This window comes from Accipiter gentilis, chromosome 28, assembly GCF_929443795.1.
Source record: "Accipiter gentilis chromosome 28, bAccGen1.1, whole genome shotgun sequence".
NCBI classification, from domain to species: domain Eukaryota; kingdom Metazoa; phylum Chordata; class Aves; order Accipitriformes; family Accipitridae; genus Astur; species Astur gentilis.
The window spans coordinates 11,684,203-11,927,400 of record NC_064907.1 but is presented as its reverse complement, the minus strand read 5'-3'; the positions used below and the strand labels follow the sequence as shown (position 1 = coordinate 11,927,400).

Below are 243,198 nucleotides of genomic sequence, written 5' to 3'. Positions count from 1 at the left end.
CTGGAGACTCCAGAAAGGAACAGGGGTCTTGCCTGTAACAGAAAGACTCACAAATAACCAGCACGCTGCCAGGAGAAATGACATTTTGCCCAGGTGTCAGGCAGGACCGTGCAATCCGGGAAGCTGCTCAAAGCTCCACAGTATGAGCAAGAGGAAAAAGACAACCCTCATGGGCATGGAGCAAAGATTTGGTTGTGAGCTCTAGGAAAAAAAATATATTTGTCTCCATCAGAAGATCAGCGTCTCTCTGTCAGCAATTACCTTGCTCTCACCTGAATTTTCATCAAATCAAGTGTTAGAGACTGGATGCCCTTTTGCTATTTCAGGCATATTCCCTCCGAGGAAAGGGTGCAGGTATATCTGTGCCTCTGATGCCTCGGAGTATCGCCGTTTCTTGTCAGCACAGCTCAGTGATCTCACTCTGATTCACAACACTGACAAAGGGGTTCCTACCATGAACATAAGGGAGCATTTCCCCATCACTTTAAAAAATGCAGCTTGGGTATTTCTGAGAACTTTCCTAGAGATGAAAAATAGTGATTTTTATGGAGGACATCTGTAACATTTCTTGTAAAACATGTGGGCAAGTCATTATTACCATATTGTTAGTCATTCACTGCAATGTGGTTTGCTGTCTGCATGGCTTGACAGAGAACCTGTGGTGCAGTCAGGAATTATACACTGGCCTGTTAAATACGCAAGCCTACTTATTTCTCTCTTTTTCTCTCTAAGAGAGAAAGCATCTCTATGATGTTATAAAAACATTTAGAAAGGATGCTCATCTGTGCTAGTCTGAAGATTGATTTCTCTGCTTAGGTTTCTTTCAGAGTCTCTTCTATTTCATGTTTGGTTTATTAAAAAAAAAATATCAGTAGCTGAACAACTCTCAGTTGCTCTGTAACAACAAACTAGGAAGGACTGGGAAGGTAGGAAGGTACTGACACAGTCTTAGCAAGAATTCACACTTCAGGAATCCAAGAGGATTTTATGCATGAACCTTAATAAGGCTATTTACAGATGATGAAACTCTCCTGTCAGCATCCCTTTAAAGTTTCTCTGTATAAATATCAACAATCTTGCTGGACAATTGGCGAGACGTTAGGAGGCTTACTGCACGCTGTGCTGTGAAGCTATCTAGTTTTAAAGAGCAAATGACTCATTTAATAGATATGGTTCTGTTGAAAGAACATTCTTCAGAGCTTAGTAAGAAGTTTAAAACACATTAACATTAGAAATCAATGAGCCAAAAAACTGTGGACTACTGAGGTCATGGTTAATAAAGAAAGACTTCAATTTTATTTTCACATCCTGCTTTTGGTCTAATCACTTGACCTCATTTTTAAACACAGTCTGGATGTAATTCACCATTCCACACAAAGAGACTGATTCTTTTTCCCAGTTTTACTCTCTTCAGTAATTTCAATTATATTAAACCTGATTTACACCTGAGGAATTGAATATATTTGCTGATATTTTCAAAGAAATCAGCCACCCAGCCCACAAAGCACAGTCCAATTTAATGGTGCCATTCGGAGCTTTTCTGGCTACATGATATACAGCTTCTGTTAGCTATGTGACATTAAAATACATAGGAGTGAGCCCACTGTTTGCTTTCTCCTTTGAACAGCAGATTACTCATTCCTCATTGTCCAAGCCAACATGGACCGGAGTTGATGGAACAGCATTTCCATCATTGGAAAGAAGGCTGCCTCTGGTCTGTATGCAGACTGAAAGCATGCTGAACAAATTTTTGTATTAAATAGTGCTTATGTTTAAGATCCCCTACTCATACACAAGCATTTCAGTAAACAGGCTTTGAATTGCTCAAGCCCCGAGACACCCTGAAGTTCCTTTTTAAGCTTCCTGAATAGGAGAAGGCACAGAAAAGAACAAGATATTTGTACCTTTAAAAAACCCCCCTGCATTTCCTACAAAATGAAGGTGTTGCAAGTCTGAAGGACTTTTTGATTTGTGCTTATTTTTACTGAAACCCCTACTCTCAGAAAGTCAGCTCTTGGCAAAGGAAGGGAAGACCAAGAATCTGGGAGCTGTGTGGCAGAAGATAGATAGTCAACCTTGAGTACAAACAGCTTAAGAGTTGCGCTAGTGGTAGAATATACTTCCTGGAGCACTGTTCTTACACACACAAGAAACATTTCTTGTTGAAAAGAAACACTGCATCTTGGGTTTGTGAAAGGAACATCCATCACCTTGAATAAAACATCTGTCTAGAGGGAGAAACACAGCATTGATGAGAGCACAGATATCTCAGGCTTCCACAAAAATATCTTCAGAAAATATTCTCTATCAATCAAAGTTACTCCTGAGCTGAAAGCGAGACTACAGTGTTAGTGGTAACAAGAACTTCAGATGGCTAGACTAGGGTTTACTACTGGACAACTCTAGGGTCATTTATTTATTCTATTATTAACAGCTTTGGTCACTCAAATAGTCACACACTTTCATCAGTTTCAAAACAGGAATCAAAGACGAAAAGGAATGAGCTTCTAACACTTTAAATATGGGTTCAGTATAACCAAGCCCCACTGCTTAGACATTAAGTCATAACTATCCGAGTACTGCAGACTTTCTCCCAGATTTCTGGTCAGGGCTAACTCATGACAAAAGTTTTTCCTGAGGTATTCTCACACTTGCTTTCTGGGTTCCAAACAGTGGATTTACAAAAGATAAACAAGTTACACGAAAACTTCCTAATTTATTAAAGTTCTAGTCTTTGGACATAGTCATCTGGCAGCAGTAAAAGCACAACTCATATAATGCCCATCATTACTACTGGTGCACTTCGGATGTCCCACTTTCTGACATGGCATGTTTTTGTCTCCTTACTTTCTATCATCTCTCTTCAGATTTATTTTAAACACCTCCAGCTGATGTCTAGACACAAGGACACCTGAACTAGTATCAACAGCATATTCAAGATATTTTTTTTTTTAAATTTTTTATGACACTGATCAGAAAATGCCCATCTGCTGTTTTTCAGCTTCTGAGATTTAATGATTTGCTATTGTAGAGCAGGAACAAAGAAAAACATGAAATAGATTTATAGCCTATCTGCAAAACTAACACATTTGTATCATTCATCTATCAATCAGCCCCAGTTTGTTCCAATGAGGACAAGGTCAATATGACTACTACTAGATTAATTCTGTGATGCTATATAGCAAAGAAGCCTTTAAATATCAATGGTTAGCAGAGGGAAAAGGCTCACACGTTAAAAAAATGGAAGAAAGGACATAAAAGTATTTCCCTAGAGAAGTCAATAAAATAAATAGGATTCCAACAATGATATGTTTGAAACTTTCGAGTGATTTCTAGAATGGAAAGCTATGAGCAATTTGGCCTGTTCATTCCATTCTCTGGTCCTGTTATGTTCCCATAAGTTGGTGCAATAGCCAGCAACGATGGTTGTCTGTCTGAAAGGAGTATCAAAATAAACCCCAAGAAAATGTCTTCTCTATCCCCACCCCCTATTTAAAAAAAAAAATAAAAAATTTGCTTCCCTGGTGAAGCTTTTGGAAATCTGCTCGATACAGTTATTTTGGCAACACACATTCTTGCTTGATTGCTTTACCCATGACTCAAAAACTGATTCAGAAATCTAGTACCATGGTAAGACAGTGAGTGACACCAGAGTCTGCAAAACAGCCAATATTTACATTTGCAAGGCTGCATGGAATCGTACCTGCCTCGCTTTCTGTTCTGTAGCCACTGTGGAGAACAACATAGGAGCAAAGACTGCAAAACATTTAGGCTCTGCCTCTCTATGGCTTTGTCTAAGCCCCCACAGACCTCTCACTGGCTGTCCAGACCAGGGATCTATTGCAGAAATTTTCCTTCTGGTTCATGTGTCATTGGATTCTTCTTGAGAGAAAAGCAAGGGAACATGGTGAGGGAGTGAAATAAAGGAAGTGTGAGGAACTGAATGAAAAATACAACTTGTCTACATAGAGAAAAGAGCTGAGATTTAGATTTATATTCCTCACAAATTTCCCTCTCAGTTTGCACAATCTGATCCCAAACACACAGAAGTAAGCTTTTGTTTGCTTTTGAGTTGAAAGACATTCTTTTTCTTCCAGACTTTGCTGTGGAAGAGAGAAGCTGGGGTGAAGAATAACTTGCTTTGGCAATCATTAATGGTTCTAATGGTTTCAAATTGTACACCACCAATTCCCGAGTTTCATTGACTTTCTTATATATTAGAACCAGTCAGCACTGAGAGCTCAAGAAATGCTGCACCAACATAATGCACATAGCAATTCTCTTCTTTTTTTTCCAGACTGAAATTTGTTTTCCTAAGCAACTGCTCTACAATAAGCTAGTTTGTATTACAAATATTTCAAACATTTTTCCCACATAACTGGATTTTAAGCACAAAAAAGATTAACTACTTTGAGAATTTATATTTAATAATACACAGAGGATGTAGATAGCTTCTGTATAAAGCTATTACATGCCTAAACCACAGTATGACTATGCTCTCAGGAACAGAAAAAATACCAAAAATTACCCCTTATGTTTGTAATAGTGGTCTCGGAAAAAAACTGTACATAATAAAATACAGTCCACATTGTGAGAAATGTCTCAGTAAGGATCCCTTCAATAAAGATCTACATATAAATTAGGGTGCCACTTTTAAGGCAGAAGCAAAGCATTTTGTAATTTTTCCAGGATTTGTATTTGGCCCTTTTACAGAAGTAAACACCTGTGTTGGCTCACATGTTTGATTTCTGCATCTCAGTACTTCACAGCATAGCCTGCTGTGCTGGGAAGACTTTGTTGACATTTAAAACACTTCCATATTACTGTTTTAATTCAGATCACAAACACATCTTTGAAGTGAATTTCCCAATCATCCCCACTTACTCTGCTTTGGTTCATGTGGATTGGTCTTAGAGCACAGAGCTTCCAGATGAAGCTAAGCCAGAGCCCACCTAACATACGATGAAGAGGTGTCCAGTCATGGGACCGGTAAGAAAGACCCTGAAAAATCTCCTCCCACCCCCACAACCTGGGTTTGCAACACTCTAAATTTTCCTACTGCTCGACACTAGTTGCTTATGTAGACACTTAGCCTTTGTCTGCACATGTCTGAAACAGGTATTTTAGTTAGCAAAATGTCTCTGAGAGGATTAGTCTTAAAAACCAGTTCATTAAAATGTCCAGTTAAGTGTCATAGAACCACAGGATGGTTTGGGTTGGAAGGGACCTTAAAGATCATCTAGTTCCAACCCCCCTGCCATGGGCAGGGACACCTTCCACTAGACCAGGTTGCTCAAAGCCCCATCCAGCCTGGCCTTGAACACTGCCAGGGATGGGGCATCCGCAGCCTCTCTGGGCAACCTGTGCCAGTGTTTCACGACCCTCACGGTAAAAACTTTCTTCCTAATATCTAATCTAAATCTACCCTCTATCAGTTTAAAACCGTTACCCTTCATACTACTGCTACACCCCCTGTTAAAGAGTCCCTTCCCATCTTTCCTGTGGGCCCCCTTTAAGTACTGGAAGGCCACTGTAAGGTCTCCCCAGAGCCTTCTCTTCTCCAGGCAAACAACTCTCAGCCTGTCCTCATAGGAGAGGTGCTCCAGCCCCCTGATCATAGAATCACAGAATCATTTAGGTTGGAAAAGACCTTTAAGATCATCGAGTCCAACCATGAATCATCACCACAGCCCTCCTCTGGACTCGCTCCAACAGGTCCATGTCCTTTACCTATGCCAAAACTGCATTATGGTTTCTGATAAGTATTGTATTCACATGTCATTAAAACAGTAACAGCCAGACTAAAAACTTTTTCATGATGAAAGTTACTCAAGGAAGAACCACGTGCCTCAAACAGAACTGCTCTTGTCAGCAGGAGAAAGAAAAAAAGATAGAAAAGAAGAAAGAAAATTACTGAAAATCTTTTTTGTGCAGCAGGTAGTTATAATGCTGCTTGTTTTCAGTAAGTGAGAGATAAAGAGCTAAAATGAATATTGGACCATAAACTCTTATACAAACCTAATAGCATCCCTTCAGAACAAGCTTATTCTGAAATTCATTTCAGTTAGCACGGCTTTTCAAAGTGGACAAACCAACCCTCACAGAAACATGCTCACAGACAAATTGCCCAAGTTGTTCAGCACTGTTATTTGGCAAGGTCTCCAGCCAGATGGGTTTGCTAATGACTCCTGCAAGGTACTTAAATCAGAATCTAGTGTAACACATGACTGCCATGTTTAATTACCCTGTTAATACAGCTTAATGGATATCATTTGGTATGTAAAAGTCAGAATTTTTGATGAAAAATACAACGACAAAATAGTCTTTTTCATATGAATGTAAGGATACCAAAGCCTTGATTATCTGCCCATGTATAAACTTTCCTAAGAGCAGTCATTCAAAACAATTGTTACAGAGCAGGCAGACATTTGTTCAACTTGGAAAACACTTCTTAGCCAGTGGGCCCTAACAATGGACACAGAATTTTACTTGCATCAGTTGGATATATTTTTTAACTATTCAACAGTTTTCTGTAGGTTTGCCTGAATGCATTCAGCTGCTAAAAGGAAACTGGGATGCAACCATGATCTTGAACAATTTTTTTTTTTCCTCTCAGAAGGGTAACTCAAATGTGCTTATTAGCTTCATTTCATTTTGCAAAACCGTACTTTTTTGATGTAGACTTTAAGCTCAGTACGATAAACAAAACATCTCGCATATGCTAACTCTGCAACTTAAACCTCAACTGCAGGCACAAGAAGATGGCAAGCTATTTGCTGCTACAACTGAAGTAAAGTAATATGAAAAACTAGACCCCTTTTGAAAACTTTCTTTAGGACATATTTTCTTTAGGACATAGGGTAAAAAACTTTCTTTAGGACATAGGGTAAAACTTTTTTTTTTTTTTCTCCTAGGTCACTAATCAATGCCTGTGAACAGCCAAAACAGCTTTTGTCCCTTGACCCATGAAGCTACCTCCTCGGTTATAGGACAGGACACATGAAAGAAATTAAGTTTGATAATGTTGACAATCCCCCCTTGGTAACAAGGGATCATGAGAGCTCTGGGGCGTTGGACTGTCTCTGGACTGAGAACCTAGAGGGTGGGCTGAACAGAAACCTGAGATATTACTGATGTCAGTGATTATAGATAATACAGGATAAAATAATTCAGGTTTAGATTTTTAACATTTATTAAAAAAGCAGGATGTATGTTCATTTCAAATTAAACAGTTAAAAATGTTAAAGCATACAAACAAATCAATTGTGTACTAGCAGCATCCAATTGTTAGAATTTTCTAGAACTCCTCAGTACAGTCTTGGCAAGCTAAAAATATTACAACTTGCAACCAACTGACCTCACCATAGTGCAGATAAAACAAACTTTATAAAAACAACAATTTAAGGTTAAATAAGCTTAAATAAAGGTGTTAAATACAAGACACTTGATCAAAGCTTCTGTACAAAGATAAACAAATTTGGCATTGTACAATTGATTGGCTGGCTCACACCATACATGATTTCAATAGTTAAGCAGTGTAACTGTTTAGCTGAACATCAACTATACAAAAGTAACTGAAGTTGGGAGTGGGCTAACCCCAGTGAGCCATTTACAAGGCATGTGTATTTTTAGAAAATCAGAACACTGTTTATATTCAGGCACCATTTGTTCCTGCAAATAAATAATCTCTAATGTATCTGCATCCAAACTAGTGTTAAACACATCAGTGCTAACATTTTATAAACACAGCTTTGTGACTATTCACTATACCTCCATTCTTATTGCTATGACAATGTGGACTGTGGAAATAAAACTACTGTACATACAAAAAAATAGAGCACCTTTTAAACATTAAAGTATATGTCTGGTTATTCTTTTTATCTTACAATACTGAAGCCCAAGCTAATGTAAATTGCTTTAACATCTTCACCAGCGCACCTGAAATGCAGGAACTAAAATCCCAAATATTCCTCTTCAGGCAAGCCCCAGCCAGAGCATCTTCTAAAAATGTCTAAAATGACACTAAGGATTTTTTACATTCATCTGCACACAAACAAATATCTGCTATTCTCTGCTTTCTTCATATGCATTTAAAGACAGATTACCACAGTTCTCTCTCCTTTCCCAATGAATAAAGCTGGATAGAGAATGTAGCAGAAACACCTAAAATGGATTGTGAACACAGTGAAATTATTACCCCGCTAATTCAAAAAATACAGCTGTTATATTGTTCAAATAAGTATCTTCCAGAGGCCCAGTCATTAGGGTTTTTTGTCTATCGTATTGAAAAACCATTCTGTAAATTTCCTCAGTTGAGCAGCTGCTGTTTGAGACTCCTCCTGAAGTCTCATGTTATCTTGTCTCAGATGCTGTACCTCTGCTTGGAGAACTGCCTTGTCCTGTTTTTCCTGGTTAACAAAGATACAAGTTGAGTAAAGTGAGTAGTCATGATGACAGCACTTATTTTTGTTGTTAAGTCATACCGCCATATTTTGTTGAGCTCCCTAATCTGTTCTGACAACTACTAACTGTAATTAATTCATTCTGAGAAAATACTGCAAGCTAAAAAGAAAACTGGATGCTACTTTAATACAAAAATTATAGTTTACTCCATTTAACAAAAAAAAATAATCAAGCACTAAAAGGATAAGAAGCTTTTAGCTATTACAAATCATATGTGAGAGCCCAAGTCATAACATAAGGAACTGATTTCAAGCATACGCTAAGGAAGAAAAAAATCTAATTTCAAAATTTTCCTTTACACGATTATTTTCTTAACAAAAGCACTCTCGTTTCTACCAGTCCTGGCATTGTCTCCAGCTCAGAAATTAGTCAGCAAATGAGACGCAAAGCAAGTCATTGTTACATGATCAAGATACCACAAGTCAACGAGGATGACAAATCTGGAGCGTTAACTACTTAGCAATAGTGCCTGTGTCCATTAACCCTATCCTTTGTTAAACCCAAGATACCATAAATGGTGATAGAGTGACTAGTTCTTTTTGAGGTATGACTATATGGAGGACAGTTACTCTGGAGTAAAGACCCATAAACTAGTTAGCAGCTTGTTCACATAACCATTCCCACAGGACCTTGGGCACCTTAGTGTTCTGATCAACCCCTGGGCTCTACCATTCATTAATTACACTAGCTAGCTTAACTGATGTACTTTTCTCAAGCCCTGAATGAACTCTGCATAAAAATAAAACTATTAAAACTGGGAAGAAATAATATCGCTAATGATCTCTTGCCTTTCTCAGGTCGGTCTGTAGTTGCCGGAGGATGACTTCTAGTTGGTTTACTTTCCCAGTCAGAGTACTTGGAGCATGTTCCCTGTAAAGTAAACCACTACCTTCACTCTGGGTTAGCGAAAAACATTTTATCCCCCGGGTTTTGCAGAGTAGAACATTTAGTGACAGCAAGGGAAACAAATCAGTTTAGGCATAGTTAGGAAAACACAGACAAAACCAGCATCAGCAAAAGACTATTACTGGAACATAAACCCATTGCTGCAATATCCGAAATATGACTATGCCTCTCGTGCAAATCAGGCAGAAATTACAATGATTTTAAGAAGGAATGTTTTAGGAATTATTTGCACGTACCCTCACAGTGCAAGTCAAACTTGCTGCTAAATGGTGTGCCGAGCACGCTTATTAACAAGCTGCTTTCTGATAAGGACTGTACTAATCTGAAGCAAGCTGCAGCAGCAATTATTGTAAACCAAAAGAGCTGTTAAGAGTTCTTTTGTCTGGCCTGCAGTTGTGTCATTTCCAGTGAAGGATAAACCTATGGCTTTATGGAGACAAATATTTTGTTTAAAGGTCAACACATATGAAATATTGCCACAGGTTAATCAAATGCATGACTGCAGGAAAATACTGAGAATAGCTTCTCTTTCCTGTATGACAATGAGCACCATGGGAGACAGGTTCATAGACTTTATAGATGAAATTAGCCATAATGTGAATCATTTTGTCTAGAAGAGAGAAGCTTTATATACAAAGCTGAATCAGCTGCTTCAAGCAAGTGCACAAATCTGACAGATTTGCCAATGCTAAAGTGGAACATCTTTACCAGTCTTTTGCAATCCTCTACTGATCACTAGGCTAGGGAAAGATGTGGACTTAGAAGTCATTATAATAAATGCGCTTTACCATGTAAGTTGTGCAAAATTGGTTCAAACTAAAATGTGATAGTCTAAGAAGCAAGAAGACTTTTCCCTCCATTTCCTCTTCTTCCCTTCCTGCAGCTGAAGAGCAAAACCAAAGATGTGTTTTTCTTTTAAAGCATGCTAGTGGACAGATTATACTGTTGAATCTGTGTTTTTAACAAGTATACTCTTCACAGCAGGGAAGACAGGGTGAGAAAAAAAAAAAGAAGTAAAAAAAAAAAAGAGAATAATCTCTCCCAGAGCACTGGGAAGAATTTGAAGAATTGGACAGTTTGGCATGAAAATTTCCTGCAGTCCTCAGTTACAGGTTCTCTTGATTAATTTACCTCTGTACAAATGAAAAAAAAAAAAAGGATTTGCAACTTGCAGAAGATAGGTAGAAACACCTGTTTCAAGGCTTGAGACGTTTGCTGCAGTTAGGGTTATTGCATACTACAGAGTTGAGCTCCTGTTATTGGTTCTATTGAAATGAAAATAGAAATAAGTGTAACACAAATTATTGTATAGAAGGAATACAGTGAAAGATTTGATTAGCCAGAATTCTGCATCTAACCGTACTCTGCATTAGAGGCCTATACTAATGACAGAACTTTATCCGACTATATTACAAATTTTCTAGACAGAACTGCTCAGAGGTCAATTCCAAGAAACAACATTTTCAGAATTAAAGACACGATCAGTCAAGGTAACAGGTCTGCCATCAAATAGCAGTGAAACATGCATATAGGCAATCTGACACGCAACATGAAGAGAAAATCTTTTCTTAAAATATTTTTTGTAAGAAACACACTTTAATTCTGACATACCCAGTAGCCTCAAGAAAATCTTTTCCATCTGTGGGACTCTCATCCAAAGGTAAATCTTGTGCTCCTTCCAAGCCCTGAGCTTGCTGCATATCATTCAAGGTGCAAAAAGATGCTACTCTCTGATCTGTAAAAAAGTAATGTAAGGATACGTTTAAAGCTGGACATATATACAAAATAAAAGGCTATATTATAGCCATTATCCTGGTTCAGTTAGAGAAATGGATGTAGGTTTCTACATCACAGCTCTGAAGATAATCAGCAGATGTAAAGTATATTCCAACTAGCTGGCTTCCCCACATCTGCATCCAAAGGCAACCCCAAAGCAATTTTTTGTGTCTATCAGCAGAGTAAGACAGATTGGTTTGGACCAGTTAATACTGATATGAACAGTAAATTGGTCTTGATGAAATCTGCAGAAAACCCTTCGAGAATTCAGGGTCACAACCAATGACAATAATAATTCAGCAAAAAGGTTTGCCTTTTCCATGGACTTAAAGCCACCAGATTCGTCAGAAATCTGCACTGTTCATTTCATACTGTTTTACCGTCTCAAGTATTTGCAGAACCTAACGGTAATCTGCATACTTGAAAAACAATAAATTCACACTATTTTTATCAATTGAGTTTTTGTTATATATAGTACTAAGGCACGCTATTACTTACATTGGATTCCAGTAGAACATAATCTAACAAGCACAGATGTAATTACCTATGGATATACAGTGTGGTTGCCAAAATACATCAGTCACCACATAATAGAAGTATGCCATGCAGATCATCATTGCACAGAACAGGAGTAAATGATGCATTCATTAGGATTTAATTTGTCATCTTTAAAAAAAAAATAAATAATCCATATTCTGTGGAGATTGATTTAACTTATTTCTGTCAAACAACATCCATGTCTGTAGGCTTGTATAAATTCTGGCGATAACATACATGCCTGCCTTGCCCTTTCTCCCCTTGCTGTACCACCCCACAGGCCCGAAGCTTGCATTATCATGCAAACGTGCAAACATAGGAAATATTAAAGAAAGTTTACAAAAGGCAAAAGTCATCAATCCCAGACCATCACCTAGAAACGGCGTGTGATGACAGAACGGCCCAAATTCTTCATCTGAGTCAAAACCTGGAATAAGATTTAGAATGTTCCTATAAACAAGACAGTCCATCTCCACTGGAGCAGCTGTGGCCCTCACGGACAACGCACACCGTGGGATACTCCCCGTGCAACTCATGCTGGCTCTCACTCTCAGCCTTGCAACGTCATTTTTACACACCACTGACGTTACAGTAAAGCATGAGGTGTCATGCCCCATGTTTCTAATAGTAATACCCAGTATTGCGACACAACACGACAACTTGGCGTGATACATGAAGAGACAACCCTCCAACCTCTAAGCACCCAAACAGTGAATACAGGCCAGATCATTTTAACTAGGAAGGAAATTTTGGTTTAAAAGTTCTACCAAAAGAAAATAGGAAATCACTAGAAAACTCTATAAAGGGATTTTTTTAAAATGAATACTTTTAAGGAATAGCAAAGATTGACAATTCATTTATAATATAATGAAGAAAAGTTGCATGTCATTTTTTGTCCAGTTTTAAAGACCACAGCTCAATTCCCCTGCTTTTATCCTTATTTCTGACTAGTGATGGATCTCAGCAAATATAAACACGACTTTTTCGTATGTGCTGACAATAAGTTGAGAACATAACTTTAAACACATAATCAGTGACATCATTTACAGATTTGAAACTTATTAAGTTGAATAGATTTAATTACTACAGATAAACTAAAACTAGTTTTCCAGATCAAAGGCAATACTAAGGCCAGAAGCAAGACTGTGAAAACAATCAGGCTGAAGTACATATCTAATTATTGATTTCACCTTTATACTGTTCACATTTTCATTACCACTTGATAGCAGAAAACAAAGCCAGCAGCAAATGTTATGCTGTTGTTATTTTTTCGATGGCCGACAATACGTGACACGTGAAATTGTGTCTCAGAGGCAATTCTACTGTAATATAAAAAAATATGCATTTATCACTCTCTGCTGAGTAAGCTTAATTAAAGAGAATGGCCACTTGTCTGGTTTATTTTGTCAGTTGAGAAAACATTTTGTCAGTTTGATCTCCCCAACAGTATTTGAAAGCATCTTTTTCTCAATGGATAAAAAGCAGGTGCAAGAACAGGTACATGCAGCTGTTAATGAAATCGTGTGATGCCATTTTTAAACATAGTATTTTCAAATATTTTCTTATTATTTCAACACACAACAAAAATATAAAAACATGGGTGCTTGCAATGAAGTATAAGGTGTGGATTAACTTTTTCTTCCTTGTGTAATCCCTAATGAATTTCAACTCCACATAATTTAAAAATAATATTAACACTTCGAGTAGGAAATTAATTGTTAAACCTTTTCTATTTTCCTAGTACAAATGAAATATATTTTTCCAATATTCATATCTTTATAAAATAATGAAACCATATTCTCATATTCATCAGCTGAGGAACAAAGTCACTACATGGCCACCAATAACCAGAAGTCTCCAGTCGTATAACATACTATGTAAATCCCTGTGTTGCTCTTCAAAGAGTAGTTCCTTAATTTCCAAAAGCCAGGTTAGTGTCAAAATCATTCTCTGAACAAGTTAGTAACACAATAAATCTCTGTAATGACTAGTACACCAACAAGATCCTGGGCTATATCAAATATCACCAATGTCCCTGTAAGTATCCATGCTTAGCAATAACTTCACCAATTTACTATTTAAATCAGAACTGGTTTTAAACCTGAATTGTGGTGAAGGTTCAACTAATGCTTCAGAGAGCAAAATCTTCCTACTGATTTTTGTTTTATTTGTTCTTAACAGAATTGGCTTGACTTTATATTCATGAAAACAAACTAAAAGCTACCTTCACCGACAGTTAATTTTTTGAAAGGAGAAACAAGTATATTTCTGACTATGATGCAGTAGACCTAGCTTCTGCTTCCCCCAAACTACAGGGACACCTCGTATTCAATTCAAGTGATATGTACATACTAAACAGCAGACTATACATGTAAATCTCAGAGCTCTTATTTTTACCGGGGACATCCTTGCCAAACCCCACACAGGACCCATGCATAGAAAACTATTTGCAAAAATATATTGGTGTTTATATTAGAAGTTTAAGTAACAGCTGACTTAGCAAGACCAAAGATGAGGCAAAATTCAAGTCTCACTCTAAAGTAATAGAATTGTACAGTTGTAACCACTAAGAATTCAAATCTGCATTTTCATTGTTCCAGACCACTAACAGAGGCCAGAAAAAACTCCAGACAATTTTGATATACTGGAGAGCAGAAAAGGCTAAAATGAGTATATTGCATGAGGCCACTCTCTCATTATTAAGGCGAAGTCTACCCACAAACATACACTGACATATGCACTGAAGCAAAAAGCATTCCACAAGCATGCACTAGAAATGACCAAATGTTAACTAAATATTTTCATTTTTTCTTTTTCTACCAGTTTAACATACTAATTTGGTTGAAATAATTATCTCTCATGCTGAATGCTTCACTTCTTTCTCATTATGTTATGTGTAGCGTTACTCACATTAAGCTATAAAGATTTTAAATTGAAGTATTAAAATAATATTAATTATAGTAGCACAGATGTTTCTGCATAGATAAATTGGCAGTAAGAAACACTGGATTGTGATTGCCGCTAGTAGATGTTCACAAAAAAAACCTGGGTAAAAAATCAGAAGTTGAAACCACCTATTTTAATGAACTAAATCAGAAACATCAGAGGGACTTTCTTAGGCTGTTAATTCCTACAATATGATTTACCAAACACTAAACAGTTTTTTTTTTAAGCACAATAAACCCAGTTTAAAGTAGCACAAATAGTACAAAGTTCTATTCATAATAATCAATATTTATGTTTGTGTCAAATCTTTTCTACAATGACAGTAACAGATACAGACATCTAGAAAGGCTTCTCCTTTTGTTCCCCAAAACTTCGAAAAGATCCAAAATTAGCCATCAGCAACATAATACACATCTTGAAAGCCAGTCCTTCTTCCCTAACTTGGAGATCTATTGGAATGATAATAGAAAAAGAGAATTAAAAAAATACATTCTCTCCTTTTGCCTCATTCTTTTCTGACATTTCTTTGTTCTCCTTTTTCTAATTCGGCTTCCCAATTTAGTCTATAAATCGCCATATCTTTATCTTTACTCAGTTCAACATGCTTTCTTTCATTTTGCTTCTTTAACTTCTCCTTTTTCACCCCAACTGCCCTCCCTAAAACCCTACCTCTTCTGATGTACAGTCACATCCAGTTCTGGTTTTTATTGTTTACTTCAGGGACGGATACAAAAATATTACAACAGTGTACTTCTGGCATGTCAACTGCTCCCTAGTTACTGCCTCTCCGCAGCTCCCACCAAAATCAAAGAGAACTGGAAGTAGCCCATCCATGTACGAAGGAAATGGAAGGGTACCCCTTGCTACTGACTGCATGCATGCTAAAGATGATTTCTGCATAAATATCAGAGTCAAAACTATGTCCTGCAAAGGAAGGCAGTGCAAAGACTTAAAATAATGTTGCACTGTGCTCTAGCTTGTGGACACTGACCCTCAACAGGCACAGCTCAAGCAAAACCCCTTACTGATGCAGCTGCTGGAGCCTGTGGAGTTAACCCCTGCGCAGCTCTCCATTGCGCTGGGAAGACCTGTCTTAGGAATAACAAAGGCTTTTCAGGAAAAGTTTGAAGTAAATATTCAGCTTCCCACAAAAGTTCTTGCCAAGCAAAAGCAGTGAAAAAGAAATCCTCACAAAGTGAAAAGCATTATCATCATACTTTTAATTAAAAAAAAAAAAAGTAATGACTTACTCCACCCTCATGGACCACAGTTTAAAAACAGCCGTTTTACATAGCACCAAGGCTTCGGTTGGATAAAAGCTAATACTAATTAATAAACAACCTAGTCAACTGTTCATTTGGGGGCGGGGGGGTGGGGAAGCTAAAAATGAGACTGCTATTCTTGTTACACCCATGAGTAAACTCTGAGTACAGATGATGGTAGCAAAAGTCTTGCTACTATATTTAATTCTTAATCCAATTAATGCCAACATTATAAGCACCTAAAAAGGCTATATTTAACATTATTTGAGATACTATTGCAATTTAAGACAGACAGATGAAGGATTGTGAGGCCCACATTATGGATGTTGAACTGATCAAATATGCAAGTTGTCAACCTACAATCTAGAGAGATCAAAGGACAAAAACCCTGACCTTGGAATCAGATTGGTAATTCTAATAAACCGATATTAAGAAAAGACCTTGTACAAAAAATAAAAAATAAAACCAAGTCTTGTATCTAGGTTCTAGAACAAAACACAACTTTGAAAGATCGGGTTGGCAAAGCCAAACTAGAGAACTCTAACGTTGTTAATTGCTTAAATCAGTATTAAACAAGTCCTATCCATTTTTTTATCTTTTTCATTGAAGGTTTTGGGGGGGGGGGGGGGGTGGGGAATATGTTGTTTGTTTGGGGTTTTTTTTGAGAAAGCTCTCTATAAAATGTGATCATATTTCCACCCAGTTTAAAAAAAAGACCAAAGCAGTTTTACATTCAGAAGTGGACAAAACTTCAGAATCATCCACTCTTCTCCTCAGATTGATAGAATGCAGAACAGTAGTTCCAAGCTATTTTTAAATAGTAAGTTGAAGCAACTCCTAAGTCAACAACATTAAAATACATAAGGAAACCGCATCTGCTAATTCATATCCAACACATTCCCTCCAAGTGATTTTTTTATGACGTACCTATCAGTTATTCCTTTTGAAATGACTTTCAAATTGCAAGACGTAGGATAAAGTTGAACAAAGGCTTAAAAATTCCATTCCTTGTAAAAATTTCGCAGTACTATGAATTTACTCAAAACATTTTATAAATCACCTAACATATACATAGATGCCTCTATTGCAGTCCTAAAAAGAAAAGAATTACCTTCTTTCATACAAAACTAGATTATTTACTACTCAAATTCTTACAATAATTAAAAAGAAACCCAATAAAAAGTTTCTATCTTGCAACTCAGACCACCAGTTATTCAGCGTTATACAGATTTATCTTAGATTTTTGCAATTAAAACCCAACAAGTGACTACTCCTTCTCCCTAGGATAGGCCACCATGGATAGCTATGTTGTTATATCTCTCTGTCAAATTCAAATGGTAATTACATTCACATTACACTTACCACAGTGAAATTATCTTAATCACAAAATTAAATAGTAGAAATAATGAAAATCTACTGAAGTTTTCAAAGAAAGCTAAAAATACAGGAGCATAACTGGTACAGAATGACCTTTTGGTCAGCTGAACTAAAAATTTTTATTAGCATTTAAAAATATTCTTCAAGCAGAAAGTTACAGTTAGTCATTTACTGATCCAAATCTATTTTCAGTTGTTTAAGACGTCAATAACAAATAGCAGGATATTCCCTGAGCAATCAAACTTAGAACTGCATGGGAACAGTTGTCAGATTCTCAGCATCACAGCCCCTCCTGCCCGCTACAACAGGCCCATTTGAGCAGTACTGAATAGTAATGAATGTACATACAGTTAATCAGGTTAAGAAACAAAACAGTACTTTAGATTGCTATCATCACCATTGGTTTCGGTTTTTAACAATGCCATTTAAATTAGTATAGTAAATAGTTCTGAAGAGCTTTAGATCAAATTGAAATTTAATCACTTCATACTTAGGGAGGGAATCAGGTACCAGAAAACCAATTCCTATGATTTCTTTCAGTTAAAAAAAAAAATCTCACCTCTAACTTCACAGCCACTTCTCCTCATAAAGACCTGTATCTTATATAATGATGACTGTGATAATGTCATCCTTATTCACAGATACCTCTGACTTCCCACACATTCACTAATGAGAGTAACACCAGTCAAGAAATGTTGGAAATTTTAGGACAGCACAGTGACCTAACCAAACCCCCCTGAGGAACAACAAAACACAAACATTCAACTGTATATATTCATATATCCACTCAAACCAACATCTGCCTTTCTGTGTTTATACATGATGTGTAGGTTTAGCTCTCAGAGCAGCAAATGAGGTTTTTTTCTTAGTTAACCTGGTCTTACAATTTAATGATGCAAACCTGGTCTGTATCCTGCAGCTCAGGTTCTGCTACTGGAAACTATAGCGTACATTTTTGCTGTTTTTCAAGGGCTCATTATGAAAACTGAGAGGGACTGCAACAGCATTTGGGCTACACATACAAGTTCATAAACACAACACAATAAGCTCAGGGAAGTTTTACTCCCAGTTTCATTCTAAACATCTAACTTAAATGATCTGAATCTCTCCTTCAAAGCACCTGATTTTTCCAAGTGATTACAGAAGGAACTTAGGCCCCTAAATGGATGAGCTGTATCTAAGATAGATACTACTGAAAGTGCAAATTTTCAGTGACAATCTTCCGCACTGAGAAGTGATACTGCCAAAAGAACTAAAGGGCTACCGAGGCAAACACTGGACTTTTGTAATTCAAAATGTGGCTACACAATATATATTTTGAAAAAGAAGTTTGTGTACTGAACATTGATCTTTATTCAGATTTTCCTGTTACCTTCAAACGCTCGTGCAGCATCTACCAGGTGGGACCAGTCTAGCCCTGTGGCAGTGTCTGGCAGGGGCATCAGGCCAGGATCATTGAATTTGGCTTTATCAGATAAGGACCCATCTGAGAACCAGAATTCATCTAAACAATAAACACAATAATTAGTCTTCCTATAACAATGATGTACAATTAATTTTGAAGCTATTATAATGAACTGTAAAAAATGTATAAGCAAAGAGTGCTTATCTTCATTTCTCTTGTTTCTGTCTTTTCCTGTTCAATACTCAGTATGGGTGGAACAATTTTTAAACTTTGCCAAAATAAGATGGGAAGGGTTTCTAAAGTTTTTTTGTGCCACTTTGCACATGATGTGTTCTTCACATTTTCACGTGAATGCTGTGTGAGTAGGCAGCATTCATTCTTAAAGCATACCATATTAAACAAAGCATACCATATTAAACCTGAGCACTGAGCAGAAAAGTTGCTAGATACATAAAGTTATATTTTTAAGAAGGCTGTGAAATAACATACAAAATCTTTACATGCAGAGTTTTATTCTGAAACTCAAATATTTCAGTTCCAGAAATAATTTTTAAAATATCACCTGCTTTTCTTTTAATGCATTTGTAAATTCTAGCATATATCCAAAACTCACTTTCACATTGAAAATACTACCCTATTAGTCTAATATTTGTAGCTGTACACCTGAGGACATAAGACTTGTGTGCTGATCTCTAAGCTCCAGAATGAGCAGTAACACATTGTATACTGCAAATAGATTGAATATTAATTAAAATGTATAAAGTTAGTTCAAACACAGCTTTCAGTTATGCAGTCTTTTAGAAAGGTACCATGAACATACATCTTGGTAGAGGAGATGGTAATTTTCATAATTATCTTAAATAGTTCTACAGTTTCCTTATCTATCCAAAGCAATCTTCACTCTGATCAATGTGAACAGATTAAAATCAATACTGCTGAACAGGCACACAGAGGTTCTTAAAACTAAACATAAACCAAACACATTATTTATAATCACATTTCATCTTAAACATAAAGCTAGTGATACAATATTGTACTTTTATTACATAGTATAGTCAGGAAAAAAGAAATTTTGCTTCAGATGTATCTATTTCTATTAAATAAAAAGGTCAAAATACTAATTTTTCCTCAAATAATTCCAAAGGAAATTTCCATCTAATTATTCCAGTGATTCAGAGTATAAAATTTATGAGGAGTATTTTTTCCAGGAAAACACCATACACAAAAATCAATGAAGGAAAAAATGCATACATACAAGTGAAAGATACATTATAGTTTAAGAAAATGGCCTGTTGTCATTATCCTGATACCAATGAAAAAGAATACCAAAGTCCATTTGAATTAAAGATTTCTGACCTAAAAATCCCAAAGCAGTAGCCTGTTACAGAGCATTCTACTCCATGGAGCAATGATTAGAGCAGATCATATTCTTTGCAGAAAGCTTGTTTAAAAAAAAAGATCAGGAACAGGAAAGTGAAGAAGGTTTGCAATCCTCTGTCAAAAATTAGGAGTCCCACAAAGTAAAAACAATGCAGAAGAGGTAGAAATCCTGTTTACTGTGGAATTTATCTTGTTCTACATCTTATACGAAAGATGCAGTATTGTCATATTACAAGTGAAAGTGGCTTGACAAATCTTTGTAGAAATATCTTTCTTAATACCCACTCTTAGTTTGCAAAAGTGGATGTTATATGAAATGGGAAATTTAATATACAAATATATTCTACCCATACGTCTGTACTAAGATTTTATTTTCAGTTCCTTATAAACATACACAAAATCTTATCTAAGGTTACCTTGGGGTGCAAATACATTGGAAGCTCAATATCAGAGCAGTCTCTGAACTTTTGTATATGACCTGGGAACTAGAAGAACCTTATTTATGCAAGTGCAAATGTTTTTTTACATCCCTGTTGTGGAAAATAGACAGAATGCCTTATTTGAAAGGCTGGCAAGCCAGCTTTTGGTTGGAGACCAGCAGGCAGGCCCTAAGGGACAGCCCTTGCTTTTGTGTGATCAGCCTACAGAGCCTGATTGTGAAACCTGTCAGGAAGATGCCTGTTCCCAGTGCGATTCTGCTGGCTTTCCAAATTAAAGTGTAGGAGTGACAAATTCACCAGTAGTCATCCTTCATTATGCACTGTCTTTGTGAGAACCTCAGTTCACCTTAGGGTGGATTCTATTCAGTCCCGCATAAGACCCGACAGAGCAACTCAACTGCAGAAAGCCTGCCAGAGTAGAGATTTGAATACTGATAGCTCTGAAAACACAAGTGCTCATGCTGATGGCTGAAATTATAAGCGGAATAACTGAATAGGCGTGAGTATGCCACCACAGAATAATTCATTTTCAAGATATATATTATGTGTTCTTGTGCAGTGTGGGGCAGGGGAGGATGGAAAAAAGGAAAAAAAAAAAAAAGAAAAAAAAAAAGGAGCTCTAATGATATAGGCCTCTTTGTGCTTCTGAATTTCAGAGAACATTGTTTGTATTTCAGGAATGCTCTGGGCGAGATGAATTATTTCTAGCCTCCTGTATTTGCATTTCCTCCCTTCTCCTCTTACCTCCCCTTTTTCTCTGTATGACTGCTGCATTAGCAGCTGCAGGCTGCCTGTTGTCTTCCTTTTTGATTTGTGCAAAGGTAGCAAGTTATGCTTGAGCATGCCCACCTCTGTGTGTCCAGGAGGATATGACTAATCTCATAGGCCGCTATCTTCATTGCCCACAAGATTGGTCTTGAAGCAACACAGGCTTACCCCTTATTTCCTTTGAGGAAACAATGTGTTATCTTTCAGTTTTAAAGATTATTTTATTTGCTGTACTCTTTTTGGCACTAAATCATCGATCTTCTGGTCTCTGGTCTTCAGTTATGTCACTCTCTTCCTACACTTAGGAATTATCTGTATTTTTATTATTGATACATAAAAGTATAAGGCATTTTGAAGAGTCTTTATTTTCACCAAAATTATATGGTCACTTCAGTTTCCAACGGAGCTCCTCAAATTGACTGTTATCGGTCCCACAGACCTCTGTATTCAAAAAGTAACTGTTATACAGAAAGTAGAAAAGTTCACCTGACTTAACCTTTTCTACTTCCAAGACAAATATCCTGCTTCAGTTGGAACTGCTACTTTTATGTAGAGACTGCAGATCATGAAAAAATATCTGCTAAGAACTCCTCACTTACCATGCTCAAACTAGACATGTCATTTAACAAGTAGATTATCTCAAAAGATGCTGCAGCTGAAGGAACATATCAAGTCATACGCAGACATAAATCCCACTGTCTGCTCCCTGTTCTTCTTTCCTGCAATCAGCAATTATATCTCTATGGTCCTCTTAAACAACAGCTTCTGCCTGCCAAACCCTTCCCTTCTTCAGTATTATCTAAGGTTGCCCAAAGTCCCCTTCAAAGATGCCAGCCTGCTAGTAGACATTCTCATGGACGTATGCTCACATTACTGTTAGAATAGCGGACAAGGGCTCCCAGTAACTACTTTTCCCTTCCCTTCTGCTATCAAAAATAGTCTCATGGTCTGGTATGGTGGATTATTCACTGCGTGAGAGTCTGTAACAGACAACATATATACTCCTTTGGTTGCATGAATTATTTAATCAACAGCCTTTATTTGTTTACTGAAAAACTGATTTCCAAATTGTTCACATTGTACATCATCAATACACAGTGATACTCTTCCATTTTAATACTGCCCTTTATCAATGAGGTTAGTTTTGGATTGAAGCTAACACTGGTAGTAAGCCAGTTTTAAGATAGACTTTCATCTAATAACATCGTTACAGATATATCAGCTGCACTTCTGGCAGCCTTTTCCCTGTGGCACCTATAATCTGAGAACTTTCAGGATTTGTTAGTGTATCATTGCAAAATATTCCCTTCCTTATGACCCTCCACTGCAAGTATCCTGCACCTTGCTCCTTTCCTCACAGCACAGGAATGTCATGGCAGTGTATCACTTTTAGGGTATTTTCCTTTCCCCTTTCTTTTTGTGTTTCATAATAGGAGTGGACCATGGTGCCTGCAATGTCAGTCAGACTGTCTCCATGTGTCTTGCTGGGTTTCTGACTTGTGTTAGTACACTAGTTCTGTATCAGTGGTTCTCATTGTTTTCATTCTTTCCCTGCTAGTTCAGCTGCCAGGAATTTGCAAGACGGGGATAGATTTGTATCTGCAACCACGTATAGCATGCTAGAATCACTCAACGTGAACAGCACTGTCTCTCTTCGGGAATCTTTAATGTCCCTAAGGTAAAATTCCAGCGTTCTCAGCTACACGAGTTCTGCTTTCTGTTAAAAAGTTAAAAATAAGATAAAATTAAATAAACCTTTCTACATTTGTGTACTGTGTGCAATCAACAGCACTCAACTGTCAGAGCTTGCATTTCAGGCTTTACTGAAAGCAACTCTTCTTTCACTTCACTTCCCCCAGTGATAAAATAATTAAAAAATCCTACAGCTTCACTTTCTCACCTCCGTCTCACAGACAACATCACGTAGAGTTGAAGTTTCTGTTTCCATACTTGCATGGTCATTCTGTCTGATAATTCTGATTTCCCAGTAAACTGAAACCCTTCAAGTTGCCTGTTATGCTTTGGTTTTGGTGCTGCCTCGCTTACCTATTAATCACACACTTTTCCTTGCTAGAGGGATCTCACGAGACTTGCTGCTGCCACAATATTTCATGTAGCACATACTGGATAATAACATGCAAAAACATATCTTTCTAAAATGGATTCCAGCCAAACCCACACTATTTCCACTGATTTCAGTAAACATTAAATATCGGTAAAATTACAATTTTTAAGATCACAAACGTGTATTTTACAAAAGACTTTACTATGACAGCTAAGAATCCTGAAACTATAACCTCAAGCTAGGATTCTAAATGAAAAGGAAACCTCTCACACCACCACCACTACGGAATGGAAATACCTGCTATACATTGATTACAAAACCCTTCCTGACAAGAGCTGAAGTTAGTTTCTTACACAGAGACACTGACTAACCTTCTTTTGAAAACAAAGGTGGGAAGTCATGATGTGTTTGTTTTCAGAGTGTAATTACAGATAACCAATTAAATCTTCATTGAAACAGCCATCATAAAAGATCCTATATTGCTGGCATTGGAAGGCACTTTTATAATACAAAACCAGAAGCAGAAAATAGAGGTTATATATCATAGAGGTTTTATATCAATAGAGGTTGAATCATTCTATGATTCTGTATGAAAATAGCATGAACTACCTTGGATATCAACAATCAGCTTCATTTTGACTGACAGGATACTATTTTCATGTTTTTTCCCAGCTATGCGTATAAATAACTTTCCGTATCTAAGAAGCAGCAAGAATGGAAAATGAGGTGTTTAAGACAGAACTAATACACCAAACACTAAACTTTCACTGCTGGAGGAGCAGTATGCAGCTTGAGTATACACCATTAATTGCCTTCTGTCAATCTCCAGAATAAAAGCACACTGCAGGTTTCATCCCATTGCACATTTACCTTTACAAGAAGTGGCTCTAAAAACACAGGCCTATCATAGTAAAAAAAAAAGATTTTTAAAAAAATACAATCAGGATATCTGATTATATACATAGCTTCTTCATAGACTATAAAATCCACTGAATTAGTCTCAAATGAAACAAAATGGGTCTTCATTCTCTATCAGTAAAAGCAAAGAATCTTTTCATATTAAATTTATAGTAAAGAGTTTCACTTTGATAGAAGAATATTTTTAGAACGGCAAAAGATACACTAAGCATGCATTCCCATCTGAAGCAGGAATTTAGCACTTGTTTCTAATACTAGTTTAAAATTAACCAGTGGTCAGTGACTAAAACTCAATCTCATAGCTGATGCCACTATAACTAGAAAAGTGTTTTGTATATAAGGCTTACTTATGAAAGTTAGCAAGTGACTGCCAGTTCCTGAAGGACATGATGAATGACAGAGCCCTTTTCATTACGATTTCTTTTAAGTCATCTGTCTGCATTCTCTCTGAATGTGCACCTACAAAAGTCCTTAATGCCTTCAAGAAATCCACCTACAGCTTCTTAACTATGGACTTCAGAGTCCACAGTTGCTCTACTGTGTTTTTAAATTGTGGTCAGCTGTGCTGCAATATTAAAGTAGCTAACTAAAAGTGCCTTTTTTTTTTCTTTTCCTAGATTGGGTGTCCCCTATAGGTCAGCCTAAAATAACTGAGAACTTAAGAGATTTAGCATTTTTCTAAAAAAATTAACTCTTATTAAATATATAAATATGGATATGTAGCCTACACCTATGTATCTGGCTGTGTAGATTTGGGCTGTTGTATATCAGCATATATATTTTTCACAATTTCCTTTGGGGTTTTTTTTTGTGGTTTTTTTTTTTTAATTTTCATTCCATTTTTCCCACAAAATTACTACAAACTTTATAGTTCATCACTCCATATTGGAATTATTGCAAGATAAGCATATAATAAAGATCTTGCTTATGAAGACCTCACAAGAGTAACCTTCATAAAATGGTTTTAATTTAGCACCCCAGACTACTCTTTTTCTGCCATTAAAAAAGAAGTGTTATTTGCAAAGGTTCTACTAACATGTTAAAAAAAAGTATCAGCAAATTCAGTTTTGAAATCAGAGATGACGACAACAACTAGTGCACTATTTCCTTTTAAGATGTTACCAAAATGTAACATTTAGATGTAACCATCTAAATAGAAACTGTCCCATTTAGCCATTATTTTGAATATATTTGTGAATATTTCAGTAATTTGAATGCACACAAAAAAATAAACAAATAAAAATATTTAAATAAAACAGGCTAGCTTGGCTTAATTAGGCCACCACTGGAAAATAAAATGATAACAAGAAATATCTTCAGAGAAATGTTCGTTGCCTATCACTGGTCTCATGAAGATTTTTGGGAAGTAAAGTGAATGCTATCTCCAAATCTGATAAATCTGAATTGATCAGTAGGGCAAGCATAAGCATGTGCTGCTGACCTAATAAGCTTTTACTAGGATATCTAGAACACTGATCTGACATTTCATAATTTCACCTTAAAAGTAAAATCTAACTTAATATTTGGTGGTTTGAGTTTATTACAAATATTCCAAACTTAGCAATGACAGCAATATCACTTACTTCTCAGATTTCCCATTCCAGGCGTCAGGCTCATTCTGGGAGGCAATGTGCTGTGATACGGTGGAGTAGTGCTGAATAAGATATCATTTGGCAAGGCCTGGTCTAGCATTGAGCTTCGAGAGCTAGCATATGAAGATCCTCTTCGATTGCTACATATACTCTCATCAGACAGGGTACGGTAAAGTGTCCTCCGTGGAGAAAGGTTTCCATAAAATGCAAACTAAACATCAAAATATGAAGATATAAGAACACATATTACTGGATAAATAATTCACACAATCATATCACATCATCAGTGTTGGGAGTATTTTTCTGGGCAGGCAACTCTGGAATTCTTGAGCTAATATAGAAGATCAGGGATTTGTTCCACTATATCAGATCTACTGGGGCCTCAAAAGAATTACTGAACTAGATTTTCATACTTCCTCTTGATATTTTGGAACATGTCATCATGAATTTATCAGATACTGTATAGTTTTATTAATTCTGAAATGTTAAATGAAACCTCCATAGCCTTATGACAGCAATGTTTTCCAGAAATATATATATAAGATTACCAGCTCTGGCAACATTTATTCAAGACTATACATAGAACTGTTTGATTTTTATTTGAAATGACTACGCTTTAATGTTAAACATTCTGAACTGATATATGGTGCAGTATAATTCATTGGACAATAAAAGTGACTTGAGACACTGCAACTCTCCAGATATCATGAAATAGGCTTAGAAAAGAGGATAATGGAGTTCAGTGAAAACTGTTTATGCTTTTCAAAAAGTTACTTAAACCACAACCCAAATATCTACAGTAAAACAAGATGTTACTGTATTGTAAAACTGGGCCATTCCACCTCTAAGTCATACTTCAGCACTCCAAATCCTGTTATTCTCCACATCTACAAATGTCAATTATTACCTTAATTATTTTAACTGGTTTGTCCTGCACATAACAATTTAATGTCCTGTCCTGTTTTCTTTGTAATTAATTAGGAGTTGCACATTCCCTGTACAGAACGTATGCTTAAGAGCAGTGGCTTTTTAAAACAGTGAATATAGCATAGAATTAAAGAGATCTACATTGCTATATTTCTGACAAAACTTGCTCACGGATGATTATTTCTAAAAGGAATACACAGAAACACTCAATCATGCCACAAGACACAGTCTTTACAAAACACTTAAGTACACTTCACAGTGCTAGTTCAGGAAAGCATCCATCTTGATGACAACTCAGAACCATTGTTAGAATGCTTAGCTGTGTCCCACAGAAAACTGGGGGATATTCAGATTCTAATCTAGGAAAGCATCAAAATTCTACATCAGTTCTAGAGATTTGCCTGAAACAGATACAGGCTGTGGAATAAACATCATCCAAAACTATTTTAACATATATGTAAAATGTTCACAACAATAGACATAAGCAGAATCCCTAAACGCATGGATAGAGGACATACAGAGCATCCTTAAATGGATGGATATACGGTATCCTTCTATAAGCAGTGGTTACAGAATATCAAAAGACACCGAGCCTAACTAGAGCCCACATTGGGCAAAGGGTTGAAAGCCGTCACCCTCTGAATTGAAGGGTCTCCGACCCTCTTTCCTGAAATCAAGATTCCCAGCAAGCATCCTGCTGCAATTCTTGCCTCTTACTCAACTCTCCTCAACCTTATACTGCATCTTCTATCTATAAAGGTTGTTCACTAGCTATCCAAACATGTTGAATGTTAACTGTTGGAGCTTTACCAAGTTTCCTTTCAGGGTGCGACAAAAATTAAACGTTACCTAGAGGGCTCATTATTCCCCAATCTATGAAGAAGGTAAAACCAAACCAAATCAAAAATGTGATTTGATTCTGTAGAATCTTACATATTCAGAAAATCCCTTTCTGGCTTCGCTGTCAAAGACAACTGACTCACCTATACCAAGATTACTATGCTCTATGAAGGCATAATCAAAGACTGGATACTGCCAAGCCATATGGCTGGGGATCCCCTGCGAGTCAGGGCCTATGGTCTCTCTCACTTTGTCAGCTTTTGTTGGGAGTGTCTTGGGAGGGGAAGGGGAGAGCAGTAGTTTATCTCAGGATTGCCACACCTCCTCACTCCTTGCTATTTCTTATTTAGGTCGCCAGAAACATTGGCAGCTCTTGAAATCATCACAGAAAACCTATTATTGTATCAATTATAAATCATAAAAACCTTTAGGACATTATTAATGGGAATTCAAACACATATAATGCATACTTAACATACTACATGTTAAAAAATATATAAGATTTGAATTTCAAATTCAATTCTGCACTTAGAGGATTCCCATGTGTTACTTTTGTTCAGACATGATGATTATGCTATGTATAAACACAGTGGGTTAAGGGCACATTGAGTTAATATCGAAGTGTGACAACTATCTCAAGTAATTTAACTGTTTTGTTCTGTATTCCACATTAAGCACAGAATTCAGAATCATGTATACTTTGGGGAGTAGTAAATTTTAAGTTCTCTATCCACTTTTGGTGAACTTTTAAATATTACCGGTTGTCTTCATACTATAAAGGTTAGATGTATGTTCTCCACTAGCACTGACAACTAAGCCTTTTGAACAGTTGCCACTGATACCTACATGAATTCAGACTTCCAACGAAATTGTTGGTACTGAGTATCACAGGGCAGGGGAAAGCAGGCTGCTTTTATTCATGTGCCTTGGTGTCATGTGAGGTGCATAAATTCAGGCTTCCAACCTTGAAAATGTTACTTTTAATCTTTGAAACTATAATTAAGTTGCTCAGCCTGCACCCATCTCTGCTCAAGCTAAGCAAAGACATACTTAAATAATACTGTATTTCATACATAACCATCAAACTAGATATCATTTTCATATTGTGGAAATGGTATTTTGGGACTTATGGTCAGTACTTACAGCATCCTTACAGAATATACTTAACTTTTACAAAATGATATTGCCTTCTCTACAGCAATTTTGGGAATACCAGAAATTCATTTCTAAGGTAAATGTGTCTGAGATACAAAGAGCCAAAGAAAGTAGCTAACCTTTCTTCTCCCCTCCTCCATAGAGAGGCTGTCTGGCAGCATCAACTTCAGAAAATCTTCTTTGGACAAGACTTGCTGGCTTTCAACAATGGCATTCCTCACAGAAGTTTGGAGTGGACTTGATGCAGACACAGCATCAATATCATCATACACTCTGTTGAGACAATTGGTGGTTTTAGCAAGAGAAGCAATAGTGCTCTTGGATTTGGAAGACTGCATTCATGTTCTGTCACCAAGTAAAAATTGTTAGAATTATCTCCTAACACAGCACACTCTTATTTAGAACATTTTTTTGATCATTTTATATTTATGAAACTGGTTTTGGGCCCAAAATGAAATTCTTAAATGACTGAAAAATCAATTTTAGGAATTCTAAAGAACAATTTAAAAAACCATAATGCTTGTTTCTCCTAGCTTGCCTCTCTCTTTTTTACACACCACACTTCTCTATTGTAAAAGTTTTATTTATAGCAATATTTCCAATAGTTCATCACAAAATATTTTAACTTTTACTTCCTTAGCAAATAAGAAAACCAGTATTTTATAGTGTGATATTGTATCCAGCTTCACAATCTGGCAAAATTACTATGGTCATCAATGGCAATGTTTGAAGTGTATTGGTAATCAATTGTGCCATGTGCTAAGTGTGTTTTATTATCAGCAATTTCATAAAGCACTTCAGATGAATAAAACAGCTGTCTTCCTTAATTACTAGCATATAAAAATTTATTTACAGTCAACAAAAGAATGTCAAACTGAATTATTATCTTTCAGCTTCCTTCTAGTGAGAAAAGAGGGAGAGAATTTTAACAGGTTTACTCTGGAAATGCAGTTGAAGGAACTAGAGATTCCCAGTCACACAGAACACACATTTGAAGGCATTACTTACTGCCAAGTGTAGCATAATCGGTGACTGTCTTCAGCAGAGAGGAAACAAGCTTTGCTATGGTAAAGTGTAATTCTCAGTGAATTATATCCTATAGTGGCACAACATTCAGCAATTGACCTGATTTTCATCATCACTGCTAATTAGAGATGCTATTTTATTTCAACATAATTATCCTCAGAGAGATACTTCCTCTCTGTGATGTATAGAAAGCTTTCCTAGAAAGAGAGAGGTGAAGCAACGCTGTATGCCATGGAAAAATCTGAAAATATTTTCTGATATATGAAGTGCTGCCATATTAAATTAATATTTCTTAGATATAACTGGCTCTTGAAGATACTTTCCTAAATTGCTGTGGTTTCAGTCTAAATACCATGATTCATTACAGAATTTTGTTTTAAGGGCTCCATTCAAAATAAAGAGAAATTGTTGCAGGAGTTCATCTACTTCAAAATGCAAAAACTTGTGGGAATCAATGAAGTTACCACTTTTTAAATGCAAATACTACTACGACTGAACCATTTAAGCAATTCAAACATTGGGGGGGGAAATATGAAATCACCAGTACAGTAACTCAAAGAAACACAAATAACCAGGACAGCAAGGTAGTAACATCTACTTTTGAAAATTAGGAATTTAAGAGCTTAACTCCAGGCTCATATTTCATAGCATATATATTTGAGCTTGTATTTTTAAATACAAATTTTGCCATAAATATGCACATATATGCAATATGAGACATTAGATGCAAATAACCCATTCCCATTAAACAAAGAGTAATCCCATATCAAACATTTGAAAATCAGGTACTGCATGTCCTCTTGTCAATTTATCGAGATATATAGGGCTGACGATGATTTACTGAGAGATAGAACTGAATAGCTTATGCACAAAAAGAAAGCAAGGAGGTTATTTGAAAAGATGATTTTGAAGACAACAGGAATTTAAAGGTTAGTTTTAAACAGCAGATTCAAACATTACTTATTACTGCTGCAGCACTGTGAAAGTATCCTCTCTATCCATATTTGAGATACTGCACCTTATCCTTTTAGTACAAGCCTTTTTCTTCCACCTAAGAAGAATACATTTCTCATGAGCTATTCCTGTGTTAAACTGTACATATAGCTGTTCGTTAGAACTGCTCTGAATATTTTTGTCTAAATGTTGCTTGCTAGAAAAATACGTAGTTTTATTGAAGCCTGCACATTTTGTAGAGTCTTGTGAAGAGAGGGTCAGGTATATCCACACTTGACCTTTTTCTTGTGGGGTCCTAACCACCAGTTCATACCTGTTCATTAAAAACAAAGCCAGAAAAAGATAGCAAAGAACCACTAAAATACCCCCAACTGGCACTAATTTTTTAGAATTATCTACCATAGATCACTGATATGTTTATGGTCATCTCTCTCATCTGTAATGTATTAGCTGATGTGATAGGCAACAAGGTAGTAAGGTTTAACACAGAAACATTAGGAAGTAAGCTTTTTTCAACTAACTAAAGTTCCTGAAGATTTGCAGAAAAGGTCTTGAAGACCTTAATAAAATTGTACTTTCCCAATTATTTACTAGAGATTCAAAATGGAAATTCAGAATGTCTGATGTAGGCATACATTTTTGCCTACACACACTTTCATAAATTTCTGTCAGCTTGCTGTATTTGACACACGGGAAAAAGATGCAGGTGGAGAGAACAGAGGAGAAAACTGCATTTTGTGCAGTTGTTGCCTTTTTTCCTTTTTTTTTTTTTTTTTTATGTATCTTTGGTACATAAAGGTACATAAAACCCCCCAAACATTTAAAAGCAAAACAGAATTTGTAATTTTAAATTTTTCTATCCTATTTTAAAATTTATTTTCATTACCCTTCTTCCCCCAACAAAATGAAACAGGGTTCTTACTCATGGCATTCAGAAACTTCAGATTCTTCAGGTGTAGGACTTCCTTCTGATTTTTTCCATCCAATGACATATTTACTCACTGCTCCTTGTCTGTGGTATGGTTTTGAAACTGACCCAGAAATCTGTTGACTGCTATTCTGCGACACTATGTAGACTTTGGAAGTATCTAGGGAGCCACTCTTCTTAGAGCAATGTGTTGATGGGCTTCCTGAATGATGTGACCCACTGCAAAAGTAAAGAAAACACACAAAAGCAAAAATGAAATCTGCTATACAACAACAAATCAGAAACACTTCACCTGGTATGCAGCTATAATTCTTAATGTTAAGTTTTTCTCAAGATTAAAATCAAGGTAGCAATATTGGTACAGTAATTTTCTACATATGAGCAGTGTACACATTAAAGCTCTTTGAGAACAGAATTCTGATGAGTTTCTAAAAAAAAGTAATGTATATAATTCAACTTGCTGAAATGCCAATGCAAACTGATATGAATTAAAATTAAAAGACTAAGTTCAAGACATATATATAGAATTTGTGTGTGCAATTTTAAGTAAATATGTACACACACGTTATTAATGGTATAATTCCATTTACATCAAGAACTACGTAGGGAATTACCCCAAATATCTAATTATAAAACTTATGTGCTTTTCCACTTCATGTTAATTTTGCCAGTTCATGCCAGTTTAAGCTGTGTCTTTCATTCAGTACCGTTGAGAATTTAATATTAACAGAAGTAAATTTCAGTTCAACAAAAACAGTCCTCTGGATAATTTTAATAGCCTCTTTTATTATGAATAATAGTACTAGTAGGCACTAATGAAACCTTTTACTGAAGACTCTCAAAATGATTTAAAATGAACTAGAGCAAACACGTCCTTGAAGAAGAAATTTCTTCTTTTCACCTTGGAGGTGAAGTAAGCAAAGCATTCAGAAACCAAGTGCCTGGCCTAAAATCAGAGGCTGGAACCTGAAGCAGCAGCTTCTAACTTTCGTTGTTAGTTTACAAATACCAAACACAGTGCTGTCTTTTAATCTAATCCCAAAAGCATTGGATTAATTCAGAGGACCAGGAGGTGTTCTTGAAAGTGTAACAGGCATGGCTACTTTGCTGTCCATGCAGAGTCAAATGCAAGCAATGCACATTAGATCAAATTAAAGTGCCTATTGTGGTAGAAAGTTGAATCATTAAGGCAATGGATTAATAATTTTGATCACAGTTAGTACGTGCATTTAATCTTAAAACCAATTTATATTCTCTCCTCCCTCTTCCTCCCCAAAAAGCAGAAACAAGGCTGAGTATTTGGGGGAAGAAAATAATGGGGGTGATGTTCAAAGGTTTTTTGCTTGCTATCCTTGCAAATAGGCAAATAAATTATGTAAATATGTGATGAATAAAATAATTCAGTTATGAAAAACTGAAATCTAAAGATGAAGCAAACACTGAAGCACAATGTAAAATACATATCAGATCAACAGCAAGGACATTATCCAGAGAATTTTAGACTTCTATTTGCAACGAAATTTAAGAAAATTTGAGCATCCAACCTCATTCTGTAGGTTTTAAACAAGGGAATATTTTTGAAGTGAAGAAATGAAATGCCTATAAAAGCCTAGTTTTAGATAATGAGTTCAATGCAATGGTTGGAACAAGCAGTATGTATTTTTAGGATCCAAAGGATGTTCTATGTAAGAAACAAAACAAAAATAAAGGCAATGAAGCTCAGCTGTTTCAGCTACAGTAACATGAAGGTATTTGACAATTCATGTGCACAATTAATATAAAATAGGAGAGAGAAAACCATTAATAACAGAGCTGTGAGGCATAATGTTGTGCATAGCCCAAGTCAGTATTGTTGCTTGAGATACTGTTTCCCACAGCAGGTTTAATTCTGTAAATCTCACTCGAACACTACAGTATTAGTTTTTTCAGGGTGTTCTTTATCTGATGATGTTAGAGAATCAGGCCGGTACCTTTCAACCAACACCTTTCCTGTGCATTGCACTTTATCTTTTCAGTAAACTAAACACAATTTCAATACAGAAATGTTCCATTTATAGATCAATCACATTCCACCAGTCTGTGAGCTTGTTTCTTGAAGTTTTACACTGTTCAGCTACCAAAGAACAAGTTTACTATTTAACATTTGTAAAATAATTGTGAATGAATGCCTCAATAGTGTTAGAATTTCATCATTATAGATTACAAAGAAATCCAAACTCAGTGTCTGACCAGTTGGAAAATACATATAGGATCCAGCAGTAGATATCACATGCTTATATGTTAACTCAACTTTCTTATCTCTATTTGAACACATCACTGTTGCAGCATCACAGCTATAAAATGAGGTATTTTTTAGTAATGTATGCCTGTGGGTGCTGTATAGGTGATGCTATCTTTTAAACCCAACTGTAAAATTATTTATCACTCCAACATAATTTGAAGGCTATGTAAGCAAAGTTTAAATAGGACAGTTGGGTCACATACCATAAGTCAGACATTTTCCTATAGTAAAAGGATTTGGCACACAAATTAGAAGGTGATCATTTGAAAACATTGATCTTGCCAAAGTGGAATTGGGCAATCCTAATGTGAGTCATCATCTCAACAATAATCGCTACTTTGGAAATGCCTAGCTAAGCTCACTTAAAATCTACATGCTGCTTCTTTTTTTAAAAATTTTTAATTAATCCATAAAATGTTTATTCAATAGAAGTGAGCAGCAGATTACTTAATGGCTGTCTGGCACTTTAAATATGACAGCTGCCACACAAGTGTTGAGAATATGTATTCTAGCCATTAGAAATCTATTTCAGCTCATGATTATGAAGTCGTAGAAACAAAGAGCTTACTTGTAGTGCTTTAGAAGTCTCAATATATAAAATTAGATCTCAACACACACAAAGCAGAGTAAAGCTGGAGCGTCTGCGTTATCACATGGGTAGCAAAAGTTTAATGACAAAGCATTTACCTAGTTTTCACACTATCTTCTATAACTTGCAAAAATAAAATATCTGCAAGTTAGAATAAGTATACAATACTAATTCACTCATGTCTAGCGTATAAAGAAACGAGGACACAAGATATTATTTGGTTATTTTCCTGTACTGATTGACATTGAAAACAGGAAAATAAGAGGGAAAGAAGAATAATTTCTTTCCATCCTTTACAGAGTAAAAACCTTAACACATAGACCAAAGCTTCAACTTCAAAGTCACCATAAAATGGGAATTGGGAGATAAAGGCAACCAGCTGTAAAAGAGTACTTTCAAAGTTTGCTTTCCAACAGATGTACCATGCACACATTCCACTGGTAACAAAAAGAGCTGAAAATCCATCAGAAATTCAGTTCAACAAACAAAATTGTAAAGCATACATCACAATAATGTAAATTAGGAGGGACAGTATGCAATGCAGTTTCACTATATGTAAAAATTTTTCTGATTTCCGTCAGCATTAGCTCCCAGGTAATTTGTTGCACTGTACTAAAAAAAAAAATAAAATTGAGTTAAGTTCTAGGTGCAAACTTCCCTTTTATTCAGGGATGTTTCCCAACTTTAAAGACCTAAGCAATTTGCACAAGGTCACATATAAAGTCTCCATCAGCTCTGGGAGTAGGGCTAGCTATGCTTTTTAGGCAGACTCATCAGAAATTGCCTGAAAATTGCTCATATCGGCATTTAAATACAACAAAAAATCAAAACCAGTTAAGTGCACTTTCAAAGAAAGGTAGACAGAGTAACAACAATGAAGAAGAGTTCTCTGTATGTTAATCTGTAATCCATAATCCCTAATTTGTAAGAAACACATACCTGGAGTGAGAGGAAATTTCACTTAGGTCTCCCATACTGCCTTCAGCTGTATGACTGGTAGAAATAGCAGAGGCATAGCTATGAACAGCGTAGATTTTAGCTGGATCATCATCTGGCCCAGGAGTTTCAGAAGACTCGGTCCACTGCTCAGTACGACAATGTACTCCAGACCTGCTGCCAGCAAGGTGCAAAGGGGCCAGAAGAGGAGCAGGCATGCAGGGAGCCGTATCAATTCCACTGTCAGTAGAAGCCCCCTTTATATATGTTAATCCAAGCAGCTCAGGATCCATCAGATCTCCAGAACCAAAGTGTTTTTCATCACTGTTGCTGGATGTATTACTGGATAGGGTGTTGCTGCTTGAGTGGCTTGAACAGCTTTTGTCTCCAATCTTAACAACAAGAAAACAAACCAAAAAAAAGACCCCCCTCAAGTTAAACAGTAAAATATTTATTTTCATATAAATTACTGAATTTGTGCCATTCAAAGACCATTCTGTTATTTTTCACAGTATGCTATAATATAACTGCAAAGTATGAAAAGAGCTAATTATACCACCAGTTTCTATGAAATGAATTGCACAGCTGGCTAGACACATTAAAGGTTGATGTCACTGCAAATAAAAAGGCTCTAGTTCCATCTTCTATGGCAAATCTTAAGATCACACTTGAATTTTCTGATTAGAGGACCTGCTTAACATCCATAAAATTGCATTTCTGAACAGTTGAAATAAGCATTTGCTAAAGCTAGAAGCTTTGGTAATTATTTGTTAAAACAAGTTCTATTGCAAATCTGAAAAACACCAAAGACTGAATTATTGTTGGCTTTTTCTCAGTGTGGGTGAAATATGCAGCTTATTGGATGAAATCCAATTGGATGTGTGGCTAGTTAAACTGAAGCCAATTGCGATATGTGTGTACCAGATGAAAGTAACTTAAGTCACATAGCATGGCTATTGAAGTGGAATAATTACGTCAGGCATTTATGTCAATAAAGTTGGGGGGTTTTGCTGTTTTTTTAAAAGAGATTTTATAGAGAGTTGGATTAACTTATCTCTGTGTCATAGTAGCCAGAATAAGGGCAGATGGACTTCTATTAGGTAGAATATAAGTGAAATAAACAGGACTCAAAATTTGAGAAAATTATTTTAGAAAAAAAGGAGGGGTTACACTTGCATTCATTCTAACCTTTACAAGATGGCTGTCACCTTAAAAACAATGGAACAATTGACAAAAATACAGTGAGCAGTTTTTCCAAGGACAGGGACTTGGAAAAAGGTGTCTGGAGAAAAGGCAGGTCACTTCTTACTGTAAATGTAAAATGGAACCAAAGTGGAAAGAAACAAGAGAGGGAAAACCAAAAAAGCTCAAAGGCATAACATTAGCCTCCAAAGACTTATTGTACGTATGAACCTTTCCCAAAATTTCCTCTATGTTGCTGAAAATACACACTTAGGTACCTTCCTGACCCTGCAAGCAGCAGAGAATCTGGACAACAGCTATTGATACAGACATCTTGAACTGCTCAAAGTTCACTATGGCCATAGCTGAGGATCATTTTATGCATTTCCTTGTGCTAAGAGAAATTATTGTATGAAAGCTCACCATGACCCTAATTGTTATATGTTGTTAAAGACTGTGTTGTGGAGCAAGATTAAAAACCCCCAAAAAAACCCAAGAAACCACCACCCCCAAAAAATCCCTCCCAAACCAACAAACCAACCAAAACCCAGCAGGAATATGATATTTATTCCAGGAGAACAAAGATATCTTGAAGATAGCCAGTGAAATTCCCCCCCCCACTCTCCTTTCCACGTTAAAACTTATAAAAAGAGAGCATACACATTTTTTTCTAATGGTTAAATATTGTACAAAGTTCTCGTACATTTGCTGTAGCCCTCTCTGTGAATTTCACTGGCTGGCAGAGTCTCATATGGCAAATTGAACCGAACAGAAAGGGGATGCACAAGAGAACATTACAAGGTCCTTTACAAGGTGATTGCATTTTTTTCCTGTTTTACAGCATCAAACGACAAAATAGCCTCATTTTATTATTATCTTTATAATAATGCTGGTTCTTTGTACAATACAGTTCTTTTGCACTTGCACGACATATATGCGTAGGCAGGCAAACACAAACATAAGGCCATTATGAAATTTTCTGTTCAGACCCCCACCATCCTAAAGGCATGAGAGCTGCCATTAGGCTAAAGCTCTGATTGAAGTTAAGCAAACTCATCATTTAACTTTGGTATCGGTGCTCTGTTTAGTACTGATTGTTACATATACTGATTCTAGCTTCCTGTCAACTTTGGCTTAAAGTAAAAGAAAGTATTTTTGTCTTCATGTGTGTAACTCTACAGCATTGTTCTGTTTATGATAGTACTTTTTTCGAGAAGTATCAACGTAGATTATCATAAAGTATCAATGTACATAAGATGAGAAACTGGCTTCATATTCTTACCAATATAAATCTACAAATAGTGTACAGATTCCTACTACATATAGCAGGTTTTTCCATGTAACAAACACACAAAAAAAATAGAAAAAGACCGTGCATATCATTAAGGTACTTTCTATCACTAAGTCATTGAGGATTTTGCCATTACTGAAGACAAGCCACTAAACTAGCTAGACTAGAAATCTGTTCAGCATTCCCAACATACAAACTACATTTTTACAGTGCTTATTGATAATTATACTACACGGATATTTCACACAACATGACAAGTGGTGTGGGGAACATTATTTTTTTTTTTGAAAGGATATGAAATACTTCACAGAGTAAGCAAGCCAGTACAAACGAAGCTGTAAATACACAGCTGAGTGTAGACTATGCTAGTTTTATCTCCTCAGTGGCCCAGACCCAAGCCTTCTTGGAGTTCTTTGTTTTTAAACACAGATTAAGCATACTTAATTCACCTCACATGCAGGTGAGCATACTCCTTGCTTCCCAAAATTACTAAAATGTATTTTCAATATGTACTTTTTTAAGTCCAGGGTGGGTTTTGTTTTGGTTTTGTGGGTTTTTTTTAGAGTTTTGAATGACATCCAAGCAAAAGACTTACATGTGAAAGCTTGTTTGGCGACTCCTTGCCACTGCCTTCTTTCTGTAAAGCCCGGTCTTTGTAGGAGCTCAGGACTTTGGTCGATGGTGCATGCCACTTGGTTTCTGCCATAAATAATTGTGTTTTAATTTCTGAATGCTAAAAAGATGAGTATACGGTACAAAGAAAAAAGGCACATGGCTTAGCATCAGGTTTCAAACCTGTACACTCTTTGGAATCAGAGATGTGTATCTTTGCAGAATTTCATAAGATCTAGTTTTTCAATTATAATCAAATGAAGTTCAACCTGCTTTTCATCATTCACGAGGCTTTCTGAAGTTCAGGAGCAGTTTGTTCCAAGTGTTATCTAAATATCCCATAGCATATTCTGTTAGACTGTCTGTAACAGTCCTCGCTTTCACCATCGTATTACATGCTCTTTGTGTATGAAACCTCCATATTGGAAGGTGGCTGCACCTCAACAGGTACTGCATTGCAAAGAACATTTATTTTTAAGATACAGTGGTTTTTATTACCAGAATGTCTAGTTCCTTCCAAAGTTTCCTCTCGTTCTCTGCCTCCTTCACACTCCAGGGAGCCTGAACCTTGGTGGTGTTCATGGAGCAAAGGGGATTGGCACCTTTAAACATAAACAGAAAATTAAGCTGTTGGGTTTTTTTCCTAGAAAACTAGTTACAGGATGAACAATAACACTTTTTACTCTTCAAAGAAAGTATTTTGTAAGTGATTTGTTTCAACAACCATCACCTTCCACCCCAAGTAAATTTACTAACATTTCCAAACACTGCATGGAAATATTTACATGCAATTTTTTCAGCAGCACAGTTATATCTTAAGTGTGAACAGGACAAGAAGACACTGAACTTTAAGAAGAAATGCATTCTTGGGGCTACATATCCAAAGGTTTTGTAATGGAGAACTATGGTAATGTATGCTTAACCGCTTTATTAACTAAGCCCCACAGAAAGTAAACCTGCAGTTTTGCAGGTTTGCACACTCAGAACATGTAAGCTAGTACCAGATCCATTGCTCTGCATTGTATTGCAAAAGTTAAATTATTTCACAAAGCAACACACTAAACCCAAAGCTGCTATTAGATATAACTGTGCTGGAAAAATGGCACAAGATGCATTTTCATATGTTTACCATAAAAAAATTTGCCAAAGTTTTATTTTAATTATTAGCATCTATTTAGCTGCCAGAGATTTCAGTGAGTATTCTGAAATTCCTTGAGGAGTCTCCAAGATATTGCATATGTATCTGCTACATGGAATATCTTATCCACAAACAGTCATGCCGAAGCAATATTACGCTTACAGACAAGGAGTCAAGCTGATGTTTTCAATATTCACATTTTTTCTGAAAAGCAGCTTCTGAAAGCCACGTGGCAAGTCTGGAATGCTTTTATATTATGCTATGTAGATACTTCCATAGCTCAACATTTTATAACAGGAGCGTTTTCAGCAGCTATATTTATACAACAAAGTGATAAATTTAAAGTAATTTAGAACAGATGTCTCACATAATATTCTTATAACATGGACAGTATATTGGGGTGATCTTTTATACACAGATAGCTAACTTCTGAAACTTCAGCCCCAAGGAATTAACAGGGATGTGAAAGAACCATCTATATACCGCAACAGCCTTTTAGGGAGAAGACACCTCTTTGAGAGTGCTACTTTTTTGAGGACAGCTGCCAGGGAATGGATGCCACTGGAACAAGCACAGTAGGAAATAAAACCTTTGAAGACCATGAAGGTAATTGTTTAATCAAATACTCTTCCACTGAAGCAAAAGAAGGAGATATTATTGTTTTATTCCAGTTCTGAGTTACTAGCTGATTTCTGGCCTGTTTCTGGGAAAGCAAATCGAAGAACTGTTTGTTATTTACCTAAATTGTGAAATAACAATTTGGTCCTAAAGAGTTAAAGTGGTATGGCTTTAAAATTTTATTGGCATACGTGTTACGTTAAAGATCAGTAAACCTGTCTGAAAATATACTAACGGAGTTTGCAAATAAATCTATGATACACAACATTCACATAAATTTTGTTTCAGAAAGAAGATGCATGGGAGCTATAGCAAGATTAAAAAAAAAAAAAAGACATAAAAATAAAAAATCACCAATACCCATCATATCCCACTTGTTGTCTCCATTGGCTGCTCCCACTGGGTCCTGGGTCACTGGAGGAGGACTGGTTGCTTGGAGAACTTCTGCAATGTTGACTAGAGTCATTAACAGTGCACTGAGGTATTTGTGGGGTTTCAGATTTGAACTGGGCTGTGCTTCTTTTATGAAATACATTCATTTTTACAAATAATGCAGAAGTAGTATGAACACTTGATTATATTCATTTTGTGAATTTACAGTTTTATCTTTGTTTCATAAAACTCAAGCAAGAATTTTAAAAGTATATTATTTATTTCATCACAAATAAAATCCTTCCAACTGAATATATGAAAAAGGCACAAAAAGAGGAAGACTAAGTACCATATCCTATTTTTCTTATAGCTAGCTTTACTTCTGAACGAGTGGGATTACTCAGGAGTCAAAGCAGCTGGGTTAGGTCTCTAAATTTACATGTTGGAAGCTCTCATGATGGATCAGAAATGATTGTTAGTTGCTTTGCATGTATTCCAATTTTCAACATAGTAATTTAGAAGAGGTAATAACGATACTTTTTTTTATTAATTCTTCAACATAGAAGAGCAATAAGAAAACATTTTCATGAATAGTATTTTTGTACTTATTACTTAAAACTTTTGTGCCTCATGTCTTAACAATGTCTCCAATTACTCTTCTTAGATTTCCAGACGGTTGAAATGCAATGCTCAAATTTGGTTTTGACCACCCTCCTGTCCTTCACTTCTGTGCATATCAGTCCGTAACTACAATACAATTTCCCTCACTGACATTACTTCTTTTTTTTTTTTTAAAAGGCTATACGTAGAAATTAATGCATGTACTTAGGGAAGAGGTGAAAAGAGGTAGTTTTGGATTTATGCACAACACTTTCCCAAGGACATGACATTCAATAAGCAACTTTACTGTTCAGCTTGAAAATTTTAAAGACAGTAGCTATTGTATTTTGTCTAACAGCCAAACACATATACAGTAAGTAGATAGTGTAGCGCCTAATTTTTCATCATGTCTCCCTCTGATAAGCATTGACAGTACTGAGCCTCTCTCAACCAACTGAAATAGTCTATAGGCTACAGCTGAATTCAGTTGCATGTTCTTGCTTCTTACAACCAAGAACTCTGCATTTCTTGCAAAGCTTAAGTGAACCAGCATTAAGCGATGGGTAAGTTACGATCCCATGTGTTTCCAGTCTCCAGACTGATGTTTAGGACATTGTCCTCAAAACCGGGACATTGGTTTGTACTATCCCAGGCTGAAGAATGTCTAGATCCCAAGCCTCCCAACTGCTGGACAAGTGTCTAGCCATTAGCCTACTAAGCAGTAGGTGGCTACAAAAAGGAGAACCACAGAAATCCAGTCAGTGAATGCCTCACGCAGTTCCTTTATGGAAGAGTTGCAGCTACCTGCTCTGAGGAACGGATTCCAGACCCCAGGTGAAAGGACACTTGCCTACAAGTGTGACTCAGGGACTAAAGTACACAGAGACTGAAAAAACAGAAGAGTGAGTCTGAAGCTTCACTCTTAGGTACCCGCTATGAGCGGCTGTCACAGAATTAGCCATTTTGTAAAAACAGAAGTAGAGCTCAAGGATATCCTTGTATTTCTTAGTGACTAATTAGAGGAAACTCCTTGATCAACACAAAAACATTTGTATTGCCTTCTCAAAACACTTAACTCTCCTCAGGAACTCTACTAGGGGCATAGGTGTTCACCTCCCAGTTTTTAATTTCACTCCAGTGACTGGGCACCTAACTGCTACATGTCACAGTAGTTGAACTGTTGCTGCTTAAGTCTTTTACTATATCTAGCCCATATTTCTGTTGCTTCTTCCTCTTTTTATCTCTAAACCCAACCATTTTATCACCAAGTTCAATGTTAGCTCATTTTCAGATCCGTTGTTACAACTCCTCTGTTTATCAACCTGCCTGCACTCTTCAATTTGTCTAAATTGATATTGGGTCTCTGACCTTCTAAAATCTCTTCATCATTTTCCAAGCCAGAGTATACATTTTCACCCTTGCAAGACTACGTACACGTACTAATCAACCCTACTTCAAACTCTTTGGTTTTAAGCCCATCTCTCTGCCAAGCCATCAACTATGCCTCTTCCCATGTGGAAAGACCTTGCCAATTAGGTATCTTTCTTTTCATGTTTCAAGACCCACATGTCACAGTTCATCATTTTCCTCTCTTTTCATTATTTATACTCTGTACCATGTCTTCCCCAGACCAGCACTTCTGCTTTGTACTTGTTTTGTTTAAGTGATACAGGAATTTCTTCATGACAAGAGATAGCCTCTGTCTCAGCATTTTTTTCACATGCTTCACTGAGTGTTAGGAGAAGCGCCACTTAGGTTTGTGAAGGTTTCTGGAGATGAGTAGTATGTCAGAAACCTTTCATTTTTTCTCTGTATAGGCATACAGTATGCTTAAGAAAGCTCCATAAATCCTGAAGTATTTCTAGACACTTGATACATTGTCCCCTTATGCTAGATGTTACCGAGAATTTCAGTAATTTCAGTTAACATCAGGAAAAGCTGAAGTCCTGTAATGGTATATACATGCTTACAGAAATGCACCTCTCCTTTTTTCAGGGGGTGAAGAGGGCGGTAGGGGAGAAGGAGAATACAAATGATCAAATGGTCATAATTGGGAGTCTGCCTTCCCCAGACCATGACATAGACATATTTTCAAATATGTATTACTATTACCTGCATACATTTCAAACAATCTAAAAAGTCACTAATTCTTTTTTACTAAATAAGATAGTGTAGCAATAGCGGTATGTCATGATTTCATCCAGAATATTTTAAAAGCTATTTAAGACCAGTATTTTAGATTTTCGTATCAATTAGATATTTGCAAAATGCAGTATTTTTTTCCTTGGAAATTAGAACTACATCACCCCATGGAAAAAGGGCATAAACAGAAATAATTGCAAACAATAAAGGACAGAGAGTTCTGCTCAAGACATATGGTTTCTCTAAATAATTCAAAGGTCATGTATTTACAAATTTTTAAGTTTAAAAATAATTTTTATCTTATGAAAATTATGATTAAATTAGAACAGAGCTAATATTTAAGGATACCATCCCATCATCTAAGAGGTGTTACATATTCAAATCACAAGCTCTGCTTTGTTTAATTAAAAGCAAAGCAAAGCATAAGGACTGGTAATGAGTTACAGAACCCTTTGAAACTATGCCAATAGCCTGGTAATGAGATTAAATAATTCATTTTTAAAGAGATGAGCTCATTTTATTTACACTCATTATTTGTTTAAATAGGCTCTCAAAAGGTGGGGGACAGGACATTGTTGAGATCAAGAAGTCACAAGGCAGTTTCCCACTTTATTGATTTGGGACTAAAGGGAAAGGTTGGCTGTCCTCAGCAGTAGGCTCCTCAGTACAGCCCACTTCCATCACAAACGACAAAAGTCACTTGTTTCATGTAGAGGGAACTGGGCTCAGTGAACGCCCTTTAATACAACCTCAGAATTAAAATTACTGTCAAAACTCAACAAAATAAGGTTTAAAAAATAAGTATACCGAAGTTCTAGAAAGCAGAGATACCTAAAGTAAGGCACATTAGGAAAACGACAGGCATTAAACAGAGAGCATATTACCTTGCACCATCTGGCAGTTTTCTATCAAAGGAAGTGCTGCGAGGAATGGCTGTCTGAGCCTGCTGGAGAAGCTGCTGGCACTGCAGTCTGTCAGATGTTCCTAGGATTGGAGAGGCACGAGAGAGAGGCTGCCCAGCGGGAGTCGGCACCCGATGCCAAGTGGTATTCCTTCTGAAAGGGGTTTTATACTCACATGGGGTGCCTTCACTGTCAAGTTTGTATTCCACCATGGGTATACGACAAAGTTCTGAACAACCCCTGTGGGACAAATAAAAATGCCGATCAGTCTCACTGGAGGGAACAGAAAAAGAACTCTTGCACTCTACAGTCAGAAGTATAGGCATGATTTTCTTCCAGGTGACCAAAGGTGTTCATATAGCATTGTACAACCCTTCGAACGCTTCAAAACTATCATGCCAACCAGGTGGGAAACGTTTCAAAATAAAGGATCTGCTCTCACGTGCTCAAAGGTTTTTGACCTCTCGCCTTACCCTTCAAAAAGGAGAAAACATTAAGCTTTTACAAATTAATCTGCAGCTTGAATTTTACATAATAAAAACTAGTAGAAACAAAGCATTCAGAAGTCAGAAAGCTCAAGTTCTTCTATAACAGCTTTACTTTGTTTAAATTGCATAAATACAAATAATTTCTTAATGTAAAAATTTACGTATCCAAAATTACAAAACATGTTTGCCGCTTCGCAGCAAACTGAACGTTTTTTAGCGGTACTGAGAACTTTCCTTTTGAATCCCACCTTGTCCCCACCGAATGACAGAGCATATACACTGCAATGCAAATGATTAAGTGGCATCTAAATATTCTTCTATTTGTTTTCAAAGTATACTTTCTAATGTCTCTCTTCCTGGGCATCTCTATGCCTGGAAGAGAAACGGGGAAGTGGAAGGAAGAGCTAAATCAGAAACAGTCTGGTTTACAACCTCTGCTTGAAGCTTACAGCGTGGTTAAATACTAACAGTATTCCCAGAAAGCATAAACTCAGGTAAAAGTAGTGACAGTGTTCCCCAAAAGATCGGTCTGCCTGTGGGATATTTGCTGTAAACTCAGGCTGGACTTGAATTAAGGGTTACTGTTTCAGAAATTAGTTAATAGAAGCTTCACACCCATTTTAAGCCAGCACTGATTATCATTGCAGATATTTTATATTCTCGCATATCTCCTCCATTATTTGTCTGACAGGCAGTGCGTACTAAATTAACATCTATAAAGAAAACACCCTAAATAAACTTCATGCATTGTGTTAGAATTAAGCAAGAAATAGTGAAAATTTGCTTCTCTGTCTCAACTAACAATTCTGCTCTATCCCTTGAGCTGAGTCGTGATTGAGCTTTGCTTTTGTTGAAAACTCAATATTCACCGTTTCCGACTAAATTAAAATCACCTAGAGAAAGCGTAATAGAGTGTGTGTAAAGTGTTTGCAGTCTTAATCCTGAAAAAGTTTTGGCACAAATGATTTAACACAAATGTGCAGTTCAAATAAATTGTATAGGTTCTCATACATTAAATTAATGTGCCCCCAAGCTTCTGAACCAAACCCAAAAGAACATTTTCATTGTCAGTGTTCCGGTGAGCAGACAAAAAAAACCCAAAAAAAACCAAAAAGAGATCTTATAAAAAATGCTAACTATGTTATTCAAGGTTGTTGAAGAGAAGATGCACGTGCAGCTGTAGCAGTTACATTCTAGATACCCTGTACATGGCCAGGCTGCTGAATTTTGTGGTACTAAATAGGTGGGGTTTGGGTTTGTGTGGTGGGGTTTTGGTAGCAGGGGAGGGGGCCACAGGGCCGGCTCCTGTGAGAAGCTGCTAGAAGCTTCCCCAGCTCCAAGTCAGACCCGCCTCTGGCCCAGGCTGAGCCCATGAGCGACGGCGGTAGCGCCGCTGGGAGAATGTATGTAAGAAGGGGAACCGGTAGTGAGTAGGGGGGTTGGAATGTGAGAGGAACCCCTCTGCAGACACGGAGGTCAGTGAGGAAGGAGGGGGAGGAGCTGTGCCGGAGGAGGTTGATGCCCCTGCAACCCATGGGGAGACGGCAGGCTGTCCCCCACCAGCACAGGGAGGGGAGCGGGGGAGCAGATGCCCACCTGCAGCCCGGGGAGAGAGGAGCCCACGCCGGAGCAGGGGGAGGCCCCCGAAGATGGTCGTGACTCCATGGGAAAGCCCGTGCTGGAGCAGGCTGTGCCTGAAGGACTGCAGCCCACGGAAAGGACCCGTGCTGGAGCAGTTCATGAGGGACTGTCTCCCATGGGAGGGACCCCAGAGTAGAGTAGGGGAAGAGTGTGAGGAGTCCTGCCCCTGAGGAGGAAGGAGCAAGTGGTAGAGAAAACTGGGAGTGGAGTTGAGCTGGGAAGGAGGGAGGGGTTGGGGGAAGTGTTTTAAGATTTGGTTTTACTTCTCATTATCCTGTTTTGATGTGATTGGCAGTAAATTAAATTGATTTTGTTTTTTCCCCCAGTTGAGCCTGTTTTTCGCCTGTGACCATAAGTGGTGAGTGATCCCTCCCTGTCCTTGTATCGACCCACGAGCTTGTCTTTGCATTTTCTCCTCCTTATTCCACCGGGGCGGAGGAGTGAGCGAGCAGCTTCATGGTGCTTTGCTGCTGGCTGGATTTAAACCACGGCAGAGGCAAACTGTTTATCCTGTAGCATTAAATCTCAGTCTCTGCTGGCACTCAAACATATGAAAAGTGTAAAGAACTACAAAATATAGAGGATGAAGCACTGAGAGTGGAGATTAGTAGCCAATGGAGGGCAGAAGACACTGTGATGAACAGCTGAAGAGGAGTCACTAGAATGCTCCAAAACAGAACTCAGAATTCCTGTTTTTTCAAGGTTATTCTTTGATCAGAAGTATCAGTATTAAAGACGTGTGTAAACCTGCTGACAAATCACAGCTGAACATGCTGGAAGCATCAGAGAAATTCACTGTAATGATTTTCTGGTTTTAGCTTCCCTACGGAGGTAAGACCACCTCAATAGTCTCCTCCCACAGACAAGGAATGGAGCTACAGAGAAACCAATGTTATAGAATTGCCAATTAATTTCAGAAGGTCAATTTGATGTATCTGTAGCCTTCCCCCCCTGCCCTGAAAATGCCACAGTTATTCAGACCACTACTTCAAACTACCTCAGTTCATGTATCTATTTTTTTAAATTGTTTCACACTTCTGAAAATAACAAAATACATGTTGGGCTCTTAGAATGATGAACATCATAGAAAGGCCAAGTTAAGCAAATTGCATAGCGTTGTGCAAACATTTCTACTGCTGAAGCATATATAGAATAGTTTTCTCCAGTGCAATATTCAACTGCTTATATCCCAAGACTGAATAGTTTTCATAGAAGTTCGCTGCCTCATTCACTGCCTGCAACAAAGACGACCAAGGCATAGGAGACAATAGCCTCCAGCAACACAACCTTGACTCATTCCCAGAGCAGGTCCATGTTACATGAATGTAGAAAAGTTCTTAAAGGAAAAAATAACCTAAGACTGATTATTCAATTAAAGACTTTCATAAAGCTTTATATACAAAACAAACAGAACAAAGAATGCACAGATGACATAGCAAGGTTAGTATTAGTTTAGTGCACTGCATAATTTTTCATGTGGCCATATATACAGTGTCATTATTTGACTAGGAAGTTGGACAATTATGTAGGCTACAATTTCGATCACCCTTCTGCTGATTTCTTAGTACCATTTCAACCCCTTCTTCATTCCTATAGACCTTAAGTGTTAGAAACAAACCATCCCTTCCCCAACTTTTATTAAGATACCGATTTCACAGTCTGTCTTGGTAATTGAGAAAGTTATAGCATGTACTTGTCATTGTATCCTTCATTAGATAGTCCCCGTAAAGTATTTTAAGTGCTGCAAAAATAGCCATGGGTTTTGAAGGCAAAAGGGATTGTTGCTACTATTTAGTTTGACTCAGCTTGCTAACTGAATAACTAAAGCATGATATAAAAATAGCAAACAACAAGCTTTCCTGCAAAGAATAAGAATTTAAAATTTTGTAAAATTTTGTGTTTGTTTACATCATGGAATGTATTCCTCCGACAAATGAAAAAATTATTCAGGACACTGTTCCTGCAAACAAAAGGCTTACAAAACAACCTTATTTCAAGTCACTATAAAAATCTAACAAAGTTACTTTTAAATTCAAAATGGATCCCCAATGTAACTGTTATAACTGGCCCCCCCAAAATTTCCATGGCTTCCTTTGTCAAATAGACTTTCTAATTTTTAAAGTGACAAACCAATAAGTTCAACATTTATATGAAAAATTATGCTTTATTGCTTCACAAGCACTGCCTAAAGAACAGATACTACAGTATACTGAGATATGTAAAGTCATAATTGTAGCTACCTCCTATATCAGAAACAAAGAGAATCAATTACTTCATGCCTGCAATCCAATAAGGATCCCACCCCCTGCCATGGATCAAACTGCAAGTTATCTTGCATGAAAAGAACCACAAAATTAAATGAAATTCCCTATTAAATATTTAATTTGTCCATTATCTAACTTCTATTTATAATATTGTTACTTATTCCACTGGATGAAGAATATACATTGGCACTGGTTTTGAATAATAGCTTTTAATTCACTTTTTCATTTTATTTTTTTTTAATTCAAGAATATGTAAAGACAAATCTATATTTTATGATCTTAAAAAGATATTTAAATTTATGCTAAACAAGTATAGGCTATCAAACATCTTTCTCAATTATATTCAATATAACATTTTGAAAAACGGACTCATGTTATTTATCAAGCAAGTGTGACCAAGTCTTAACCACACATCAGAAATTATAGCACTTTCTGTCTTCAGCTATAGTTTGGTATTAATTAAATCAATCCTCCAACATAAAGCACAGGCTCCTACTAATATCTTTGGTTCAAGAGCCATATTATCCTATAAAAACATTTGGTTAATAAAACCTACTCTGCAATTACACAGAGCATGACTCTATGATACAGCCAGCAGGTCATGACTGCATATTAATATTTAAGGGTCCACTATAAAATTCTGCAATATTCAAATGTTACTGCACGGAGCATTATGTTCTGAAACAATTATCAAGCAGTCCATTGTATTCTTCAAACTACGTTAACCAAAGCTTTCAATATTAATTTAAGATTCCATAGAAACGTTCTGTAAAAGGCTCTGTGAAGGGCCTAGATTAGGCAAGGATGCTAGTTAAAAAAAGGTAAATGTTCATCACCATGGAAAAGTTAGAAGCTTTCATATACTATGACCAGCAGTTTGCCACCTTGATAACTACACAAAAGCCTTCTTTTCTGTTAGATCCTACCACTATCAACTACTCAGTATGACTTTGGTATCTGGACCCCAGCTATCTATAGATTTCATGCATCATGAACGGTTTGTTAGGGTAATAACAAAACTAGAATAACTGGTTACACTTTAACTTTAGTTCAATGTATCACATATCTGAACCAGTAAGGGGGATGTAGGCACAGACGAGCAATAGTTGGTGTTCACCAGCTGTACTACACTCGTAAATTATCCCATACTATCACCATTTCAATTCAAAACATGTAATCTTGCTCAATAAGGAGTCTTTTAACTATATCTAGCACTACAATATGTAATTGCATTCTTCTAACTCAAACTTTGTGTTTAAAAGCGATCACTTCTATTACGGTGCATGTTTGTTCTTATGCTATAGCAGCTCCCACCAAGTGTCGTAATGAGACTGAGGACTCATCATGGAATCTATTAAATCCACATTATAAAACATAGGTTAGTTTCACATAATTGTAGGCACTTAACTGAAAAGCACAATTTAGTAGCTTAGTTTTGCTTAGACTTACTGTGTAGTTAAATAAGACATACACACATTTTCCCTTCTCTGACACTCTGAAGCACCTCCTGGACTCCAATGACTCCCTATACCAACTAAAGCACGAGCCCAAGATACTGGATAAGATTCAAATGGCCTAATAGAACTTTTGTCAAAAAGTCAAGACAAAAATTCCAAGTTCTGACATCTCGGAAACCTATTAACAGTAGTCACACTGCATCAAAAAAGAAAGAGATGTCATTGGAAAAATGGTAAATCAGTTTTACTTTAAACTAATTTCACAGCACAATAGATGTACGTGATTGCTTACGGGCAACCTCAGATAAGGCTGCTGCCCACTTCACCACTCCTGGTTTGAGGCGAGTGATAACTCTCTGGCAGTTCCTTCGCAGAGCTGGGAGTTGAAGCAGACAATCCCTCCTTTATGAAGATACACTCATTGTCCTTCTGATCTTTGTTACTATTCAGTTTTAAACACAGTCTTTGTGTTGGTGAGCTGACAAAAAATTTAGAGGCCTCCTACGAGCCTCTACACCTGCATTGTTGTATGAATGAGACAAGAGAAATACACACAGGATGTTGGGTGAAAGGAGCTAGTCAGGAAATAAGAGGAGAAAAAACCCCACAAAACAACCAAAGTATTTGGCGTACTTGCATGATCAGTGAGGCAGTTAACAACCTCTGCAGTCTCTGCTGATGGAAACTAGGACATGAGCAGAGCAAGTCACATTTCCAAATCCCAGAGAACAGGAAAACAGCTACACCAAAAGACAACAATTATGGGGAATAAAGGCTTGAGATGCTATTGGGAAGAAGGAAAAATCACTGGGAAAAATAGATAAATAGGAAAGATTTTTGTGACATTAAAGAGAAAAGCCTTCAAAATTCACCATGAGACTGTAAGATGAAGAGCTGGAAAAACAGCAGCAGGGATGTAAAAGTTATATTATGCTCCAACTTAAGCAATGGAAATGATGAGTAAGGGAGAGGACAAAGGAGGTAGGGGGAACAGCACCAAATGGAGACTTAAGTCTTTGAGCTCCAAAAGGACTGAGTTCAGAATGAATCCTGATTGTGAAGTAGTCTTTTAAGATACTGGAGCGACGAGATTAGGAATAAGACCACACATGAGGAGATACAGGAAAACACAAGTGATCCTCATCAAAGAAAACAAAGCCAAACATGTTTCCCATAGAGAGGTTATGCAGTCTCTATCCCTGGAGATTTTGAATCCCCAACTGGATAAAGCCCTGAATAACTGGCTTGACCTCACAGCTCCATTTTGAGCAGGAGGTTGAACCGGATAATCCTCTATGGTCCTTTCCAAATTGAATTATCCTGTGATTCCATGAATCCAGAAGTTTTTCAACAAGGTAAGATCAGATCACTTCCAGTTTCTGCAGAAATGTTGCGCATTCCAATCCAGAAATAACAAAAATGGATCCTAAAAAATGCTTTATATAATAGTAGATATATATACCCCAGGTTACTTACAATGAAAAACTTCTTTGCTGACCCAGAATTGAGTAGGAAATATATTAAGCTTCAAAATGCCAAAAACGTGGTTCTTTTTGAGTTTTGTATTGGGTTTGTGTGGCAAGGTTTTGGTAGCAAGGGGGGGACTACAGGGGTGGCTTCTGTGAGAAGCTGCTAGAAGCTTCCCCCATGTCCAACAGAGCCCATGCCAGCTGGCTCCAAGACGGACCCGCCGCTGGCCAAGGCCGAGTTCATCAGCCACAGTGGTAGTGCCTCTGGGATAACAGATTTAAGAAGGGGAAAAAAACCTGCACAACAAAAACTTCAGCCAAAGAAAGGAGTGAGACCATGTAAGAGAAACAACCCTGCAGACCCCCAGGTCAGTGCAGAAGGAGGGGGAGGAGATGCTCCAGGCGCTGGAGCAGAGATTCCCCTGCAGCCCGTGGGGAAGACCATGGTGAGGCAGGCTGTCCCTCTGCAGCCCAGGGAGGTCCATGATAGAGCAGATATCCACCTGCAGCCCCGGGAGGAGCCCACACCAGAGCAGTTGGATGCCCCTGAAGATGGCCATGACTCCAAGGGAAAGCCCACGCTGGAACAGTCTGTGCCTGAAGGACTGCAGCCCATGGAAGGGACCGATGCTGGAGCAGTTCGTGAAGAACTGCAGCCTGTGGGAAGGACCCACGTTGGAGACGTTCGTGGAGGACTGCCTCCTGGGGGAGGGACCCCACGCTGGAGCAGGGGAAGAGTGAGGAGTCCTGCCTCTGAGGAGGATGAAGCGGCAGAGACAATGTGTGTTGAACTGACCCCAACCCTCATTCCCCGTCCTCCTGTGCTGCTCAGGGGTAGGTAGAGAATCTGGGAGTGAAGCTGTACCCAGGAAGAAGGGAGAGGTGGGGGGAAGGTGTTTTAAGGTTTGGGTTTATTTCTCATTACTCTGGTTGATTGGCAATAAATTAGGGAAAATTAACTTAAGTCAAGTCTGTTTTGCCCATGACAGTAATTCCTTGAGCGATTTCTCCCTGTCCTTATCTCGACCTACAAGCCTTTCATTATATTTTCTTTCTCCTGTCCTGCTGAGGAGGGGAGTGATGGAGCAGCTTTGGTGGGCACCTGGCATCCAGCCAGGGTCAACCCACCACAAGCCTTTCCAATCATGTTGAATGAGAATATGAGAGAGAGAGAGAGAGAGTCTGGAACTCCTATTTACATCTCTCCACAGAGACAATCAGAGCTTTGCCTGGCATTTTTGGTTTTTTTTCTGCTTGACTGTAACAACTGTACACAGAGTAAACTTCAGTAATTATAACTAACTCCTACTAGGAGTTCATTCATAACTAAATGTAAGAAAAACTCAAAGACTTTTTATTTGGATGAGAAATATGATAAGCATCAGAGAATTGTTTTCAACTTTGTATCTTTTTAGTTTATATTTCTTTTGTTAGACTATTTCTTGGTGGAGACCATATGTTACATACATTGCCTAGGTTTTCCTTTGTTTTGATGCAAATCAAAATAGAAAAAAGATGCTCATACAATAAAGTTTCAGCTTCCCAAGGATTGTAGTAACACTGTATACTTCGCCTTACTCTCTTAAGTACAACGAATTTAAGGAAAGATGTTAAAATGCAAATTGTATATACTGGCAAAGGCCATGTTTACACATCCTTTTCCTTGAAAACTATATTGGGAAGAAAAAAGCTCAAAAGAATTTATAAGAAGTGTCAGAAAACAAGTCTTTATTTTTTTAAACAATAAAAGAACTCTTTTTCTTTTATGCAGAAGAAACCCACAAAGTTTTGGTTATTTAGAGAAGAGACAAAGCACATGGTGCATGATGTATTAGAGATGGGGAAGAGGGCAGGCCATACCTTACGCCTAAAGCTCTGGTTTTTGCTGGTGCTGCCGCCCTTTGACATTGACCTTCTATTAGGACTTGCACTTCAAATGTAACAGCCTAGGTTGAAATCTCTGGTGCTAATCAGAGTTCTGTCAGAGTTCGTTTTTGCCAAAAGCCTCCATCAGGCTAAATCTCAGTGTGTATGTCTCATTCCCTGAATCTAACAATCTTATAAATAGCACAGTAATTCTGACAGTAAAGACAGTTAAGCATTTTCTACCATTTTATTTTTTGTTCGGTACAGAGGATAAACTTTTGCAAGTGATACGGCTTCCAATTAATATCACTGTATTTCCTTAGTGCTAGTTCTCAGTTACCTCTAAAAAACATCATGAGCTAGAGTCTTCAGGTATTTACAGCCTTTGTAGGTTAGTAGCAGGGGTGGTAATTAAAAGCTTTGGTACGTTCAAATTCTACTTTTACAACCAAAAGTTCAGTTTCAGGTTTTTCTGCTTTAACCTGCCTCAAGTGGTATTAGGCTGGCAGTATCCTGCCAGCAATTCTAGACCTGCCTTCTTTCTAGCTCAGATGGCTTAATTAAAAAATAAATAAATAAATAGATAAATAATCTGAAGGCCCTATGAACAATCCCACCAGCTTATGGCAAACACCCTTGGGAGAAAAATTGAACTCCTCCACACAGTAAACCCTTCCCCTTAAAAACATTTCTCCAAACATTCTATACTCTGTTGGTTTTCTGTTACTTTAAAGAGCCCTAGAAACAAAATTGCCTATTAAGATCACAATCATTTAAGAGGAACAAGCATCAGGCCTGGAAAATACAGGAAGTCGTTACACCTATTCTATTTGTAAGGAAGAGTTTGCAAAGTTCAAGAGAATAAAACAACCTCAAAAGAAATGCAGTAGTACTTAGTAACAGCGCACACACAGTTTCAGTCATAGTTACTGAAATATTTCCATTTTCAAAATTAGCTACAACAGCAGGAAAAAAGTCTGTTAATTGTTCAGATCAACAGGTGGAAACCATCGCTGCTACATCTCTTACAGTGGTTGTACTGGAGCTTCTGTTTCTCATCCATCCCTGGAAATTTTGCTTGAAGTTTCATTTGTTTTCTAAACTTTCTAGAAATTGTTTCTTGAGCAGTTTCTTTTTATATATAATGGTAGTTGAACTATGTTCAACACAAGTTTCAATGTAGTAAGTAAGATTCTAGTAGAATCTACAGATTAAAATGGATTTAGAAGTACTTGAATTCCTTGACTGGATTTGACTGATTAAGGATATAGTGTCCTTGAGCATTCCTGTGACACCACCAGTGAAAGCAAATTAGAATGAACATCACTATCCTTCTGTTAGAATGTGTATAATTCTGGCTACTGCACTGCAGTACTAGGTAATATTGACAACAACAGAAGAACAAATCAATAGTTCTGAGGGGAAAAACATAGTAAAGAAACAAATATGACACAAGGATACTTATTCAGATCCGAATACAATGACCAGCATGTTTGTTCTAATACAGCTTTGTAATTTAAAGAATTTATGTTTTAAATAGCAATTTCTTCTTTCTATCTAAATATCAGCCTGGTGCCATGCAAATAATTATGATTTCTCAATTTGTGCATGATTATTTAATTGCTGGGGCAAACCGAAAACAGCAGGAGCTTAGTCTCAAGTTCATTAATTTTACAGGATAGCAAATGAAAGGCCTTATTCCAGGATAGCTTTTGCATATCCTGTTATCAAGACTATAGGTAGAAGTATCTACATTAAGTAATGGAATGCATTTACTGAGCAGAATTTTCTTCTAATTACCTAATCACTCTGTAACATTCCTTTGTAAGCACCTTCAACATTCCAAATAATTTATTTTCATGCTGAAATAAATTAATACAAGACAGTTTGCAGCAAAAAATAAATTGATTGTTAATAGTTCATTGCTAATACTCTCAGTGTTTGCACACTTAGACTTTGTAGGATTTCTTTTAAAATATAAAGGGCTGACAGACTGAGGATGATTTGTGGGTAAGCTAACAGATGAAAAAATAAAATCAAGTTAAGAACTCAATTAAAGATCTCCACTTCAGCTGATACTTTTCCAAGGGACTGGGACTGCTGTGGAAACACCCTTGCACACTTGAAATTCATTTTCATTTGAAGAGTAGAATTCCCAAGACACTCCATGGCACTCATGTCCAATCTGTGTAAACTCACTTCAGAATTTGATCCCAGCAAGGAACCAGTGCTAATAAGCAACCTAAAGAGAAAGTCCTCATTGTTCGTAGTCCTAAAACCCAGCATAGCTAAGCAGAAACTACTCTTTCAAGCAGTGGAAATCATCTGATTATCTCAGTAAATGAAAGACAGGCATTAATAAAATGATACATGGGGATTTTTCATGAAACTATGAATTTTCTTTTTGCTAAAATTATTATTTATATTCTTGTAAATGGATGACAATTTTTATTGCAACTGATTCTTGTAGAAACAAAGATGAATGTATTTTTATACCTATGCACTGTGGACAAAAATTTGAAACCCCAGATTATGGCATTTAAAGCAAACATTTTTTATAAACTACTAATATCTACCCTGAGAAATAAGGCTGAAATACATAGGAAAAAAAACAAAACCCAACTGTCAGAAGATCATATGCTCTGTAGTACCTGTCAAACTTTCAAGGTACTTATTTCAGCCTCCAAATCTACTCTTCTACATACATCAGATAAACTGAAGTATCATTTCTTAGAAGAAAATCTCTAAAAAAGCTGTAAATGAAAGCAATAATTATTGGAGCATACATGTGAAGCTTTCTCCTGCTTTTGAACCATCATTCTTCTAGGCATGTGTAGCATGTGGATCAAGGATTGATGAACTCGCAACTTTGAAGGAAATATCTGTATGTCTGTTTTGACTGTTATTTGATAATTATTAGGGCTACTTGACAGTAAAAAAGTTCTCTCCTGATGAGCTGGCACACCTGCCTTAACTGTAGCTCACAGATACGTGTTGGAAATCACTCAGAGTGACCCGATTCTATCCTGTATAGCCATGCATGGATTGTCCCAGGACAGTGACGTTTCTTGCCAAATGAAGGTGAAATGGATTCTAGTTCTCCAGATACTCCTGTTTTACATCCAAAATTACTGCCTGTAAATTTCTGGGTAAACCTGATACCAGAGTACAAGAGAGACATGAACATACTGGAGCAAGTCCAGCAAAGGGCTACAAAGATGATAAAGGGATCAGAGCATCTGAAACACAAGGAGGGGCTGAGAGCACTGGGATTGTTCAGCCTGGGAAAGAGAAGGCTCAGGAGGGATCTTATCAATGTGTGTGTATAAATACCTGATGGGGTGATGGGGAGAAAAGATGACAGAGTAAGACTCTTCAGAGTTGTATTCAGTGAAAGCACAGCAGGCAACGTGCACAAATAGAAATACAGGCAATTCTACTTAAGTATAAGTAAACCCATTTTTTATTGTAAGGATGATCAAGCACTGGAACCAAAGTTGTGGAGTCTCCATCCTTGGAGATATTCAAAACCCAGTGAACATGTCCCTGAGCAGCCTAACCTTGCTTTGAGCAATGGGGTTGGACACAACAATCTCCAGAGGTCCCTTCCAACTTCAGCTATTCTCTGTTTCTATTATTCTGCAAGATAAGACATTGCAGATGGCTAAGACAAGCAATTGAGTAGGAGACAGGGAGACGGATTTGCAAAAGTTTTAACTAGTAAGTAGCTGTGATAGACTACCTTCTTTCTCCAAACCTCTGGTAATTTATGCCTTTCTGCCTTCTCATTCCCCTGCATGTTCATATTCATAACATGAATGCCTTGGTGGTTTTTTTTATTTTAGAATAGAAACATAGGTTGTTTTTAAAAAAAAACAAAACATTTTCCTTAGTAATTAGTCACACAGTTTTAAAAATGCAAAAAAATTATAAACAATAACAGCTTTTGCAGTTTTTTCCCAGTTTGGTGGCACTCAGTTAAAACTCCCCCTACACACAGACTGCGTGCCATGTATCATGCTGATTTGGGATTTTAACATTTTATTTCTAAAAACGTATCAAAGAAGATATAAACAATTCATACAGTATGTATTTTTCCACCAAGGCCTATAAAATACACGTTTTTACCTTCAATATAATAGGATCAGCTCATTAGGCTCATATTCTGTAAACAGCTTGGAAATGTATACCAAACAAGTCAGTGGAAATTCATACCCAGAAGCAGATGGTGAGAATAGCAAAGCTAAGCAAAGGAGGCTTAATTGCAAATTCTATCCAACTAAGCAAAACGGTGGTACTCTACATTCACAGGCATTTTCTTCAGAAAGGAACCCAATGCATCAACATGCGGGTTGAGGCAGGGGAGGGCACTTCTGTGTCATTCATCAGGCCAATGACTACTTGGAGAATCGCCACCAATTAAACAGTATTCGTGTACAGTTGGCACCAACTTCACAGTGCTGCATGCTACGTAAAATTTTATGGCTTGTTGTCTTGCCAAAAGCAACACATCTAATGTTTTTTCTGTTAAATTAAAAATCAACAAGAGATTTAAAGTTGGCCTTCTACAACAAGACAAGCAATTCAATTTACTCTGGTACAGTTCTCATTTAGAATGAGCCAAATTAACAGTGCCTAGACAAGGTATGTGAGAAATAAAGTCACACTATTATAAAGTTTTTATTTTTCTCTACTTCTTCTCTACCTCTTAATATTAAAAAATGGAGAGAGAAGCAAAAATCTTTTTGTCACCAAAAGGAACACTGACAAAAGAAAATTGCATTTCATCCCTGAAAACAACGGTACAGACACTACAATAATCTTCATTACAGTCTTTTCCTGAGTGTGTGAGCATTTATTTCAGTTGCAGCAAGATTTCTTTGCTTTAGCTGACAATTCCATTGATGTAATTCACTATTTAATATGACTAAATTAGATACCTGTAGAAAGTGAGGACAACTCTAAGACTTGGTACCATATATGTCCAGAACCCAGTATTTCACTACTTTTGTTAAAGTTTCAACATAAGAAAAAATAAACCAAATCTTTTTCAATAGTCAGGAGTCAGAGAAATGTCGACAATGGATAAAATACAGTTTTCAGAGAAGGATTCCCAATTTTCAAATTTAGTATTAAAATATAAAATTCTCATGTGGAAGAAAAGTCATATCAGCTTTCATAACAGCTCAGTCATGATGCACTAAAGTTTACTTCTTACTCTTTCAAAGCCACATGAAAGTAAGTTTCCCATTAAATTTCTTACAGGATCCCATTTTATCTTCTATTACAAGCCAATAGGGGTTTTGAGGAAAAGATTGCTTTAAGAGCCTCAATAATATTATCACCAAACATGAGAGACAATATCAATTTCCTGAGGGCCTCCAATAAAAGAGCCATTGTTTAAGCAGCAGCAGAGAAAAAAAACCAAAACAGATACAAACGTCACATTGAGAACTGTTACTCGTTACCTTCTAGGCGCTCCATCCTCGTGTGGTTGAATAATCACCACTTTGACTGTCACCGATGTACGTAAAAGATCAATCATTTGTTCATGAGTCAAAGTTGCCACAGCCACTTTACAGATCTCAACCAGGCGGCTCCCTTGCCTTAGGCCTGCCTTCCATGCAAAACCAAAGGGCTCCACGTCTGCCACTATCCCTTCAAAGTTCACGTGGAATCCAAGTTGGCCCAACCCATTCCTCCGCAGGGTCATTTCTGTGGTTTCACATCCTCTGGTCACTATCTAAAGAAGTATCAGATTGTTACTGCTATCGTCAGGACACCCAGTTCTTTGGACAAACAAACAGGTCTGTTTTCAAACACTATAAAGCCATGTACGGCTTGACATTAAATATCTTTAATATACTAATACTAAATAATTTTAACATTTGTGGTTGAATGAAGGTTTCTGCATAAAACAAAATGAACAAAACATTTCACAATGCTCAAAATCTTACATCCCCAGAGCAAGCAGCTGACTGGTGTCAATTTCCTTCCCCCTTACCCAACGTTAACACAATACCATTTATATTTTATTGAAAACTTAACAGCTGCTTTAGTTTCAAAATACAAACAAGCAAAATGCTGTCCTGTCAGTTACTTCATTCTTGTTGGCTGACTGACTGCAGGTGTGCAGGCATTTTTTATTCAGTATTAGACAGTATTAAGAAACTTGAGCTATAACATGAGCCAAATTGAGTAAAATGCTTCAGTTCTAGGAGCTTTTCTTCCTCAAGAACACAGCAATGAAGATAATTTTGATTTATTTTGCCTTGTAGTCAGATTCCTAACCACCACCATCTACAATGTGGACATCACTAAAATGGGTAAGAGCTTTCATATCACTGGGAAATATAGAAACAAAAAAGTTATTTTCTTCACCTTCAAGGAAAATGTAATTCTGTCATTATACAGAGTAGCCAAAATCCTTCAAATTCAGACTTTGCTAGGCAGGCTTATTTCTATATACTATGTAACAAGTCATCAACAGTTTTGCCCAGTAAAAAATAATCATACAATAGTGTGTATGCTGGGATACTGCACCAGACTCAGAATGGCAAATTCTAGTCCACGTTACAAGGTAAGCTTAAGAGTTACCCTAACATTCCCTTCTGTCAGTGTCACAAAACCAGTATGTATTTTAGCTCCATTAGTACAATTGGAACAAAAACTTAACCACTGTGAAACAACATTATCAAAAGTCTTTGTTCATAATGCATATCATTCAAAGATCTCACAGTGCTTTATAACACTTCAGCAAGGCAAATATCTGTCCTTTAGCAATGTGTATGTTATGATACAGATCAAGGGTTCTTCCCAAGGTCACGCTGCATTAAGAGCAGTTCTACAGTGCACCTTGTACCACAAAGGCGTTCACGCTGTTGATGATTGCTTTTACAATGCATTACAAAGATGCACACATTACTCAACTTCAGGCATCTAATTCAAGGTGCTTAAGTTAAGAGGCTACTGTCCTGTGTAGTTACTTATATAGGACAGGTCTTTGCAAGATTGTTTTATAGCTTGAGCTTAATTCAGGAGGCTGTTTCGGAAGAGTTATTCTCCCCCTCCATTGCCTACTTTTCGGTACCTTAGTGAGTTTTACTCACTGCCTGAGTAAACTTAGAACTTACTAAGTGCTATTGCCTTTATAGAATATTTCTATATGGATATCTGTCACTCATCAGAAAAAAATAGAACTTGCACATATGAGAACAAAGTGCCACAAAACCATGAGTTATTGTAAGTTTGCTGATCTGAGGGAGATGGTCCATGCGCATGCTTTCAACCTGTGATAAACCCAAGGTAATGAAATACAGTTAGACCTCATTCATTACAGGCTAATCTTCATTGAGCTGTGAAACACAGGAGAAAAATCTTGCAAGGATCTCATAGATGATCTGAGAATCATTGCCTGGCAAATTTAGGCTGCTTAAACTGTAGCACTTTGACTTCATAAATGTTCCAGTTATTTCTGAAGATGTAGGCTTCAAAGTTAAAAAGTGAATGTCATTCTCGAGATGCCCAAAACATACTCTGGAGGTTTTGTTCACAAAATTGTGTTCTGGGTCTTCCTATCAAACAAAGCAGCTATTTCCTTTGTCATTATTTAGCTCAGAGTTTTTGGTGTCTTTTAGAAGTTTTCCATTTTAAACAGAACCTTCTTTTGTGCTTATAACTGTGCATATAGTATTAAGAGCTATAAGGTATGCTGAAAGCACTAAGCTTTAACTGGTTTTTTTCTAGCTCTAAGGTTCATCTTCAGTCACAAATAATTTTCAACAAGACTTTCATCATTTATGAACTGGATAAGTGAAAATGAAATCTTCAGCTCTTCATTAGTTTCCCTACACTTCTGTCACAAGTTTCTAAAATATATACAGTATTTAGTCATGCAGTGAAAAGAAGGACATGCTATGAGAGTCAGGAGCTCAGCTGAGGGATGGAATTTTATCCTTATGAAATTACATAATATTCTTTGGGGGGGGCAGACACCTCTTTATCATCATGTCACAATTATAGACTACTGCCAAATGAATGCACCAGCCAAAATATATGGATTTTCCCAACTCAAGAGCACTCAAAATCTCTTCAAGTTAGTTAAATATTCAAAGATTAAAAGAGAAGGAAGATAAACATTCCCGCCAAAGATTCATCTATTCCCAATGGAAAGGATTCCAGGAGATCAAGTCCTCCACAGGTATATTCCCTGAAAGGTGACACTCCACATTACATAGTAATATTCACATAGTACTGCTCCACTTCAAAATCGGTCATTCTGCTTACTTGGTTGCTGTTTCACTGAACTCGTGGCTGTGCATGAACTAAGAGCTGGCTTCTCTGAATGCACTTAATGCAGATGAAATTAAAAGCCAGAGACCCTCTAAGTCCCATGATGAAAGTGAAGAGTTTTTTAGTATACAGGCTTCTAAGGAAATTTTGCCGACTCAGATTCTTGCCTAAAGATCCATTCAGGGTTTTAATTTAATTTTATATCACTCTGCCATTCTCTGTTACCCTAAAGGTCAGAACCACTGCTTTTTCTGCCTTCAAACACAGCTCGCCAAGTTAATCTATAGTTTGCTTTTGCTGCTCTTTCTACTTTGTATCACTAGATATTCTCCCCCACAAACACAGATCTGACTCTAGACTGACAAACCTCACCTCTTTTTTTAGTCCTGAACTGTTTCTTTTGGTTCAAACCAAAATTACAGTCTCAGCTTTTCAGGTCTTTTTTTTATCTGAATATTCAGATGGGTTTCCTATTCATCTGCATGATTTAAAACCAGGCAATAAAATGTAGTTATTTCTTTGACAATCTCCTTTAGTAACTGCAACATTTTACTTACTTGTTTTAAGAAATATTTTTACTAGTGACTGAAAAGGGTTAATCATTTGGTCACTGAAGTTTAATATTATGTCACAATTTGAGCTTTCATCTTTAGCATCTGCTGGCACATGTGGTTGTTGACCTTAGCTGCATTCTGAGTCACTTAAAAGGTTTTTAAAGGATACATATTAAGTGTGGAATCAGAGATTTAAATACTTTTTAGTGGTTGTAATGGTCACCTCTGAGCTTCTATATCAAAATGTATATAATGACTGTTTAGAAAGCATTCATCATCATAAAACAACTAGGGAACAACATTAATATGCAGCTTTCAAAAGAGAGGAAGAAGCATGGAAAAAAAGGAGAAAAATATGAGGTAAGAAACAGGAATGAAAAAAGTTTTAAAACAAGTAATGACAGCTAATTTTTTTAAGCAATGTGAAAGTTGGATAGGTGGCAGCAAAAGAAAGAAGGTGGCCAGAGTTCATTGGAATAGATACTTGAAGGTAATATTCAGTTAACTTGGCAGTAACTGATGCTAAATTTTTGAGGCTTAAAGCCATTTTGACATTATTTAACTCAAAATCTGACCATAAAAAAGAGGAAGTATTCAAGTAAATATAACCATTTCATGTTTTTAATTACTGACTTTTAAAGATCTATCCTCAGCAACTGGGCTATTTCCATGTTTTGTAAAACCGAAGAAGTAAAAAACAGCAAAAGGAATTGTCATCACTGCTGACAGCATTAAATTTTCACTGGAACTTTGAATCTTGTTTTCCATCTGTGTTAAGCAATTTATATAGTTCATTTAGCAATACTTCACAGGAGTGTACTACATGTACACTATTTTTTAGAAGGGAAATACCTGTCTAAGGAAAGGATAATATAACAGTGGCAAGAAGAGTTTAAAGACATTCATCTATTGAAAGATTAATTGTACTTTGGAAGGAAAAGGTTGTTATTTAGAGCATGATATTGAGCAATGCTAACTAAACGTGACTTAAGAACTACAGAGGCCCTAAAACACCAGCTGCAATCCAGCTGTTCCAGTGTGATAACAGTAAGCATAATGATTTCTTTTCAGTACTGGGCTTTCTAATAGAAACAAAACTGAGACCATCTAGATCACTTAAATTACGATCAAAGGGTGAAGCATAACCACATGAAATAGATGCATCAGCACTTTTACCTTGGAGCTCCCGTCTGTTCATTTGTACTGACTGAAATAGTTACAGGACGGTTGTGCTAATAGGGTCATCAAGCATCTGAAAAACTTTATCCAGTCAGCTGTAAAAACTGGCTTTAACTGCTCTAGTTTTCTTTACTTCCTGCAGTTGCTCAGTATAGAGGAACAAATCAGCAGAATCACTTATACAAATTTTTCTGCTAATATTCACAAAAAGTCCAAGTGAGTATATTTTACAAATTCAGATTTTGTATATTTTTAAATTAAGGTATATTTCTACCTACAAAAGTGTGATTTGAGAACAGGCTACTGCAAGAGAAGACAAAAGCTTAGCCTTTCAATCCTGATTTCAATACTGAAACCATCCATGGCCTTAGGTAAATCTATCAGATTATTGGTATCAGATTCCTGATCCCTGAAAATGGGTTGCTAACATTTATCTCATACACTGTTGTAAGGATTATTGTTTGTAATGCTCGCTGAAAACACTCCCAAAGTACAAACGTAGGAGATTTTTAATTGTATCTCAAAGAAGATAGAGACAAGTAACACTTCATAAAATATTTGGAATTCCAGTTTAGAAACTATACTTACTTCAAGCCTTTGAACAATTTCTCTGATGTCTTCAGTACAATTATCTGCTGCAGACAGAAGAATACATTCTCCTCTTTCATAAAATATTTTGATGCTCATTAATCCAGACGTCCATCCAATAACATCTCTGCAGGAGCAGTTAAACACAACATTTTTTGATTCCTTTTCAATCAACATGATAAACTCATTGGAGATTCCAAGGAGACATTCAATGTCAGCAGACTGGCCAAAATCTCGTGCAATCACATTCCACATAATTGCTCCAACACTGAATAGATGTGCATCTTTCCTTGGTTTCACTTTTTCCTTTTTTTTTGCCCCCAACGTAATAAAGCTAAACTTTGCTGAAGTATCCACTGTAGCTGTGGTAACAAAATTTTCTGCCAGATCTTTCAAGTATTCTTGACGTGTCCTTGTGGCCATGGCTCGAAATTTTTCTGACTTATGTGCCGCGTTTTCAGCATTAATAACTTTGGCTAAAAGGAAGTCCCTAAAGACTGCTGATTTGGGGAAAGTTACTCCTTTGGGAATGGGTGGACCAAATGGAGGTACATCTTTTGATCGTGAAACACCAACACTGGAAATAGAAAGAAAAAAGTACAATGGTTAATTCCTTAAAAATAAAAAGATTGGATGATAAGCAGAACTGTGATCTGTGCAGTCCATTTACATATCTGGGTTTAGCTTTGACATGTCAATTTTCAGACTTTTTAGACACATACAATAAAAATGATTGGGTTGTCTGTTTTAAAATGGCTTTTTTCTTTTAAATATATGAAAGACTTTATGGATGTATCTTACTAACACAAAAATATCAAGGATGACTTCTTAGGGTGTCACTGCCTCCTTTCATTAATGGAATAAATATCAGAATGCTTTGTGAGACTTAAATGAGAGAAGTATTTTTTAAAATTCTATTTTTTATATAAGTCTGTATCATTTTCAGCTGTCACTCAGTTGCATGATCTTAAAACTAAGAAATGTATATATTGAAACAGAATTTATTTTAATCCTCAGACATTTCGCTACAATGAAGTGTGAAGACAAAGTATTGGTGTCAAATGTGTCTATAATGGGAGCATTCTGCACCTGTTTAAGTTGCCTACTCTATTTTCATAAAATTTCAGAATACCTGCAGTTCTTGATATGAACAGTTCACAGCAAGATGTAAAAGGAATAGGAATATTTTCTCATTTATACAATTGATATCAACATAATGTATTTCAACTGAAAAAGGATTTCAAAATACTGTGTGACCTACGTAGAACTACTACTAGTTTGACTGAAACACAGTCACGTTTAGGATCACAGACAGACATCATTTAGTAGTAAGAAATATGTAACTTATGAAATATCATGTATTATTAAACACAAAAGAGCTACTGAAACAAAATTAAGTTCTAAAAGACAGCTAAAAGACAGCAATATGACCTGACCTCATGACATACTTTAATTTCATTGTAAACAATGAATAAATAACATTTATACATGCTAAATCTGCACCATTATGCTTCAAGTACTTATCATTGTTTGCACAATTCCCAATCAGTTCAAAACCACACTTCCACCCTGGTTACCTTGCTAGAATTCATGATCTAGTAACTTAAATGTGAGAGTTATGGTCATCTGAAATTTGAGATGTTTTTATACTCCCCAAAATTCCTCATTCATGTGCTTAAAGGTCATGACTCATCCCGGTGTCATATTGTCATATTGGTTAATAGCCTTCTAAAATACTTTATTTTAAATCACTTTCTTTGAAAAAGGAAATGTGCAATACAAATTCTAAATTAATTTCTATTCTTATGTCTGCAAATCTTATTTTTCACTGACTTATTATATCCTCATTTTCTGCCCATAAGTCAGCAACACAGAGTTCTGCATATACCCGTTTAAGTCCACAAACTCTGCCCCATAACTCTAGATGTGTGCAAGGGAGACATTGGGGTTTCAAACTCACAGAAAATGTAGCAGAAATTTTAAAACTGTATACATAGTATCTCTAGAAAATACCAAACTGTTAGAAAAGGCAGTGCCATTGTAGTCTTAATAAGAAACTTAAATAGTTATAAGGCTCTACTCACCTATAGCACACATTTTCAGTGCAAGGATTATGCACTTTGACTATGACAAATACATGTTGAAAGTGGGAACGAATATTTTTTGGAGTAAAAGGAAGTGCTCCTGGCTCTTGGAAGACAATGGTAACTATATCATTTCCTATATGCCTTTTCCTTAGCAGCTAGACAAGAAACATGCATTGAAAAATTAGTTATAAAAAAATAATCACAGTTTCTTCATTTTAGCAAAAAAATCCCCAAACCAAAATAAATAAAGCTTAACTTTTCAGAAATAACTTTTAATTAATCATATACTGGATAGCTACAGATAAAGGATATTGGACCGAACTGCAAAAAGATAGGGAAAGGAAACTGGTCTAAGTTCACAAAAATACTAGTGCGTTCTCTCGCATCCCCACACTAGTTCTGCATAGATTCTGCTCATTTCTCTTTTATTCTATAAGAAAAATACATTTCTCTTACTTTAGTGCATCATGTTAGTAATAAAAAAGTTACATCATTTCACATTTCTTACTACCCAGAGAACTGTACATCAGTTCCCTCTTTACAGTGTAATATTTGCTTCTATATGAAAAATACAATACTGCTTTTCTTTCTCAATGAACCTTCCTTTTCCATGTTGCATTTTTATTAAACATTGTCCTTAACATTATGACCTTATTTTTTTTTTAAAATAGATTATCATTAATACTTATCACAAATTTTAACAACTGCAGTTTGAGGAACAGAGCTGAGGCTCATGGAGAAACAGTAGCTATTAGAAACTGATTAATTAACAACTTATTCTTGTAATTGGTAGTTATTATCATCAAAATATATTTAACGAATAATTTAAAGTATTAAATCATTGTTACAGGCTAAAACTTAATAAAAACTACAAAACATGTCCAGAAATAAGGGACCACTTCTCTCTCTCCCAAAATAACCCCCAACAAAACAACACAGTAAAATGATGTTCACTCTCGTCACGGAAGTATATTGTACCTCTCAAATTTTTTACGCTCTTTTCTTCAATACCTTTGCTTATAAAACATCCATGTATATTACCAGATGGAAAAAAAGCAGTCTAGCATGTGCTACATTTTAAATATCCACCCAAAGTCTGTGAAAGACCTTGCATTGTCAACTGATAAAGCATACAGACACTTAAAGCTTTACCTTTGTTCACGTGTAACTAAAAAGGATACAAGAATAAATTTATTTGAAAACTTTATGACAGAACAAGTAAAAATTTCTCTATTGAGCTGATTTTACAGAACATAATCTTTCTAATAAAAGAGTATCTGCTTGTATTTTCTCAGTTCCATCAAAAGTTAGTATGTCAGCTACCAACAAATAAAGCAAAGTTGCACATGCTAAAGCCTAAGACCCATAAGTATGTTTCATTGTATCTCCTAAAATAAAACAAAGATTGGTATTCTAAAGGTAGTAAAAAGGGCCAAGGCTGCAATTTTAAAGCACTCAGTATATCTATATTATTGCAAACATAATCAAAATCCCAAATGCAGATTAAAGAAATAAGACTTCTGATGAACCTTTAAAACAGAACATAATATTTGGTGTAAGTCATGTGGCTCAGTCAAGTTTTCAGGTTTTTAAGACTAAAATCAAAATAACTGGCTTTGAGCAATTTAAGATATACATCCTGTTTCGTACAAATTACAGTAGAAGTACACTACATGGAACTGATCACAGAACTAAGTATGTCAGGTATACTTTAATTTGCTGAGCCATACAATTAGATCATAGTAGTGAAGCACAAGTTCAGGTTTAGAGGCTATTATTATCTCACAGGTTGGAATTTACACCTCAGTTAAATTTGTAAGAAACCTTCCAATTATAAGGTACAAGGTGATTCATTTCTGCTTTTGTTATATAACTAACTGCCCAATTACTCTTTCTTGGTATAGTGGTTCACGCCTATGCCTATACATTTCCACAGAGCAAAATTACAAAAATTAGAAAGCAACATCCTGTTTAAAGTTATATTTATTTCTCAAGACAATCACTGTTTTCAAGAATATTTTCTGCTTTTGTAGACCTCTTTAGGAGGTTCTGCTTGCCATCATAGGTTGCTTAAGCGAGAATAGCAGTCACTTAATATGAGGTAAGTTTTAGAAACATTTGAGATTTTACTAGCAAAAAGAGTCTTTTCAGAATTATGGCAGATCCCATATCCTATCTCTAAACTATTTTTCAAGAGCTTAAACTTCTAAGAGGCACAAAAATAGGAAACAGGAAGTCAGGTCATCATTTTTAAGAACCTTACCAAGCTTGCAGAGATCTTAGTGACTTCTTCAACATTTTAAAATAAAAGCAGTGTAACACTGTTATAAATAACTGTCATGCATAAGTGGTCAGTGCACTTCAACACAATGCAAGGCAAAGCACAGTTGTGGCTGTGCACAGAGTATCATAATGCAAAGAACTTGGAAAGGGGAGAGAAGTAAACTGGAAGATGGAAAGAAGTGCTCTGGATAGGATAAAGGAATAGGAAAAGAATAAAGTATTGAATGGAGAAGAAGGAGGGAACACATACTTCCCTGGGAAATGTGAGATAAGGATAGCATACTGAAAATGAAAAAGGAATTGAAGGAAACCGGAACTAAGCAAAAAGATTTATAAAAAACCCTTTTCTAGTTTCCATCCTATAACCTAGATTTTCCTCCCAACTTTTACCTCCTAGGTTTGTTTGTTTGTTGGTTTTTTTTAGGTTCTCAGTTTCCCCTTCCTCTCCCATTTTGAGATCTGCTCAGATTTGGGGTTTGGGGGGGTTGTTGTATTATTATTATTTTTTAATCTGCCTTTCTAACATATTCTAAAGAGTCTCATGCCAATGCAGAGCACAACAGGAACACTCAACAGGGTGCACAGATTACAGAGGATTACTTACAGTAAGGAGACATCAAACACACTTTGACATCGTTCTAGTATCAGTCTAAATTGGCATGGTAGAATTTGAAAATGAACCCAATCAAGTATGATAAGCAACCAAGAGGAAATCAGTGAAGTTTTATGTAAGAATACAAGACAAGCAAAGGGGAGTCTGGTAAGGAAAATATGTTAGAAAAGCAGAATCCATTAGATTAAAATCTCAATATAGCGTCTATTAATTGGTATAAAGAATTTTAACTACTCAATTCTTAATTTTCAGATATGCATCTCTGAAGAAAAGTACTGTCTTAAAACTTAGCATATTTACAGGTTATGCCCAGCCATAAAAATCTACCCACTTCTGTGGAATTTTAATTGCCTAGTCAAACTGCGAAACAACAAGGAATTCCTGTTGCAATAGCAGTGAAATACATTCTTTGTTCAATTAAATGATGAAATGTTAGGAGTGAAATAAGAAAAACATGAAACTTATTTTAGTACATTTCTAAAATAAGTGGTTTCAAAAATTTTATTTTCAATTTTTGTTCTTAAGCAGTACCAAAACCAGAAACAAAGGCCAAAAGATATTTCATCAGATCTGGTTCAACTGAGTTTGGTATAACCATGTCTCATTATCCCAACCATTTTACCAGTAGCTTAAATTCAACAAGTTTATTCCATAATTGCATATCTGTTTCATTTTTAAGTTTTCATTAAACCAGGTGAAAACCAATTATTTGAACTGATTTGGATCAATCAGGTCTGACCATGTGTACACAAGCAGACTGCAAGTGTGTGAATGGGAAACTTGCAAGGGAATGATTTGGAAAGGGACGTTGCAAAGGTAAAGTTTAAAGGGGAAAGCCTTGAACTATGATTTGAAGAAAAGGCCAGTAAAGGAAAGAAAACTGGCCACACCAGGGCTGGTAGTCTTTTCTGTCCTAGGGAAGGAGCAGCTGACTTCAAAGTTCCCAGCCTATGTTGCAGCCAAAGTGAAAATTACCTTGCTCTTTGGATCTCCTGCTGGCTCTAAAACTAGAGGGATGTCCTGATCAGGGACCAAGCAGGGCGTAGTTATGTCCTGGAAGAAGCAACAAACAATTCTGGTGTGGCCTATTTTTGGCTCACAGGTATTTGGAAGCTAAGCAATGCTTAGTGCTTGCTCATTGAAGGCTGTAGTCCTAGATGAAGAGTGACTCAATACCTTGCCCAGTCATTACCAAACAAGGGACATAGGGATAGGATGCAATAACCTCATTGCCAATACATACACAATATGCTAGCAAAATATAACTATTGAATGGGGGTCTTCATTGCTAACATAAACTAAAAGGAAAATTACCATGGGGTCTAACTTCTCCTTGCTTGGGTATGTAGAGTTAGTGAGCCAAACCCTGAAGAGACAAACAACATTCATATTCCACAGCACCTGTAAGTCTCTCTCTGTCTTGAGCACAACTGCATCTGTGGTCTTCAGCATCTAAAGTGTCTCAAGGAAAAAGACCTAATCGAATTTTATCCTAGCTTGTGAGAAATAACTTTGTTGATAGATTTCACACTTCAGTATGAATTTTGGAACTAAACAGTAATAGGAGAAAATTAAACAATGATTACAGAACCCTTTTGCACATTAAGGCTGGCTAAATTCTGGTCATTTGGGTGCACTTGTCACATTTCATTAAGAGAGTGTCCATGCTGTGCAAACGCTGCTAGATTCCAGCACCTAAAAAAATAATGTGGTGGGTCTTCAGATAGGCATGCTACTTGAACTTGGAAACCTGCCACATTATTTGGATCCCAAGAAAGGCATGAATAACAACATGGTGCTTTACTAAAGATTGAACCTGTTCAAGTGACAATGATGAGAGCTTACTACAACACTGTGGAAAGGGACTGCTTGTTGCTGGGGAAAATCATGAAGTTAAAATTGGAAGATTTTGCTATACACAAGAATTGGCACCTGACTATAAAGAAAGACGCATAAGGAAATTATGAGAATGAAAGGAAGGCACAGGAAGAAGTGAAAGGACAGTAATAGGAGGTGGCTGAGCAACACAGGAGTGAAGTTGACAAACAGCAAACAATCATGAAAATTAGCAGATCGTGGTGAGAGGATAACCTGTTCTCACAAACAAGGGAAAGTCATGAAAGACAACAAAAGTAATAAACTCCAAGTAAGGCCATATTTACTGTCAGTGCCTGTGATTAGCCATGCAAATACTGGTTTTTTTTCCTTTTAAGGCAAGCTCATTCGGTGTATTATATCTTCTTAACAGTGTACAGTTTTCCCTGTTTACATGTCCTTTCCAGTCAAAGAGTGTTATGACTGATTACAGATAGAACAACTCCTAGTGCATTTACTAAATTACACCTTATCACAATACAGGATTAAGTGAAAGTCCAGAGAAGTGAAGCAATCTCAAATCAGTGATGATGATCCTCTACCTTGATTCCTAGCTATTGGCACATTTGAGTGTGTGATATAGCTGAACATTCTGTCTTCTGAAAGCCACACATTTTAAGATGTGAGTCATCTAAACATTCATATTATTCATATGGTGAAGAGTTTCTGCCTTTTGATTCTTAATTTAGTTTCTTTAAACCACATCTAAATCCTAAGTGTAATGGAGTAAAATTTGCAGTTGTCTTAACTGTTCACTTGAAACAGTTCTTCAAACAGTTCAGAACATCATGCGCTGACTATTTAAAACACATAAATACATTATATACTTTCTTCCATTTCAGTTTTCATTTATCATTTCTCAAGAATTTTAATCATTTTCCTTTATCTTTTTTTTGCTGCCTTGACACATCTCTTTTCCTTCCCACAAGACCTATTGATGGGGTAGACATGAAAGATAGAACTCACATATGGTTTAACAATCAGTAACCATCTTTTGTATGCTGTTCAAAAATAAAGTGAGATAGCGTCTTTTTTTCATTACAACCCTCCAAAATGACTGAAATCTTTGTATCTTGCATGGCAGTGAGAAAATATTCTACAACTAAATAAATCCAACACTTATTTCTGCAGACCTAGAAAAATGCAGAGTGGCAGCGCAGAAAGTTACGAACTATCATCAGTCTGACCTATGAGCAATTCTACCACTTTTTTTTTTTTTTTTTTTTTTTAAGTGTTAATGTTGATATATTACACCAAATGTGCTTGTACTTTTTTTATTCAGTAGCAAGAAATATTCAAGACCGGCAGGACAGAGTAACCTTACTGGTGCACTGCACACTTTGGATGCTGTGCTGGTTTTTAGCCATCCTTAATGCTTAAAGATATCCTGAATTATTACATAAACAAAGGGAATACTCCAGAAATAAAGTAAGTACACTGCAGTTTTCTGTCTTCACAAGCAGACACCTTGAAGGATAAAGTTAAGCATTTATTACTAAGCTGTCACATTAATAAACATTTCAAGATCTGTAATATAAGGATTAAGTGGAATCGTTTCAAAAAATCTTATTACATGCATATTTTAACCATCAGACTAATTTCAAGCTTCATTCCATTCAATGTTTAAAACATACATAAGACGTAAATCCAGTCCAAACTGAAAATAACTCATTCACCACAGGCAACATTACCTTTTAATAATATCATGATATGGGGGAGATAGGATTTTTAGATTATATAATTCAGGAACTTATCCTATGAGATTTCTAATGCCTTACAATATTTTCAAGAAAAAAATAAAATACAATTAAGTCATACTTCATACAAAAGAATTCAGTTTTAAAACAGTATTACTTTAAAAAAAACCCCTCAATCTCAAATATTTATAGTGTAAAATTACAATGAAAAGTTAAAAAAACATACCTGTTGCCTGTTACTGGGCATGTATGGAAGCATTGTTGATACATGAAACATTAACTCATAATCTTTATAGGTAGTATAGAGCGAATGAGTTCCTGTTGAATCAGCTGAAAATGGATTTAATTGCAAGAAGGTCAGTAAAATAGAACTTTCATACTACTTTTTAGGACACCACTCTTCACATGCTATGATTTAAATCTATTAATGCAATTTAAAACCTTTTTCAATAGAACAAAATCAGTTTGCATCAGCTGAAGATCTACTCTTTAGTTTCATATTATGACATAGAAGGGTCCTGCAAGAAATTGCCCAAAGAGTTTGCTGTCTATGAGGCCTACATGATCTAATTTTGAATATTGGAATTTCACAACAAAAAGAACAATCACTTAGCTACTTGAGAATAGTTTTATATAATAAATATTTTCATTATTTAAAACATTAATAAGGACAATTGACTAATCCCATACTTTACCAAAAATAAACTGACAATGCTACTCCAAATTTGACATTAAAACACATACCGCAGATCAGACATTTTTAAAACATGAAATATGTACATAATACATTGTAGTACAATGTCAAATAATTTTATTGGGAATTTTCAGATCTTCAAAAATTATTAAATACATTTCATATTCAATATAACTTAATATTTTTCTTTATTTTATTTAGGAAGTTTATAAATAGGGATAGCATTTCAGAATGTTTACAGCAAATTAGATGAGTTTTACTCCGTATTTATAAATCAATCCTTTTTATTCACCTTCTTTAATATGTATGGATTATTTAAGTAAGTACAATTAACTTTAAAGCAGGAACACACTATTGAGTCAAGACAACTATCAGTTTTTCTTCTCTTTTTCCATGTTCACTCATCTTTTAATACAGTTTTTTATCATCTACACCAATAAATGTTCTCCTGCACTCTCTTCCACACACTGTTTAAGGTTTTGGGGGTTTGATTTCTTTTAAATAGTAACTGTATTCCAAATAGAAATAGATTGGCCATGTTAGTTCTCTGGTTAAAAGTATATAAACATACACTTAAGTATAAAATTCAACAGTAACAATACTGTATCTCCAGTCCTAAATCTGAAAATATCTATGTGTGTGTATAATTTTGAACACATTAATTTTACAACTGGCTTTATCAGTTATGTTTGTACAATAATAAGATTAAGTTCATTTATTAATATTGATGTAATATAAATTACACTTACATAAGAAATAGCGTAATTTCCACTGAAGTTTCTTACTTAAGTGTTACCAAAAAAAAAAACCAAAAAAAAAACCATTATTGTGCTCCTCTATTTTAAAATCTTTGTTGAAAATGTAATTCCATTATAACCTTTCCATGGCATTTTAGAAAGACAGAGTTTTGAAGAGATAGGAGGGAATAAATTATATTGGGAAATGCAAGTATCTGCCTAAACTACGCTGATCTCAGCAACCCTACTCCCCAAATCCTTTTGCAATTAGATATTAAATAAAGCCAAATTTTCTTGAACAGACATTGCACAAAACAGTCCCTTTAAATACTTATTACCAAAAGGCAGATTCCTTACCCTCAAATCAATGCTCTCCTAATACAACATCCTACTTAGTTGAATACTTTTGATTTAGCACCTGTCTGGAAATAAGCTAGCAAGTTTTTCTTCTGAAATTTAGTCCCTTACACTAAGCAAGCTGAAATCTTCTAACTCAACAGATGCTTTACTGAACACCTACTAAAGGTCCACTGTGATTACATTTACATAACGGTTGCTACTACAAACATTACTCTGCTGACAGTTTTAGTGGAAAAAAAATTTGTATCTGGGCTGACATTTTTGCACCTCATTCCTTTCTGAACATTAGTTTTATTTCACAAAGTTTGAGAAAAATTGGCTAAATTTTTTTTTTTAGTTATGAAACATTGCTGCTGTTTTGCAGAAAAGCACCTTTTATCAAACGAAGTGAAACAGCACTATTCCTCTGTAGATATAAAATTGCAGTGTCTCCTCAATTTCTTTCACCTTCATTTTTCTCTTTACAGGTATAAGGAAATTAAATGCAAACATAATCCAATTTAGCCATAATATAATCCATAATGAAAGCCTGAACATTACAAATGAGAATATTAATGTTCCAATAGCAACATTTTAATTCCTCATTTCTAGTAGATAGATATGTTTTAAAACATATACTAAACAAATTATATAGTGTTGAATTGGTAAAATTTCCTCTAACTTTTTTATTTCTTGATCTTGGGATTTAGAATTACATGCCATTAAAACTGCACTAAAGAACAGCAGAAAAGAGTCTGTAGTTAACATATTCCACATGTTCTTCACATTTGCACTGGGTCTGGCTTGGATGGAGTTAATTTTCTTCATAGCAGTCCATCTGGTGCTGTGTTTTCTATATGCGATCAAAACGGGGTTGATAACACACGATTGTTTTAGCTATTGCTGAAGAGTGCTTGCGCAGCATCAGGGCTTTCTCTGTTGCTCACGCTGTCCCCCTCCGCCCCCGGGAGCAGGCTAGGCAAGTGTGTAGGTAGGTGGGCAAGAGTTTGGGAGGGGACACAGCCAGGACAGCTGACTCAACCTGACCAAAGACATATTCCATACCATATAACGTCATGCTCTGCAGTAAAACTGGAGCGGGGGGAGTTTTTCCATGGTAGCTGTTGCTCAGAGACTGGCTGGGCATCAGTCTGCTGATGGGAGGTGGCAAGTGATTGACTTTGCATCACTTGTTTTGGGGCGGGGGGGGGGGGGGGGAGGGGGGGGCTGTCAGTTGATTGTTGTGGTGGTGGTTTGGTTTTTTGGTGGGGTTTCTTTTTGGGGGTGTGGGGCGTGGTTTTTACCTTTCTTTCCTTCACTTATTGAACTGTCTTAATCTCGACTCACAAGATTACCTTGTTTTTGCCCTTCTGATTTTCTCCTCCACCCTGTTGGGGGGTGAGTGAGAAAACAAGTGGGTGGGAGCTCACCTGCCAGATAGGTCAACCCACCACAACTTTCTATATTCTGTATTCCATAAGAAATGGACCAAATAATTAATTGTCAAAATATTAAATAAACAGTCCAAATAAAAAATGAAAATAACAGAACTTTTTAAAGAAAAAAAACCACAGCTACTCAAACATTTGAGACTAGAAAAACTTAATAAATGTGAACCCTATGAAAACTGAGAAATAAATTATTACTGAAACATTACGCATACCAAAAATTTAGCTACTAGAGATGAAATTATTACACTATTCTGAACCTGCAGGCAGTCAGATCAACGTATTATCCAATTATAAGTATGACACGCAGTAATACTTGTTGTGCCATTATATTAAAAAACAAGTATAACACAAAAAAGATGATAATTAACTCAGTATTTTACATTTAATATAAAACTGAAGACCATATTTTTGTCAACTCTCTTAATTCCATTCTCTTTATTGCAAACTAGGAGAACATGAGAAAAACAAGAACATATTATTACAGGCCAATATCATTAATGGCACACAGCACTAGTAAAACATTAAAATTATGTTACTGAATGATATGTACACAATGCCAATCAGCAATGTACATTCATACTGAAGCATGGCAAGTACAGAAACTGAATTTACTTGACAGACCAGCATATATTTTCATATGTAAAAATTACTAGGTGATATTCAGTCATGCTCTGACTGGGGGAAAAAAAAGCAAAACCAACACACCCCTTACTCCTTTGAATTTTTCATCCCTATATATCAATTCATCCCAGAAGTCTGACATCCACAGCATGTTAATAAATATTTTTACACATTAATTTGAAAAATGAGTTATTATTCAGTACTGAAATATGATGCAATAGTCTCTATCAAGCCTGAATTATTAAAGTGAAACAAGCATGGATTTAAGCAAAGAGGCAATAATGTTAATAAAAATAAATGTGGTGCTTACGCAGGTTGACAGGGCTATGAAATTGCAGCTTTCCCACCTTGTAAGTCATAAATTAGAATTTGCCATAGGATTCAGCTCACTTTTTTCACCATTTCCCACCACTACTAGAGATGCAGAATGTGAAAGACTTCTTGAGTTGCAAAGCTGGTCTCCCTTCATTGCAAAAGCATGAGGCTTTACCATCAGCTTCACATATCTCATTCCCCACTGGAGATTGGCCTACGGACAGTTTATCTGCACTGGGTACCAACCGCAAGGTACAGGCACTAGACATTTCCAAAAAATTATAATATGAATCATTAAGTCTCCCTCCTAACAATGTACAGGAGATGACAGTCCATCAGGGCATTACTAGTTTGATAACAGAAGAGAAATCCTTTTATGACTATGACACTGATCAGTGTTCAAATGTACCATTTAAAAAAAAATAATAAAAAAATTCAGATGTATTCCAGTTAAATGAAGACTGACATTGAAGTAGGAAAAACATGCAACAGATTCCAAAGAACCAGGCTAGATCAGCTGGATAAGTGGCAGGAGGAACAGAGAAGCAAATAAGAGGACTTATTGATTACTAGATTTCTGTGACTATCTGAAAGGCAAAATATCCCTTGCAAGAAAAGAAGATCTTCCCTTAATTTCCTTTAAGTACATCTTCCTAAGCTTTCTTCTTGGCAGCTTATCTCTACCACTTCAAGGAACTTTCCCATTTGATTAGAAGAGTAAGTAGAATACACACACAAGTAGCATGATTTAATAGTTTAAAAAGATGTACTTCACTAGCAAAAGTATTCCTTTTCTATTATACACAGACCATATACAATATATATTTAAAAATTTCTATTTTCATGATGTAATATGCAAGCTACAACAAAAATAAGGATACAAATCATAGAATGGTTTGGGTTGGAAGGGACCTTAAAGATCATCTAGTTCCAACCCCCCTGCCATGGGCAGGGACACCTTCCACTAGACCAGGTTGCTCAAAACCCCATCCAGCCTGGCCTTGAACACTGCCAGGGATGGGGCATCCACAACCGCTCTGGGCAACCTGTGCCACTGTTTCACAACCCTCATGGTAAAAAATTTCTTCCTTATATCTAGTCTTTATACCTATAAAACCAGTATGTTACAATAAAGTAGATGAACACCTAGTTATTCTTAGATCACAGCTCATAGTGATCAGTTGTCAAAATCCTGTTAAAACTATATTAAACTAAGAATGAGTCAAGTTAAAGGGCAGTGAAAAGCAGTGCTAATAAAGAAGTCTGTTATCATATCATTGACTTTTTTAACAGTAATACTTCAGTTCCTATTTTTGCTACAAAACCCAACAAGTTTGTGCAATTAAATTATTATACTATTGTACTTAGGGAAACTGAAAGACCTGAGAAAATGGCAGTAACAATGCAGTGGTTAGGTAAATGAATGTTTATCAACTGCCAAATGATAACATGCCTACTGTGCATGTGTGAGAAACTAGAAAACTGAGAAAACTTGATTGCTCCTCAAATATAAACATCAATACATATGTTGATTAAAAAGAAGCCCAAAAGTTTCATTGAAATGAAAATGGTCCCTTGCCATGACTCCGTATTTTGAAATACATATCTTTTCTTTTGCCTTTTTTAAAGATAAGAAGTTAAAGTGCAGCTGGGAAATACTGAAGTATATAAAAAATATCACTCACAGTATGATTTTAACTAAGTGCAATCAAATGAAAAAAGTTGCTTTGATTTTCAGTTCTACTAATGCCACAGAAAAGGTAAATAACCATTCAGACAAGGTGTGATCCATGCTCTTATCATATGCTTCATTTTCTTCACTTACCATATAATCTTACTAATCAAAACCCAAAGTCTAGAGCATGGAAAGACAAAACAGGATTTGCAGAAGATAATTATAGTTTCTACCATAGGTCAGAAACATAACTTACTTTTATTATCTAGCTGAGCCCTGTATTTACTAAATCCTTTTAGCCGTACTCTCTGACCCAGCAGATCAAGGAACTCCTCAAAAGCTGGTCCTGCCATCTCATTGTTATACATTTCTTCCTCTGTGCTTTGGCCTGCTTTGCAGTAAAGGATACCAATCTTATGTTGAAAACTCAGCTGAAATAAAAAAAAGAATAAAGGAAAAGAAAAATTATAGAAGCAAAGGAAAGTCAATACTAGAACAAATATTAACAATTAAAATACTAGCCCTGTTATAAACCCCGGCAGAAGTTATCTGAAAGTGAAAAAATAAGTGTTCTGATTTGGGAAATTAAGTCACCACACAAAGAAAACAAACAAACAAACCAACCCACAACAACTATCTTGAAAGAAAACTGGATTGTCACTATCCAAACACAGATAACAGCAGTACATGAAGACTTTTGACTTAGCCAGTTATCTATAAAAGCACACTTTACTGCATGTTATCGTATGAGAACTTTAACTGGCAATATTTTTATAACTGTCTTTCTCAGATTCAAAATCAGGTGAGCTTATTTTCCCTTATTTCTACCCTTTAAAGTTCAATGCCGTTCAAACAGGCCCTCAGAACAGTCATTTCGGTTATATGTAATCTTTTACCTTCCCCATAAAATCATCCATTGTTAAAAATCATTCCCCATTTTCAAAAGTATACTTCAAGCTAGAAATCAGATTGCAGTTAAATAGTTTTGTTAAACAAACCAGAGTCTCAATTCTAGAACATTAAAAAGAGATAAATTACTTCTATAAAAAAATAAGTATAAACCCTATAAAAATTTAAGTATAAAAAGAGGTGATCACTTCTTAAGCAGAGTATTGTCTTGTTTTCTTAGCTTTAATGCATACTTAAGATGAAAAACAGGAAACCTCCATGTGAATATATTAGTCCTATTATTCTTAACTGACAACTTTTAAGAGCTTTGCAAACTGACAGAGACTATCAGTCACACCAGATTCTTAAGACATTTATCTATATTCACAACTCAAATCAACTCTCCAGCTGTAGACTTCTCTTAATCAAACTTCAGGATTAGTCTCCAAAATGTTATACAAAGACTGCATATATTCCTATTAGAACAAAGGTGACAAGAACAGTCTGCTTCACCTTAGTCATATGTAACACAAGGTCTGCCATGTCAAGTATACTGTAAAACTCAAATCCATAGACATATTACTGCACCAATGTTTTACCACACCAGTTTTGAGAAAAAGCTACAAGATGAGAATACTTAAAGGCCAAATCAAGAAAATATACATACATGAAAGAACAAAGTATGAAAAATATCATTCCAGACCTTAAATAATCCTTAACCTTCCCTTTTCAATAAATGCTGCATATCTCCATTGTAAGTGAAGAGTTGTATATAAGGCAGTTCAAAAACAAAAAAAAAAGAAAAAAAAAGAAAACCACTACCCAAATCCTCATCACCCCTGGCGAAATAAAAGCTTTCACTATGCTTTTACTAACCTAGTCTTCTGTGTTTTCATGATGCTACTGCTTTTTTAAGCTAGTATTCTTTCTTTGTCTCCCATGCAATTCAAGATTTAACTTGACAGCATTCTTGGTTTAACTACCTTCATGCACAACCAACACACAAGGAATCCCCAAGGTGTCCAAGTTAATGAAGATTTTTGAAGGCCATAGATAGAATCATTGACACTAAGAATCTCATGCCCAAAAGGTAAATATATTAAAATGAAGTAACACGGACTTCAGAACATCTACTGGGCCTGGAGTTCTTTTCTTACTATGAAGTTAAGCCTACCAGTAGGATGATTTCTTCTCATTTTAACTAATACAATCAGGCCTAACTCTGATTTCAGCAGATCTATATTCACAGCAATGCACACTACAGAATTTGGTCTACTGGTGTAGAAAACCTGCAGCACAGCAAGAATAAGAGTAATGTATGATGGCAGCCCTCCCACTGCGCTGGTGAGCCCCAATCCATCCTCTCCCTCTGTTCACTTCTTTATGTAGAGGTGAGAGCCTGTGGAACATACTCTGGCAGGAAGCCATTGACCATGGAGCAGTTAGGGACAAAGAACAGGCTTACTAAGGACAGGAATGAGGAATGGTGCTGCAATAAGGTTTCACCTGGGCAGCACAGAGCATGGAAGAACTGGGAGTTGTGCCAAAGTTTGATGTGGAAAGGGAGGGATGACCATCTGAAATAAAAGGAGATTTTGGGTTACGGATGCACTGTAGGAGCTGCCCGAGTCAGACTGCTGAGCTCTGGAGCAGGGCAGGGTTAAGATACCAGCTTGCTCGCTGTCGTTTCCTTTTGACTGACATTAGATGCTATCCATCCAGTGTTTCCTTGTTTGATCCTCATTTTGAAGCACTGCCTGGAGAGAGTTAGGTATTTAACAAAAGGTTCCAGATTGCACACTGGTGACTATTTTATTCAGTGGAAAGCTAGCATGAACATTTAATGAAGGAAACTGGAAAAGAACTGATCATATAAACATTAGATTACAGGAAGCAATGCTGTTACTTGACACTTCCCAGCAGACTTAAAATGATTGTGAACACACTGCCACCTCTATCCCAACTCCATGTCAAATAGTTTGGCTTAAACCACAGGGAATTTAAGTTAATTTCCTTGACTTCACACTAGAATTGAGGAGTGGAGAAGTTAAATGTTAACTAAGCCACCAACAAGAGGGGCAACAACTAACAGTAAAGAAGCACCTGGGCAAAATACTCGGTCTAGAAATACGCAGTCACACTCCTTCATTCTTTCTAAGGACACCAGTCATTCCTGAATCTGTTCATGAATATCAATATAGATCCAAAACAGGAATGAAGTACACCTCAATCTTCCAAAACAACCTACCATCTCATGGTTTAAACATTGTCCTAGGAGACATTGAAGGTGAGGCTCTGAAACCCCCCAGCCCAAGGAAGGAGCTAATCCTTGGTTTTCACTTCACGGACAAGTACTGTAAACACTAGGCGATTATGTACAAATTTGATTCTACCAATACCACTATCCCTAAACAAAGCAGCAGCTGCAAGCTCATTTGTAGTAATCTGAACCTCCAACCCATGTGCTAGGAGCACTCATGACTATGAAATTAGAAGACTTAAGCAAAAGAGCTTTGCATGCCAAGATCACTGGGACTGTGCAGAAGCAGAAATCGAGGTACATTTAGAACATCAATGCCTAAGAAAGAAATAACTAGATGAGCTTTGGCAGGATCTTCTTATGTGATGCATTTAACTGGCATGTAAAACTATCAGAATATTTGAAACTGATAAAGTTGGCCAGTTTTGAAATGGTACTGCATGCTTATTCAGGTCTTTTTGAGTAAATAATTGCATACATCATTCTGATTTCATGATTTCTAAGTTAGAAATTTTAAATTTAGTGTAACACTGAGAACAATTTAATAATGTGACATCAGAAAATAATTTCTAAACCCATTTAGCTACTTGGGTATAGGATATGTATTAAATGTGCATAGCAGTCCTTCCTGACTCAAAATGACTATGTTCTAGTCAGAATCACTCACTACTGAATCTTCGCATCTTGTCGTCTTCTTGTACGGTACAGATTCTTTATCATGTAACAACAACTGGTTGACTTTCATCATGTGAAGATTTTAGAGTTTTTCTGGCAAGGAATCTCAGGAGATTAGACACTCAATAGCCACTAAATATCACTGCAGTCAAAGCTCCTAATTTCCTTGGGCTTTTCATAAACTTCAGCCTTTGGTCTAGAAAGAAGTGAACATTCCCAGAGGGATGTGAGAGGAACCAAAAAGCATATATACAATAAACAACCATTAGCGGAAATGAGGAGGGGGAACTAGGGGGGAATTAGAGAGACGTAAAAAAAAATAAAAATAAAATCCTGTCCAGGTTATAGATGAATAGTTGACTTTTCTTGTAAATTTACAGCCAATTCTAATGCTGATCACCATATGCCAGAATAAATTGGGAAAATGTATTTATTCTTTATTTATATATTCAAATTAGATCAATCATCCAATTTGCATCTAATTTCTACTGTCATTTTAGAGACAAAGTTTTAGCCACACATTTCCTCCATAATCCATACTAGATTTCACTGAAAACTATGAGACAGGTAGAAAATGAAATCAAAACACCAGAACAGTCTTCAGTCTGCTGAGGAACTACGCAAAATTTTAATACACTGTTACGCAAAATTAATATTATTCTGATGACAGTATTAATCCTCCAGATCATGATTCATATTTTCAAATTCATGACACTTCAGCCAGTCATCACCTTCAGTTGCCAAGCATAATTCTTTTTATATTTGCTTGATTAATAAACTGAAAGCATCAAGTACATAAGAGGATTAAAAGCATAAATGGATCTCATGCCAGTTCTATGCACAGCTTTCTGTCTACGTTCAAGTAATTATCTCATAATAAGAAGCACATAAGATACATTAATATTACATTTTGCCTAGTGACAGCCCATTTCACAACAGGATTGAATTTTCAGAATTGATCACCCAAAATAAAAAGAAGTGCTAGGTACTGCTGTTTCTCAAAATCAGGGGTTGATGATTAAATAATTACTTTGGTCGGTTCAGTGGACAATCCCCACTTCCAATTTTGGGGGAATACTTAATAGTGAGTTTGGGAAATATTCAGGTCAGGTCAAATAAAGTATTACTCTATACTGCCTAAAACATACTGCCCCTCTGAGCAGTGAATATTATTTATTAGATTAAACTAAATTTACTCTGGAGCTCAAACAGAAAAGACAGAGAGCAACAGTACATCAGGAACTCTTAAATTCAGAACTGGGTGCTTCTGATTCCCCTTCATTGTTTTACCAGAAGAACAGACAAACACAGGAGAAAATAAGGACATTTGGCAAAATGAATTTTCAATTACAAGTCCTCCTCAAAGACTACAGTGAACAAAAGTAGTAAAAGATACATACAAAACCAGCTTAACAATCCACCCCAAAAAGCAATTCTCTTCCTCTGCCCACATTTACTTGGTTTTGAGCAATTGTTACAGCCACAAGAGAAGACAGAAGAATTCTGGTAGACAGCAATGCTAGATGCAATCACTACATTTGAAACTGAATTAGCATTAAAAAAAAATCAATTATACCACCATTATAATGAACTGGATCCATCAGCTGATTCAACTTCAACAGATAGATACTGACTTTTGCCTAGAAAGTGCAATCTTCACTTTAAATGATCATTTTTTTAAAAAACATGGTTTTAAAAGCCATCACAAGCCTGTCCTTCACAAAATACTCAGAAGCTACACATTTAATCACTAGCTCTGAATGAAGCAGATTCACTTTATTGAACCCAATAAGCCTCACCCAAATTTAAACCATATGAATATTTCCTTGCAATGTAGTGAATTCATTAGTCTCAGTCACAATTTCAGTTGTTTGAACCCAGGAGCATTCTATTCTAGTAAGGCTACTGCAAGTTAATCAGAAAATGTTATTGTAAAAGCAACCCAAAATTTTAGATGTGGAGACATAATGTGTTATATCCTTTTGCCTCCTTACCTATACACAATATTAATAAAACATTAGATGTATTTTCATTTGCATTCAGCATTTGTACACATTAAAGTGCACATACAGATTATGAAAATCACTTCTTACTGACGTTAAAACTTTAGTTATAATCTTTCTCTCACTCACTTGATCTAAAGAGAATCTCCATAGACCAATAATTTTTTTCCTAAGCTGCAATGTATTTTAAAAATAATTTGCTTAGATAAGCAAAACTCATTTTGTCAATGAAAATACACAAGTATCTCCAAAACCAGGAAAGTGAGTGGTTTGCATTACAGACCCATGTTTATTAACATTGCCTGCAAAATATTTAAGTTTGGTGGTTTTTTTTAAATGAATAGTCTTTAAAAAGTCATGTGCTACATACCCCTTGTTCATCCAGTTTAAGCAGCTGTTCAGGTACTTTGGGTGAGTTGGAAGCCTGCCTCAGGCACTGAATGCTCAGCTCTGGTATTACATACTCTAGTACCTCTTTAAGAGGCAGACCTCTTGCTGTGCCATGCCGAGCAGTGGATGGTATAGCATCTTCTAAAATTGCTCCTCTGAGTGTAGTAAGCTGCAGTAAAGTAAAACACACAAAACATTTTTAGTTCTAATACTACAATGACTTTTAAAGATATAAACTTCAGGTTTTAGCAAAAGCATGGAAGAAAGAATGGGAAGAAAAAGATCCTTATTTTTAATTTTTTTTAACCAGAAAAAAAAGATTACTAAATAACTTTTGAAGAGGAGACAGGCTTTTATTGTCTCAGTGACAAATATATTTTTTGTTTAAAGAAATTCACTGATGATCTTATTTACTTACTCAAATTCCTAAGACTATTACTTTTTTTGGAAAAAATATTTTAAACACCAGGAAAACTAAAATGTGTTAGTTTTAATGCCATACTACCCTAGCAGACACAGTAGTTGAATGTGAGGTTGGACAGGTGAGGTAAGACACAGCTAATGGCACCTCCATTTAACCCATCCACCTATATTTTTAGAGCATGCTGCTTTATCTTCATTGGATTTGGCAAAAAGAGAGTCATTTCTCAGAAGTGAGTCAGCTGAATCACCTCTCCACAGATACTTACAGAGGCACCCCTTGTTTGACAATAAAAGAAAAACCTAGCCTAAACAAAAAATTTATATATATCTGCTTCTATCTCTGTTTGTAAAAGCACGAGGCCAGAGATATCAGGACATCTAGCTAACACTTCTCTATGTCCTAATGACAATAAAAAGCAATAGTCCGAAGGATTACAAAAATTTATAGTTGCTTGCTACAATAACAACATCACATATTTTCATACAAATCAAAGCTACTTGATGTGATAAAGAAGAAATTAGTTTGCAAGAGATACTAATTCACTTGAAATAGCAATTATGAGATGTGTCCTTCCACAACAATCGCAAGTGAGCTATTCTGCCAAATAAGACATTAATATTCCTTCCACAAATGATGTACGCAGCAGCATAAAAAAAATTTCACATGAAAAAAGCTTCTTAGAAAGTGTTTTGAAACAAAACACAAAAATACAAATAAGTCATAGTACTAGCTTTCATATTTTTCCCTTCCCTTTTTTCCCCACATTTCTTAATCTTTTTTTCTATGATTAGAAACTTAACATAAAGTAGCTTGATCCAAACTTATCTTCAGATTTGTTCATATTATCTGTTCCCTTGTTTGCCCCTTGTAGTTCCATTCAGCCAATTTACTTCCTTTTGCATGCCCACTCAAAAAGAGAAAAATTTTATGCTGTACAGAAGAGGAAAACTTTGCTCCAGGAGCAACTACATTTACTAACGGTACAAGATACATCCCTTTCCCATTAACAGACTTACTTTCAAAGTTAGCAACATATCCACAGACAACCAGCTAGTATCCTAAGTTCTAAGTTAACTTTTCCATTCCTTTGCAGAATTACTGAAAGAACATTACCTCACTTGTCCTGAAAACTATACGATAGTTGAACTGAGATCCTTCTTTCTCCTTGGCATCTTCAACCTTCTCCCTCCGGATGCTGACTGCTACAGGTCCAAGATTTTCATCTATTCCAAAGTAGTTCTGATGCTCTTTTGCACAAGAGTGAAGAGAGAAGAGAATAATGAACTATGAGTCTCCTAGAAAATGTTTATCAAATCTCATTAAAAATTTCTTCAGCAAAAAAAATTATTTTTGAGCTATGAGATTTGTAAAATACGCTAGCTTGTGATCTTCTGAACTGCACAATAAGTACATAAATCACAAAATGCTAATTTTGATGAGCAGAATGGCCAGTCATTGCATTTTTTGTTATTATGAAAGTAATCATTTTGCTTGATGCTGTAAGAAGCTACTTTGGAGAAACTATATCTACATAGAGTCTTCAATAAAAGCTAAGAGAATTCAAACAAATAAGGTGCTATGTAGCTTCCTTCCATTTCACTCAATTTATTCTTATGTAAAGCTTTACATTCAAAGCAGTAACGCAGCTTTAACAAGTGAAAACTGAGGCTAGTAACTCTTCAGTCTTTGATGAATAGTTAAATCCATCCTTGAGCCAACTGTCCCAGTCTGGGAAAGAGTAAAGCGCTACCGACAGAAGAGAAAGATCAAGGTAGAGACTATTTAAGCAGACTAGACCCACTCAAGTCCATGGGACCAAACAAGATACATGTTGAGGGAACTAGCCAGTGTCACTGTAAGGCCACTCTTTATCACCTTTGAAAGGTCATAGTGAGTGGTTACACCCACCTTTAAAAAGGCAAGAAAGAGGGTCTGGGAAGCTATAGACTAGTCACCATAAACTTTAGTTCCCAGGGAGATTAAGGAACAAATTCTCACGGAAGACATGTCCAGACACATGAAGGACAAAAAGATTCTTGGAAACAGCCTGCATAGATTTACCAAATGCAAACCATGCATGACCAGCCCAGTTGCTTTCTACAATGAGATGACTGGCTTTACGGATGAGAGAAAGGAGCAATGAATGTCACCTACTTTTATTTTAGCAATGCTTTTTACAGAGTCTCCCACAGTATCCGTTTAGCTAAACTGAAAAGACATGGTTTGGACATGCAAATTACAAGGTGGACGTAAACTGGCTGGAGAGCTGGCCTCAAAGGACTGTGATCAGTAATACAAGTTCCAATTAGTGGCCAGTTAGTAAAAGGTTTAACGAAAGTTGATAGTGGAGCTGTAACTGTTTAATATTTTTCTGAATTACCTAAATGATGGAATGGAATGCATCCTCAACAAGATCATGTATATGACCAAGCTCAAGGAGAACAGTTCATGTACAGAGGTTAGGGCTGTAGCTGGGTGCAACAGATGAAGGGGAATAACCGGCAGGCTTTTAACAAATGAGTAACACGTGCATAGGGCAGAAACGGAAATGCATAAACCTTGCAGTATTTTCCAGAAGTGGGCAAAGGCATTTAACTCATCCACACAGGTAGAGTCCTATAGCTGGAGGGTCTCTGTGCTCCACTGCCCACTCTCCCCTTCCCCTGGAGGCAGCTGCTGCTGAGACGGAACAGCTGAGCTGCATGTGAAGCAACTCCTAACCCACTGAAGTTTGCAACCTGACATGCTAAAACAAACTCTCCCTTTGACAATCTGAAAAAATGGACTGACAAAAAATCTCCTGAAGACCAACATAGACCTGTATCTAGAGCAGAACAAGCTCATAAAACAGCACAGGCTGGGGACCAAGAGCCTCAGGAGCAGCTCTGTGGCAAAGTACTGGGGACCCTGGTAAGCAACAGGCTGCACAGCAGCCAGCAGAACCCCGTGCAGAGATGAAGGCTGACCACACTCTGGGCTGCACTAGCAAGAGCACACCAGCAAGTCAGGAGAAGACATTATGCCTCTCTGTTTGGCACTTGTGAGGCCACGTGAGGAGTAGCGTTCAGTTTTGGACAGAGTGAGACAAGGTCAGCAGACAACTACCAAGATAATTAAGGGGCTGGAGCATATAACAGATGAGGAGAGGCTGAAGAAGATGGGCTTGTGCAGCCTGGAGAAGAGCAGGTTGAGGGAAGAAATAATTGCAGGATCCCACTAGCTGATGGGGGGTTAATGGACAAGGGAGATCCAGACTCTTCTCCAAGGTACAGAAATGACAAGATGCAACCATTATAAGGTGAAGCCCTTCACTGAGGGGAATCAAACACAGCAACAGGTTGCCAGGAGAGTTTGTGAAATCTCCATCCTTAGAGATGGCCAAAAGCTAAAAGGACAGCTAAAGGGGAATAGGTTCTGAGCAACCTGTTCAGAATCTACCTTTAAAAGCAGCTTCAAACAGGGAATTAAGACTGGATGACCTCCAAAATATCTTCCAATCCAATTTATGCTATAATTCCATATGTTAAATAGCAATGAAGTAATAGACTAATTTCTCCTTTTCAGATTGTCTCAATTAAAAAACACTTGCTAGCAATTTTAAGCTAGTTTGATACTTTTTTTTAACAATGCATTTATAGAAATGCATAAGAAAGTTTTCATAGAACGTCTTTCACTGAGAAGTCATCCATGCTCTCAGAATGGATACAAAAAGATAAAGTTATCTCTACATAAATGACAGTCTTATTTGTCAAATCAAGTTTAAATTAAGTTCCCATTAGTCTTTCAAAAAATCTATCTATGTAAGTTGGTTGTTACAGTCCATCTCCCAGTGGAGAGAAAATGAGTAGCAGGACATTACAACTAGCATCCTACTTTTGGAAGGAACACTTGGGATCAAAGGGGCACAGACATGAAATTATTCACTCATGCTCACCAACTACATTCCTTCCCCACCTGAGCATTCTACGTGCATGGATAAATTTTACCTCATGGATTTCCCAGTGTTAAATTAAAAATTTGAGCTTTAATGGACAAATCTATCAAATAGAACAGGATTTCACAGAGGAGAGGGAGAGAGAGATTCAGAGGCCAAACACATTCAACAACATAAAAACTCCCCACAGCTGCATATTCAGGCTTTGACAAAAGGTAAACTTCTCAGTTAGGGTTTCTATAGCCTTCCATTTTGATGTAAATCTAGAAAAGGGTATTACACAGTTACTAGATGTCTTGGCTGCAGTATTACTGAGCAGAAAAATGCTAGCTTGGCAGATATCTGCTTATTTCTTGTACAATATGAAAGACACAAACCCAAAGATGTTATTTTTAATGTACATTAAAATTAAAATAGATAGAACAGATTCAAGAATGGGAATTAAAGAAGCTGAAATAAATTAAAGAGTAGCATGGCTACTGATATTCTGGGATTTGGGGAAAAAAGGCGCTTTTTTTCTTAAATATCATAAAGTACAAACTCATTAAGCTCATTTAAAGGTATTTATGTTGATTTAAAAGTATTGACTGGAGAGAAGAGAAGAAAATAAGTGCTATTTTCTAGCTGTTTAAAGAGAAATGGTAAAATATCCCTCATTTCTTTCTTTTTCATTCTGAGGAATAATTGTCAACTTTTCTTCTAATACAAAAGTCTTACTTATATGAAACTTGGTTAATACCAAAAGCCTACTAAGCCTGTACATTTCTTCGAGGATATTTTTTCAGTCTCATATCAGCAGATAGATACAATAGCACATTAAGAAATGGTTGCAAGCACCCCTCAAATAAAAAGCACGGTAGTAATAGTCAAGTCTCAAGGTATTATGAGGATAATTGCACAATGGGAAAAGGACAAATCAATGATAATAAAAGTGTATTTCAATTATCCTTTTTAAAAATCAACATAGCTTTTTTCCCCCCTTCTTATCCCCTTTATCCCACAAAAATATAGTTCACTAAAGGACACCATTAATAAATCAAAACCATGAGATAAAAGAAAATATTCTAGCTTTTACAAATCTTAACTGAAAACTGAGAAGATATTTTCCATAAACATTAACATATTTTAACATCAGTCGTGTTGGATTTGATTTTAACAATAGTTACAAAGCTTATAAATATGCAGTATAAAACTACAGCTCATTTCAGAAGACACTGAATTCCAAATCTCTTATTTCTTGAAAGGGAATGGAATAATTAGTGCTACACATGCCAGGGTGTTTCTTCCATGCATCTTAAAACAGAAATAAGACTTGTATGCTGACAAGTGCCAATTATAAAACTGGAAACTAAATCAAATATTCAGAAAGTTATTTCTTTTTCATAGATACCTTATTAAAGGCAAAGAAAATTGGTGGCATTACATATGTCTCTACATACAAGTTAATATTGTTTGCTAAATTTTTATTTCATCCTTCCACAATTATTTTGCTAGATTCAACTGTGCTATTAAATCTCCAGTTCAATGAACAATCAGCTAGGAGAGCTCACTGTCATGGAAGAGCATCAAGTAAGACTCAGTATGCATATAAATGTCACTTCTTATAGGAGAGATCAGCACAGCAGCAAGACATTTTGGTGCCCAAGGCAAAATGCCTGGTTTATTTCCTCCATCCACAATAAACTTTGCTTAGGTAAGAACTGTGTTCAGCTGGAAATTATCCGGAGATTCCTTACATGCTTGGTCCCTTGAGATAATTGGTATTGAAAATTTAGTTTTTAGTTCCACCAACATGTTTGCCCTGACTTGCTATCTGTCTCATAAGAGCCATCCAATACAGATTTCTCTCATGTAGCTTCTGTCACAGCTCTATAGAAAGATAATGTGGAACAGGGCATGGCTTATATACCACTGTAAAGGTGAGAGGGTAACAATTTATTCCTGGATATTAAATGCATCACAACATACTTACTTTTGAAGAACTCTACCTACAAAACAATTAGTACCAAGGGCATAACAATTTAAGTTTCCTACTGTTATACTATGTGGCATAAAATTCTCAGATGCTACTTCTTAACTTTTTAATACTGTATCAATATAAACATACTTTACTTTTAGTCAAGATATCTTATATACATAACACCAGAACAGAAGTTAATTAAAACTAATTACATTCCCATCAACTTTGCAGAAAGGTCATTAGGATTGTTTATAGTATATTATTTAAAGTGGTTTTGAGTACTCTTTCTATTTTCCTTTTCTTAATCTCTCTGACAAGATTTTTTCTTCACAAAACATGTTCAGCCCTTCAGAACCTGGAACTCATCCATGATAAAAACATTTCACAAACAAGTCCTCTACCATTTGGCTTAATCCTTGTCTTTTTTCTTTTTTTCCTCTATCCTGCCACCACCTTTGTCCATTGACAATCTTCCTTTTATTTCCATCTATGCCAATCCTTTCTCCTCTCTGCCCCTCAAAAAATATGCTACCCTTTTGTTACAAGTTGCCATTCATTCTCTTCCACTCTGACTCCCTCAGCCCTTTTTTATCCTTTATAAGCTGCCTAGCTTAAAAGCCATTTTGAACGTCTAAATTTACTGTCCGTTCCTTCCTTAGCTCTGGGTCTTTTACTTCCTCTTCCATGACAGATCAAGATTATTTTCTTCCTTGCCTTTTAAATAAAGTGGGTTTACAGCCAATACGTTCTAGGTGTCTACTGTACTGGGAAAACAAGCACTGTACTGGATCGTCTTTCGAGCCCTCTTAAAGGGTCAGGGGAGGAAGGAGTACAGTACAGTGCTTATTTCCTGCTGTTGAAATATAGTTAGAAAGCAGAGGAAGTATGATTTCAGGAAGACTTGGGCAGTAACAAACAGTCTTTTAAGGACAGATGCAGATTTTTTTTTTCTTTTCTTTTAGTAGCAGCAAAAAGACTGAGCTGTAATTCATAATACAGAAAGGACAGAGACAGGTATTTTGGGGTTGTCCCCACAAAAACAGAGATTTCACACGCACTGCACGATGCAGTACTGAATCTACTGTCTGTAGACAGCCAAAGTAGATCACAGAGTGGAAACTTTATCTGAATAACAATTCAAACCAAGATAATGACTCTGCTGAGAAGAGTACCCTGGCATTTTGCAGTGTGAACATATCTGAAAAGAACAGAGTAAAAGTCTAAAAGAAAGGCATAAACGAACCTTCTTTAAGCTGAAAAACTAAATGTCATCAGAAGCTCTCTGCTTAAGGAGTATGTATATGTGTATACAGTAGGAAAGGCCCCAAGAGACACTTGGAGACAACAGAATCTAGAAGAAGGGAGTCAGAAGCCTCATAATAAGACCCTCTCTTTTGGAGCCACCTTTTAGGAAAGAATGATTTCCACTCTGGGTATCCATATTTCCAATGCATTTACTGGATATAAATGTCTTCTTTTCCTTCTGCCCACCAAGAAAATTTGGTTCAGAGAAGTTAGTTTACGTACTAATTTAAATCACCCCACACTTAGTGAACTTAACACAAGTATTGCATAACTTTATACATAACCCACTGGTTGTTGAATACCCCTCTGGGAGAGCAAAAATAACAGGCTTAATTTTAGTAAAGAGTTTCAGGATCCCCTGTAATACTTAGAGAAGAAAGGGGGGGGGGGGGGGGGGGGAAGAATCTTTACTAAGCAACTTAGATCTAATGCATGAATATCTCAGAAAAGTTGCATCAGAAAAAATTTACCTTTTCCATAGAAGAACTTGCGGTAATAATATGCTCCGAGATCAATGTGTTCTATGATGTAACGCTTCACTTTCTCTCTGTGAATGGACTGGTTTTCTCTTGGTACTTCCAGTACTGAAACACCAGCGTTTGTGCAATGGGAACTCAGAGAGGACTCAAAAGAACAACTTTCACCTGAAGAAAAAGATGCTGAATTTGCCCTAGAAAGTGCAATCCGTCTATCTCCTTCCCCACCAGTTTCGTTCCGGAAGTAAGGGCAACTCAATACTAAATCATTGCTTTTCCCATCACCCTCATCAGCATCTAAATTCTCTTTTGAATTGAGGTCCTCTTTGCTTCCCAAAGGAGATTCACAGTTTCCCGTTTGGCCTGCTGGCATCTGAGTTTGTGACGCAGCTGAAGCCCCAGTGGTTATATTTTTTCTTTTTCCTACATTTAGTCTGGTTGCCATTGCTTCATTTATGTTAAACAAAATGCTCTGAACATCATAATGTGCAAAACATTTCTGACAGTTCCAAGAACGAACATTTCTGTCAAGTCTATCATCCAGATCAGATGAAAACTTAAAAGTTTCATGCTCACTTTTAACTGTTCGCAATTTTCTAAATAGAGATGTTTCTACTGCTTCTGATTTTAGTCTCCTCTTGAAAGATTTCTCCCGGTCTCGACCAATAAGTAGGGCACTATCCATATAATCCAAGCCAGAAATCCTGACAAATTCTCCCCTGGAAATCTGTGCAGCAGCATGAAGACTTGGAGAAACTGTAGGATCACAGTGGAAAAACTCAGAAAATCCAAATGGAGCAAGGTTTTTATGTTCAAAATTTTCTACTCGATATCCTCTTAGCATTGCAAAAAAATTTTCTCCAGACAAGCCTTGTCTATCAATTGAAGAGGTACTGCCATATTCTCTATGAAGAGCTGCTCCAGTATTTGGGTTAACAGCATTCTGGTCTAACACATCTTCAGCATCAATATCACTTATTGTCACATCACTGTTGCTTCTTTGCCTTATGGGATGAAGTCCCCTTTGAGGGGAATGAACAAAAAGATCTCCAATTGAATATTTTCCCTCTGTAAATTCCAGTTCTAGCTCTTCTTGCTGTCCATCACTTTGGTCATTTTGTCCATTTGGAAGTACTGAGCCAACACTTTCGTAACTGGTTGGAGGTCTGTTTTCCCAAGCAGCTTTACTCAGCTCTTTAGAGCAATCCTTTTTAGGAGGCCATTCAGATACCCTTGCTCGAACACCCATTTTAGGCACAGCTGGTGTACCATTTGTTTGATTATTTTCAGTTTTGCTAGATGCATTTGAAGAAACAGGAGGACCCATGCTACCATTCAAAGTTTTCAGTTTTCTAGCAAAATAATCATCAGATTGCATGCTTCTTGAAGACTCCCTGAACTTGGAGGAAGTTCTGCTAACTTTGTGCTTATCTTCTTGCAAAGACCTTTGATCACTCATGTCCAGTCAGTGGGAAGGGAACTGCCACTATTGCATAAATTTATTGTTACGTTTGTTATTACATTGTCTTTTGTAGGCCAATAAACTGCAATATAAAAATACAGTTACAGTCTTCCCAGAAGTACAAGCAGAAACCTCAGTGTACCATTTTTCTACAACTTCTGTCAGGAGACCAGTCTTAAAATGTTTCCTTCAGTTCAGACGCATTCAGTTCAGTATTAATCCAGACAAATTTATCTGTTCATAAAAAAAAAAAAAAAGAAAAAGAGAAAGTATATTAAAATGTTTCTAGTCAATAATGGTAGGATTCCAATGTTGCTTGTATATACACAATACCCCATGAAACTGGAACTAATGAGTCTTACTTTGTATGGTTTTCTATCCTCTGCCTCCTTAAAACCCAGCAAATGCAATAATCCCAGTTTCCCATGATGCCCACAGGATGTGAGCAGTTTGAACCTGCATCTCTCTCATGGGCTAACCAGTACACATGCACTGAACAGCAGACCAGGTTCTGCCAAGCAGAATAGCTGCATAAAATTCTCTCTGCGTTTCCTTCAATGCTGACAGCAACTCAGATTCTTATTCTCTGCCTAATCACTGGGGCTTTTTACATAACATGAAAGAACATACCTATCTCTAAGCACCTTTTTCAAGTTTGCTTGAAAGTGGTTAATGCACACAGGAGTTACTGGGGCAAGACTGTTAGAAAATGTAAGTATATGAAACAAAGCGCACCTTACAGAGAGAAAAGTGTTTTGTCCCATTTAAAAGAACATTTGAAAGATAAGTAGGCTCTCCACTAGGATTAATTCAGTGAAAAAAATGTATTTTGCTTCCTCCCCCCCCCCCCCCCCAAAGGGATATTTACTTACATTCCTTTATTTGGAGTGTAAATTATTATTTAGCTGTGTAAAAGAGCTATAGTTATTTCTGTTACATTACCTTCCTCCGGTTGGAAACCTAGACTGTTAACTCAGTTACTGTACTAAAGAACATGTCTGTTGTCTTCCACAAATAAGAAAATATAGTAGCCCTTTTAATAAGTGTTCATCTAATTTCAAAATTGGGATTGTTAGCATATAAAAATATTCTTCAATGGCTGTAACAGTCTTGAGAATGACCATGACTCATGCTGTGAAGATTGATTTGCAGGCAGAGGCCATCCTTTGACCCACTGCATAAAATTAGACTAAAATTCAAGACAAGACAGCATGTTATGTACTTCCTTTTCAGCTTTTGTTCCTTGAACAAAAATGCCAACATAATGATCTTTTAAGATGCTGCAAATAAGCATAATATGCATTTAGGAAAAAAGTTCAAGTCAAATTACGCTGGAGTATGAATTCTCCCCTTACTTCAGTGAAGATACGAGGTGGTAATAGGAGCTCAGAAGATAAGTGGGTTTTTCCTCTACATTTAGTAACAGAAAAATTCTCAAAAAAAAAAAAAAAAAAAAAAAAAGAAGAGAGAGTGTGAGGAAGGGGGGCAAAGGAATAATATAAATTAAGACTTGACAGATTATTTTTTCTGCTTGTCAGAAATCAACACAAAGTTGTGTTTGATACAGCAAACTTTAGGACTCTTCTACTGTAATGAGTTAATAAACACGTTAGAGTTACAGTAGCATCATGATTGACACAGTTTCTATGTGACTGTTACTAGGAATAGGTAACTAACAATATATCATTGCAGCTTACTTTTGCTACATACGAATTCCTCAGAACTCCTGTTTGATGGCCAATGAAACCAATTAAAACAAGTTTTAATTAATACTCCTTACAGGAGTCCAAAAGATTGTTTAAACAACTGATGCGTTCAGAGAAACACTATTTCAAAATTGGCATGGAGGATTTCTAAACATTGACTCATGAAAATACAACACAAAAATATCAGTCATAGAATCACAGAATGGTTTAGGTTGGAAAGGACCTTAAAGATCATCTAGTTCCAACCCCCCTGCCATGGGCAGGGACACCTTCCACTGGACCAGGTTGCTCAAAGCCCCATCCAGCCTGGCCTTGAACGCTTCCAGGGATGGGGCATCCACAACCTCTCTGGGCAACTTGTCCCAGTGCCTCACCACGCTCACGGGGAAGAACTTCTTCCTTACATCTAATCTCCATCTACCCTCTTTCAGTTTAAAACTGCTACCCCTCATCACTAGACTCTCTGTTAAAGAGTCCCTTCCCATCTTTCCTGTAGGCCCCCTTTAAGTACTGGAAGGCCACTGTAAGGTCTCCCCAGAGCCTTCTCTTCAGGCTGAAAACCCCCAACTCTCTCAGCCTGTCCTCACAGGAGAGGTGCTCCAGCCCCCTGATCATCTTTGTGGCCCTCCTCTGGACCCGCTGGAGCAGGTCCATGTCTTTCTTATGCTGGGGTCCCCAGAGCTGAACACAGTACTCCAGCTGGGCTCTCACCAGAGCAGAGCAGAGGGGCAGAATCGCCTCCCTCGACCTGCTGGCCACCCTCCTTTTGATGCAGCCCAGGACATGGTTGGCTTTCTGGGCTGCAAGCGCACATTGCTGGCTCATGGGCAGCTTTTCATCCACCGATACCCCTAAGTCCTTCTCTAGGTACGTCAATATGTTTAATATTTGGGGGGCACAAGTAATACTATAAAGGTGAAATACAAGAAAACTTCTGGGGAATAGACGTTAACATGAGCTGCTGACAGCTATTTTATCATCTCTTAGAGTGTTCTTTATACAATCATAGAAGTGTGAGAAACCTTTGCCAAATAAAAGCACTGAAGGAAAACTAAACTATTCCAGAATCATCTTTTCTGTAAGAATATAAAATAGTGAGAACACAGAAAGGTCAATTTCATTTATTGGGAAAGATATTTAACTTCTTATTGAAGATTAATTCAATTTTCTTTGAAATTACGGTGAATTACATTTCCTAGCCTTCTTGCCTTCTCCTACATAAAAACCATTCATAGAAGTCATTAGTATATGCATTTTTTAAAAATAGTCTCTTACAAAATGGGAAAATACATATAAGGTCAGAAGAGGCTATCCTGTAAAAATACCAGTCTTTTCTTCCCTTGTGTTAACCCTTTTTCTGTCATAAGCATTTGTGCAAAAGTGGTGTATTGGACCAGGAACAAAATCCAGGTTGAAATTAAATTGGGGATGAGGTGGTGGGAGGCAGAAAAGAGCAACAAATGCACACCACCACCCCATTTATTTTCAAATCCACAATGTGATTTACTGTTTGGCCTCACAAACAGTTGTATCTGTGGAAAGCAGGAGACTGAAGGCCACAGGAAAAGAAGACTTTTTTTTTTTTTTTTTTGGTGGTGGTGGTAGCTTAAATACTTGATGAAGTATGGCCTGAGTATTTTAAGACAAAGGTACATTGCAAAATGTAGTATTTAAAAAGGGAATTACTTTTCTTTACAGTGTACAGTTGGTATGATAGAAGACCAAAGAAATACCTGTTCTGGAACTGTAGATTGACATTTTATTGGAAATGCTAGTATTTGAACATGTGATGCAGTATATTTAAGGTATACTAGTAAATATTTTTTTAAAATCTGAAATTGGCTCAATTGACAAAATATTCCTGTTTTTAATATAAATGACCATTCCTCTAAATTCCTATAACTCAGTGCAACAGCATGTTTTTGCTGACAGCTGACCTATGTCAACGGATAGCACTATATTCTCCTGTATTTGTTGTTCTCTCTCCATGGTAAGAATTTAGCAATTCACAAACATTCCCCTACTGATGTCGATGCTATTTATTATAAACCAATTTTGTTTGCTGAAATTTAATAAACTATTACTTCCACAAAGAATGCTGTCAATATGATCATGAGTACCCTTCTCTTCAGACCTGTACAGTCCTTTTGGTCAAGTTCTTCACTTCTCTCCCTTTTCATCTCATCCTAGCATTTAAGAATGGAATCACTGACAGATATGGTCAGAGAAGAAAAGCTGGATGCCTACCCTGCTGCTGTGCATCTGCCAACCCTTCCCACTAAGGCTGCTGGATGTTATGCAAATAACTTAAGTTCCTTCCCCACAGCTACAAAGACTTCCTTCTGAGTTCAATACAGCAGCTGGTTTGTTAGCCACAGTTACAGTTCTTTAATGTGGAATGATTCCAAGTTTCCTGGGGACCTGGACACATGCCCGCAAATGTTCCTGTGCCAGTAGCAGAGCAATGAATAAGAACTGTACTATTGGACTATCCTGTCAAAAGGAGGCTGTTTGGTAACGCTGCCTCATGTCAGCCTTGATAGATGGAAATGAATTATTTAAGAAGTCTTTCTGTGATCATTTTGTTGATCAAGACTTTGGAAATCTGCCCCTATTATTATGTAATGTTATCATCCTAAAAAGAATGCATAATTTGGATGAAAGCATTAATCTCTACTATTTATCAAGATGACAATTCTATAAACCATGACTCTCAAGCTCTACTAATCTTAAAAAATGGGAAGTGCAATTTGATAAAATAGGAGTATAGGCAGGAATAATATGCCAAAAGCTGAAGACCAGACATTTAATTTGCATTCAATTGATTCTACACAGCATTTTCTGTGTGCTCAGATTCAGGTTAGTTTCCACTCTTCAAAGAAACATAGTAGGGTAGTAGCCTTACGTATTTTGCCAGTAGAGCTAAGCAGCAGTTACACAATGGCTACTTTATGGGAATCCAAAGTTTGCAAGAAAATTCTGCCTTCAGGCCCATACTTTTAAGTGCAATGAAAAAGAACAGTGCAAAGGAGAAATGAACATCGTTTGTAAGCTGCCTGCATTTTCACAAGTTCTGGACCAGATAACCCACTGAATAAATCTGTCAAAAGGTATCATTTCCTAAAACTGAGGTTGCCACTAGAAAAAAAATAAGTAATTTTTGAAAAAGAAGAAAATTATACAAAAAAGTTTAATGCACATTCGAACTTATTTCAGTTTGCTTATTTTTTCAAAACTGACTACGTTAGCAAATGTTTTTAGAGTTACATATTTTCAGTATATGTTAACAACATTTATCTCTTAATGACTCCTAAATCAGAATTATCCAATTTTCAGAAGCAAAATGAGGGCTATGTCTCCTTTTCAAGCCATGCTACTTATTTGTGTGTCCAAGCCAGAAAATTCTGGTCACACTGAACTGTGATATCATATCATATGACAGTTGATTATGATGTCACACAGGAGAATCATTACTGCAGACAGAAGTATGGAAGAGAAAAATTAGTTCTTCATGCATTTGTTTTCATGCAAATGTCTTTAGAAAACCATGATATTTAAGCATGATTGTCTTTAAATAGAATATTTCTTTCAAAGTTTTCCATGAGGCACAGTGAATATTAAAGGATAACACTAACTATAATTGAGCCACTTATTCAGATTGCAGCTGTGGAAAATGGATTGGAGATAATACAATGAAGAAATTATGAGCACAGCTCATGAAAAAAATGGTTCAAATTATTATACATCAAATTTACAATTAAAGCTGTAACTACTACAGTATAAATGGTTACTTCTCATATGCATATTTCAGATACTTGATTAATATGCAGACATAGACAAGAGCCAGAAGATGGATGGGAAGCCCCTCATTTGACTAATGGAAATACATATGAGCTGCTGTGTAGTGAACATTTGTTGCACACTTCCTTAGTTGTGCCGTATTTCTTCACATTTACAGTCTTTGCTTGCGAGAGAAATCCAAGAATAGAAACTGAAAAGAATCCTTTGTTGAAATGACATAGTTGCATAGAAATGTATCTACAGAATAATCCACCAACAATCATACCACAGCTTAGCTGATTTCCGGATGGGGAGAAGAAGTTATCACTAAGAGTGACAACAGCCTACGTGATTCCCAGTGCTACTGTAAGACCATCGCATTTCTTACCAAAACAGCGGAATTGCACTAGTTTGGGACTGGTGCAAGATTTGGGCTAAAAAAAATAATAAAAAAAAATAAAAATCATATTCTGTTTGTTCTTCAAATACGGCTCCCTTCTCCAACAAAGAACACAGCAGATACACATAAATATTGAGACAGAGATGCAATGTGTAATTTTGGAGCAATGGATCTTTAGAACAGAACTTTGAAATTCACAGCTGTTTGGTACTGTTCAAAGGAAGATGTTTTATTTTTAAGAAAGAGAGACCTCCTATCATCACTGCTCTCCTTCATTCACAGGCTGAGAAAAATATCATCATCATCTGCAAGAATAACTGTACAAGATGTAACAGTAAAAACCAGACACCTCAAAAATGTTAGACTTGTGTTTGTCTTATGGTCAAGATCCGCCACCTGTCACCTTGGCTTTTCCAGAGAAAATAATTTAAAAAAATCACACCTTCCAAATACTAAATACTAAACTCACTACTATTAGTTAGGTTTGGGGGTTTTTTAAATATACTACAACCATTTATTAAAAAGAACCGAAAAGCAGAAAGTTATATACTTTCCCTGGTGTAACTCATTATACCTATCACAAAGTTCCAGCAGCTTCTCTTTAGCATATCTTCTATTAATTTCCCTGAATATTCACTCCTACACATTGTATCTCAATTCATGCTTTGTTTCACTGTGTAAGTGTAAAAAACACTGTGTAAGTTTCTCATCAAGCAACCTGGGTTATCTCTTAGTGAATATCAATGTTTTATATATAGAGCCACTACTGACTATAGCATTACTGTCACTGATTTTAAACTTTGTTAGAAATCACCTTCTGTTACTGAAAAATATGTTTAGATAAATTTGAGACTGAGTGTTTTAGCACTCTTCTTGGAATATTAATACCAATATTCTATTGTTCCATTAGCATAAGTTTTGACACTGAGATGCATTAAGGCTAATTCGATTTCCAGAACAAACTGGATATCCTCCTATTCTTACAGCTCTATTATAAACAGTTCAATTACGCAGCCCATGCAGAGTTTAACTACAAACGTGGAATTGAACTTATATCTTGTTCAGGTTAAACCATGTAAAGTACCAGAATGAAATCAATAGCAAAACTATCACTGACACACCCACTGAGAAGCTTTCATTTGTACTCTTCCAATTCAGTTCAGTTATTTTTAACTGAAATTATGGAACCTAACAAAATACAGTAAAGCCTACAACATTACACAATTAATGAGGTAAGAAGGAAACATCTTAACATGAAATTCTTAGACCAAGGAATTTTTCCAGGGAAGGGTTGAAAAGATATCTGCAAGCACTGACCACTTATTAGCCCATGAGAGAGAAGGGGGGGCATAATAAAAAAAATGCACCAAACTCCTCATAGATTATTATTAACCAATACCATTTTTTAGCAATCTTTACTAATTGCAAATAGAAGCTATATACCTGTCAGTCAAGTTCTTGTATCAGTGAAAATTTTAAACAAACAGAATCCAAACTGTTTTTGTTTCCTTTCATTCTTTCCATTCATGAATCAAAGTGTCAAAGGGCAGGATAACAAAAAAGAACCCTACTTATTGAGCATGAAATAATCTGTTTTCTACAGGGAGACTCAAATGACATCCAGAATATAATTTACATGCATGCATATTATCTCTTCAGGACAGAAAGAAGTATGGCAGACTGGATGACTCTAAGACATTTCCCTATCTTAAGGTTATCACTGTGCTTCCAACATTTCATAGTAATTACTATTTCCTTGTAAATATAATTATACTTAAAATACTGCTAATACAGAATTTTAATTCTGGTTTCATCTTTGAGAATAAAGAGTCTTCAACACATAATGACACAGGTATGTCAAACAAGATTATTACAAAGAAATATCAGTCAGCAGATAAACACAAGTAAATTTTGTATAATACTTTATATAATCAGTGTAGTTCAAGAGCTTACAAAGTAGGGAGTAAAGATCTGTTTGCATGACATGTACTCTTCCTCAGCTAGCAGAACCTACTCTGTAAGAGAGCTCAGATTAGACAGAGCATGAATTATTCTGGAAGACTAAAGATGATTCATCTTCAGTTACAATACTGAAACATTGCATTGAAGCAAGTTCCACTCAAAAACAAAAAAGTCATTTTGAGTGGTCTTCTCAAGCAAGCTGAACAACCTCCGAATCCTCAATAGAAACCATACTGTGTACAGGCTCAGAAATTGTCATATGTCCACTGATTCTTGAATTGCCCCTTCCTGCTTGCATGCATGTATTCTCATTTAAATTGTATAATCCCCAAGGCAGGGACTATTTCTTTGTCCTTTTCCAACAGGATCCTCATATGATGACCCCACTGTACAGGATGCTAAATACTATGATAATCCAATTGGTAAACAACAAGTGTACCAAGTCACTTCCAGAGGCGAAGCTTAGAAAGATAGACAGGACTTGTGCACCACATTCACATCATCATTCAAACACAAGGAAAAGGACTAACATGTACTGATTCTAAGCAGTCATTTGCATAATCCAAAAGGAAAGTCAGTAGTTGCCGAATAACCTGTCACATGAAAATGAGCTTTTGACAACCAACTGTATGTATTGGGATAACACTCAAAAGAGAAATTCAGGAGCTGTAAACCAACTAGCAAAAGATTATACAGAAAGGAGAATACTCATATTGTATATTGAGAAAGGAACATAGTACACGTTTCATTTCAAAACAAACATCTTACCTTCAAGTTAATACACATTAACAAATACTAAGGATACTAGAGGAAATAATATAAGTGTATTCTGTTATTTTAAAACAATGAAAAGAACATACTTACCTTCTTCCAGAATTAGTCACATCAGAAATTATCATCTTTGTTATCATTCTAGCTCAGCACACAAAACAGTTGTCAAAATTCCAATGGAAAATCACTCTGCCCAAGAGCAGGCATAGAGAAAACCAGGGTGGGGGGGCAGGGAACGGGACACACCAACCCACAGAATATTAAGAAATGTCTTGTCCAGTTCATAAAAAAAAAAAAGTAGCACTGTAAGAATTTTTGCCCTCACAATATATAACAAATTGCTACAGATGGAATATTATAGAAAAATCAGAAGTAGTTAAGTAACATTATAATCTATACTTATCAATCTATAAAAATATAAAACAGAGGGTGATTTCTAACAGAAAAATGTTTACATAAATTTCTGCCTGAATGTGTTAGCACTGTTATTTTCTAGAGAAATTATCTCAAACTTTTTGGGGGATATGTGTGTATAAGCTGTTTTCACATACTGCATACAATTGCTTTCGATTATTCTGAAAAAAATTAAGAATATTGGAGTTGGCGCCTCCTGGGGTATCTGAAGAAATGGTTTTTAATTAAAGTTTGATAGGAAAGGAGAGATGTGCTAACATTTTGACTGTTATTTCACATTCGGAGCTAGAAATTTGGAAGCAGGTTCAGAGGCTGCAATGAAGTTGAATAACAAAGTCAAGTACTGGAAGACAAGAAATTGTTCAGTAAGAGAGAACAAGATTGCAAGCTTTGACTTTTCATAGTATGTCACAAGAATTCATAAGAGGTAATTTCACTTTTTGTAAGTCTACTACAGTGAGGCCCAAAATAAAGTTTTTTCATCCACTCAGCAAAAAGATAAAACAATAAATCTATTAAACAGCTGAAGCTGCCTATTCCATGGAGCAGGTTTCAGATTCTGACTCAGTAGTCAAAGAGTGCTTTTGAAATGTACAAAGCCATTTTTAGCCAGAACAAGGAAGTTCTTTCATATGTTTCTGTTATAACTGTGTTTCACAGTAAAATGCTGCTTCAGACAGGAGCAGAGATTAAGCCTGTCATGTTCACTGTGGAGAGGTCAGACTATTTGTATTGTCCTAAGCACTTGCTTTTATTCCATGGTATGAGCTCAGAAACCCATGCATCGGACATTGTCTCCAGAGATCCCTAAATTCCTCCAAACAGCAAAACACTTAGTACTAGAACAGTATACTACTTCCACCAGAAATACTCTCTCCAATGCATCATGAGGCATACTGCATATGACTTTTAAGGGCATCTAATTTTTCTGAAGTAGAAAGAGCGAGCCTCCTTAAAGCACAAGACACACCCAGTACATCCATCAGTGAAAGAGATAACCAAAGAGGGTGCATGGATTTTAATCATGGGGACACAACGGCTTGAGTTTGAGAAACAAACTACCTATTCTATTCCAAACATCTTCTGTTTTGACATATTACCATCAAAAAGACTGTTAGTGCCTAATGGAAACAGACATTCCAAAGCAGATTCAATGGTATAAACTGTAAGGACTGTAAGTGATAACCGAGAAAAGGCTGAACTTTTGTTCTGCTTATGTTCATGAGAAATGGATATGTCATCCTACAGGTCACCATATACTTACTTGCAGTGGACCTTGCTGGCTTAAAATAATCAGAGATTTGCATTTAAGGCATATGTACAAGAATATATTTTACAGACAACCTCTCAAAGGTTCATCAACTGTGTAAAACTGAGTACCACGGAACATCTGGATATGACATTAATACCGAGTGCCTACAAAATTACACTATTTTATTACACATACTATTTTATCCCATTTCCTGTTGTACAGGGATATTTGAGAAAAACCTGCAATGATTAAAATAAGATTTGAGCAACTTTGCTAAACACAGATTTTGTTTAGATTTGTCCTTGTATTTCCCCCCCAATATCAGACATGTTCATGTTCTTTGTGAGTCTTCCTGTAATAACACTATCTGGTGATACTCAAGTTGGTCTACCACAGGACTCCCATTTCTGTATCTGTTACAAAGGCTTACATAGTTAATTGTCCCAGCTTCTTTGGGGAAAAAAATAGTATTCTAGAAAAACACTATTTTGGTGATGCTCTAGAGAGATTCTAGAGAATTCCTATAGACAGGCCTTACAACTGTAGGCCTGTAAAAGCAGAGGGTTATCCTCCAGCTCCTGCCCTGTCATCTAATTAGGCAAATTGCAAATGCACTATACAGCCTCTCTGCATATATGCAGCATCATCCAGTGATTCCTCAAACATTCTACAGTTTCCCAATGGAATGCACAAAGCCAACGTGCTGATTCCCTTCCCTTCTTCTGCTAGACCTATCACATTCGCTTGACATTTCCAAACACCACCTGGCACCCAACAATACAGTTTGAGCAAAAAGCACCTCTGAGACAGCCAGCCTAGAGGCCGGCTGTTCTACAGCTTCATATGGCTATTACCTAGTTCTTACCTAGTGAGTATTTACAATAAGGAACACAGTGTTTCCAAAATTTTTTAGTGTGGCTCCTGTTAAAAATCCTGTCTTTGTGCCATCCTGACCAGCCACGTTCCTCCAGGATGGATGAAAATAGTCTGTAATCACTAAATGCAACTGCAGACATTCACTTACACACTCTTCAGAAACTGAGCTGCTGCAGCTAACACCACTTTTTCTAACATTTTGCAACCTCTGGGCAATGAGGAAATCACGAAGTGGATAAATGCCGTTTTAGAACGTCAAGTTAGTTCATTTCTACGGGAAAAAAAAAGACCTGAGGTCCACTTCATTGTTAAAGCAAAGGAGAATTTTAATAATCTCACCCATCATAAAAGTTCACAACAATGAAAAAACCTAAAAGAACATGCTCTCTCTCTAATTAAGAAAGAAACACTTAAGACTGCCTATGACAACAGATGAAGTGTTCAAAACATTCTAGTGTGGAAGAGATATAAACTATTCAGTAGGAAGGGAGTATAGAGGCACATTTTATGAAAAAAAAAAAAAAATAGAAATACTAGCTTTGCTTCTGTTTTTTATGTTTTCGAGCCAGTAAAATAGAAAATAAGTTTTATGCCATGTCATTTGGCAGTAGAACGGCTCTGATGTCATAGTTCTGAATTATTTTTAGTAGTAATGAAGGAAATGGTTGATTAAATTAAAATAAGTTTTAAAGAAAAAGGAAACATTAGCCTTTATCTCCATTGTTTTTTATGGAAACTGTTTTAGTTTGACCTTGTTTTTTTTATTAACTGGCATGAACTGTGAAGTAGCATAAACTGGTAATGTTACCGGCCTGTTTTCTGAGTCTTTCAAACTGACTGGGGTTCCACAGCTTCAGAGTAACTTTAGAGCTCTAAAGTATTATTTCAGGTCACTGCATATCAAGATCTTTTAAGGAATTTATTTTTTGAGAACAGAGATTTCATTTTTTTCTATCCTTTCTCTCTGAATCAAAAAAGCAGAAATTCCATATAGAAAGAAAACACATTGAAATCTCTGGTAACCATAATACACTTAATCCATACAGTCTTACTACATAAAAACAATTCTGTTCTTAATTTTACAATGTAAATTTGGAAAGCAGATTTCATAATATTAACAGAATACATTCAATATCTTGGTAGTTACCAATTAACTTGGTAACTCGTGTCCACATGACATTTCCAAGCACATGCAATTGAGCCTGGACCACCTGGCACTGAACAATACAGCTTGGGCAAACAAGTGCCTCTCTGAGACAGGCAACCTATCGGCCAGTTGTTCTACTACTTTGTAGAGTCACAGTTCTTTTTCGATGAATGAAACCTTTTCACATAATTCTAGACATAAACAGAAGAACAGTAGCTGGAGTGAGAGAGTTGCTAGCAGAATATTGTTCTTTATTTTTCAGCAGTCCACTCAAATTTGGCACAACCTGATAGCAATAAAAAGTCATTGCCATCTGTTCAGTGATCATTTGATATCTTATCTAGGATCAAATTTCTGTCAATCTAAAAAACTTGTTATCGATGAGACTTAAAAAGGTGGTAATGGAAAATAATTTTGGTTAAAGTTTTGTGTAAACTTTATGGAACACTTCCTTCTGCTCCGCCTCAAAAAAACCCAAACCAAACCAAACAAAAAACAAAACCCCATAAGATAGCTTAATCACTGCTCTACAGTTTTGCCTTTAGTTTGTTAAGTTAAAGCACATGTCAGAGAACTTTCTGGAATTGTCCTACTGAGAAAATATGCTGTATATTTTCATTTGAAACAGGAAGAAAATAACTGTCTTCAAAATTATAGTGTGGAAACACATCTTTCACAAATTCTGGGCCAGATCAGCAAGACTTCATTTTCCTAAATTGAAAAGAAGTCTTCTCGTCATAGATATGCATTTTCCAAAGTCATCATCATGACTAGGGTTAAGGAATGCAAATTCAATGTTGTATTCCTTCCTGTTAGAGAGACATTAAATAAAACATCTATAAGCCTTTCTTGATTCTTAGCATGATGACAATGGAGTAAACTAGCCTTTAGAAAGCTACAAGCCTAAAAGTAAGTTTCTAATAATTCAGGAATCTTACTTCTTTGCGCCCCCACCCATGCTACTCTCAGTCCTACCTCTTTCTTTGGATTCTGAAAAACTCTTGTATGGGGTGACACATGAGATGATAGCTACAAGCTATCATAAGTGTGCTATCATCTTCAGAACTTCACTGCTTTATGATAAGGGACCAAAAGGCAAAACTTTTGGAAAAAGAAGACTTGCTTTAAGATGACTTAGTGAAATACTCAGTAATTTAATAATAAGTAATTTACCTTTAAATAGCTCTATGAACACACTACTAAGAAGTAACACTATTAGGAAGTATGAAAAATATAACGGTGGCCCACTGTTGGTAAGCATGGGGAATATGAATTATAAATTCATGTTCATCTGGATTGGTTTGCTTTATCAGACCAATTTTGTTTTAACTTTTGCTTTTAAAATTCTGATCATATAACACCCCATCCAATAATTCAGACACTGAATTTTATATTTGATTTATCAAGTTCTGTTCCTTATGTAAATGAAAATGCTCAAATAGGAGGGTATAATTCACCGATCCAAAGTGTTCACACACAGGCATAGTAATGCAGTGTAGGCATTGTAAAAAAATCTGCCTCTGAATTTCATTATTGGCCTCGATTTAGCACAAAGTTTCTGGTCAGCCAACAAACTGTATATCATTCATACAGACTACACATTTCTGGAACTGTGTTTTTACTTGGTGTCAGTGCATATCTCCCTCTTTTTTGCAGCATATTTGCATTACAGAAAGTACAGCTTTATTTCAAAATCTGAATTTAGAAAGGAACAATCACATTTGCTAAGTTTCTGACTTAGAAAGCTCATATTACATTGTAAGAGAAACTACACATTTGACATATAACCTAAGTAAATGGCATTCCTTCTCCTTCCCAATGCATACTCACCTACTTTATCAGTAAAATCCACAGATTATTTTTCCCCCAAATTTAAGACATTATCAAATAAATCCTATTTTCTTTAGAACCTAGAGAAATATTTCCCCTTAAACTGAACTCTGACGGCATATTTGTCAACAAATTATAAATTGCTTCCACAAGGTCTCAGCTATTCATGTCAACATTATGTATGACCCTTTAAGAAAAGTATCATTATCTGGGGCAATTGATAATGTGAGTGATTTTAAAGAATTTTCTACAGAATCTGCTCAGCTAGCTTTTCTGCATTTTTAAACAAATCAATGTACATGAGAATAAAACATCCAAACAACCAAGGCAACTAAAGATGCACTAAAATATCCATACAAGTGAATGTGAATTTCTACTGGCTTGAATAAAGTATGATCAACAGTCTTCTGTAATGCAAAGGGCAATAAAATCAAAATAGTCAGGGACTTAATAACCATCAACTGTGATAAGCTATTTCTCACTTTAAAAAAAACCAAACAGAACAAACCAACCCAACCCCAAAGATATCCAGAATTTTAAGAAATGCTTATCTTTCTATGCAAGTTTATAGTTCAGTTGTTTGAATTTCTTCTAGTTGAACTGTACAGGAGCAAATTTTTTGTGTGTGTTCAAGGCTGCATTCCTTAATAGGGACACACACTACAGTGTGTGCATAAGTAAGAAAAAACACTTTTGCATACAAATATATCAAACTCTCATTAGTCTGGATGTCTGTTAACAATGATTTTGCAAAAAAAAAAAAGCATATGTAAATTTTAGTACCATCTTTAGAGTTAAATATATTCACAAATTCCCTCTCATCTTGTTCTTTAACTACTTTAAACACTGTTTTATAGGCTTAAGTTGAACTAAGCAGAGATTTTATAGACTCTAGAATATTTTTAAAACTACGGTATCTGAGAGGAAAACCACCTCTTCTTCCTAGAGGATAAATAGCTTTCTGAAAATGCAGACTAAATTTCTGGTCAACAGTTTTGACTTTACATGAAGCAAGGCTTCCCCCCCACCCCCCCTTAGCTAGAGAACTATGTTAAAATAACAAGCCTAGTCAGCAATCTGGGTCAAAACAGAGGGGTGTAAACTTGCTAAGTAACCATCTAAAGCTGTATTTAGAAAAATTAAAAGGCTACTTGCACTTCAGAAGGCTTGATTACATGACACCTGCATAGGCGGTGACACAAATTTAAATTAGTAAATTGTAGCAGACTGCCCTGAGAACGGGGGTGTGGGGGACACCTGCTAAAACTATGTTTTAAGGAACCATGTCATTTTGCTTAAAACAAGGTTGCACAGTTTCAGTCTTATTTTTCTTATTAGTCTTATTCAGGAATCTGCTCATATTTTCTATCCAAAATGTCAAGTCCTGAGGGACAAAAACAGTGCCAAAGTCTCACGAATTGCTGTTTCAGCATATAGCAGCCTTTCATCACATCATTAACTAACTGGGTTGTCCACACTTCACTAGGAAGATTTCATTATGCAAATTTATATTTACAAAACAAATAGCATATATAACCTTTTCCTTCCATTCTAAGGATTTGTTAACTTTCAATAGAAGTGACGGTGTGCATCTGCATGCTGCGTTTGCTGCCTACACCTGGAATTCTTTGCCTCTCATGATGTAGCTCCTCCCATCCATATTTATTCCACTGTTTTTCTTCTAATGCAGGAGTCTTTCAGTCTCCCATTTTTATCTGACGTTGAGGATGCTGTGTGCTTCTTCACTTCCTCTTTTCTCTATTTCCATAAACTAGGAACCATGTATTCACCAAATCATATCCAATTCACGCAACATTTTCCTTCTCAGTCCATACTTAAATCACCCTCCTTTCAAGGAGCACAAGCCAGATAGTCAGATAGTTTACATGTGTTAGTACCACGACACCCTTCGGTCTGGTATGAGAGTGTTCACAAATAACAGTTACTTAGGCATAGCTATTCAGAACGTAAACAGGCCAATAAGGTAAATTAAGATGCCCGCCAAAGTTAGGATGGTAATTGTCCTGGTTTCAGCTGGGATAGAGTTAACTGTCTTCCTGGTAGCTGGTACAGTGCTATGTTTTGAGTTCAGTATGCGAAGAATGTTGATAACACTGATGTTTTCAGTTGGTGCTCAGTATTGTTTAGAGTATAGTCAAGGATTTTTCAGCTTCTCATCCCCAGCCAGGGCACAAGAAGTTGGCACAGGACACAACCAGGGCACCTGACCCAAACTGGCCAACGGTGTATTCCATACCATGGGACGTCCCATCTAGTTTAGGAACTGGGATTGGGGGCAGGGAATCGCCGCTCGGGGACTGGCGGGGTGTCGGTCAGCAGGTGGTGAGCTATTGCCCTGTGCATCATTTGTACATTCCAATCCTTTTATTACTACTGTTGTCATTTTATTAGTGTTATCATTACCATTATTAGTTTCTTCTTTTCTGTTCTATTAAACCGTTCTTGTCTCAACCCACGAGTTTTACTTCTTTTTCCCAATTTTCTCCCCCATCCCACTGGATGGGGGGAGTGAGTGAGCGGCTGCGTGGTGCTTAGTTGCTGGCTGGGGTTAAACCACGACAGTAATGGTTGTCATCAACCATTTATTTAATTTGCAGGCAATTACAGAGATGGCAAAAGCTAGCAGCTTTGCTAATCACCAGCCAAAAGCTCACACATGTCCATGCTATCTTCTTTCTGTTTTCCACCCAAATCAATTGGTTTCTGCCCACTGGTGCCTAAAACCATCCTGGGAAACTCACAATTAATGTGACTCCTTGTTCAAAATTATCTGTTATCAAGAAGTGACCTATCTGGTCTCAGCAAGTTCAGCCTCCTGTAACATCCTGAAATCAAAAGAAACATCCTACACCATTGTCTTCCCCCAAGCCCATTTCTTCCTCTTCTATAAATACACTTTTCCTTGTCCTTTCCAAGGTCTACTACCCTGTCGGAAGTCCAGCCTTCCAACATAGCATTTAGGTTCAGCTGACTTTAAAAGCATGTCTCTTTGGTTTAGCGTTCTTACCTAGAAATATTCAGTTTGAGTTCTATTTCATTCTGCAGTTTTATTATTCATTTCCTCACTGAATGCTTTGTCCTCTTTGATGTCACTACTGTTCCTCTACTGCTGCTTCATTTACCTTGATATTTTTTCTTTCTTATTAATATCTTCCTAAAGTATCATTCATCAGTCCATTCTATTCTACCAAGACACATCTCCGTGGTATCCAAGACAGTCAGATGAGACACTGTACAACATGACTAGCATCAGTTACCTTACTTTCCTTTATCCTTCTTTCCAGGAGAGTAAGGAAGCTATGGGACTTTTAAAAATGTCCACTATGCTGTATGATTATTTAAATGTTGTTTATTTTCCTTTGAATGAGAAGGGTCTGTAGCTATGCTCAACAGTTAATACCATGCATTACGCTTAGGTGATAATCCATCCATCCATCTCCTGTCAAAACTAAGGCAAAACAAAGATGTACTTCAATGAGTCCTTAAAGTCAGCAAATGATCTACTTCAAACAATAGCTTAGAGACAATTCCAAGGATCAAAGCCCCTCAGGGACCACTGTCAGCAGCCCTCCTTGAACTACAAAAACTGACAAGCCTAGTGAGAAAATAAGTAAACACAAATAAGAACTTAAAGATCACAAATTACACATTTTTAGTAAAGATAAAATGAGACATTAATATGGCAAACAGAATGTATAGTAGCCCTGTGTTGCTATATCATACATTTTTTTTAAAAAACTAGAATTCTTTTTTTAAATCTATTTCACTTTTCAGGTATTAATTTTAGAGGAAATGTAACAAATATTTAGCCTTTGCTTTTTTAAAAAAAAAATAATTCAATACTTCAGAACTGATTAAAGCTACTTGAAAGTGTTCAATTAATCTTTGAGTTTGAACACTGAGATTAGTATGTAAAAACTTCAAAGATGCATATTGAAGCCACAAAATAATTTGAACAAATGGAGCACGTATGAAGGAAAAAAAAAATTATAACACCTGTATCAAGAGAATATCTGAAATAATTGTTCTTGATCAAAGTACTGTACGAATGCAAGAACTCATCTTGAAGATTAAATGGGAATGCTATATTATTTTGCCACATCTTCCTGGAAACATGCATTTCATAAAAGGAGTAATGTGTTAAATGGAATTAGTTTTTGCTTACTAAGACACTTCAAAAATACCGTTTAATAATAAAGACTAGACTTAGTGTTCTACTCAAAACAATTCTTTCACTGATTAAATGAAAGTGGGGCTCTCTCTATGCCTACTAATAAAACTCTTCATGAATGAAATAAAGGCCTATCAACTCATGAGTCAATCAGTTCTTCCATTCTAATAATCAATGTGGAAGTCCTAAAATATCTGAAACTAAGCCAAATACTATTCCTTCCAACAAATGCCAGTTAAATAGAACTAACAGAATTAGTCATAGCAAGAGGCTGCAGACCAATTTGTTAGTCTTCGCAGAAAATTAAAAGCAAATCTATAGTCACATTTCTCAGGTAGAACACCGACCCTTCCCCATTTGCTGTGTTTGACTCCCCCATTTGCCAATTTCAGATGCAAGTGTCTCTCCTATTTGAATGGACTCAGTCTAGCACCAACTGCACCCAAGAGGTAACCTTGTTGTTGTACACAGGAACCACTCAAGGGAAATTTTAGAAAGGAATAGTTCTTTACTGCTGTGTTTTCTGCAAGAACATAATTTCGTCACAAGTCTATACAAGCAGCTAACACTATGGCTGCCTTAAGGCCACGTGCTTTGTCAGACATACCTGCCAACTCATCTGGAGATAAAGCAATGAGTCCATCTAATTCCCTCCCAACTACTTCAGAAACTAGAATAAGTTAGTTAACTTCTTAAAAATGCATCAGTAGTTTAATATTGTCTTAAAGCATTATTAGAACTGACTTTCTAGTTAAGACAAAAGCAATTAAAAGCTGCAAAGGTCATCTTAATGCAACAGTTCTTTTCATATTTGGTGCTCAAACAAGGTATAACTTGAATGAGTTTTTGTTGAATCTCTTTTAATTTTTAATAAATTTTAATAAACCTAATTTTTATAGCAGGCATCAGCAACAACACTTGTAACTAAGTTAGAAAAATGCACATTATTAAACAAACGCACAAAAATTGAATGCAATTTACTGATATACAATTAATTGCTCCTACACACACACAATGACTCTACATTAGAATGAGAGAGAATTCAATACGCCATGAAAACTGCTTTGCACGTAAAAAAAAGTTGGGTAAAACTACTATAGTAGTATATTGTGCTTAAGCTAAACAAGACAGGCATTATTTCCATTGAACTCTATAGAACCCCAGTGACAGTGTGAAGCGACTGAGAAAAGAGTACACATTAACATAAAAATTCTGAGTCTACTGGAGAAAAGCAGCTTTGTGGAAAACTGCAGAACTGAAGTACAAATACAGAAAAAATTATCCAGAGCAGCTACACAGTACAACACAGGAAACATCTTCCTACTCTGAAACACTCTGAGAAGGAACTGAATTTGAGTTTGGTTTTTGTTGGCGATTTTTGCGTGTTTACTTGGTTTTGTTTGTGATTTGTTTTGGAGGTCTTTTTTGGGGGGCAGGGGTTAGAAAAAAGTCATTTTATTAATTAAAAAAATGAGTACAGTCTGTCCAATATACAGCTTGTTTTCTAAGCTACATTTATACCTGTGTATTCCTGCTATCTTGCAATATTACTCAGATTCCAGTAAGAAGTAAGTTCTCACTTCTCTGTTTAATACAGAGAAGTAAATAAAATCTTATTGCAACAAGTCTACAAAACAGAACCTCAGGAGTCAACACCCCAGTGAAATATCAAAACTACCAAGCAACTGGCTACTCTGAAGTGAGGATGCATCTAGAGGAAAGTCTGCAGATCTCTGCTTTGTCCTCACCAAATACAGAAACACTTAGAAACCAAAATATTCATGTAACAGGGAAAAAAAAAATTTATTCCCAGTTCCAGCTATCATCAACATCTAATAACTGTAGACAAGACAACGGAAGTAGATCCTGAGTCTGGGCAATGGACATGTAGGCAGTCCTTTTCTGGGAATGTTCGCTTCCAAAGAAGGAATGAATACCACTTGACAGACCACATATGTGGTCAACTGAACGATTTTTTAAACATGAATCAGTATCAAAAACAGATGTCATCTGATTCAATTAATAAACAGATTTCATAACAATTTAATAAAGAATGTAGCATGCATGTTACGGAATAAATTAAGTGTGAATGATACGCTGCAAAGAGTTGTCCATAAAATACATACAGAAACTTCTATCCTGCCTTTGTAAGGGCATTTTTTCTAAGAGCACAAGAACTGAAAGTGCTGAAGCAAAAACAACCACCCACCCCCAATCCATCATATAGATAGCCCTCATAGCAGGTATGGGATACCAGTAAGGCCTCCTTCCATGCTATGAAACAAGGTCATTTTACACCATTCTGTAATTTAAACATTAAGTAGAGAAATATCTGTTTATACTGTGCTTAGCTCTACTTCTGCTAACTAGAGAAGAAATCCCAAGTAAAATAACTATTTTAGTAAAATCTTCACTGAGCAGTATGCCCAACATAGTTGGGCAGTTGCAGGGCCGAATACTTAAGGGAAACGTACCATGTAAAAAGGGCAGAGCATCAAGGTAATAACACTTCAATGAAAATAATGGGGCTACTGCCTGCATGCAAATCAGCATGTTTCTCAGGGGTTGAAAGGAGACAGTAAGTATATTCTAGTCAACACTAACACTCAGAAGTCAGTAAGAGCAATAAAAAAAAAAAAAAAAAAATCATCATCTGTCAGTTAGAAAACTTAAGTTACATGTTAACAGTCCAGGCATGGAGTTGGGAGAAAGGAAAAAGAAGAAGAAGAAAGTAAATTAACTATAAAGTGAGCTGCTAGAGAAAATAATTTTTACTATGACTAGACAATTAAATTAAGCACTACCAATTAATTCTAACTGAAATTATAATTCCCTTACCAGTGTTTCTCTCAACCTCTAAGTCTATACAATATCCAAAACAAATCAGTTCTGCAGTCTTTCTTCTACCCACGGCCTGAGCAAGATCGGATTGCTTGATCCCTCAGGTTAGGAAGCATGTGAACACATATGCCTAAAATACATACCAGATATAAATGTATGCTCCAGTAGGGCCAGGAGGTTTGCACGTGCCAACCGAGCTCAGTTCACTTCTCTTCTACAACTGTGTGGATCACATGCACATAATCTTGTGGTTTAATTAAAGCAAAAGGAAAGAAGCTGTTGGACAATTATTTTATTATTTTAGGGAAGGGATAAAAGACAGGGGAGAGTATTGCATTAGTGGGTGAAACAAAGAGAAGGAAAGAGTATGAGAAAGCTCCAGAAAAGGGAGCATGTGAGCAATGAGGGGCACACAGTAGAATGCATGTCCTTATGGAATACACCCTATCACCAGCCCACCACCCATCCAGTGAGCTTATGGCCAACACTGGCGGAGGGTTAGTATGAGGGACTGATTTTTCTGGCAAAAGAAATAAAAAGAAATTCAGTTTAGTTAAGATTTATTCATATTTCACTCAGCACCAAAGTAATAGATTAAAAAAAACCCCTAATTTTAAATCGATCAGATGAGTGATGCATTAATACTACATCATCCACATCAGCTGGATATTCACAAAGAAGAGAGACAAGATATTATGGGGGTTTTACTGGGATGGAACTCTCATTTTATCCCAATACTCCAAGATACCATTATTTCTAATAAGGCTCTACACAAAGGTCTATACCTCATGTGACCCTGAACAAAACACCTTATGCCTATCCAGAATATTTGTTTGATTATGTTTCTACAAGATCTACTAAAATATTTACCTTTATTCATTCTCATTTTAAAACTAACTTTAAAGTTTTAATCTCCTTGAAGATTTTAAATTTTCTGGATGAAAACTTCAAAAATTTAGAAACTCACAAACTATATCTCTGCAAAAAGTTTATCTCTCTCTCTCTCTCTCTCTCTCTCTCTCTCCACACACCCTGCATCATAGCAGCACCAAAATACTAAGTTTTCCATTTTTGCTTCAGAAATACAGTCACAGGTATAAATTCACTAGGCCCTATACTTTCTGTAGACTTGCAGTTGTTCCACTGGTAACTATCATGTTGTTCCTCTGTCATGAATATATCTGGTTTCAAATTGTGTTTTAGTTCACTTTTGTCAAACCAGGAAACCTGAAGCTTCCAACAATGAAATAATTACTTCAGTATATAGTTCTAGAAGCCATGCACACAACACCTCATAGTAAGCCACAAATACCTAACACAATGGAGAATTCTATTTTAGTTTCCTGTGTGAGCTTATAACAAAAAAAATACAAGGGCAACAGGAATGTAAACATGGAGGTTCAAGACAAAATCATCTTATTTCATAAAACACACTTGTCAACTACAACATAATTTCAGTACGTAGTCTGTCAATTTTTGTATTTTCACAGTTACTTCTTTGAAGAGACATTCTGCTAACCCCCCAAAAAGAAAAGAAAAAAAAGAAAGCTTAAATTTAAAAAAAGCCTTACTTTTAATTCTTTTAGCTACATCACTTCATTACCTTGATACAAAACGTCAATCCCAACATAATCCTATGACAGAAAAGTTTCCTTTCAACGTCATCCAGTAACACCACACTTCAGTAACTTAAAATCTATCATGGTTGAATATACTAACCTGTTCAAGAAAAACAAAGTATTTCAAACACTTATTTCTGTTATGTAGTTTAAGAAAACTGTTTCCAAGTCAAACTATATCAAATGCAAAGTAAGAGAGACCCAAGACTACCTTGCTAAATCTAAAAGTACCGTAAATGCTGGCTGCCCTGGAGATCAAGTTAGCTGAAATGCATGCAGCTGTTTTATAATCCACACTCTTCCTCCTCCTCAGGCAAAGCTACCAACTGCCCAATGTAATCTAATAATTAGCATATGTAAAGCAAAAGGGCTAGACTATGACATCAGTTTATCTGCTCCTTAGAAAATAGTTTTGAATTAAACCTACAGCCCACTCTGACCTTCAAAAGTCTAAAAAAAAGCTTGCCAAAGAGAACAAAACAGGAAAAAACAATGAAATCTATTTACAGGTGTATTCTAAATTTTAAAATGGGCAGGAAGATATTGATAAATGTTCTCTTCTTAAAAAAAAAAAATCCTACTTTAGGAAAAGAGAAAACAGAGTAAAAAAATCAAAGTTGCATTCTTTGTATCTGGGCTTCTAAACATGATATGAGAGGAACATTCATCAGTAAGTAAGAGAAATTAAGTATCTGTGAATGGTGCTTTGGAGGCAACTGAAAAATAAAGGCAAAGTAGAAATAGACAGTCTATCTAATCTGTAAGTCACCCAAACATAATTAGCCATTATCATCATTAACAGTAATGAAGATCACTTTTCTACAATCTCCAAGAGACAAATGACAAAAGGATGTCACATACAGAAATGGCTAACTCCTCCTTTCTTCTAAGGAGACAGTCGGTTTATATGCTTAATAAAAAGTACATGAAATGGAAGTATGTGTTTCTGCCCCTCTCAGAAATAACAACTTCAAAAAATATTTACAAATTTAGTTTATATTTTTGAGAACACTTTGTTGCTGCAGTGGACTTTGATCCTCAGCATTTGCTGGCATGTAGCCCTGCCCTTCCTGAAGCTGTGCAGAGCAGTTCATGTCACTGGTCTTAAAGATGACAGAAAAATCTCAAGAAATTTCAAGAAGAAAATCTTCCTGTTTATTTTTTTTTAAAGCATGATTCCTTTCTATCCATAGCACTTTCTCCCATTTGCAATTAGATGAAATATAAAAACTGTATACAAGCGGACAGTAGATGAAGCGGAGGATCTGGGAAAATTTTGTATTCCTCCTTCCCTGCCCCTCCTAGGCATGACAGAGTACACACTCCATTCATAAGGAGGAATTTGACAAGGCAGCAATTTAGTTTACCAGGCTAAATGACAACAGTGAGATGGCAAGACAAAGAAAAAACTGCAAAAAGTCTAACAGGTAAGAACTATGAAGTATGGTTCATAGCAAATGAATAACTTGTCGGAGGACTAACAAAGATAAATCGAGTACTTGTGAGATTTCTATTTTTGAAACTAGGTCCTTCCTCTCCTCCTGCCCCCTCCCCTCCCCCCCCCATCTTTGCAAATAGACAGGGCTCCGAGTGTGCTGGGTTAATAACCAGACCAGGTCAGCCTGCAAGAGATTATTTTAAGCTGTCTGCATTTTTTAGATAGGAGTGGATGTGACAGGCTACCAAGAGAAGACCAAATATAACAAGAGGTCATCTGTATCATATTATCGATATTTTAAGACTAAAATTTACTGAAAACAAACACTTAGACATTCCATAGACAGGGTAAAAATATTACAGCATAGCCAGTTTCACAAAATTCAAAGCACTGATAGTTCTTTTAGACAATACATTTTGACCCTGAAAAATGCTTCCAAAACCTCATTAAATCTTTCCCCTGTAACAAACTGAGCCTGAAAAACAATTCTGATGTCTATTACCCTGCTACCTAAGCTCACTAACCAAGGAATAAATGACCTGAGCACCTTCCCTACAACTTGAATAAGAGCTGCAAGTGACCTTGACTTAAGCTTTTTAATTCATGGAATTTATCAATATGTTCTAGCTTTTTTCTGCTTGGAAAACACTCATCAGTTCCTCCCCTTTTCCTATAAATTTTCTCAGAATTGCACAGAATCACTGCATAGTTGAGGTTGGAAGGGGCCGCTGGAGATTATCTAGCCCAACCCCCCTGCTCAAGCTGGATCAGATAGATTGGCTGCTCATGGCCATGTCTGGTCAGGTTTTAAGTATCTTCAGGGACAGAGAATCCACAACCTCTCCTGGAAGCCTGTTCTAGTACCCAACCACCCTTACAGTAGAAGTCTTTTCTTATGTTCAGATGGAATTTCATGTATTTCAATTTATGCCCATTGCCTCTTGTCCAGTCACTGGGCACCACTGGAAAGAGCCTGGTTCCATCCTCTTTACAGCTTCCCTTCAAGAACTTACACATTGATGAGATGCCCCTGAGCCTTCTGTAGGCCAAACAGTCCCAGCTCACTCAGCCTTTCCCCATATGAGAGATACTCCCCTCCTTTAACCTTCCTTGTGACCTGCACTGGATGCTCTCCAGCATGCCTACATCTCTCTTGTACCGAGAAACCCAGAACTAGACACAGTATTCCAGGTGTGGCCTCACCAGCGCTGAGGGGTAGGACCACCCCTCTCAACCTGCTGGCAACACTCTTCCTCATACAGCCTAGAACACCATTAGCCTTCCTTGCCACAAGGACACATTGCTGGCTCATGTTCAACTTGCTGTCCACCCAAATCTCCAGGTCCTTTTCTGCAGTGCTGCTTTCCAGATGGTTGACCTCCAGTACGTACTGGTTCATAGGGTTATTTCTCTCCAGCTGCAGGACTTGGCATTCTCCTTTGTTGAACTAGGGAGGTTCTTCTCTGCCCACTTCTCCAGCCTGTCAAGGTCCCTCTGGATGGCAGCCCAACCATCTGGGATATCACACACTCCCCAGTTTTGTATCATCAGCAAACTTGCTGAGGATGCACGCAATCCCATCATCTGTATCGCTAACAAAGACATTAAACAGTGCTGAACCCAGTATCAGCCCCTAGGGTACACCACTAGTAACTGGCCTCCCACTCAACTTTGTGCTGCTGATCACAGCCCTCTGAGCCTGGCAGTTCAGCTGGTTTTCAGTCTATCTCACTGTCATTTATCAAGGCCATCTCCCCTCGTCCACCAAGACAGCCATCTCATCATAGAAGGCTATCAGGTGGGTTAAGCAGGATTTTCCCTTTTTGAATCCACGCTCACTACTCCTAGTCACATTCTTTTCCTTCACATACCTGGAAATACCTTCCAGGATTGCTTGCTCTGTCACCTTCACAGAGACAGGCAAGGCTGATGTGCCTGTACTTTCCCAGATCCTTCCTGGACATTTGCTTTTCTCCAGTCCTCAGGAACCTCTCCAAATTTCCATGACCCTTTGAGGAAAATCAGGAGTGCCCTCACACTGACATCAGTCAACTTCCTCAGCATTCATGGGTACATCCTATCAAGTCCCACAGACTTCTTTATGCTCAGTTTGTTTAAATATTCCTTAATTTAATCCTCCTCCATTGAGGGTAAATCTTCCTTGCTTCACATTCTCCAGGATTCTTGAAGGCCTGTCTTTCCAGTGAAAACTGAGGTGAAAAATGTATTGAGTACTTCAGCCTTTTCTGTGTCCTTTGTCACTAGATCCCCTACCCCATTCATCACTGGGTTCACATTTTCCCTAGCATTCCTTCTACTGCTTATGTACTTGTAGCAGGTTTTCTCTTGCCCTTCACATCCTTCACCAGCTTTAATTCCAGAAAGGCTTTTACTCTCCCTGAACCACTTTCAAATTCTTGGGTTTTTTCCTGGTTTGTTTTGGGGTTTTTTTTTGTCATATCTCATCTTTCCCATTCGGTTACATGTTCTGTTTCTCCAACTTTCTCTGAGAATTCTCTCCTTCGCAAATGGATATCTCTTTTTTCCAACCTTCCCACTCATCCTGCACCGTTCTGGTACCAAGTAAAAACAAGCTCATAGGATATGTTTTTGACCCATTCTTCAGTTTATCTTGAAAAGTATTTGCATTAATTCTTAATTATTTCAAATATTTTATTAGAGATCTTTTTCTGCATGAGCCAGAAACAAAGGACTTCAATTAAGATAATTTATTGGAATCCTTCAGTTTGTATAAAAGAACAATACACAATTCATTTTACTGAAATAAATTAGATTATATGAATTAAGAGATCAAGATGATGTGCATCCTTTCCCCTCTCCCTCCCAAAAACTTTCTTTCAGTTCTTTTTATTTGGTTATTAGGGCATTTGTTGTTTCTTCTTACATCTTTTTAGTTAGCACCAGTGGTGCATCAGCCTCTTCCTCAAAGAGAAAATACATACCTCATCTGCTGAGAGCTAGGGAAAGGTTTTACACTAGGTTCTCCCAATTTTTGAAAATAGCCATCCCTTTCCCTACTAAGACTCATCACTCTCCAGCTCTTGATCCTAGCTCTCCTTTGCTTATACCCAACCTGCCAACACTCCCTCTTTTTTTCCCCATGCCCTCTCCAAAACAGCTAGCACAAAACACAAATTAGTAAGCTCTTCTGTTTTATTAACTTGCAAGTTAATCCACCTTAACTTCTATTTTTGGTGAACCTCACTAGTAATGCATGCCTTCACAAGTGGTCTACTAGTGCTTCTTACTAATGCTGCTATACAGTGATATAGCATTGGAATAGGTGAGAGGGTCCTACTACCTTCCAAGCCTCAGTAAGCTGAATGGACAGATCCAGTCAATCTAATAAGTCTTCCCAGAACCACAGACTGTGAAACACAGTGCAAAGAAATCTAACACAGCACAGGTATTTTTTTGGCTCGCTGCCTTTAGGAACCAAAATAGCCCTCTGCCTCAACTGGCAAGTCCTGCCCGATGTACGACAGTGAGAAGGGAATCAGACTGGGAAGATCAACTCTGCAGATTGATATGATTTTACAAAACCAAACAAACAACCCGTAACATTAATAGTATTTTGTACTATGTGACCTAATAACTTCTTAACAAAATATTGGATCCCTTACCCATGACCTCTCCACCCAGGTGACAGATGAAATAACTATTATGACAATGTACTGCTCCAAAACTGAAGTACATAGCACACCATGCCTTGAAAAATAAAGCAGCTTCCTATTTTATTTATACCCAAGTATATTTTAATTCTTCTCACAGAGGAAATAAAGGATAACAATTTGGAGATTGAAAAAGGATATTTGAGACATCAGACATCAGACAGAATTACTGAATATATTACGTTGCTATTGACAAAACCGGTTTGTGCCTACCTGCATTTCTAGCTATTTTTCACTTACTGGTTAGAACTAAAATTCCGTCATCATTCCCTCACCACATCTGGAATACTGCATTCTAGGTTCCCCAGTACAAGACAGGTGTGGAATTACTGAAGCAAATCCAGCAAAGCACCACTAAAATGATTAAGGGATTGGAGCATTTTTCACATGAGGAAAGGCTGAGAGCTGGGACTGTTGGGCCTGGAGAAGAGACAGCTCTGGGGGGCATCTCACCAGTGCCTGATCAGGGGCAATGAAACGGGAGCCAGACTCTTCTCATTGGTGTTCAATGACAGAACAAGAGGCAATAAACACAAACTGAAACATGTGAAACTCCATCTAAACATAAGAAAACACGAGAGTCAGACAACAGAACAGGTGGCCCAGAGAGGTTGTGGAATCTCCACCCTTGAAGACGTTTAAAACCTGACTGGACTTGGCCCTCAGCAACCTGCTCTAGCTGACCATCCGCAAGCAGCGGGGTTGGACTACGTGATCTCAAGAGGTGCCTGCCCACCTCAGCAATTCTGTCATTTGCCTAAAACAGTTCAGCTACTGAAAACAATTTTCTTTGCACCAAATGCAAGCTGTGTTTTCCAGGAAAAAGTTATATCACACTATACTTTACATATATCACTGGATCAAATTTACTGCTACACATTCTTTCTTTGCATTAGTTTCTGAAAACATGGTATGTTTATGCACAAACTACAATGTTGTGTCTACACCCGTATAACTACCAACACCATATACAAACTGTCAATAGTTTATGTTTTCATTAATTTACATATATACACAAGCCTCTAGAAGCAGGTTCTTTCCCAGGTCAGAAATATACTACCAAAATACCAGACTTCAAGATTGGATAAATTGTCCCACGTACCTGTGTCCCTATACAATAACTATCAGAAATATGAAAGAAATAGTGGTTCAGTAGCTAGTGGTTCAGTGTATCAGTAGCTAAAGGTGAAGAGGAGTGGACTTATTTTAAATTTATTAATTATTATTAAAAGGGAACATGCCACTGGATGCAAAACTAAGACCAAATGCTGCATTTAGGTTTATTGATTCTATATTCGCTTCATATATTAGGACACATGCTCCCAATGAAAAGGTCACCCAGGAAGCAGATGATGACTTAGGCAAACATGGGTAGGTTTATCACTTAAATCTGGCACTTATATATTCTATGTGGATTTACAGCCTCTAATTTTATTATCTGTTCCTCTGCCTTAACAGTACATCTACAGACATAATGTAGGCCTGTGCAGTCACAAGAGCTAAACAACTTAAAGTAATTTAGATTCCTTTTTAAGTAGCTGAAATTGTAAACATTTCACAAACATTTAGTTTTGTGTAACCCCTTTTAAAATACCTCTTAAACAGAAACAAACTTCAAATATTTTTTACTTTTTAGTGTTACCACTCTTTAATAAATGGTTAACTACTTAATCGTCTTCAGCTGCAAAACCACTATCAGTTTTCTACAATGGGAATAACTTCCTATCTTCTTATGCCTATACTTACAATAGCAAAAGAGTGACTAAGTTCTTATGGTCTACAAAAAACTCTAGGTTTATGTACTTCAAAATCAGGATTCCCAAAACTGCTAATCAGTACCAATGCTGCCATAATTGTAAGCTATACCCAGAGAATTATTTTGACATAAGCATTTTCACAGGATATATGGAACAAAAACAAACAAGCAAACAAAAACCAAAAGTCAATGTGTATTTAGTTCATGGATGAGAAAACCACAAGTTTCTTTTCCCAGCTGTAAACAGCAATATTCCTTGTGTTACATACCTTGCAAATTATGAAAGAAAGAGAATGCACCTCATTAATATATCAGCACGTGCAAGATGAGACATCTGTAATCCTCATTCTTTTTGCAGCATTATTATATTACAACTACTCTTACTTTGAACCACCGAAACAGAGCAAAAGAGAATTACAAATTAGATTTTTCAGCTTCTTCCAGATTTCTCTAAACACTTACTATCCCTTGGCTAACTATACAGCCAAAAGATAAAGCAAATGCAATACTAGAAGTGGTTATCATACAATACTAGATTAGATTTACCAGTGTTAAGTTCTTGCTTATTACATAATCAGCATTATTCAAATGCAGATATTCTTGACAACACATAATACAAAATATGTTACAATATTGTCTCAGTCTGACTATTTCTGAAGCAAAACACACTGTTTATGCGAAAAGTAGTAGATAAGATTTTCAGAGGTATGTTCTACACTGCGATTAATATAGCAGAGCTTCATGAGGCTCAGTAACACAGGAGTCTGCTGATCTTATTTCACATTACAGAACAGACTATTCATTGAAAAATGGAGTCTTAGATGAAAAGGGGAAAGAAACTATTAAGTTGAGAAAAGGAAGCCACTTAAAACCTGATAAATGATTGAGCTATTGAGCATCCACCTAGTTTAACTGCCGTAGCACACAGAAGGCAGAGGGGCTCAGGTGGCTGGATAGAAAGTTCGATTTTCTTGCATCAAAGCATAAGCCAACCATGCCAAACCACGGGCAAGTACTGTCAATTATTCAGACTCTCATAAATCTAAGATCTGTTGAATAGATTGACAAACCTGTACAGAATCCAAAAGTGGTTATCTTACTTCATACAAATCTCTGAATGCATAATAAATTTAAATAAAATAATAATAAAAAATAAATCCTTCTTTCAGAATTTTTTTTTCCTCCTAGAGACAATATGTAGTTGGAAATGAAAATTAAAAGTTTTACTGGTGTCATCAATATGGTACAGACAGAAAACTTCTACAGTAGAAAAAAAAAAAAGTACAAATTGCAATTGCATGTAGAGTATTATAAAGTATAAAGCAGAAATTATCTTCAAGCCTGCATTTGGAACACCTGGAATATTCTGGAACGACAACCCTGTCCTGTATCTTAAACAGGCATGGGTACTTCACAAGCAACTGCTGTTAGAAATTCTGCCCTCTCTCTGCTCCATCTCCCATCTTTGGCTGGCGTCCCTGGTCAGGTATCTCACCTATGCTGTAGATGTCTGTTACGGGAACTGCAGGACTATACTGGGCTCAGTCAGAAAGAAAACTATTGCCTCACACCAGATGCAGACTAGTCAGAAAAGCTGGCCACCAGCATGTGCATTAGATGCTTGAGCACAACTTTACAAGTTCAGTTTGCCTCCTAGGCAAACAGCTTAGTGTTGAACTTACAAACAGTGAAAGATTTTGGGATAGTTCCATTTAAAAAAGAAAGAAAGAAAGAAATAGGTTCTAGTTTTATTTTCCTGCTCCAAAATAGGAATATTTTAGAAAAAAATGGATCATGCAAAATAAGTTTTTGTCATAAAATAGAAGCTTCTAACCAGCTTCAGTAATGATCTTTTACATTCTTCCTGTGTAAAAGAACATAGAGTAGTGGAGCACTGTATTTGCTGCAGAAGTATAGTGCTTGCAAAGACTGGAAATGAAGAGGCTAGAATGAATACAATAAAAATATGAAGTGTAACTTATTTAATATTATTTATTTATAATCATATATAATTTATAGTTTGTCTATATAAAATTTATCCACTCTTACAAAGCCCAACATTTCAGTTATAACAATAATCTGAAAAAAAGCTAAATTCGACTAGTTTCTCAGAACATTTACTATTTTCCTAGGTATAAAGGTATATCATTCCTTTTTTTTGTGCTTTGTGCAAGAGAAAGACAAAAGAGAAAAAGTGACTACTACAAAAATTAGCAGCTTAGCTTATAAGATTACCTTCTTCTAACCAATTTGATTTCAGATTCAGCATATCCTCATAATATTACTAATCTTGAAAGAAGGGAGGTAGAAGGGACTCAACTTTCCCCCCCGCCTCCTCCAAACCTGCCCATTACATAGAAAGAAGGAACACAAGTACAGCACTTCTTCCTATGACACCCATTGAAGGGTAACTTAGTGCCAACATGAAAGTGGGAACAATTTGAGAGCTTGTCTTTAAGAAAAGTTTTCAGCATTTTACTTTCCTACTTTCTCCTACAGCAGCTGTAAAATTGTGAAATCCTGAGTTATATCAAAGCGTAGCCTTAAATCTACAAACATTTATTACCTCTTACCTTTAATTTTTGGTACACACCTCTGATACATTTTGACATTAGATGCCCCAGGAATGTTGCATGAGCCACAAGTTATACTATGGCCCTGTGCTAGTCTATTTCTTCTCTACAAGAGAAATCTCCCACAACTACTACTCCCTTCTCACTACTATCTCTCTCACCTTGTAATATGAGAAATCCATATTGCTAATTTCGCATATGTATCATTGCTTTTCTTTTAAGTTAGTTTTCTTCAACAGTTTGTAAAAGACTGGAAGTTTTTCATCTGGACCATAAGCAACTAAGCGTAATTCTGAAACTCTTACTCAAGTCTCACACAATTATACACAATTTATTTTCCACTTTTTATCATTATCAATACGATACTCCATTCTTCAAACAAAAGTAGTTACAGTACATATTTACAATGTCTGACAGAGACCACATTACTAGATATATTAACTGAAGAATTATTTATGTGGCAGATTTCTCTCTAGATATTAGTATTCTTGGTGAACCCATGGAGTGAAAATATAATGAATGAATTTGAATCAAGTTTTTCAAGTTTGTAGTGAAATACTTCCCAAATGTTTGCATGTTGTTGAAAGTAAACAATTTATCTATAAATCCCCAAAAGTAGGTTTTATTCAGTTTTTATTTTCAGTGTATAGAATAAACACGCATGCACACATGGACAGAAAGGTGTTCATCCCCCAATAAACTACTCATTTCTTCACTGTGCTGCAAGGGAGCATGTCTTCATTAGATGACAGATTGTGTTCAGCCAACATGAAGCATTTCTAAACCTGAGCCACACGCTAGAACTATAAAGCAATCCAGTTGGACTAGATCAAAGAGTTTGCAGAGTTAGGAGCTATAGGAGGATGACTGCACCTCTTAATTTCTGTTGCAGAAAATATCAAGATATCATGATTTTTGGCAACTGTAGGCTCAGGATTTTCTACAAACAGCCTAATTAGCCCTTACAAAGGGCGCTCTTTCAGCATATTATGCTAGTGTCTATTTCCGGTCATATTAGCTCTTTTCCAGAGGAAGACCAAGCCAAGAATTTCCAAATCACCAAAATTACGATTTTATTTTTGGCTTATCCAATACATTAAGGAATGTAATCATCCTTCTATATAATAACAGCTGTATAATAAACGCTGTCTCAAAGTCATTGTACCATATGCTTCAATATTAATGAGAGGCAATCTGCCAAGTTCAGATTTAAAAAAAAAGACTGAACTTCACTTGTATGCTGAGCCATACAAACGATTCTCCTATGGGTTTGTTAAGATGCTCTAGATATCCCAAAGAAATTCTGTTTGTGAGATGTCAAACATCAAGAAAGATAGTAGCACAGCTGCCATTTTATCTAAAAGGTAGTGTAATGCTACAAACATACTAAAAATATATTTGTCACTCATTAGAAATTATGCTTACCTTTGGCTAGAAGGATTCACAAAGGATGCCAACTTGAGTCACTTTTTTTCTGATATCAGTAAAATGGAGATACCTGCAAGTCAAATGAGAAAGGTTTGGGGTTTTTTTCTTTTTAGGTGAACGTGTCCACTTACGCTACTAAGGCATAAGTAAAACCAGTAATCTTAAATGAACACTTGTGTAAAATGAGAATCTACTAATTTATATGTGAAAATAAAATATCAAGAACAACTCGATGGCTTTAAAATTCAGCAGTGTAACTCATACCATATGTATGTGTTGCCACAGAGAATTTAAAGCTGTTATCTCTGTAAGTTCCTGGCAATAACTGGAAAAAAAGGTTTGCTAGGGGAAGAGGTCATGAACCAGTAGCTACTGAACCATCGGACTGTTTCATTATGGCTCTGCTTCAAAGGTCATAATAAAGTGTCCGCAGCTATTCCTAGAACCATATTATAAAAAGCAAGTGGTCTAATAATGTTTTCAATTACGAGAAAAATTTGTGAAGTTCCATAAAATGTTTTGAAGGAAAATAGTAGTCAGTTCATCCAAAAAGTTCAGAAACATTCTGTGAGAATCTGTGGGATGACTTACGGCTAATAAAGTATCTAACACTGCAAACTTTACATTTGACATTTTTACATTTACTTCTGAATGAAGAAAAATAAAAGTATATGTAAAGTAAAAATATTTTAGGTAGGTCTGTCTGATCAACATACAGAGATATAGAACATAAAACTATCATGTACCGATAAGGTGATTTGGCTTTCTATTTTATATCTGTGCTAACACAGTTTCAAAGGGAGTTCATTTTAGCATGACCTCAGATAGTAAAATCTAGCTTGAAAATACACAATGTTACATTCATATTGAAAGAAAGGAAAAAGAAAACACACACACAGCAGGAACAGATGTTATTTCCTGTACTAAATCACCACCATAGGGATAAAAATAATCCTAGTGAGTATTTTACAGAATAGTGCATACAATGGAAAAGAACACAAAGCCTCAAAATCCTAAATCAACTGCAAATCTAGGTATTATAGACAGCAGTAACAAACAAACAAAAAGCCCATACAGATGGAACGCAGGACAGTTTACCATCATCCTCATCTTAGGCCTAGCCAAAACTAGGCAGCCACTTAAATCTACTTTTACCAGTATGCTCACAGTAGAAAAAACCTCCGGGTGTGGTTACAACCTAGAGCTTGAACAAACACTTTGCCAGTATAGCTTTTATGGGTGAGGTAAAACAAAACTAAACTATACCAGTAGTAGTGTTGACCAACATCATTAGATGACTAATCTGCTTGCCAACAGAAGACACAATTAAAAAAACAGGATATTAAAAAGAAAAATCTCATTCCTAGCCTAAAAATTACATCTGATGAAGACAAATTTCAAACATAAACCTCACTCAAGTAAAAGCTGAAACTAAAGCCAGAGACAAGCATTTTAACTTTTTTCTTCGTGAATTGTGGAAGAATTTGAGAACACACTAACAACATCTAAAACCCCTAAGAAATAAGAGTATCCAAATTCTAAACAATCTTTGTACATGGTAAAACAAACAGCTGAAGAATGAAAGGAAGTCCAGCAGGACAGATTTGTTTTCTCACCTAGATTATTACTGGGAGGAAAACTATACATCCTTGTATCAGCTGTAGACTAGCATGTGTTTTAGTCTAATCTGACAAACCGGAGACTGATTTAAAACAAGGATTATCACAATTCATAAATTATACACATACTTCTACAGAGGTACAACTCCATCCTATAGTCTCATAGTGTCACTGTGAGATAGACACAGTGTAAAATTGAAATTGAATCATAAACTAAATCAAATATATATATATATAAACACACAAAAATATTCAATAAGCCTGTCCAGGCTATGTTACAGATAAGAATAACCAGAATCCATCCTTATTTTCCAATAGGAGCCTCTGGATTCATAAATTATATTATCCAGAGAAGAGGAAACATCAGCCATTAGTCAGCACAGAGGGAGAACCAGAAAAGTAAATACACGAGAAGAAAGCAACCACACAAATGGAAAATAAATTTTTTAGAATGGCTATGGAATCTGGTCAATTTTCCAAAAGAAACTGGATTCAATTTTCTATAAATAATTTTGTGAAAATATCATTATAAATATTGTCTTTCTCACAAAAAAACCTTAAGATGTCTTCACACATTGCAAATCATTAAAAGAGCAAGCTTCAAAACATCTGTCTCAAAGACAATTTCCATATTGCCTGTTTATGGGAGAAGAAAGTGGAATCAATTGATCCACAGAGTAAAGTAGGATTTAGAGGATTATGTAGCTCTTTTCTGAGGCAGCCAAAAAGGAAAACACTAGGCTTTGTCCACATATTAATTTTTTTTTTAATCCAAAGTTCTCATGCAGAACACTGCATCAGAAAAAAAATATTAAAGTATTTTTCTTTTCAATTCTTAAATATATTTCAAAAATAAGTCATGATTTCATCAGCATTCTAAGAGTTTTTTTCATAACATCCTATCCTACAGTCATGAAGGTCCACAAATGAAAAAATACTCAAAACAAAGTAATGTATGTTCCCTTAAACTCACATAAAGTAACAAATTCTAAATCAGAAATCAGGAGTAACCATGCCTATTTTCTCTAAATGTACTTTAAAACTTATTTGTAGAATTAGACATCATAAGACTCGTGTGCCTAAGGCGATTACCATACATATGTTTTAATTGGACATCTCATCTTTTACTATTCCCAGAGTCCCACCTGGGTTGCTTTATTCTCCAGGAAGTAATACATGAATCTTGTTTGCTGGTTTGTTAAGTCTTTTCTTGTTCTAAACGTCCTCTGGAATTGAAAACTAGAGCCTTGTTTCTACAGGGTATGTCACTGAGGAAGCCAACTTGGCCAATGACAAGGCAAAGAAGAGTTCACATAAGAAAATAATCTGAATCTGAAACACAGGTAGAAGTAATTCCTAAATAGATTAAGAAGGCCAATCCTTATTAGTACGCCTGTTTGGCAAAAGGTCAGACATTAATAACTGTTGCCTGCCATACAATGCACCTCATTTTCAACTACAAAAACATGAATTTTCTGCATGAATCTTTGATATTACTTATGTCCAATCTTTTAATATTTTCTATTCCTACTTTGTTATCATAGGAAAAGTGGAAAGAGAGAATAATACCAGTACCACACAACTGATTTTCTCTGGCCCAGTTTTCTTTCTCTACCCTATAAGTTTGAGCTACGCAGAAGAAACTGATTCCAGAATGGGCATAAGGGCAGCATCCTTGTCAGGAGAGCCCAGTGGCAAGCAGGCTTCCTAGTGCTCTGAAACACTCTACGGACGGTCACTGCAGAGGTAAGCTCCACAGCAAGTTCAGTATGTCCAGAATATCAATTTGCTGCAGTCAGTCTCCACAGCAAGTCTGATGTACCCTGAACATGCTCGACTCATAGTATAGGGGCCATATCTCTGTTGGGTTATCTGAGGCAAAATAGAAGAACTTTCATGGGAGGGAAGAAGCAGCAGTGAATCTCTGACAGGGAAGCCTAGCAAATCTATGAGAGAAGTTTGTCTCAAACTCCATACATACAAAAAGAAGCTGGATTTATTACATTTGCAGGATGTATAAAGAAACCATGTCTTACATGTGAAATATAAACCTAGTAGTTTCCTCATTAAAGAATATTCAGGACAAGAACATAATTACATCTGAAATCCCATTCACTTTGAAAAAAATATTATGTTCAAAACTATAGGTAGTCCAGCAAAATAAATTCCACATAGCACCACAAAGACTAACTAATGCCTTGCTGGAGGCATTTGGTCTAGATTGTGGGATACTATGGGCATTTGTTTCTTCAAGACTCCAAAGTTTTAAGAAGAAACCTTATGCTTTTCTGTACACCTAGACAAAGTCTCATTCATGACTTGCAGTAGCTCTTTTGGTAACACTCTACCTAGAATGAAGAAAGAATTAAAAAATACAGATAGAAAGCAAACAAGCAGACAGACACTTCTGGCCTAGAAGAACACAAAACCAAACACAGGCAGCAAAGGAATCATTCTGTTTCTTCTACAAGGACAAAGACAGGGCACATACTCCTTTCGCCAAGATATGCCAGAAGACAGACCACTCTCAGTTGCCATTTACATACACACATGCACACACACCAGTCTTATTTGCCAAATTAGACTGAAACACCCAGGCATTAGGATTTCTGTGTGAGGAACTGGATCCATCATGCGGGGGGGGGGGATCATTTCTGTAACAGGGAACACTGCTGTTAAGGCTCTTTGTATTTAAGTACCACTTTTGAAACCAGAAGTGGAGTTCGGTATCTATTAAGCAAGCAAGATTTTTTACTTTCTTCATTTCCATGCTTACAATTGCTTTTCCTCAGTATTCAAGCATTAACTACTTTAAATATATGGAGCAAAAGAAATGGCAAAACCTGCTACAATAAATTTCTATCTTCAAGTGTGACTACAGCAAAAGAACTGCAGATAAAAGATACAGCTAATGACAAGTAATATTGTATGCATATTTTTTTCTACCCTGCTCAGTTCTATTGGCAAAACTATTGTCTGTCCTATCAGCTTATATATACAACTGAAGTTTCAAGAAAGTCAGATTATTCTACAATGCTTAAACAGAATTTAGAGTTAAATACCTAATCCACAATTCTTACTGGTGATAAAGGTTCTTGCTGTTGCTACAAAAGATAAATGAAAATCAAATAGGCATTCACTGAAATTCATTTTATAACACAGGCAAGAATAAGATATCCTGATGCACACCAGAATTATAGTTGATATATTTCACAGGTGAAGCAGAACTTTGAAAATATGTACACTCTACATGTACATTTGAAACCGTTACTTTCAAGACAAATCCAATTATGACTTTTTTTAGCAAAGACAACTGTATTTCAAAGACAGCCAGCTGGAAGACAGATGTGCAAAAGTAACCTGAATCAGTAATTAAAAGTACAAGTATCAAAAGTGCTTGTTTTTAAACAAAAGCCACATTCGATAAGCTCTTAGCTTTTATGTTGACATGTAGCTTATACTGATCAAGTTCTTACAATGATCACAGGTTACACATAGGATTGGGGACCAAACCAAAGCACTCCATATCCTAACTCCTGCTTTCATTTCAGCAACTAATGGGGGCACCTAGCGCTTCTCAGGGTCAACACCGCAGTGATTACATGTATTTTGCCGTTTATTTTCACTCCAAACACTAAACTCAATTTAACTGCATATAACTTCCAATATTCCCAACACAATAGGCTGATCTCTGTAAAGGCACTTTTCCTTCCTTTCATACAGAAAATATCCTGTAAACAGCCTATTTCCTATTCTCTAAGTGACTCCTTTTGTTTACAGGAAGGAAAGGCAACAGAAATCTTGCCATAAAACAGAGAGAGCTAAAAAGTTCTGTTTCACTTCCTACTGTGCAGGTGTTTCATACATGAAATCTATTTTAATTCTTCATTTTGAAGAGAAAACATGCAGCTTCTTTTTGAAATACAGACTGAGAAATAGAAAACAATAAAGTTAAGGAAGTAGCAGCACACTTTACTGTGAAACAAAACACAGATACACAATAAACAAGCCATAAACAAGATCAACATGTATTTTTCCCCCCTCAGCTCTGTATAATGAGACACAGAAAAACAAAAGGCACCAAGACAGAAAGTGAAATGTAATAAAAGCATGGACTCAAGAAAACAACAGATATTCCTGATCAGGCATTCACTTGGTTTGTACTGCATTCCAGTTCTCCCCAAACTCCACCCTCTGTCTTTCCCTTTTCCATGTTGTTCCTGCTGTAACACACTCAAAAGTGTTTTTTCAAGGCCCTAAATGTAAGCTAAACAAAGCAGTATCTTTGCTTTAAAACTTGTAAAATCCCTGGCTTTGGGTACCACAATTCTTTTATATTTTGACTTGTGAACTGCGTTTTCCTTCTAAATCTGTAAGTTCTTTCTTATTTTTATGCTGCCCAGATAAACGTGTAAAAATCTATGTTCCAGCCACCTCTGACTACAAAAAGAAAAAAGGGGGGGGGGGGGCGGGGGGGGGGGGGGTGGGTGGAAGAAATCCTCCCTTATTTGACAAGTTGGGGGTTTTTTTGATACAAATGCTGGTTGCAATGTTACAATGTCTATTTAAAACCAAAACTGGAATTCCCCATTTACAGATTATTCTTGGACTCTATTCTGAACTGCTGCAGCAAAGCCACATCCACAATGCAAAATAACTTGTGTTGGTTCAGGATGCCTAGCACCTCAGTTTGTACGCTTGTTTGTGAGTTTCAAAAATACCAACATTCATCATAGTAAGAATTACATTCATCTCTCCAAGATCTAAATTTCTCTATTGCCCAGTAGTATGTGGAAAATACAAATAAGAAAGTAAGTTAAGCAGATGAGGGCACTAACTGTGTACTAGGCTACACATACCACTCAGTTTAAAAGGAAATTGAGAATTTTATCACCACCACATACTACCACAGCACATCTATCACAAATACTGCCACAATATAAAATTATATAAAATCCAAAAATACTATCACAAAGTTAAAATTTGCCTCTCTGTAGAAGGGATACCTTATTTGATCCAGGCTGGCCTAACCTCACCAGCTACAGGTCAGTTTACAGATATTTCACCATCCCAGTAAACACTGTTCCTAGTTCCACATACCAGTCCCTATGGGTGCAGCAAAGGAGGGATGCCTCCCCCATGGATGCCCTTCCAAACTCTGAGCATCTAGCTGAGCGTAGCACAGGGAACAGCATTCAATTACCAGAGAGCACACTGCCCAAACACCCATCTCTTATCGTAAAGCAACAGCAAGCCAGCTGGAAGGACAGGGTGGGCCCAAGACAATTTGAGGCTCATCAGATACATCACCACTGTTTCAATCAAAACACTTTCAATGAAACATGCAATTACTTGGAGTATGTTAAAAGCAGCTTTCCATACCAAGCTGAACTGTCCTGTTATGTGATGAGTTACCTGGCAAAACAAATTACATCACTGCAGTCTGAATACTTAAAGAAAGATTTGCTAATTAAGGGCAATTAATTACACAGCAGTACTAATTTGAAAAGCAATATCCATTCAGTTTTTGTCTGCTTAAGTCTCAGATTGACTGAGAAGAATTGTTTATGGAACCTGCTGAGCAACCTGTAACTTTGGATGATCCTTCCTCTGAGCTGGATAATAAAGAGCACTTGCTAAGAGACATAAAAGGTGGACAGTGCAATATACACTTTTGGTTCACTCTCCAGTAGTGTAAATAGGTCTACCCTTAGCCCACCATAATTTTCTTATATGCACTCAAATGTAACTATACCTTTCTCCTGAATACAAAAAAATCAACTAACCCTCCTTTGACCTGGAAGAGTTATACCACCTCAAGTAAAGAATATTCTTCATTATGGAAACAGAAATGTAAGGCAGAGATAGCTCTACCTTTTGAAATTCCTTTTCAATTGGGAAAGGGTTTGTGCATTACACCAAAATGATTTTGTCAGAAATGAAAAGAACACCCTACATTGCCCATCATTTCACTAGATGTCTCTTTACCTACAATAAATTGGCAATTAATATGGAATGCAATTATTTTTAATAAAAGGCGATAAACAAAGAGCTAAATCTTTATCATTTATATTTTCAACGTGCCACTTCACACACTGCCATTCATGTACATAATGTGAACACCATCTTCATTCCCACCTTTTTTTATCTTTCTTCTATGAAACAATGTTCAGCTCCCGGCATTTTTTTCTCCCTCTGCAACACCTCACTTTGACCACACAGCAAAAGCATGTAATAATCAAGACCACAAAGAGAGCATGAAACACTATCAATTCTGGCACTACAAAATATCACATTTGGACCACAAATTACAGAAAATACAGTAGATAACATTGAGTAGATAGCATAACCCCTTTCAGATCTATTCTGTCTTTTCTGCTTTTCTGTTCTCTGCCAGGAATAGCTCAGCATTTAGTCCTCATGTTTATATTTTTTTACTTTGTACTATGCCAGACTTCATCACAGAAATGAAGAGGGAAACAGCTTAAATGTGAGTGACTTGGTATAACCACAGAGAAGCTGCGTACCACACCTCATCATGAAAGAGATAGGGGCTCTTAACTTCCCTGAATTTCAGAGTACAGCAGTAAGACATTTGCAGTGCTAAACACAATAAAAAGGAAACCTTGTGAAAGTGTAAATGCTGAAAATATTAATGATAAAGATGAGTTACCAGCTTGGAATTGAATTTACTAAACAAGACAGAAATCATTGATGGTATCCACAGAAAAGCAGATTAAAAAAAAAAAAAAAATCAGATAGAGGATGAGGTAGTACCTGACAACTTCCAATTAAAGGTAAGAAGAATATGGCAGCTGACTTAGGGCAACTGCTTAAAAGCAGCAAAGATACAAAAAATTATTCACAGGTCATAAAACAGGTCTGAAATAAACTTAACTAAATTACAGTGTTGTGAATGCTATTCACAGAAATAATACGATTTTATATATATATATTGTTCCCATAGGTCTGCTTAATATTTTATTTGTCATTAACTTTTTTCTGGGGTGAAAAAAAATACTTTTTGTTATTTTTTTCAAGTTGAAAGCAAGATTTTAAGTACTATGGAAAAACCCAAAACATTTCTTTATCAGCTCTGTTTTCTTCAAGAGTGAAAAGTAGGATGGTTTTCAAATGCTATCAGTGGAGGGAATTTTCTTTTGGTATTATTATTTTCTCTCAGAAAGAAGAGTTTGTGAATGTCATTTGTAAATGCCTTACTCTGTGTAGGATATGCCTTTTGATAGTTTTGTTTGCTTTTTCAAACAAACATATGAGCCACAGTCACTTTAGAATGGGGAAATAAAAGAAAGAGAATAGAGGATGAACAAAAACCTAATCAGTTTAAGTTTTGGAGTGGCTGAGAGATACTTCTGGAAGTCATGCAGTCCAACCTTCTGCTCAGAGCAGGACTGTCATCAACACTAGAAAAGGTCAGGCATGGCTTTGTCTTGCTGAGTCTTCAAGACCTCCAAAGATGGAAAATTCAACAGCTTCTCCAGGCAGCCTGTTCCAGGGCTATATTAGCTCCCAGTAGTGTTCCTCCTACTTCTTCCTCATGTCTAACCTGAACATACCATGTCACAGTTTGTGGCCAATCTGGTGCCACTGAGAAAAATTCAGCTCCATCATTTTTGTAACTATCCTTCAAGCAGCTATGGGATACTCTTAGGTCTTACTAGTTTGCCGAATATAGAAATTAATTTGATCATTTCTTCATTGAACACAATTATAATAACCTTATAGTGCTTTTCATACACACTGAACATATGCATTTGATTGAAAATCCTATTCAAAATTCTGTATAGTCCTCTATCAACCTTACTACTGAAACAACACTGAAAAGATTGACAATGCCCAGAATTGCATTTGAATGTCTCCCATTTCCCTTCAAATATCAGAGACAAAAATAGGATAATTGGTCATAAAATTCATTCCAAGAATATAAATCTCATAATTTACTACCATTGCTTTTTATAGTCAACACTCAATTACAGGGTGTAGAGTGGAATAAGCTGGATTAAACACAGACACAATGCAAAACAAGGTGGAATACATAAGGTAAGTACCCAATAGAAAATAAAGAATTAATAGCGACCCTTTTGAGGAGTACAGAGATCTGAGCTATCATCTAAGCTGATAAGTACACTATAACATACTGTAACAAGAACACTATCCCTCTTTCAGGTCCAGAGGGACTAACATGGAAGCAGCCCAAAACTTTCAACATCCCAAATACCACTAATCCATATCCATAGATCAACAGGATTTGGTGACAGGTTTTGGGTACACATTGATCCTACCTTCACTGAAGTAAAAGAAGGGCTGTCATAGACAAAAATCACTATGATTTCACCCATCAAATGAACTGGGGGAAATAATATCTTTTAGGAAGGTTGTAACATTGGATGTTTTAGGATATGGTAGCTGTCTTACATTAAGAAAACTTGAAGTCCATGGAAGTGTAAATTTTATATAACAATTTTTATTTGAATAAACATGTTTTGGAGGTTGGAATGAGATAATACATCTTTACATACTTTACAAAATTAAACTAATTCTTCTTCAATTACTTTGACTAAGGAAACATTTTTACTATGTTTTCAATTCCCATTGCAACTAGAGCCCAATATTTATATACTTACACCAGAGTCCAGGGTATATTCTGTTTGCCTGACCAAAAAAAACCCAAAAATTTGCTCATCACACTTTCACTCATCCAGTGTTTCTGTTGGGCAGGCAGGGGAAGTTGTTGGGTTTGGTTCCCCTCCACTGCCCCACCCCCATCTCCCGGATACAGCTGCAGAGAAGGCTCATTCACAAGCATTTTTAATACAGGCAATTAGAGTTGCCACCTCTACCACTGTTTCCCAGCCCTTTGCTTTTTACTGAATGGCAAAACACAAGAAGAGTCAGTGAAGGAAGTTCAGACTAAAACTTGGTTTCTGGTCAGGATTGCCTCATTTTGATTCCTTTTCCATTCATGTTTGATGGATGTATTTTTTCTCTTCTATTTAAAAAAAAAAAAAAACACACAGAATTTAGATTGTACAAGTTTTCCAGTTTAAATTCTTAAACCCATTATTCTTGCAGACAAAGCTTCAATAACTTACTTCAAACATGGCATAGTTTGTGTGATTCTGAATGAAAAACACACAGTCTGTATTTCAGACATGCCTAAATATGCCAACCTGCCAATCAAACTAGAAGCATTGCAAAGGCACTATTGCGCAAGAAGAGAGATGAGGAAAGGCATGGATAATAGCCTGCCTCCTGTAAAACAAAAACTTACTAAGAACAAGGTTTGTTTGCTGTACCAGAAATATATGAAAGCAGTATTTGTCACAGACTTTTACAGACTTTGCTGTCTGGGGAAAAGAAAAAAAAATACAACACATCTAAATTACTGAATAATTAGTAAGGATAACAGTTTCACTTTGCCATGTGCCATATATAGCAATTTTCTTTCCATCTTCAGTAAGATAGTCCCTGGGTCATCTGCTGCCGCTGACCTTTATATAAATGTCCTTAACTGTGGAGCAGTTACAGCTATTCAGTATTTGTGAAATAGGAATAATAGCCACCTATAAGATGGAAAAAAAAAATAGTTGGCCAAGAGACAAATCCACTCCCCATATTTTTGCACACAGTTTAGAAATCAGCACGCACCACAGAAATAAAAAGTGTTAAAAAAGGCATTTACAATCTCAGTTTAAAACTCCACCAGTTAAGATGTAACAGATTACAACATGATTCAGATACGACCTAACCTACTTCTAAATAAAACAACAGTAAGCAGGTTATTTAAGAACTTCAAAATAAATGTAAATATAAAATTAGGAGACTACATTAGGATAATATAGTTCAATATATTCAAGTAAGTTTTTGGTGAAACAAAATACAAATTACTACATTTATAGAAAGAACAACTCATTCTCTCAATGTGTGTTTTCTAAGACATGAGTTGTACTTTTTATCCCAAACATTCATGGTCCTAGTCCATGCATAGGAAAAACTGCAAATTAAAGTAACGAGTGTTGCGTACCTTAACTGGGATTTACAAGGACATCAAGTTTCTCGCCATCTTTTATACCCAAACATTTTATAGATAATGTTACTTGAGAAAGACAGCAAGGCTCCGCACCTTCGTGCATTCTGCTAGCTAGCACAGGTTGAGGAGAGCTCAATAGCTTTGGCACCATGCCATGCCACATTTCTGCCTCAAAAGTAAGTCCCCCTCACTCATTCAGTACCTTGAACTTCAGCATTGTTGTGAACACAGCCTTTCGGTCTTGTTACAAACATTCAGTAACTAAGAGGAATTTAACCTGACAAACTTTCAAGGTTGCTAAAGTTCTAGAAACACATCCTTTATCTCAACCATTGAATCAAAACTAAACCAAGACAAACCCTTCTGTTATGAAGCTTCAGTCACTACTAGGAAGAAGGTTGGAGTAAAATACTACCTGATTTACAAGGCATTTTGAAACTGCATGGGTCACCATACAGCGTTATCTCAATCATGTACTTGTATAACAATTTATACCTTTTAGAGATGCTACTTACAGTATATTCCATTCTAAAAACTGCAATAGGATGAAAGAGTAATGAAAAACAGCAGCCAAGCAGTATAGCATTTCCACCAGGAATTGATATCTAGCAATCAAAAAAAAAAAAATTCTGAATCATAAACATCATAGACCAAGGATAAACTGTCTCTTTCTGCTGACTTATAAAACCAAGATCACCAAAAGAACAAATAAGAACCACTGCTCTATTTCAGACCTGAGAGTGTTTTGCTTCTTTTGCACATGTGGAACAGAAAATGAAACAGCCACTCACAGTTATGTTTTATTTCTCTTTCTACATTTCAGATGTGTGCAGAGGCATGCACTCATATACACCCCATTCACTCACCCCTCTCCCGTCTGGCAAATATTTCCCCATTCCCCAACCCAAAAGCATTACTGTTGTTTTATTTTATTTATTTCTAGCAGAAGGCTCTATGAAGAAATTCCTACCACTTAGCTAGAATATTGAGACTGGATTGATAAGAAAACAGCACATCAAGACTAAGCATTACTGAAAAAAAATGCTTGAGACAACTGTACTATTGCAATACACACACTTTGCAGCTATCACAAATATCCTAAATATCACCCAGCCCTTCCTTCCCCTTCCCACAAAGGTATTAGTATTTCTTGTTTCAGTCATGATTAGCGGCTGTAGGACTTTAAAGCAGCTCCTACTTTTAAGAACGAAATAGGTACACAGCTGCTTTTTGCTGAAAATGGAAGTATTTTCAAGTTAACACACTTTTAAGATGTATAGACAAAAAGAAAAAAGAACTTAAAAGACCATCATATATTTTGGAGTGTGAAGAGAGCAGAATATTTGTGTTTGACAATTTTTTTTATCCCCCACCACAGGAGAAAAATAGTATCTAGTGTTGATATTGAAACAAAGATACTTTAAAAACTGACAATGAACTTACAAAACACAAAAAAGTCAGGATTCTAGACCTTGGCACTCTGATGGGACAAATGGTCAATAACCTTGCAGGCATCAGACTTGGCTTTAGATAAAAATCAGACTAGGACAGTGGGAGTAAGTCTAGGCACGGGCTTCGTCTCTTTTGTACTGAAAGTGACAGCTGAAAAGAATCTGTATCAGCTAAGCAGAGCAGTGACACTTCTGTACAAAAAGAGGCTCATTTTGCAAGTTTTTCATTTTTCTCATATATCACTCAATCACAAAAGATAGCATTAAGTTTCAGACACATCTTTTCTGTTCTGTTAAGGCCATAAGGTTAGGCCATTCAGACTAGTTACTCACTTGTGAACTCCTACACAAATAGGTCACCATTTTGTCATAAACTGCTCCCAGTATAATAATGGAAAAGTAGTCTTGAAAAAAAAATTACGTAAAGACCATACAAGGCAAGCTTGAGGTTTGCTTTATATAGAGTCCAAATTCTCAAATACTCTACTCAAAATATCAATGACCACAAAATACAGATCTGTGCACCCATCTGTACTTGTCAAAGAACAGCCAGGAAAGAGCTGAAGGGAATTCTTTTGATATAAGAAAAAAAATAAATTCTAAATTCACCTGACATGGTGCTTAATATCTAACAATGAAACTTGAGGTGATTTTTTTTTCAGATGAACAATTCTTTTAATCTAACAGAAAAATTGAGAGCATTTTATATATATGGAGGACATTCTCCGTAAATATTTTCATATTCCACACGTTTCCATTCACTTGGTCTTCTCACTCTCCCTCCATTTAAGAGCATCTTGAAGGCAACAAATATCCACTTTTTATACAATGTATAGAAGTATGGAGAGCTGAACAAATGAGGACCTATTCTACAGCCCATCAGTTTGTAGAGAGAAACTGCTGTTAATATATTAACTTCCCAGAAGACATAACCCTACAGCTTGTTACCTCATAAACATGAATAGTATCAAGTTTTCTAATAAGATAATGGCATCTTTATTAACTTACCTTCTCCATGTGCTAGTAGTTTGTAAGTTTTGCAAATTGCTCATCTTTGATTATAAAAATATTATTAAAACATACCAGTGACTACAGCAGTCACATAGGAGAGAGGAAAAGAAGAGTGAAGGAGCAAGGAATCTCTGTCAAGGATACCATGGTTGTCATTAAACTTATGAATAACCTCCAGAGTACAGATACTAACTGTATGTGCCAGGCAAGATGTTAAAACAAGAAAAAAAGAAAGAAAAAATCCCCTCATTCTACAGGAGACAAGACCCTTCAGTCAAATTATTCAAAATATCGATGACATACAGAGCTCAAGAGGCTTTCATCACCATCATACCTGAACATCAGACTGTTTATTTATTTTAATATTTCATCCATGTGATAAAGGGTACTAATCCTATGGGTATCATATAGAAAAAAAGGCCAAGATTTGTATCCTGAAAAGTGTTTAGGCATTTAAAATTTATTGAATAAACAAACAAAAACCCTATCATCTTTGTGAACCATATACAGACTTTCTGATCTATGGAACCTCCTGCAATGTTTTTATTTCCTCTAACTGACGAGACAGAAAATCATTTAAAGCCTAACTAGCTTGAAAGGACAGAACATTCTCCATAAATTTAGAAAAAAGCATACTACCATCTACTCCTTTATTGAAAGGACATGCTATCACAGGAAAAAGATTTTTAAAACAAAACTGAAAAAAACCTCACTCTGCTGAGATCTCTTATATTACATTCTGTACAAGTCCCCTAAAATACATGGCTTGAAAAGGAATTTCACTGATTTGCCAGTGGTCAAGAAGCAACCTGTGCTGTTGGCCTACTCAGGGGCTGGGAGCATGTCCTCTTGGCAACAGTAAATGTGAAACCTTATGAGCACGAGGCAAGAAGCAAATCTGAGCACACGCTTCCCAGCCAGAAGGCACCCATGAGCGGACAGTCAGCTGTCTTTCACCAGGAGGTACGCACTGCCTCCAGCCTCTGGAGAGACAAACAACACAGCGTGCCGCTCTGGGTGCAATAAAACACCCAGGTCTTAAGTGAGTTATGCTGTTGTACCACAGGCCTACGCTTTTTAAACAAAGAAGAGAAGTGATTTTTTGTTCTACAAGTGGGTAAAGGCAAGTCAGTAGAGGGGTGTGGGAGACAGAATAGAGCACGAGTGAAGGGCATGAAAAGTTTTACTGTAGAATGAAAGACTGTACGTGGGAGGAGGAAAGTATTAGAGTAGAAATTATGTTATTACAGTTTAAGAAAAAAATGCATTCTAAACAGAATTTTTTTTTAATTTATTGCCAAAAAAGTTGAAGGCCATAAACGTTTTATTAGAAGCTCAGGTTTTAGGTTTCTTAACATCTTATAACTGCAAGGTTTTACTGTGGTCAGCTCAACAATGAGAATTTTTATATTATTGCTATAAATCAGCCAGGCTACTGGCAATTAGTTGCAATTTTGTTGAAATCTAGTTTAAATGAACAAAAACCAAAAATACAGGAAGCTGTGTGTTTATTTTGGTGTATGTAACCAAAACACTGGTATGTGATCAGATCTGTGAGTCAAACTATTAGAGCAAGCAAAAGCTGTAAAAATGAAACACTGAAAAAAAGTAACCATTACAAGATAGTAATCTGTGATCTTTCCATGGAATTTAAATGACAGCCATACTGCTTTTATGAGCAGAAAAGGGAGGAGAGATGGGGGGACAGCCCAAGGGATACATATTTTTTTCACCTCAAGCCTCAAGCTGAACCTTAACAAAAAAACATAAAGAGCAAAGTAGGTGCTGCTGACATCATGCTTTTAAACCTCCAGTACAACAGTTCTCAATCACACTTCTTTAGTAGCATGGGGGTTTTGGTGGGTTTCGTTTGTTTTGTTTAAGCTCCCTGCAATATAATTTTCAGCATAGTTTACAGTTTACCAGATCTTTTATTGACTTGTTTGGCATTTTTGGAAACTTGAGTGGCGTTCTTCAGGGGTCAGTATTGGGACTGGCGCTGTTTAACATCTTTGTCAGCAACACAGACAGTGGGATTGAGCACACCCTCAGCAAGTGTGCCGAGGACACCAAGCTGTGTGGTACGGTCGACACGCTGGAGGGAAGGGATGTCATCCAGAGGGACCTTGACAGGCTTGAGGCACGGTGGGCCCGTGCCAACATCATGAAGTGCAACGAGGCCACGTGCAAGGTCCTGCACATGGGTCGGGGCAATCCCAAGCACAAATACAGACTGGGTGATGAGTGGATTGAGAGCAGCCCTGCGAAGGACTTGGGGGTATTAGTGGGTGAAAAACTGAATATGAGCCAGCAATGTGAGCTCACAGCCCAGAAAGCCAATTGCATCCTGGGCTGCATCAAAAGAATTGTGACCAGCAGGTCAAAGGAAGCGATTCTGCCCCTCTGCTCTGCTCTGGTGAAACCCCACCTGCACTACTGCGTTCAGCTCTGGGGTCCACAGCACAGGAAAGACATGGACCTGTTGGAGCGAGTCCAGAGGAGGGCCACAAAGACGATCAGGGGGCTGGAGCACCTCTCCTATGAGGACAAGCTGAGAGAGTTGAGGTTTTTCAGCCTGGAGAAGAGAAGGCTCCAGGGAGACCATATAGCTGCCTTCTAGTACCTAATGGGGGCTACCAAGAAAGCTGGAGAGGGGCTTTTTACAAGGGCATGTAGTGATAGGACAAGGGGTAATGGCTTTAAACTGAAAGAGGGTAGATTCAGATTAGATGCAAGTAAGAAATTCTTCCCCGTGAGGGTGGTGAGGCACTGGGACAGGTTACCCAGAGAAGCTGTGGATGCTCCATCCCTGGCAGTGTTCAAGGCCAGGTTGGATGGGGCTTCAAGAAGCCTGGTCTAGTGGAAGGTGTCCCTGCCCATGGCAGCAGGGTTGGAACTAGATGATCTTTAAGGTCCCTTCCAACCCAAACCATCCTGTGGTTCTATGATTTATTTCTGCAGGTTTTATAAGACACATTTACTTACAAAAAGCAGCAACTCTACTCTGTCTCATTTGTGAGCTGGCTAGCTGCAGAACTTGGTTTGACATTATGTTCCAAGGTCTGCTTTGTCCTGTATATTCCATTAGCAATTGTGCCAGCCTTAATAAAATCAAAAGATTAGTTGGGCTGCGTGAAAGAACACAGTTTAGAGCAAGGAAGCTCACATTTCACAGCTACAAAAATTCTAGGCAGACTGTTTAAATTTTCAGGTGAAACACATTTTGAAGGTGAAGCACCCTTCAAAAACTGGGCAGATTAAGTAGAAACCCATAGTTTACCTTCTGGCTTTCCAGTTTGACAGCATCACTTTATATCCTTTACCAAGTACCAGTTACTGTATTCCATATTCCAATGTATATTCACAGGTGGGAAAGCAGATAATTGCAAAGTGAGCAAGTACTTATAGAGCTTTCAAGCCTTTTTTTTTTTTTTTTTTTTTTTTTTTTTTAGTTTTTAGGTAAAGGTTTGAAACTACACATCAGATGGAAACAGTTACCAATTCTGATATCAGCTAGCTAGGATGAGGTTCAGCAAAGGTGAAACAAAATGACTGGTTTGAAAAACATGTCATAAGAAATCAGGATTCAATACTGCCATTTTCTGAAGGTTCGATGTGAGATGATGTAAATATACTGAGACCCATACAATACTGGAAGCTACTCTGCATGTGAAAACCTCATTCTTGCACTAACCAAGGCCACACGTTAGGACACCATTTTGCACTTAAGGTACTATTCTGTATCAAAATCATAATAGCAGGACATTAATTTGGAGCATATCTCTATTTATGTCAAAGCTGGAGGAATGTTTTAAATAAACAATAACTGGTCAAATCAAATCTTTTCAAAGACTTAACAATTCCCTGTTGATTTTGGAAGCCTGCTTTTCATGGATTACTTTGTCAACTATTGTTGAGGTGCAGCAGCCTTCCATACTCCTACCACTGTATTTCGAATTACTATACTGTCACTGTTTGGTACATAAGCCACACTCGACCTATTTAGGAGCTCAGCAAGAGCTACTACTTCAGCTGGGTTCCCACAAGCATCAAGGAAAGGCTGGCTTAGGAGCTGCAGCTCTACACAGTAGAAAGATTCCCTAGATCAGCTCATCAATGGTATACAAAAAAAATTGCTGTTGGTACAACCTGGAATTAAGAAAGTATCTGATATGGTATCATACTGAAAATAGAACAAGTAGAGAGACAACAGGCTGTCCTGAAAAAAAAAAAAAAACAAAACCAAAAACCTAAAACATTTTATTAGATGAGGCCTAAGATCAATCTTGGAATCAGTCTTACCTCGTATTTTCAATAACGACCTTGACACAAAGTGGAAGTTATTAATGAAATACAAATATAACACAAAGTTGAGAAGCACTGGCACTGCAAAGGAAGGTAAAAAAAGTTATAACCAAGAAAGAACAAAGTTACTTTTGAGGAACAACTTCATTGCACTTTTATTTTATGTTTGAAGCCACTCCCTCAAGAACTACAGGATAAAATTTTGATCAGTCTGACAGCCCATCAGCAGAAAACACCAGAAAGAATAACCATGACATTGTATTCAACGTGAAGACACAACTGCACAATATTTCCAGTAGAGACAAAGCTTTAATACCATTTTATTTGCCATGGACAAGACTGTGTAGAATCCTGCTTAAATTCTTCTTAGCCATAACAAAAAACACACAAACAGAACAAGTGTAGAAAAGGGCCTTCTGTTCCCCAGCCACTGTACGGTACAAGAGGAAGCTAAGTGTCTTGTTTAGAGACTGGCTAAAAATTTGGCTACATTAACCTCAGAAAAATGAGGTCTGACACAGCAAGTTGTCTGTAAGTATCAGGAAGAAAGAAAAAGTATTTAGGTTAAACAAGGATATTGGTAAAAATCAAACAAATGAGCTGCAATCTCAGCATGTGCTCCACATAGAGGTTCACAGGAAATTCTGGTCCACAGTAGAGCGAGTCCCTGAACAGCCTTCAAGTATGAAGCCTACAAGTATGAGATGGGAGAAAAAAACAAACCAAAACAATGGCAACCCATCAGTAAATGAAAATTGAGTGCAACTGATTTATGAGAGAGATCAATGATGTAGATGTTTCCTACAGCAACTGGATTAGATAAGAACTGAGTAGTTCAGTTCAGGGCAAAGGAGGTTTCAGGCTAGGCCTGCTGATCTGTACCTATCATCAGTCTTAATTCAACAATTCTGGAGATCTATCAGTTTAATAAAATTAATGGTTTTACTCCTTTTGTTGAAAATATCACTCGAAAGGATATCAGACTGAGCTTCTCCATGTCCTCTCACCTTTAGCAAAAAAAACTTTCAGAAGCCAAGTTGTAACCCTCTCTGCCAAGTGACAAGCACTATCAGGGTTATTTCAACTTTAAGGAATTTTACCCTAAAGGAAATTCTTTCCATTCCCTTTCCTGTTTGTTATGCTTAACTCAGCATTCATTTACAATCTCTTTCATACTGAAGCTGAATGTTATACAAAACCCTGAATTTTTAAACACTTAATAAAATGGATTATAAAAACCAAAACAGAGATCTGAAGATCTGGTTCATGCTTTGGTAAACATAGAAATACTTAGAAGTATAATTACTGTGAAGTTGGATGAGCAGGAACAGGAATCATCTCAGTCTTCTGAGGTTCTGCTGGCTCTTGTTTATAGTTAACAAAGCTAAGAGGTTAAGACTGAACATAAAAAGGTGCAACAGCAGCTGTTTTCAGAACTGAACCACTTTAATTTGGATTTTTAAATAATTTGACAAATCACAACATATTTTTTTTTCCAGCCACGTGGATGACTAGCATAGATTATCAAAAGTTTCACAGTACTAAAATCAGTAGTCAAAGCAAAAGAACTAAATACAAATGTAGGTTTGACTGGTCGAGAGCAAATTTCAAACTCACATGTCCTGCTCTTTAACAGTAAAACTATCTTTTGGAAGAGATCCAACAGAATCACTCCATAGAAGTTCACACATTCAAATTCTAGTATTGCTAATCATGTTTTAGAATTCAGTGACAAGGTGAGCAAAGTGTATCTGAAGCCAAACCTGAAAGGATGCCATTTTCTTTAAGTGCTTCTTCTTTTGTTAAGTACCATAGTTATAAAATATTTAACTGCCAATAATTTATTTGGGAATTCTTGTCAACTGGTTTAAACAAAGTATAATATGAGTATGTAATAGTCTATTTCATAGTCTTTTAAAAAAAATCTTCCCAACTTCATAATAGCGAAATATTCCATACAGATATTCTGTACTATAATAAAGTGTAAACACAGTACACTGGAATATCAACTAAAATTCTCCATTATCAGACCAACTATCAGAAAAAAAGTTGTGATATTTCACAGAATTCACACTGGAAGGCACCACAGAACATCATCTAACCCGGCCTCCTGCTCAAAGCACTGAATTCAGGCCGACTTGCTTAGGGCTTTGGCCAGTCTGGTCTTAAAAACTGGAAAGGGTGTAGATTTCACAACCTGCCTGCACTACCTGTTCCAATTCCTTAAGTGTCCTCAGGGCGATTTTTGTTTCCTAGTGCCAAATCAGAACCTCACCTGTTTTAGATTATGACTACTGTCTGTTTTCCTCCTGCCAAGTACCTCTGTAAAGGGCCTGGCTCTGTCTTCTTAATAACCTCTTAGGTATCACCTTAGAAGGCATCTATGAAGTATCCCCTGAGCTTTCTGTTGTCCATGCTATGCAAAGCCAGTTCTCTCAGCCTCTCCGTATGTGCTGCAAGCCCCTCATTTTGCTGGCTCTCCACTGAACCAGCTTCAGTTCACTCAATGTTTCTCACGTATTTGGGGAACCAAAACTGGATGGGTTATATCCAACATGGTGGTCTATGGAATGCTGAATACTGGAAATCCACTGGCTATGCTCCTGTTCATAAAGCCTAGTATGCTGCTAGCATTTTTCACTGTGAGAGTCAAGACTGACACAGTGACTCACGTCTGTCAGAATGTATGGGTCCCTTTCAGCAGAGCTGCTTCCCAGGCAGTCAGTCCCCACCCTGTACTGTTGCAAGGCGTAAGAACATGCATTTATCCTTGTTGAATGTCACAAAATTCATTATGGTTCATTCCTCTAGCCTCTCTAAACTGCAGAACGCTGTCCTCAAACGTGTCAACTACTCCTCCAATGTGATGTCACATGCAAATTTGATGAGGATGCACTTCATCCCCTCCTCCAGGTCATTCATCAAGGTACTAAAGAGGACAGTTTGTTGGGATGTTCAGCAGTACTGCACAGTACTCCACTTGTAACTGCTCTCCAGGTGGAATACGAACCATTAACTGCTATGTTCTGAGCCTGACAATCCAGCCAGTCCTCCCATCCAAATCACAACATTGCAGCTTGGTTATGCAGATGCGGGAAAACCATGCTAAAAGCCTCGATAAACTCAAAGCAGATTATGAGTAAACTGCCATAAGCAATATTAAATCTAATCTGATGGCATTTACAGTTTCAGCAGTATACAGAAAGGTCCCAGGACTATTGATAAGCATACGAAAGGTACTCAGGAACTTCATGCAAGGCCATTGTAATTACTGCTTGGGCAAGAAAAAAAAAAAAAGTCCCCATAACAAAACAACTGCACTAGATTTTTTCCAAATAGGGAAGAAAACATAGGACTAAAGAAAAGTATGTTTATGCATAAAACAGAAAGGTTTTAAGTTTCAGAATCTGCAAATATAGTCCATGAAAATAAAAACTAATTTTAACCCCCAACCAGGGAAACCCAAAGTCATTATCCTCCTTATACATGAATGATGAAATGGGCAAGACTTCACGTTATGACCAAAAAAAAAGCAATATAAAGAATTACTTAAACAAAAGTTAAAACTTATTTATCAATTTAATTGATTAGTATTTCATATACAGCTGCAACAGATATGTTGACCTCTACTTAGGGGAGTTCTAGTTGAGCAAATTTTCACACAGTGACCCACAGATGACTAGGAGCCTGGAAAGCACCTGCTGAGAGTCCATGAAGAATGGTTTGTCTGGTGGAGTTGTTTTTTCAACCTTATAACCTGCTGTTAAGTCACAAAGAGGACTATCTAACATATTTTAGATGTCTCTTATTATTACTTTTCCCCACAGTGATTCCTGTAGCTGCCACAAAAAATTCATACAATTGTACAGAGAGACGTGTTTGAGACAGCTGGTATGGAAAAGAAGTGGTTCCTGAGACTCTCCAATTTGCAACTTTAAACACCTCTGACCTACAGGCATACTGAATGTTGTAAAATGAGTAAACAGGAACATCATCACTGTTGGGTACAGTCTACATAAGAAAGAGAACAACATTACCATTAAGCATCTATTTTTCCAGGAAGAAATTATTATTACTATGCATATATGTAAATATTCTATTTTAACAGTCACAATATTTTAATAGGCACAAAGTAAGGCAGATATTCAATTAACTGTTTGTGAATACAAAGACACAGTTTGTATGCCCATTATCAGGCACAAAAGTACACTCTCCACATTGACAGCATTAATATAATCTTATATATTTAACAATACTTTAAAAAAAGCAGCAGTAAAATTCAAAGTAAAAACAAAACACTTTACAAAGTGCTGCATCCAGTTGCTGCAAATCAGTATGATGGAAAGAATGGTCAGCTGGTTTTAGGAGTTATTTTCTAAGGAAACAAGCCTTATGCAATTACACAGTGCAACACCTCCCTCCGCCTTAAGATTTTTTTGAGGTGGCTGTTTGACTCAGCAAAATTTGATAGAAAAGATAAAGTTTCAAGGGTAATTATGCTCATAGAAACTTTTAAAATAAAGTTACACAACGACAGAGAAAAAGCATCCCAAGTGTGAGAGAAACACTGACATTAGCAAAATGATCAAATCTGAGAATCTCACAGACTAATGAAGTACTGCTTGCCCTTCACTCCGAAATCTCCACCAAAAATAATGATTTCTGGGAGTCCAGGGTAAGAAGCCAGCAAAAGCTCAGAATTCCAGAAGATCCCTGTGCTCTAACAGTAGACACCTCATCTCATATAGAAAACATTGTTGGAGCTCGATTTATATTTGATAGCCTGGGGTTTTTCAGTGTAGCATTCTGAGCAACCACCTGTACGGCTCTTGACCAGTTCAGATAATCTCATCTATCCTGTTTCCTTCTTGTGGCAAACTGATTAAATTCTACATCTGACGAGAAGTGGAAATGAGCAAACCTGTTTTCACATCATTACATATTAGACCAATCACTATATTTACCCCACTTTGTCTCACCACCTTTAAAAAATAACCATTTGAAATGGTTTCCTATAAGGCTGTGTGATTCAAGGAGATGTACAAATATACTAAAAAAAGTTGTTGGGGGGAGGGGGTGGCAAGTAGAATATGAGAGGGAGAAGACACCTCTGGAGTAACCTGCCTGATCTCAGAAAACTGGCAGCCAGATAGAGGAGAAAACATTTTCAGCATTGACAGGTTTATCCCAATAGCTTCTAATTCTGTCAGCCAGCTTCCACAACTGAATGCAGATGCCTATGTATCTCTGCCAAATTACTCTGTGAATGGACTGTTGTTTCAGTTGTCTGAAAAGGGAATTTGAAATGGAAGGTTACTGTTTTGATAAAGGATTTTAACTACCTGGACATCACTTATTTGACTACTACAGCTCAACCCAGATTAAACAATTTGAAGATTAAACTAAGGGATATCTTTATATCAACAATATAAAGGAAGCTATGGAAGTGCAAAAATAAGTCCCATGTGTTAGCATATTTTATGAAATAAAAAAAAATTCCTCAAAGTTTTTTGAAAGCTTTCTTCATAGAATTCTCCCTGCTGAACGTCACAACAAGTTTCCCACCCCTGCACACATCAACAATCTAAAAGTTATTTCAGTTGAAATTATTGCACCTCTTGCATATAATGACCGCATGCAGAGAAGCACCTTTGTAGTCATTTAGATTGCTAGATGTATTAACAGGCATTCTTCTTCTCACTTACCACGTAACAAGAACAGTAGGTCTTCAAAATGACAACACTAAAACAGTTACTGTATGGCTTCTCATTGAACACCAACTTCATAACAATGTTTTTGTCGAAGACATGACAAACTAAACCTAACAGAAATCCCCAGTGGTTTCACTTGTTAGCTCCAGTGTCAGACTGGAGCACACTCACGTAACATAGCCTTAAACTAATTCCTACCTTGTCTCAACTCATATCATATGCTCCATACTGCCAAACATAAAACATTTTTCTCTGAGCCTCAGACAGAAGAGAACAGAGGAGTAATGACAATACTGCTGAGAAAATAGGCCATGGGTTTGTAAATACAATGGGTTGTTTTGCATTAGTCCAATGAACAAAATTATTCTCACACTGGGTTTGCATTCATCATCAATTAGAATTTTTACATGACAAACCCAGAGCATCCTGCTGAACCCAAATCACAGCTGGCAATCCTGCAGCCCAATGTGGCAAGGCAGCCACTCTCTTTGAAACAGCTCCCTCCATTGCTATAGAGAAAAACCACTAGGAACAATAATAATAAGCTGTTGTCCTGACAACCTTACAAAGCAAAACCCAAGGCTTACTTTACTACAGCAGAAGAGCAAGGATAACCTGATCACCGCAAACTGTTCCTAACTCTTCAAGAGCAGCTGGCCACTGCAATAAGCAAGACCAGCACAGCAAAATATGTACAATTTCCTACATGCTGTAGATGATATGCACATTATGCATGAGAATGTATGCATATACACAGCCACACTTCCCCCCCCACACTTTGTGTCACACTAATATTGTAATGAGATTTCATGCTAAAACATGTCAGGAACTCATTTTCAGTGCTGAGAGGCTAGAAAAATACTTAGGACCTCTCTTTTCCTTGAATGTATTTTAGGTATCTAAAAGTAGGAAATAATTAGTTTTGAACAGAAAGCCATAAATGAAAACAGCCAGATAAGAAGAATGTGATTAAATAACTTGTAACTCTCAGGTGAAAAAAAAACCCAACCTAAACAAATGGAAAAAACCCACAAAACCAAATAAACACAGACTGACATTTCCTCTCTCACAAATGCCTTCTCCATAAAATATAGGAGACAGAACTGCTTTTGCAGTGACAGTTTTTCGAAATGCAGGATTCCTTCTTACTCCCCCACATGAAAGGAAAAAAAACAGCAAAAGTATTTTAACAATACATGGATTTATAACACCTATACAAAGCTTTATTCTGTCCTTACTCACCTTAATTGCCATTACGTTCTCACATCATTTCACAATTTATCTTATTTGATTGGAGTGAATGTAAAAATCCAACATGAAATACAAGGTGGCCCAGAATCTCCTTTCCCTCTCATATATATATGGAATAAATGAGTATTAAAAAAAAAAGCAACAACCAAACCAACAAACCAATAAAAAAACACCAGAAAAATTGTATTAAGGTGTTGAAGAGCATATACTAGATTTTAAAAAAACACATTTTATTCCATTTGAATTAATCTGTCACAGAACCTCTAGCATTCTCAGAGTACCTTTCCGTATAAATACATTTTATTAAGTACTCTAATCTGTTGTTTATGTAAACTGTAAAAGACTTCTATAATTTCATCACAGGTTGTATCAGGTTTAAAATCAAGGTTGATGAACCAAAATGGAAATGGAAGGGCAAATTGTTGAGTTGTAGGAGAGCTTTGTATCTCTATTATGTGTCCTCTAACATAAATCTCATCAAATCATTTTCATATAACTTAAGTCTGAAAAGTCACATTGTGAAATACCTATGATTCAAAAGCCTCCCTAAAAGAGGAGGTAGCAGGCAGGCATTATCACAATCCACAGCCACTGTGCCAGTAAGAATTTGGGCAGCAAAGGGAGAGGGGGAGGAAGGAAGGAACAGCAAATAATCTAGGAGGATTATACAAATATCTGCAGAGCTGGATATGTCACTTTGCAAGATCCAGGACAACAAATGAAGACATTATATAAGAAAAGATTCAAAGTCAATGGCAAAACTCCAAGTCCTGTGCTCAGAATTTCATTTGAGCTACTGAGGGGGATGGGAAATCATGGTAACTTCTGCTACTGCCGCCTTCCAGCCTCCTAGCTACCACAGGACAATTTACCTTTCCTCCAGCTTTCTTCCAGATTCCCTCACATCCAGAACAGCTGTGCTATCTTTCCACATGGCACCTCTCAGCTTTCCCAGCCCCCACCCCACCCCACCCGAAAAAAAAAAAAAAGTACAGGTGATTTTCTTCGGGAACATAGAATCCCCAGTTAACAGCAAATGCCTACTTCACTTCAAACATCTACTATTCTTAAAGTGTTTTACAAGCATCAGACCCAATAAAGCTGTTTGCTTGCAGATCCAAAAAGATGGGACAGCAGCTGCTTACATTTATTACGTGTTCAGAAGATTATCTCCGTACAGATTCAAGACATTCTATAAACAAGACCTTTGATTATGTATGAACTGATCACTATTTAAGAAATTCCAGAAAACCAGAAGAATCCACATATAAATCATGAGTAGCTAACTGCTGATGTAATTACACTTTCATGATCCAAACAAGAGTCTACATATCTTCTAGTAAGAACTATGGTGCGAAATAATCACAATGACATTTCTGCCTACTGCTGTTGTGTCTTTAGCTAAAAAACTACAAGAGTATCACCAATTATAATAATCCTTCTCAATCTTCAGTTCATTCAATTATGCCTGAAAACACCTTTAAATCTGGGGTCAGTGCTTTACTACAAAGGAAGGCAGGGTCTCTCTCATTTACTTCTGTCAGGGTAAATCAGATGTTTAACATTCAGTTTGCTCTTTCACAACAAACTAAAAAAAATAAGACAGCTATTCATATGAAGTCCTAGCAATTCTTGAAAATGTAACCAGTCATACAGCATCAACACTGAATGTCATCAGGAATTAATGTTATTCTTAATGCAACCTATGTGAAAAACTAGTATTTTTTAAAATAAAGAAAAACATGAAACAGACTTTTCAATCTACTGAATACAAATTCTACAGTCAGAGCTATACATAATAACAGTCCTCATGAATTCTTCTTATTGGATTCTTGGATTTGGTAGACAGTCCTCACAGTATTATTTATCAAAATAATTCAGGTAGAAAAAACAGGGTAGAAAAAGACTCTGAGGGGCACCCCTACCCTAAACTTCCTGAACTGTTCAGATTTATAAGATGGGGTGAAAATTCCCTTAAAAATAGAGAGATAAACTGAAGTTTGTCTTAACTTTGCAAGAGGTAATGTTTTAAAGAATCAGATATAAATTATGCTACCTAACATATCAAAAATTGCTACGAGTACAATACTGCAATACATAAAATAAACAGCCATCTCCACTTCACTGATTCACAACCCAGCCTGCCCAAATATTTTAAAATTGCAAAGCGTTTTAAATTGCAAAAAGCAAAAACTGCATGGAAAGAGAAAAGGGCATTTGTCAAATCATTATTTCATTTCGAGCTATCATTGCAGCTACTGTTGGTAATCTTGGATGACTAACACAAGAAACTAGATAACCCAGCGCCACACCCTCTTTCCACAATCTGTAACTTCTCTTATATTTTCATATTAACATACCATTTCTCACTCAATATTACCAAACTAGATCACTCATTGGTAAAAGGTAGGAATCTACCAAGAATATTTAAACATCTAACCATCCAAATATAATATTAATTCTAGCCAAGGCAAGGAGGAAATATTTACTTTTTCCTGCAGTTTGAACTGCTGATCTGCCCTTAAAAAGCTTAGGTGCAACGCCCAACTGCTATGTCCAATATGAAGCTGAAAGTGAAAAAATGAACTGTCTCAGTTCACTTGTAAAGGTCAAACAGCAAAAGAAAGGGATGGTTTTGCCTGTTTGACCACTGCTTTGCTTAGTTCCTCATTTGACTCTCTTCATTTGCAAGAGTATTTCACAATGCACTTGAGTAATGGTATATCAGTAAATGTCTACAAAGAAAGACCATATTACCTTTCTTTCAGGAAAATAGAACAGAAACCTTTAAAAACACTCTGATTTGCACAGTAAGCAAATACCAGCTACAAAGAGTTGGTTTTGTTTAGTTCTAGGTTTCACATTATACCCTTGACATAGATGAATGACATGATCTTTAATCGATCCAATGCGATTGGTGAAACAGTCTGGCATCCTTACAAGCAAGTATTCCTTCTTGTTACATCTAAGAGCTGCATGACCTGGTAAGGTAAACCACTGGGCATGCAAAACTAAGACAATACATTCAGAGACCTCTCTGAAATCTAGCTTTATATGAATACTACATAAATTATAAATCAACTGTTGTGGAGCCTAAGTGATGTTTAAATATCCATAATGCATTACAGCTCTTGATGATTTAAACATGTTTGCATTAATAATAAAAGATATTTCAAAGATCAAATTTAAGACTGAAGTATTTCAGAGAGAGCTACTACTAGAGAAGCAAACAGGGGGGCAAATAACTCATTTCATTGACAACAGTCACAGGTTTGGAAAAACATGAGAAATAGATTAATAAGGCATCAGGCCTAGGCATTCCTATATCCAGCAGGGTGTGATGCACTACGTTTCTGAATCCAACTCCAAAATGCTTCAGTCTAAGATAGTAAGGTACAGAATCTGGGAAAAAATAGCTGAACAAACAACATTAATGCACTACGGTCCTTTCTAAAATAAGTCCTTCAAACTAAGCAACAACTGTGACTGAATTCTTGGGTTTTCCTCATTTTCAAACATCCCTCCTTATCCAGCTGCCTTCCTCTAAAGCAACCTAAATATTTTGCAGCACTACCTTCCAACAAACCTCCTTTAGATATTGGTAGTACATATATAAAATAATGTCCATAAGCAACAAGATGAGCTGATCAAAACAATGAATTATGTCAGCTGGTAAGCAAACTTCAAATTCTGCTCTGGTCCAGTCAGTGCAGAACTGATCAAGAAGGTAGGTTACTGTTCAAGCGAAGGAAAAAAAAAAAAATACAAATAGAGAAATAGTAGGCTGCAGAGAGAGATTACATGCTTTCCTTCTCTGTTGGATATCTGATATGAGAAAGCCATCTAGTGTTAACTTTTAGAAGTGAAAATTGCGCACAAAAGAGCTCAGGAGCATTTACATGTGCAATTTTCTTCAACTTTGCGTATCTTCTGCATCATAAAAATAGAACTCGTTTCCTCTAGAAAACCCAGGCTGAAAGCAAATATTCAAACTACTAGCGTGTTAACATAAACCAGCATCAAGTACTAAGCTAGTTTACTGACCTACTCCGTGAACGTTAATAGCCATATCTGAAATTTGTCAACTTCAGAGTTGTCTTTGTCGAGACTGCGTAAGGCTATTTCCACATTCACACGGACATACACCACCTCAGCAAAACGCTGCGGAGCACCACAGAAGAGGTACAGAGCCAGGAAAATAAAATCTAAAGCAAAGCTGAGCTCAGCTGACTATCATTTCACGAGTCAAAGTTTGGAGAACGGACCACCGAACACGTATCGGAGTGCTGCAAGATAACAAAGAGTGCAAAAGGATACAGGTTGCGCCTCGTACACAGTAACTAAATAAATAACATTAAAATCACTTAAGGAAACTGCACGGGCTAAAGAATCTTTCCCTCGGCTACCCCAAAAGCTCGGCGGTCCCCACCGCACCGTCTCCGCTCTGAAAAACAGCTATACCCCAGAGACGTCCGATCTGGGCAAACTTACTCCGTAATTGCCATTATTCTTTAAGTGCGCTTCGGAGACGGCAGCAACGTGACAGGGCGCAGAGCTGCTGCTGCTGCTGCGGCCGGTGGCAGAACCGCCCTGGCAGGTGACCGGCGACCCCACGAACACCCCCGCCGCCCCCACGGGTATTATTTATGCAGCAGATCACGACTCTACTTATAAATAGGAGCGAGCCGGGGCGAGGACGGGGTGCCGGTGGGGAAGGGGGACCCGCAGCTCCCCGCCGCTTCCCCCGCCCGCGGAGCCCGGAGAAGCCGCGTCTCCCCCCCAACGGCACCTGAGGGGAGAGGAGATGGCGCACACACACACCCCCCCCCTCCTTCCCAAACTGCTCCCGAGCCCTTCCCGGCAGGGAAAGCGCTCGTACGCCCGCACCCCGCCCGCCCGTCGTCTGTCCCCGGCCCGTCCCCGGCCCCGTCCCCCCGCGGTGTCAGGCACCGCTCCTTACCTGGTGCTGCCGCTGCTGCTGCCCGCTCTCCGGCTGCTCCCGCCGCGGGACCCCCATGCTCCCCGCGCCCCCTCCCTCCTCCCCACACAGGCTTCTCTCCGCGCTCCACCCCCACCCACCCCCCGCCCCGCTCCGCTCCGCTCCGCTCCCCGCCAGCGGCGCGCGCTCCTCGCCGCCTCCCGCGGGACACGCAGCCCGCGGGGCGCCGGAGCCGTTAACGGAAACGGGAAAGGGGGGGTGGGGGGGGGGGGAGGGAGGGAGGGAGGGAGTGGGGTGTGAGGGGGGGTGTCCGTTGGGGTCTCGCGGGCTAGGCGGGCGGGCGGGCGCGCCGCCGCTCCAGCTCCTCCTCTCGTCCCCCCGCCACCCCCTGTCCTCGCGCTCGCCCGCTGCCTCGCGCTCTGCCCGGCGCTGGGTCTCGAGTGCGCCTCAGCCGCCGGACAGGGAAGAGAGGCGGAGGGAGGGGCGGGAGCAGCACCGACACACACACACACACACACGCTCTCGCCTTCCCTCGCACACCCGTAAGCCCCACCCCTCCGCGCCGGCACCGCCTCTCATTGGCTTCGCCGGCTCGGCCCCGGGGGAACGCGAACTCCGCATTGGTCACTCGCGCTGTCGCGCAACCAAAACACCGGGCCCCGCCCCGCGGCGTGCCCGCCGCCTCCCTCCTCTCCCCCCCCCCCCCCACCCCCCGCCCTTCACCCACCAGCGGCGGGGGTCGCGGGAGGGGATCCCCGGGGCGTCGCGGGGCTCCCCGGGGCAAGGCTGCGAGTTTGCTAACAGAAGCGAGTAACAGGTGGGGTGGAGGGAGGGGAGAGAGCGGGGCACCGGAAAGGGCCCTACCCGGCAACGAGCCGGTGAGGGCGGGCTGCCGCCCCGCTCCTTCAGCCGGATCGGGCCCCCCCAGCCGCCGCCGTGCCCACCGAAGCGCCAGCGGAGCGCCGAGGCAGAGCGGCGCGGCTGCAGCGCGGCGGCACGGCCCCTGCCCCGCACGGGTCTTCATCTTCGCTTTCAAGACCCTGGACAACGCCGCCCGGCCCGGCCCGACCCGACCCGACCCGGCCCGACCGGGCCCGACCCGGCCTCTCAGCCCCGGCCCCCGCCCCTGCCCCGCTGCCGTTACTGCACACCGCCCGCCCCCCCTCCCCCCCGGCTCCTTTCCTCCGGAGCCCCGGGGGTGGCGAGCAGCGGGGTGACCGGGCCTCTGTGCCATCCGACTGGGCTCTGCGTTGCCTCGGCGAAAGCCCGTCCGAGAGAGACCCTCCGGGCTTGCCGTGGGGAGCGACCCCCGGCCAAGCCTTCAGCGTTGTTCGCATCCCACAGCAACTGTTCTCACCTATAGCTTGAAGCTGGAGATACCTATAGCGAAGAAACACATGGCAGTGGAGTCCTAGGAATCGCCCTGTGTGCTCTGCCTCCTGTATACCGCTCTTAAATTTCACATTGTCAGGAGCAGTAGTGCTTTCCCTCCGTGTTGTACAGCCCGGAACGTGTTTAGTTTGCCTGCCAAATAAGCCATGGCTAGGTATCCGCATTTCCCCCACCTCCTCCACGTGTTCCGGTAAGCAAACCGAAGTCTGGTTTGGGAATTTGAATTTCCTTATTTCTGCTCTGCAGGCCAGTTCTGCAAGGGGCTGTATCTACAATCATAGGGCCCGCTTCTCTGTAGAGGTTGCAAAATACAAGATGTTATCAGGACTGATGTGGCTGCTCCCATCTGCTACCCCAAATTACGAGGCCTGCAACATCATTGGAATAAAGTCGACTCCTACAGAACCCTACAGAAACAACCCAGGATTCTTTTATGTTTTTCCAGTCCTCTCTCCCTTGCTTTCCCCTCCACCCGCGCCCACCTCTCATGGGTATGTAACTTTCTGGTTGTACCAGTTCGCTCAGCTCTGGCGAGCAGGCTGCGCGTTGACATTTACAAGTATTCCGCTGCCTTGTAAACTTCTCCTCACTGCCTGCCCTTTGCTGGAAACAGAGCAGAAGGCTTTAGTGGAAAGGAACTGCCACGTGTATGCCAAAGATCCAAAACACCCAGGGCAGGCCAAATTTTAGATTCTTGTGCTTAACTGTTCCTTTAATACACATTTTAAATCAAGAAATACAGTCCACAATCATAAATTGAAGCACAGGCTCATGCAGGCTTATTAGAACAAACTTGAAGGTGTCAACATTTACCCTAAAAGCACTGGCAAACATTGCATTCCTCACTTAGTGTTTGGATGCCTTCTTGAGTGTTATTGTTTTGGTCAAAATGGTATTGTTGAATGTTACCATTTCTACCCAAAATCACTAGTCCAGTTAAGCAGCAGACTGCCTCTGCACCGAAGCACGACCACAGGAATAATATTATTACTGTCTTGACAAAGAGCCTCAGAAAAAAACACTGCAAGTGAAAGGAACGGTGTATTTTTCCACTTTAATCATGTTGTAGACAGTGTCCTTCCTGGAAGGTTCATTGCTTTAAAAACGAGCCCAGAAAATGTCGATGGAAAGACAGGGGATCAGGAGAGGCGTTAAGGGTTGCACAGAGTATGGTAGGCAGTACTTGTCTCCAATCTCTGCGCTGGCCAAGTTCTCATTACTGGAGTGCTCCGGCTGCTTATTTCAATGAGTCCCTTTCACTCCGAGGACAAGCTGCCTTTCTGGAGTTCAGACTCTCTGCAACAATTGCTGAATTTTCTCTCCTTGCTGTCATTCATGTTGTACGCTGCATCTCTTGCTCTGAAGGAAAACTGGATGACCGGAACAGTTGTTCTCCAGACTCTGTCAGGACCTTCTTCAGCAAGCGCCCTCCCCAGCCCTTCCTCATTTCTCTTCTCTTTTCCAATCTTCTCAGCCACCCCTCACCCCCTCTACATCGCGCTACGCATTTTCGTCCTTCTGCTCAGGTTTGAAAGCGCCTCTCCGCACCCAGCCATCAACATCCCTCACTTGACCGGTCCACCTGAATACCGAGCTGCGCAAAGCGCTCTTGACCGAAGGCTATTTTCGGCAGCGTCCGGCCGAGGCTGGACGCCCGAGCAGAACTTGACCAGACGTTTGTTTTCTGCAAGTCCTGCCGGACCTCACTGCTGAGCTCTCCTCAGGGCACGGCGCGGGGCGGTTGTGCTGGGGACCCCTCGGCCCGGCCCGGCCCGGCCCGGCCCGGCCCGGTCCTGTCAGGCCCGGCTTACCTGCGGGGCAGCAGCGGGCGGGAAGCGGCCCGCCCTGTGAGGCGCTGGCGCGCGGACGGCCGCTAGGTGTCCTCTGGCAATGGCGGGAGGAGAGCGTCCTCTGGCAATGGCGGCCAGCTCTGCGCGGGGGCTGCCGTCTCCCTCCGCTTGGCTACGCTTGCCTGGCTGTAATGACTAACCGATCTCTGCTGTGGCTGGTTTTCTGCTGCCTGTTTCGTCATGGAAGCGAAGGTGTTCTTTTATAAGCTTGGCTACGTTTCACGTGGAAACTGAGGAAGCCGGTAGCGTACTAATAGGTAACAGAGCTGGAGTATTTTGTACGCAAAGAACAGTATTTGCGCTGACTTACTGCCTTGTCTTTTAAAGGCTCGTTTTACAAAGCGCCGTGGATGCAAATCAGCTTCTGCCAAGAATATTTCGGTGTTTCACCTACTATCCCGAAGAACACTATGCTTAAAAAAAACCTGACTAAAGTTACCTGTAAATCACAGCGTGGAAAATGCCAGTCAATCCTCACCAGACTGCAGGGGTGAGATTAACTCCTTCCCGCACACAGGGTGAACTCACCCCTCTGCATACTGTGCCCACAACCTGTGTGAGGGGGCTTAATTTGGACACGAGAAATCTTTAGGCATTCTGCTGTGTGCTGCCCCTGAGGCTGACGTCCACCGTTAAAGAACAGACTAACTATGGTGCTGCCTGTGAATAAAAAGATATTTCTCGGCTGACAGAATGTACTTCATGACAGAACTGTGACACCTTACGTAACAGGTCTAAACGTTTACAGCCAACAAGCTAAATGTTGTTTAGGTTGCATTCCCAAAATTATACATTACCTGCACCTTGACAAGATCCAGCACACTGATATGTATTAGGGTTTTGCTGTTAGGAGAGTCTGGAGGCTTGCTGTGATCACCACTCTTTTTTCTTTTTTTTTTTCCTCCCTTACATTTTTCCCCTCTCACTCCTCCAGTATCATTGCTTTTGGCTTCCAGGCTACCATCTGTGTACCCTCAAGGAGTCACAAGAGAAGAACAAGAGCCAGAAACCAGAACACAGGTGAAAAGAGGTAAACAGGAGCTTCTTGCAATAATAAAGGGCTGTTCAAGCCTCAGGAGCACAAGAGCAAATGGGGTAAGAGGAATCCCTTGCCCAAACTAAAAACTGATAAGCATAAAAATGTAATTGAAAAGGGTGGGGAGAAAGGAGGAGACTGATTTTCCCGTCAGCTTCTCATGCTTCCAGGATGCATGTATTTTACTCGAATTGTCTAGTGAAGGACACTCACTTGCCGCAAGTTTGGGATAAGTCACTTACAGCAGGACAGTACAACCTTTGACGATATGGACCCAGAAGGTATTACAACAGTTCAGCTATGGGCCAGGTAACATACAAGCAGAAGCCAGGCCACAGCTTGGACAGCTCTGATTAAGAGGGGTGCCAACTTTTTCCTGCAGTACCTTTTCTTCACTTCTCCTGTTCATACTTAGTTTCAAAGTACCCAGCTCAGCCACATTTGAAGCCAGTCTTCAGAAACTGTTAATACGCAGGGAATCATTCCAACACCTCCTACAGACTGTTTGTTTCCAGTGATGTAAAGACAACTCTAACAACAAAAGTGGACTTTTCCATTCGTTGTTGGGGAAGTGGGTCAGAGTGGGATCCTTGGAAGTGGTGCAGGAGGTGGAGAAAACATCCGGTAGCCACATGATGAGGCATGTTTTGCTGACACAAGGCACTCATGAATAGGCAAGCTGAAGAAAGTTTAGGTTTGTTTCCTCAGCCTTGGGCACAAGCCTAGAATCCAGGTGAATTAAGCAAGCACTGAGCACAAGATCACACCAATGCATAAAGATGTCATCTCACTCGCAAATCTTTTTGCTGACGTTGCTCAGTATTTCCTGATGAAGTTAATAAGGTGAGGTGCTCTATAAGGGAATTCTGGCTAGGTCTTTGGAGCAACCTCAACTCCCTCTGGTCACACCAGAGGAAAGCTGTGAGCAGTAGCAGGGAGGCAGCCGCTGGCTTCGCACATTCCCTGTGAATCACCATGCCATCCACAAGCTGGTGTGAAGGTCAGCACTGCAGGCAAATCCCCAGACTTATACTTCTGTAGATCTAGCAGCCCTGGAGCCACACAGGCATAGCCTGGGGACACAAGAGCTCTTATTTGCATAACCACGACTGTTTGGCAGTTTCTTGTACCTCAGAGTAGGCTGAGGGTGGATTTTGCTCTTCTAACCCCAAGCTGCCCTTTCATTTGGACATTATGTGGGTGAAACCATGCACTCACAATCTGTAAAGTGCTTATTTCACGTGTTGCTCTTAAAGCACAAGCACAGTTTACCACAATGCTAATATTTCATCCCAGTGGCTTCCCTAAACTACGAGCAATTCAGTGAAACAAAACATCCTCTGTATCCTCTGAAACTGGTTTTGAAAGCCCAGATAGAGGAAAATACTATTGGTTTTAATTAGCAATATCCTTCACATGAATCCCCTATTAACCAAAGGAGCATGCTATATTTCATCTCACTTCCTCTAGTTTACTTACTACTGCCTCTCTTCTCTGTGGCTTACCAGCAGGAAACCACTGGAGGGGACATATCCAGATAAGATTAAACAACATAATATTATCATCTTTACTATAACCAGACTGACAGTTTTTCTGCTAGATGCTGAAATGAGATTCACAGCCATCTTGGTCTCCATCCACTGTGGAAAGAAGCCATTCTTTTGCGTCCACACTATTACACTAATTCTCAACTATTTCACTTGTGACAGGCAATTTTTTATTTTTTTTTCCACTGAAATGCACTTCAGATAATAAGCTAGGTTCACCCTAGCTGAATGTAACAGGAAGTAGAACCTGGGTGTCCTGGCAGTGGACGTATCTCCAAGGGTAAGACTGTGGTAGAGCAAGGTAGCTGTAGCCTCTCCTCTGCCAAGGAGCTCTTGGAAAGCCACCAAGTGGCTTACTTCTAGTGGTGGTGAGACAAGAGTGTGCCTGGCTCCGTACATTTCTACCACAGGTTCCACCTGAGGGTTCTTCACTGGACACAGAACCTTAAGAGTATAGATATGAAAGAAGAGAGGCAGACAGAAGCAGGAAAAAGGTGAATTTCTCTTGCACCATGTGGATCTCACTGTACTGTGGATATTGCCAGTCTGAATTCTCTATGCATTGTCGTGCTGGGTAACCTATAACCACTCTGCAGCAATGTGAGTTGACTTGCACACAGCCTGTGAAATGTGCAGCCATCGCATACATCACTTTTCACCAGGACTGGGGCAATAATAGCCAATATCTAGCATGGATGTTCAGTTTCTACTTGCAAAAAGTCTCCCATAGTCTTTTATGGGATCAGTACTCTTCTGCACTTCCGGCAGAGTGCTGCTGTGCTCTTTATCAGAAACCTTCAGTGACTTGAAAAGACATCTCTAATCCCTTCGCTGTTTCACAGATACTGAGACCACATTCATTCCCAAGGAACTTCTCCTGCCAGGTAACAGAAAGTTCACCCAGTAAGGGAATCTCCTCACTGTAAATAGGTTGCAACATCTGACTCTGCTGAGGAGGGAGGGGAAAGGACTGGAGTAAATTGGCATGACAAGGCATGTGAATGAAGTCAGCCAGAGAGAAAAGCCAGCCTAGGCATCACTAGACAGGCTGCTTCGACACATCTCCCTGGCAACTTCTGCTGGCACGTCTCTTAATGTCTGCATCTTAGGTCAGGCAAACTGATAATATATACCAAAAGTCCATTATAATTATTACTGAGTTCAGTTTCTAATGTGACCACTCCTCTTTTTTTTTTGGTTGCTATTAATTTGACAGGCGTGTTTTCTGGGACTGACATTTTCCAGACTTGGTTTTAGCACATGACAAGTTTGTGGTATTTGAAAGATGAAAGAAAGTTAGCAGAGCTATTAAAGCATGTAAAGATTTTTTTTCCACATGGTCCAACCAGATTTTTTTCACTTGACTAACTCAGAAAAAGCTGAAATTAGAAACTGTAAACAAAATTATTTTGTAAAAATACTTAGCTCTTGATAGAAAAATGTTCAGAGCCAATTTTTTAAGAAGTTTTGAAGTTTTGGCATTTCTTAGTTGACAGTTTTACTAATGTTCATGAAAACTTTCATTTTAAGATTCTTTAATGAGATATAATTGGATGGGTTGTTTCTCAAATGGAATAAAAGATTGTATATATTTAGACTCGATAGTTCTTTCAATAACTGAGGCAGGCTGAAAAAGAGAAGACGCTATGAAATCCCTATTGATCTCACTACACTCATCTAATTTATTTGGGAAAGACTTAAGACAGTGGTGGAAAGTATGGAAAATCCATTGATAGATAGAGAGATTGATTAAGGACATTCTACTGGAAGAAAATTTGTTAATATCTTTTCAATCTCCCATAAATTCTTAGACTTGAAAGCTCTAAAGGCCCATTTGTGATAATCTAGTCTGAGCTCCTATATATGACATGCCATTGAACTTCCATGAATTAATTTTTGTTTCAACTAGGTGTCTTCTAGAAAAATTTCCAGTCATTCTATATGTATTCTCATTGATGGAAAAGTCACTGAAGTCCTTGGTAAATGTTTCAATTACTTTCACTGTTAAAAATGTGTGCCTTACTCCTAGTTTGAACTGTCTGCCTTTCAGTTAATGTATCCTGTTATATTTTTGTCCACTATACTGAAAAGTTCATTCATGCTGTGTGCTCAGTGCTGATACATACAGACTGTACCTGTTTCTCCTCAATCAGTTCTTTTATAAAGGAATTAGACAGTGTGCTCAGAGCTTTTCACTATGATCTGTTTTTCATTTCCCATAATAATTCTTATGGCTTTTCTCTGAATTGTTTTCTCTCTGAGCTCGTTCTAAATTCCTTCCTGAAATACAGGAGAATGTAGATACCATACTGTCAAGAACCCTGGTGAGATGTCTTCCTCAAGCATGGGTCTTTGTTAAGTTGCTATTGAACTGTTTAGTTCCTTTTCAGATTGTGCCAATAGAATCTAAGCTCCCATGCTACCTCACATCTCCCAGTTCTTGTTTTTAAGGCATTTGGTTTGAAACAGCAGAATGACAGGAAACAATCACAGCTTATTCTGTAGACCTATTATATAGCATTGCTCTGCTGACCAACATTTGGAGTTGAAATACAGAACATTTTAATTCACAGGGGGATTCACAAATCTTATAGAAGTCATTTGTTTTAGTTCACCAAACTATATCTAGTGTAATCAAAATGCAAATTCACTTACTTTTGGTGGTTCACACATGGCCCAAAGCAGTATTTAACTCTTTATCTTTGGGGTTATGTGGTAGATGATGAAGCCTTACTTGGATCACCTACACGAAATGAATTTCACTGGTAAGTCTGGCTCACATGAGAGAAGCAAAGGTGAGTAATCTTGCACCTGGGCCTCATAATAACCTCTGAACTTCTGCTCTTGTTCTGTGCTGTGACATCCCACCAATAGCACTGTTTTCTACGCTTTCCTAGCAGGGAACACTTTTTCCCTCTGGAATTCACAAAGGATGCAAACTGAGGATCACTAGATCCTAAAAGTTTGCCTTTCATTTGGTGCCAGACACAATGTGGATCTGATGTATCTACTAGTGGTCTTTGCAGAAGGCACCTGCTCCTGCTCCCTGAAAACTATTGCAAAGAATGATAACTTGGATTTTAATTGCTCAAATGCTTGAAGAACCTGGACACACCCTTTGCCCACATAGTGTGTCTCCTGGTATTTTGTAATTGCTGTATCTTGTCTTTCATCTACCCCACAAGCTGTGGGCATTTTTCAGAAATTATCTCCTCTTTGTCATCCACAGCTCCATTTTCTCGTTTTGCAGCCTGCTAAATTGGTAACAGTGTAGCAGGAAACTAAGAGTTTCTGACTCACCTATCATGAGACAGCTAACAGTTCGGTGAGGTTTGTTTTTCTGCTGTGACTCTTCACCCGGCACTTGGAGTAGTGTAACAACATTACCTTTATGTTTTTTCTGACGCTGCATTAAAACTTGTGAATTCATTGAGTTCTCTGCTTCAGAAAAGAGCAGGCCAGAGAAGAAACATTGCAAATACCCTTAGGCTTCTTTGTGCTTACGCTATAAGTGATTCAGACCAAATTCTGGAGTTCTTTGACCTGATTTTGTTCCGCACCAATGAGTTATTTGCATGACTTTGGCAGCAACGCTTGGCACCCCAGGAGAGCTGGGGCAATGGCAGTTTTGCTCAGTTCTGTGCCCATTCTGGGCAGACTTTCTGCACAGGGGCAATGACAGGTTTGAGCAGTAAAAGTTTGGGGTAGTCAACCCAAGAGGGAAGATTACAGTGGAGGCTTTATTGCTCAGCCAGATGGTGTCAATTTGAGCAGCTCTGCTACCCACAGCTACTTAGGTGGCCAGAGTTTGCAAAATGATCCAGTCACTAGGAGACACATTTGCCCTGCCAGGCCTGGAAAAGAGGAACGTTTCAGGTTCTCTGGGCTGATTGATCACACCAGCATCACGGGAGGGTTATGGCAGACACACGTGGCATTAGGTCAGCCATGATATTTTCAGTTGCAGCTATTCAATCTTTAACTACTTGTGTATTTGAGACACTTAAGAATGCATTGTCTTCTTTTCCTTTTTTTCTTTTTCCTCTCAGTTTTATAATTTTCATTTGTTGCTGTTGCTTTTTCCATTTTATGCTAGAAGGTTAATTTATGTGAATTACTGGATTTGACAGCCTGCCACTGTGGACATAGGAGAACTGGAGCAGCCAGACAACCACATAACCTTGCTCTTTTGGCCCGATTGAAAGCTTATGGATGTTGTAGGAGTCTTTTGTTTTTCTTAGGTGAGTTTTCTATGGGAGTATTACAGTAAGAATCTGGTACACAGAAAAGGAGAGAGAGAGATCAGGTACACAGCTTTCAAATGCCAGACAACATTGGTCTTTTCCCTGTATTCTCCCTGCGTGAAAAACATCACACTGGTTCAGAGCTTGGGTACGTTTATAAATCACCATGGTGTTGGCCTAAACTTGGAGAGGCTGCCCTAGAGCCAGAGCAGGAGGTGTGCCAGCCAGGCGGTGCAGTGCAGTACCCAAAATAGCAAGCCCTGCTGAGGGGTAGGTCTGTGGAGTCTGGAGCGTAACGGTCACAGGGCTGTACTGCTTTCAGGACACATAGGTCCATGTAGCGCTAAATTCAGTCACATGTATTCATCAGTGCAAACTTGGTCAAAAGTGGGTCTTTGCACAGTGCATCACAGAACAATGCAAACACCCCCATCCCCTTTTTTCATGATTTTATTGCTGTTACTCTATTTTGCCTTCTCTCCTTTACAAGTCAGATGCAGATGAAGTGAAAAGATCATTCATCCATTAAATAGATCAGTGGAACAGTAGCATTCACCGCAGGTTTTTGCCTGTTTTACTGGTTGGCTGATAATGTAATTACTCTGCATAATAGCCAAAAAATGAGCAGGCATGTGGATCAAGTTTCCAGAGAGTTTTCCAAAGATTCAGTAAATGAGGTAGTGACACGCAGGTAATCTACTAATTCTTGTTGCTTTTGAAAGGCTGGTATTTCTGTAGATACTATCTTCTAAATTTTGTTGAGCAAGCATGACTGTACTAGGAGAGAAGTATTTCTTTCTCTGGCCTACTTTCCTTTTCACACACATTACAAAGGGAGATTCTGGCTACTCAGAAATTCCTCCCTCAGTACAGTGAGCTATACTGCCTCTCACCTGTCAAAACAATGTCACTCCATGATGAGTTATAGAAAAGCTGTAAATTGGCTTTTGTTTTTGCACTGTGCCTTTCACCTTTCCCCAGACAGGAACTCCCACATCATTTTGCATATGCTCTTATTGTGGATGGAGCCAAGCTGATACTGCAGAAGTGATCTCCAGCTCTTCACTTCATGTTACTCCAAACTTGAGAAGGGTTGGGAAAACAGTTCTGAAGGACCATGTAACTTCACTCAGTAAAGGAACAAAGACAGCTCAAAATAAAGGAAAAGAAAATGCATTTAGTCTGGTTATTTGTTTTGGCAGTTGAAAGTTAATTTTAATTATGCCTCATGCCTCATGAAGTGCTGTCTTACAGCCAGTTGAAACAGGCCACTGTTGAAATAATGAAGACATAGTAACATGAGATAATGCTGCTATGCATACTCCTAAATCTGTCTTGAGCAGTTAGGAAGATCCATCTTTCCTCATGCGAACTGTGGCTCACTGGTTAAGTGCTAAATATAGCGACCCAGCTTTAGCTCGGCCGTCTCTGTCTAGCTCCTTGAGCACAGCTGCTTTCACTGCATGCAATGTGGCAACCCAGGTGCCAACCTGCTTTGCACAGTGGTGAAGAAAAGGTGGGAGCCAGCACCCTTTTCTGCATGGGCTGATCCTGAGGAATTCAAGCAGAGTTGCCTGCCTTCCTCACAAGTTTGGCACAGGACATCCCACACAGGGCTGGGCAGTGCAAGGAGCTCGTAAGCAGAGAGCAACTCCCCAGGACTGGCCTACAGGGGTCTTGTCCTGTTTGTGCTGGGAAGCTTCTTGGAGACAGTCTGATACTGGGTTCATGAGCAACCAGGCAAGTGTCATGTTTAAGACATGGAGCACCTTCCACTCTGTTCCTCAGCAAGCTGCCTCAGCTCTACCACTGCCTCTTGGCAGCCCTGTAGCACAAGGATGCAGCAGCAGCATTGCAGCAAGGTTGCAAGGCACTACGTACTGGAAGCGGTGCTGTGCAAGCAGGATGGGTGCTGAAGAAAAGTAGTGATCTTGGGAGGGAGTAAATCAAGGACTCCAGCACAGACAGTGGCCCTGAGGCAGGTTTCCAGAGGACTAGCAGCGATCCTTTGGGAAGGAGTGTAGAGGAAGACAGAAGAACCCTTAGGGGAATGAAGCCTTCTTGCAGAATGGCTTAGCGAACCCAGCATGGGAGACTGATTAATTTCTGGAGCCTGCCCCTGGCTGTGTGGACTAGTCAGAGTCTTGTGTTTTCAGACAGAAAGGTACAAAACATGCTTGCCTTCCCCAGTGCTCTGGAAGTGATTACCTGGCTGGCATTGCTTCTCTTTAAATGTCACTGCTAGCTTACTCACCTCAGCTCCCTGTGAAATGAGCAGTGAAGTTCCCATCACCTCCAACTGGAAGAGGATCAAGCCCAGGACAGAGATAACTTTTTGAGTCTCCATTGACACCAAAATGCAACTTTTTGTTTACATAGCATGGCCTTCTTTTAAATGGCTAGAAACACATTTTGCTTGAAGTCGAACCCCAAGAGATCTTGTGACCAACAGACGTTACCCATGAGCTGCCTGAGCTCCACTGCTGAGTTCCAATGCATTGGCAGCAAGAAGAGCTCTCTTTATGAAACTATTTAATTAGGAAACCAGGAGCACCTCTAGAAAAGTAAAGAATACTATAAAAAGAAACTGGAATAAGCTTTGTCTTCCTCAGAAACAGGAACTTCTGTTCCAACCTGATTCATAAATTGTATTACTGGCATTATTACTTATTAAAATAGTATTTGAATGTTTTCTTGGATTTATCTTCGCAATTATTCTATGAGGAGTTGAAACATGTTCTCCCTATTTTACAGATGGAAATAGTAACAGAAGATAAGTAAAGGACAGGAAATCCTTGACACAGCGAAGAACTGAATGCAGGTCTCCAGTGTCTGGGCCTGCTTTCCCCCTCTCTCCGGCTGCAATGTCAGGACCCAGCAGGCGCTGTGCGGAGGGCAGTGCTGGGCAGAGAAAGCTGCAGAAGCATAGTGAGCCATGGTGCTCTACCCACCTAAGTTTCCTATGGGTCTCAGCAGCAGACCAGCACTGTGCTGCCTTTTTTTTCCTTTTTTTTTTTTTTTTTTTTTAATGTTGTTTTCAGTACCTAAAATAGCTTCTTGGATATTTCTATCATAGTGCAGCTGCATAAGCCAACCTCCCGCAACTCTCTTCACATCTGGAGGCTCTGGACACTGGAAGATCAGCCAGCACTAAGGAACCTCAAGGTGATGCAAAATCAACATTTGTTGCTTCTCTAACAGTGCTTAAATGTTACACCTGACGGACAACAGGTTTCATTACCATAAGATCCCACCTGGAATGATTTGGAAAGTCAAAGAGCAGTAACAGAAAGTTGTTCTAGAGGACAGGATCTGCTGTTGAAACGACTGACAAGATTATAAGAAAATCAAAGGGGGAAGAGAGAAATAAGAATGGGGAAAGAACAGAATAAAGCTTATTGGGTGAGTCTGAAACAAGTTTACGTAAGGCTTGATGGTGATACTCTTATTCATACTTAATGGTATGTTAGCACATGTGGGGTAAATTATTACTGACTTGAGGGCATCAAAATCAGATCCATCAGGCTCTAGAAATAAGAAAGCTACTGTCTGGAAACATCTTCTAAAATTAACAAGTCAGTGAAACTGTTTTAGCACAGGAAAACAGGTCAATCTGCTTTGAATTTGTTAAGCAGATGATGCTTCGAAATGGCCGTGGCTGATGCTTTTAAGAATGATTCACAGATATGCTTTAGAAGCAATGCTTGAATTGAGAAAGAAAAGGGACTGCACACTAAATGTATTCCAAAAGAGAAAGCACACCCAAATTTAGCTTCAGCTTTTCTTTTTCAGTCATCTGGCAGCAACAGGAAGCTATGGAGGGTACAATCATCTCATGTAGCTTAAGCTGTCCAAAAAAAGAAAAGTTGAGGAAAAAGCTAGGCACTGTATTTTGTCTCTAAAATATTCTGAGGCAAGGCAGAAAATGACACTGGTGTCTGGACATCTGCTATGTTGCACCTGATGGTTCCTCCAGGTAAAATAAAATTTGTTCAATGAAGTCTCAAAAAAGTTGAGTCAAGCCCTTTAGCAACTCTGATTAGGCACCTCTGAATTTTTTGAGAACACCGACTCTTTTGCCAGAAGGCTGCAAGGAGTGGAGAAGAAGGTGTATATGTTACATTTTCTTAAATAAGCCACACAACTGGCACCGTAGAAAGAGGAAGACATATTAAAAAAAATAAAATTGTGGATGCAAGCTTATCAAAACTTGTCATTTCAGCAGCTCTCAGCATGAAAGAATGTATTTTCCTGCAAAAGAGATTTATACTAGAACTACTAATTCATCCTCTTTTTATGCTACCTTATGTAGGTTCATAAACTGCAGTCTACCCAGGATCTTTTTTAAAAAATTATTAATAGCAGTGAATAAGCATGGATGTGTTTGTGTTTGTATGTGTGTGTGTTGTCAACTGTTAGATTTGAAAATTTCAAGGGGAGAGATCAACTAATTAATAGAGAAACTATTTTCAAACTAGTGAAATTGGAGTTCAAAAGGACAACTCAGATGAGAGGGAGTTACGAGACTTTCGCTGGAGTGCCTGTCACAACAGAGGAGTGAGCACAAGACCTCCTCTCCCACATCACCGTTAAGGCATCATCTATCTATTCTCCCTGACTACACATGGGGGAGGCTGCCAACACAGCAAGCAGCACTGGCAGCCCTCTGCTCCTCAAACAAAGCCACAAAACCAATGTTGAGTCCAATGGCTGGCACCAGGAGAAAATCAAACAACCCCAGTACGCCAGACAAGACAACAACACATGGGGAAGATGTGGAAAGGATTGCTAAAATGGTTGGGAATGCTCAAAGTGAATTAACCGGATAATTATCAACATAAGACCTGATTGTCCTGTCAGGCTGGTTTTATGATAGCATAACTCTGCTGACTCTGAAAGAGTTGCTTCTGATTCAGACTGAACTAAGCACTTCGTGAGCATCGTGATGAGCATCATGAGAAGGTCTGAGCTTGCTGTTGATCCTGGTACACCTCTGTGTATCTGAGTCATGCACTGGCATGAGAGTCAGGACTTGAGAATCCCTGAATCTTCCTCACCCACTCTTCTGACTAGAAAAACCAAGCCTGTACTCAAGTTGCTCTCTACAGGGGGACAGGTCAAGCTCTTTCTGAGAATACTTGTGTTTTAAGTACACTTTTTTTATTCTCTGCAATGCATAACCAAGGCCATGGCCAGTGAGTTCTTTCATCTGGCTCCTTGCTTTTGGTGCCTCCCTTGTACCAACACCAGTGTTGGGCAAGCACATGCAAGTGACCCAGCAGACCATACTTTCAGGTGAGGTACTTTTCAGCTCCTTCTCTTCTCCCATCTGATTCATCACGAATCATATCAGTGTTCATGTCATCAGAAAAGAGGCAGCAGCAGGCACAGGTGGTTATTAAGGGTTAGGAGCAGGAACATGACCCCATGGCAGCACAAATGGCAGCACAAGTTTATGTCAGATTAAAGTAATATGCTTAGTAAAATGCAATTATTATTCTTTTCCTTCATCAGCTTTTGAGAGAAGTTCTGTGGTTATAGTTTTACTAGTGTCCTAGAGACACTGACAAACTCTGCTGTGTTTGGAAGTCTCACATCAAGGGCATTTCTTCTGCTTCCCTCCAGGACAGCTGCTTGTACTGTGCAGCAATAATATCTACTCTTATGTATAGCCATGCTATTTTAGTGGTGAAAATGCCAATGAATGTCATGACAGCCGTTCAACTTCTCCCTCCTGGTTCTGGTTGATGGACCATAAATTCAAAGATCTAGTCAGCCAGAAAGTGCCATTGCCAAGTTCTATAGCTAGTGCTACAATCTGAACTGATCCTTGTATTCCTGGAGGCATTTCCTCCAGGAATTTAATACAAACTACTATAGTCTTCTGTGTCTCTCTATCAACACCATCACATTAAATAACACCTATAACAAATGCAGCTTCAACTGAAAATTAGCACCATTGAATGTGTCACATATAAAGACAACTAAAATTTCATTTCAGCTTTAAAAAGCCAGAAATCCTATGGTTTGTTTATTTTTGCATTGCAGGCACATCCTGAGGCAAATAACCAAAGGATTTCCAATAGCCAGCTCTTATCTAGAGGACATGAAATGGAAGTGTTAATAGCACCAATATATAGTGTCAGTGTCAGTGCAATAATTGCACTACAAGTCAGAGGCTGACACCTTCATAAAAGAAAGTGTCAAAACAGTAGAAATCAAGGCTATGAGATTTTCTTCACTTACAAAAATAGGCCTCGAACGACTATTCAAATGTTCAACTGAAATTTGCTACTATATTTAAGATGACAATTAAAACTGACCTCTTTTCTCTAAAAAAAAAGCATGGAATTGTCATGTCAGCATCAGGATAGAAATAAAGGGAGTAAGTGCAGTAGGCTTATCTACCCCAGGTGACAAGCACTTATGGTCTGAGCCACCTGTTCCCACAGAGGTAAGGATCTTTCTCACTATGGAACAAAGACATTTTCAATGTTTCAGGTGAGTTACCTGGAGACTAACATTTTTTGCAAAACAAAAAAATAAAGTATCAGCAGTTGCAAAAGCAGAAGCATTCACAAACCTATGTAAAATGCAATCTTACCAAAACGGGATTTGTAACTCTAAAGAGGGGCTCTTTGGTTTTCTTCTTTATTAATCTGTGTTGTTCTTATTTCCTCTGATCAGAATTGACCAGAAGGCTTTGGTCTTCAGGAATGCTCACCTGAACATCTGAAAATAAGTGAAAGCAAATTAAAGAAGAGCAAAAATGAAAATTTCTTTGAAATGTTTTGATTTTGATAAAGCAGCAAAAGTCAACAGATTTAGGATGAATATGCTTCTATCTGCTTTCAGTCTTTCACTAAGAATTTATAGTTTATTTTGTGTCACAACAAAGAAATTAATTACTGTCAACCTAGAATAAGTCAGTAGAAATCAGGATTTTAGCCCAATCTGAAGTCAAAGGACTACTGTTAGCAATATGACTAAGTATGTGTGATTTTCTGATCTTTTCAAGGCAAAATGAACGTGATGGACCAAGACAGATTATTTTTCTGATCCTTTCCCCTGACCTTTGATGCAAGCATTGATTTCTGTATGGAAGCCCTTTGCATTCAGCTCTTTGGTCTCTGCAAATCAGAATTCATAAACAATGGTAATTTCCTCCAATGTAGGGAACTAAATCATGAGGCAGACGGGATGATCAGACATGATCAAGAGATAAAAGTAGAAAAAAACCTGGACGTGTTTTTACTCTCTGCAAACACAGCTGCTGAGAGGAGACAAGAGAGCATCTTCTAGCTCCCTGCTTAATTCTGCTCAGTGGGGTGGCAAGCAACAGTCATGGGCATGGAGTACAAACCCAGGGAGCACTTTGTAAGGCTGAGTTTTGTGTGTGCTCTGGTAACTGTAGTATTCCCACAGAGTTGCCAGCCAATGCCATCCTGAGGCAAGCAGGTTTCTTAGCAGCTGACGATACAGGCGGAGGGAGGAAGAAGGGGAGGCAAGCACCTTGTGAGAATAAGTTAAAAAAGGGAGGGAAATAAGGGGGGAAGGTGGGAGAGAACGGTTGAATGGAGACCCATTTGCTGCTCGGCACAGTGGAGCATAATGAAATCAGGGAGTCCCAGGCATCACTTCCAACACCCACATGGGCATGCCCCAGGCTTGTCTTCTTTGCTTCCCTGCTGCTGGCTGCCGAGTGAGTAAGGGACCCTTTCTTCATTGCCTTTTATTTCACTCTTGGTTCCTTGAGTTACGAAGGCTGAAGACAGGTAACAGTTACAAACCCAAGTCCACCCTTAGTGTAAAAGCACTGACTTGAGGTATGCCAACATGAAGCTGTTCTTGCCTTCAGAGCACTTTTCAAAAGCTCCTCACAGCCAGGCATCCACCTGCAGAATCTGTTTACACTACGAAAACTCCAGCGCATTTGCAGAGCCCCTGAGTTAAGTCATTGATGCAAGTCATTAGTGTGCTAGTCTATGTACGCCACCTCCCAGAAACACCAGCAAAAGTATAAACTAAGTGTGTGAGGGGGGTTGCTTTCCTGGTCAATTGTTTTTCATATATGTCCCTGCTCAGAAAAACAGACACCCCTCACCCCATCACTGTGCACCGTACTTGAAGAGTGCTTGTGAAAAAAATGACTCTTTCATTTAAGACTCTAAAGGACATTGAGCTCTTTCAGAAATCGAGGGAATCCTGTTGTAGGCTAATTCAGTCAGATTGGAACCCATGAGGCGTCAATTTTCATTCACATCTCACCTGTGCAATTAAAGAAATCAGTGCCAAGAACTTTGATTAGTGTGGAAATGGGGGAGCAGCAGAAGCGTCATACGTTTTGCAGGTAGCAAAGGCTGTTCTGGCCTCTGCAGTGTGGAACAGATTGATGCTTCGTGTGAAGGTGACACCTTCAAAAGCAGCAAATGGAGAACTGCAAGTATAACTCCTCACTCCCCAGACTTAGCTCTGTTACTGCACTGGTGAAGTAGGATTTACTTCTGGATGTATTTCTAAAATGAGAAGTTGCTCTTACATTTGAATACATATTAGAAAAGAAAGCTGTGAATGGAAAAAAACTCCTTAATGTGCCCCCACACTGCAAATGGCCATTACATTAGCTTCCAAGGATGCAATTAAGTTTCAGCCCAGTCTGTCTTATAGCCAAAAATTCAATCCTGAGGTTTATTTGAATTTAACCTTTTTTCCCTGCTCTGAATATTGCACTGTGTAATTCTGCAGATTAAAAAAAAAATGCTGTACACACTAGGTTCAGTTTCAAAATAAAAAACTGGCAGGGATTTTCATAGAAGTGCAAGTGGATATTCTGTTAGTCGGTGTATTTATATTTGGGATTTTCTGTGGCTTTCACATATCTCAGCACCTCATAAGGATTAATCAATTTATCTTTACAAAATTAAGTGACATAGCCTGGTTGCCTTGGACCTGTGTGTTCAGCCTATCCCTTATAGTAACTTCTGCCTTCCTTCTCATTTGTTGCCTTCTCCACCTCAGCCAATTTTAGCAGGATCTATTTGCTGCAAACAAGTTAACCCTCTGTCCACACTCCTGTAAGACAGAGAAGAGCTCTTACTCCCAACAGTCTCGGAGACATCAAACAACTTCTCCAATATCAGAAGGAACATCTGTGGCTGACGCAAAAGTTATCTTGTCTCTCCTGGATCTCAGTCCAGTGTTTTAACCACCCAACTTTGTTACTACAGTAAGTAATCAGTAAGGCGGCAAAATACGGAGGGAGAACATTGCAAAGCAGCCTCCCAGGTGCTGACTGTACCGGTACCTCTTGGTCAAAGAAGAACCGTATGGATGGCTATATGGGCTACAGATTCTTTTATCTGGTGTCACAGCTCCAGAACAATAAACTCAATATATTTTTACTGCCTCATGCCTATATGAAGATCTGCCCTAAAAAACCTGGTAGCATCAATGCAATACAAAGTAGGTAAGTGGTCAAGATGCAAAAGGTACCGTCACAACTGGTGCTTGCTGGCACTGTCAAATGATCACTAAAGAGGCCAGGGGTGTGTGGATAATGCAAAGTGGTAATCACAAACAACGTGCCAGGATGGAGCGTGAAAGCCTGCACCTGTGTGGCCAGCATCACAGCTAAGTAAAAGATTACAGTATCATGGACTGGGAAGCATGAGCATAAAGTTCACCCCAGAAAAAAAAAAGGAAAATTGAAGAATTAAAAGAAAAAAAAAACAAAGAAGGCAAGTCAAAGCCAGTGAGTGACAAAGCTCGTGAGCTTCCCAAGAGAAGCGCATGCAATGATACTTAGGCACTAGCAATGCAAAAAAGCATTCATTTCTTGAAAATCATTTGAAAGCAAACAAATGTTCTTTGACCCATAGTGTGCTGCTGCCAAGGTCTCTGTACAAAATACCCAACTGATTTGCACAAAGGCGAACATTCAGCATTCAGTCTTCTTCTAATTAGACTGTCTCAAACCTGAGCACAAATCTTGAGTCCTCCAGCTTCAACATCTTTTCCCTCCAAGACACATGCTTTGGTTTCTCATGCCCATGTTATTTTATGGTCTCTGCCCTTCCTTCCTGCTAAGCTTTGCTCTTTTTCAAATCTTGTAGAAGAGGCATCATCTATAGTAAAAAAAAACCTTTAGCTGTCTCATTCATTCCAAAAAATTACTATCCAAACAGATAGTAATAGTGAAATCAGTATGAGATCCATTGACCTCAAAAAAGTTATAACTGTTATACCAGCTGAAATGCAGTTCTATATTCTAAGACAGTATCAAATACAATTTCCAAATCAACATGGCATTTAACATTTCCTACCTTGGTTCAAATATTTGACCTACTCTGTTGTGGCTTAAAGGGCTGCAAAAGTTCAACATTTATTGTGGTTTTAATGTAGCAATGCCCAAAAGCCTCTACTAGAATCCGGATCCTGTTGTCTTTAGTGCTTTTAAATGTACAAGAAAAGGAAATGGGTCAGGAAAAGCTTACAATCAAATGAGTAGGCACCGCCATCAGGCTTGTTCTAATGAGGGAACTGGGAAGCGTACCAACAGTTCATGTTAAGTTTGAAACACCATTCCAGTTGGTAAAATGGAAAGGAGTAGGAAAATCTGCCAACTCTTTTAAGCAATCGTACACGCTTGCCCAAAAAGCAGAACTTTACACTCCAACTCAACTTACTGAGTAGAAAACTGCTGTGTAAAAAAGATAAATTAAAATCTTCCCTCTCTCCAGAATTGTCCATTCAATTTCTTATGAAGAACGCCATATCAAAATAATTGTAGCTGCAAATAGAAAGTCTTACTGGTGTAAAATACGAGGACCTTTTAAAAGGCAAGTATTTAGATGGGAAAGAGACACAGAGGTGAAGGAACTTTGCCTAAGATCTGTCAGCTGCTCCTGGCATGGCCAAGGTACCCACCGATCTGCAGGCCAATACAACAGCAGCAAGACCACACTCTCCCTCTTTTTAAAGATGAAGGCTAGAAGGTGCAGACAGTATCAAGAAAATTTTGCACAAAAGGGCAATTCTTTTTCAGGTGCCTTTTCCTAGATGCTAGTAGCATCAAACACCTCTGTAGCCCATCCTCATCAGGTAATAAAGCAAGTACCTGATTTTCCTATACTTAATTTTGCATGTCAGTGTAGCTTGACTTATACACAGGGACAACAACAAGACCATTAAGCACGAAAATAATTGAACACAAGGGCAATGAGGAGGAATGATGTAAACTCACCTGATAGAGTGATTTTTCTCTCCTTACAATCCTTACCTCTTGCATGAGATTTATGAGCTCGAGGAAATCATAAGCCTAAGGTTGCAAAGAGACAGGCTATTGGAAAGAAGAGGAAGAAGACTTAGATCTTTATTTTAGCCTTTGCACACAAAGGGCACAGAAACAATGATCCTCTGTGTTATTTTTCATTTTCAAAGGGATTTGCATTATTGCCTTATTCATCCTCATTACCACCCTCAGAGAAAATAATAATGTTGTAATGTGGTTACAACAAAGGCTTTGGACAATTGGTTCCAACAGTTTCTCCATAACAGTAGATAAAACTACCATCTACTTATTTCTTGTAACAATTTAAAATCACTCTGCCTATGATGAAATATTTTATGAGAGTGTTTGATAGGTTTGGGGTCTGAGCGCTTTGTCCCACAGCCTGCTTAAAGGTGGATAAGTCATGTCTAAATCGATGAGATATCAGTTCATCAGGTAATTTAACTATATGCCTAGCTTCAAGTTGTGCACCTGATTCAAACTGGGACCTCTTGAAAGCATTTTTCCATGTCATCTGGAGGCTAGAGAAAATTCAGCAGAAGAATTAGGAAAATTGTAGGAAGGTATTTCATAGCAGATGAACACTGCTACCTGACTCAGTTGCAGGGATACAGAGGGGTCCTGGGACAAGAGGTGCAGGGATAACATTCACCTCCCTTAACTGTAGATGATGGCAGTGTAAACATGTACACCTTACCCACCCTTCAGGGTCTCTCTGTAGTCAATGGAGAAACAGGCTTTTGTAAGTGCAGCTGTGATCAATCTCATCCTGAGACAGATGGTAGGACAGGGCAAATCAATCATGACCTCTGGGCACCTCTTTCTCTCCCCTTCTTATGAAGGAGGTTATCCCAAAGGCAGGCACTTGCACTGCAGCTGTCTAACATGAGGTGAGATTAGATGCCCTTCTTCTCCCCAGGAGGAAATTCTTAGGCAAAGGCCTGGAATCACATTTGTATTTTCCTTGAAACAGTTTCAGATCCTACTTTTGCCTCTAGTCATCCATCCTATATAGGATCCATCCTCCTGATCCAATGATGTTAAAGATCCCCAAACATTAGCCTGGCATTAGCAATGTGTGCTTGCCCACTCCTTCTCTGGTGACAGTGGCACTACTAACTGCAGCAGCCAAGACCAGATGTGCCCTCAGTGTTCAGCCAGGAATTCTGTGGCTGCAAGAAAACTCGGTAAAATATTTAGAAACAAAATTACTGTCAAAGCAAATGAAGTGCAGCACCACTTGTATGGATCTATACTCTTCAGTACTAAAAATACAATTCTGTCAATAAATAAATGAACAAATAAACAGCCAATTGATCCCTATGTGTGATTTATTCCTACTTAAATTCAAAGCATTTATAGAAGTGTCTATTGTATCTTGAGTACATTTTATCCTGGGAATTCAAATTGCTCTATTCAGTCAAACAGCACACCTTTCTTCTGAGATATGATTAATTTCCCAGGTGAAGTAACTCTTAGTCTAGAGCCAAATGGAAACTAGAACTCAGCCTTTTTGGGGTTAGTGCTATATTTAAAATACACATTTCTTAACCTGAAAGCTCAAACTTTGGCTGTTCAAAGACTTCTACAGGTTCTTAATGGTATGCTGGGCATCTGTCTCCAGAGATGTCAATAGGATTGTGCACAGTGCCTGAGTTAATTTTGGGTATGAGTCTTGTCAGATTTGGTCTTAGATACTCAATCCCGCAAGGTTCTGGGCGTTCTGGCCCCAATCTATCAATCAGAACAACTATTCATGTCATCTACCCTTTTCACTGAAGTAATAAAGATCCCGTAAGTACCAAAAAATCTGTGATTCAAGGTATAGTATGATTTTCTGTGTAGTCAAACAGCAGCTTGGAGCCCATCCTTTATATGGTAAGATTTTCCTTCTGCAGATTTAAAACTGACCTATGTGAAACTCAGGTGAATAAATGAGATGAGTTTCAAGCAAAATGGACCATCTACGACGATGTTTATTTCACAGAAGAAAGTACTCAGCAAGGGAATTGCGTCAAGAGAGTGTATTTCAAAAAACACACTCTGGTATTCTTTCTGTACTCATCAAAATGACTATTTTATTCAGCACTCTGATGAGTGTTTTGTGCCATAGCTAAACCAAGTTTGTTAGAGTGAAGGCATGTATTTTACAGACAACTTAATTTTTCTCCTGCCTTGGCAGGTGTATCAGCTTGCATCCTGCCAATTCTAACATAAATCAGCAGCTTCATCATGTGCAAAGTACATGATAATACACAGGTGCACAACGATATGGATGCTGATTGTGTTTTAAAAAACAGGAAGGTCAAATGCGGTCGTGGGAATTTCCTTTAAATCTATTTAAGGCATCAGCCATATGCAGTCTTCTGTGACAATTTTATGCTATATCAGATTTTTTCCCATGTCTAAAAAAGCCCACAGAGAACAGGAAACATCGTGTTCTTTTTGTGCTGAGTGTGATGTTACGAGAAATTTGCTGAATTAAGGCTGATTTGTCAGTTGTGTCTAATTTGAACAGCTATTCCCTTGTTCTAAACCTGGGATTGGCACTTCCTGCAAACTGTAAGTATCCTCAGCTCCTCTTTGCATCCTTAGAGCTATCAAGAGTGGGCTTCACCAGACCTGAAGGCATCTGTCAACATACATTTACAACTGAGCTAAGCTAAGCTAGGTCTTCTTCATAGGCTTTGGGGAGAGAAATCAATAGTTTTAGCACATGAGTCATCTAATCAGTTTTGGATACATGAAAGGAAAACAATTCTTTAAATTTAAAGAGAAGTTAAGGTTACTACCTCAGAGATACCTATTCAGAGTAGCCCTTTCCTGGCATCATTTATGAACTACCTCTACCACTTTCTAATGTCCCAGCGGAAGTTGAGATTGACTCCCTGGAAGATGGAATTTACTTTCCCACAGACACATATGTAGACTGAAAGGTGACGAGCATCCAATCTATATGACCAATGGCAGACAAGGCTATATTCAGCCAAGGTAACTAAAAACAGGCTAAAAAAGGTGGTCAGAAAAGTCCTTCATTTTACTGCCTACTATTTCTCCCTCTCCTATTTTCAAGATCCCTCAACAGGACTTTCAAGCCCTGCTTCTTTCCCTTCTGAGAAAGCTGAAGGTTGCATAAGGTTCAAATGTCCATTTGCCAAATACTCTCAGCCTCAGCAAGAAATGGCGGTCAGAAAAATGGCACTGAGCTTGCAAAGCATAGGAATGTTCAGGTGACACCAGAGATCAAAGGGAGCAGAGGAAAGTGATGGTGTCTCTGCATCCATTGCCAAGAGCAAGGCAAAATTATCTCCCCATGTGCATAGCTAACCTGCATTTAACAACTATGCTCCTGCATGGAAGTGAGTTTCCAAACTGAGCGTTCTTCTAGGCTTTTGTCAGTAATTATTTCACTTTTTAATTTCTCTCTTTTAACAAGGAGAATCTCAGAAATTTTATGCATAAGAACATTCTGTTAGAAATACCCAAAGGCAACAAAGGTTTACTCTAGGATCCCAGCTTCAGTTGTGGAACTAATGAAACAAACATTGATTCCTTATATAAACATCCAATGATGCAACTGTCCTGCTAGGTCAGGTACCATTCAGAACCAATGCCAAAGGCAATAAGGCCAAATACACTGTAAACATATTTCACAGAAAGAAAAAGAAAAAGAAGATGTAATTCTTGAAAATAGTTAACCAAACAAACAGCCCTGCTGCTGCGTGATGGAGACTGACCTCAGAAGATACTCGCTTCTCAAGCCAAGGGGAGATCTGACAAGAAAAACGAGGACTATTAGGCAATAAAAGAGTTACTGCACATTTGATATTTCATTTAAAATATCTTCCAGCAATGACCTCTTTCAATGAAGAAACCCATGGATACATCAGTGGAAGACTGGCCCCAAAGAGCCAGCCGCTGTGCAAAAAAATTCAGTTTCCTCTACCCAAAGATATGGATGCATTTCCCACTTGCATTTGAATTGATTTCCCTGGGTATTCATAGATGAAACATCAGGCACAGCAACTATTTTTGCAGTTTTTGTTTCCTAAGGTCATTCTTTAAAAGCCATCTTTCTTTTCCTCCACATTTATCATCGTTTGCCTGCGGGGAATCTGAAAGCAAGGCATGAACCTCTGTATATACTGTAAGTGTGGCTAGCCCTTTTGCTGTAGTGAGTGAGCAATAAGAAAAAGAAAATAAATAAATAAAAATAACCTGAAAAACACCCAACTTATCAAGCCAGCAGAGACTTTCAGACAGGGACAAACACACTTCTCCTTGTTTGCACAAATCCGTACCTGAAGGAGTGCTGCCAGTGTATTGTGGCTTAATTCCAGACTGACATCACCGTAAAATGAAAATGAATTCTGGTGCCCAAAAAAAGTTGAACAAAAGTGAAGCAAGCCTGAGGCTCATGTGCTGTGCTCAACTGATAGAGTACTGCATCTCAGAGGCATTGTACCAAAGTGTACCAATAATAATCAGCCATCAGCAGGGAATATTCATCAACTTAAAGCTTTTAAGGCCTTGAACTGGATGGCTCACTGCTGTATGTTTCCACAGCTCCATTTAGTTCAGTGAAATTGCACTGACTCGAGCCACCTTTCAGGTCTAGCCTCTTTTTATTGATGATTCTTAAATCAAGGTAGTGAAATCAGCCAAATTACTAAGGGCAAGCAGGTTTCATATTCGTCACCGGTTTCTGGATATGGTTTTCAATAGCTTTTTCAAGCCTCCTAGCAGTTTGATTGGCAACAGTCAGTGTGCCATACTCCTTAGAACAAGCTTGCTCTAGACCTTGTGGTAATTTCCATTATGTATTAGCACACAGCTCTGGATGTAGAGACGTGGCCCTTTATCATACCCCAGCGGCGGCAAACATGCACAGGTACCAGCACTCCATCTCCAAACCACTGTCTGCCGAGGTCTTTGGACACAGATCACTTATTGTCACCCACGGCTCAGACACCACCGCACATTAAACCACACTGAATCCTGCCGTTACAGGACGAAGCGCGCCCTCCCATATACCACAGTGACTAAACAGAGTACAATGGGAAAGGTAGGCATCCCTTAGACAAGCATCTTTGCTCTCTCAGTTGAGCTCAATCCACAGCCTTCCCCAGTACAAAAGGTACCTGAAAATTAATGACAGCCAAAGCCCCGGTCATCGAAAGTCAGGAGAAAGTAAGATCTAAAGATATTCCTCAGTACACAGTCATTACTGCTACAGGATTACTTAAGGAACAAATCCCCACCCCACTCCAAATTCTTCCCAAAGAGCAGCTTGCAAGCTGCTAGAAGCTGGTGAAGCTTTTGAATGAGGCCCAGAAATATTTTTTGAGTTGTGCCTATCATTGAGAAAATCGGACGACTGTTGATGGGTCTGCAGGTAACTTCTTCGGGGTTGTATCAGGACTCAGTAGAGGCCCCATGGGACGGCGAGGGATATCTGGGGGTGACAACATCAAGCTGGTCCCAGGGACGTCCCACTGCCAGGACTGTCACCTTCAGGACAACACTTGTTTATGTGACCAAATGTAAAAGTACAGCTTTCAAGATTAATTTTGTAGCATGGCTCTCAGGTTGCCATTTCACCCATGAGATAGCTCTGCATGAACACAGGTTTGGAACCCCCTACCCTGGAATTATTTCCACTAGGATAATGTGTTAGAGTAGTTATTCAGAGTCCGCTGGAGTCACACAGGTCCTGCTTTGACATCAACAGCCTGGTATTTTCATCATAAGTGAAAATGTCAGGCAAGCTAAGGCAGCCTAGTGACGGAGTCATACCAATGCTGACTCAAGAGCAACCTTGGGATTCCAGTTTCTGAGTCAGTGGTGACTGGACACATTGCACTGGTAATGGGCTTCTTATCTGAGGATGAGCTGCCATCCTATTGCAGCAGCCCAGTGACTCATTCTGAGAATATCTGCACTACTATTTGTCTAGCAGGGAACGCTGATAGTTAGTAGGGGGAAAATGGCCTTGTTCCAAAGGAGTGAAGTAATGGTATGATAGTAATAATAATTTACTTCTGCAAAGTGCCTCTTATTGTGAAGAGTCACTCAGCAGATTATATATGTGTATGTGTAGGGATCAATCAGTCCCCTCTGCAGGGGATGTGACAACCATTCTGCATCAGCAATGCTGCACAAAAGCATTTTAGAGGAGAACTGAAGAACAGCTTCTCCAAACGAGCACGCAGAAAGAGGATGTTGTGCGGGGAAAACCACCCAAGACATACTTACGAACATTTGTCTCTTCAAACAGGAGGCTCTGTTATCTTCTGCTTTCCCAATGCCAAGGCAGTGCCAGGGCAAGGCTTTGTGTGAGCTTTAAAAAACACCCAGGCCAAGAGAAAACCCCAAGGCGCAAAGGAAACCAATAAATACATGCACATTAGAGAGGTGCGAGCCCAGCAGCCTACCCACACTGTTACAGTCAGTCCCACCCCCGTGGACCCCCTATTCTCTGCCACCACAGAGCCCCCCACCAAGCCTTGCCTTGACAAAACATGAGGGCACCACAGATGCCCCCCCACTCAGAGGACCCAGTTAGATGGGATCAGCGAACAAAGGGGGGACCCCACGTGTGAAAAGGTGCCCTCCACCCATGCGAAAGCGGCCACCCCCCCTGCCTCGCACGCTTCCCCGTGCCGCTCAGCAGTGCTGGGTTTCATGCAGCCGTAAAGAGGTTCATATCTTCAGCTCACCGAGATGGGGCAGCTCCTCTGATCTCAGTGATTTCGTCCCAAGTTAGGCCAGCTGCGGATATCAGCTCTCGGCTCTCGCTCGCTACCAAGGGAGGAGCCCAGGCAGGCAAGAGCCTCCTCACCCTGTTGACCTAACAGGACTTCAGCAGCTCCCTGGTTATTTCAATCATATTATACATATTAACTGATAACAACCCCAAGCAGCCTCTGCCCTGCCCAGCGCAGCAGGCAGTGCTCTTCAGCTGGGGGCCCTCCACCCGGGACCCAGGTCTGCCTGTGCCCTCCCGTAAGGTGCCCAGGCTCCTACCCCCTTGCTAAACCATACTTCAGCTATAGGGCTGCTGCAAAAAGGGGGGAGCCCACTTTCCCTCCCACCTCGCCAAGTACCCCACTCCCTCCTCCGTTCTACCATTAGTGATCATCTGGCTGCAGGGTGATCAAGGCAACGGGCAGATCCAACTCAGCATAAATAAAATATAAAAATAAAATAAAATAAAATAAATGTTGTCAACTCTTTCAGTTCCCTGACCCAACTCACAGCGCAGGAGTACTTACGCTGACACAGCACAGCCTTGAGCACCTGCCCCAGCCCACACCCTCTGCTTTGCAGCAGATGAGCGCATCCACAACCCTTGGTCCAATTCTTACTCACACCTGAGGCTCCTGAGAGGATACCATAAGTGGGTGCAAGTCGCCACTAGATAGTGTTAGAGTGCCTCAAAGGAGGGTTATTTCATATCTGCATGGCAAACTGCTATTATCTTTCTTCTTTTCACAATAATCCTACAGGAAAGCACAGTAAGGTTCAAATAACTGTGCTTATTAACTCTGCGCGAGGTGTTACGTGAACAGTTTGCAGTGCTAGTAGTCTTTTGAACCACAGTAGGGCCAGGAAACAAGTCACATACAATTTAAAAGAAAGTTGGCCTATTCCCCTCCGTTACAAGTAGGCTTTAGTATAAGAATTACTGCAGTTAATCTACGTAAGCAACCCAGAACAAAGGAAAAAAAGCCAGTAGGTTTTTCAAGACAATGCCAGCCAAGCAAACGATAGACATACCCAGAGTGGGAATTCAAAGACAACCAACAGTGACCTAATTGTTCTCCCATCAAAGTCTATGGGGGTTTTGCTATTGATTTCCAATATAGCTACCGTTTGCATAGGCTGGAATTTAACAGTGGTGGAAAGACTTTTAGTTTTACAGACTGCCTTTTCCTGTTCATAACTGCAGAGTCCTTTTTTCATGTCAGCTCCAGAACATTTTTATATTCAGAAGTCATAAATATTCATCTCCATTGAATTTTCTCTTGGTGCATTTTGGAAGCTGGAAGCGAGGCAGGAAAACCAGTATCAGAGATTCAAAAAAGAATCAGCCAACATCGTGGAGTCCCTCTGCAGCAAAGCCCATCTACTGTCTGACATGTGGTTTTTTCAGAGTGTTGCAAGAAATTCTAATCGGGGAAGATATGAGGTGGATTCAAGGAGTGTCTGACTGGTTGGGCAGAAAGAGTAGGTAAGAGCCTAGACTGTGATGCTATTGTAGTCCGGGAACCATGAAGATCAAAATCCTATCAGATTACCGGTGTAGTTCAATTAAGTGCTCAGCCACATACACACTCGTATTTATGTATATGGGGCATCACAACCCCAAACCTCCCAGGAAAGCGTATTAGATATTCATATTGCACTAATGGTTAAACACTGTCAGCGGTGGTATTTTTGTAATTTGCTCCCTCCCATTAGGAACGCTGTACTAGATGGCACATGAAACAATCCCCCCGCTACAGCTTAGGGCAAGGACAAGACACCTTAGAAGGGCAAGATGAGCAAATGAACAACACGTGGGTATTGCATTTTGCCACCCCTCTGTTTGCACAGTACGATGCCACTCGCCTAGCAGATATTTTTCATGTTAGCTATTTAGAATAAGTCAACAAATGCATGTTTATGTATAAATGTTAATTATGCCAATGTAAAGGAAACCAAGATGATATTAATGATCCTCTCTGCACTCCGCTTTGATTTTTTTTCATTTGATTCATTGAGTTGGCCCCACTGCGAGTTGCAGGGTGGCTGAGGTTTAAAAACGCACATGATGGATCTCTCGGGCTGAACTACCCAGCAGCCTTTGTAGCGAAGGTCACATCTTAAACCATTCCCTTGCTCATAATCATGTCAGAGTCAATAAACATTTATATCCGAATACCAAATGTAGCAGTGCTGGTGGTTTAGATTAAGGAGGAAGGAACATGGGTCAGGCAAAGAGACCACTCTATTGGTTTTCTCTGTCACAATGTCTTTGATCAATACAACTAGCATCTCTCACCACCTGTCCCACCACCTGAGAATATCCTACTTACCTCTGGAGAATAGCCTGCCTGGAGTCTCTTAGAAAAAATATGATTATTCTCTCAGTATTTTTACAGAACCTTGAAATGTGATCTGTTCTGGTCTTTCTTCAAGGTGAGACCTGATCTTTTCAGCCATGAATTTGCAAAGCTCACAAAACAATTCAGACATGTTCATGAGGGTGTTTCCAATGTCACCAGGACAGATCATAAATTTTGCTGCTTCTGCCAAAACCAGGAGATAAGCTTTAGGCTAAATTGCAAACTCAGCTTAGTCAGCTCAAGGCTGAGCCCAAACGCTTCTGACACCCCCACACATATGTTGAAGTACTTGTAGTTAGCCTCTGGCTTTCAAAATTGGCATTTAAGTAGCTAGAGTTTGTGCTCCTCTGGGTCTCAAATAAATTTTACTGAGTGGAAAATAAAGTATGTAAATTATTAGTCCCAAGATTTGGGTAATTAGAGGGTTAGTCAATTTATATCAGCAAGTGCAACAACCAACACAGTGCCGCAGTACACCTTCTGCATCTTGCTGGACCAATTGGCACTTAATGACAGTGCAATTCAAGGTATGCCAGCCCTCTCAAGTGACAGCTGGAGCTTGTGAACTGCCTTTGACGATTTTTCTGCCAATGCTGTGCACAGGTTTCTTGAAATCTCACCTTTGTGGGAAATTGGGGAAAATGAGGGACTCGTGACTGAGCATTCACAGACTAAATTTTGTCTGAAGCAACGCCTGATTTTAAGCGGTTTCAAATCATCCACTCAGAGCAGTCACTGGAGGGATGGGTTCACTGTGGCAAAACAATAACAGTTTAGGAAATGTTTTCAGTACATTTCAGTAAATTTGGAATACCCTTCTGTCTTTCCTTTAGGCAACTGGTGATCTAGACAGTTTCAGAAGACAAAAGTAGAGAAAAAAGAATAAGCTGAGTTTAAAATCCCAACGATGCAGCGTCTGTGTGTGAGCTGGGTGCACCAGACCTAAAGCAAATGCTGTGGTGGCACAGCCAAATTCTTTGGTGTCATGGACCTTGGAGAGATATTCATGCCAAGGAAAAATTGTAAAAATTACTCTCCCACTTTGTAATATCATACAGGATCCCTTCTGTTCTGGTAGAAAGACCAACATAAAATGCAGAGCAGTAGCAATGCAGGCTGGTAACAGTGATGGACGTTCATCTGAACTCCAAACGTAGCTCACCTTGACCACACACATCTCTACTATTAATTGCTATTTACTCACATGAGAGTTCATTCACCGTAAAGCTTGGGAAGCCCTGGGAACACGCTCTCATGCTGGCAAGGACACCAATGACAGCTAAAGGTAGGTCTTCAGCTGCCTTGAAAATTCATACCTCCTGAGGATTTGCACCCATCCCCTCCCATTACTGGTGGTTTTTTATTTGTTATGCTCCTCAGAAAGTTTTACCCATCAGCACCATGCAGTTTGGTTAAGCAATTCTACACCATGAAGTAGATAGTTTGAACACCATGGAAATTTGACATTTTCTGCCATGTTAATAACAGTTGCATTGAGGGGAAAAAAAAGAAAGAGAAAGGGAAGAAAAGAGAGAAATTAAAACTCCCTAATTGATGCACAAACCAAAAGGATCAAGAACACTTTGGATTATTTATTCACAGTTAACAATTTATCCAGCCCTAATTACAGCCGCTAGAACATTTTCTTAGCTGCAATATTAATTATACTTCTTTCATGGCTGCTATTTATATGAGCAGAAGATGAAATAGGCAATTAGGTGATCAGATGCTACAGCAGTATCACTGATAATTTTTTTCACAATAGGTATCATTATCCTCTTAAAAAGGTGCTAAAGGTTGGGTGTAATTGCTGCCCGTCATTTACCACGGAGTACAGAGAGTTCCAGGAGAGCCCTTATGGAACCAGAGAGCAGGTCCAAGGCAGCGCCTGTCCCATGAGCAAGCCCAGCTCACCCAAAACAAAGGCACGTGTGTGCAGAAAAGTTTCTCTATTTGCAAAGGCTTGAGTATCAATTACAAACACAAAAAGAAACAGAGAAGCTAAGAGAGAAGGCTGCCAAGAAACACCAGATCAGAGGCAGGACAACACTAGGCACACAGTCCTAAGAAAAACTAAACCAGAGAGACTTCTGCACCTCCGTGCTGAGCGGAAAGGGGCTCAACACTGCAGGCAGCTGGAATCCCCGTGCCGTCAGAAAAACAAGACTCTGGCTCGACAAAGAAGAAGAAATTAAAAGAAACCCTTGACTCCATCACCATTTTCTCCAGCTATGGAAACAATCTATCATGACACTTTATATTTAGCTGAACGCTTGCGTCAAAAAGGATGAAAACAGGAAGAGCACTAATATCTTGGTCTTTTATATTGCTCCTTCTATACTGCTTTTCATAGGAGGCAACATGTTATTTCCATTTTGTAGGTAGTAAAGCTGAAACACCAAAAAAACCCCCAAAATGAAGCATTACTGTACAACACAACGGAAGAAATAATATTTCCATTATAGAAGCTCCTATAAAACCTATTAAAGCAATAAGTTCTTAAAATTACTTTTTACGGCATGTTAAAAAAAGAAAAAGAAAAGGAAAAAGGCAGATACAGCATATTTAATTCCATCGGATCTTGGAGTAAATTATCCATATGAAAAAATCCATATTAAAATTCAACAAAACATATACCGGCATTATCTGTGCTTATTTTACATCTCATATGCTTTGTTCCCATAAAGATCTTCTTCCCCAGAAAAGAACAGAGGAGACCTATCCCGGGGCTTCAGTTTTCTTACTTTAAAGTTTGAGAAGGAGGGGTCTGCAAACTATTTTTTACTCTGTTCTTCCAGCAAAAGTCTATTTTGGTCAGTTTTGTGAGCCTGGCTTCTAAGGTTAGCTGTTTGCTCCTTCTGTGTGGAAAATGAGAGCGCTACCACAGATTCAAGGATTTCCTTTTAGAAAGAGAAGTATAAATATAAGAGGATTATCACGTTTACTATTTAAAGTCCCAGCAACCTGCAGGATTTATTTTTATGAGTCCTGTTAATTGTCACAGTTATAGGAAACAGTAAACTTTAACTAACAGAAAGGAAGCTGGTTTGCTTGTGTTTTGCTCTAACAGAGAGAATAAAGCCAAGCTAGACTTTTAGTTATTGCAAGTGTGCACAATTTTGAAGGCCAGAAAAGACAACGTATGTTTGCAGAAAGCAAAACGATTTGGTGTGTGATTTACTGCTCTGGAGGGGCAGCTGCGAGGCTGAATCTCAAACCGGTGAGAGGGTGCCTGACACTTGCCCGTTTGTGAGAACCACTGTTTCACGCAGTAACTGGGAGCAGCCAGGTTGCTGGTAGGAACACCCCGAGCCTACTGCCCTGTGGCAGGACGCAATTATTAGCCTAGCGTTGGTTAAAAAATATTCGGTGGCCAAATGTTTTTCTAAAGCTTCTCCAGAAGTGAAACTTTTAAAGGGAACGCATTGATCTGGGCCAAGTTATGAATAAGTGAAAGCTTAAATAAATAATTTCCACAGCTTTGCGTTTACATCAGCTGTTCCATCCCATTCATGCCAAATTGTTTTTGTGAGACAAAACTGTTTACATTTAACCTGATTATTTTGACTTTCTACTAAAATACTAAGGCATTATGTTTAATAATTGATACTAAACTATTGCAACGTGACTAGAATGAGACAATTAAATATTTTCAAATGAACTTTAAGCAGGAATTTCCTTTTCAGTACTTTTAAAACTTTGATTCCTCTTCAGAATATCAGTTTTCAAATACTTGAATTTCTATTTTCTAACCGGGTTTTGCCGGTCAAAGTGCCCTATGGTTTTATAGTTCATCCTAATTTTCACTGTTTCTTTGTCCATTTAATAAATAATATCTCTTCCTACAGCTCATTCAGAGTTCATTGCTGGAAGTATATTTCTGTAGGGAGTTCTTTTTTTACGGCCATGACACATTTCCTTCCAAAATTTAACTTATTGAATTCCTTTGGTTTCCTTAGCTGACCTGGGCTTGCCAGGGAGAAATATGTAGCTTAATATATTTGAGGCAATAAGAGCCCTCATGCAGCTGATGAAGCAGCAGCACTGGCTAAGGTTAATGGGGAGAAACATTCCCTTTAGAATGTGCTCGGTGTGGTACCATGGAAATCGGAACAATTTTGCTGAGCAAAGACGACATTTTTCTTTGAACGTTGCCTCCTGCAAAGCAAACTAAACTCCACTTCTGCTTCTCAGAACCGTGCACTACTTTCTAAGGCTGAGACACATGATGGATGGCCCACATTGTTTGAAGACAAAGCTGTTTATAAATATCTCAGCCTACGACAAAGGGCCTGATCTCACTTATACCAATTTTAGCCCAGCTTTACATCAACTTATGTGAAGGAAGATACGTAACGTATAAACTCTGGAGAGTAAAGTTTCTTCCAGAAACGTGATCTGCTTCCTGTATTTAAAAGATATTTATGCTCCCTCTGTAGCAGGCTGGAGTCTGCAGGGTTATTTTTTTTTCCTGAGGAAAGACTGATTTATGATGCTCTGTTCATGTTGCTATGTAGTCAGTCCCCTCTGCATTTAGAAGGTCTTTACCTTTTTACCTTCACCAGCAGGACTCGTCAGCAAATGCATACAGAAAAGGGATCACCAGGATGAGGCTGTCACCTGATGACATCTGGGCAGACATGATGTCATGCAGATTTCTGTATCTCATAACACAGACTGTGAACAATATCGCTTAAAAGACCAGGTATGTAGATAAAATACCCCCGTCCTCATTTTAATGAACATAAGTAATTAAGATACCTTCCCAAGTCCTCCTTCTAGACCCTTGCAGCCCATTGCCTTGCTTGCCCTCCTTTCCAGGCTTGCTGAGAAACATCCAGAGTTTCTCAAACACGTACGACTCAAGTTGATGGACTCATATGTCTGAAAACCAGCGATGAAGGCGAGCTGGAAGATTAGAGAAATGCCACAGTAGGTCATCCATAAGAATCAGGTCTGGAGGGGAAAGGAGAATCCATTAATAACAGACTTGTTTCTTTCCACTTCAGAGCTCTCAAGGTGCAAAGCTTCAGATGTGCAAGATTTGACAGGCCCGTAGCACTTACAATTAGGGTGCATGGACAGGGGCATTTGGCACCAATGAGATGGTTTGTGAAGAAAATGTACCATTTTGGTCATCTGAGAATGGGAGCGTTAGACACTTGTCACAGGCAGAAACCGGAGGAAGATGGCAGCCAAACAGGGGCCAGGACACTTGCGGCGGGGTCAGTGAGAAGCCCAGAGTTTAGGCAGTGGGAGAGGAGTTCCTCAGAGATCGAATACCCAGAGAAGAAAGGCAGCTGTAAGGAACGTCACGGGGGAGCAGCAGTGCAGTTGGAAGAGGGGTCAGCATCGCTGAGCCAAAATACGAGACTCCTCAGGACCCAGAGGAAAGAGCCAGTGAAGCCAAAGCTGAAAACCAGCCAGCTCCGCCGTGGCCAGATATGCAAAAGTAAGAGAAAGTGGTGAATTTCAAGCCGAAGCACGGGCTCAGCTCCGCCACAGGTGAATCCCTGAGCAGCTGCCTATGGGATGCGAACAGTCCGTGCCCAGCTTGGCTCCTCTGCCCGCTCCCAGGGAAGCAGCTCTGGGGCTCTGCGAGAGGCAACGAGCAGGGGCGATGCCCGATTTAGCATGGGACTGATGGTTCTGGTTTCTCCAGTCTGAAACTCACTCTTAGTGAGCTAGTGATTAACATTTGCTGATTAGAAAAAAAAAAAAAAAAGGCAGAAAGTTCACAGCTCAGACATGAGCAACTTAATATTAATCGGCTTCCCATCTGAAATACATTGTAGGACTCACGATGCTTAGGAAAAACTCACCAATACAATCTTCATAATTAAAAAGAAATGAGACCACTCATTCAAAACAAACAAACTCTTTGAAACTGAAATTGCTTTCTTAATTGCGAATTATTTTCCCCTTCAGCTCATGTTTTTTTGGATTCCTTACTTCAGTGTGACAAGAACTTGAATTTTGGTGGGGGGTTTTTTTGCCTTTATAATTTCTGAAGGGCTAGATTTTGATATCACCTTCCACACTAAGGTCCTGTTGGCTTTGTTGGTCTGCAAGTAGTAAAGTTTACTGTCCAAGGGAAATGTAGCTTGATCCTGATCTTTCCTTCATTAATATTAAGAAAAGATGGCTTCACCTAAGTCAGCTGTCTAAAACTAGTGAAGCAGAGCAGAGGGAAATAAAACCTCTGTATTTCTGCCACTGTTTGTTCTATAAACCCTGGAGACACTGAACAGCTATTTTCTCCATCATTTCTACTTGAGCAAAAAGTTCCTAGCCATCCTCCTAAAGCCTAGCATTATGTCTGCTTTTTTATAAACTACACCATATCAAGGACTAAAAACCCATCTCTTGAATTGGTTTGGAGCATAGACTTGACTTGTGTCTGCTCAAGAATGCTTACTTCAACACATCTTGAACATCTTGCATCAGGGAAAGCAAACCGCAAAAGACTAGCTGTTGATTTTATCCATGCAACAAGTTAACGTAACATTCATGGTAACTGTATATACAAAAGGATTTCCTACAGAAATGTGTATTTATTTTACTACAGGAGGAAAATAAGTGAGCATATTAGAGGAGTCAATGTGAGAAAAGTAGATTAACAGTGGCTTGGCACTGAAGTCACACTGGTGTAAAGCTGATTCATTTCTGATTTACATTAGTGCAAATTTGAACTGGCTGTGACTTTTTAGTTAATGTGACAGTAAAGCTCACTAGTCACTCATCTGAAATGTTTCCTTCTGGGCAACTGTGACAGAGTAATGACTTCAAGAAGGCTGTTATTATGGCTGTGTCACTTACTGTCCATAGAACAAAATAACCTTCAGAAACCTGAACTATTCATTAAACCAGAGCAACACGGAACTGAAAAAAAAATAACATTGCAGGAAGAAAATAACACAGAATACAAGGACTTGCATCTTTATACAACTGTTTTCTGCAAATAATGCAGGTGCAAGACACTATAAAACCAGACCTCTCCAATAGTCTATGTAAATGACAGTTTTCTAAATTGTCTTTATACTTGTTTCTCACTGGTGAATCACTTCCTGTGTTCTTGCTACATACTCTTCAGTAACAATGACGTAAACTGCTGCAGTAAATGACAAAAGAAAAAATATTTCCTTTCTTTCGACGGAGAAGTTGAAGTCCTTATGGAAAAGGAAGAGCTCTGACTATTTGGCACCTGCATCTATGGCAACCTGCCAGCATGATCATCTAATAAAGCACAGAACAGTGGTAAACCTCTATTGCAGTCTTCCCAAATCAAACAGGTTTTCGGCATAGAACAACACATACCTAAAATTCTGCAAAGTGATGTGAGATTGCAGCGATGAGCACAATCAGAGCAATATGTCACAAGCAATCACATGTCCTGGCCAGTCTTCCAGAAGACAAGCAGACATTTTATCTCTCAGGAGAGCAAAAGTAATGAAAGGCTTTAATCCATTTGTTTTGTTCTCAAAAGCAGGGTCCAATTCCAGCATAATATCACAAGAAGCATCTGTTTCATGTTGGCAATCAGTCATTCGTCAGCATTCAAGCCACCATAAATTCATCAACTTGGAACGCACCTGAGGGAAACCCTCGGACTGGAAGAGCAGGAATGTTGCTGGTCCAGACGAAGACACAGTAACAGCTCTAGGTAGGGAAGGTCCCGAGCCCCAGTGTCAAGCCCCCTCCTTTTAAACATGTGCCACCAGACCTCATTCAAGTCACACAGGCACTAAAGCCACGCACATGCATACCATGCAAAAGTCTATGACCCTTCCCTGACTCCTATTATCCAAGGAGAAAATGACCTCCCCAGGGCCCATCCAGCCCGAATAACTCTGCGTTGCTCTTTATTGCACCGGGTTAAGCGAACCTGAGATGGAGGTGCAGCCCACTGCCCATAGGCAGCCCAGGGCACCTCTGGCAGGACGAGCGCCTGTCGCTGCCCACCGATTCCCCCGAGGTCTCTAACCAGATCAGCCGGCACTGCCCTCGGTGCCAGGGAGCGGTAGGTCGGCGTAACTTTAGCCTTTACTTCTGCCGGTACGAGGAAGATGTCCGTACGCTGGCCGTGAAAAACAACAAATATGCTGGCGTTGCGGCACTTTTTGTCTTTAATAAGCACTTAGGAAGGCAGGATGGCGGGACTGCTGCAGCTTCTGCAGACTACTAGGTGTAATGTCGGATATCTAAAGCAGCCTAAATTTTACTGGGGCTAACGTCAGGTACTGCCATCTGAGACTCCTGGCCTTAACTCACAGCAATCAGACTGATCACTTATTCCAGGAATTTACCACCACACCTGCTCCAATATATGTGCTCCAATACCTCCCTTTACAGTGACAGTTCCCTTGAATGCTTTGCTAAAATCAACCTGTATGTGTGTATACCAACAACCAAGGAAGTAATGATTTAAATGTATGAAAAATGCTCAGGTTACCCAAATTTCTGATTTCTTACAAATGTTTCCTATGTAGCTGACATTAAGTGCAGCCTGGATGACTCCAATCGCAGGGTGCAGCACGGTGCTCTATTGGAAGTCTCTCCCAGCAGATTAGGCATCAAGACATCAGTGAACGCTTTTAGAGACATCCTACTTACCATCTCCACTCCTCACAGTTAATTTTTACAGGAAGCCAAATACAGTGTTACAGAACAAAAGTCTTGAAAGGTTTTGTTTTACTTCAGAGGTTTGTCTGCCCCCTTCCTCTGCCCCAGAAAACCTAACGTTTCCCCATATATTTGTCATTCTCAAGCAAAGAGTGCACATTTGGTGCACTCAGAATATTTGATTTAGAATCCATATGTATAAAAATTCACTGAAATCCCATTTGCACTTACTGTTTTTTAATACAGGAAAAAATTACTGATATTATGCAGGATGGCCAATGCTTAAAAAGAACATTCCATGGGTGCTACATTGCTGTTTCTTCAGCTCAAGCAGCAAGCTTTGGATTTTTTCTGTTGGGGTGAGCTGTAAAGTACATTGGACATATCTAGCACCATTTGAGACCTCAGTGTCAAGCCCCCTCCTTTTAAACGTGTGCCACCAGACCTCAGGATTGTTACCTCCTCCTAGGACATCCAAACCACATCTGACATGGGACTTCTGGGAGGCCATTGCCCGCTGGAGAGAGAGGCAGGAGTCTAAGTAAGTAGAATACTGTTAGAGCACCTCAAATGATGCGACATGCTTGCAAATTGCTGAATAGTTTCCCAAATCTTGTTTCTTGCAGTGAAGAAAAGCAGGCGATTTCTTAGCTTAAAAAAAATCTCTGCCAACTATCCCAGGAGACTCCATATCCAGCCTCTCTCTCCCTCTGCTTCATTTTAAAGTCAATTTTCCGCTAGGGACAGAAGAACATTTCCTTAGCTGCTTAAGTTCATTTGTGTGTTCAAAAACCTGGAAACCCCTCAGTCCATATAATTTAGCACAGAGGGCTTCACCTTCAGAAGCAAATTAAAAATCATAACAACCTCAGATAGATAACTTATTATAAATGTACTTTCTCAGATTTATAGACGCATGTGCAGGAGCTCTGATGGGTCTTGGATGCCTCTGTGTAAAACAGTCCAGGCCATTTAGAAATCGGAGATTTGCCAAAACTACTTATGTGTGCCCCAGTATACTGAGTGGTAGCCTCATATATCCAGCTAGTTTTACTATAAAAAGCAAAGCTCTGATGAAACTGAAGGCGAATGCTTTGCTTTCATAAGGTGATGGTTCCTGGATCTGAATCTCACTTATTCACAGTTATTAACATTTCTCAGGCTAAGAGTATGTCATTAAGAGTATAACGATGTCAACGTAACAACGCATAACAAGTAACAAACCAATTTCAGTGAAGCATTTATAATGACGGATTGTTACCAATTTTAAAATACTTGTCATACTTCCTTATGTCTGGAGTTAGGATATATCTTCACAGGCTCCTTGACTGATTTAACGAAACACAGACCTTTTCCCCTGTGATAGCTGCCTTGAGTCTCTGCACAGTCAGGGGAGCGAACAGACACTTGCGGGGCATGACGCTCATGTCCAATATGGGTGCCTGGAAAGGGCAAATTAACTGAGCCATAAAAGGGACTATTTCTTCCCTTGACGATAACGGGCATGCAGGGTGATCGGCTCAGCTCTCGGAGGCTGGAGACTTTCACGTTCAGCAAGAAGGGTCCCACCGGGAGTGCCTGCCGCCTTCATTCTGGTAACGGCCCCAGGCGCTATGACAGATTGAAGGGGAAGATACTCAAGCGGAAGGCCAAGGGCTTGGCCTAGATTATCAGAGACATGTTAAAGAAGCGCATTCCACTCTTCGCATAGGTTTTCTTCTTTTTGAAAAGCAAAAAGCAAGTAGTATTATTTTTTAATATGGGTCCTTTCCCATTACCCTCAACCAGGCTGAGAAGGACAGCTGATGGAGAGCAGTTACACTGAAATACAGGAGGACATGCTCTGCTTTCTCTATCCCATAGGCAAGGCTGGCATGTTTGTAAACAGGAAAGCAACTTTGATTTATGCTGTTCAGAAAGAATGTCTTTGTCTTTATAACTGGAAATGCAGGTCGTCAAAACTCAAAGTTTCTGCGGGCAAAAGTAAGTTTTCAGTTTTTCATTAGAACACAGAAATGAAATGCCTTTGAATCACGTTGGCCTGAGCAGAAAGGTCTCTGATGAATTTGTGATGTGTCAGTTCAGCACTAAGCTGCGTCCACGTGAATCGCCACAGTGCTATACACGAGACTGCAGCACAACATAAGCTTTCCCAAGAGGACAGATTCTCATGTTGCCCCTTCAGCTGAAACAATACACCTAGATGGGCAGTGGATGACTCTGGTGTGGCCAAACAGGTTCAGTCCAAGCAAGACACCCAACCTAGGGAGAAAAATTGAAAGCAGAGGAGCTGGAAGTAAAAGTCCCACAAGAGTCAGATTCTGAGTCCTCTGAACACATTACAGTTTTTAAACAAACAAACAAAACAGATTAAAAGAAGCATTTAATTTCAGTTAAACAAGGACTATAAGTAAATGTGAGACTGGAAAGTTTGGGAGTTCCCCAAGTCATGAGGAAGAAATATTACAAGTATCAGAATTTTCCACAGGATGGAAATCCTGGTCTTACACCCACCTACAAGAATGACCTCAGGTTCTCTGCATTTAAGATGGATGTGGGCAGGAAGTGAAAAAAATGAGATTTTTCTTTCTCAACATTAGTATTTCAGTTTATCAATGATTCAGGAAGAACAGAGTCTACTGATACACATTCAGAGGCAGCTTTTTAAAAATGAAAATAGTCAGCTTTTTTTGTTTTAAAATTATATTTAGCAGAAAATAAAAGATAGAAATCCTGTAGTATGTATTTCTAGGAGGTATAATTATAGTTCACCTCTCTTCAAGATAAATTAAATCCATGACTAACAATGCTTTTGCTAGGAACAAAAATGGTATTTAGACCATCCTATGCCCCAAACCTCTTTCTTATCTTGTTACATTTCTAAAGATGAGATTCTTTCACATGTGAAAGATTTTTGAAGGACAGGTGTTTATAATGGAAGTGACAATGGGAAGTTGATGATTTTCATGTTAATTTAACAAATAATGTGAAATAATTTAACAGTAACTTGCTTTAATTATGAAACAAGAACATATCTTTCCTCTGGTTTTGAAACAGCACAAATAGAGCTGTTGCTTTAAATTGATGCTTCAGGCAATCTCACACATTCCCTGATCACCTTAACATTTTCTATACGGTGGTATGCACATTTACTTGCACTACGTGCCCAAGGGTCAAAGTATGGTGTAGGCTGCACAATTAGAGTTATCAAATATTTATGCAGATGTATAACTCTGCTGGATATGCATTAAGTGCCTCAATGCAAGAAACAAAATATGTGTGTGGAGGAAAACAATCTGCACAATACAAAGGCAATAGTTGCTAGGAACTCTGTTCAAATACTACCCACCTTCTGCTTTTTTTATCCCAGGCTGTCCAAAAAATGGTGTTACTGAAAAAAAAAATGAAAGTAGCAGATCCTAGATTTCTGCCTCACTTAATTCACTCCTTTCTAAACATCTATATTCTTAAGCGTTGGCAAGACTTTTCTTCTATTTCCTACTGTTGTAACTTGATACAGTGATCGGAGATAAAGTATTTAAGAATGTGCTGCCTTGATCATAGGTAACTTCATAAGTCTTGCCAAAAGGCAATAGGTTTCCCCCTCCAGGATGCAGAGTCAGCCACAACCATTTCCAGATAATTTACGAAACAATTTTATAATCTCAGGATCCCAAATTAAGGTGTAATGAGGTGGAGGAGATCTATGTGCTATCACAGCATCTCGTGATAAGTAACCTTCAAAGGAGTGTTAGATAAAGTGGTCAGATGCGTACTTTACAGGCATCATTTCTGTGACCTATCCCCAACTCTGCATGTCTGGAAAAAAACAATCGGCAAATTTCTTGTAAAAATGTGGGAGTTCCTTGTTTAGTGACTAAGGACTCCAGCTACCCCTGGAAGCATGGAGCTGCTTATCCAATGACAAGAATTAATGCCTGGCTAAGGGACTTTGAAGGGGCACCTCATCATGTAGTGGCTTTCAGCCTGGGATCTGCAGACCTGGGGCATGCAAAGTATCTTCCCAAGATGACCACGAGGAAAGGTTAAGGAAAACAAGACTATTAATGCAAAAGGCTTACATACCTCAGTACCTCTACCGGAGGATGTGTCAGGCCCATCAAACAAAAATAAAAAGCCCTCAGGCTGCTCTAAGTCAGTGTGTAGAACAGCTCTGTCTTACACAGAAAAGTAGAAGGATTGCCTCCAATAGAGTTAGAAAAAACCTGACATTTAATGACAGTTGTTTCTAACATGTTCTCTGGAATAACATTGATCTCATCTTTAAAATTGCATACCATTTGTTGTCCTGTCATCTTGCTGCTGTTCTCATTTCAGAATTAACTGTGCAAATTAACCCTTTGTCACAAGAAGCCGTGGACATTTCATTTTGGCATCTAGCTGTGAAGGTCAACTTCTTCACCGAAGTGAGAGTCCCAGATCCTTCTGGCTTTGCACAGCTTAGTTTGTGATCAGTAGGCAGACTTCTTCGCAACTACTGTGCCTGCCATAATCTTGAATATTATGCATACCCACTCAATTTTGTCAAATGCACAGTGACTAAACACTGGACTGTCTTTGAAAAAACCCCAGACCCTCCTCAACTGTATACTGCGCTCTTTGCATACACGATTGGGTTCTGCGTACCACCCACACTGCCTTTGAATTTTCACTGACTTGCTTTCAGGGTCAGTGGCCCACCTAGCTGTCTGCAAGTAAAATGGACGTGCCAGGAGGCACAAACAAAAGTCTAAGGACACGGTCACTCTGGTAATCACCGCTCCTGAGGAGCTTCTGCTTGAGGGGCCCGTTGTGCCCTGTCCCCAGCAGGGTAGTGAGTATGACCAGGTCAGAGGAGCAAAGCTCTGCTTGGCACTTCTCACAGCCACAGCTGGATGGAGCAGGGGACTGGTAAGGGACAGAGACCTTCTTCCACATCCCATCTATTTCCCTTCTCTCTCACACAGAGCAGAATGGGACTTACTAGCTCTGATAATTAACAAACCCGAAGGACCACCACTGAACAAGTACCATGACCAGCTCTGGCGTAACCCGATTGTAATCGCTTCTGCTTGGGCTTGCACTGAAATTGGCTCTCACGTATCTCTGTGGGACCAGTGCCTGAGAGGCAGAACTGAAAGCGCTGCACATATCTTTTGGAAGAATCAACACTTGACAAAGTGTCCTGAAATGTGTTTCTCTGCCAGAAGTTATACAGCACCAGGTTGAACTGAAAATTCCTTGTTGCTATGGTTGCCACTTGCTCTAAATCTCTTTACTACTCCTTGTTGAACAGCAGCAAAGGAGAATAAAAACATATACAACGCTTGTAATTGCCTGGTGCATATTTTAACATTTCTCTTTGGTGGCTGCTCTAAATTATGCAGTAATATTGCTGGCAAGTTTCTCCAGTCCCTCTTCCCTAAGAGGATACATTTTACAGTGCTGAAATTGGACACTGGGTGTAAGAATCACACATTTGAATATTTTTTTCAGTAGCAGATGTGTCACATGCAATGTATTACAACTCAAGCTGTAAAAATTAAGTGGCATTTGCATTCATTAAGCATACATGAAATCTAATTCCATTAGGTCCAGCAGCATTAAGGTCTGTCTGTTGCTGCTGATGTTATAGTTTAAGGACATTATATTTTCTGGCTAGATTCTGTTTCATAACCTAATAAAGCCAGGAATTACATCCTGGCTTGATGCCTTTGCAAATCCAGCTCAGCGAACATGCAACATGAAAGCTGTAGATGTAAATTATTTATATTCATCATTGTCCAAAATATTAATTTACCAAGAAACGTTTAACAGATTAAGCAAACTACAGGCACCATGCCCACAGCAGAACTAATTTAAAAGAAAACAATATGATTTGCTGAATCCAAAACTCACTTCTAATCTTCCCACTTTGTTACAGATACGATACAGAAGAACTGTTAACATTTCATCAAGGCTTTTTAAAGAATCAAAAGCTTACAGCTGCATTTCAGTCAGCTTCCCAGAAACGTTGATCTGCACAATCCCCCAGGAAAATCAGGGATACTTTACTTTTTAGATTTCAATATTTTTAGCTGATGTAGAAATTAGGTAAAGAAAAGGAAGGCAAAATGTGAAACAATTTTTTTTTTATAATTGATTCTGCTGAAAGGATAGTTTGGGTGCAGTACTACAAGCCCAAACTCAGCAAATAAACCAATGTGGACAAATCACTTTGGTCTGCACGTAGTTTCACAGAAGACATCATGACCGAGAACACAAGACTGCCCTCCTTACTACTCTGAAATCAAATCTATCAATTAGAAAGCATGAACTGAATTTTTACTGGCATTTTCTGTGAGATGAATCCAGGTGCCAGTGCAAGTTTTCATCCACTGTCCTTAAATTCCAACTATCAAATTAACGAGGGCTCATGAAGTAAAAGTGCTTCTCTTCTAAAGTCTTTGATTTCTTCTCTGATCCTTAATGGCATTGTCAGGCTAGTCCTCCTGTTGGAAGTACCAGCAAAATGTTTATTTCTAATGAGCCGAACAACAAACCTATTTCCATGGAGATATGAGAAACAGAAAGGGTTTACTTAATTATGTACAAATGATGCCTTATTTTCCTGTAAGTTATTTTCCTGTAAGTAACTTACCAGTGGTCTAAGATGTTATTTTTCAGAAATCAAAGTTCTCGGCTGTATCTACAACATAATTTCAATGGCTTAAGTGTCCACCACAAGCAAGAGATGATTATTTTTGCCTTTTCAAGGACTCCTTATGGACAATCTTATCTTTGTTTCACTTTAAAATGTGCTAAGTGTATATATTTTATTTATATGTATAAATGAAAATATAAAATGAAACTAATCTCATGTCAGCTTTACTTCCATTTCCAAACCATTCCATCCTTTCTTTAAAAAATCCCTCAAACTACCAAGCTATCTTTGAAATTCTTCACATCTAAGCTAAGTCACCTGTATCTTTCTCCATAGTCAATGGAGAGAGATAAGAATCCTCAGAAAACAATCTCATCTTAAAACAGGTAGCTTAGATAAGAGAGCTGAGCCATTTTGGAGGTCACTGTTTCCTTCTAGGAAACCATGCATTGGACAGCTTAGATCACTAACTCTCAGAAAGCTCAACTTAACTGACATCTCACTTGGTAGCTACTTTAACTGGAATCTACTTTGAGAGCACAGTCTCAGCAGTATGTTTCTTATTAATTAATTGCAACATTGTGGGAAGAAGCTGTACATCTCTTTATGAGTCAACATACACAATTTCAACTGTAACAAAAAAGCATGTAGAGGATGACTGAGCAACAAATGGTCCAGACTGCTTTGTAACCAACTTAGAAAAAAAGCCATAATGTAAATTCCCAGTCATATTTAGGAAGAAATTAAATAAACATTTTTTTATTAAATCAGAATAAAAGTGATATTTTATTTTCTGTTTTCTAGTTTCACATTGGTGTCTGTCTAGAACTTGACAGACCACAAAATATGAACCTATTCCTATGACACTTAAAGCTGGAGAAACGCAGAAGGCTGTGATCAGAGGCCCCAGCCGCTTTGCACTGCAAAAACGATACAAAACATGCAGAAAAGGCCCTTCAGGGGAAGCTGAGTTTACTCCCATCTACACCTTCTCTGCAGCGTTGGTCTGCATCAGCTGATCCCAGCCCTTCCACCACAATACTCTGTGTCAGACCTGTGTAAAAACATTTGCCTGGATGCGGTATGGACTCTGAGCTGGGAAACATTTCAGGCCAGGGTGCTGGTGGACGGGAGGGAGATTTTTCACGGGTACTCATGGCCCAACATAGGAAACTGCCCTTCATTTACAGAGTGCACTTACCTTCCTTCTCCTTCTCTCTCTGGCCCAGCACAGAGCTCCTGTCTGTAATGAGAGAAGCATGTTTTATGTAAATCACTTCCCAGTAGTCACACATTATTAATGCAGACAGCTGTAAAGGGAGAAACCCATGGCATTTAGCAGCAAGAACTGTTAATGAAAATGTCATTAAAGAAGTCAATCTGCAAGCCATGAAATAGCCCCTCTACCTTTTTCTTTTTTTCCTGTCTTAACACCTCTGCATCTCTGGGTACGTTTCCCTGAAGTCAATCATTTTTGGCACCAAGTCACAGCTTTACCTGGGGGTGGGGGCATCAGTTTCTGGCAAACTGGTCATATCTGAGAGGAGAAATTATTTAAACATTGTGGAAATGTGTCAGAAATACATTAGGTAGGTATGGGACTACATGGCAAGGCTGAGGAAGCGGAGAGTCCAATGACTGGCTGCAGGTTAGGCAATTTCCAACAGCACTGATCTGGAAGTTGCGATGTAGCCCCTGCTTTGCTACGTATTTTGCAGAGTTGATGACTGAGCATGTCGCTTACATCTTACAAGTCCTTCAATGCTTGTAACTCATACTGTTCACTGGAGCACCTTTCTGGTCACATCTATGTTGTGGGGATCTACTTAGCTGATTCAAAAAGCCTTATCCAACAATTCTGCTAAAAATTTCCTTACTCTTTCAGACCATTTATGTCTCAGCATAATGTACTATATTAACTAAAAGCAACTGTCTGATAAACTGACTCAAGCTGGCAATGAACACCCCTTTTTTTCTCTGTTTCCTGAGGACTTCCCATTTCCACATTTGAATGTTCAGGGCTTTCCTCTGGAAAAAGCAGCTGTTGCTATCAGGGAGAGGTCACTCTGGTCTGGGTGCACATTTGCTGATCATGGCTCACAGTCATAAGTTATAAAGGAATTAGTTACCTTTCTCCTTAATTCTGAGGGCTATCAGCATCTGCATTGTATGCATGTGTTTATATTAAGCCAAACCAATTTTGTGGATAAAGTCAGCATCTTTTATTAAAACAGCCACCGTACTTAAAAAAAATACCCAAGATTTTAGGCACATAGAACATGATGAAAGCTTATGTCCAAAAGTCTGTCCATTTTTTTCCTAAAAATACTATTGGTGTATTAAAAAATAATACTACTCTACTCACAAACGTTATCTCCCTTATGACCTGACAGAACTATAGCTATAACAGCCTAAAGTGCATGATCACAGGATGATAGAAGGGTTGAGGTTGGGAGGGACCTCTGGAGGTCACCTCGTCCAACCCTCCTGCTCAAGCAGGGTTACCTAGGGCTGGTTGCCTAACACCATGTCCAAGTGACTTTTGAATATCTCCAAAGACGGAGACTCCACAACCTCCCTGGGCAACCTGTGCCAGCGCTCGGTCACCCTCACAGTAAAAAAGTGTTTCCTGATGTTCAGACAGAAACTCGTGTTTAAATATACTGTTTAAACTGTGTATTGACCCTTATTTGTGCTCAGTACACACCATCCTGGCTAGCCAGTACATTCCTTTTCCCATCAGCTTGGAAACAGATTCAGGCTTTTACACTGCAGTATTACAATCCACTGGTGGCAAAAGGGAAAATGACGATGAGTCTCTTTTTTCTCAGCATAGAGTGGCAATTCAACACGACGTGGCAAAAAATGGCAAAAAAAAGAAGCATCATTTCCCCATTCTGCAAAGAAGCGGAGGCACAGAGAGACTGCCACCAGTGTAAGTCTGTTCCCCTTTCCCCTGTTACTGTACTTGGCAAGAAGAAAGAAAGAGTACTGAAAATGTTCACACCAGGCAATAATAGACAGCCAGTGATGGGCGGGGAAAAGCAAAGCAAAGCTGTTTCTTGCTGAAGTGTTAAGAAATAAAAGAAAGTCCAAGAGACAGACAAAATGTAACCAGCATTTCAGAACGCTGCTCTTTTTGCCTTTGAAACTTGCACCCCAGTTTGGCGGCTGGCACTGGGGAAGGCCACTAGCGCGTCCCGGCTGCCACGGGATGCCCGTGGGACAGCCGGCAGTGCTGTGTGATGGCCCGCAGTGATTTGCTGCGGCTTGTCCCTGTATCTGACTGCTATTTATTGTGCAGGACACATACAACGTTATGCCTCGGTGGATGTACTTCACTGTCATGCCTGATCAAAAGTGTTGCCTTGGAGCGATCTTAGCTTGAGAGAACCCCAAGCAGTTTTATAAGTAAGAAGTCACCCCAAGGTGACACTTGAGAGGAGCAACATTAAAGTGTACTCATCTCTCTTGTGTCCCTGGCTACTTCAGAAGCTCACAAAGACTAGCTCTGCTAGCTGGTACTCAGAGAGTAAAAGGACCTTTATGCCCTTGTTCATGTTGTATCAGTGCTTCCTGAGTAGAAAACTAACTAAAAATGCTGACACTAGTCATGAACACTGGAGTTTTAAGTAAAGATAGTTAAGTAAAAGATTCATTTTAAGCATATTTAAGTAAAGATAAAAATATGTAAGCTAGTGAGCTCACTCTTTCTCAAATCCAGAGAGAAACCAATGGCACAGAAATCATAGAAACATGGAATGGTTTGGGTTGGAAGGGACCTTAAAGATCATCTAGTTCCAACCCCCCTGCCATGGGCAGGGACACCTTCTACTAGACCAGGTTGCTCAAAGCCCCATCCAGCCTGGCCTCGAACACTGCCAGGGATGGAGCATCCACAGCTTCTCTGGGCAACCTGTCCCAGTGCCTCACCACCCTGACAGGGAAGAATTTCTTCCTAATATCTAATCTTAATCTACGCTCTTCCAGTTTAAAACCATTACCCTTCATCCTGTCACTACATTCCCTGATAAAGAATCCTTCCCCATCTTTCCTGTAGGCCCCCTTTAAGTACTGGAAGGCTGCTATAAGATCTCCCCAGAGCCTTCTCTTCTCCAGGCTGAAAAACCCCAACGCTCTCAGCTTGTCCTCATAGGAGAGGTGCTTCAGCCCTCCGATCATCTTCACGGCCCTCCTCTGGACCTGCTGGAGCAGGTCCATGTCTTTCTCACGCTGGCGGCCCCAAAGCTGAGCACAGTACTACTCCAGCTGGGCTCTCATGAGAGCAGAGGGGGAGAATCGCCTCCCTCGACCTGCTGGCCACCCTCCTTTTGATGCAGCCCAGGATGCATTTGGCTTTCTGGGCTGCAAGCACACATTACTGGCTCATATTCAGTTTTTCACCCACTAATACCCCCAAGTCCTTCTCCGCAGGGCTGCTCTCAATCCACTCATCGCCCAGTCTGTATTTGTGCTTGGGATTGCCCCGACCCATGTGCAGAACCTTGCACGTGGCCTCGTTGCACTTCATGATGTTGGCACGGGCCCACCGTGCCTCAAGCCTGTCAAGGTCCCTCTGGATGACATCCCTTCCCTCCAGCGTGTCGACCGCACCACACAGCTTGGTGTCCTCGGCACACTTGCTGAGGGTGTGCTCAATCCCACTGTCTGTGTCGCTGACGAAGATGTTAAACAGACTCTTCAGGCCTGATCTCAAGGCACCAAACAGGTTATTTATACACAGAACAGTCATATACCCATGCACACATGCAGGCAATCCCCTTGAGCAATGCAAGCTGCACTCCCACAAGGATTTTCCTTCAACTCCAGGGAAATGCCTCTGTTGTGCATGGAGGTGTGGAGCAGAGATGCCTGCGCTAGCTACAGAACCAGCTAAAGTACAGCCAGTACAGGGCAACACAGCATCTGCACTAAAAAGCCTGGCTCACACAAGCCAAGTGCATGTTTTCCGTATGCAGGGCTGAGGCACGATGCCATCTCTGCACCACATTGCTACTGTTCAGCACAGAGATGGTCTCAGTGTGGGGGGAAGGAAATGCTCTCCCCTTGAATCCACTGCATGCAAAGAGCAGACAGCCCTTTTGAAATATCCTTCTGGTCAGTGCTTACAGTGTTACTACCAAGACTACACTTTCTCTCTCCTTAATTCAGTCTGCCTACAGCATCCTCACTAGTCTTTCTAAATTGATTTTCTCCCCATTGGTACAGTACCCACAAGCAGACAAACAGATTAAATTATCTTTATGCTTTTGTCTTTTTTCTTGCTAGGCTTATTCATAAAAGTAAGAATCAAGTATTGTCTTATAGCCCTCAGTCAGCTCTGTGTCCATCTGCTGAAATCAGGAACACAAATCCCAGATGATGGGCTGCAGGTACCATGGGTTAAGTGAGTCTCTTGGGCAAAATAAAAAATGCCACTTCTCCGTTAGTAGCTGAGATAGGACTTGTCTTGGGCAAAAGCACTTGGGATGGGACTGCCAGTGTTATTTATCTCCTCAGTCTGACAAACAGCTGAAGGGAAGGATATGTTAAAGATTCATCAACCTTTCTCATTTGCTTAAGAGCTGAGAAATCCCACGCAGGAGCCCTCTGAGCAGACCTCTTCTGAAGGCAGGGGAGAGTCCTCGGGTGAGAAAACAAGCAGGACACCTTGCTTAGGAGCCAGAAGAGCTAGACTTTTCAAATGGTACCCATTAGAAAGGAGAAAAGCAGACCACCTTCTCCTTTCTCAACCAGGTCAGCAGGGGAATCCCAGGTCTATGCTATGCTGGAAGTCACACAGACACTAGAACAGCCTCTCTGCTTTTATGTTTGATGCAATTTTTAATTTGGTCATGTGGATCCCAGTAAAGCCACCAAAATTATGCTTTGTCACCAGCCAGCCCCAAACCTTTCTGTGGCATCAAGTACTCTAATAGATTTCTCTTAATTTGCTCTGCTAAAAATGGGAGAAAATAGCTATTTCCTCTCATTTTTCATCCACATGGAAGTGTAAATTTTTCAAGCTTTGGAAATTCTCTTTCTTTTTACTACACAGTGCACCAGGGTCTTGTTCCAAAGTCCTCGAACTAAGATACAAAAAATGTATATCAGATACTAGCAAGCCATATAAAATATATCACCCTGAAATAAAAGGTCTTTGGAAACCTCCCAAAAGACTTCACAATCAAAAATACAATAAAATTAGTTTAATTTTTCCGAGCTCTTCGAAAGATCCAATGCTGCCAAACACTTAAGAGATAAGTTCATGAAGTTCTTCAATGAATATTTTTTTTATCAGAAAGTAGCAAGTAACTGAAACAAGTGTTTTGCAGGGAAACATAGCAGCATTGCCAGAACTTTTGTCAGGAATGATTTTTCATCTCTAGGGTGTGATTTATGGTCAAAACCTGAGAAAGGCTTAGAATTGACAATAGCCTAAAGTCCTGGGCTCTCACAGACCTGAACTTAGGACCCCTGTGTACTAGGCAGGTTCTATAAATCACCAAGCTATTAACTACCTACCAAAGTCAGCCTCTCACTTTCACAGGTTGGCACTGCTCCATTTTGCATTAAAAAAATTGAAGACTGCAAAGAGGATCCCTGATATTTCTGTGGTCAGAGCACTCTTCTGGAATGTGGGAGGCTGGCAATGTTGAATCTTTTTCACCTGATGTGAGTTGATTAATTAACTGTTGGATATGCTAAGTGAGGATCTTTCTTTCTTTTCTGCATTTTTTCCCCACAAGAACAGAAGGAACATGGTTTCAGCCCTATACGGAACAGAAAAGCGTTTGGTTTTTTTAAACCTCAAAGTTGTGTACAACTAGAAAATCATCTCTCACCCAGCTGTTAGAGATGACTCATCCATGTAAGATGGCTGTAATTTTCTTTTAGGACATTCAATAGCTTCCAGGTGAGTAGCAGTGCACCACACAACGGGCACGTCCTGAGCTGTAGGGGCTTCTAAAGCAAGCCCGGATTAAATGAGGCTCCTTGGAGTTTAGGAGCAGATATCCAGGTTTAACGTGGAGTTAGAGGGAGAGAGGTGCAGGAGCTGAGAAGTTGCAGGGTTTATACTTTGCTTGTCTCTTTACCAGGGCTCTACTCGTGCTCAGGGGGATCAGGATTCAGGAAAGAGAATTTTTTTTAAAGCAGCCTGCTTGGGATATGGGCAATGATATGAAACATTTGTTGCAGAGGGACCACACAGTTTCACAGTTTGGGTGGATCTAGGTGCCATTTTAGCCTTAAATCGACCTTGGGATATAACAGTTCATTCTAGTCTAGTGCCCCTGCTTTCACCTTACCACAGGTTAACCGGGGGCCATCATACAACCAGTTATTGTTTCATGTAACCAGCAATAAAACTACCCATCTGGATCACTGCACACTTACATATCAACAATAGGACATGATTTAGGAGTCCTTGGTCCTGCTGTTTCAGATATGAAACCACAATGGAGCATAGCCATCATGTCAAAAATGGCTCTTGGGGCCAGGGTTTGGGCAAAGTGCAGTGTACCCAGCAGATTTCAGCTTCACCTATGCAAATCAGCTGTTTCTGAGTTGTGCCATTACAAATACAGTCTGCATATATACATATATACATGTACAACTAAGTGAGGCAGGAACAACTGCCTGCATGCTGCCTGGAATTTTTACCTTTGAGCATCCCAGGATGGCTCAAAGGATGGGCAAAAGAAGCAGGCTACCTCCTGCAGCCCTTGGCCAACAAGGTAGCTGCACAGTCCAATTTGCTGTGTATTGCCACGTGAGCAGAGCTGAAGGACTGTGTAGCATTAAACTTCTCACAGCTCTTCCCAGAGAACCTGAAATCTCCTCCTTCTCCTCAAGCCCAGGCAAACCTGCCTCCCCAAGCCCTGAACAAGGTGCCTCTGAAATGGTCAGGTCTTCGGTCCCACCACCTCCAGGAGGGAAACGCGTCACTTCTCTTGCAGCAGGCATAAGAGCGTATCATGCCTGGATGTATGTTGTCACTCTTGTCCCTTCACTCTTTCACCCGCATTTCCTCAAGCGGTCACAGGAAAAAAAAAAAGAAACCAGTAACTTTATTAAAACTACCTGCTTCACATGTAGCAGGAATATATTCTACTGAGAAAGTATTCACTTTGCAGATTAAAAGTCAGCTGCACAATTCTTTAGGATAGAATAAAACTGAGTCACCTCCAAGCAAAAACGCACTTGGGTGTCTAGGGATCTCCTGAAAATCTCCAGTTCATCAAAGCACTGAAATAGGTAGAGAGCTGGGAGAAAACATGATGAAAGTAGATGCTGATCTACCTTTTCCAGACGGTCCCCACCTACATCAGCCCCAAGGAAGAGCACGTAGCTGCCCTAGCATTCCTCCAGCAATTACTTATCCTTTTCTTGAAGACTTCAGAAGGCTGAAGGCTCACCATCCCTTTGAAAAGCCAGTGGCAGTTGTTCTTCCCCTTTCACTCCTCCAACATAACTGTTTTAAACTGGCTCTTACAAACATGAGATACCATTTTTCTTCTGAAAACTTCCTGTGAACATGCAATAACTCTTAAGACCTGGGAGTTGCACAGAAATCCTCTGGGATGTAAATGGTGCTGCCTTCATTTCAGGTGTGCTGGCTGACAGCTGACACAAACTGACAGTAAACATGAAATAATACAACTATGTTTATCTGCACGTACTGTTTAGCTTGTGGCCATCATCACTGTAGATAAAGCTCTCACGTCCCATTTGAAGAGACAGGAAAACAGATTTAGCTTAAAATAAGAATATCAAGCACCTATAGTATTTCCTGTGTGACAGACTGTATGTGTTTGTGCATATGTGTATGACAGTGTTGGAATATTTTAAACACTAAACTGCCACATCCAGAGATTGGTAAATTAAATAATCATTCATTAGTTACCATAGTGATGCAGATGCAATCACAATGAACAAAGAAGGAATAGGGTGGGTGGGGGAAACAGAACAAATGCTGACAGGAGCAAGACCCTGCATTGATTTTTGTTAATATATTTTTATTTATTAAAATCCCCTGACTGCAGGATCTTTTTCCATATTCATTAGTGTTTCACCTGCCTGCAAAGGGAAATGGCAGATACTCTGATACAGCCTGAAAGATCCAAATGCTGAGCTGGAGCAAATTGGTATAGCTCTATTGACTTTGGCAGAGAGCAGCCAGTTTATGGCAGCTGGGGATCTGGCAAAAAAAGAGCATCTAATTCTCTTTAGCTTCTGCAGCAGCTGAATACCACTGCATCCTCGGCTACTTTGCAACTTCTTACAACAGTGCTCTCCAGTAAACAAGCACAGACAGGGAGAAGCTGGCTCTCCCAAAGCCAGCCGGTGGGTTCAGCCGTATAACTGTCATGAATTTCAGTGGCAGCTATATAGCTCAGTCTTCTAGTCAGCCTTGAGAATCTCACCAATAACCCCTTTTCCACTGATAAGAGAAACAGCATGGAGTTAAGAGTAGTGCTCATCAGGCAGGTTTTAAGCAGAGGGGGACGTGCTGCCTTGCCCAGGCCCGTCGGTCGTCCTGCTTTCAGGCAGCCCCGCACCAAGCGGCGTCACCCGGACCCCTGCAGCACCCAGGCACAAAAGCAGCAGCATCCATCTGAAGGAAGCTAAACGAGAGAGAGAAAGAAAGAGGACTCTGCCTTCCTTTGGGTCACCGGCAAACACGCCCAAGGTCAACTGCCTGATGATAATGCTAAGTGACTGGCCTGCTGAAAGGCCAATTAAATCTTCTGAATTTATTTCTGCACATGTGTTTGGATAGAAGAGAGTGTGCTGCTAGATAGAAACTGTGCTGAGACTAATGCCAAGGTCTGGGCTAGAGGACAGGGTCTTCCCCAAACCAGGGCAAAATGCCTCAGCCCTGTCCTCTGCCATACGTCCCCTCGCCTGGCCTGCGACCCTGCAGAGTTAACCAGAGCGAAGGGCAGTTTGCACTGAAATACCAATGCTAGCACCTGACATGGTTACAGGTCTCTTTTTTTAGTACGCCACCACTTAATTTTCTGGTGATAAACCATGACAAAGGAATGGGGCCGACAACTGGGGCAGTAACAACTTGGGCACAGCAAGCACAAGAAAGACACCAGAGTGCATATGTCAGACATGGAGTGGCCTTAGAACAAATCCCCACCACAGCCTGAGTTTGTTGCTCTTTGGGTTTCTGACACTTGTCCAACGCCAGCATAAATCTCCCAAAAGCTGTGACTAGAGACAGCTTTTGGCTAGTGATTCTCAACAAAGTCTACGTAGAATGGGTGACCTATAGTGATCCTTTTTACGAAATCAAACGTATCTTCCATATGTTGGAAATATTATGCAGATGCTCCAAGTAAAATCATTAACATCTTAAAGGCAGAGGTGAAAGTAGGAAACTGGGCAGTATCATGCCCAGAGGTCTGCCTGCAGTCCATCCTCACAGTGCTTGAATGTTTCTGTTCAAAATGACCATCAGCAACTCCTACATCAGTTACCACTAACCACTAGGGTCAACATAGCACGTTGCATGAATCTGGGCATCCTCCTCTGACCTGCTTTGTCCAGATGATATCCACTGCAAGATCTGGCACTCTCCAAAATGTAGGAAGCAGAGAGCCAGGCTGAGACCCTTCCTCCCAGCTCTGGATCTGTGTTGTAAGAAAGAAAGGCCACAGAGGCATAAAGGAAGCCCCAACACATCCAGTGGCTACCCCTACTGCAAACAGTGTAAGATGCAGCTGCAAGTACCCCAGCCATCCCCCAGCAGGCACTTGCAGACAAGCCCCAAGCTGGAGGTGCAACGCCAGACTCTGTGCAGTTCCACGGAGGCTGCTGGAGTATGGCTGATGAAAGGACACTATTTTCTGCAGCATGAGCTAGGCACTGGGTGCAAAGCATCCTTGCTGCACTTCAGATAGCAATTCAGTCCCTTTTCTTACACTATTAGCCAAAGACAGCTGCTCAGTAATGTCTTAAATCCTTCAGCATCACATAGTGTTCGTTTAAAGGGCCAGTGTTCTTCAGCCCTTTAGATAAGTACGTATTATTACATCTACTTAGACATCTTGAATACAGTAAATAATGGCCATCTTTACATAGAAAACTTCTTGACAATAGTCCCACTGGAAATGACCAACCTGTTTTATCTGGAGGTACAGGAACCAGTATTAAGCTTTTACCTACTTCAGTGCAAAAAAAATACCCACTTCATTGCTATTGTGAGCTGTGAGAGGAAAAAAGCTTATGTTTACAAATCATATTCTGCATTACATTTTAGCTGATTGTACAGACTCTCTGTATACAGTCTGAGTCATGTAAGCAGACCTCTGCACAGAAAAGAACAACCTGAGGTTGCTGGTCTGCATTTTTTTATTTCTACTATACGTGTAAGTGACTAATAGCCTCAAAACAACCTCTTTGCATTCACAGCACTCTGAAAAGCACAAAACCTTGAAAACATGGTTCGTCTCCTCTCTCGCTTCCACAGGCACTAACCAGGAGTAACGCGGCTGAATACAAGAGGAAACAAACATCTCCCACGTGCTCCTGCGGCTGCTTTGCCCACACTGCCCTGCGGACACCACCACTCCCCAAGGATGTGGCCCTTTCCCAGGACTCACACCTCTGGCAGAAAATCTGCCTCCCCCCACAACAATCAGGCAGTAGCAGATTAAGTACAGCGAAACAAGCACCTCTCTGCTGCCGGGCTCCGTCCATAGGACTTGCTGTTCTCCTCAGGCATCAGTAAAGCTTGGGCTCTGAACACTCTTCCCCGTATGAGATGTGTTCCGCGCTCTTACCCCGTGAAGTCGTATAATGGAACCGCATATGGGGAGCACGCTGACATTGTTAAGGTTAATGATATAACAACAGAAAGCGCATTTACAGGCAAACAGATTATAATAATTGCTCAAGTGAGCAATACGAGCAACATATTGCAAATCGGCCTTCAGTGTGCTGTAGCAGCATTGTCGTCATCATCCTATTTTCACAACAGGTAGCGCACTCTCTCTGATCCTGGGGGATGTGATACTTTCCACAGAGGCTCTCTGTACTTAACTGTTGACCACACGTAAGACAAACATGCACCCTATAGCTTACTGTATACCCTAAGGCACTGTCGGGTGCCCCTCCTGCGGCTTTGTGGCATTCATAGAAGGGCGTGATGTGGTTTCAGCATCCCATGTGCCTTGCCTTTGACTTCCCAGCCAAATGATCAGCTACTGATTGCAGGTGTTTGGCAGCAAGAGGCCTTCAGTGTGGGCCCAGTGAGGCATTAAGTGCTTTAGCACCATGAGCTGAGGGGGCACAGAAAATGAAAAGTGACTAAAACAAGAGATTCCCCTCCCCACCCGAAACCCAAGGGGGATTGCTTCTTGATTCCTTTACTTGTTAGTCCTGTTTCTGGATCTTTTCAGTAGCGGTCATGACTTTTTAATGGTTTTGTGTGATGAAAGCCTTTGACAAGAGCATGTGTCACAGAAAGCACAGTGGTGAGCCATGGCTTTCATATATATGTTAACCAGCCTTTATAGCATTACGGGGCCTGGGCGACACAAGAGTAAATCAGTTAAGCTGCAGCGAAGTACACAGATTCTGTACTATACATCAGAAGACAGAGGAGCATGGGTCTGAAAGGTGAACAGCCAGAGAGCAGCCAGCTCCACGGTGTCCCGCAGCACACGGTTAATAGGGAAATGCGGCTGTGCGAAACACGTGGGACACACTCTGCCGGGGACGGTGCTGCTGGGACTATGGCGTTGGGAAAGCATGCTGTGAAGAAAAGCCTTTCGAACCAGACAAGGGTTTACACACAACTTAATGCTGAAGTGAGATTTCAGGACAGCTTGAAGTGCTGAAGAATATCACGTTTCTGCTGCAGATAGCCAGATTTGCCCACAAGCAAAATTCACTCAGAGACATGTACAAAGTGAATTCGCTTTTCCCTCTGATAACGTCGTGTGTCCCCACCCCCCCACATAAAAGGAATCTCTGGCTGGTGCAAATCTGCCTTTGAATGAAACTCATGCCTCTAAACTCCTTAGAAGCTTTTTTTGAAAATCTGACTCTAAAAGTCCTGGTTTCCACCGAGATAACAGTGGTCTTATTTAGAAAATTACAATAGTCTCAGCATCTGTCCACATTTGCAGTCTCTAAGGAGAGCTACTGAATAAATGCAAGTATTCTGCTTTGTTTTTTTAATTCAGGATTTTCTACAGAGGCTTAAAAAGTATCGTCTACTATAACACGGAATCTTGAGATGAACAGAATAGAATAATATGAAATCAAACATTTCTAAGGTTTACTTTTAGAGCCATTTATTGGATTTCTATTTCTAGGCTTCAATTAGAGTAACATAATTTGTAAAAAGCTGAACAGGTAATCAAATTGCAATCAGCAAATCTTCTTTAAAAAAAAGGACACAGAGAGAAAAGATTTAAACAACAAGCTTTACAGATAGAAGAATAAAAGTAAATTCACTTCTACAGCCCCATGGGAAAATCTAGATGTAATCAATTCAGGGTAGAATTTAATTAAAAGACAGAGCAATGGGATGGGGGACAAAATTCAGGTATATAGGAAATCTTTGAGAAATACTCCTATGAGAACACAGTAAGATCATTGTTATTCTGCTCATACAGTTGAATCATATCAGCAAGCAATCCATATACATGCATCATCCGACTTACAGGGAAAAAAGATAGACTCATTTTCTCCCCCTACCCAAGTAGCTCCCAGCTTAGAGGGGTTAAAAGACCATCACAACTGCTTGATAGCATTCCAAATATTTCTGTGCCTATCCCCAAAATAGTGACTGGTGTATCAATTCTGCTTTATCTGAATCTTAACTCCACTGGCCTGCCACATAATTTTGGTTGAAAATGACCTAGAAATTAAGCATAATAATAATTACAAAAGGGAGGGAGAAAGATAAGGGACACTCAGTTTTTTCTTTAACTAAAACTCAGTATTGAGCTCCATGAGAAAGAAAATCTATTCAATAAGGCACAAGTGTACAAGTTAATGTACACTACAAACAGCAAATTATGTAAAACTGCATCAACTATTATATACTTGCTATAATCAAAAGATTATACAGCTCCCTTAGAAAATACTTGGGAAATGCTAGCCATTGAAAGATGGTGTTAGGAAAAGACATGAAGCATAACAAAAACGGAAAAGAGTCTGATGTAGCTCAAAAGTGTTTCATTTGATTTGAAAAGCATGCAAAACTCAAGCATAAAATGCTAAGAGATAAATTAATTAAATCCATCATTGCAAAGTGCAGATTATATACTGCGTTTCATTTATCGTTGTTTTTTCTGCCAGGACACTGCAGCATACGATGGGCCAGATCCTCAGCCAGTGACAGTTGTTGATTCAGTACCGTGACTCAGCTCAGGTACCAGCACTGCCCACGGGAATGCTGAGAGTGGACCAAACAACAACACATAAACAGCTCGACACCAAGGGCATGCAAACAGAAACAAAAGGCACCTGGCAGGTGGGTCAGATACCTCCAGCAATCTGGAAACAGCACACAGCAACTTCGTGGCCATGCTGCAAGTCCAGACAAAGGCCAAAAATTTCAGTGTTTCAGACTTCCACCTGAGCAGAGAACATATTGTCAGGATAATAAATAGGCTTTTTGTCACTTGTAGTAGTGAGAATATGCAGGAAGATTTTCACAAGGCTGGTCGGTTCTGCCAGCTGTGTGAGGTCACTCATGGTGTGCTATTCCCTGGGGACTCTTCCAACGCAGAAGCAAGTACAGCCAGTGGTCCCAGGCCTCTCCACAGCGGAGTTTTGTGGTCACTGCCCAAAATATAAATAGCTCCTGTCCATCACTACCACTCCCTGTGGGCTATTAACTCCACAGTGTACGACTTCCCAGCTCCTTCCCTGGTATATCTGTGCCTTTACAGAGGCCTCCAGGCCACGCTGTAGCATGCAGCTGCAGGAGGAGGGAATTTGTGGGTGAGAACTACCCCCGTCCACATCAGACCTATTTTCCAGATAAATATAGGGTTGTCTAAAGAGTAACCACCAAGATTTTCAGATAAACTAAAAACCAAAACAAAAACCCAACCCAAATTTCAAAACAGTTTTACTGCAATACACCTGTGACTCCTGCACACGTTCTGGAGTTCCGCACCTGTATGTTTAAAACTGGCCTGTGCCCCCATTGTACAAGGACAGGGAGCTCAGTGATGGGCTGTAGGGAACCCCTGAGGCTAAGTAGTGAGAAAAAAGACTGTCAGAAGGAGGAAGTAAAAGTGAAAAACAAGGAGAAACATATCCCATAAACGTTCAGTAAGTTTCATGCTGTCCTCATAACACTGAGGTAAAACATTTCAGGCAGAAATCTAGTTGTCTAAGGTGAGAGCGTTCCTTCAAAACTCAGTGTTATGATGATAACAAAGAGTCTCCAGTTTGTGTTTTCTTGGCAGAGGTTTCCAACTTTCAGAAGGAAAATGAGAGAATTTGCAAAAGAGAGATGAAAAAGTTTCTCGTTGATATATGAAGACATTGTTCTGTTTTGTTTAAATGGCCTTTATAAAATGTCCATTGCCTATCAACTGACGTATTAATTATTGATAGGGGAAAACCAGCAGGCAGCACTGCACTCAGTTTGATTGAGGGTGGGGAAACATCCTGGCTTGTAACACCAAATGCAGAAAGTGCTCGGTCCACAGGAAGCTGTCCCAAATGCAAAATCACTTTTAAGGGGAAATTTCCACAGGAAAGAATGACACTGGTAAGAATAAATCCTGTTCTTCCCTCAGTCCCACTTTCAGTAAATGTGTATGCTAAAGGGCTTTTACTTCGGTTGAAATGGTGTATCACATTAACATGCTTTTTTAAACTTGTATTCTAACTGCTAGGAAAAAAAAAGTGAACAAGTTAAAAGCACTCAAAAAGAAACGCATTGCAAAAACCCTAACAGCCAACAAAAGGTTTAACACAGAGCAGAAGAAATACATATATAATGTAGATTTATAAAATATTTGCTGGAAGCTAGCTGGGATTATGGATGTGCTGAAGGAGCCACAGTCAGATTTTGCTTAAAATCAGATTACAGTTCAATGTGTTGTGGGTTAAACTGCGTATTACAGAAACCTCCCAGGATTTTACACCTAAACAGAAAAAACTCATGACACCAGCTATAGGTAAGAAATTTTGCCAGCATGGCAAAAAGTTCAGCTGAATAAAAAGTTGAGTTGTACGTTGTGTGCGTGCTGGATAAGCAGCGGGTATTGCCCAAACAGAGATGTGTTTTGCAAGTTCACTCCCAAAGACAACACTGGCGATGGTGTTTTTTCCAACCTAAAAAATCCTTCTATTGATTTTCTTCCCTTTAAAGAAATCACATGCCTACCACATTTCAAAGGAAACCGTCCATCCTGCAAAAGCTCTTGTTTTTCTGCTGTTGCTTTTCCCTGGGTCTCAGTAGGGGTGCAACTACACACTTGAAATGTGTATACAGCAGGCCAGCACATTGCTCACCCACTGTATAGTCAAAATCCCTGCAGGCAGGCAGGCAGGCTGGCCTTAGCGCTAACAGCAACTGCAGAATAAGAGATTCAGAAGAGCTAATGAAAGCCCAGCTGAAGAAACTGGAGAATTTTTCAGACACTGTAAGAAAGCAATCTGTAATCAGGTGTATAATTACACATCATGGTTCACACACAAAGTCCTACCTAAACTTCTGGCCTTCCTGTTCTTCTCTTCACCCTAAAATCTTCCTTTTTCTTCCTTTCTCTCTTTTCTTCTTCTTCTACACAAAATGTGCTCTTGGCCCTTTGAGTAGATTTACAAGATCTACTCCTGACCTACTTTTCTATTGTTCCTCCTGCAGCTCTCATCAAGAAACTTGGCAGAACCAAAAGGCTCAGTAGCAAGGCAGCGAAGTCCTCTAATGAGCTACATCAGTGAGCAAACCTTCCCTAGCTTCACCCTGCCCTTGTTTCAGTTTCTTTGTCATTCAGGTCAGGAGCAAGCTCTCAAAGGAAGAAGCCTGATCTCCCTCATGGAGCAAAGGCTCCGGAACCAAGCTCTTGAATTTAACCAGAATAGCAGCCCATGGAGGACCCTAGGAGCAAGCAAGGACGTTTTGAACTTTTAGGGAAGAAACCAAATTCACTGGTTCTATTTGGAGACTTACAGCTTTGAGCAGAAACATCTGCTTTGGTGTACCACTCTTAGAAGTTGATAACATGACAAAACCTAACAATAAATGCAAAGATACAAATACATCAAGGACAAGAAAAAAGGACAATGTGGTTAACTTGGATATCACGCTTGTCCGGAGAGGTAACAAAGAAAGTGACAGTGAAAATGAATAGTTTTGGGTTTCCTTTTGCTCATTTGCTTTTTGCATCTGGCAGAACTTTGTTGCTTTTCACTCTTTCATCTCTCAGCTGTTCTCCATTCCTGCAAGATAACCCATACATCAGGTGCCCACGTGTGCATACAGCTCCCCCAGGCCTGTACCCCAGCACAGAGAGGCACCCCATCAGCCAGCAGGCAGGATTTGCAGCATGATTAATATGTTTCACCCTTGCTGTAAAGGTCCTTTACAAAGCTCCACCGACCTCTACCATTCCTAACTAATAAAAGGAAAAAAAACCTAAGAAACTGAAAGGAATTTTAACAAGAGAAGTCAGTGCATGCTCTTTTTTTACAGGGTGTTATACTAGAAGTGGAAATCTTTTGCAACTTAAAAAGCAGCTAGACATGGAGCATAACCAACACCAACACTTCTCACACTGGGGAAGTTTCAATTCCAGATCTGGAGCTTTACATTATCTCTAGCCTTCGCACATCCTGTTACTGCATCAGGGCTCCAGAAGGTGCAACCACTGGCACAATATAAAGGAAAGTTTTTGGTTGTCTGGGCAAAGTTGATGTTTCCAGCTTCCCTAGCATTCTTGCTAGGTTACAACTTTAAGTACTGTTCAGGAAGAGAAGCCCTTTATTATGTACAGTACAGCACAGTTTATTTTCTTCAAGCAAACACAGAATATGTGAAAGTGGCCAGAATTACTGCTGTAGAACCTGAAGTACATTTTCACCCACAGTATGAGTAGACTCACTGACACAATGAGCTGCAGTTGGTCTCTAAATTATACTAATACATATCTTGACCATGATGCAAAAGGAGTACCTCTCAGTGATGCACAGAATTTCTGGCCAGAAGGGTCTATTATGATAATTTAGCTTGGTCTCCTGAACAGCACTGGCAATGTCCATTCATCCTTTCAAGAATACCAGCAGAGGAACCAATTAATTTTGTTTGTGATGGCACTTGTCATTTGCAGAATGCCTCCTCTCGCCTACTAACGACTTCAGAACAGCAGCCTCCCTTCTCTGGGGCCAAGCCCTTCAGCCCTCTTTTCTCTGGGGCCAAGAACAGCCTTTGGATACCAGTGATGGAGTTACAGAGCCACACTCAAACCTGTGAACAGCTGAAACTCTCTGTAAATAGTTACCAGTTCCCTGTGTGATCCAGTATGTTAGTGACAGAAAGTCACAATCAGCCTGTTTTCCCTTAGCTGGCTTTAAGTACCTGCAAACTGTGATTTCCTATTCTAGAAAGAACACATATTCATGGAGCTGTTAAGCTGACAGCCTCACTTATTTAAGCTAATACTGTCTCCTTTTTGCCTGTGTGATTTCAGAGGAGTTTCCAACACACTTCACCACATCTATGCAAATATCCTGCCACAAATTATATTGATGATATATCCTCCAGCTTGCAGATAAGATCACAGCACATTGTTTAAAGATCTGCCTTTTATACAATCAAAGACTGTGCCAAACAGCAGTACATTACAAAGCAAAGTCTTTGTTTATAAAAGAAAAATATAACCCCCCACTGGAGATCTTCTTGTTGTGTACATGGGAAATCATAGGAGTAAAATTAGACCAGTATAGTTTAATAATTAAGGTTATACTTCCAGGGCTGACATTTTTCTTGAATGATACACTTTTTCCTGAACCCCTTAATCTTTTTTCACAGGGATTTAAACTAGAGTTTTTCACTTTGTGTTGGGTCAGCTAAGGGTGTAAATATGGTCACTAAGAGATGCATGGTTCATCAGCGCTCCTCAAGGTATATCAGCATCTGTCAGCTGTCTGCGCTTGTTCACATGCTCAGGGTTGAGCTAATCACCAGATTTGGAATGGGGAAGCAACCCTCTTCCAGATTAGCTCATCAGAGACTGCTGGGTTTTGTTTGTCTTCCACTGCAGCATAGTGCGAAGACGGAAGCGTCTGCAAATGTCGCCCAGCAAATCTCCTGCTAGCCAGGAGGACTTATAAATGCCCTTGATCTCTCCTGTTCTCCTCCTGTGACACAATTATTGTGGCATTTGGTCTTCTAGCACAGACTTAGAGTCTGTTGTGAGAAGCCTGGAAATGTACAGCATCCCAGGGGGAGATGAGCTACAGTGCACAGGACTGCAAACCTGCAGCATGCCTTTCTGCATTTTGAGAGGCATTGACTGGATGACTCAGGTGGTGCTCTTCAGTCCTATATCTTTAGTTCACCTGTGTGGCCGATCCCTTGCTCTGGAATGATTGCCATAGAGGGAGCTGTGCAGGTATTGTGGATGTAATTTACCTGCATATCTCTAGACGTACATGACTACCCCTGAGCTATTGGCTCTGGGTTCACTTATAGTGTGAGAAGTGAAAGAGAGTCTTTTGGTGTTCATCTCTATTCATCTCTATGTTCAGCCTGCATTTGGTCAGATGAGTCCCACCTGCAATAGCAATACCATTTCAGGCTGCAGCTTTAACTCCCAGTGTCAATGTAAGCAGTGTGCTGGGCTTTGCTTTACACTCTGGTTGTGAAAAAGACTCTTAAAATTTAGTGTAAGAAAAACAAAGCGACTGACTGTGCTGTTGGCCTGCCAACCTCACGAAAGATCGAAGTGTAGAGATCGAGATCAAGATAACCCCACTCAACTGTAGACAATTAACCAAGCCAGCTAAACAAGCCTTGGTACCTGTACAATCAACGGACAAAAAGAGGCTCCTCAGAGAGGGAGTCAGTTAATCTGAAGGTCTGACAGCTCTGAAAGAGCCTCTCTCCCTCCCTGCAGCAGAGGGCAAATGTGACTAGGTTGCCTCCACTAAGCAGGATGAATGCAGGCCTTACAGTGGAGATGAATAAACTGGGAAGACATACAAATGAGAGGAATCGAGAGCGAAACGAAAGCTGCTGCAAAGTTGACATCTGTTTTCTGCAGCATGTGTTTCTCACACACAGATTTGAGGTGAAAGGGTTGCACTTTGCTCACCCCTCGCTGAGAATTGCACACAGCCATCTCCTCTCACGAGGGCTGTCCCACCAGTCAGACATTCCCACACCGTTCCAGGTCTCAGCGCCACGTTCTCGGAGCATTCAGGAGAATTAGCCTTTTTCCTGTTCAAGATCAGCCTACAAAAGCACAGCTGAGTTTTCAGAAAGTATTTTACCCCCTGCCTGCTTCCAATGATACAGACAGCTTTCAGCAGAAGTGAGAAAGTATGGGGGGGAAGGAATCCTCCTCTGAGAATTTCCAGTGTTAAGGCCTTCATGAAAGATGTCATTATAAAGAAATGAATGAATGCATTTGTCAGCCTCTGGGAGGTTTCAGAGTGGCTTCTATTTTTATCTCTTTTTATCCCTTGAAGGAACTGAGAACTAATATTTGTGATGCCTGACCGAGGATATTAATGTTTTCAAAAAGCTGCCATTCCTTCCAGGGCATGGAATAGAGTAACCTGTTTGGGTTTTTTCACTGGTTCGTCTCTTGAAATGAAATTTCTGTGACTGTGTTTCCCCTAAGACATGCCTGCAAGACCATCCAAACTTTCTATTCCTGTCTATTTATCCGGTATCGAACCTTAACAAATCTGAATGATGTGTGACCAGCTAATACATGTCCAAAATACATTTCTTTTTATTTTCTTGCAGTATTTTTGCTATGCTATGCACTATTGTTTAGTCTGGACTTACAGACAGCCTAGAGACCACAAGTTCTTGTAAAATCATGATATGTATTTACTGAAGATAAAATGCTGAGAGGAAGAAAAAAAAAGAATGAAAAGGATGTTTTCAGAACAGAAAAATCTCATGGCTAACTGTTATATCAGTACCAAATTCTCTGAGTGTAATGATTTGCCTGCCTGAAGCACAAATATTTCTATTTATAGTTAGCAGAGTGGGAAATCATTAGTCCAGTTACCGGTACGTTCATGCCTCATACAAGCGTCCGCAAATATGAGACGGCTTTTTGAAAAATCTTCACCCGCTACTGCAAGGCTAGATGAGACTTGTCTAAAAGACTCTTTATGTTGCATTTGATGAAGCAGATGGGTCACTGCTGAGCACACACTATTACCTTGCCAGAGGCTAGGTCTATCGTTAGAGCAACACTTCTGGCCTCCATTGGCCCGAACAGCAAACGATCAGCAGCAGAAATAGAGACTGGAGACTCCATCAAAAGGAAATGGCAAAGAGCTCCCTGTGTAAGATTATATTAAGGACTCTTCCTTTATGGAGCAAAGTTTTCATATATATTTTCGTTCGTTATGTTTCAAATTTCACTCTTCACGACATGAAACCATTACCAGCCTAGTCACATGCTCACTGTCTCAAGACTTAGTGTGGGTAAGAAGATGAGACACTGCAACCTCTGAGAGCCCTGCCACAGAAACAGGGCAGGCTTGTATTTTTCAGAACTTTTTCTTCTTGATTATTTCCTCTGCAAAATTAAAATAAGCAATTTAAAGGCAAATTTGAATTAGCATATTGAGGACAGTTTATTATTTATGAGATGGAAATCAGGATCTTGGATGACTGAACTCATTAAAGACCATTTGGAATAGTTCCCATCTATTTCTTCCACGGTACCCACACAACAAATAATTCACACAGTAATTAATGTCACGTCTTCCCAAACAATACATGCTTCCGACAGAAACTGTTCAGATAGGAAATGCAAGAAACTGCACTGACATAGCAAGAAGCTTAAAATACATACCAGCAAAACCAGGAAACTTTGCGTTAGGGCAATCACAGCTGCTTTAGCTGAACATACTGGGCCAAAGACATCCCTGAATTAGCTCAGAGAAGGTCAGCGGAGTTAGACAAGGGGGCAGTTTGGCCAACCAGGCCTCTGCACTGGCACAGCTCTTGTCTGACCTTGTGTCAGGGGCTTACAACAGACAGCACTCTGTCTTTCTGCCCACGCAGACTACATGGTGTAGCACAAGAGAAACAAGCCTATTTTCCTCCCTAGCTGTAGCCCACAGGGCTATTTGCATAGCAGTGAATTAAATACTTTTCCAGCATTGCAACTACCTGTGAAAAGTTCCTACAGGCATAGCTATGCTCTGCAACAGAGCACAGCCCTGGGATCCCCCGGACGGGGCCAGCCGAGGAACCGGCAGCAGGACAGCTGTGTCAGCACAGTGCCGTGCCTGGACTAGCCCTCTCAAGAGCTGGGGAGATAATTAGCTAGGCAGGCTGCCACATTTTCAGCGCCTAAGAGCCCTGCATGGCAACACGGAGAGCTACGCAGATGCACCGGCCTCTCAGAGCGTCTCCCCTTGTGCTGCAGTGCCCACTCCTGAAATGCAGGAAGGAGCTGGTCAGGTCTTGCAATAAGGAATTGCTCGCTTCCAGCTGCTCTTCACTCCTTGTGAAGGGCTGGTGGCCTCACCACTGGGCTGTGGTACTGCATTTCAAGGCAAGCAAAACAATCCCGATGACAGCCACTCGCCTTTGCTCCCCAGGGCAGGAGCCTGTGTGCTCTGTGCATCCCCGAGATTCGTTCCCTTCCAGGGGGTACTTATCCACTCAGCATCTCTATGTAACACTGGTCATGTCTTATGAGAGGAACTCGGGCACAGAGACATTCGATCTTCCTGAGGAAACCTATGGCAAAAGAGAGAGTTGAAGCCAGATCTCCAGATTCCCACATTTATCATCCTAAAACACAGTTTATTCTTTCCTTCTAATCAATATAGCAATGTAACAGGCCATGATTTTGCCCTGTCCATACATTTAAGTTTCAGCTCACAGCCACCACCATGGTAAGTAAGAGTCAGCAAGTTACGGACATTAGCAGGACACCAGTGGGAAGTACTCCATACTTGCCACCTGGCAGAGTAAGAGAAAGGACAGAAGCTTGAAGGGATGAAGTGTGCAGGAGGGACATCGCTGTTGAGATCCCTGGAACAAAGCTGTTAGCCAAGAAAAGGACCTCATCTTTATAGTGGAAATCCCACTGCCAGGCAAGCCAGGGACAAACGTCCATTAGAGAGCCATTTCTCTCACAGTCCACCTCACTGAACCATGGGATCGCTACCATGTCTCCTTGGAAAACAAGAAGAGACATGAGAAATACAGGGCTAATTGGTTCCTCTTTTTGTGACCTCCAGAAGTAGCTTCATAACTCCTGTACACTAAGTGGGATGAAATACATCTGCCCCCTTCCTACCGGGCACAGGCACTTAAGTATCACTCAGCCTCATGCACAACCAGTGAGTAGGATCTGGTCCAGCTCTGCCACTCTGCATAACAACATCCCTGACTCTTTTTGTTTTGCTCTCTCTAAAGGAGAGCTCTCAAAGCAGTCAAATTTGTTTTAATTTGTTTTTAAAGGGAAAAAGAGAAACAGCTTAGAGGTAGAAAACGTGCAGTGAACAAAACAGCTGTACTGTAAACCTCTGAAAAAACATACTTTACAATGGTAATTATGACAGATTAAACAATGAGTGTCATCAGTGTGATGGTACAATGCACACAATACTGTTTCCTACTCAAATATTTGCAGACATCTCCAATTCTTTATTTTAATGAAATCTCATCTAACTATTGAATTGACTTTAAGAACCATCCTGACGCTCACAAGAGCTTTTGCTGTCAGAAGCTCTGTCAGATATTTGAACTGCAATTTGCCCCCAATGGTTCCCAGCTTGAGCTAGAGGAATGCTGTAAACATAGTTTTTTAGGAGGTAGTGAGTCAAAAAAATCACTGCCTACAGAGAGAATGCTAAATCCTGAGAGGGGCTGAGGTCCTATCCTGCTCTACAGTTACAACAGGAATTGTAAGGACCCACACACCTTGAAGAAAGCTCTTGGTACAGATTTTCTCCACTTCTTACACATATGCATGCAACTGTGCTGCTGTGTGATTAAGCTGTCCTCTTTGGATGGCTAAGCACCTGGAATCCTTTCGTCATTCAGTCCATATGTGCATGACAAGTATGGGCTGCAATCATGAAGCCAAAGAAAATAAATCAATCCCTTTGAGAACTTGCTGAGAACGTCCCAGCTATTGGATGGGGAGTAACACAATTTAAACAAAGATACATTAACTAATGCTAAATGACAGCATGCGAACCCATAGGGTTTCCATTAATACCAAATGAGTTCATGATGGTTTATATCAAATAAAAGGAAAGATTGATGGTAAAGCCTCCATGTGCTAGTGACACCCAGTTATTTAAGGAAATTTACTTTGCATGTTGCTGGGCATTATGCAAAGAACATTAAATGGGCTGAATCCTGAGGTTGACCCTTCACTATTGTTTTGTTTTAAGCAAAAATGTCTATCGGCTTTAATAAGAACTTTTTTTAAATTAAGGAAATCACCTCAGATGTGACCCTTATGGATATGTCTCATTGTCACGTTCAACATAGTTGTCTAAGCTCCTGTATTTGTGACATCCTGCTTCCTGCTGGCTCTCACAGTCTCATTCTCTCTCAAGTATTTGCCAGATTTTCCCATGTTTCCTTTAAGTGTCTGCTTGGACTGAGTTTCCCCAGATCCAAGAAAGATGATGAGGACTGCTCAGTACAGAAGGAGAAGCTGTGTTTTGCTGCAGTCCCATTAATCCTTGAAGAAATTTGGAATCAGAAGGCAAGCTGGCATGGGTTGTATTTCCAAGCTGGCTGTGAAAGCCATGGATTCACACATATCTTAAAGGCCAACCATTTTTCGCCCCCCTGAGGTAATGAGAAAACAATCCTGTGTGCCACCCCTGCTGACTTTGCAGAAGTAACTCTGCCATAAGCCCTAACTCTCACCACTCTGAGAAAGTGAAATACTAAGGACAGCAATGAAATCATTAAAAAGACAGCAAACAGACTTCTGTTTGCCAAATGGAGTAGGGCCACATGACTAGGCAAATAATGTTTATTTTAACACTCCCAAAGTCTGCTAAAGATAGTAGAGAATGAAAATAAACGTGAGAGCTATCATACTAAAGTAAGGGGAGTTAACAAGCATCTTTAACGTAGCAACGCAAGGGAGGTATTTGGGAGCTGTACATCTGAAAAGATTCTGCACCAGCTGTTCTGACCGCCCAACTGATGGGGCACTTTGTGGACAGGAAGGTACACCCTGAGAAGTGGTGAGAAACCATGGTATCCTTCATTTTGATGGATATCAAAATGCCTGTGCCAATAATGCCATTGCAACTGTTCCTAGGCTGCACCATACATGACTAGATGTGGGTCAGCACAGAATTAAGGATCATGAAGTAGAATTTGGACACAGGAAACAGCAAAAGTCCCTGCAAAACTCTGCACAATATACAGAAACATATGCAATTTCTGAATAGACTGAACATTCACATTTGACTTCATTCCTTTTCAAAACCTTTTCTAGATTCTTCAAGAGAGAGACCTAAATATAGTGCAAAAACCTCAAATGCTTTGCTCATGTATTTTATAATTTTCCTTTTTTCTGAACTGAAGAAGAGAGTTCATGAAAACTGAGAGAGTTATCAAAGGCTGCCATCCTTATTCCTCAATTTCTTCCTGTTTATTGCCCTTTCACAAGAGGCTGACTCAACAGACAGCTGAGAAAAGACTAAGTAAGTCTTCTCTGGGTGGCATTTTAAGCTGTAGTATTTTAAGAACTGCTATTATGTTGCAGCTGAATATTCCAGCAGACTGTCTGACCCCCTTCTGAATCAGAGCCCCACCAGGCTAAATATGTGCACAAATTCCAAGCGTTGCCCTGCAGATTCTGCACAGAGAAGAGCAATTTTATATCCAGGTGAACAATGGCTCTTTACTCCTGTATTTGTTCTGTAAAAAAATGCAATCTTTAGAACGACACCAGAATACGTAGATTTAATTGTAGATCTAGCAAAATGCATGTTTTCTCAATATCTTTTTTTTTTTTTAGTAGTCCTACCTCTCCATCCATAAACAGGTATACAACTGTATAGAGAGATCTCTTTGTGTACAGAGATCAATAAATCTGAAATTTTACAGAAATTAAGGGCAAAAGAAGGCATTTCAGAGCCTTCAAAAGATAGACTTGAACCAAAGTTGCTGAGTTGCTGCTAATGATACCAATTGTCTGGGTTGGAATTTTTTGAGACGAAATGTTAGTACTTCAAACATACAAATAAGGTCAGTGAAAGACTTCACTGAATCAGCAAAATTCCTCAGTCTTTCAGTCTTCTAGAAAAAAACAGAAGAATTGAAGTCTAGTTCTAAGAAAGGAGGACTGAAGAGATTGCACTGAGAAGAACCAGAGCTATTTTAAAAAGATTACTAAATGTAACTAATGTAGATCCTAATAAGTACCTGCTGTCTTTGGGGCAGTAGCAGGTAATAAAACTTGGCTCCATAACCCTGCCTCTCAGGAATGCCTATTTTCTAAACCAATCTTCCGCGACATGCAGTCTGAAGAAGTGTTATCACAAGTCTCCTTAACATGGTGGTTAGTAGAAACTAGGACTACTGGAAGGAAAAGGGTCTTTTATTCTACCTTGCAACTCAACAACAAAATGTTGTTTTCTGTTTAAGAGAAATACGCTCTCATGACCAGAGGATTGACTTAACACACCAATGAGAACAAACTTAAAAATTGATACCCCTTTCTATTTAAATTATCGTTTTGTCGCTAACTCGCTGACTGATCTTACACAGCTTATTAACACCTATAGTTTTCCCAAGTATTCAGTAATTTTTATTTATGTTGTCTATGCAGAATGAAATACAGGAATAGAGCTGATTTTCAGGGACATGAAACTGAATAATTCAGTTTGACATGAAACCGAATAATTCAGTTTCACATGAAACTGTTGGGAGTGCAGAGGCTCAGCCTTAAAACAAGGCTTTGGTTCCTCCATAATTTACCCCCTTATCTCCAGTTGCAGTTACTACACACAAAGACGCGTCTTTGCCTACACGGGTCAGAAGTTTCAAAATTAAGAGGCTAGAAATCTTGGATTAAACGTCATAGTCACAGTATGCCCATCTGTAAAATGGGCAAAATGCCTATCCATTGTCTTCCCGGGGGAACCTCAAGAGCAACTATTTGACCACTGTTAAATACATCTGTCGCTTTCAGTGTATCAGGGGAGTCTTTTGTCATTCTTCCTTTACAGAGAATGACAACTAAATTGTCAGGCCGTCCAGGGATAGGAACGGGCTGGAGGAAAAGGAAACACAAGGAAAGCAGATGACTGATGGCAGGAGACGAATGTGGCAGTGAAACGGACTGGCCATTTGTTTCGTCTGCCACAATGTCAGTACAATGGCAACACCCAAACACTAGCAGCCTGGACAACAGAGGACTTGTAGATCTTTGACTCATGTGCTTAGAACAGAGGCAGTGGAAGAATGGAGAACTTATTTACTTCTACAGCCCTGGTCACAATTCAGAGGTCAAGCTCCTTGACTCTCTTCTCAGATGTAACACCTAATGAAAGGTGTCCTTTAAATAATAATGATCAAGGGACCTGACCAACACTGAAGGATTCTTTAACCATTTTGCGCTGTTTTCTGCTTTTCTAAAAAGTGATTGTGATGTGACAGAGGAAGGAAAGGGGGGAAAAGGAAGGAATAAAAAGAGAGGGAGAGGGGATTGGTCTTTCTTTTAGTTACTTCCCTGATGGTAAATGGTGAGGGTGTACTGCAACTTTAGCCGAACACCATCAGTTTAGGACACATTGTTTTAGAGTCGACTTACTAATTGAACAAAACAATTTTCCTCCCAGCTCGGCAAGTATTTGCTGTGCCTGTGGCAAGGAGGCTCTGGTGTAAGGGAAGGGTGGTCAGAGAGGGAAGGGCACTCTCTTCGCCAGGCAGGAGGCAAGGAGTGAAATTCTCTGCAACGGTGTCCACCGCAACTCCCACTTTACAGGAGACAAAATAGGAATTTATCAATGCACGTTCAAGGCACTCAGGCATTACAGAGACAGAGACATTAAATATGAAAAGGTGACATTGACAGGTGATTAGAAAACCCTAATTAATGTAGAACCACAGTTTTTAAAATCGCAGGTAGGTACAGGCCCTCAACTATGGGGGGACTCTTCAGCACACAGCCCTTGGCACAGACCTCCGTGTTTCTCTCGGGGTGGGAAGAGGCCGCAAAGCAGCAGAAAACGGCTTAAAGTCTCTCCCGGCCTCCACAGGGGCTCCTGCTGACCGATGGCGCGCAGCCCGCCATCCCGCCCCGGCTCCTGTGGCTGTTACTCGCGATCCACCAGCGGGGCAAACACGACCAGGGCCTCGGCTGCCGCCTTCAGAGCCGAGGGCAGGGGCACGACAGCAGCCGCCGCGCCTCAGAGGCCGCTTCAGAGCAGACGCCAGGGGCCACCGCGTTTCCACCTGCCGCCTCCGCGGCCCCCCGCCCCGGCCTGTCTCCGCAACCTCCGGCCAGCCCAGGCTGCAACATGGCTGCCGCGATCCCCCGCTGGGGGCACACAGGAGGCCACGGAGCCCTGCCCCTCTCCCCACCCGTGGGATCAGGGCCGAAGGAAGCGCCTCAGAGTCCCTCGGCCCGTCCTGCCCCTGCGCTGCGCTGCGAGGGGTGGCGGGTAGCGGTTCCCGTGCCCGTCCCGGGACGCCAACGCCCTCCCCCCCCCCCCCCCCCCCCCCCGGCCCGGCCTACAACTCCCGGGGTGCTCTGCAAAGGCGCAGTTGCTGCGGGCAACGCGGGGGTGGGGACGACGCCCGACTCCCGGGGGAGGCCGACCGCCCTCCCCGCGCCGCGGGCAGGCGCTTGCTCTCGCGAGAGAACCGGCGGCCTCACCGAGCGCCCCGCCGCCGCGCACTCCTCTCTCTCGCGAGAGCTGGGCGCCGGGGCCGCCATGGCGACGGCGGGGCACGCCGAGGGGCTGTTCGCGCTGGAACTGCTGGTGGAGGCGGTGCGGGTGGCGGCGCCGGGCCCCGCGCTGCGCCCGGCCGTCGCGCTGCGCCTCTTGGACTTCCCCACCCTCCTGCTGCGCCCCGCCGCCGCCGCGCCGCCCCTGCGGCCGGGGCCGCCCTTCCCCTTCGGTCGCGGCAAGCGCTGCCTCTTCCGCTGGCGCCGGGGTTCGCTCTGCGCCGCGCTCCGCCGCCGCCCGCTCCGCGCCCTGCTGCTGGCGCTGCCCGCCGGGCTCGCCCCGGGGCCCCCCCGCCTCCTCGGCAGCTGCGACGTCTCCCTGGCCCCCGCCGCCGCCGAGCTGCTGCAGCGGCCCGGGCCGCCCGCCTCCTGCGGCCGCCGCGGCCGCTACCCGCTGCAGGACGCCGCGGGCCGCCCCGTCGGGGAGCTGGTCCTGGGCTACCGCCTGACCAGCCTGGAGGCCGGTGAGGAGCCGCCCCCGCCGAGCCCCGCCGGCCCCCGCGCTGCCGTGCCCCCCGACACCTCCCCTGAGCCGGGGGGCGAGGAGGAGGAGGAGGAGGAGGAGGAGGGTGAGGAGCTGGAGGGCAACATCTTTTGCCCTCCCATGCTCTATTACAGCCGCGAGCCTGCTGAGCCTCATCTGCCGCCAGCAGCGGCGGCCGCCGCAGGGCAGCGGGAGCGTCTCGAGGCCTGGAGGCCGCAGGAGGAAGACAAGGGCCAGAGCCCCCCGCGTCCCGGCGCCGGGCCCTCCTTGCTGCACCCCACTGGCCTTCAACAGCTCCACAACGCCCTGGGGCAGCTGCCACTACTCAGTGCCCTGCTGGCCGAGCTGTCGGTGCTCGTCCACAGTACTACGCCTGCCGCTGTCCACCCCCATCTTGCCTGGCTCTACCAGGCCCTGGGGAGCGGTGGCGTGGCCTCACGGCCCCCCAGCCCCAGCCGCTCCTCTGCCCTCAAGCCCGCAAAGGCACCTGTGGGTCCTGGAGGGAACAGCGGAGCTGCCAGCCCTCGATTCAAGCAAGGCCGGCAAGAGGCCACCTCACCAGGGTCTTCCCGGGCTGGGAGAGGACCCAAGCAAGCTATACCCCAGAGAGAGACAGGCTCTGAAAGGAACTGCAAAACTAAGGAAAACAGACCTCCCAGAAAGAAATTGTTGTACGGGCTGACAAATACACTGAGGCTGCGGCTGCAGCAGACCAACCCTGATAAGCTGATAATTCATGAAAGGAGAGAGCAGTACAGAAAAAAGCAAATGGAGATGCTGAAGGAGAGAAGCCCTTTATCCAAAAGAAAGGTGTGCAGAAATGCTGGAGACCAGCATGTGGTTTCTCACAGGCATTGTAGCAAGGGAGACAGTTCAAGGCAGAACAATCAGTTTAACAAAACTGTTGAGACTTCATTACAAAACAGTGCTCTCGCAGAGTACGCTTCCATGACAGGAGATGCGTCCCCCGACCTGCAGAAACAGGCTATTGCACGTCCATTGAAGAACAATGACATTGCAAGCAAGGAACGTCCACACAAAGTAACCACAGCCCCCTTCCTGCAGGAAACTGTATTAAAATCTGCTCACAAGGAAAAGTATGTGAAAGCCCAGCTCCCAGCAGCTTTCCCATCAGATGCTAATGCAAATGGAAGTAATGAGGAAGCAATACACTTAAGCCATCGTAAACCCACAATGGAGCATGATGATGCGTCTGTTGGAAGTGATCGTAAACCAAGCCCCAGCAGGAGCGTTGAAAACAACTCTGAATTCATATACTCAGATGACTTCATTGCTAGTCCTGAGAACACAGTTTATTCAGAAGATTTCACCAGTGCTGAGTGTATGGGCAGAGGCTCAGCAGCTCTTGACAGCAGTCCTGATTCTCTGTGGCTTGAAAGCCCAAAGCGAGGTTGGTCAGATACAGAGCCGGAATCCAGCAGGTCCAGAATTTCAAAGACAAGTCAAAGAGCTGTAAGTACTTCAGATCTTCTGCCAGTTCCTTCAGCTTCATCTCCAGTCCAGTCTTTGAAGAGAAACCGTGACTTAAAAACCAGCAAGAGAACTAGTGGTGAATCTGTTGATACACTTAACCTTGCTCAAATGGAGGCATCATTATTGGACGCAGAGCAGGAAGCCCAACAGATGAGTAAGGAAGAGAACAGGGGTGATCACCATATTAAACAAGTATCTACACTGAGAAGCAAACAAGTTAGCTCTGATACTGATCTGAGTATAGGAAAGGAACAGACCTCTGCAGGAAAAAGCCAGTCAGTAACTCAAGTTAGCTCTTACTTGCCATCTAACATGTCTGATCTTGAACTTAGTGTGCTGGAAAACAGTTTGTCAGATAAAGAGGATGATTTTCTGGGAAAACTATGTGTTCCTAATCAATACAAAGACATCAGTGAACTTGTAATAAACAAGCTTCCGGGATACACCATGTAATTATGAGTTTTCACTGTCTAGATTAGGATATGGTATTTAAACTTTATAAGGCCTGTTACATTTAGCTGCAATATATGCAAGCTAATTTAAGACTTCATCATGCACGTTTAATACATTGGTGAAATTTACTGAAGAGGTTTTTAAAATAAACTGCTGTTTGAATCTCTAATAAATGGTTCTTATGTGGTACCTACGGCATGACTTTAGTGTCAGTATCTTAATACGAAAGTAATCCAAACAGCACAAGAAACATAATTTACTGTCAAAAGCAGAAATGAAGACTGAAGCAGCAAATGCAGTCAGTACCAACAAAACTTGTCCAGGATAGAAGTAATAACATACTACAAAAACAGCCAAATACAAATATGTTCCTAACTGAACATTCAGTATTTGTTGTTCATGAAAACAGTTCCATGCTTTTCATTACAAATAGTTACTTAAAACATACAGTCACAGCCAGTAACAGCACAGACTTTTATCAGCTAATCTGTATAATGATGTATTTGTTTCACTGTTCAATCACTAAATACAGTGACTAGAACTAGATGAGCCCTTCTAGAGTTTCTTAGGTTGAAGTTTCTCATTTAAGTCAGATTTTCACAATTTATTATAAAATAGTTTAAGAATTATTGGTGACAGTAAATCTATATAATCTAGGAGAGCTTTGAGAGGTTGATGGAAGTTACTTGACCTTGAAGACTAAGGGTGTGGAAAGAGTAGGGAAGAGTGCAGTAAATTTTCAACGCTTCACAACTCCCTGATTGCATTCTCTGACATGGGGGAAGGGCGGGGGTTCAGCACCCACAGTCCAGAAACTTGGAACAAACGAGCATATTACATCATGATTTAAGGATTCGAGATAATGAAGAATTTGCTGGCTCCTCTTTTCTGTTCCATTGGTTGAACTACTACCTGCCACATCCTCTTTTCTGTTACGATGGTTAACTACTATCTGATGTTCGCTTTTGATTTCTGGTTTGGTTTTTATGACTTCCAGTTTGATCACTGATCTTAATGTCTTTTGTTTTAACTACTGTTTTTTGAGAGTTCATATCCCTGTTACAAATTTCAGAGATGTTGTTTGACTTGAATCTGAAGAAGCTCAAAATTCCTGCCTTAGTTTTTAGGTCTGTCTTGTCCCCCCCTTTCCACTCTCTTTGAGTAGTTCGTCTCCTTTGCTAACTTTACATTCCTAACTATCTCATCATTTAGGACATTTATCCTCAGGGTTAAATGACAGACTTACCAAGTCCCTTTTTCCTTATAATTTACAGTCTGAATTCTTTCCCCAGCTTTTTCATTTTTCACTGTAGTTCTCTGTGTACTTACTGCAAGAGCTTGTGTTTACACTTTTGACATCTTGGAGGGATTTTTTTATTTCCATCCTACTATGTGTTGATTTTATAGGAATGACAGTACCTCTCCTATTTAAAGTACTAACATCTGTGAGGATTATTCAAGTACCTGGTGTTGACTTCTGGGACCACTACTACTACTGTTTTTAATCTACAGGTAAGCAGCTGAAATTACCCGTATATCAAAGGAATCTCTGGCCAGATCAATTCTTAAATGTTATTTAGGGAGCCTCTGTTCCATCAGCTCCAATTCCAGACCAAAATATATTTTTTCTTTTTTCTTCTAATGGCATGCACTTCTCTGATACACATGGATTCAGACTGTCATTTGTACTTGGCAGTAGTTCTGAATTTATTGATGGAATAAGATCTTGCAGTTCTCATAGGCAAAACAGTCATTAAAATACAATGCTGCCCAACCATTTTTACTGTGTGGCAATTTAAATTAATTGCTAAAACTCAGAGTCCACAATTTGAAGATCATTACTTAAGAAAAGTCTATTTTAAAAATAAAGTTTATTTTCAACCCCAAATGGGTTGAAACTCAAGGGCAAATTCCCAGTTCTTTTTCTATCCCCTATCCTATCTTCACTTTTCAATTTCCAGAAGCAAATATGGTAGGAACAATATTTCTTTTGTTTGAATAACGAAACTAATCTCTTTTCAGCTGATTTTATTTGGGATAACATTTCTAATGTTTATTGTGTAGTGGCATTTATAATTTTACCAGGAGAATGATGAAAATGACAGAAAAATGCATACTAGGAAGACAATAGGAGACATTACCCAAGAACAGAAAGCCAGTATCATGCTTACATGTTTTAGTTTGGTTTTGTCTTTTCAAATATAGACTCAAGGTAGTTATTACTGCATGGAGAAATTAACAGATAGTTTCTGCCCTCTGGGATAATAATCTTTTCAGATATTATCTATGTTGTTGTGAAAGTAAATGAAATTTTACTTAATATTCAAACAGCAACTCTCAGTCAACAAAAATGGGAAAGAAATTCATGTCACTGATTTATCACTGAAAACTCATAAACCAATATATTGGCAAGAAGTACCTGCTAATGACAAAAAGATTCTATATGTCAACCCAACAGAGCAAACCAAGTTATTTACTATTGTTATAAAATAAGAAAAACAAATGGCAGCAACAAATTCCCTTTTGTACAAATCCTATAAAAATCTACACTCAACTACATTATACTAGCTAGCCAATTTTGTCATTATAACTTGCATCCTGTACCCCTGTGATCAAGTTGTTAACGTCAGAGGTTTAGTAAGAGATTTCTCTACTTTAATGGAAGTATTACACCAATTTTTCATAAAGATATAATTTCTAAATTTTAAGGGCTAAATTGCATGGATTATGTTTTTGCAGGGTACATGGCAATGTGCTGGGAGAAGCAAATAATAGTAGTATATCCCCCACAGTTCTTGCACAGCCTTCCCAAAAGTAGCATAGTTACTTAAGAATACGTGCCTGTTTTTCAGATACCCCATAAGCATCCCAAGACGTAGAATCATAGTGGTAGAGCTGGCATGTCCAAGTGAAGTAGCAGAAGTGTTAATACTTTCTCTGGTAGCTCTGTACTACTTTTCTGATTCAGTCCTAAGAAAGCCAATGCATTGGAAAACTACTTTCCTAGAAACATCTCAACTAAAACTGTTCCCTAAGGACTGCTTCACAGACTAGAAAAAGAGAAGACAGATGAAGAGTCAAATCTTGTCCCACCACACACAAAACCCCTGATTTGAAAACTCAGCTTTTTGAGCAAGAATAGCTAATTTTTCCACATGCATTCAATCCAAGGTTCTTTGTCTTCTTCTTTCTAGAGTTCCTGGAAAGATTATTAATTAGTACTCATTACAGTGTGGGCTCTTATCCACTGGGAGACTGATGTAAAACCAAAATGGTTTCTAAGAGCCATCTGCCTGTAAGAGCTTTCAATTGCTACTGACAGTTGAGCAATCCCCATAAACACACAGTCTCTTAGAGATTTGTTATGTGCTTGACAGAGCCAATGGCTAGTCACAATGCAAAGTGTCACAAACCCAAAATATTTACTAAAAGCTCCATGTTTCCTAATTTCTCATAGCCCTCAGAGATTTCACATATAATTCTATTTTGACTGAATTTGCTGTAGTTTTCATTTTGGTCTCATTGACTCATTAACTCTAAAAATTTCCTTGCTCCACACTATTAAGCAGTAAACTATAGTTACTTCAAATTCAAGTTTTGTATTGTTGTTAGTTACACTTTAAACTTTACTACACTAAAATTAAAATGTGAGAATTAGTTACCAAATTTTATTATAGATCTTCACTAAACAAAGCCATCTAGGTTCTTACTTTTGACTTGTTACTTTAGCAACTGATCTTTGCTTAAAATCTGTATGATATTCTAGAAATAAGGTAGATTTGCATTCAAAACCATAGTTCTATTGCTGAAGATAAGGGTGGTTAAATCAGCTCACATAAAATTGAACTTAATCTTTCACCACAAGTCCTAAACTGAGAAATAAACTTAGGTATACACATTAATTCTTTTCAGAATTTATGACCCTAAGACAAGTTTGCTATGACTGTCTTTTAAACAGTTATTCCAGCATACTATTTATTAAAATAAATTTAGATAGCCAGTACTATGTAACTGATGGTGTGATGGGAAGAGCAGGATATCAAACACTGACAGTTTGGGTGACTTTACCTCTTCTACTGTAACGTTTTCTTGCTGTTAAGTAGTTCTGATGAGTCTTACTACTCAGTCAGTGGCTAGGAACATTTTTAAGAAGGCCCAGCCAGGCATGTTTCCTCCACTTGATATTTTTTATTCCTCAGCTCCTAGCACTCTGATTAGATGACACAGTTTCTTTTCTCTGTGATTTCTCTAATGATAGTTCCTACCACCTATTTTACAATTTGGAAGTCCTTTTCCTCTGTTTTCTGAAATTACATCCAGCCTTGGTAACTGCATGATTTAATTTTTTGACCAAGTTACTCATTCGTACTACTTTCATTTTTCTAGGTCCCATTATTTTAGGATGCCTGCTACTGTAATTGTTTTGTTTCTCTTTGTGCAAGTGCTCAGAGTTAAATGCTAGTCATTATTTGGAAATCTTTGGGACTTGGCTTTCCTTTTCTCAGCATTTCTCACCAGCATCTACTTTACTGCTTGCTCCGCTTTCATGGTCTAGAAAGAAGTCAAATCATTGAATCTTACATTCATAGCCTTAAAAGGTTTTGTCGACTTCTATATCCAGTATCTTCACCAGCTCCCATGAAATGTAACACCACTCATTCCGAGCTGCTGAATGACCATCCAGGACTGTGAGCGTTTGCCCATGGTTATCAGACATCAGGTTTCCCTACCTCTCCCATACCCTGTCTTTAATCCTTCTCTAAAGTTTTGATTTCCAAACTAACCTTTCTTTTAAAATGATTGAGACCATCTCTGTGAGAACAGATCCTGGCTTTAATTTAACATGCATGTAGAGCTAATGGCAATCATATCTGCTACAGCTAATATTTGCTACCAGCTAGCTGCTTGCGTTTTCCATCTGCCCTTTTAGTCAATATACTGTTTGATTTCCATTTCAGTTTGGTTCACATTCAGAGTCTTCCCTCATTTTAAATTCCTTGTATGTACACAGTTCTGTTATATTGAAGTCACCCAGATGAGCTGCAGCTTCACTACCTTTTTCTTGTTTGTCATTGACATTCACCTGTATTAAACTGGTTTTGTTTTGTTTTGGCTTTTATGATTTCACTTGTCTGAATTTTATATGACAATTGTAATGTAAACCTCCTCTGACTTTACGGAATTGCTTGCATTTTCCCAGAAGGGTAGTCAGTGTTCTCTATTGGTTTCTAGAGGATGAATTTGAATGTCTCATGCTGGAGAAAACAGTATTAATCTTCAGTTCTGCAGAGACCTCTGCAAGTGATTCACTTACCAATTGTTTAAAGTAACATGGCTTGGTAGATGAAATGTTTAAATAACATCTGAGATACACATTACTCCTAACTAAATTAACGTTTAAAGATTGATTCACGTACAGTTAAAAAAAACCCAAACAACCCAAACCCTAAAATGTTAAGTAAAAAGCTTCAGATGTCTATTATATATATTTATTCTAATCATAGACATTTTTCAAACATTTTGGGTGATAGCCTAGTAAATTTCCATCATATATTGCAATATCTGAGCTAAACCAGCTAAGAATTTGTTTCTCTATGTATCCATCAACAGAAGGTAGCAGGTTTTCAAAAGGAAGTAAAGATATTTACATGGTTAAATCCCCTGAAATTCCACAGGAATTAGTCACCTCAAAAAAAGGTTGCAGAATGGAAGCCTGTGCAGAGGACTTTAAAAGTATTATCTCTTGGAATGCAAAAATGTTTTTGAAAGAAGGTAAGTTATGCTTCAACAAATATTTTCAGAGCCATTTGGAAAGTTTAGTGGTATCATGATTGAAAGAAACTCCCTTGGTGTCGAGAAAATTCCAGCTTTTTTTCTCTTGTGTTTAACTGTTGGCAGATTCAGTATTTTTCCTGTCCCTTATTGCTTATGTACTAACAGTACATAACCTTTGACTGTCCCCTAAATTTCAATGCCACCACGCAGTCATGCCTGTTAGTTCTCACAGTATCTCCAGAACCTTATTTCAGGGACATCTCCCCCCACTCCAAAATCCCTGTTGTGCCTTTCACCTTGATGCCTTGCCTGTTCCAGCTTCTCCTTGTCACATATTTCATGCCATCTCTAGAACTCAGCTTGCCCTACTTATCATTCAAAAAAATCTCCAAACACTTCTCAGACAGCTTCACTGGCTTGTTCTCATCTTTGATATAAAACTGAAGCTCTGCCCAATGTCTGCTGGGCTCTGTATGGTTTCTCCCCTTCCTGCTTCCATGCACCTTAGCTTCCTCCTCTGCGCCCCTTTCTCTGTAACTCTAACTTCTGTTCTCAAAAAAAAAAAAAAAATCTGGAAATTGCTGTACATCTGTTTCCTTCCTTCATCTCAGTCTTGCTCTTTCTGCCTGTGGGTAGCTGCACTGCTTAGAGTTCTTGTCCACAGGAACATGCCAGACATAGAATTTAAGACAGAAACCACCAGATCATGGTCTGACCTTCTCTACATTGTAGTCCGTATTATTTCATCTGCTTACTCCTGACTGCTGGTCTCAACACTATACTAATGATAATGCTGATCAAAATTTAATGGCATATGTAGTGAAGGAAACTCTTCAGGAAACATGGTCAAACCTTGCTAACCTAGAACACAATATAAGGGAAGCTCTGATATACCACGGGATGTGGGTTTAATTTTCTTATCCATAACTCTAACAAGACTCATCAATAGAATTATTGTATGTAAGAAAATCTGGTTTCTGATTCATAGCCATAATTCATAGCCATTGCTGTAGTCTTCTGAAACACAATTAACAGCCTTTTGATTGTTGCAGGTCTCTCATCTCCTACTGCTCCTGTAATGCTACTTTACAGCCCTCCAAACATTGTGCAGTTTTATTTGTAAAGTGTAATAGATGCATAGGGTTTCTTCAAAACAAGCTTCTAAGCAGTAGTTCAGGGTCCTTTAACAGAAAGCCAAGAACCCAAAAGCAAGGTACTTCACTACGTTTCCTATATACCCATTTTTAATAACAAAATATTGGAGCAGATTCACTGTTCTCAAAACCTTTTATCAACAGGAAATTTGGTTCATTTTCAGTAAGAGCAGCAGATTCGCTAACTCACTGCTTCCATGGTATACATTACTGTTACAACACCACTTTTTAACTGCATTCTTTTTCCAAATTTTTAGCTGTTGATTAAATTCTGACAAATTACACACATGCTGTGTGAATTTAGTTTGGGTTGATACAGTCAAGGACTGCATTGAGGAAAGCACTAATTGCAATAGAGTCCTAACTGAAATTTGCTTCCCATTTTTCTGAAACCTTGTAGCAGTACAGGAGTCAGCCAAAGAAACATTCTTTGTCTGCTGCGGGCATCACATTTGTATGTCCAGAACAATGAGTCATGGGCAAACTTCGGTGTCAAGTTGGGGTCTAAGTTCCAGATGTTCCTCTGAAACTTTATTTGCTTCTTTTGAAGTCTTAAAATGGAACTGAAATTTTGTTTCCCCCGCCTCTATGAGTTTTCTAACAAACCAAAGGGAAGACAAGAAATAATTTTCTAAAAAGCGCCTCTGGCTTCTTAACACACACCAAA

The 243,198-nt window shown here is 39.1% G+C and overlaps 2 protein-coding genes across 3 annotated transcripts; one reads left to right on the top strand and one right to left on the bottom strand.

The window, feature by feature from the left end:
- Window positions 1-7,189: 7,189 nt before the first annotated feature.
- On the bottom strand, window positions 7,190-158,395 carry SIPA1L2 (signal induced proliferation associated 1 like 2). 2 transcript variants are annotated; one of them, XM_049831064.1, is made up of 24 exons: window positions 157,411-157,487; window positions 127,965-128,037; window positions 92,823-94,524; window positions 86,267-86,400; window positions 84,710-84,898; window positions 78,770-78,944; window positions 72,908-73,011; window positions 70,085-70,162; window positions 66,211-66,368; window positions 64,127-64,703; window positions 58,982-59,256; window positions 44,311-44,568; window positions 40,673-40,756; window positions 39,055-39,158; window positions 38,540-38,643; window positions 35,475-35,863; window positions 31,660-31,884; window positions 28,877-29,030; window positions 25,827-26,046; window positions 18,640-18,771; window positions 12,056-12,109; window positions 10,981-11,104; window positions 9,252-9,333; window positions 7,190-8,408 (listed from the first exon to the last, which is right to left on the bottom strand). In XM_049831064.1, the coding sequence occupies exons 3-24, from the start codon at window positions 94,285-94,287 to the stop codon at window positions 8,262-8,264; spliced, it is 5,232 nt and encodes a 1,743-aa protein (XP_049687021.1). In that variant the 5' UTR covers window positions 94,288-94,524; window positions 127,965-128,037; window positions 157,411-157,487; the 3' UTR covers window positions 7,190-8,261. The 2 variants fall into 2 exon arrangements, with proteins under 2 accessions (XP_049687021.1, XP_049687022.1); XM_049831065.1 differs by lacking the exons at window positions 12,056-12,109; window positions 70,085-70,162; window positions 157,411-157,487 and adding an exon at window positions 158,327-158,395.
- Window positions 158,396-233,151: 74,756 nt separating this feature from the next.
- MAP10 (microtubule associated protein 10) lies at window positions 233,152-235,764 on the top strand. Its single transcript, XM_049830891.1, has one exon. It carries the CDS (start codon window positions 233,158-233,160, stop codon window positions 235,600-235,602), a length of 2,445 nt encoding a protein of 814 aa, XP_049686848.1. The 5' UTR covers window positions 233,152-233,157; the 3' UTR covers window positions 235,603-235,764.
- Window positions 235,765-243,198: the final 7,434 nt, after the last annotated feature.

Coding starts and splice junctions, on each gene's coding strand:
- SIPA1L2 (XM_049831064.1), bottom strand. CDS start 94,287: ATGAGTGATCAAAGGTCTTTGCAAGAAGATAAGCACAAAGTTAGCAGA. Junction 39,159..40,672: donor CAACAAGTGGGATATGATGG/GTATTGGTGATT, acceptor TTATGTTTAAAG/GTGCCAATCCCCTTTGCTCC. Junction 35,864..38,539: donor CGCCAAACAAGCTTTCACAT/GTAAGTCTTTTG, acceptor CTTGTTGTTAAG/ATTGGAGACAAAAGCTGTTC.
- MAP10 (XM_049830891.1), top strand. CDS start 233,158: ATGGCGACGGCGGGGCACGCCGAGGGGCTGTTCGCGCTGGAACTGCTG.